The sequence below is a fragment of the Protopterus annectens genome, chromosome 15.part0, assembly GCF_019279795.1.
Source record: "Protopterus annectens isolate FY-2018-M chromosome 15.part0, PAN1.0, whole genome shotgun sequence".
Lineage (NCBI taxonomy): Eukaryota > Metazoa > Chordata > Ceratodontiformes > Protopteridae > Protopterus > Protopterus annectens.
In genome coordinates, this window is record NC_056749.1 from 355982194 (window position 1) to 356270551 (window position 288358).

Below are 288358 nucleotides of genomic sequence, written 5' to 3' on the forward strand. Positions count from 1 at the left end.
TTGATGTGTTTTTTTTCCATCAACCAGTTTGCTCTGGGTATTTAAGCCCCGGCTTAGTCTCCCCACTTTCTATTTTTAGGTAACCTCCACCATGGTTTTAAAGACTCTCTTGAAAAGATGGAAATTAAGGCTAATGCAAGTCTATATAACATCTGTTCTTCATTTCTTCAAGCATTTGCATCTTAACAAAATTGCTCGTGCATATCTATAATTTCTTCTACCCAAACCACTTACTTTATTCCTCCACAATTCAAAAACTCACTCACTTATCATTTCTATCCCAAAAACTCATTAATCCTCTCACCAAAGGATTTCAGATCATAGTAACACCCTTATTTATAACTAAATGTAATCATCTGGAAACAAATTATCAATGATCCTAATTAATATGCACAGCATGACCTTAGAACTAGGCAAAGTACTCTAACAGCAGTACCCAGTATTATGGATGTGACCTATACCATACATATCTATATGGTTGCTTGGGGACCAAAATTAATCTTAGCAGACCCTGTGAAAGTGTTAACCACAAAATTCATCCAAGCAATCTTCAGTCTAAGTTCTTGCTCAAATACATCACATTATTGTAGATTAAGTGCTACTTAATCCAAAGAACATTCAAGGTTCAATGATATAACTCCTGAAGGGATTTTGCATCGAATAACAAACAGAGGTCATGTTCATTGACTTGTTTACCCTCTTTCTTGTAAATGACAGTACTGGTACATTTCATCCATTCTAAATTACTCTGTATACAATGGCAGTTGACAGGAATTACCTACCTAGAAATCCTAGCTAAAAGGAACATCAAAAAAGATTTTACCAAGCTGTAACACTGGTGCTAACCTAACTAACTTTCGATTAAACATTCATACATAGCATCAGTGTTTTTTGGCACACCTCCAAACTGTGTATTGTCAATCCCTTTCATAATTAGTCTATTAGACGACATTCAATTATTACAATTCCCATTGTAAGAATACATTGGGCAGTATACCTTAATTCTATCCTACAGATGCAAAAGTCAAACTTCTTAAAACTTCAATACTCAGTTGAAAGTCAACTGTGCCATAGGCAACCATCTGACACCTGAAATGTGTAAAGCCCCAGCCATTAACGTACTGATATCTAGATATACATATACCCTCTCCTTTGTTATACTGTGCTCTTTTCAGAGCACTCACAGTATACAAACTATAATATATAGTATATATAGATAAATGTTTCTTATCCCAAGAATCCGATATCACTCCATTTCCATACAAAAAACTAAATGGTTTCCAATAATGTCATATGCCAGCATTCTGATTTCCATCCTAATGTTTAAGCTACTATGTGAAAAATGAGGCAGTAAAGTATCACAGTGTTTAACAGCTATGCCAGCATTCTGATTTCCATCCTAATGTTTAAGCTACTATGTGAAAAATGAGGCAGTAAAGTATCACAGTGTTTAACAGCATCTCTTCACAAACAGAGGTTATCTGGTTTATTTCATGGTTGGGGTTCCTTCTGTGGGGAATCTATGTGTCTTTTCTATGTTCAAGTATCCCCCCAAATACTCCAGTTTCCACTTACCTCAAAAAATATTCAGTATGTTGGTTTCTATAAATACTCTTAGTGTGTGATTGTGGTGTGGTGTTTATTTGTTGCAGAAGAAAGGCCTGATAATCTACTTTTATTCCTTCTGATTGTCTAGTACACATGATAGATGGCAGATGTTTTTCAAGGAGTAGGTCTTGAAGTCAGACAAAACTTGAGATCCCAGATTTATACATATGACAGTTTAGAAAACAAAACTCCCCTATACACTCCTTCAGGAAAGGCATCCACATGCAAAGCATTGGTAAAATGGTACCTGCTAACTGTTACGACCACTCACCTAACATAAGAAAGATTACATATTTTGCACTATAAGGAGAATGTATTTTAGGTCAACTCACAAAGTCGTACTCCTATACTTGTTTTAGTGACCAGTACATAAATAGGGTGAGCTGAAGGGGCTAGCTCACCCGCATAACCATTTAGGGTGCATGATCAGCAGGTGTTGATGGAGTGCACTTGTAGCACTTCCATTCATTTCTGAATGTGAGAGAATATTGTGACTTCATAAATCAATGCTAATACTGTAGACAGTGTGTGCTAACAAATGTAGCAAGGTGCTTGTTACATTTCTAGCAAGCAGCTTGTGAAAGTTACAACACAACATACAAAACATTAGAATAGCTTATTACTTTGTTCTTCAACTATCTTTTGTTTTGTTTTTTTTTTTTGTTTGCTCTTACATTTCAAGTGAAACATGCAAGGAACTGCCCAGGGTGACACACGAGCTAGAAAGGGCACAGTTAATAATAATGGTAAAACTCTCCGACTCTTGCACAGACATGCATATTCAATCATACCTTTTAATTATCCAGATTTTGGAGGGGCACACCTACTTCTTTCTCAACCTTTAGCTCCATCTCTCCTAAAATTAAACATTAAATTAACAGTACCAGCAGATAAAAATGTGTCCTGAATCTGGAGCCATTTTCATAATATTTTTTTTTTTTTGTTTGTCCCTTAGTCTGTACTTAAAAATTGAGAGGCACAATACTCATACAGATCAACTGTGACTAATCTTCTCCTTCAAGAAGGCCAATCTTTCTGATGTTTTCTTTCTTCTGTTAAAAAATGTACACTGTCACTTTCTAGTACTCAAGATATCATATGTTCTATATCTTTTGTCTTTTTTTGTTATTGTGTGATCAAAAACTGCAAATAACATAAGATTAATCATATTGGTCCAGATATATGTTGATACTTTGCTTTGTCAACTTTCTAATATGTTGTGTGATTTTTAATAGCTCTAGCATCGTTAATTTTCTTCATTATATCTAGTGTTGTGATTTTAATTGACAATTACCAATTGAGGTAAAGCTAAAAGGGGTCCAAGCACCAGCAGACTCATCCGATGAATAAATGCAAATGAATAACGCTTCTATTTCAGTCAAAGAATTATTTCAGACAACAAACTAAAGATAAGAAAAGTAGAAAACATCTAAATTGTAGAAAAATAAGCCATGGTTTAGCCATGACAAGGGCAAATATTTCTTAGCTAGACAGAGCCATGGACAAGAGGAAGCAAGTGGCAGAATGTGTGGTGGAGTTAGGCAGCAGATGCTAAGAAGAGACAGGTCCATTAGAGACGAGGAAAGAGTATTCCTCAGATAGTCAGATACCAGTTGTGGAAAACAAACTAATATTCTCCTTCTGCATATGTATGTGTGTAGGTGTGTGTGTGTGTGTGTGTGTGTGTGTGTGTGTGTATATATATATATATATATATATATATATATATATATAGGTGCCGGGATCTGAATTGGATGGACAATGCCCCGACACCCAGTATAGTGACACCATTTGGTCAACACTGACAAGTGGTCGACTGGTGTGCGAGATCGACAATCCCAGAGTACAGAAATATTTCCTTTACCAATGGATTTTGCAATCTCAGAGTTAGTATATATAATTAGCAGGGGGGGAATGTGGAGAGCATTGGGAGGTAGGGGGCTTGTCTCCCTGCAAAAACACTTGCCGGTAGTTTAGTCACCTCCAGGGTAATCTCTGGAGCATCTGCAGAATTTGTCAATATTGGTGTCTCTGACATTCTGATGTCAATGCACTTGGTGTTGGGGCACTGTCCATTCAATCCAGTGCCTGACAGCCTTATAGATATAGATACAGATCTAGATATACATATAAATATGCATGCACAAACAAGTATGTATGTATGAATGCCTCTTGAAACACCAAATGCTCAAAACAGCAAATGTAAAAAGAGCAACCATTTTAGAGCAAATCTAAAATGATGGAAAACAACCATTATTGAAACAACCTTTTTTGCAAAGGACAAACCCCACTGGACCTCAACAATCCCTGTCAATTATGTATTCCACTCAGAGATTGCATAACATCAGGATTAGGACAAGCTCCCTTACTTCACTCCAATGTGAAATCGCACAAAAAACAGTCAGCTAAAATCCCATTAAGTAGAACATTCACCCATTTGATTGTTTACTTTTTGTTTTACAGTTACAGAAAAGGAATTGCTCATCTGCTCTTCTAAACTGCTATTGTGTGTGTGTGTGTGTGTGTGTGTGTGTGTGTGTGTGTATGCAAACCATGACTCATGAAAAAGTACACAATTCCAGATCCAGTGAAATGTGGAACTGGCCATGAACACTGGTCAAGAAGGGGGGCAAATCCTCTCCTCTTCTACTCTCAGTCATTATCCAGGATGTGATTCAATGTAACACTTTTAATGAGCTATGCATTTGCTGAATCACAATGCAATGAAATTCAGTGCACACATATTGGATAGCCAACAATAAATTATCAGTAGATTACAGTTTACAAAAAAAAATACAGGATTTGGAAAAACAAAGTAATGAGCAGACATTTTAAAAGCAATGAAGAGGAAGAAGGAGAAAAGAGAATAGTGCTACTGGTTTCCATGCGAATTGTTCCATTTCTTCTTTTCAGGTTCAAAGACAGTTTGCAAAAATAAAAACTTTTGTTCCAAACTTGTATCTAGAGACTGGAGATATAAAATAAAGTATAAAGTACAAAGAAGGATGATGCCACTCCTAATAGAATTTATTATAACATAATTGCTTCATTAATTTCTTTTGTCAAATGGCCTTGGCTTCCACAGAATCATATCAGCTGAATGAAGTCTGAAGCATTTATATGAAAACTGTATTTAAATATTTTTGCAAGAATTTGCATTTTATGTATAATAGGTGAACAAAGCGTGATCAAAGTACTGATGTTAAAACTAGCTGCAATACAGTATGGACAGATTAGCAGTATCAATGTTTTGAATCTGCTGATGAATGTGTACAAGTCTGTTTACCTGATGAATAAATCATTCTGATGGAATTGAAAATGGTGTGTTTGTCAGGCAGGGTATTGCTGGCCCAGTATTCTGTTACAAAAGCAGTAAAAAAACATGTAGTATGCCAACCAGAAAAAGAAAATACAGGAATTAGTGTGCAAAATACTTTATTCTCTGGTTTCATCTCTTGAATTCTTCAGAATAAAATTCTCAAAAACTTTTGCCAATATATGCAACTTCTTTTTCTTTTGGCTGCTCCCATTAGGAGTCACCACAGCCCCACAGTTTCCATTTCTTTCTGTCCTCTGCATCTTGCTCTGTCACACCAACCACCTGCATATCCTCTCTCACCACATCCATAAACCTTATCTTAGGCTTTCCTCTTTTCCTGTTACCTGGCAGGTTCATCCTTAGCATCTTTTTCCCAATATACTTTGCATCCCTCCTCAGCACATGTCCAAACCAACGTAATCTTGCCTCTCTGGCTTTTACTCCAAACCTTCCAACCTGGGCTGACCCTCTAATATACTTATTCCTAATCCTGTCCATCCTCGTCGCACCCAGTGCAAATATATACAACTAATCAATCAAAACAATACAATGATTAACATCAATAAAATAATCAATCTAAAACACTTAACTATTTATGCACTAAAATCAAATACAAAAACACTACATATAATCATCTTGTTATATACAACCTCCTACCTGTTATATCAGGTAGGAGGCATATTCAGCATCAGCATATTCTGCTGTGCTGATTCCATAGTCTAATTTAGAGAAACACATACACACGCATGCAGGCATACTCATGAAAGCAAAGGGCAGTGCTGTAGTCATTACTTCATGATAAAATTAGACGAGTTTCAATGTGCCATCTTCCCCGCTCAAGGCACAGCTAATAGTGTTTGCTATCTATCTATCTGATTTGTAGAACTAGGTAGCTGTTGTCTGTCCCTCTCCACATCTCTTTATTTTCCTGCCCTTTTTGAACTAGGTCTGACTGTGATTATGATACTGTTGTTCTATGCATGCATACCACAATCCTGCAACAGAATAATATAATTTAAATAGCAATATAAAGAACTCGTTAAGGAATCACTTATCTATGTTATAATAATGTGCAGCAGGACTGAATAATTCTCCAGAGCAGTGTAAGCTTTATGCCCTAGACCTGAGCAATAGCTTGGTTCTTTGACTGGAGATGGGGTTTACCATAGACCATATTCTATAAAGTGTATCTGGATTCATGATGATTAGTTACCAAAGATGCAAATATTTTATCACTTTACAACTCGGGACTAAGATGTGTGCTTTAGGGTAGTTTCCCAGGCTAAACACTTTTTGTTTAAGTAAACACTAAGATGTTGGGTTACAATATTATAGGGATGAAGTGGATGAGAGACTGTCCTTGATTAAATCTTTAATTCTTTGATAACCTGCTAAAGTCAGGATGAGAAGGAGATGGAAACTATCCCAGCTAGTCTGGGTAGAAGGCATTGAAATATAGTAAAATGGACACCAATCTTACTATGTGCTTTAAAGAGTTGTTGAACTAGAGATTTATTTTTTTTTTTGCTTTTCTTTAGAAAAGTCTGTCTGTTTGGAAAGTCAGGTGCAATTTATGTATAGATCCAGCTAAACCAATGCAGACCATCCCCATCCACTGATCAGTTAAACAACACATCTAGCTTGGATATGAATATCATTCTGTATTGGTTGCCTTAGAGTTTGAATACATTCCCAATAATCATTAGCTCAATGTACTCCCCAATTCATGTAGACAAAAGTACATAAGATGGGAGAGATTCATCTACAGCAATCAGGCATGGAAGAGTGGTGTATCTTCAAAAGTCTTTATGGCATTTATTTTCTAAAATGTCCTCAACTAGGAGAGTCATAGATGTGGAAAATTAATCAAGGCAGAAACTACTTTTTGATCCCCAGCAAGCATCTGCAATTCATCCTGGTTGATCATCAAATTTTCTCATGCTAGCTAAGAGATGTCATCTCTGCGGTGAAGCCTGAGTCTGCTCTTGGAATTGGTCCCACTAGGCTGTGCTTGATGCACATTCCATGGAAGATGACATGACTCATCCTTACAAACCTTCAAATGGGTGCTCTGGGAGATGGATAATAGTTCTTCTCCCAAATTTCCAGGCAGTCAGATCTTCTGAACCTAGCCACCTTATGAAGAATCCCCATTTCTGCCACTTGTATCCCTAAGCTCATCATTGTAGTCACTTCTCAAAGATCATAATCATAGCTGAAGGTTAGGGCATAGACTGAATGGTAAATTGATAATCCTGTAATCTAGCTTTTGCTTCAGTACTGCAGTGCAGCATAAGGCTAGCAATACTACCTTTGCTCTTCCACCCATTTACTAACCCACCTGCAAGTCTTCTGTACCCTCACTTCCGAGCAAAACCCCAAGACACTTAAACAGCTCCCCTGAGGCAATGATGCAGAATATTAAATATTAACACAAATAACACATTTTGAAGCCATACAAAATACAGAGAATTTAAAGATAAAAAAGGAATCACAGAATGTAACACAAGAACTTGTTATGAACTCAGCAAAGTGATGATCAGAACAAAAGTTAAAGATCATGCCAAGCAACATTTCCTAGGCAAGCACAACATTTATGAAATGATTCTTCATTCACAAGGGCTGAGGTAAACCTTTTGATTCTGAATGTAGATAGACATGATAACAGATACATTTTATTAATGCTTTCAATGCAGGAGCATCAATTTTATTTGCAGAGAGCATTGTAAGCATTCTTAGTCGAAGAGAAGTTACGTTTTGATTTCATATGGGTACATCAGAACCAGATTAGTCTTTGTAAGAAGAAGCAGGGATAGTCTTGGCAGACTGCTACCATGTCTGGAAATACAGTTACCTGTTCATTCCAATTTTGAGCATTAGGCAGAAGGTAGGGGAGTAATAATAACAGATGAGTGAAAGGTAAGTCCTGCATTAATAACATTTGTTTGATCAGGTAGAAAGGGCTCATCAATGTGCAATGCACTTGTTTGTGTTTAGGTTTACATTCTTAATATGCTCACTGAATATGAGTTTGCAATCTGTTTCTAATGCCAGGTAGTTTAATGCTTTTCAAATTTCTAGTGAGCCATTGTCGATTATCTAGACCTTAAATCTGGGGGAGAAAGTAATAAACTATAGCAGAAGGTGAGAATAGAGAAGGCTTTGCATTGAGTGAATAATAATTACATGACTGATATTTGCCAGTCTGTCCTTCCTGAATAAGCATTTCCTGGAGTACTTTTAAATTATTAAAATGCACCACAGTTCTGTAAATCATTTTGTAGCTTTGCAAAGTGTTTCTCTTTCACCCAGAGTTTAGCAACTGCAGATTTTTAATAAACAAATAAGGGTAATGATGAGAAGCCCCCTACACAGGGGTTGGGACAGCTATGGAAAATATACTTATTAGATAGGGTCTAACGTGCTTTAGTGCATCACATCTTTGATAGGTTTTACTCATGCTTTACTATGTAACAAAGTAACACAACATCAGTTCTGAAAAGGAATAATGCCCATCCCTGCTTAAAGCACCTTCTTGTCCACACAAAATACTAAAATACGTAAGATGCACTTACAATAACAACTGAGCATGTATTTTTATTTAATACTAGCACATCTCTAACTTCCTTTATTTCTGTTAAATAGAGAATGTTTCCATAACAGAGAAATGTAGTTAACACAAGCACAAATATGATTGATTTACCTGACAGGTTATAAAATTTGATAGGCATAAAAATTTCCAATTAAAAAAAAATGTAACAGCTCTTACATTCTTGAGGTGTGGTGCACAAAAGCATATAAGTTATTCAAAGTTTCATTATTCTATCTTCAGTTGTCTCTTTATAATGAAAGTGTTGAGTTTTTGATAGTATGGTATGCAAGCTATCGTTTAGTGCTCATATTTTGCCCTAACAGATGTTTAGATCTTCTTTTAATAGTTCTGATTAGAAAATATATGAGGAAATATACCCGGCAGTAATCACAGAGCAAAAAAAAAAAAAAAAAAAAAAAAAAGAAAAGCTAATGAAAGATATCAAATGATAAAATGTGTATTGCCAGGGGTTTTCTGATGCCATGAATGATATAATAGGTTTACCAGATCAACAAAGTAACAACATAAAGGATTATAGTCAGTTCACTGATCAAAACAAGTTTTTATATGTTCAAGACATGGATGCCAGGAAATTCCCTTCTCCAGTGAAGCTCAAGTAATAAATATTGGCATCCATGTCGACAACACATCATTAAAGGTTATGATCAGAGACGTGAACATAATTCTTTGTAGTGCATGAAGCTTTATCTGCTCCATGATGTACTAGCTACAATAATAAAAGAAAAGACAAAAAAGCTAAATGTTTTGCGGACTTTCAAAGCTGTAAACCACTTAGTCACTTAGCACTGTCAGAAAGGTAATATAACACACAGTTCCGTACATTTACACTCACCTTTTATGTCCCTAAACTGCACAGATTTTCACAGGATCTCAATACATTTGCCTCATTTGTTTTGTCTGTTTCCTCATAAAGTCCATGTTTTTTTTTTTTTGACAAATTACTAAGGACTTCTTCTTTCTGCTTTTTCCGGTTAGGGGTCGCCACAGCAGATCACCTGTCCGCTCATGACTGGCAGTGGAATTTTACAGTGTCGAGTTGCCAGCCCAGTGCCCAACCTTCCACAGAAGGCACACACTCACACCTAGGGCCAATTTAGAGTGTCCAATCCACTTACAGCATGTCTTTGGGATGTGGGAGGAAACCGGAGCACCCGGAGGAAACCCACGCAACCACAGGGAGGTCATGCAGACTCCACACAGAAGGCACCCCAGCCGAGGATCGAACCGGAGAACCTCTTGCTGTGAGGCGGCAACGCTAACCGCTGCACCACTGACCCTAAATAATGACATACATTTATCTTTCTGACTTTGTACCCTTTAAAAAATGTAGGCAAAAACACACCTTGTTATTCCTGTAATTTTCTAAGTTTATAACAAGAAATCAAGATGCATTACTGATGCATAACAAACAGAAACAAGTATTTTGCTCTGCTGCTATTGTTTGTTGGTCACCACTGCCAAATTTTAATGCCTATCCTGAGATAGTGAGATATAGTTTAAAGTCTGACAGAAATGACCTGGGATCAAATAGCATCTTGGACAGAGGAAGAGCCAGACAAAGAAGTGTATGTGTGTATGTGTGTGTGTGTGTGTGTGTGTGTGTGTGTGTGTGTGTGTGTGAATTGCTGGTTTGCCCATTCTGTAGGAAAAGTGGTGATCCAGTATGCTACAGTGCTGACACTCCATGGAGACAGAAATGTTTATAGCATGCTGCTATGAAGCAGGCACAAATAATCTGCATTAGCTGTGCTGTCAGAGTGGCTTGTATGCATGTGTGCAATAGGAAGCACCTGTGCTGGGAAGGGAGCAGAGTATAACTGGCACGAACAGTCTGACTAAGAGGGGAATGGTTATTATACGTCACATTTAAAAAGTTGGTGTCAATAATAGTCATAAGAAGGTATATAGATTAAAAAACTGAAGATGTGACAATACATTTTATCTTTCTGAAGATTCTGTCATCGAGTATGAAAATGAGTCCCTTTTCAAACCTTTTTTGTTAACTAGATAAATCTACCACAGCTTAATAGGAGTGCCTAGTTAAGAGACTTGGTCTGAGTCTTTAAGTATGGAAACTGAGGAAATTGAATCCAGGACTACAGAATGAAGCTCATTAACTGCTCATAGCCTTAACCTTCAGAACTAAACTTAGTCATTTTTAAATTCAAGAGAGAGAGATGCCTGTGCATTGAAAGTAGAAAAGGACAAATATAAAAGGGATTACTCAGAGTATTAGATTAACGAAGCTGAATAACAGTTTTGACCCAAACCTTTGATAAATACAGACAATAAATAATCCATAACAGTATGGTTCCATGGGCACACCTTGGAAGTGTATATAATTATTGGAAAGATCTCAGTGGATGACTTAACTTGAATCATACAGATATCTTTTAAGTCAAGAACATGTATATTTCATTATAAAACATTCCTTTTCACAAATTAATTATTAAAATAAATGAGTATACTCCTCTCTGTCAGCCTAATGGCATTTCAGTAATGATCACATGTAATATGTTAAGTATTAAAGCTAACTTAACAGTATTCAGCATAAATGTACTGCCACCTTTGAATAATTGAGAAAAAACATCACTTGCATTTCCATACTCTGTTGCTGATTTCTAAGGCATGGTTAGTAAAATCAAAAAAATATGAAAGGATTCAGAAAGAGAAGTTTGGCCCTTCATGAGGGTCTATTCTCGTGATGTAAGTTAGCTGGAGATAGGTACTGGGTTTATATTACTTTAACATGAAATAAATACTATGACGAAATATGATTCCATTTATTAATGATCCGTGATCTGTCTGTATATTTTTTATAAGAATTTTATCAAGTTACCTGCCCAGATGTCATAGTGAGAGTCTGCCTGAGATAAAGGTAAAATCTGTCACTGAAAAGTGCATAAAACAGTATAATAAATTCACAACTGCACATCCTCATAACATCGCTAACTTTTTACTTACAGTCATTTCCCAAAACAATGCATGTTCAAGTATGGGAAATTAGGCAAAATGAAGTGATACATTTTAAATATATATACTCTTCATATTGATCTCGACTGGATTAGCTTTAGCTATAAGGGTTACATCCTCCAACACTTCAGCGGACCTTCCTCATGCCCAAACTCTCAAGCAGCTCAAGCTGAGTTGACTAAAAGACAAGTTTGGGTGTGAAGCTCTTCAGGGCTTTAATGCTGCTCCTCTGAGGCATTTTAGGATCAGAAGCTGGCTTTCTGCTTTTCTTAAATGGGCAGATTGTCACTGGGGAAAAAGAAAAGTTCAATTTTCTTATTTTTTACTGATGGTTTACTATTTTCTTCTTCAAGAAAGTGATTTTAAACAAGGAGTGTTATGTTTTAAAGGACTGTCCCGAGACACAAATCTATTTTTAAACAGAGCACTTCTCATTTCTGTCAGTTTAAAATTAGTGTTATCTAACTACTAAAATATTTTCTGTGGATAAACTATATTTATTTTTATATTTTGGGGGTGTCATAGCATTCAGAAAATGTTTTTACTGTGTGTTTTCTGCCAAAATAAATAAACTTTTTGGGACTGGTAGTTTTACTAGCATTGTTGCTTGTTTTTCCCAGTAAAAAGACATCATTTTGGGTTTGATCGTGGAACAGATTTGCCAGTCCAATTGTCAGTGAAATATAATTACATTACCGATATTTGCCAGGTCTTCCATCCTGAATAAGCATTTCCTGGAGTACTTTTAAATTATTCAAATGTACCACAGTTGTTTGAATAATTTTTTAGCCTTGCTAATTGTTTATCTTTCGCTCTGAGTTTAGCAACTGTATATTTTTAATAAACAGATAAGCGTAATGATGAGAAGCCCCTTACACAGGTGTTGGGACAGCTCTGGGAAAAATACTTATTACTTAGGGTCTAACATGCTTTAGTGCATCACATCTTCGATAAGTTTTACTCATGCTGTACTATGTAACAAAGTAACACATCAGTTCTGAAAAGGAATAATGCCCATACCTGCTTACAGCACCTTCTTGTCCACAGAAAATACTAAAATACAGAAAATGGACTTCCAATAACAAATGAGCATTTTTTATATAACGCTAGCACATTTCTAAACTCCTTTGTTTCTGTTATATAAAAAATGCTTCTATAACAGAGAAATATAGTTAACACAAGCACAAATACAAGTGTTTTACCTGGCAGGTTATAAAATTTGATAGGAATAAAAATTTCCAATTCAGAAAAACAAATGTAGCAGCTCTTACATTCTTGAGGTGTGGTGAACCAAAACATACAACCTATTTAAAGTTTCATCATTCAATCTTCACTTGTCTCATTATAATGAAAGTGTTGGGTTGTTAATAGTATGGTATGCAAGCTATAGTTTAATGTTTTTATTTTGCCCTAATTGATGTTTTGATGTTCTTCTAATAGTTATGATTAGAAAAGATATGATGAAAAGTACCTGGCAGTTGTCCAAGAGCAAAAAAAAAAAAGCTAAAGAAAGATATCAAGTGATAAAATGTGTATTGCCAGGGGTTCTCTGATGCCATGAATGATAACAGGCTTATCAGATCAACAAAGTAACAACATAAAGGATTATGGTCAGTTCACTGATCAAAACCCGTTTATTATATGTTCAAGACATGGATGCAAGGAAATTCCCTTCTCCAGCGAAGCTCAAGTACTGAATCTTTGCATCCATGTCGACAACGCATCATTAAAGGTTATGATCAGAGATGTGAACATAATTCTTTGTAGTGCATGGAGCTTTATCTGCTCCATGATGTACTAGTTACAATAATAATAGAAAAGACAAAAAAGCTAAATGTTTTGCTGACTTTCAAAGCCGTAAACCACTCAGTCACTAAGCACTGTCAGAAAGGTAATAGAATACAATTCATTATATTTACTCTCAACTTTTATGTCCCTAAACTGCCTAGATTTTCACACCTTCTCAAGACATTTGCCTCATTTGTTATGTCTGTTTCTCATAAAGTCCATGTTTTTTTTTTTTTTGACAAATTACTAAGGACTGAAAACCCTAAAAAATGATATACATTTATCTTTCAGGCTTTGTATCCTTTAGAAAATGTAGGCAAAAGCACACCTTGTTGTTCTAGTAATTGTCTAAGTTTAAAACAGGAAATCAGGATGCATTATTGATGCATAACAGACAGAAACAAATATTTTAATCCACTGCTATTGTTTGTTGGTCACCACTGCCAGATTTTAATGCCTAGCCTGAGATGGGGCATAGTGAGATAAAACGTTAAGTCTGATAGAAATGACCTGGGATCAAATAGCATCTTGAACAGAAGAAGAGCATGTGTGTGTGTGTGTGCGTGCGTGCGTGCCTGTGTGTGTGTGTGTGTGTGTGTGTGTGTGTGTGTGTGTGTGTGTGTGTGTGTGTGTGTGTGTGTATGAATTGCTGGTTTGCCCTTTCTGTGGAAAAGTTGGTGATCCAGTATGCTGCAGTGCTGACCCTCCCTGGTGACAGCAATGTATATAGCATGCTGGTATGAAGAAGGCACAAATAATCTGCATTAGCCATGCTGTCAGAGAAGTCGGTCAATAATATTCATAAGAATATATATTTTATAAAAACTGAAGATGTGACAACGAGTTTTATCTTTCTGAAGGTTCTGTCATTTAGTATGAAATCAAACCTTTTTTGTTAACTAGATAAACCTACCAAGGCTTAATAGGAGTGCCTAGTTAAGAGACTTGGTCTGAGTCTTTAAGTATGGATACTGAGGAAATTGAATCCAGGACTACAGAATGAAGCTCATTAACTGCTCATAGCCTTAACCTTCTGAACTAAACTTAGTCATTTTTAAATTCAAGAGATAGATGCCTGTGCATTGAAAGCAGAAGAGGACAGATATAAAAGGGATGACTCATCAGAATATCAGATTAGGGAAGCTGAATAACAGTTTTGACCCAAACCTTTGATAAATACAGACAATAAATAATCAGTGACAGTATGGTTCCATGGGCACACCTTGCAAGTGCATGTGATGGTTGGAAAGATCTCAGTGGATGACTTATCCTGAATCATACAGATATCTTTTAAGTCAAGAATATGTATGTTTCAGTATAAAACATTCATTTTCACAAATTAATTATTAAAATAAATGAGTATACTCCTCCCTGTCAGCCTAATGGCATTTCAGTAATGATCACATGTAATATGTTAAGTATTAAATCTTACTTAACAGTATTCAGCATAAATGTACTGCCACCTTTGACTAATTGAGAAAAAAACATCACTTGCATTTCCATACTCTGTCCAAGAGCAAAAAGAAAAAAAAAGCTAAAGAAAGATATCAAATGATAAAATGTGAATTGTCAGGGGTTCTCTGATGCCACGAATGATAAAAGGCTTATCAGATCAACAAAGTAACAACATAAAGGATTATGGTCAGTTCACCGATCAAAACCCGTTTATTATATGTTCAAGACATGGATGCCAGGAAATTCCCTTCTCCAGCAATGCTCAAGTACTGAATCTCTGCATCCATGTCGACAACACATCATTAAAGCTTATGATCAGAGACGTGAACATAATTCTTTGTAGTGCATGGAGCTTTATCTGCTCCATGATGTACTAGTTACAGTAATAAAATAAAAGACAAAAAAGCTAAATGTTTTGCTGACTTTCAAAGCCGTAAACCCCTTAGTCACTAAGCACTGTCAGAAAGGTAATAGAATATAGTTCCTTATATTTACTCTCAACTTTTATGTCCCCAAACTGCCCAGATTTTCACACCTTCTCAAGACACTTGCCTCATTTGTTATGTCTGTTTCTCATAAAGTGTATGTTTTTTTTCTGACAAATTACTACGGGCTGAAGACTCTAAATAATGATATACATTTATCTTTCAGACTTTGTATTCTTTGGAATACTGCGTCTGAAAGATAAATGTATATCATTATTTAGGGTCTTCAGTCCTTTGTATCCTTTAGAAACTGCAGTGGTGGTGCTGCGGTAGCATTGTCGCCTCACACTAAGATGTTGTCCTGTTCGATTCTCAGCTAGAATGTCTTCTGTGTGGATACATGCGTGAATGGGCGTACCTTCGTTGAAGGTTGTGCATCAGAGCTGGCAACTCGGCACATAAAAATCTACTGCCAATCATTAGCAGACCAGAGTTCCGCTGTGGCAACCCCTAACAGGGAAAAGACGAAAGACACAACAACAACAACTTTGTATCCTTTAGAAAATGTAGGCAAAAACACACCTTGTTATTCCAGTAATTTTCTAAGTATAAAATAGGAAATCAAATGCATTACTGACACATAACAGACAGAAACAAATATTTTTTTCCGCTGCTATGGTTTATTGGTCACCATTGCCAGCTTTTAATGCCTAGCTTAAGATGGGGCATAGGAAGATAAAGCTTTAAGTCTGACAGAAATGACCTGGGATCAAATAGCATCTTGAATAGAGGAAGAGCCAAACAAAGAAGGGTGTGGGTGTGTGTGTGTGTGTGTGTGTGAGTGTGTGAGTGAGTGTGTGTGTGTGTGTGTGTGTGTGTGTGTGTGTGTGTGTGTGTGTGTGTGAGTGTGTGAGTGTGTGTGTGTGTGTGTGTGTGTGTGAGTGTGTGAGTGTGTGTGTGTGTGTGTGTGTGTGTGTGTGTGTGTGTGTGTGTGTGTGTGTGTGTGTGAGTGTGTGTGTGTGTGTGTGTGTGTGTGTGTGTGTGTGTGTGTGTGTGTGTGTGTGTGTGTGTGTGTGTGTGTGTGTGTGTGTGTGTGTGAGTGTGTGTGTGTGTGTGTGTGTGTGTGTGTGTGTGTGTGTGTGTGTGTGTGTGTGTGTGTGTGTGTGTGTGTGTGTGTGTGTGTGTGTGTGTGTGTGTGTGTGTGTGTGTGTGTGTGTGTGTGTGTGTGTGTGTGTGTGTGTGTGTGTGTGTGTGTGTGTGTGTGTGTGTGTGTGTGTGTGTGTGTGTGAGTGTGTGAGTGAGTGTGTGTGTGTGTGTGTGTGTGTGTGTGTGTGTGTGTGTGTGTGTGTGTGTGTGTGTGTGTGTGTGTGTGTGTGTGTGTGTGTGTGTGTGTGAATTGCTGGTTTGCCCATTCTGTGGGAAAGGTGATGATCCAGTATGCAGCAGTGCTGACACTCCTTGGTGACAGAAATGTATATAGCATGCTGCTATGAAGCAGGCACAAATAATCTGCATTAGCTGTGCTGTCAGAGTAGCTTGTATGCATACGTGCAATAGGAAGCACCTGTGCTGGGAAGGGAGCAGAATATAACTGGCCCCAAAAGTCTGACTGGGAGGGATTGGCTATTATACAAGTCACATTTAAGAAGTTGGTGTCAATAATAGTCATAAGAAGATATATAGATTAAAAAACTGAAGATGTAACAATGAGTTTTATCTTTCTGAAGGTTCTGTCATCTAGTATGACATCAAACTTTTTTTGTTAACTAGATAAACCTACCACAGCTTAATAGGAGTGCCTAGTTAAGAGACTTGGTCTGAGTCTTTAAAGTATGGAAACTGAGGAAATTGAATCCAGGACTACAGAATGAAGCTCATTAACTGCTCAAAGCCTTAACCTTCTGAACTAAACTTAGTCATTTTTAAATTCAAGACATAATGCCTGTGCATTGAAAGTAGAAGAGGACAGATATAAAAGGGATGACTCATCAGAGTATCAGATTAGGGAAGCTGAATAACAGTTTTGCCCCAAACCTTTGAAAAATACAGACAATAAATAATGAGTGACAGTATGGTTCCATGGGCACACCTTGCAAGTGCATGTGATGGTTGGAAAGATCTCAGTGGTTGACTTAACTTGAATCAGACAGATATCTTTTAAGTCAAAAACATGTATATTTCATTATAAAACATTCATTTTCACAAATTAATTATTAAAATAAATGAGTATACTCCTCTCTGTCAGCCTAATGGCATTTCGGTAATGGTCACAAGTAATATGTTAAGTATTAAAGCTAACTTAACAGTATTCAGCATAAATGTACTGCCACCTTTGACTAATTGAGAAAAAACATCACTTGCATTTCCATACTCTGTTGCTGATTTCTGAGGCATGGTTAGTAAAATCAAAAAACTATGAGAGGATTCAGAAATAGAAGTTTGGCCCTTCATGAGGGTCTTTTCTCGTGATGTAAGTTAGCTGGAGATAGGTACTGGGTTTATATTACATTAACACAAAATAAATACTATGACGAAATATGATTCCATTTATTAATGATCCGTGATCTGTCTGTATATTTTTTATAAGAATTTTATCAAGTTACCTGCCCAGATGTCATAGTGAGAGTCTGCCTGAGATAAAGGTAAGTCATCAAAAAGTACTTAAAACAGTATAATAAATTCACAACTGCACATCCTTAAAATATCGCTAACTTTTTACTTACAGTCATTTCCCAAAACAATGCATGTTCAAGTATGGGAAATTAGGCAAAATAAAGTGATACATTTTAAATATATATACTCTTCATATTGATCTCGACTGGATTAGCTTTAGCTATAAGGGTTGCATCCTCCAAAACTTCAGGAGACCTTCCACATACCCAAACTCTCAAGCAGCTCAAGCTGAGTTGACTAAAAGACAAGTTTGGGTGTGAAGTTCTTCGGGGCTTTAATACTGCTCCTCTGAGGCATTTTAGGAACAGAAGCTGGCTTGTGCTATTCTTAAACGGGCAGATTGTCACTGGGGAAAAAGAAAAGTTAAATTTTCTTATTTTTTACTGATGGTTTACTATTTTCTTCTTCAAGAAAGTGATTTTAAACAAGGAGTGTTATGTTTTAAAGGACTGTCTCGAGACACAAATGTATTTTTAAACAGAGCACTTATCATTTCTGTCAGTTTAAAATTAATGTTATCTAACTGTTAAAATATTTTCTGTGGATAAACTATATTTATTTTTATATTTTGGGGGTGTCATAGCATTCAGAAAATGTTTTTACTCTGTGTTTTCTGGCAAAATAAATAAACTTTTTGGGACTGGTAGTTTTACTAGCATTGTTGCTAGTTTTTCCCAGGAAAAACACATCATTTTGGGTTTGATCGTGGAACAGATTTGCCAGTCCCATTGTCAGTGAAATATAATTACATTACCGATATTTGCCAGTTCTTCCGTCCTGAATAAGCATTTGCTGGAGTACTTTTAAATTATTCAAATGCACAACAGTTGTTTGAATAATTTTGTAGCCTTGAGAAGTGTTTCCTTTCACCCAGAGTTTAGCAACATTAGATTTTTAATAAACAGATAAGCACAATGATGAGAAGCCCCCTACACAGGTGTTGGGACAGCTCTGGGAAAAAAACTTATTACTTAGGGTCTAACATGCTTTAGTGCATCACATCTTCGATAGGTTTTACTCATGCTGTACTATGTAACGAAGTAACACATCCGTTCTGAAAAGGAATAATGCCCATACCTGCATACAGCGCCTTCTTGTCAACAAACTATACTAAAATACAGAAAATGGACTTCCAATAACAAATGAGCATTTTGTTTTATATAACACTCACACATCTCTAACCTCATTTGTTTTTGTTAAATAAAGAATGTTTATATAACAGAGAAATATAGTTAACAGAAGCATAAATAACACTGATTTTCCTGGCAAGTTATAAAATTTGATAGGAATAAAAATTTTCAATTCAGAAAAAAAAATGTAGCAGCTCTTACATTTTTGAGGTGTGGGGAACCAAAGCATATAACTTATTCAAAGTTTCATCATTCAATCTTCACTTGTCTCATTATAATGAAAGTGTTGACTTGTTGATAGTATGGTATGCAAGTTATTAATTAATGTTTGTATTTTGCCCTAACCGATGTATTGATTTTTTTTTTTAGTAGTTAAGATTAGAAAGAATATGATGAAAAGTACCTGGCAGCTGTCCCAGAGCAAAAAAAAAAAAAAAAAAAAAAAAAAAGCTAAAGAAAGATATCAAATGATAAAATGTGTATTTCCAGGGATTCTCTGATGCCATGAAAGATAACAGGCTTATCAGATCAATACTAATTGGTAGACCCATCCAAAACATCATGGAATAACTTTAGAGTATTAGCAATAAGACATATAGTAGCCCACAAATTACTTTTGAATCAACATAATAAAAATATTAATAATCCAAAAATTTGGGAACAAATATTTAATATTATATTAGCGTAATATTTCAAACTTGAATTTAACAAGAATTGTTTTTACACTTTTAAAAGACTCTGTAACAGCAAACTGTTCATTATTCGAATTGATTTTAACTACTTTTATATTATTCTTGTATAATTTAATGTGTTACTTGAAGCATGCATGTAAATATTTTATATATGTTGTGGTGTTATTGTTAGTTACATTAGTTGGTAGTTTTTATTTAATGTTGTATCTGTTTTAATTTTCTATGGAATATAATAAAAGAATAAAAACGTATTATTGAAAAAAAAAATAAAGTAACAACATAAAGGATTATGGTCAGTTCACTGATCAAAACCCGTTTATTATATGTTCAAGACGTGGATGCCAGGAAATTCCCTTCTCCAGCAATGCTCAAGTACTGAATCTCTGCATCCATGTCGACAACACATCATTAAAGGTTATGATCAGAGACGTGAACATAATTCTTTGTAGTGCATGGAGCTTTATCTGCTCCATGATGTACTAGCTACAATAATAATAGAAAAGACAAAAAAGCTAAATGTTTGGCTGACTTTCAAAGCCGTAAACCACTTAGTCACTAAGCACTGTCAGAAAGGTAATATAACACACAGTTCCTTCATTTACTATCACTTTTTAAGTCTCTAAACTGCCCATATTTTCACAGACTCTCAAGACATTTGCCTCATTTGCCTTGGCTGTTTCTGATTAAGTCCATGTTTTTTTGACAAATTCCTGAGGACTGCAGACCCTAGAAAATGACATAAATGTATCTTTCAGACTTTGTACCCTTTAGAAAATGTAGGCAAAAGCACACCTTGTTATTCCAGTAATTTTCTAAGTTTAAAACAGGAAATCAAGATGCATTACTGATGCATAACAAGCAGAAATAGATATTTTACTCTGTGGTATTGTTTGTTGGTCATCACTGCCAGATTTTAATGCCTACCCTGACATTTGGCATAGGGAGATATAGCTTTAAGTCTGACAGAAATGACCTGGGATCAAATAGCATCTTGGACAGCGGAAGAGCCAGACAAAGAAGGATGTGTGTGTGTGTGTGTGTGTGTGTGTGTGTGTGTGTGTGTGTGTGTGTGTGTGTGTGTGTGTGTGTGTGTGTCAGTTGCTAGTTTGCCCATTCTGTGGGAAAGGTGGTGATCCAGTATGCTGCAGTGCTGACACACCCTGGTGACAGAAATCTATATAGCATGCTGCTAAGAAGCAGGCACAAATAATCTGCATTAGCCATGCTGTCAGAGTAGCTCGTATGCATGTATGCAATAGGATGCACCTGCGCTGGGAAGGGAGCAGAATATAACTGGCACCAACAGTCTGACTGAGAGGGGATTGGCTATCATACAAGTCACATTTAAGAAGTCAGTCAGTAATAGTCATAAAAAGATATATAGATTAAAAAACTGAGATATGGCAATGCGTTTTATCTTTCTGAAGGTTCTGTCATCTAGTATGACATCAAACCTTTTTTGCTATCTAGATAAACCTACTAAAGATTAATAGGAGTGCCTAGTTAAGAGACTTGGTCTGAGTCTTTAAGTATGGAAACTGAGGAAATTGAATCCAGGACTACAGAATGAAGCTCATTAGCAGTTCATATCCTTAACCTCCTGAACTAAACTTAGTCATTTTTAAATTCAAGAGACAGATGCCTGTGCATTGAAAGTAGAAGAGAACAGATATAAAAGGGTTGACTCATCAGAGTATCAGATTAGGGTAGCTGAATAACAGTTTTGCCCCAAACCTTTGATAAATACAGACAATAAATAATGAGTGACAGTATGGTTCCATGGGCACACCTTGCAAGTGCATGTGATGACTGGAAAGATCTCAGTGGATGACTTAACTTGAATCAGACAGATATCTTTTAAGTCAAAAACATGTATATTTCATTATAAAACATTCATTTTCACAAATTAATTATTAAAATAAATGAGTGTTTTCTTCCCTGTCAGCCTAATGGCATTTCAGTAATGATCACAAGTAATATGTTAAGTATTAAATCTAATTAACCAGTATTCAGCATAAATGTACTGCCACCTTTGACTAATTGGGTAAAACACCATTTGCGCTTCCATACTCAGTTGCTGATTTCTGAGGCATGGTTAGAAAATAAAAAAAAACTACGAAAGGATTCAGAAGTAGAGCGCTATTCCTTCATGAGGGGCTATTCCCATCAGAGAAGGTAGCTGGAGACAGGTAATGGGTTTATATTATTTTGACACAAAAAAATACTATGACAAAATATAATTCCATTTATTAATGATCAGTGCTCTGTCTGTATGTTTTTATAAGAATTTTTATCAAATTTCCTGTCCAGATGTCATAGTGAGAGTCTGCCTGAGATTAAGGCAAGTCATCAAAAAGTACTTAAAACAGTATAATAAATTCACAACTGCACATCCTTATAATATCGCCAACTTTTTACTTAACAGTCATTTCCCAAAACAATGCATGTTCAAGTATGGGAAATTAGGCAAAATGAAGTGATACATTTTAAATATATATACTCTTCATATTGATCTCGACTGGATTAGCTTTAGCTATAAGGGTTACATCCTCCAACACTTCAGGAGACCTTCCACATGCCCAAACTTACAAGCAGCTCAAGCTGAGTTGACTAAAAGACAAGTTTGGGTGTGAAGCCCTTCAGGGCTTTAATGCTGCTCCTCTGAGGCATTTTAGGAACAGAAGCTGGCTTTCTGCTTTTCTTAAACGGGCAGATTGTCACTGGGGAAAAAGAAAAGTTCAATTTTCTTATTTTTTACTGATGGTTTACTATTTTCTTCTTCAATAAAGTGATTTTAAACAAGGAGTGTTATGTTTTAAAGGACTGTCTCGAGACACAAGTGTATTTTTAAACAAAACACTTCTCATTTCTGTCAGTTTAAAATTAGTGTTATCTAACTACTAAAATATTTTCTGTGGATAAACTATATTTATTTTTATATTTTGGGGGTGTCATTGCATTCAGAAAATGTTTTTACTGTGTGTTTTCTGCCAAAATAAATAAACGTTTTGGGACTGGTAGTTTTACTAGCATTGTTGCTAGTTTTTCCCAGGAAAAACACATCGTTTTGGGTTTGATCGTGGAACAGATTTGCCAGTCCCACTGTCAGTGAAATATAATTACATTACCGATATTTGCCAGTTCTTCCTTCCTGAATAAGCATTTCCTGGAGCACATTTAAATTATTCAAATGTACCACAGTTGTTTGAATTATTTTTTAGCCTTGCTAATTGTTTATCTTTTGCTCTGAGTTTAGCAACTGTAGATTTTTAATAAACAGATAAGCGTAATAATGGGAAACCCCTTACACAGGTGTTGGGACAGCTCTGGGAAAAATACTTATTACTTAGGGTCTAACATGCTTTAGTGCATCACATCTTCGATAAGTTTTAGTCATGCTGTACTATGTAACAAAGTAACACATCAGTTCTGAAAAGGAATAATGCCCATACCTGCTTACAGCACCTTCTTGTCCACACAAAATACTAAAATACAGAAAATGGACTTCCAATAACAAATGAGCATTTTTTATATAACGCTAGCACATTTCTAAACTCCTTTGTTTCTGTTGTATAAAAAAAATACTTCTGTAACAGAGAAATATAGTTAACACAAGCACAAATACAAGTGCTTTACCTGGCAGGTTATAAAATTAGATAGGAATAAAAATTTCCAATTCAGAAAAAAAAATGTAGCAGCTCTTACATTCTTGAGGTGTGGTGAACCAAAACATACAACCTATTTAAAGTTTCATCATTCAATCTTCACTTGTCTCATTATAATGAAAGTGTTGGGTTGTTAATAGTATGGTATGGAAGTTATTGTTTAATGTTTTTATTTTGCCCTAATTGATGTTTTGATGTTCTTCTAATAGTTATGATTAGAAAAGATATGATGAAAAGTACCTGGCAGTTGTCCAAGAGCAAAAAAAAAAAAAGCTAAAGAAAGATATCAAATGATAAAATGTGTATTGCCAGGGGTTCTCTGATGCCATGAATGATAACAGGCTTATCAGATCAACAAAGTAACAACATAAAGGATTATGGTCAGTTCACTGATCAAAACCCTTTTATTATATGTTCAAGACATGGATGCCAGGAAATTCCCTTCTCCAGTGAAGCTCAAGTACTGAATCTTTGCATCCATGTCGACAACACATCATTAAAGGTTATGATCAGAGATGTGAACATAATTCTTTGTAGTGCATGGAGCTTTATCTGCTCCATGATGTACTAGTTACAATAATAAAAGAAAAGACAGAAAAAGCTAAATGTTTTGATGACTTTCAAAGCCGTAAACCCCTTAGTCACTAAGCACTGTCAGAAAGGTAATAGAATACAATTCCTTATATTTACTCTCAACTTTTATGTCCCTAAACTGCCCAGATTTTCACACCTTCTCAAGACATTTGCCTCATTTGTTATGTCTGTTTCTCATAAAGTCCATGTTTTTTTTTGACAAATTACTAAGGACTGAAGACCCTAAATAATGATACACATTTCTCTTTCAGACTTTGTATACTTTAGAACATGTAGGCAAAAGCACACCTTGTTATTCCAGTAATTTTCAAAGTTTAAAACAGGAAATCAGATGCATTACTGATGCATAACAGACAGAAACAAATATTTACTCTGCTGCTATTGTTTGTTGGTCAACACTGCCAGGTTTTAATGCCTAGCCTTATATGGGGCATAGGAAGATAAAGCTTTAAGTCTGAAAGAAATGACCTGGGATCAGATAGCATCTTGAACAGAGGAAGAGCCAAACAAAGAAGGATGTATATGTGTGTGTGTGTGTGTGTGTGTGTGTGTGTGTGTGTGTGTGTGTGTGTGTGTGTGTGTGTGTGTGTTTTTGTGTGTGTGAATTGCTGGTTTGCCAATACTGTGGGAAAGGTGGTGATCCAGTATGCTGCGGTGCTGGCACTCCCTGGTGACAGAAATGTATATAACATGCTGCTATGAAGCAGGCACAAATAATCTGCATTAGCCATCAGAGTAGCTCATATGCATGCATGCAATAGGATGCATCCACGCTGGGAAGGGAGCAGAGTATAACTGGCAGCAACAGTCTGACTGAGAGGGGATTGGCTATCATACAAGTCACTTTTAAGAAGTCAGTCAATAATAGTCATAAGAAGATATATAGATTACAAAACTGAGATGTGACAATGAGTTTTATCTTTCTGAAGGTTCTGTCATCTAGTGTGACATCAAACTTTTTTTGTTAACTAGATACACCTACCACAGCTTAATAGGAGTGCCTAGTTAAGAGACTTGCTAACTTTTTACTTACAGTCATTTCCCAAAACAATGCATGTTCAAGTATGGGAAATTAGGCAAAATGAAGCGATACATTTTAAATATATATACTCTTCATATTGATCTCGACTGGATTAGCTTTAGCTATAAGGGTTACATCCTCCAAAACTTCAGGAGACCTTCCACATGCCCAAACTCTGAAGCAGCTCAAGCTGAGTTGACTAAAAGACAATTTTGGGTGTAAAGCTCTTCAGGGCTTTAATGCTGCTCCTCTGAGGCATTTGAGGATCAGAAGCTGGCTTGTGCTTTCTTTAAATGAGCAGATAATTTCCCACTGGGGAAAAAGAAAAGTTCCATTTTCTTATTTTTAACTGCTGGTTTATTTTTTTTTCCAGGAAAGTTATTTTAAGCCAGGAGTTTTGTGTTTTAAAGGACTGTCTTGAGACAGGAATGTATTTTTAAACAGAACACTCATCATTTCTGTCAGTTTAAAATTAATGTTATCTAACTGCTAAAATATTTTCTGTCGATAAACTATATTTATTTTAAAAATTCGCAGGTGTCATATTGTTCAGAAATTGTTTTTACTGTGTGTTTTCTGCCAAAATAAATAAATAGATAAAGTAAATAAATTAACTTTTTACTGGCATTGCTACTTGTTTTTTAAAGGAAAAAGATATTTTGTGCTTGATGATGGACAGATTTGTTAGTCCCATTGTCAGTGAAATATAATTACATGACCAATATTTGCCAGTCCTTCTTTCCTGAATAAGCATTTCCTGCAATACTTTTAAATTATTCAAATGTAGCCCAGTTGTTCGAATCATTTTGTAGCCTTGCAAACTGTTTCTCTTTCACCCAGAGTTTCGCAACTGTAGATTTTAATAGGCAAATAAAGGTAATGATGAGAAGCCCCCTACACAGGGGCTGGGACAGCTCTGGAAAACATACTTATTCCTTAGGGTCTAACATGTTTTTGTGCATCACATCTTTTATAAGTTTTACTCATGCTGTATTATGTAACAGAGCAACATAACATCAGTTCTGAAAAGTAGTAATGCCCATGCATGCACATAGCGCCTTCTTGTCCACATACTAACAATACTAAAATACAGAAGACGGACTTAAAATAACAAATGAGCACACATTTTTATATAGCACTAGCACATCTCTAACCTCCTTTGTTTCTGTTAAATAGAGAATTTTTCTATAACAGGCAAATATAGTTAACACAAGCAGAAGTATAACTGATTTACCTGGCAGGTTATAAAATTTGATAGGAATAAAAATTTCCAGTTCAGAAAAAAAATGTAGCAGCTCTTACATTCTTGAGGTGTGGTGAACCAAAGCATATAACTTATTCAAAGTGTCATTATTCTATCTTCACTTGTCTCATTATAATGAAAATGTTGAGTTGGTGATAATATGGTATGCAAGCTATTGCTTAATATTCACATTTTCCCATAACCAATGTTTAGATCTTTATCTAATAGTTCTGATTAGAAAAGATATGAAGAAAAGTACTTGACAGTTGTCCCAGAGCAAAAAAAAAAAAAAAAAGCTAATGAAAGATATCAAATAATATAATGTGTATTGTCAGGGGTTCTCTGATGCCATGAATGGTATTTATCAGATCAACAAACTACCAATATAGAGAATTTTGGTCAGTTCACTGATCAAAACCCATTTATTATGTGTTCAAGATGCGGATGCCAGGAAATTCCCTTCTCCAGTGAAGCTCAAGTACTGAATCTCTGCATCCATGTCGACAACACATCATTAAAGGTTATGATCAGAGATGTGAACATAATAGTGCATGGAGCTTTATCTGCTCCATGATGTACTAGTTACAATAATAAAAGAAAAGACAAAAAAAGGTAAATGTTTTGCTGACTTTCAAAGCCGTAAACCACTTAGTCACTAAGCACTGTCAGAAAGGTAACATAACACAGTTCCTTATATTTACTCTCCCCTTTTATGTCCCTAAACTGCCCAGATTTTCACAGAATCTCAAGACATTTGCCTCATTTGTTTCATCTGTTTCTCATAAAGTCCATGTTTTTTTTTTTGACAAATTACTGAGGACTGAAGACCCGAACCACCTCCACTCTATTAGCCAAGATGTTTGAACACCATATAGACATGGCTAAATAACAACAAATTAATTCTCAACCCTAAGAACATTAAACTCTTTTGTCTTTCTCCCCAAAAACCTCTCTAATCTCAAATCTACTTGTACTATTCTATCAAGCAACAACACTATCATAACAGTCGAACCTAGCACAAAACTATTAGGAGTCATAATACATGATCAGCTTAAGTTTGATCTACATGTGACAAACTGTATCAAAAAGTCACACCAGAAACTCAGATACCTTTAACCCAACAAGAAATACTTATTCAACAGGGCCAAATAACTCTTTCTCGTATTTCTTCTTCTTACTCTATTATACAGCTGTTAATTACTCACAAATCTGAACTCTACACTCCTCTCCAAACTAGAAAGTTCCTATAATATGGTGGCCAGATTCTCTGCAAACCAAACCTATAAGTCTCACCACTGCATATCCCTTAAGCAACTAGAATGGTTAGAATTTCCCCACCTGCTCCTACTACGTCAATTACAGTTTATCTACTCCATTCTATAGTTGGCCTCCTTCTGTCCCAGCTTTACTTCTTTTATATTCAAATACTCTGCTGCTAGACCACTACGCAGCTCTGACCAAGACCTGTGACAGATTTATAAACCTAAGACCAAAACAGGTTGTCTACTCTATAATTGCAACCCTGCCATATCCTGGAACCAACTATCCCTAGAAATTAGGTCCTTAACCACCCTAAACAATTCAAAATAGCCACTTGAGAATACCTAAAGAAAAACTTGTCTTGCCACTGCACACATCCACCCTGACCCTATTTCTCCTATGTATTCAGAACCCCTCTCCCTCCTCTGCCCATCTTACTTTTATCCTCCCATGACTCCCTTTCATACCCCTTCCTCCATTGTAAAATTTTCCACCTACACGTTTCCCCTAACATCTTCCTTTCATCTACTCTTTTCCCTTTTCTCAAACACATCTCTCCTCCTCAGTATTTTTCCTCCTATTTCCCTTTATTATTTAAACATGTGTTATTCTGTTGATTTATCTACCCTTATCACCTGTTACTGTCTCTCCTCTTTATATCTCTTACCAGGGTTAACCTAAGTTAATGCCAAGAACCCCATGCATTGTACCTCTGAGTGTATATCTTAAGTTATTTTATATTTGGTTCACTGAGTCCATTCTAGATGTGCATTACCATTTCAAAATGTTTGTCTCACTATAGTGCTTCTTGGTTTAACATCACTTAATACCACTGTAAACCATGTATATAATATTTTTGAAACTTTTTATGTTTTATGTTTTTATTTTATTTTTATGAGTATGTAACTTGAATGTATTTTAAATGTCTGCATCTGATCTATAATTTTATCTCACTGTGGAGCTTTTCTCCTCAGATCTCCGCTGAAAACGAGCCACTAGCTCAGTCAGACCAACCCGGTCAGCAAATGTAAAATAAAACAAAATAAAATAAAATAAATAATGACATACATTTTTCTTTCAAACTTTGTACCCTTTAGAAAATGTAGGCAAAAGCACACTTTGTTATTCTAGTAATTTTCTAAATTTATAACAGGAAATCAAGATGCATTACTGATGCATAGCAGACAGAAACAAATATTTTATTCTGCTGCTATTGTTTGTTGGTCACCACTGCCAGATTTTAATGCCTACCCTGAGATGGGGCGTAGGGCGATAAAGCTTTAAGTCTGACAGAAATGACCTGGGATCAAATAGCATCTTGGAAAGAGGAAGAGCCAGACAAAGAAGGGTGTGTGTGTGAATTGCTGGTTTGCCCATTCTGTGGGAAAGGTGGTGATCCAGTATGCTGCAGTGCTGACACCCCCTGGTGACAGAAATGTATATAGCATGCTGCTATGAAGCAGGCACAAATAATCTGCATTAGCTGTGCTATCAGAGTAGCTCGTATGCTTGTGTGCAAAAGCATGCACCTGTGCTGGGAAGGGAGCAGAGTATAAGTGGCACCAACAGACTGACTGAGAGGGGATTGGCTATTATACAAGTCACATTTAAGAAGTTGGTGTCAATAATAGTCATAAGAAGATATAGGGATTAAAAAACTGAAGATGTGACAATGAGTTTTATGTTTCTGAAGGTTCTGTCATCTAGTATGAAAATGAGTCCCTTTTCAAACCTTTTTTGTTAACTAGATAAACCTACCACAGTTTAATAGGAGTGTCTAGATAAGAGACTTGGTCTGAGTCTTTAAGTATGGAAACTGAGGAAATTAAATCCAGGACTACAGAATGAAGCTCGTTAACTGCTCATAGCCTTAATCTTCTGAACTAAACTTAGTCATTTTTAAATTCAAGAGATAGATGCCTGTGCATTGACAGGAGAAGAGGACAGATATAAAAGGGATGACTCAGAGTATTAGATTAGGGAAGTTGAATAACAGTTTTGAACCAAACCTTTGATAAATACAGACAATCAATAATCCATAACAGTATGGTTCCATGGGCACACCTTGCAAGTGCATGTGATGATTGGAAAGATCTCAGTGGATGACTTAACTTGAATCAGACATATATATTTTAAGTCAAAAACATGTATATTTCATTATAAAACATTCATTTTCACAAATTAATTATTAAAATAAATGAGTATATTCTTCCCTGTCAGCCTAATGGCATTTTAGTAATGATCATGAGTAATATGTTAGGTATTAAATCTAACTTAACCAGTATTCAACATAAATATACAGCCACCTTTTACTAATAACTGGGAAAAACAACACTTGCATTTCCATACTCTGTTGATGATTTCTGAGGCATGCTTAGAAAAATAAAGAAACTATGAAAGGATGCAGAAATAGAGCTTTGTGCTTTCATGAGGGGCTATCATCATGATGGAAGGAAGCTGCAGATAGGTACTGGTATATTATTTTGACACAAAATAAATATTCTGCCAAAATATAATTCCATTTATAAATGATCAGTGTCCTGTCTGTTTTTATAAGAATTTTATCAAGTTTCCTACCCAAATGTCATAGTGAGAGTCTGCCTGAGATAAAGGTAAAACCTGTCATCTGAAAAGTACATAAAACAGTATAATAAATTCATAACTGTACATCCTTATAATATCACCAACCCTTTACTTAGTCATTTTCCAAAACAATGGATTTTCAAATATGGGAAATTAGGCAAAATGAATTGATTCATTTTAAATATATATGTTCTCCATATTGATCTCATCTGCATTAGCTTTAGCTATATGGGCTATATCCTCCAAAACTTCAGCGGACCTTCCTCATGCCCAAACTGCCAAGTAGCAGGAGCTGAGTTGACTAAAAGACAAGTTTGGGTGTGAAGCTCTTCTGTGCTTTAATGCTGCTCCTCTGAGGATCAGCTGCTGGCTTGTTCTTTCCTTAAATAGACAGATAGGTTCCCACTGGGGAAAAAGAAAAGTTCCATTTTCTTATTTTGTACTGATGGTTTATTATTTTCTTCTCCAAGAAAGTGATTTTAAAGCAAGGAGTGTTGTGTTTTAAAGGACTGTCTCGAGACAGCAATGTATTTTTAAACAGTGCACTGGTCATTTGTGTCAGTTTAAAAGTAGTGTTATCTAACTGCTAAAGTATTTTCTGTGGATAAACTATTTTTATTTTAATACTTTGGGGGTGTCATAGTGTTGTGAAAGTTTTTTTTTACTGTCTGTTTTCTGCCAAAATAATTAAATACATAAAAATAAATAAATTAGCTTTTTTTGTTTAGTAGTTTTACTGGTATTGTTGCTTATTTTTCCCAGGAAATAGACATAATTTTGGCCTTGATCATGGAAGAGAGATCTGTCAGTCCCATTGTCAGTGAAAAATAATTACATGACCAATATTTGCCAGTCCTTCTTTCCTGAATAAGCACTTCCTGGAATACTTTTAAATTATTCAAATGCATCACAATTGCATGAATCATTTTGTAGCCTTGTGAAGTGCTTCTCTTTAACCCAGAGTTTAGCAACTGTAGATTTTTAATAAACAAGTAAGGGTAATGATGAGAAGCCCCCTACACAGGGACTGGGATTACTCTGGAAAAAATACTTATTACTTAGGGTCTAACATGCTTTAGTGCATTAAATCTTTGGTAAGTGTTACTCATGCGTATTATGTAACAGAGCAACATAATATCAGTTCTGAAAAGGAGTAATGCCCATACATGCATATAGCATCTTCTTGTCCACACACAATACTAAAATACAGAAAATGAACTTACAATAACAAATGAGCATGCATTTTTATATAACACTAGCACATCTATAAACTCCTTTGTTTCTGTGAAACAAAGAATGTTTCCATAACAGAGAAATATAGCCAACACAAGCACAAATATGACTGATTTACCTGACAGGTTATAAAATTTGATAGGAATAAAAATTTTCAATTCAGAAAAAAAAGTAACATCTCTTACATTCTTAAGTGTGGTGAACCAAAACATATAGCTTATTAAAATGTCATTATTCTATCTTTAGTTGTCTCATAATAAAAGTGTTGAGTTGTGAACAGTATGGTATGCAAGCTATTGTTTAATGTTCATATTTTGCCCTAACCGCTGTTTAGATCTTCTAATGGTTCTGATTAGAAAAGATATGATGACAATAACCTGGCAGTTGTCCCAGAGCAAAAATAAATAAAAAGCTAAAGAAAAATATCAAATGACAATGTTTATAGCCATTGGTTCTCTGATGCCATGAATGTTAACAGGTTTATCAGATCAACAAAGTAACAGCATAAAGGATTATGGTCAGTTCACTGATCAAAACCCGTTTATTATATGTTCAAGACATGGATGCCAGGAAATTCCCTTCTCCAGTGAAGCTCAAGTACAGAATCTTTGCATCCATGTCGACAACACATCATTAAAGGTTATGATCAGAGACGTGAACATAATTCTTTGTAGTGCATGGAGCTTTATCTGCTCCATGATGTACTAGTTACAATAATAAAAGAAAAGACAAAAAAAGCTAAATGTTTTGATGACTTTCAAAGCCGCAAACCACTAAGTCACTAAGCACTGTCAGAAAGGTAGTGTAACCTAAAATTTTGTTTTATATACATTCTTTGATACTACCACCTCCCAAAAACATATTTAAAAAATTAGATTCCATGCTACTTCAATTTTTATGGTTCCCTTTAAAACCTAGGATTGCATATAAAGGGCACATTAGAGTTTGGAACAGTAATGGGATAGCAGTCTCTAGCTTAAATCTTTACTTCAAATCACTTATAATTAGTGTAATATTAGACTGGATCACACCTACCTATATATCTGGCTAGAAAACAATATGTGAGATTCATATAACTGATATCAGAATTATAGAAAATCAATTTAAGAAAAAATATGAAATAAGTAGAGTTCATTGACTTTTACATGAATTTTGTTTCTTTAAGAAGTTTAATAATTTTCCTTATGGGATTAATTAAATATTTAATAACTTAAATATATAATTGATTGTAATTACAACATTAAACAATTTATATTTCTTATATTCTCTATAGCATACTCCCCTGATTAACTAGATTCCTTCAACGTCAATAGGATGCAAAAATTAAAGAAAAATAACTTGATATTCTGGCATCAGTTTATTGGAAATAAGGGTATTAAGCCACTAATCTCTCTTTTATGTAGTTTTGATAATAGTCAAGAGAGTTGGTTGTTTATACACTCACTACAGCAGTTTATAGAAAATAAAATGAGAGTATCAATCAACCCAGAGACTGAATCTATACCTAGTTTGATTCAGCTTATTAGGTGTCTTGAAAAGACAAATAATCAAAAATTACATATCTCACCTATCTATAAGATACCAAGAGAAGACACTCTAAAGTTTGACTCAGATTTTTGAAATTACTATGTAAAGATTAATGGAGAACAAATAGCTGATGAATCGAAAAAAATGTTATTGAATTCTACATATGGTACATCTTCTTCATTATATTGGAGATTGTATACATGGAAATTTATGAATAGGAGTTTCTATCTTCCACATACATCTTATACTCAAAATCAGTGAAAGTAAATGTTGGAAATGTGATGAACTACTATAGGAAAACTGGGTTCACATGTTCATTGAATGTAGAAATGTTGTTCAGTACTGGAACGACTTAAAATATTTTGTATATGCTTTATGGTCTGATAACCATCGTATAACTACGAAAACTCCAAACAAAGTGGAAGCGGACAAGTTCAGCAAAGCACGGGCTGTTTATTTAACGTAAGCACTTTCGGCTAAGGAAATTCCTCAGCCTTCTTCAGACTAAAACAGTAACTTACTCACAGCAAGACCTTATATATAAAACACATGTACTAATTAAAACAATTAAAATTAATTAACCGCTTGACCAACTTCAAGCCTGGATTTTAAAGGGCTAATACCTGTTGAACACAAACAGTTTTTTACTTTTCTACTAACTAAACCATACAAAATATATTTTCTAAATGAACATCATATAAGCTTCAGATCTATGAAGTATGTCAAATATATCAAATATATCAATTATTTAGTCAAAAACACTAAACCAACATACGGAACTCCTAGGAATATATACATATAAATATAAATATCTATAAAATACCCAGTATGACCAATAAGTAAGTCACTTAATAATGACAACATTTGTGACTTATGAAAAGAAACCAAAAATTATTGTGACCATGATTATATCTATGTACATGAAAAATATATATCTATGTATATATCTCATATTTCTAACTCACTAATCCTATTCAGTGCTCTTATACCTAATGTAATACCTAAATCTCAGATTCAGTTACTCTGGTCAATTCTTGCAATTGCCAGAAAAATTATTACTTTGAACTGGAAAAGTAAACAAAATTTGATGTTTAAAGATTGTATTAATTTAGCAAAAGTTGTTTGTAAAAAAAGAACTGCAAACCATTTGTTATAAAACTCATAATATTACTCATAAAAAATAGCATGGCAAAAGTTGGAAAACCTTTTGAACAAATACAGATAACTTCTCATTGATAAAATGATTGTTTATCATGAATGAATGCAAATATTGCAAATAGTTTTGTTATTGTTTTATTGTATTTCTTATTTGTACATTTGTGTGGGTTTAAAATGAAAACAAAATAAAAATAATTTTGAAAAAAAAGAATGGTAGTGTAACACACAGTTCCTTATGTTTACTTTCACCTTGTTATAGGTTCATAGGTTGGTACTAGGCTATCAGCCCAAGGGCCTAAGTAAGCCTAGCCAACAAAGTTCCCTGGCTTATACCAACCCAACAAAGTTAGATTCCTGTGCCCCTGTCAATCAGAGCCATAGAAGTGATCCCCGAGAAGTATTTCCTATTTTCCATCCACTCATCAAGATTTTTCTTGAAGAGTATTAATGAGGAACTTTGCTTGACATAGATGGGTAGCTTGTTCCAGAGCATGGGAAGTCTATGGGACAGGAATCTATCTCTCCAGCATGTCCTATTTATTGTGGTGACAAGGTTTAGGTCCTTAGAGTGTGTAGCTCAGAGGGATTGGGATTTCTTTAGGTGTGGCATGTTCAACAACTCTGGGTTTGACATAGCTTTATATGTAAGGCAGAGATTATCTGGGAGTAGGCGATATGCTACAGAGTAAAGCTGGAGATTTTTGAGACAGTCAGTGTAAAGCATCTGTTTGAGGCCAATAATCCTCTTTGTGAGGTACTTCTTTGGCCTTTCCAGCTGGTGCAGATGTCTTGTGAAGTACATTCCAAAAGGGGCATTGTACTCTATAATGGGTCTAATGAGTGTCGAGTAGAGGGGAACAGTGACCTCTTTTTTCCTGGATCAGAACCCTTTTGTGATGAGGTGTGCCACATAGAAGGATTTCCTGACTAATGTGGCAATGTGATTATGAAAGGAGAGAATACTTCCTACCTGGGTCCCAAGGTCTCATCACACATTCAGCGTTAAGAAGACTGCCGCCTATGTGGTAGTTCAAAGGCACCGAGTTTTTACCAAAGAGGATAACAATGCACTTTTTGGCACTGAGCTTGAGGCCATGGCTCTGACACCAGACATCTGTCTCAGTGAGGCCCTGCTGTAGGATGTCCACATCATTTGGGGCCTTCTATGTTAGCCTGTACTTCAGAGAAGTAGATACCAAACAGGAGAGGTCCCAGGACTGAACCCTGTGGTAGTCCACTTGTCACTGGATTGAAGTCAGATTTGGAGTCTGCAACTTTTACAGTGTGGGTTCTGTCAGTGAGCCTGTTGGCAACCCATCTTGTGACATAGGGATTTATACCTAGTTTAGTGAGTTTAGCTATAATTCCAGAATGGAGGATGGTGTTGAAAGCCTTGGTGAGGTCAAGATAGGCTGTGTGAACCACCTTACCCTCATCTACGGCTTTGGTGACTGCCTCAAAGAAGTCAATCAGGTTCAGGAGGCATAATCTGCTTTTCAGAAACCCAAACTGGGTGGGGTACAGAGTTTGGAGGTTACCACTGTCTTTGTTTATGAATTCCATGATTAAACATTCCATGGCCTTACAGACCAGGCTCGTCAGGCTAATAGGGCAATAGTTCCCAGAATTAGTGGTGGCTCCCCCTTTGTGGACTGGGATAACTGTTTCTGTGCACCATTTAGTGGGCACAAAGCCTGATGTGAGGCTTTGACTGAACATGATGCTTAGGTGGGGAGCCAGTTTGTTCTGAAGTTCGTTCTGAAGTTCGTGTAAAACACAGCCTGGGATGTTGTCCGGTCCCATGGATACTGTGTTTTTGGTTTTAGAGAGTGCTGCTTTTACCTGTGTAGTTGTGATTACAGGACTCTGCATTCTTCTTTTATAGATAAGGGCCCTTTAGGGGTTGAGAGGGGGGGTACAGTTAGCACTGCACCTATCTGCAAAGATGTTGGCAATATCAGTTGGTTCTGTAATTTTTGTACCATTGTGCTGTAACTCAGAGCAGATCTGGGTGTTGCCATTGAGATTCTTGACATAGATATAGAATGCTTTGTTCTTGTCCGTAGAATCAGTGGCAATCTTGTTTTCATAGCCAGCTTTGGAGGATCGTATAAGGGATCTCAGCTTCTTGCTGAGGCTGACCAGGGATCTCCTCCACTCATTGGATTTTACTCTCTTTTGCAACAGTTTCTTCCTTCTGTTGTAGAGTTTGTTTATGGCAGGGGACCACCAAATTGGCTTCCTTTTTTTGGAGGATAGTGTCTTGGTTCTGTTTGGGACAGCACAATCCATGCACTCGTGTAAGTGCTTACAGAGTGTATTTGTGTAGGATTCAGCAGTCATAACTGTATTATCCATCTGCATGGGTGTCATGAAGTTTGCCACTTCTGTTTTAAGAAGCATGAAGTTGGCTTTGGAGAATTTTTTTACCGTAGTTTCCTTAATGGGGGATGGGGCGGGATGTGGATATCTAGAGTGATTAGCTTATGGTCGAATCTGACCAAAGAGGAGTTGACTTCAGGTGTGGAATACCGGTCATTCATGTTGGTAATGACTAGGTCTAGGATACTGTTGCCCCTTGTGGGGGTGTGGATAAGTTGAGCCAGGGTATTGGAATTTATAAATTCCAGAAAGCGCTGAGCGAAGGAGTTGGTACATGAGTAGTTTTCCCAGTTAATGGTGGGGTAGTTGAAATCGCCCAATATTAGGGTGTTTGGTTGTACCCTAATATTTTCCGGTATATCAAGAAAAGAGAAGTGGGAATCCTGGGGCATGGTGGGGGGGTCTGTAGCAAGCTACAATTTGAATTGCAGTTTTGCCTCAAGTTATTTGCACTTGGATAACCTCAGTTGCATTATGCTGAGCAACTAGCCTGGAGGTGTTGCTATCCTTATTGAATTTGGACACACTTCCGCTGTAAACTGCCCAGATTTCACAGAATGTCAAGACTTTTGCCTCATTTCTTTGAGCGGTTTCTCATAAAGTCTGTGGGGTTTTTTTTGACAAATTACTGAGGACTGAAGACACTAAATAATGACATACATTTATCTTTCATACTTTGTATCCTTTAGAAAATGTAGTTATTCTAATAATTTTCTAAGTTTTATTACAGGAAATCAAGATGCATTACATTACATTTATAAAACGCAGGAAAGATATTAATGTGCAACTTGTCTTTTACAGATTAATAGATTCTTCAGAGAAAACAGCTAATGTCACAATGCTGAAATGTCTGCAGCAGATAGTGGAAAAACGTATTATCTTTGAGAAGTGAGGTGTAACGTGAGGATCCAACCCACACCAGCTAAGATACATTTTACTAACAGTCATAGATGGTAATGTGCAATGGATTGGCTGTAAAAAAAAAAAAAACACTAAATGACTAAATATCCAGAATAATATGAATAAAATGGTTACATTATTTAAGTTACTTTATTTTGCTATGGACAAGAATGATACTCAGTCCATGGTCCCTTTTCACTGGAAGCCATGGAGGAGAAATATTTCTGCAGACTGAGAACCAATAAATTAACACCACTTTGCATGATTCACAGAGTATAAAGTTTAGTACGTTATCATTTTATACTCATTTCACAACTTTGCATTAAACAGCACATTCTGGCAGGACCAGGATAATGTATAAAACAGTGATGAAAAATATTAAGACATGTTGAATATATAGATTCAGCTTTATGTTTATCAGTGCCATGCATTTCAAGTATTGAATGTAAATGCATATCAAGCCAATACTTTCTGCATAAAGACAACTAATACATTTAATTAAAATAAAAGTATAAATGCAAACTACTTTAGTAGGAAAGCTTAATAGATAATGTGAGATAAATGGTTCAGGTACAAGATGGCTTTTTTGAAGGATAGGTTTATCTATCATCTCTCTCTCACTCACTCACTCTCTGTGTATATATGTGTATATATATATATATATATATATATATATATATATATATATATATATATATATATATATATTTCTATATCTGTCTCTCTCTCTTTCTCTCTCTCTCTCTCTCTCTCTATATATATATATATATATATATATAGAGAGAGAGAGAGAGAGAGAGATGAGTGGGGTTCATGACATGTGGACTGATGAAATTCTGAAATCCACATCATCAAAAAAACAGAACACAAACACATAAAAAAGTAAAAAAAAAAATTCCCCCTTGCTAATTATATGCGCTAACTCTTAGACCGCCTTACTGCAGTGAAGGGTCAGTTCTCTGACTCTGCTGTACCTTTTATTGTTATAAGTCAACATTTCTGATGTCAACATTCTGGTTTTGTATTGTCTCTATATATTCCCATGTTTTTGTTATTGTCATTAACATTCTGGTTTTGTATTGTCTCTACATATTCCCATGTTTTTGTTATTGTCATTAACATATATATATATATATATATATATATATATATATATGTTTACCTGATATTGCACTGATCAAGACAGACAAAGTGCAAGTAGAGTCCAGGTGACAACATGCAGTTTAACTGTAAGAAACAGATTTGTAGAATGTATGGAGATTACGTTAATAACATCAAAGTCAGAAGTTACAAACACAGTGTTGAGGATGCTTAAGCCTTAGATAATAACCAACCATTTACGAGGACAGTGTTTACAATATGTACATATAATTCACCTGTGATTAAGATGGCAGAGAAGTAGCTTTAAAGCAGAAAAGACAGAAATTGAAAATGGGAATGGAGTTTAGGTGGTCTGGCCTTTTGGAAGGCAGGTGCATTGGGCTAGTATTGTTTGCAGGGTTTTATTATTCATCCTAAAAAGGAGTAGTGCTGTCCTCTTTACGGTGTGGTTGGACAGGCTCCCATACTGCCAAAGAGATGGAGCAACTCGAAGAAAGGTATGTTTTGTACAATGATGGAAACTTCTTTGAATTGTGAGTGTAGGAGCTGCATAGTTTGGTAGGTTATAAGCAATGAAGGAATGGTCTTTTTTTTCTTTTTTTTTTTTTGATGAAGTTTGGGAGCAAGAAGAGACAGAGAGACAGCAAGTTTTGAAATGAAGTAACTTGAAGAGCTAAGCTTGTAGGAGTAGATCAGCTTGTTGATTAATGGTGAGCCATTCTGCTTTGTTAAAAGGAAGCAGTAATGCCTTTGGGGAGTAGAGCAAGTAATGAATCGGCAAATTGAGTTACCGATTGTTTGCATAGCAGTAGCATTATCTTAAAAGCCAATGCAATAATGGGGAGACCAAATTAAGAGGAAGTCTCCATTGTCTATGGCTGATAACTGACTGTGAAAGCAAGGAAAGGAGAGATTTTCTGATCCAGAAAGTGAAAAGTTTACTGTAGCACGTTTGTTCTATGTGAGTATGAAAGTTAAGTGATTGATTGAGCCACATGCCAAGATATTAAAAATAAGATGTTGACAATAAGCTGGAGTTATTTAGGTCTGAAATTCATAGGGATTAGCAACTAAACACTGATGGTCTTGAAAGAATAGATAACTAACTAGACAATATGTGACAGCGCACAGAAGAGTTAGGTTTACAGCTTAGGCCATGGCTACAATTTGGCTCCTGAAAAACTACAAAGATGAATGACTTCTCATCTTCTCTTTGTTGATGATTTAAAAATATATACCTCATCAGATGAGGAACTGAAAGCACAGCTGCAGGTTGCCAAAACTTTTTCAGATGATATTACAATATCATTTGGTCTTGATAAATGTGCAAACGCAACCTTTAAAGCAGGAAAACTGCAACACCAGGAAAACATCAGTTTTGAACAAGAATGTCATATAAAAGAATTGAGCAAGAGGGAATGTATAAATACTTGGGAACTGATGAAGGATCAGCAATAAAACATGAACAAATGCAAATAAAACTCAGTAAGGAATACTGTATAACACTTGAATTAATCCTGACAATAGCACTGACATCTAGGAAAATGATCCAAGCAATAAATCAATTTGTTATTCCTGTCCTAACATACAGTTTTATAGTCACTGACTGGCCCCAAAAACTGTTAAATAAATTTAATATTAAAACAAGAAGGATGGCTTCATGCTCACCAAATGATTTATAAAAATCATTGTAAACAAAGATTATATAGTCCCCGTTCTGAAGGAGGGATGGGCCTCATTGAAATTGATTACATGTATAGATCTGCAATCATGGGACTCCACACATATCTACTGACCTCACAAGATCCAAATGTAGTGAAAGTTTTGAAACATGAGGAGAATAAATCTAAGATGACTTCTCTGCTTAATTTAGCAGAAGCATATAGACGTCAAGCAGGAATGGAAATCAAATCAGAAGTAGATAAAAAACAGGCAGAACTAAATGTGCCAAAAACAAAAGAAAGCATATAAGGTGAAGGACCAGATGAGAAGGTAAGAAATGTGGAAAAAACATAAATATAGTTGCAAGTATAGAAAACTTCTGGAAGAGCCTCATGTTGATCAAGAACAAACACAGGAATGGTTAAGGAGAGATGAATTCAAACCAAGAAATGAAAGGTTAATATTGGCAGCCCAAGATAGTGGACTACATACATGCTGGTTTACAAAATCCATTGAACATGTGGGAATAACAGACAAATGTAGGTTTTGTAAAACTGAATTGGAAACAGTCACACAACTTGTTGCTGGTTGCAACACACTAATGGCAATGAAAGGCATAGTAATGTGGTGAGACTCTTGCACTGGGGATTGTGCAAACATTAAGGTATCAAAGTGGCTGAAAAATACTGGAAACATGAGCCACAAGCATCATAAAATCTTAAAGTTTATATCACGTGGGATCAACCATTACCTACAGTTCAAAAGATAGATGCTAGTAAACCAGATATAGTGGTCCAAGAAAAGAAGACAAAAGTAGCATTGATCATTGAAATCACCACACGCAGTGACTATACTGTCTCGCATACAGAGAAACACAAAGTCATAAAATCCCAGGATCTGCAGGCAGAAATGAGAGCTATGGAAGAAAGATACCCAGACAGTTCCAATAGTAGTAGGAGCAACGGGTCTTATAAAAAATAATTTACAATCATAAAAAACAGAAAATGGTGTGAGAGTGGCGACCAATACAAATAAAACAAAAAAACCCACTCTGAAGCCAATAATCCTACGACCTCTATAGAATTAACCAAGTTTATTAAAAGTCACAGAATCACAAATCACACAGCCACAAAGTACTCCAAAAGGTCAAGCGCTTTCGTCATAAGACTTCATCAGAACAATGAAAGCTTGTGCAACTACCCCTTTTATACTAACAAGCTTCTTTAATTAGACAAACAGCCCTTAAAGTTGAAGTAACAAAATATTTTCAATCAAGCTGAAAAAAAAATTGTCCTATATTTGAACATATTAAATTACATTAAAAACTACATAAAAAAAGTTCACAAAAGATGTATTGTATGTCCTTAATAAAACTTTAAACAAGACATGGAAAAAACATATATGTTTATATCTTAAAAAATATATATGTAATATATATACATGTGTATGTTAAAAAATGAATGTATGTAGGGACAAACAGTAAGGGTTTAAAATTTTGATGCCCGATACCTTAATTCAGGCTTAATACTGATGTGATCATTAATTCCTGGGACAACAGTGGCGTTTAACCTAAATTGCCATCTTGCTTCAGCTCTAAGCAGTTGGTTGGCTCAATCACCTCCCCTTATATTCTTACCAACAATCTCCAGAAAGGAGTGATCCGGGTTCGTGGAGACGTGTTTAAAAAGGGCATTATTTTCGTCTTTCCGTGAAATACTGTACAGATGTTCATAAATTCTCCTATCCAGTTTTCTTTCAGTTTTCCCTACATAAAAATACCTACATTCTTGGCAAACAGCAAGATACACTAAACGCATTGTGGTGCAAGAACCTGTCCCAAAGTTGACAACTACTTTGTAGGGTCCCAGTTCAACTGAAGGGGTACCTATTATAAATTTACAGTATTCACAGGCCCCACACTTAATAGTCCCTTTTATGTTACCTTTTTTAACTGGGGCTTGGTTTTCCAAAAGGCTTTTTAAGTTTCTATTGACCCTATAAGTGAAAAAGGGTTCATCCCCTATTACATTCAATAATTCCAGGTTCCCTTTGAACATGGTCCAGTTGTTTTTAATAATACTTTTAACCCCAGATGAGGTTTCCCCATATGTTAACACCATTGTGTGTGTGTAGTCTCTACCTCTGCAGTAGGTTTGATCAAAAGAAACCTCAGTAGCACCAAGTAATGGCTTAAATCTAAGACCCCATTCACTTATCACTTGGTCTCTAATATTGTTAACAAAATCCAGTGGGTAGCCCCTAGCCCTAAACATACTGATCAAATGCTCCATTTCTAACTTAACGATTGAAAAAATTGAACACATTCTAACCACCCGAACCATTTGTCCTTTCACAATGTTCCTCTTCACAAAAATTGGGTCACTACTCTTAAACTCTAAATAATCATTACCAAAAACCAATTTGAGTAACACCATGGTTGATTTCATCATGGAACTTAAGGAGGTAATTTTTAAAAACAATTTATTTTGTTTTGGTGAGGAATTTTTTCGACAGGTCAAGGGGCTGGCAATGGGTAACAGTTGTACCCCCCCTTTTTGCCAACCTTGTCATGTATAGGTGGGAAACCACCTTTGTTTTTAATTCCCCCTATAAAGAACATTGGTTGTTGTACCTTAGGTTCCTGGATGACCTTTTCATTTTATGGAAAGGAGGTGAAACTCAAGAACAATTTTTGGATTTCCTCAATGGGATATGTGATTACTTTAAATTTACTGGTAACAATGGGGAGTCCTATATTAATTATTTGGATGTCAAAATAAATAAGGATTTGGGATCTAACTGTTTTGAATCATGTGTGTATAGAAAGCCAACATTCTCTAATGATTATTTAGAGTTTAAGAGTAGCCACCCAATTTTTGTGAAGAGGAACATTGTGAAAGGACAAATGGTTCGGGTGGTTAGAATGTGTTCAAATTTTGACCTTTTGGAGTACTTTGTGGCTGTGTGATTTGTGATTCTGTGACTTTTAATAAACGTGGTTAATTCTATAGAGGTCATAGGATTATTGGCTTCAGAGTGTTTTTTTTTGTTGTTGAATTTACAATCATATTTATATATGTCACCAATCCATGTAAACCCATACAAATTTCAGAAGGAGTCATTACTGGGTACATTGCAGGTGCTGCAAAGAGCACTTTTGGCTGACATCAAAGATTGAAACCATACTAATTTTATGAACTTTAATCATACTTTGAATTAGGAATGGGGTCCATTCCTGTCATAGTATTAGAAACACAAAAGATTTAGAGAAATTAGACAGACAGTTATGGTGTTCAGTTCAAATGCAAATGAGAACATTAATAGTAATCTCAGCATGATTCAAAGACCAGCACAGAGATAATATGGAATCATACATAACGTTACCACTCCAGAGACCAAGAGCATTATGCATGATGAATACCTCATAACCATTAACAAATTATTTCAATCTTAGTGGCACAAGTGCCCAAGCATGTCAACACATTTATCAGTACCCAATCAAGAAATATGTTTGTACATTTATCTTTGGCATAGGGAGATAAAGCTTTGATGACCTAGGTTCAAATAGCATCTTGGACAGAAGAACAGCCAGACAAAGGTAGGTGTGTGTGTGTGTGTGTGTGTGTGTGTGTGTGTGTGTGTGTGTGTGTGTGTGTGTGTGTGTGCGTGTGCGTGTGTGTGTCAATTGCTGGTTTGCCCATTCTGTGGGAAAGGTGGTGATACAGTATGCTGCAGTGCTGACACTCCCAGGTGACAGAAATGTATATAGCATGCTGCTATGAAGCAGGCACAAATAATCTGCATTAGCCGTGCTGTCAGAGTAGCTCATATGCACGTATGCAATAGGATGCATCTGTGCTGGGAAGGGAGCAGAGTATAACTGGCACCAACAGTCTGACTGAGAGGGGATTGGCTATCATGCAAGTTGCATTTAAGAAGTTGATCAATAATAGTCATAAGAAGATATAGGGATTAAAAAACTGAAGATGTGACAATGAGTTTTATCTTTCTGAAGGTTCTGTCATCTAGTAAGAAATCAAACCTTTTTTGTTAACTAGATAAACCTACCACAGCTTAATAGGAGTGTCTAGATAAGAGACTTGGTCTGAGTCTTAAAGTATGGAAACTGAGGAAATTGAATTCAGGACTACAGAATGAAGCTCATTAACTGCTCATAGCCTTAACCTTCTGAACTAAACATAGTCATTTTTAAATTCAAGAGATAAATGCATGTGCATTGAAAGCAGTAGAGGACAGATATAAAAGGGGTGACTCAGAGTATTAGATTAGGGAAGCTGAATAAAAACCTTTGATAAATACAGACAATAAATAATCCGTAACAGTATGGTTCCATGGGCACACCTTGGAAGTGTATGTGATAACTGAAAAGATCTCAGTGGATGACTTTACTTGAATCAGACAGATATCTTTTAAGTCAAGAACATGTATATTTCAGTATAAAAACATCAATTTTTCACAAATAAGTTATTAAAATAAATGAGTATATTCTTCCCTGTCAACCTAATGGCATTTCAGTAATGACCACGACTAATATGTTAAGTAGTAAATCTAACTTAACCAGTATTCAGCGTAAATGTACTGCCACCTTTGACTAATTGGGTAAAACAATACTTGCTTTTACATCCTCCATTGATGATTTCTGAGGCATAGTTAGAAAAATAAAAAAATATGAAATAATTCAGAAATAGAGCTTTGTCCCTTCATGAGGGTTTATTCTTGTGATGGAAGGTAGCTGGAGATAGATACTGGGTTTATATTGTTTTGACATAAAATAAATACTCTGCATAAATATAATTCAATTTATTAATGATCCATGATCTATGTGTATGTTTTTATAAGAATTTGCTTAAGTTTCTTGCCCAAATGTCATAATGACAGTCTGCCTGGGATATAGGTAAAATGTGTCATCTGAAAAGTACACAAAATTGTATAATAAATTCATAACTGTACATCCTTATATCGCCAACTCTTTACTTACAGTAATTTCTCAAAAAACGCATGTTCAAGTTTGGTAAATTTGGCACACTGAATTGATTAATTTTAAATTTATATGTTCTTCATATTGATCTCAACTGCATTAGCTTTAGCTATATAGGTTATATCCTACAAAACTTCAGGGGACCTTCCGCATGCCCAGACTGTCAAGCAGCTCGAGCCGAGTTGACTAAAAGGCAAGTTTGAGTTTGAAGCTCTTCAAGTCATTACTGCTGCTCCTCTGAGGCTTTTGAGGATTAGCGGTCAGTTTGTGCTTTCCTTATGTGGGCAGATAAGTTCTCACTGGGAAAATTTTGAACTGATGGTTTACTATTTTCTTCTCCATGAAAGGGATTTTAAAGCAAGGAGTGTTGTGTTTTAAAGGACTGTCTTGAGACGGCAATGTATTTTTAAACAGAGCACTTGTCATTTCTGTCATAGGATCATAGGAAGTTACTAGGCTATTGCCCTGAGGCCTTTATAAGCCTAGCCAAAAATTTAGCCCATGCGTAGACAAATCAGCACCTGATGCCCCTGTCCAGCAGGGAAACGGGTGGAATCCCAGGGATGTATTTTCTATTTCCCATCCAGTTATCCAGATTGTGCTTAAAAATGGGTAAAGAGATACTCTGCTTGACCTGGAGAGGGAGTTTATTCCATAGATGGGGGAGTCTCTGGGACATAAATCTGTCCCAACAGCAAGTCCTATTTATGTCACAGACCAGGTTGAGGCTGTGTGTGCAGGTTATTCAAGTGGAGCTTGACTTGCGGATATGCAGCAGTCCCATCAAGGCAGGGTCCAAGATCACCTTGTAAGCCAGACAGAGGTCACTTCTGAGGAGTCTGTATGAAACAGAGTAGAGGCATAGGGCTTTTAGCCTTATCTGTGCATGGTAGATTTTTGAGGCCCTGGATTCTCCTGGTGAGGGACCTCTGGGGTCTCTCCAGCTACTGCATGCGCTTTTTGAGGTACATGCTGAATGAGGTATTGTACTCAATACTGGGTCTTATAAGGGATGAATACAGGAATGTTATGCCCTCCTTGTCCCTGGATGAGGTACTCTTACTTATGAGGTGGGCCATGTAGATAGCTTTCCGTACAATGGAAGCAACATGGTGGTCAAAAGACAGGCTGCTATCAATCAGAGTGTCCAAATCCCTCACAACTGACTGCATGCTTAAAACATTGTTTATAATGTGATAATTTCTGGGAATATCTCTCTTCACAAAAGGGATGATGATGCATTGTTTTGTATTCAGCTTGAGGCCGTTTCTGGCACCAGTCATTTGTTTGGGTGAGACCCTCTTGGAGGATGTCCAAGTCACTAGGGGGATTTATGGCAGCTCCCAAGTTGTAGTCATCTGCAAACTTGGTCAGCCATAACCCTCTAATTTTGGCCTGTACCTCAGAAAAGTATATCCCAAATAACTGAGGCCCCAAGAGTGAACCTTGCGGTATGCCACTCGATACGGGTCTACTGCTTGAGGTGGCTTCACCAATTTTGACTAGTTACGTTCTATCAGTGAGCCAGTTAACTACCCATGTAATAACATACAGATTGATACCTAGTTGAGAGAGTTTATCTATTATGCCCGAGTGGGAAATAGTGTCAAAGGCTTTGGCCAAGTCAAGGTAGGCAGTGTGCAATGTCTTCCCCTCATCTATGGCTTTGGTGACTGTCTCAAAAAAGTTGACCAAATTTAACAGACATAACCTCCACTTAATGAAGCCAAACTGTGTGGGATCGAGTGTTTATATGTTGCCAATGTCCTTGTTTATGAGGTCCATGATAATCTGTTCCAGGCCTTGCAGATCAGGCTAGTTAGGCTTATGGGTCTATAATTTCCCAAATCTGTGGATGCTCCAGCTTTGTGTCAAAGGATGACAGTGGTTGTTCTCCACTCAGTTGGGACAATACCGGTACTCAGGCTTTGGTTGAATAGGGTGCCTAATGGTGCTGCAAGTTCCTGCCTGAGTTCATGTAGGATGCAGCCAGGATGTTATCAGGTCCCATAGAGACTGTGTTTTTTTTCCCTTTGAGAGAGCAGTGATGACCTGATTCCTAGATATAAGGTTAATGGGGCAGGTAATGGGAATGTCATGATTTACTGATGGGGGGGACAGAGGAGTGACATTTTTGCTGAATCTGTCAGTCAGCAAGTTTGCTATATCTACAGCAATTCTATATGTGGTGTCCTTGACCATCAGTTCTGAACAGATCTGGGTGATACCATTGACATTACAGACATATGTGAAGAAGGCCTTATGATTGTCTCTAGTAGATGTGGCCTATTTGAACTTAAAGTTTGCTTTGGAGGATTTCACTAGTGCTCTAATTTGCTTGTTTAGGCTAAGGAGAGATTGCTTCCAATTGGGAACCTGCTCCTTCTTGGTCCTGGTCAGCATTTTTTTCTTCTGTTATAGAGTTTATTTATTGCAGATGTCCACCAGACAGGTTTAGTCTTCCTTGCAGCGGATGATATAGTTCTGTATGGTATTCCTGATTCCGTGCATCTATATAAATGTCCATATAGTAATTTGGTATAGTTTTGGATACTGATGCCAGTTCCTAGAGAGGGGGAGGGGACTGTGGAGCTCTTTATACCATCCCTCAGGAGGCTATAATCAGCTTTGGAGAAGTTTTTTGATTGACCCTAGCTAGGGGGGGGGGGGGGTCAGGGGAAATGGTGACTTCAAACGTGACCACTTTATGGTTGGATCTTAAAAGGGAGGATGATACTGCAGCGATGCTGTAGTGGCTACTCATGTTGGTTAATACCAATTCCAAGATATCATCACCTCTTGTGGGGGTATCTACTAGCTGTTTCAAAGCATTTGCATTTACAAAATCGAGGAATCTCTGGGTATTTGTGTTCTGGCAAGAGTAGTTCTATGTTTGGGTAGTTAAAGTCACCTAGGATCAGGGTAAAGGGTTGAATCGTAATAGATTCGAAGAGTCCTAGATAGAAAGTTTGGGCATCTTGGGTCAGATTTGGGGACTGGTAGCTAGCTATTATTCGTATAGGGGTCTTGCTAATAGTTAACTGCTCCTGGAGTGTCTCCTGTGAGTCATACTGTTTCATCAGCCTGGAGGTGTGTATGTCTTTAATATATATTGAAACTCCACCTCCTTTGGCTTTACAACCACAGCTTGGGGTCTGAATGTATGATAGGATGAGTAACAAGGTAAGGCTGGGGTGCTTTCCGCAGCTTTGAACCAGGATTCTGTGACCACACAGATCTCAGCATTTTCCAGGGTTAGGAATGCTAGCAATGAGTGCAGTTTCTTGTTTAGACTCCTAGCATTTAGCAGCATGACCTTTAATTTGTGTTTTGTTGAAATGTTTATGTCAAATTAAAAGTAGTGTTATCTAACTGCTAAAATACTTTATGTGGATTAACTGTATTTATTTTAATATTTTGAGGGTGCCAAAGTGTTTTGAAAGTGTTTTACTGTGTTTGTTGTGCCAAAATAAATAAATAAATAAATAAACAAAAAGAAAGAAAAAAAGTAAATAACTTTTGGGGACTGTAGTTTTTACTAGCATTGTTGCTTGTTTTTCCCAGACATTATTTTGGGTTTGATCATGGAACAGATTTGTCAGTCCCATGGTCAGTCCTTCTTCCAGCCAAAAAAAAATTTTACCACCACAACAGGCTAATAGTTTGCCTAAGCTGCAGATAACTGACTGCTATAACCATTTGTTGTGCTTCAGGCAACTAATTTTTTACCTTGGATCCCCCTCCAGTGTAACACCTACAGCCACTATGGACCCGTGGTTAGCTGTGCCCTCTACAGTTGTTGGGATCTCCTCAATGAGTAAGGGAGAGTCACTCTTTTAGATCCTGGGAGACAGCACAGGGCAGGTTTCCCTGTTGTGTCAGAATGCTGTGTCCATCCCTGGGGAAGCAGCAGCTACCATTAGTAACACAGTTCATAGGTTCATAGGTTGGTATTAGGCTATCCGCCCTAGAGCCTATACAAGCCTAGGCAATAACAATTCCCTGGCTATTTCTTCCCACACTATTTATGTCCATTGGACCCCTGTCTAGCAGGGAGACTGACGTGATCCCTGGGGTGAATATCCTTTCTCCCATCCAATCAAGGTTCCTTTTGAAGAGGGCCAAAGAGGTGCTCTGCTTGACATGTATGGGTAGTCTATTCCAGAGTCTGGGGAGTCTCTGGGTCAGGAACTTACCCCTCCAGTATGTTTTGTTTATTGTGATGACAAGGTTTAGATCCCTGGAGTGTGTGGCTCTGAGGGATTGGGATTTCTTTAAGTGTAGCATGTCCAACAGCTCTGGGTTTGACATGGCCTTGTATGTTAAGTAAAGATTGCCTCTGAGTAGACGATATGCGACAGAGTATAGCTGGAGTTTTTTAAGGCAGTCAGCACAGGACATCTGCTTTAGGCCTGTGATTCTTTTAGTGAGGTATTTCTGCAGCCTTTCCAGTTGTTGCAGATGTCTTGAGAGGTACATACCAAGTGGGGCATTGTATTCTATAATGGGTCTAATGAGGGATGAGTACAGTGGGACAATGACCTCCTTTTTTTATGAAAAGCCCTTAGTGATGAGGTGTGCACATAGCAGGATTTCCTGACTGTTGTGGCAATGTGGTTATCGAAGGTGAGACCACTGTCCATCTGTGCCCCTAAGTCTCTTATCACACTTTTGGTATTTAGTTTACTGCCACCGATATGGTAATTCATAGGTACAAGTTTTTCCCAAAGGGGATAACTATACATTTCTTGGCAATGAGCTTGACCCATGGCTCTGGCACCAAGCATCTGTTTCTGTAAGGCCCTTTTGTAGAGTATCCACATCATTTGGGGATTCAATAGTGGCTCCCAGTTTGCAGTTATCTGCAAACTTTGTTAGCCAGAGTCCCTTAGTGTTGGCATGTACTTCAGAGAAGTAGATGCCAAACAAGAGTGGTCCCAGGACTGAACCCTGAGGTACTCCACTTGTCACTTGTCTGGAACTGGATTTGGAGTTGGCTACTTTTACAGTTTGAGCTCTGTCAGTAAGCCAGTTGGCAACCCATTGAGTGATGTTGGGATAAATGCCCAGCTTAGTAAGTGTATCTATGATTCCAGAGTAGGGGATGGTGTCAAAGGCCTTGGCGAGGTCCAGATAGGCTGTATGGACCACCTTACCCTCATCCATGGCTCTGGAGACTGATTCAAAGAAGTCAATCAGGTTCAGGAGACAAGATCGGCCCTTCATGAACCCAAACTGGGTGGGGTCCAGTGTTTGAAGGTTGCTAATGTCTTTGTTTATAAGTTACATGATAATACATTTCATGGCCTTGCAGATTAGGCTCATCAGACTGATGGGGTGGTAGTTCCCGGGATCCAAGGTGGATCCCCCCTTGTGGAGTGGGATAACTGCAGCTGTGCTCCACTCAGTGGGCACGAAGCCCGAGGTGAGGCTAAGATTAAACATGTCACTTAGGTGAGGTGCCAGTTCATTTTGTAGTTCATGTAATACACAGCCCGGGATGTCATCTGGCCCCATGGATGCTGTATTCTTAGCTTTGGAGAGTGTGTTTTTACCTGTGTGGCCGTTATTACAGGAATTTGGAAATCTTCCGGTATTGAGATGGGCCATTTATGGGGTGAGAGGGGGGTGAAGTTGGCACTGAATTGATCTGCCAGAATATTGGCAATATTCTTGGCATCAGTATATTTAATGCCATTCTGTTGTAGCTCAGAGCAGATTTTTTTTTTGTCAAAAAGAAAAACAAGCATGTATCCCCTCCTCATCAAATTTCTTTGGATAGGACTAATTTACTAAGACTGGCGGAGGGTTTGATTCAGGTTATTGATCCTTCTTGTAGAGCAGTTTCTGGTAAAAGAAAGAAGGATGCCTCCTTTCCTAAATAGAATCAACAATCTGAATCTGAATAGGAACATTCAGGAATGGATTCAAGGTTTTGTTCTCAAATTTCTGATTTAGACTCGGAGGTGAGCTAACTTTCTGATTCTGTCTCTGGTTGTTTATCTTTCTCTAAGACTATTACAAGGCTGTCTCAATATTTTCAGGAGGAGAACACTGTGGTTTCTCAGACCCACAAAAAAAATACTATGAGATATTACAGAAGGGGTTTCTACAATCTACACCCATTCCTCTGGTCCTGTCTACTTTAAAGGATGTGTGTCTTACTGCCTGCAATTTTCCTGATAGCCAACTCTCCCTAAAAAGGCAGGTAGGATATATAAACTTTTACAGTCCTTTACATTTTTATACATTATTCCCAAACCTGACCCAGCAGCTATAGGATAGCATTAGTTGGCTCCTCTGCTGCTAAGCAGTTAGTTATTTCCAACCTCACTTTTTCTAATAACAGTGGGAAAATTATTTATAGGTAAGTGTATATTTCTGCAGCTTTGAATTTCAGAATTTTAAATTGTCAGTCTCATATGTTGGTTAATTTTGACAAATAATGAAACTATAGTGTGTTTTATCTACATTTTTTTTTCTTGTGAAGAAAGATATGCTTTAATTGATATAGTTTCTTCTGCTGTGCAGGTCACTACTCATTGTTTGCAGTGTGCGTATGACTTTTGTGATAGTTGCTCCAGTTTTATGGCCACTGTTATAGCTTTAACGAGGTTTGCTTGGCTGCATTCTCAGAACCTCACAGATGATGTTAAAATTCAGTTTTAAAGTTTCTCTTGGATAAAGATTTAGTTTTTGGTTACTCTGATGCAGACGTGATCAAAAAGGGTTAGGAAAGAGGCAAGCTGTTTTAAGGGAGCTCTAAGATTTTTCACCCTGCTTTTCCAAATTGTCCAAGAGGTTTTCTTTCTCCTCATCCTATTTTACCAAAAACAGTCTCAACAGAATTCAGGTAAACAGATGTTTAATCAGAAATGGCAATGAGGTAAAAAAGAAGTCCCAAACCTCCCAAAATGAAGTCCCAAACCTCCCAAAATGAAGGACACTCCAACAAGTCTGAATGACTATTCAAGAGACCTTGTGAACCCCTCCCACCCTGGCCATTTTTCTCTTCCAGAAAGTTTGAATCTCCATTTTCTTTCTCTTTGGCAACAGATTGTTTCAGACAAATAGGTTCTGAAAATCATCGATCAAGGTTACAGATGGCAATGGAAGGGAATTCCTCCTTTCCAAAGGTTCCTCATCCTGCATATCAGACTGTTTTGTTCCCACCTGTTCTTCATTACATACTGTCCCAAAGAGTGATACAGCCAGTTTCCCTTCTCAGGTTGGGAAGGGGTTTAATTCAAGGATGTTTCTAGTCCAAAGAAAGAAAAGGCTTGGAAATCTTTTCTGGATCTTTCTTTCATAAACCTGTTTTTGATAGTGCCTAAATTCAAAACAATGCCACTTCACAACCTGTTGCCTCTTCTTCCTCCTCTCAAGTTTCCTGGTAACAGTAGACTTTACGATGCTTATCATCACATTAGTATTCATACAGACTTTGGGCAATTCTGTTTCTGTGTGTCTGGATCACATCATCAGTTCTCTGCCTTACCCTTTGGACTATCCAAAGCACCAAAGGAGTTCACTAAGTGTCTAACCTCAATTACAGATTATTTAAGGCTAAAAGGTATCCACATTTTTCTATATTTGCATGACTTACTTATTTTTGCAGAGTCTTTTTCAGAATGTCAGAAATCTCTATCTTGAGTGAGAGATCTCTTGCACAACCTGGGATTCCAAGAGAACATTCTAAAGTCTTTCTTAACTCCCTCACAGAGGATTATGTTCCTGGGATATCAACTGGCACCTTAGTTCAAAGAGCTTTTCTTCCACAGGAACAAAAGTAGACCTTTATTTAGATCTATCTCTAAGGTTTTCCACTCAGACTTCAGTCACTGTAACAGAATACGTCAGGATTTTAGGTCTCATGGCATCTATGATTCTTGTGATACACCTGGCATAACTCCACATGAGGAAGATACAGTACTATCTGAAATCTCTGGTCCCAGAATTAGCATCTATTATCTTTTCAGATCCTACTACTTGGAGGTTGTCAGAACACCACCTGGTAGAGACAAAGTATATCTTAAATGAAGGCTTCCCCTTCTCTCTCCCTGCTTCAAAGCAGTCAGTCACCACAGATGATTCAGATTTTGCTTGGGGACCAACTCAGGAGAGAAAAAAGTGCAGGGGGTTTGGGATACCAAGGTCAAATGCAAGCACATTAATATCAAGGAAAACCTTGATCTGATAAAGGCACTCAATACTCTGAACCATCTTTGGTCACTGGGACCTCTTCAAGTGGTTACAGACACTGCACTACTGATGTGGTACATCAACAAACAAGAGGAAACCAGGCCATACCCCCTTTCTAGATTAACTCTGTTAGCTTGGAATATAGCTTAATAACACAATCTCACTATACAGGTATCCTACTTTCCATCAGAGAAAACTGTGTGACAGAGAAGTTGTGCAGGATTAGGGCAGACTCTTACGAATGGAAACTAGATAATCTGTGGGGAGTTCCTCAAGTAGACCATTTTGCCTCTTCTCTGAACAAGCAAATGGCAAAATTGTATTTCAGAACTCCATGCAAGAAGGCCTGGAAGACATAATCCTTTTCTTTTCTTTGGAAAGGAATGTTCTTGTATGCCTTTCTACTAATATCCATGGTACTTCTAAAATCTGAGAGGGAATCACAAGATCTCTGTGGTGAATTCTTTCTGGCCCAGGCAGCTGAGATTCTTCTTTCCTTTGGAAATGATCAGGGACAATTTCCACAAGGTTCCCTACAAAATGGATATACTCACACAGAACAGGTGTTTTCCACACCCTACATCAGTCATCTTCAAACAACTGCCTGGATGATGGGGTCTTAATTCCATTAGACACCTACTTTCTGAGGAAGTGCAGCAGGTACCAATGGAAGCAAGAAAGCCTATTACTAGAAAATCATATATTAGCAAACTGAAAAGGTTTTCTAGTTGGTGCAAACAGCATAACCTACACCCATTCAGGGCTAGCTGTTCTCTGGTTTTACATTTGTGTGAATTACTATCCTATGGCCTTTCGTATTCCTCTATCAAGGTTCATTTATCAGCGATTTCAACACATTTGCTCATATATCCTCCTCTTTTAAGGTGGTTATATGTTAAAATTTTCTTGAAACGGGTTTTGCAAAAAAGGCCCCATCATAGGATCTTAATTTTACGTTAGAGAAAATAATACTTGTCCTGTTTGAACCAGCTAATCTGTCTAACTTGAGACTCTTAACAAGAAAACAGTTTTGTTCATTGCTTTGACTGCTGCAAGAAGGGTGTCTTAGTTCGAGGTTCTTATGGCAAGTCAACCATACCTCATTTTGCACAAGGGCATGGTTTGTTTAAGGTCTAATCTTTCTTTTATGCCTAAAGTGGTATCCACATTTACTTTAAGCCAAACTATCCATCTCCCCATTTTCTTTCATGAAAATAAAAATGAGGGAGAAAGGATACACCTTACCTTTGATGTCCACAGACACTAACTCTTTCAGATCACTGGATCAGTCTTGCATTTCTTTTGAAGGTTAAGAAGAAGTGACAACTGGTATCAAAACAGACTATTTCCAAATGCCTTATTCAGGGTATTACCTTTTGTTATTCTCTGTATGATGAATCTATTTCAGGCTGGGTCAAGGCCCACTCTGCAAGAACCTTGAGTTTTTGGAAAGGGTTGGATTCTAGAAGTATTCTAGAAGCTGCTACCTGGTCCTCTGTACATACTTTTACAACGCACTATAAGCTTGATTCCTTGCCTAGGTCTAGATCAAGCTTTTCTAGAACCATTCTCCAGGGGCCCCTGGATCCTTCTCCTTCCACCTCCGAATATAGTTAGCTATGGTAATCTGCCCATATAGCTAAGGCTGCTGCAGCAGTGATCAATATGAAGAACATTGTACACTCGTGTAAGCTGAACTTGCCATAACAATAAATGTTCGAATAATCACTTCTGCAGTAGGCACTCCCTCCATCCTTCTTGTTTTTTTGGTGTGATTTTTATTCCAAGATGTGGACATTTAGCTTTTGTTATTCTTAGCCTGTCCTTTCAGGGCTCGTTCTCCCTCTTTCTGCTGGAAGTAAAGCTGTCAGGGGCTTCATGCCAAAACGTATTTTTTAGTTAGCTCAGCTCAAGATGCATTACTGTTTGGGTATATAGAAGGCGCCCTGATGTTTTGGAAGCTGGCCAGCTCTTATATCTGTGGCAGGATAAAACCCATATAGCTAAGGAAGCTATGATCTTTTGAACATCTAGTGTTATTCTAAGTTCAACTTACACAACTATACTGTTAGAATTGACTACCATACTTCATTTACAAAAGCAACAACCTGTGACTGAGCATAAAAGTAGATTTTGTACAACATAGCAAGAACAACAGAATCCATGCAGTCATGAAAATAAATGTTAGCTTTAACTCATGCATCAGATTTCTGTATCTGAATACAGGCTAATGTGTTCATTGTCTAAGATCTTTTTGAGCATAGAAACAACAGAACATTCCCTGTATAAACCAAATAAACAATATTCTTTCTGAAAATGAAATAAATGTGGTCAGCAAAGGACAGTAATGATAACTGATACACTTTTAGTTAAACATTTTCAATTGTGGTCTTGTGGCACAGAGGAATGGAGCCCTTACTATGACCAAGAGGGTCAGAGTTAGTTTAGAGTACTTAATACCACAGCAGCCAGGCAGTGAGGGAGAGGCGTAAAGGAGAGTAGCCTACTCACCTCTCTTACAGCAGGGAGAAGAGTTCACTCAAACTTGGGGACACACTGATGTATGATTGAGTAGGTGGAGCCTGGGAAGACCTGGGAGAAGGGGCAGGACTGCTTGTGGAAATGAGGGAGTCAATCATCCTTGATGGCCCACTGCATGCCTATGCCCATCCCTGGTGTCTAGCAGAGTGTGGAGAAAGGTAAAACCCTCCCAATAGTCCTCACCACAGTGAAGGGGAATGAATGAGCAAATTAGATGGTAGGGGACCTTTTGGCCAACTGACAATGGGGTTTTCTTCTCAATGAATCAATGACTGATGTAAGAAAGTAAATTCATAGAATAAGGTGACAGAAACACAGGCTGACAGGTGCTGGATAGCTTGAAAAAGTAAAGTGTATTACAATTTGCATAAAATATCAGAAATCCACCATTTTACAATAAAGATTGACATAATCTACATTACCAGCCAAACTAGAACCTTATGCATGCCAGTGGATATGCAACATCTGAGGCCAAAGTTAGAACATGGTCAGCTATATCTAGGTGTACTGTGGCTATTCTGTTTAGCTATAAGAGAAAGTCACCTTACTTGTGAATTTTAATAATATATACTTTTTTATATTACATTAATATTATCAGAGCTTCAAGATGAAGAAAAAAATCGGCTTCAGCTTTTTTTTACAGTTTATAATTTACAGTGATAAACACATGTAAACTTCATCACATCATTTGTGCTGTAGCATACATTAGATTTCATCTCTGTCATGTAGTATAGTTAGACATGATTTGAAGACACAAAACAAATATACAAGTTTGCATTTTCTGATAGGAGTATGCATAAATGCAGGGAATATAAATCCCATGCCAGATAAATATTAACTCAAGGTTGAATAAATAGAAAAATAATGCTCAAAAACTTCAAACACTTTTTATTTGAAAATTAGTAGTACTGAGAAGCAGAATTGACACAATCTATTAAATATGTGGTTCAGCAGTTTGCTTTTTGGACAATGTCTAGTTCATTTCTCATCAGGGACCAGACGTGTGAGGTCACATGTCCTCCCTGCACCAGCATATGTACCATCCCACAGTCAAAAGGTATGCCATCTGATCTATTCCATGGATCTAGTGAGAGCAGTTAAAGGACTGGTTATGTCTCAGTTGGACTACTGCCTTTACTTTGAGTGAATGGATGACAACATGTATTATCTACAATGAAGGCAGAATTTCACTGAAAGATTATGGACTGGCACATCTGGAGCCAGTCATATTACATTGGCTTTGTGGGATATTCAGGTGTTGCAAATTCTAGCTAGATGTGTATTTATAATGTTGATACTTACTTACAGTGCCCTTCAGTATCTGAGACCTACATATATAAAAAGTTGCTGAGTCAATATGCTTTGTCCAGTCACCCACAGTCCTGGGTGAAGGGCTTCTAGCAGTTTTAATAACCCAACACATTTAAATTCCTCTTGCAGGCTATGTTTTGCATAGCCATTTCTGTCGCTCTTCTTATGTGCATTAAGAAGATGTTGAGGCTTGGGTGTTTAAGTAGTTTATTGTATACAAAAACATCAGTATGGAAGGCAGGGACATAAAACTTACATGAACTATCTGACTGACTACGTAACTGCATGCTCTCACTTTGGCTGCTCACTCAAAATGGTACTCTTGCTTGCAAGTGGTCAGTACTTATATGTATATGCTGACTCATTGGAAAGCTTCTTCAAGGTATATCACACACACTGATCTACATCCTCCCTCACTTCTGAGCTGTCTCATATAAAGAACAACATTTCAATAGGTATGCGATTATACACACACTAATAAAGAAAATCAACTGTCATGTCCAGGTTGACATGCAGGTTTCGACATGCAACCTGATCTTGAGACATAATAGTTAGCACTGGGTTTAGCAACAGGGACAGTCACTGGGGAATATTCTGCTTGAGGAGTCTGAGGGATTTTCTCAGGAATGGGGATTCCTGATGGAATGTTCTCTGGAACAGTAACATTGAACAAGCCACTCAGAGAACTAGAGTCTTTATCACAAGTAAGATGCTGTAACACTGGTTCAAACACTGGTAAGAAATGCTTCCAATTTCATCTGAATTCCATTCCTTGTGATTCCACAATGTACGATCTCGACTCTTGACACAGGCTTTTCACAAATCCAAAGTGATCAAAACCTTTGGATGTCTGCAGCCCCACTATCTCTTCTTTTTTTAATGAACTGAGCAGTTTGTTGGTTTTATCATAGTAAGACTTCTCGGACAAACGCTTTTTTAATAGTTGGGCTTGTACGGCTTTGTTGTTCTTAGCACATGGAACCATTAAATTACTGCTGATTGGCAGTGTGGCTCTGGTTTGTCTCGACATAAGTCTCTGGGCAAGTGAACCGAGATGTTTATCATGAGGAATGTTTCTGAGATTTAGCAAGTTTAGAAAAAACATCAGTATTGTCATTTCTTGATTTCTCTAACAGCTATTTTGCACTTTGAACTGCATATTCAGCTAAGCCATTGACTGAGGGTATTTAGGACTACTTGTAATATGAACAGAGTCCCATGTTTCTGCAAATTTCATGAACTGCTAACTTGTAAACTGTGCACCATTGTTAGAAGTAACTCTGCATGGACTACCATGGACAGAAAAATGTCACTTCAACTTAGTAATGACAGAATTGGAAGTTAGGTTGGGAAGTAGTTCAATCTTGAACCAATTTGAATAAGAGTCTACTACCACCAAGTAATGTTGATCATTCCATTCAAAAATATCTGTGGCTACTATCAACCAAGGTAGTTCAGGAATCTGGCTTAACTGAAGTAGTTCTTTCTATTGATGCAGCTTTGTACTATTACATACTGAACATGATTAAAGTACTTTCTCAATATCTCTTGACATAGAAGGCCAAAATACAAGACCTCTTGCTCTTCTTTTGGTAGAATCAGTTCTTTGGTGGCCACAATGCAAAATCTTAATATACAATATACTCTTGTTGCAAGGACATTGGAACAGTCACTTTAGGACCTTTCATGATGATACCAATATCTGACAAAAACTCATCACTGTATGGAAAATAAGGCTGCAATTCTACTGGTAAGCAAGATTGCTTTGAAGGCTATCCTTGACTGATAAAGAGGTTTAGCTTCTGGAGAACTGGATCTGAAGCTGTGTGAGTTCTGAGCTCATCAAGACACATGGAAGAAAGCTTTCTCACTTCCATGACCCAAAAATCAAGTTGCTCATTCTTATGCTGTCTGTGCTTTTTCTGGGTGAACTGGATAAAGTATCAGCAAGATAAAGAAGTTTGCATTTTGTGTAAGCAAGATTGAAATTGTACTTCTGCAATTTGAGCATCATGCATTGCAGTCTAGCTGGAGCTGTATGCACAGGCTTTCTCAAAATAGTAACTAAAGGTTGTTGGTCAGTTTTGATCTGGATAGGTTGACCATAAATATAATCATGGAATTTTGAACATGCAAACACAATGGCCAAAAACTATTTCTCAATCTGGGCATATTGCATATTGGTCTGGGTAAGAGTTCTCGATGCATAATCTACTGGTCTACTCTCTTGAAGAATGAGTGCACCTAGACCAAACTTAGAAGCATCACAGGAAAGAGTAAATAAGGTTTGCGAACAGATGAAGTTGTCATGGGACAGCTTCAGTGTGGGGTGGGTGGAGGGAGAAATTGGGATGTAGGGAGGTAGGTAAGATGAGTTAAGTGTGTGGGTAGGGATAGATAGGAAAGGGTTAATTAAGTGGACAGCTGAGGGGGGAAGTGAGGTAGGATTAATGGGAGGGTCTTATGGGTTTTGAAGTGGAATTTAGTGCTGGGAAGCACATCTGGTGTGGTCTTGTTGTTGAAGCAAGATCATGTCCTTGACGGCCTGAGGTGTGTAAAGGTAGGCCTTGGGTGATTTCCTCTCATACAAGTGAGTACAATTTCTTCTTGGGGTCATATCTACAGGAGAGTGTTTTTTTTTTTTTTCCTGTCTCTTGAGAGAGGAATTGGGGTGGGGAGATTGTACAGGTAGGGTAGGGGAGGATAGTTTTATGTCACAGTAAAAAAAAAAAAAAAGAGAAAGAGTGGAAAGAACTGGGGAGATATGCATGGTCAAGGCAGTAAAGACTCAATGTATAGGGGAAAGTGGGTGGTGCTATTTAATAATGTTGGTTTTGTTGGTAGTATAGTGTAAATTTACTTACTGTAGCATGGTCCAGGGGTCTGTTGAATTATGAGATGGCCGGTTTCTTCAAGGTGCTGGTGGCATGATGGTGATCAGTTATGCTGTCCTGGTCTTTCCATAGGTAGGGCTGGATTTCTTGCTGTTAAGGCAGTGAGGGCTAGTTGATGCTGTTCATTGGTGGGGTTAGCCGCGAGTTTGTTTTCTCAAGCTGTCTTCTTCTTGTTCATTTTCTCAAGCTATCTTCTTGTTGTTCATTGGTAGTAGTGGTATTTTCGCAGGCATGCAGAGCTGGTTCCGTAACATGCACATGCACAGTAGTAAATATAAAAGAAGTATGAAGTAGAAAGGAGAATAGTTCTTCCTGTGTGTTTATTTGGTTATAGGTGGTTACCGGGGGTTTCACAGTTAAAGCTTGTCCTCGTTGGTGGGGTTAGTGCGTTGCCCTGGTGTCAGAGTGTTCATAGCTGATGACAGAGCTGCCAATGCGTGCTCTTTGTTAGTGTGGGGACTGTGCATGTGCAATCTCGCCACAAAGGCGGCTTTGGTGTAACAAAAAAAGGTAAAAAGGCTTCTAAAGAGTCTTGGTACATGCAAATAAATGTGGAAATATTAGGATTTAGAGGATTAGCATTGAGTGGGAGGTAGGGGTGGTAGTGTTAGTACCAGGCAGGGAGCTAAGGGAAAGGAGTGAATTGGGAACTTAATAGAGAATAAGGGTGAGTATACGTTGTAGGCATGCAGGCATAAAAAGGGGTTTTGGAGGGTAGGAGATTTAGATGTTGGTAGGTCACAGAGCTTTACTCTAGCCATGGGGACATGACCCTGGGTTCAAGGCTTGGTAGGGCTGATTATTTGTTTAAATTAGTGATGGAGCTAGGTGTATGATTACTTTAATAAATAAATAGACAAAAGGGGTTGTGGTCTAAGCTGTGATTATAAGGTAAAGGAATTGTCCGAGCAGATGATGTAATGGTACATTGCTCTGATTTTAGTGTATAAGTCCTGGGTTTGTCTCTAGGCAGGTATGATAATTTTGACTGCTGTTACCAGATTTACTTTGGGGCAGGTAGCAGTGATAAGGTTATTATTCATAGATTTAAAGTGATTTTACTGGTTAGCTTTAATAAAGATTTATTTATTGCCTGCTCTAACAATTTTTATTTCTTTCCTTTAGGGTGAGTGGTGATCATGGCAGAAGCATTGAGACAGAAGTGGACCCGTATTGCGGCTCAAGCCAATGACCTGTTTAGAGAGATTCCTAATGAGGTTCCAACAGCCAGTACACAGGGTCTGAATACTCGAAGAAAGCAGCAGACGGAGACTAGAACTCGGACATTGACAGCTAAGAGAGTGAGACAGACGCCAACGGAAGAGAGGACACCAGAGGTTGAGATGCCGGTGGCAGCCCCTTCATCTTCGACAGGTAATAATTCATCAGGCTTGCTGGGGAGAGAGGCTAAAGGTGCAGTTGCGGGGACTGAGTCATGGTTGAGTGGGAGTGTTCAAGGTGCTGCACTGGGTAGGAGTTTGGAGGCTTTAGCTGATTGTGATTTGGGTTTTGATAATACCCTTTCATTGTTATTTGGGTTTTGATAATGCCCTTTTATTGTTAGGGGAGGATTTGGGGCCTGGCCTAGATGAGGTACAGTCAGAGTTTGGGTCATGGCCAGGGGACTGGTTGGCGACACAGGCGCTATGACAGCAGGGAGCCTCAATTCTATTGACCCCGCACATATCACTGGTAGTAAAGGAGAAGATTTGGAAAGGGGAATTTATTGATATTTTTGAGTTGATTGATGCAGATGGGGTTCAGTGTTTGATGGAAGCTGAGTCGGCTAATGGGAAGGACCTTTTGGCAGCATTGGTGGCTATAGGTCACAAGCGGGTAGGTTGGTTCCGGCCAAGGACATGGGATAATTGGGTCCTGGGTTTTATATACTACATGGCAGTGTGTTTGAAGAGGGATAATTCATTGACCCTTTCACTCTTGGCCTATTTTTTGACTATACAGGAGGCACAGAGGTTGCGGCCAGGTAATGCATGGTTTTGGTATGATCAGAAGTTTCGTAAACAAATGGCAGTTGGCAAATCCATGTGTTGGGAAGTCAAACACCAAGATATTTGGCTTTCTACCATGATGGACACTTTTGGATTGGGCATTAGGGTGGCTCAGCCAGCTGAAGGGGGAGCCAGGGTATGTTAAGCCTTTAACACAGGCAGGTGTTCATGGGTAGGTTGAAGATTTTTCCATGCTTGTTCTAAGAGTATGGGGGCACATGCAGCTACACAATGTGGTGGGGGTCAGTTTGGTGGTCATGCATCCACAGTCCCAAGAGGTTGGGGTGGTCCTCACATGGCGTTGCAAGGAGTACGCGGCCAGGCTAATTTTAGGGGCCAAAGGGGGGGTTTGTGAAGGTAGGGGATGACCATTGGACCCATTCATCTATTAAGGTTCATGTCTTGAAGGAGATGCTGGTGCATTATCTGCTGCCAGCAGTAGCTGGGGAATTAATTGAGGGTTTTTCTAGAGGATTTTCGATTAAGTCTACTTTGGTGGGTGATGGTAAGGTGGGAAAAACTTGAAGGCTTCAGAGGGTGGGAGGATATATTATGAGCTTGACTGAGAAGGAGTGTTAGGCAGGGAGATTGTTAGGCCCATTTGACTTTCCCCCTTTTCCTGTATTGAAAGTATCACCATGAGGACCGGTTCCTAAGAAAAAGCAGGGTGAGTTTCATTTAATTCATCATTTGTCATACCCTGAAGGCAAGTTTGTTAATGATTTCATTCCCATTGAAGATGTTAAAGTGATATACGCATCCTTGGATGATGCGGTCCGCATCACTATGAGTTTTGGGGATCCTTGGCTGGTTAAACTAGATATTGAGTAGGCTTTTTGCTTGTTGCCAGTGCGGGAGGAGGATTGGCCATTATTGAGCATGGTGGTGGGTGATAATGTTTATTTTGATACTGCCATGCCTATGGGGTGTGCAGTGGTGTCTTCTATTTTTGAGAAGTTTAGCACAGCACTGCATTGGATATGGCAGCGTAGAGTAGATGAGCAGCAAGCAGTTCACTATCTAGATTACTTTTTTTATTGGTGGGTGAAGGAAGAGAAGGGACACAGGTGGCTATGCAGGAGTTTTTGGGGAAATGTGTGGCCTTGAGAGTACCACTGGCTAAGCATAAGTTGGAAGGTCCTGTGAAGGTGTTGGATTTTTTGAGCTTGACAGTGGATGCAAGACAGGGTTTGTTTCATTTGCCGAAGGGCAAGGTGGTTCAGCAGCAGAAAAAAGTCACTTGGGTGAAGTCCAGGAGTAAGGTTCATGTGAGGGATGTGATGGAATTATTGGGCTTAATGAACTTTGCTTGCAGGGTGGTGCATCTGACACATACATTTTGCTGGCCTGTGGCCTTTCTATTGAAGTGGGGGGGGGGGGGGATTAAGCACCACAGATTTAGGTAATAATGAAAGCTCAGTAGGAACCCAGACTAAGTCCATGCACAATAATATTCCAAATACAGACATCCAAAAGGCTGAAGTTGAGGAAAAACAGTTTTAATAACAGTAATAAATGTACACAAAACAAACTGGTGAACCTTTTCACTGCTTACCCACTTCTTCAGACCATAAAAAAGATAAAACACTTCAAACCTTATATACAGATAACCAGCCAATTAAGAGATATCAAGTCACATGGTGCAATTAATGATGCAATCCTCTCCTCTTCAGAGCAGGTTTTAAAGACACAGCATTATTCAGACCTGGGTATACAGTAGCCCTCAGGTCAAGAATCCATCTTAACTCAATGTATTCTCTTTCATTAGTTATATCACCTCCTCTTATATTAGTAGCAACTTTATACAGAACCAGAAACTTAAATTGATGGGTATCATCAGTTTCCATCACACGTTTGGCTAATGCATTACTTTCTTTCCTATTGCGTATATCATTATTACGCTCAAATACTCTTTTTTTCAACATTCAACTGTTTTCCCAGTATAGATCCCTTCACGTGCAATGCACTGTGCCCAATAAACTACGTTCTTATCTATGCAATCAGCATAAAAACTAAACTCAATCTTTCTCATAGTTCTAGGATGTGTAACAGAAGTAGATGTCCAAACATACCTACAGGCATTACACGATCGACATGTAAATGTACCTCTCCTTTCAGAATGCACCCTGTCTATATAGTTCTGTCTATAACATAGTCATTGTTTCAGGGTTTTATTGTTTTTAAAAGAGAATTGTGGATGGGGTCCACCCACATTACTTACACTTGGGTCCATCATAAGTATTGGCCAGTTCTTTTCCACCACATCACAAATGATGTTAATGTTACTTGAATACGTTAAAGTTACCCTACTTGCATTGTCTTCAGGTAAATGTTTACCCTTAGCTCGTTGGCCCAGGAGGTCAGAGAAATAGGGTCTAATCTCATTCCCAGTGGCAGATCTAACCTCATTAATCCCTTTAAATGACCCCTATTTTGTAACCATACTCTAACAATTCTATACGTAAATTATCCAGAGCTTCTTCTAGTTTACTTTCATTTGTGTGCAGTCTCATTACTCTGAGCACTTTGTTTTTAACCACATTCCTTGGAATGTGCCTAGGGTGCATGCTAGTGTTATGTAGGATGTTGTTCTTCCTACAGGGTTTCCTACACATACTAGTGCAAATGCTGCCTAGCTCATCCTTCTTAACCACAATGTCAAGAAAGTCGATATCTTCAGCAGAGTAATGCATAGTAAATGAAAGAAAAGTAGTTGCATTTTGAAGATAATCTACAAACTACAATAGTAGATTAGTTGGTGTTTGCCAAATGAAAAAGACATTGTCAACAAATCATTTATAAAATTTCACATGTGAACTAAACCTAACATCTGTAAAAACCGACTGCTTTTCCCAATATGCCAAGACAATATTGGCATATGAGTTGGCACATGCCATGCCCATTGCAACCCCCAGTTTTTGCAGAAAATATTCCGATTCAAAGATGAAAACATTATTCTTTAGTATGACATCCAGTAGTGCACACAATAACTTTACCTTAGAGTTAGAAAAAACCCTGTCAGATGTCAAAAAAAGCCTTACATTATCTATTCCTACATCATTTGGAATAACTCTTTTAACAACATGTTGCATACTATCAGCATGAACTTTGTCACTGCATCTTCCGAGCTATTCTCATTTGTAAGCATACTTGTGCGGTCTTCTGTAAGTACCTATATCTGACAAATCTCAGTGGCCTTATTCAATGTTAAATCACTGTCTTGAAGAAAAATCTTTCTCACTGCATCATCTTTAATACCACACACAAGCCTGATTTTTTATCAATTCATCTCACAATTAAAAAAATCTGCACATTTTAGCCTTATTTATCAAGTTAGTTATTAAGCTGCTAAAGTTTTACCAGGCTTTTAATCCCTTTTGTAAAATAAGTGCCTTTCCATTGTAATATTTGTTTGTCAGTTACACATTTCTCTAAATTTGTGTTTTAAGCACTCGGGGTCTTCCCTTCTTTCAGTCAGTACCAGTATATGGCAGTCTTCTCCCTCCCCTGCAAACACAGCAGGTGCATACACAAATGAGTGCTCGCTCTTGGGTCTATATTAAATCAGCAAACACTTAAAAAAGTGAACGCTTATTTATTGACCCCCATGTAAGCGAAAGCTTATGCTCCCAAACACTGGGAACAGTGATTTTTTTCCCAGGGAAGAAAATCGCTGTTCCACAAAAACAAAAACAAAATTAAAAATAAAAATATCAAAACATTACATAATGATGTGGGGGCTGTGCTCCACACACCCTCTCTACTTAAATATATCAACTCTGGGATCACACTACAGTGACGAAAAGGGCAAAGTAACGGAGGCGGCCAAGTGATTTCTTTCCCAGGGAAAGAAATTGCTTATATGCAGTTTCGCTATTTTGCTGTTTCGTGCTTTCAAGTTTGATCAAGACACATTCGAAGGGTTGCGTCTTTGATTATATAATAGGAACCCTCTCTTTCAATGGCCTCTGAACTAGCTAAATTAAGCAGAACAAATGTTTTTGTACATGTGTCTTTGTCAGAAAGAGTAGCCTGTATGAAAATATCATATTCCTGCTTGAAAACTCTACAATTTTCTGCAATATCATCATGCACAAGTGGTGCGGGTCTGAGAAATCCTTCTGCCATACCCACAGATTATAGTAAAACACAATACAAATTTGGCCCTTGTAATTGTGTATGAAAATTCACACACACTAGGTACTTGTAATAATATTCAAATGCATAATAAGCTCTTCGAAATACTGTACTCTGCAAAATATGCTTTGAAATAACTGTACTTTGCAAAATATTCTTTGAAATAACTGTACTCTGAAATAAATGCACTGTAATACTGGACACACTTGCGAACAGTTTGCACACTTTGAATACTTTAAATAGCTTTGGTTAATATGGAAAAGTAGCACATAGCAAAAAAATACAGTAATTTTCCCTTTTTTATACATTTTATGTGATTCAGATACTGTTTCAAACATGTTTGTAATAATTTTGAATATTTTATCAATATGTCACAGTGTTTGATATTTTGTTTAATAAGAAAATCGTTTTGAGCATTCTGAGGGCTTTGGTTTATATGTATAGCAAAAGAAATCATTGAAGCAAGTTTTAGTACCTGGGATCTGTTTCTGATCTATTTTGCAAGTCATTTGAGCAGTAGGGATGATCCACTCCTGTATATTCCTTCAACTTTAACTGGTTGCCTCATGGCTGGAACTCTGGATCCCATTCTGAAACCATGTTGCTCTTCTAATGTGGATTACGACGACATTGAGGCTTGGGTGTTTATTTAAGTAGTTTATTGTATAGAAATACATCAGGATGGAAGGAAGGAACATTAAACTTAAATGAGCTAACTGACTGAGTACATACTTGCATGCTCTCACTCTGGCTGCTCACTTAAAATGGCACTCTTTCTTCCATGTGCTGAGAACTTATATGTATATTTTGACTCACTGGAAAGCTTCTTTAAAGTATGTCACACACACTGATCTACATTTTCCACTTTTGTGGAGCCAACAACTTTCTCAGATTTGGGTAAACAACTCTGAATATTGTTAGTAGACATCTAAGGTGCTGTCTATTTAGAAGAGATATGTCTAAATGCAGGGAGAAGTACTGCATCTATTTTGAGAGTTCTACAGTCCTAATTTACATACTTATTTGTTTGATGTCCTGCCATTTTGGCTTTTGCTGACTCACCACAATTTAATATTCTGCTTTGTTTTATTATTTGAATAAAAATACTTAGGTTTAAACAATCAAATACTTTAAATAAATAAACAAACATAATTAATATATGTGTTATAGGTGAATTGCCAGTCCTCCAATTTGCCCATAGGTGTGTGTGTGTGTGTGTGTGTGTGTGTGTGTGTGTGTGTGTGTGTGTGTGTGAGAGAGAGAGAGAGAGACAATGTGAGGTATTGCCAGCTGAGCTAGGAGAAGTACAGTAGTGGATACCAGCATAGCTAGCTAATTATATGTACATTTTATATCAAACTGATTTGTACAGGTTCTTGTGTTGAGAATGTATTTGTAAAGCTGCTTGTGTTAAAAATGTACTACTAGTGTGTTCTGCAGGACAAAAAAAAGAAATACACTTGTATGTCAGACTGTATTGTAACTTTGGAAATTAATTTTTTTTGTAACAGAGGGTAATGGAAGAGAAGAGGTTAATCTCAGCCCAGCTAACTTTGAAAATAGTTAGAAATGAAATTACCTGGTAGACCATAACGATTTTATCGTACAGTTCTGATTGCTGCCAGAGACAAAATGTCTGTGAAAACAAGGACTAGAAATCCAGCCGTATTGTCCTTAGCAGTGAACTAATTGCAACCCTGTAAGGGTGGAAGTGCTGAAATAACGTTATGGCTTCCAGATGATATAAAACATCTTAGCAAAGCTCTGTCTGTGTGTATATTAACCCATATGTGTGAGATTCTAGTTCAGTTTCTAGTAAAGGAGGGTAGTATGGGAACCATAAGTTAGATGAACAGATGTATATGATGTCATTCTGTAATTCAGTACTAAAATGATGTCTTAATACTAGATGAGACAGAAGTGTCAGAGCAGTCTGTCTTTGAATCCTGACATAGAAGAATCACTCACCCACGTCATCTTGCCTTGTTTTAGTAAGTAACTAGGAAACAGTAACTCTTTAGATCAGTTAGGAAAATATAGTGAGATTAATTAAGTACTGTTTTTCTGTATTTGTGTGAATAGGTTATTTTAATATTTCCTGTGATTGAAACTCTGGTGTTCACTGTAAATGGATATTTAGTAGTTATTTTATTATTTATTGTTAAATATATTTAAACCTTTCTTTGTGGCTGGTCTTTTAGAGAATGTTTTAACCTTTGAGAGTACTTGTATCTATTTGATGACACTGTGGCCACTCCTCGAAGCCCTATTGCATTGGTCAAACACTATAATTTGTATTAGTATTACTTTTACTCAGTATAATTGGGCACCCTTGTAAGAGCCTTAGAGTAGCTGGCTTTAAGTGTCCTGGTGGCAGTATCTACCTTATAGTCTGGGCAGTGGGGCATAGTTAGTAAAATCTGTGCCAGCCTTTCCATTGGTATGTGTGTCTGTGAAAATCAAATCTCAAAGACTGTGTGTGTTAGCTACTTGGAGCAGGGACAAAAAGCACTGGTTTCAAAGAGATAATGGTGAACGACTTGCCTGGGACACTTGGCTGAGGACTCAACTCTATAGCTGTGCCAGTGGGGAGTCTTATTGGGGATCTGGAGAGAAAGAGAGGGCAACCCAGACCCTGGTCTGAATGTGTTTCCTGTGAGCTCTTAAGAGAATTTGTGTTTGGTGCATAGAGCTGCATCTGACAATACTGTGTGTATCTATCTTTGTTCCAAGTGAATGTCTCTCACCAGTGTCAGTTGTAAGGATTCAGTCTCTGGGATTACTGTCCCAGAGAGGGGACATGACAGTGTGTGTGTGTGTGTGTGTGTGTGTGTGTGTGTGTGTGTGTGTGTGTGTGTGTGTGTGTGTGTGTGTGTGTCCCAGAATGCACTGATGTGCTATCTGTGAACTTGCCTTAAGATCATTGAGTGCCAGGATAAACTACCTCCACATAAACCTGAACTTTATTAGGTATGTAATCTGAAAATGAATTAGATTTCTTTTGAATGACATCATGTCAGCTTACCATCTTAAGAAAAAAGATATCATGAACATTGCATGCCTGTCTCCTAAAATGTGTGACATCAAGTATAATTTTCTTTAAGGTAAATAATGAATGGTATATTTGATTATCACTGCAAGAACAGAAATGCACCATATGTTTTCCTGCCTTTTTTTGACAATTGTATCAGCTGTGTACTGCACACTCATTAAAGTAAGTCAAAACAGGCTATAAAATCCAAGCAACCAAACACAGCAGAATGAAATGCACCAGAGTTGATGCAACAGACTGTAAATGTACAGTTCCACTTTGACAGAATACAGCAAATCTTGTTAGGCAATCTATATAAATGAAAAATACATCATTACAGGAAAACAGGGCTTCATGTTCCTCTTCCCATGAGAGAGATGAAGTCACACATATCTCTACCTGATTATTTTACCACTGAGATTGTACAGCCTTACTGGAATCAGAACAGATGGTTTATATTTAAACTATTTCACTTTCACTTCAAGATTATGCAACCTTAGAATAAAGGCAGCAAAGACCAGTAAAACAGGATATTTTATAACACTTACTGTTCTTTGCAATTTTATGATGTTGTGGTATGGCAAGGAGAACATGCACAACATGATCACTTTTGTTCTTGCTTGACGTGCGGACTTGTTTCCAGCACTTAATGATTTGAAGTGTTATGACTCAAAAAAAGGTGTGAACCAATAAAAGTTGATTAGTTAATCCTGGTGTATTTACTTTGTACATTTTTTCTTTTATCCTCCTGATGATAGGTCTGTCCGCAGACCTTTTTTTTTAATTTGCCTAGTTGTAGTTTAACTGTTTGGCAGTTTAACACAAAGAATTAAGGTTAAAGGCTAATGATAAGATTCATCATATTGTCCTGGATTTGATTTCATCAATCAGCACTTATTTATTATGTAACTCTGAACAAGCTCAAACATATGCACCTATGAAAGAGTGTATGTATGCATGTATATGCATATGTATGTGTGTGTGTGTGTGTGTGTGTGTGTGTGTGTGTGTATATATATATATATATAGAGAGAGAGAGAGAGAGAGAGAGAGAGAGAGAGTTATAGTTATACATGGAAATATATAGTTACAGATATGTGTACATATACATTGATAGATAGTAATAGCTATGACTACACACACACACACACACACACACACACACACACACACACACACACACACACACACACACACACACACACACACACACACACACACACAGATGTACTGATATTAAATGAAACACCCAGACATCTACATTTACAAAGTCAACTACAAAAAGTTGACTTTGGAAATGTTGGAATGCTACTGTACATGTGCTAAGCAACAATCCTGGTACATGAAAACATAAAAACTCCTGCCCACCTTAGTGATGCATTCTAACTCTACCCCTGCCCAAAACCTAGCCTGCATCTAAATTAAAAAAAAAAAAGAATTCCTTAACACTAGCATTATTCAGACAAATTTGAACTAAATGTGGTCAGATTTTGGATAACGCATAGGAAAAGGAAATTTGTTTCCTTTTTTGACGAAGTATGTGTTGATTAGCAATGTGATGATTTGTCAACATATTTTCATTGCTGTTTTATATGGTGACAAAGTAACGTAATGATAAATCATTATATAATTACATATGTACACACACACACACACACACACACACACACACACACACACACACACACACACACACACACACACACACACACACACAAAACACCTGAGACCTAAAAGGATAGGGAGAAAGTGAAACAAAATACAGTCCACTTTCTTGCTGTTCTTGACAGGATGGTGTTGATGTTGTAGTTTCAATGTTTTAAGCAAACAAAATGGCCCCAATCAACACAGCTATTATTTCATCTGTCATAAGCCAGCATTAGAGCATCTTATTTAAGTAGTAGTGAATATACAGCAGCAAAGTAAATGCAATTGGGCTGTTTTTATATCACTTATCAATGCAGAACTGTAGCTTCAGTACATCTAAATATTTCTTCACCCATTTTTCACCTGCCAGCATTTTCACACTGATCAGAACTCACTTATCTTCTCTAAATGGGGGACTTTAAGATTTTCTTTGGGAGCCTCACAAAAAAATTGAAACATCTAAATGATTGCCACTGTTGAAGTGATACCCCATCCCCATTTGCAACAATGGGAAAAGAAGGTTGAATATGGAAGGATGGATCTAAGTAAAATATGATCATCTTATTTATTTTGATTATTTGAATTTGTTAACTGGAGTAGACCATTCACAATAGATCATCTTCAGTTCCAGTGTGGAGTAATAAAAAAGGTAATAACTGTTACAGCATTTCTTACATAGATTAAGAATGAAATGAAAGAAAATGCAAATGATTTTAAGTAAAATATATACAAAGAGATGTATGCAGAAATATAATGAAATAATCTCAACTAAGTATATTGGAGGAAGAAGAAGACATAATAAGGAAGATAACCGGTGACAGAAGGTACATTTTATACTCTGCAAACAGTCACATTTTGCTTTTACATGGACATGGATTTTGGGGTAAGAGGAAGTATCTTTAAGGTAGGAAGGAAGTGATTCATAGAGCTGAGTCTAGTAGTCAGACGCAGTTGCCTATGAAATGAAGTTTTGAACTGAGGAGGTTGAAGGAGAGGGCCTGAGTAGTTATGACTTCTGAGATAACAGGGAGGAATCCATCTTATGAGTTGAGAGGATAATGAGGAAAATGTATTATCATTTACAAATTAAAAACATGTTAAGTCAAGATGGTTGTCTTTTCTTTGTTTGAAGAAAGTTGTTTCCGTTTCTCAGCAGTTTTACACTGGTATCCAAGTCTAGCAGGGAAGGAGATGAATCAGCAGATTTTGTCACAAATAAACTGAGGATGTCTTTGGCTATGGCTGTTGTACTGATAAATGAGGAACGGGGAAGATATTTTGGGAACAAACCAATAATGACTTAATCATTCCATATTTGTTTTCCAGATGAAGACTGAAAAAGAGAGGGGTTTAGTCACACTCCTAAATATTTTAAGGACTTAATATTCACTACTGTAATGTAGTTGTGACCAATGATATGAAAAGTGCTGGAATTTCTATAGTATTAGTGATTAGTGGATTTATTTCAGATCAAAATCACTACACCTCAAGTGACTAAACTTCAAACCTAAGATATCGAACTGGAAAACATCTGATTATTAAAAAAAAAAAAAAAAAAAAAAAAACTTTCTCTGCTCCCAGCACCAAACCTGCTAATTATAAATATCAGATGAGGGATTTGACTAAAATGTGGGAAAGGATCAGTTCTTCAATCCCTGGTGTCCCTCGATCTCATATAATACATTTCCATCCATTTCCCTGCTTCTTTGTTATGCATTTTGATATTTCAAGTTCACTGCTTAGCTACAAGATAAAATGGTCATTGAAAAATGACAGAGATTGTTTTATTAGTACCACACAGCATTTTTTGGTTGTTTTGGAATAGTTAATTATGCAGTATTATTGTCTATCAGTTGAATGATGGAAATGAAGTCCATTAATAGTCCTTGTGTTAGTATTAGTATGGATTAAATAATGGTATAAAAATATGTTGTTAGTATAAAGTAAGATGGGAAAGTGAGGGAACTGATATGAACAGGCCTTGGTATACACCTGTAAGTTACAACTTTAATAAGAGAATATAAAATAATAAATATACAAATCATAATTAGAGAAGCTGAGAAGTTATTTCCCTTTAAGTCAGATGGCCTGAGAGGAAGGAATGATCATTAAGATTAGCTGCTCTGGTAAGTGTCAGTAAAGTAGTCCCAGTAAGTACTCCTTTATCAATGTCTAGGAAAATTTTGCCGGGTAATGTCCAGAGTGTTGTGACTGTACAAGAGCCAGGCCAAAAGCCACACTGTCTCATGAAAAGGTTGTGGTATTACCTGATCTACAGGATGAGCTGAGTGTTGATGGTCCTTTCCAGTACTGTACTTCATGTACTGAGGATGGAGACTCGACAGTAGTGGGAGGGCTTGGATGGTTTAGGTTGTTTGGGTAAAGGTTTTACTGTGGCTGTCTCACTTAGATTAGACACAATGTTTTGAGAAATGCAGATGTGCATATATGCTGAAGAGGACTTAATGTGTTACCTGTACAGCAATAAAGAAACCAGGTATAGATTCCACCTGTTCCAGCGGGATCAACAAAGTGGATGTTTTCACAACTGTGAGCTGAGAGAGAGGTCATACATTTGGGTGAGTAGAAGTCATTTTGCTTTATCAATGGTTCATTTTGATGGCTTTAAAGTTACACCAAAAGGCACTTAGGGGAGTAGAGATGGAGCAGTGGAAGGTGTGTGTGTGTGTGTGTGTGTGTGTGTGTGTGTGTGTGTGTGTGTGTGTGTGTGTGTGTGTGTGTGTGTGTGTGTGTGTTGGAAGCATTGAAATGTGGGAGATTGCCGTATTCTTAGAGGCAATCAGTAGAAATTCTTTGAGGAAATCAGTAGGACTGAACTCAGAGGTAGCTGTGTGGGAGACAGATGGAATACTGCAGACTAATTGTTGGAATTCATTGCAGAAATGTTTAGTTTTATATGTATAATAGAGGGATTTCATTGGATTTCACCAGCTGATATTTATGACATCTTATTGCTTGATTGGATAGGTTACATAGTTGGGAATACTGAATCCTATCTTTGGATATGGGTCAGTTTACAAGGAATACCAGGCTTCAACTCTGAGTTTAAGTAGGACTTAAGCACTCAAGCTAACCAGTGGTTTTGCTTTGACTTGTAAAATCTTGTGATAACACTGAAGAATATACTTTCAGCAATTAGCCACAATATAATGAATAATTGAGTAGAATGTTTGAGATTAGTAGAATTTACTATAGGTGATCAATCAAGGGTGGTAAGAGAGGTTGTCAATCTGCAGACACAACATATGGACTAGTTTCACAGATAGTTACACATATAACACCTAGCTATTACATCACAGACATGCAGTAGACAGACTAACACTGCACATAATTAGAAACAAATTTTAACACTTTTCACAGTGAACACATAACTTGCATAAGACCTTAGTATTGCACAGGTAGTTGGTTAAGACATTGCATTGATCCTTGTACAGAAAGAAACATTAAAGTATTGCACTGTGAACATTATGTATTGCACCATGGTTAATTACAAATGCATAACTTGTATTGCCCTGAAAGAAGAGATATTGCTACCATTCTAGACAGCCTATAAGTTAACAGTCATAGTGAATCTTGCACTGAGTATTAGATTAATAATAATAATTATCATTAAGTATTATATTAATTAATTCCCCCACTATCATATTTGTTCAGTCACATCCTAACTTCATATCAAATAAACACTCGCAGCCTAAACTGACTTCTCTATATGTTATCATACAATTTACAATAATTAAACATCCTCTACAACTACCCAAATATTAATACAAATTTAATCCATTCATGTAACTAACCCTGCTCCACCTCATTTTCCTGTTAATAAATACGCAAAACCTCAGTAATATAAGTAACTTAGCACTTTCATAACTTAACACAACCCATAACTTTTAGCTATCGCAGGGTCCTTAATTAAAAATTAGAACTCTTCAGTGCATCACATCTTCCCTACAATTCATTTTCAGATGCTATGCCAGATACTACAATTGGAAGATTTTCCAAAATCATTGCACAGTCTAATGCCAGATCAGAATCCATACTAACCTGGCTCCTTATTCAAACACCCATCTCCAACAGAACACTACATCTAGCAGGTGTTTACCTCCCTGTCCTCTTATCTCTACTGAAACTCAAAAATCTAATAGAAAACATACACTCTAGATAGCTGAACCATAATTGAAGACATTAATAGTACTCTCTGTATTATCCAAAATGGTGCCTGAGTGCCTAAGTGATATTAACCTTACTCAACTAGTCTAACAACCCATAAACCCAAACCTTACATTTTACACTTTACTGGAACTAGTAGTAACTAATAAGCCATGTCCAGTTGCAGACATCATACTTCAGGCTATTCATTGACCCCTCTTCCTTCATTTTCATTACTTAACAAAAAAACTCCTAAGCTAATCTCATTGTGATATATAAAACATGATCAAACAATTACATTCAGTTTTTGCACCTGTGTGATTTCTGAATGACAATAACGTTTACTTTGAGTTGACTTGACTTTGACTTGAATTAGGGTGGTTGCACTGGAGTGAAAGGATATCTGGAAAGTATGTAAGCAAATAAGAGGTACCATAAAAGTAAAACTGGAAAGTTGAGAAGTTGTTTGACAGAAATGATATTGTCTACACAATTAGCTACTCACATGCTTGTGTAAGCATGTGAGTAGCTAAGTGTCTGGAAGGATTTAACAAAGTTGAATGAATAACAATTACCTGAGGAATAGACAGTAAAACCTAATTTAGAGATGGGTAGTAAATCTCATCACCTGGTAGTTAAATAGACTCATCATATAATAGTATGCTGAAATTTATAGTGTTGAGATGACCTTCACAAACATGAGTAAAAACTGGGTCAAACTAATGTTTAGATGAGGGTAAAGGAGGGATGGTCAAAATGGATTTTTGCCATGCCACAGTATAGAAGTATACAATGACTTTTAAACAAAACAGTATGGTGCATTTACACACTGCAAACTGTGCTATTTACTTTTTTTACTTTAACTTTTGTTTATTTATTTTGTAATTTAGTTAGTTATACCTGAAAACAAAATAGAAATAAATATTTTTTGATTATGTTTGTGAAATATAATTTATGAATTATTTAGAATAATACATTTAAGCATCATATATGTCAATAAAATTATTGCATAATGAATAACATAAATTCAAAACCTCAAAACAAAAAATAAATTTATTGTGGTGCCTATACAAAGCTAATAATGCATTTTATATTGACGTGAAGATGTTTTATCTTAGTGTACATACATATCATTCTTCTACAGTATTTCCATTACAGTCTGCCAGTTGTAGTATGAAGTGATTCTGTTACTTCTGTTCTTTAAAGTTGAAATTTCCATTCTTCCAACTGTTAAAGCAAGTTTTTTATATTCCTTGAATGATGGAGGTGTAGCAGATTTACAGTTAGATGTGATGATCTTACATGGTACAGCAAGTAATGTCCAAAGGATTAAAGTATTTTTTAGGAACACATTTGGGTATGGGGGAGTTAAATAAAACTAGAGATTTAGTTAAATGAAAGTTGCCATTAAATACAATCTGAAAAAAATAATCAGTGTTATTCCAGTACTCACTAAGACTCATACAACTATAAAAGACATGCTGCCAGCCTGCCTTTAATTTTATTTCACATCTCCAATGTTTCTCTTCATTTTTAAACATTAAAGCTAGCTTGTGTAGAGTTAAAAAAAATCTCCTATACAAAAATCTCCAAGTAAATAAATGCCATTTAATTGACAATGCTTTATCTTCTTGTGTTGGTTGATGTCCATTTATTGATGCATAATAATTCCAGTATGTCTTTTTATGATATATTTTTGTTTTCTTAATAACTTTATAAATATTAGACAGGTAACCATTATCTTGCAAAGGTTGATTGATAATTTGTATCTGTTCTAATAATTTAGGTCTATTCTGTCTAGTGGATGGTTGCATTATTAACATCTTATTTATAATATATTGCCTCAAAGTCTACAGGGATAACCATATGTTTTTTATATATAATAAATGTACTTATTATTTGATTAACAGTAAGAATCTTATCCCAATCCGACCATTGATCCCAGAATAAAAAGTCCCCTTGTTTTAATATGTTCATCCTATGTACTTACAATGACTCTAGATTATGGGATATAAATGCTTTAGGCAAAAGAGAAAACAGCCAAGAATTGATGCTGGGTTCCTTACTGACATTTTGTTTTAATTCAATATCGTTAGATTTATATAATTAAATGGAATTGTAATGGGCTTGTTTTCTAATGTATACATCTTAGGTATCCAATATAATGGATTATGTAGCATGAATAAACGTTCCTGTATTTGGTTTTGTGTTGTTTCCAAGCAAATGTATATTTTAAATTGTTTCCATATAGATATGTAAAAAAATTTAACCACAGTGTTATATTTTTAACTATTGAGGTAAGTATGTAAGCCTCTATATCTGGCAAATTCATTCCCCCATCTTCCTAGTTCATTAAATGGTTATTTAATGCTAGTCTGGGTTTGTTTGAAAACCATAGGACATGTAAAATCATTTTATCTTCTCTCTGTATAATCTGTTTTGGGGAGAAGAAAATAACTTGTATAATATTTTAGGAAAAATTATTGATTTGATCAGAAATATCCTGTATTCCATCGTAAATATGTACTTATTCCAATTGTCTATCATTAATTTTATTTTATCTAATATTGAATTGTAATTAAATAACATTAGATCCTGTAAGTCATCTGATAAGTGAATGAGAAATATTGAAGTCTGCCCTCTATTACGACATATTTAAAGAATTGTTTATTTATGTGCTTTTCTTTTTTGGTATTTATAAGTAAACGTTTTGTTTTATTTTCATTAAACTGTAATCCAGATATGCTTTGGAAATTATATATTGAATTAAATAAGGCTTGCAGTAAATTATTTGTGTCAATCAATGTCAAGAGTATGTCATCTGCAAACATCTGTAATTATATATTAAATGTTTTATTTATTTCTATACCTTTAATTTTAGAGTTTAATCTGATATTGTTTGCAAAAGATTCTATCAAAAGTGCAAACAACAGAGGTGATAAGAGACATCCTTGCTTAGTTCCTTTCATGATATTAACAAGTCCTGATCTATGAGATCCTAACTTGACATAAACTCGAGTATTTTCATAGAGAGATTTTATGAGAGTTGAAAAGCCCATTGAGAATTTATACTCTTCCAGAGCTAAAAATAAGTAATTCCAATTAACAGAGTCAAAGGCACTGTCTATATCTAGGGAGCTTATAGTCATATCTATAGTTCTGATTTTATTGCAGTCAATTAGTGTTATTATTGTTTTAATATTATCATATGTATTTCTTCCTTTTATAAATCCCATTTGATCTTCATATATTAATACGAGGAAAAAGTTTTTAAATCTGTTTGCAAAGACTTCCACAAACATTTTATAATCTATGTTTAGTAATGTTATAGGTCTATATGATTTACAAAGTTTTTCATCTTTGTCTAGTTTTATTATCATAGATATTAATGAATATTTCCATGATGAAGAAATAATGTCTTCCTTGGCTGTGGCATATACTTTTAAAAGCAGAGATAAAAGTTGTTTTGAAATTAAGTCCATTTCTGGAAATATATTGTCTGGACCAGGAGCTTTATTTGTTTTAAGCCTATTAATTTGTGATTTAAGTTCTGGCATTGTGATTGGTTCATTAATATTTTCTATTTGTTCTTGTGTTAGTCTAGTATGAATATTTTTATTGAGAAATCTTTTAATCTTACCAGCTGGAGTAATTAAATGATTTGTAGAATTAAGCAAGTTATAATGAAGTCTAAAAGCTTCTAAAATTTTGTTCAAATCAGTAGCCATCTTCTTAGTATGGAGATTAAATATTTATTTTATTTGCCTAGATTTAATGTTTTTTTTTTGTTATGTTTGCTAATTGTTTTTTATTATCAGGATTCATAGAATATGAGTTTCATTTGATTTTTTCTAGATTAATGATAGTTTTATGGTAAAGTATCTCAGTATATTTATTATTAAATGAATCAATTCTGGTACTAAATCAGAATTTCCTTTTTGTATTTTCAATTTCATTTTATCAAGTTTATTTTGTAATTCCATCAAATCTTTACTACACATTTTCCTTTTATTGATATACCATGATAGTATCTTATCATAAATATAGGCTTTTAGAGAATCCCAGATATAGAGTTCTGATGTGTCTTTAGTTGTGTTTATTTCAAGAAATGCATTAATTTCATTTATGTAAAATTCCTTAAATTATGTCAGTTTTGTTATATATGACGATATTCTAGTAATGGGTATTGATTGTATGGGGTCAATTTCCAAGTAAAATGTTAGTGCCTTGTGATCTGATAAGGGGCAGGTTATAACTTTAAATCCTTTAAATTTAGTTATTAAATCATTTAATATGTATACTCTGTTTATCCTAGAGTTAGTTTTATGTCTATGTGAATAAAAGGTAAAAAATAATTATTTCTGATCTACAAATGTATTAATATCTTTAATAACTACGGTGTCTATAAACTTTCTTAGGGCTCTTGAAATAGGGGATTTTTTTGTTTTTTTGTTTTTTTTACATTTTGTGTCAGTATCTTGTTTTTCCGTAATACAATTAAAGTTACCTGCCATAATTAGGCTACCTTTTGTAAAATGCATTATTTGCTCTAGATGCTGGTTTACTGTGATCCAGTATATACTTAATAATGAATAAATGTTCTTATTTATTTCTATTGATACCAAGCAGAACATTCCTGAAGTATCTTGATAAGTATTAATTATTTTAGGGGCAGGTGAAGTATTTTTTAATAAAAGAGCTGCTTCTCTTTTTTTCTGTTTGAATTGAAAACTAATCGATAAAGTATAATTATTGGAATTTAGATTATCCTTGTCTTCTTAAAGATGTGTTTCTTAAAGAAAAATCAAATGTGGATTATGTAATTTTAAGTATCTGAATAGATTTTTTCTTTTAATGTTATTATTTAGACCAATGACATTAATCAACAAACATTTCATGTTTTTAATACTGGTCTTAGGTTTTATATATATATATATCCTTGCTTGACATTTGAAATTTAACATGTTACTGAAGAAGATATTACTTCATAATATATTAATAGATTATGTATTTTTGTAAAAGGCACCAATATTTCATCCAACATAAAACTTTCAAATTTAACTACTTTAAATATGTATGCAACAATCAACATTATGTAGTATAATACCTCTTGCCTGTATAGTTCAACTACACAGGCAATCTCTCTAATTAAGAAAAGCAACAAATGCAGCCACTATGGATAAACTTCACCTTCTCCAAAGCAAACTGAAGCAATATACAATCTTTCTAACTATCACGATTATATACTTCCATTAGCTCCCTACCTATTTACTTCTGTAGATATATTGTAGTTATTATTATAAGTATTTTAATATTCAGCATGTATCAAGGTATAAAGAGCTGTATAACAATTAATAGATTCGGATTACACTTGTTTTATAGCTTAAATTACTTTACTTATAACTAATGTATATAGTAAGAATCCGTCTGTCTACAAATCCTACTTTCATAAAATAATATACATATAAAGGGGTCTATATTATGTGATTGAAGAATCGATTCTTTGAACACATAATAATCAACACTTATACAGTGAACACTGTAAACCGAGAAAGGCCACATCCTCAAATCTTTTCCTCGAGGGAAAAAATTCAATTGGCTTTTATCAAGAATTGCCCTTTTCTTCAATGTAGAGTGATCTCGGAGTTGGTATATTTAGTTGTGGCAGAGCCCCCCCCCCCACTTAGTGTTTTTTATTTTACGGCAATGTGAATTTTTTCCCCGAGGAAAATAATTTGAGTAAGTGGCCATTTGCAGTTTACAGCGTTCACTGTATACATGTCAATTATGTGTTCAAAGAGATTTTTTGATCACATAATATAGACCCCATATAAAGTATATGTTTCACATTAAACAAACATAAACTGATAGTTCAGTCACTGTCAACTTCATATCAGAAACTCAAGAGGTCAGATCTTGTTACAACTCTTACTTTAATATATTCTTTCACATTCAATTATGATCTGTTATAACATATTCAAAGTCTAAACACAGATCTTCAGATGTTCAAAATGTAGATATGTCTTGGTATTTGTTATAGTTATTTTCTTGTTATTATATTACTTAGTGATGTTCACCTCTTATCATATTAATTATCAGAAAATTATGTTCTTATATTCTAGGTATAGGAATACCTTTTCTACCAAGACATTTTCATTTGTAAGGTTTTGTATTAACTATATGTAATTCTCATAGTTATATATAAATGTAAGGGGTTCACTTTACAAAATCATCAATCGTGTATGCAGGTGGGTTCAATAAATATAACTGAAGTTGTATGTACTGACTTCATTACTTTCTCAGATATCAGTCTTTAATAATTGCTTATGATCCACTCATTCATTGTTTACAGAAGTCATATCAGTCTGATGATACGTGCTTTAGAATTTATCTGGTTTTATCTATGTGATTTAATGTACTCACTTCTTCTATCTGTGTTCAAATAAATGCACATTTTTAATAGCTTCTTATTCTTTGTATGTTGTATTGATATCATAAAGATTGTTTTATTTTATTACAAGAATAGAAATATAATCATAAACTTATTTAGAACAGGACTTTGTCCTAAAACATTGTAATGAATGTTCTTTGAAATATTCTAAATGCAAGCTGAAAGTATAGTTTCCTATAAAGCTGTCTGTTTATACTTGGAACAATGCATCTTTCATCTTTTGCTTTAAATCTTATTCCATGTTTGTTATATTTTTAAACAAAACCTGTTTTACTTCAGCAGTTTTAAAATGTAGGTTTTGTATTAATGTTCTCTTTTCTTTTTTGTTTACTTATTAATGGATACTTTATGCTAATGTTATGGTTTATTTACTGCCTTATTTTCCATATTAAAGTTTCAATGCATTTTTTGTATTTGTTTCTTTAAAATGCTTCTTAACCATAACTGTATGTGCTAGCAAATGCACTGAAAACATCTGAATAGGCTCGCAATGGTATCTAATGAGAAAACAACATCTCATCTTCATAAGAAGTTCTTTATTATAATTTAAATGTTTTTTTTACAGTTTTTATTAGTTTGAGCCATTTTATTTTGATGTTTTCTTTGGATGCTCCTTGACCTTGATGCTATGAGCATTCATAGAGCACTGGAAGTCCCTAAACAGGTTTGTTATTTTTTATCATTAAATATAAGTATCATTTCCTTGTAGTGTTTTATTTATATTTGAAAGCTGTTTGCAACTTTATTTTTTATTTAATAATTTCAAGCCACATTCTTTTAACTTTTTCTGCAAGCTCTCTTTGACCTCGACCTTGCGAGTATTCAAAAAGTTCTGGAAACCTCAAAACAGGCTTGTGATGGCTCCCACCAAGCAAACAGCATCATTGCTTCTCCATGAAAGACAAAAGCAACTTGCGAGCATGGTCTGAAGCAAACCGTGCTCAGCCCTGTCAAAAATAAAGGTATGCCTCATGCTAACACTACATTTTAAAGCATACTGTTAGTATCTTTTTGAACAGCGCTATTTACTATTTTATTTATGCTCATGGGCCAAAATCAGCCTGAATGCCAAACAACAACAGATGCCTTGCTCTGTTCATTGAAGGAAAAAACACAAACTCAAACACTTATGAAACAAACTGATCAATCACTGTATTCTTTAATAAACCCAGTAAAGTAAATGAAACAACCAATTTGTATCACTCAAACATATTGCTTTCACATATAGTCGGTCATAAGCACTTAAAAAAAGGCACTGAATTCAATCAACACAACCTGCATACCAGTCATAAAGCAGAAACTCACTTTTAATTTTTAAACATTGCATATAACTCTAAACAAATGTATAATACTTCTAATGTTTAAAGTTTATTCTATTCAAATTAGCATATTTTCTTTCATTTAGATTGAATAGTATGGTTATGATATATAATTAATTTTCATGTTAATTTTAAGTAATATGCTAAGAACTGAAAAAGGTACCTGTTTTAATAGATGGCTTTCAGTGTTGAAAATTTAGCTGTAACCCTTTAATTTGTTGTCTAAGCATTTTTAAAGGTAAAATAAAAAGAAAAATATTTGTATACCTTATATGTTTATTTGTCCTTCAGTTTTTTCTCTTGTTCTACTGTTTTCCAACTGTTTTTTTCAGCATTTCTTTTTGGTGTACTATTAGTCCAATCCATTGCTTCTATTTGTGTAAAAACAGATATTTTGTTGCAAGTTCCACAGATTCAAATATTTTTATATCTTCTTGAAGAAAAATCTTCAGTCTTGCTGGAAATAATAGATGTGTTTTGTTTAATATTTGTATTAAAGGAAGAAATTCTCCCCTCTTGGAAACTTCAGTTGTGGAATAATCATTATCAAATCTGATTAAAGCATCTTGGTATTTAATGGGTGAATTAGCCCAGGCATTTCTTAATATTAGTTCTTTATCCTGTGTAGAGAAGAGTTTTACAATTATAGACCTTGGCTTGTTTTTGAGCGTAGTTGTACTTTTCAATGATGTTAATGATCTGTGGGCACGTTAAATACCATAATACTATTCCAGGGGATTGTGTAACTCCAATTATTACTGATATGTTGGTTAATAAGGCTCTATCTAAAGCTAAAAACACTGCCTCCATGAGACCAGATGGTGTCCTGGGCTGTGTCATACGTGAGCTCCAAAATGAATTAACCCCGCATCTGAATACCCTGTTCAGTCTTAGCCTCTCAACAGGATATGTGCCCATAGAATGGTGCACAGCAACGGTGGTTCCACTGCACAAGGGTGGGCCCACAACCGACCCTGGGAACTACCAACCAATAAGCCTGAACAGTCTGATCTGTAAGGCAATGGAGCAAATCTTTATTATGGAACTCATAAATGGAGAGATTGGGAACCTCCAAACTCTTAACTCCACACAGTTCAGCTTTGTCAAGGGCAGATCATGCCTCCTGAACCTGGTGGACTTCTTTGAGACAGTTACTCAGGCTATAGATAAGGGAAAGGAGGTACACATGGCTTACCTTGACCTTGCTAAAGCATTTGACACCATTCCCCATTCAGGTATTATTGATAAACTCACCAACCTGGGCATAAACCCTTACATCACAAGATGGATTGCAAACTGGCTCTCAGACAGATCCCACAAAGTAAGAGTTGCCGAATCCAGACCAATAACGAGCAGTGTGCCTCAGGGCTCTGTCTTGGGGCCCCTCCTGTTTGGCATATACTTCTCAGAAGTACAGGCAAGCAGTGAAGGGCTGTGGCTGACCAAGTTTGCGGATGACTGCAAACTAGGTGCTATAATAGAGTCTCCAGCCGACATGGATATCCTCCAGAAGGGCCTTAATGAGACTTATGCATGGTGTCAAAGCCATGGTCTCAAGCTAAATGGTAAAAAAATGCATAGTAATCCCCTTTGGAAAAAACAGAGTACCCACGAACTACCACATAGGAAGTACCCCCCTGAAATCTGAAGAAGTAATAAGGGATCTAGGGACCCAAGTAGAAAGTCAGCTTTCCTTTGATAACCATGTTGCCAAGGTGGTTAGAAAATCCTTCTATGTGATCATGAAAGGGTTCGCATCAAGATCTAAGGATGTAGTGGTGACCCTCTACTTTTCCCTCATCAGACCTATCATTGAGTACAATGCACCAATTGGAACGTACCTGGCTAGGCATCTCCAGCAGCTGGAGAGACCACAGAGCTACCTCACTAAGAGGATTACTGGCCTCAAACTGTTGCCCTATGCAGCACGATTGAAAAAAACTAAGACTTTTCTCTGCTGCATACCGCCTTCTCAGAAGCGATCTCTGTCTAACATACACAGCCATGTGCAACCCAGAACTGTTGAACATGCTCCATCTTAGCAAAACCAAAGCTACTCAAGCTACACGCTCTAGGGATATAAACCTCAGCACAACAATGAATAGAACATGCTGGAAGTATAGATTCCCTTCACAAAGACTCCCCTTGCTATGGAACAAGGTCCCACTCTACATAAGACAGAGCCCCTCACTATCACTCTTCAAGAGGAACCTTGACGAGTGGATGGGTAACAAAGTATACACCAGGGATCATACCAACAGCTCTGCTAGATAGGGGCCAGGGGTACTAGTTGCTAGATCAAGGGCCTAGGGAACTAACCAAAGGGGCAGTGAATACCGCAAAATGTGGCTGGGCTAATATATACCTTCGGGTAGATAGCCCAGTACCTACCTATGAACCTACCTATGAACCTACATGAAAATGCTTCAGGTAATTTCAGTATGTCAGGAATCTAGGATGTGAGAAAGTTAATTAAGTTGTCCCCTTCACTTTTTTCAGGCAGTCCATATATCCGGATGTTGTTCTTCCTAGCTCTGTTTTCTAGGTCATCTAATTTTTCCAGCAGATATGTGTTTTGTTTTAATAAAAACTCTACTTGGTGTTCTTCTTGAGGGAAGATTCTTGTGATGAGTTCTTCAGGTGGCTCATTCTAAAGTGCTGATGATGTTTGTTTTCAGATGCTTAATTTGACAGTGATTTTTTTTGTAGTCAGATGATAAAAAGTACTTTAATATATACTCCAAGGTATAAGAAGTTGTTTGATGATAAAATAATCCTCAGTTTGCTTCTTATTTCTTAAAATTCCTGTCAGAAATAGTATTATGAGAGATTTTCTTTCTACCAGTTCACCAACTTGGCCATGCCCCAATTGTGCTACTTTCTGAAGCTTTTATTCAACATTCCATCAGAAAAAAAATGCTATGCATTTGATGTGATATTACTTGCAACATTGCTGCATTCTGAAAGAGCAACATTAATACATTTAAAAAAGTTTGAAATTTCTTTTCAGCCATTGGTCCTCTCCAGAATGGAATAAACAAATTTCATTTATTATTATTATTATTATTATTATTATTATTATTATTATTATTATTATTCAGGTTATTTCTAAAAGAATTTGCTGGTCATATTATGATACTAAGCTTTATTTCATATTTTCAGACTATACTTATACCCCATTTTATCTTATTTTGAAGTTCTGCATAGTAACTGCATCTTGATAATGGTAGCAATTTATTAATATTACTGAGAATGGCATAGTGGAGTAAAGCAAGGCTGTGCATAACAACAGTAAAGCAAAATATTTCCACATAGTATCCAGCTACACAGATGATATCTATGGGTATTTGTGAAGGCTGCCAGCCTAGCTAGATAGAATTTTGTACATAATTCTATGTCATTGTAAATATTAATGTAATCCACAGGCCTATTCTACAAATGTAAATATAACTGTATGTTAGGATTAAAGTGTATGTTCTGAGCTTCAAAAATGTAACCACAAGGGCACACTGCTGGAAGAAAGCTGATAAAGTAAAGTATTTTGTGACTGTTTGCTCTCAAAGCTTGGAGACAGGATGTCTGGACTAAGGAATTATTTCTATTGTCTTAGGACAAGAGTTAATTACTAGATTTTACATGCAAAATGTATTTTATTGCTGTGGCTTCCTACCCAGGTGCAAGACTACAAAAAGAAATATAATTTTTGAGTTTTGTTAGCCTGGGAACTAGCCAAGTGTCAAGAATGATGTAATGTGAAATGACTCAGCAATATTGCATTATCAATTTAAGACTTTTTCAGAGAGAGAGAGAATTAAGCATTTTGTATATTGTCTGAACCTAAACACATCAAATTGCCAGCACTCTGCATTTGCTCTGTATGTAAGTAAGATCTTAGACTTTGGTATTTCTCTTAGGGATAGATAGAAAAGATTAGTCTAGCTGTTTCTATATTTATGTCAGACTATCCTATATTATTATTTTAAAAATGTCCTGTGATCTCTGAACTCTGTAATGTCATTGTGTTGAAGTAATAAGTATTGTCTTGTGTTTTTATTATTTATTATTAAACATTTTAAACCTTTCTAATGTGTCTGTTTTGTGTAGAGATAATTTAAGCTTTTAGAGTGCATTGGATTTATTTAGTGATACTGTACCAGCCACTACTAAATAGCCTTCAAGTCTCAGTCACACTTACTGTTTGTATAATAATATTGCAAACTAAAATTGGTCAACCTTTGGGAAGGGCCTTATAGTAGCTGATATTAGTGGTTGATGGCAGTCAGTACTACCATATAGTCTGGGCAGAAAGGGGGCACAGCTAGAGAACCTGTGCCAGCCTTCCCCAGAAGTGTGTGTGTGTTTGTATCTAAATCAAATCTTAAAGTGTGTGTGTGTGTCAGCTACTTGGGCAGGGACTCAAAGCACTGGTTGGACACAAAGGATGATGGAAGTTTTAGCTTGAGAACTAGGCTGAGCTCTGGCCTCTATAGCTGTGCCAGTGGGGAGTCGTACTGGGGATCTGGAGAGAAAGGGAAAAAACAGCCCCAGACTGACCGTGATCCCTGTTTGCTCTTAAGGGAAATTGCACTTTACTGTGTGTGTACTTGTTATCCTCCCCATGTGCATGCCCATCACTGGTGTTAGTGGTGAGGACTGAGGCTCCTTGATTACTGGCTAGTGCATGGGCATCACATATTGTTAGTGGTGAGCACTGAGGCTCCTTCATTACTGGGCCAGTGCACAGGTGTCACAGTATTTAAGACCAAGTTGTGTGATTCTTTACCAATGATCATTGACTTATTCTTTCTGTAGCTTGTATAATATGATACCTGTGTATTTTACAATGATAATATTACAATGCATGTGATTTATATTGTAACATTAGTGATTAATAATCCAAGCAGGCTTAGGATGTCTACTAATTCTGTTTATTACCATTTAGAGTAAATTAGTTGAGTTTTATCAGTCATCAGGATAATTGTTTATTGCATGTTAAGCTGCAAACACAATTATTGACTATGATGTCTTAACTTAATAAGTTGATATTCAACTTGTCATCACTTCCAGCTGTAATGTACTAACTTCAGCATAGTGAATATCATTAGTTTTCCTAATGCAGTCCTGCTTCTTTGGTGATATGTTTTACATATAAATTAAAGAAGTATGGATGAGGTATGCTGTATTTTCACATACCTTTACTAGTTGTAAACCACTCCAATTCTCCTTTTACTGCTGGAATTGTTGCTTAATTGATGTAATGATTGTGCTTGAAAAATGTGAGGTATTTTGAGTTTTTCATGATTTATTCAGTCAGCTGGAACAGAGGACTAAAGTTCTAAGATGCTAATCATCTGATTCATGCGACAAAGTTAGGAGTTTTTTTTTTTTCCTTCTACCTTCATTTGCCTAACGTGTTACTCTGTGCACATCTTTTAACAAGACAGAGCTCTGTGGTCACCCCAGAAAAGGGACATTTTATCAACTGGGCAAAATAAAAAAAATAATATAAAGTCCTTGGTATAATCAATTAAATATACATATCATTTAGAAATTCATTTACCATTTCAAAGATCCATTTACCATCAGCAAACCTCTTGTTTCTTGTACACAGCTTCCACTCTGTAGTATAGCAAGGATGAAAAGAGGAGGGCAATTATCTTGGGAGCAAAGTGTTAAGTGGCACGTTCATGAGGCAGGCTTTTTTTCTGCACTGAAATGCGTGTACAGGAAGACACTTGAATTCAACATTTTTTTTTTCTCTTCACTTGAAGAGATGAGGAAGGGGTAGATTGTATACTGATACAAATTGTCTGAAGTTATGCCAATCAGCTCTGTCCAGCCTCAATATAACAGGTGAAAGATTTTGATTCTTACATCAATAGTACCACCCCCTTTTTAACATTTATTGGTCAATATGTCATGGACTTCATTGATTAAAAGGGTTCCTATTAGATGTACGAACGATCAAAATGCCAAGTACAGCATGTTCGACACACTTTGATCGATTGTTCATCTAATTGAATACTGAAAAAGATGAAAACCAGAGTTTCAAAAAGTTTTAGTTGGCCATGATGGTGAGTGTAGCTTGTGAAATAAGGATGCTACACTGTCTGGAATGGCTAGGTAAGTGAATTCCGTACTTGTGTATATATGTTGCGATTACCAGGTAATTGCCCTTTCCCCAATGTAGAGTGATCTTGGAGTTGGTATATATAGTTAGGGGGGATGTGGGGGGCACACCCCCCACACTGGGTGGTGTGGAGGGGTGAAGCCCTCCCACTTTCTTTTAAAAGTAGAAGAGTGTGTGTTTAGGTTTGAAAGTTGTTGAATATGTGAGAATGTATCAGTTTATATGTATTAGTTGTATGTGTGTGCGTTGCATGTTAGTGTAGAGAAGGTGTGGGATAAACAAAACTTTTTGGAACTCCAATTTTCATTATTGTAAGGGTTCAATTAGATAAACGTTCAATGAAAGTGTGTCGAGCATGTTGTATTCGACATTTTGATCATTCGTTCATCTAATATAGACCCAATTAAAAGCATGTTACAGTTCGCAAAGATGAATTCAATGGTTATTTTAGCTTGAAAATATTCAGGAAGTCTACTTCTTCTTCTAATTGTTATCTTTACTATACTAGTTGTCACTCTAGACATGTTAAGAGAAACATATTCAAGGTGCAACTGGTAAAAGTAGCCCATATGTGTTCTAAATTCAACTATTTCAAGACTGAGTTTAATTTTTTGACTAGGATGTTTTTGGATAGGGTTTACCCATTCTGGAGCATAAAGATAGTATGATAATAACTCCACCCTTAAGGATACATTTGGGTGATGGGCATTGTGCTATGAACGAGGTGGTTTATATAGCTTTATGTCAACAATGTCTGAATTACTACATAGGCAAAACAGAGACACATTTTCGGAAAATAATTTATGAGCATTTGTATGCAATTTCTAATTATGTAGGCATGCACAAACATGTAGCAATTTCTCTAAGTTCCTTTTTGGCATCCTAGAAATTGTACCATTTGACATCTGAGTGGGATCTTGGGAGACAAGACTGGAATTAAGAGAACTTATTTGGCAACTGAGACTAAACACATCCAATGATCATGGTTTAAATTATATCTGTTCCCAAATTTAGAGCTGCTCAGTTGCAAATAATGTAATTTTATGTATCATAATTAATTACATATTGAAATATAATGTATTAGCAATGCACTGTTTTGGATGTCTAGGTCTTATCATTATTTTTAATACAATAAATTTTACATAACGCTCTCAAGACACCGCTGTTTCTTGTCCAGTTTACACAGTTAGCTACAGTTTATTTTTGTTTAACTGTGCATTTTAATGTTCCAAAAGTGTTACATGTTGCAGTTTTCCTTTAATATTATAATTGCATTTTAACATGTGATCTGTTTTGATATTATTTAAATGGTCTATATTGTATTTTAAACAGTTCTGATGAAATCCTACAAAAGCACTTAACTGTGTATGTTCAGTAGTTCATCTGATATATTAAAATATTTAACCAGACCTTGTGGCTTTGTTTTTTGTGCAACTTACAACCTTGAACTTAATGGTATTCACCTGTTTATATCAAGGCTGGAGAGAGCTGTTCAGCACTACATGAGACAATATGGAGTGTTTCTTAGTTTGTATTGGGCTGCATGTTCACACGTTGATTTTCTTGTTACTACTGTAGGAAACCAGAAGTCAAGTTCATGGGACTGGTAAAGGTATTAATTGAATTAGCTGCACCTCTGTTTACACTTCTGACAAAGCTCATTTCAAGAGTGGTTCTAATCTCCACTAAGCACGTTTGAGAATGTTCCTCCTAGTAGGTGGGATCAAAGCAACTCTCATGATATCTCATAGAATCAGTTGAATCAACTTTCTTTAAAGCTTCTTCAAACAAAAATCTTTTCCAACCAATTGGCCACAAAGCTCTCTTCCATATTTTTTGGCAGACTTTTTAAGTACTGTAAAAGCTGCATCCTAGAAATATAATACATCAGTGGGAATGCCATCGATGCCTGGTATTTTGTGAAGCTTTAATCATGGCTCTACTTCCTCTTTCATCATAATTGTTTCCTGTTCACAAGGTGCAGGTTAGACTTACGGTTGATCTGTTTAATCCTTGCAATATGATGACTGGGTGTACTCTTTCAACCTCATCTTCTCAGTATTCCTCAGCATAGATTGTTGAGCATCTTTCAAAATGTTCTTGTTTTCTTAAAGTATTTTATTCAAGATTAAAAAAAAAACATGTTTTAATAAAATGTGTTATTAATATAATATATGTTATAATTAGAAGAAAAAAACTAGAATATAACTATTTACAATATGGAAAATAAGTCAAGGGACAAAATCTTCAACCAAGGATTATTCTTTATATACATTTCCCATTTGGATTCATATTCATAAGTGCATGAATACTCTCTTTCTGTTTCTAGTTATATAAACTCAGTACTAAAAATATTTAAGAAAATAATATTCTCAAACTCTATAAATAAATTTTGGTTTGAATCCCTTATCCCTTTTTCTTTAATAAGACATTATACAAGCAATATTGCAAGCAAACACTTATCTCCTGGAAAAAACAACATTTTTATTATGGTTTTCAATGTATTGAAGGAAATACAGGTTAAGTCCACAGATACTATTTGCCAAGAGTTTATTTCAACAATAAATATGTAATTTATCCTCAATTCATTTTAACTTCAATCCAATCCAGATCCTCACCTTTATTTATTTCAGTTTATACCAGTATTCAAGATTCTATTTCTAGGCTGGAAGCGTCTTTTTTATTTCTAGAAATGCCGGTCTTGTTTCTTCATCTAGCAATTTCTCATTCTACATCATTGCAGATGTTGTAGGACTTATGTTTGTATCATCTACCAGAACATTACAAGTGGCAAAGTTCTACAACTAACCAAGAACAGAGAAGCACTTGAATAAACTACTATAAACTCAAAAAAGTGCCTGAGACAGTGGAAACACCAACACATCCACAGTGTAACGAAATGAGAAACCACACAGGAATGGATAGCACGACTGTACACAGTGTTATCGTGCTATCCATTCCTGTGTGGTTGCTCATTTCGTTACACTGTGGATGTGTTGGTGTTTCCACTGTCTCAGGCACTTTTTTGAGTTTAAAGTTCTACAACTGCTTTTTTTCTCTAACTTGAACTTCTCTACCTTCCTGGTATATATTCAAGGTTTCATCAGTGATTAATTTTGACCATTTTTTTGCTTTTTCTCTTTTTACATGACTTTTTGTTTTCTTCACATATAACTTTCCTGATGTCTTCATATAATTCTCTTGTACTTTGACATTTAGATTGAATGGAACAAATTAATTTTGCAAGCAGTTTCTAAACTCCAGTGGCATATTTTCAAGATAATCCTTTAACTTGATTTTATAACTAGTAGGTTATGATCTATACCACAGTTATCCCCAGGGTTTTGTTTTTATTTATATTTATTAACATTATTGAGGTTTTCCATCACCTTCTTCCACAAACACGGTCTGATTTCTGTAGATATCACTGGGTGAAGTCCATATGTATATAATCACTATTTATATTACTGAATGAAGGTATACAAAATTGTCTTAAAAACTTCTGTCTGATATTATATGACTTTGTTTCTGTTACTGAGCCTGTACTTTCCAAGCATTTTCATCTTCTTGTTTGTTTCAGCTTTTACATTTCAGTTACCCATGACTATCAGTATATCACATTTGCACTTTTCATCAATTTTTCTCTCTCTCTGTCTTTTGGTGCATGTATCTGAAGTCTAGTCAAAATGAGGATGGGATTCATGGATAAACATATACTAGACATTTGTTGACTACTCTGTATTTTTTTCCATTATCATGACATTCTACTTGATTATAAATGCAACATTTCTACATTGTCTTTAATTTTTGGCATGGTATGACAACATATTTATTAGACTTGATGCATGGACTGCCATTCCGTTTTAGTTCACTGACACTAAGCAGTTCAAGTTGTGAGTGCTCAAGTGCATTGCTGAATTTATCCACCTTTCCTTGATTCATTCTTCATATGCCCCATTCCCCAGTATATACAGCATTTTTGCAGCATCTAACCCTCATCTCATCGATAGCAGCATCAGCAACTGGGTTAACCCAGTCACATCGCATACACTGACTTTGCTATGAAGGTCATTCTGTAATACCACAGGATCTTCTTTAGTGCCTTCTGACCTGAGGGGTTGCTATAACACACTTTATTTTAATGTTACTATCCATCCTTAGAGTTTTAATGGGCAGATATGGAAGTAGATTCATAGCCCTTTCTTCCATGCATATATCATGCCATTGTCAGAAAAACATCTGATCCACTTCAGTCAATAACATTCCATATGATGATGACCAGTATAAGTGGTTTAAGTTAGGCTAGCACCACAATGTGCCTTAAAAAAGTATATTACCTTTTAAAAGGCTGATGTTTTGTTAGTTATATTTTTGGAAATTGGTTTAAATGTTTAGTGTAATGATAGCCATTGCTAACATAATTAGCATTAATAATTCTAAATAGTCTCCGCTACTATTTGAGTATGTTTCATACTGCAATGGCAGACTTCATTTCTAAGGCCTGTTTTGACATTATTGACTTACAATTTAATTGATAATTATTACTGTATGGTTACTGTTTTAGAAGAACATATTTCTTAAAAGATACAAAGGTATATTTATGTTGTCTACCATTAAAAGAGTATGCATCATGTGTAAATAATGTGATATGAACAATGTAAATCCAGGTTTAGACATTTGTCTGTTGTGAGATAATCTTAGAAATTTCAGACAGGTAATCTTAATGTAATTCTCAAATTATATCCTCCAGAAAATGTTATTCAGATAGAGAGGTACTTTACAAGACCCATTCCTTTGTACATGTATACCCTTCCTATGATTAAGTCTGATCAGTTTAAACAATGTTAGTGTAAGTGTACAAGCAGCCAATGATGTAAAACAGGGGAAGGGGCATATACTATGCCACCTATATTATACTACAGAATACATTTACCTGTGTTTTGGTGTGATGGACAGTCCCTGTGTTTTATTGCAGTGAATTGTAATATTTAGGAGGGTAAGTTACTGACGTGTTCATGGGCGAGTAAGGGGGTTATACATTTTAAAAAGGTATGATGGAAATTAGGTGTGAATAACTGGGCACCAGCATCTAACAAGATGATATAAAAGGAAGTTCACATGTAGTTGAAATGTAAGCTAGGAACGATGCAGGGTTTTGTGACTGTACTTATAGGATAAAAACTGTGTGATTTGTATGAAAATTGTGTGATTTGTCAGTTTGTAGAAATTTTAGAATCTTAGCAACAATGATATCAGGATGATGTAAGCCATTCATGTTTATGATGCCTCATATTTTAAATAAAATATTTCGGAAGACTGCATGATGTCTTAAAATTGGTTACTGATGCAACTATTCCTCTTGTACAGGGATACTAACATTTCATATTTCATTTTAATATCGTTTGAGTCGCTTATTGACTACTTATTTATATTCGATTACCAGGAATGTCCAAATCAGTAGGACCCCATTTTCAGTGGAGGCGTAGGGAGAAAAGCTCGAAAGTATTAAAAAAGATTTTAAGAACAATAGGTTCATAGATTGTTGCTAGGCTAATGATAGATAGGGCCCTTACAAGCCAAGTTGCATACCTCAAAACCATTCTGGTCCCAGGAATCCTATGTGGGCATTTTAGTAGGCAGGATAGTAAGGATCTGTAGTGGAGCTGGTTCTGATAATGTTTTTCATTGACAGCCTCTGTCCATAGGACACATGGGGCCAAACAGGGGTAAATTTCTGATTCCCATCCAATTGTCAAGGTTCTGTTGAACTGGGTCAGGAATGAACTATGTTCTACATGGATAGGGAACCAACTCCATATACTTGGATCAAATGTGTCACATATCTGTCTCTGCAGCATGTTCTATTTATATCACAAGTGAAGTTCAGATCCCTGGATCTAGTGTTTCTGGTGATGTTTGTTTTGTGCATGTGCAACAGATCCATCAGGGCTGAGTCTCAGGAAGCCCTGTAAGCCAGGCAAAGATCCCATCTCAGCAGCCTGAAGGAGACTGAATACAGAGACAGAGCCTTTAGGCGATCAGTGTAGAATAGAGTATTCATGGCCTGAAGTTTCCTGGTGAGAAACTTTTGTGGGCATTCCAACTGTTGAAAGTGTCTGGTGAGATACATGCCAATGGGGCATTACATTCAATGATAGTTTTGATAAGAGCCAAGTAGAGTGGTGCTATAACTTCCTTGGACCTGGATGGCATAACCTTACTTATAAGTTGAGCAACATGGAATGATTTTCTTATGATCTTAGCTACATGTTGGTCAAAAGCTAGATTGCTGTCTAAATAAGTTCCCAGACTCCTTACTACTGAGTTGACTCGTAGGGGAATTTTACTGAAGGAGTAATTAACTTGTATTGACAGTTAAGCAAAGGGCATGATTATGCATTTTGGCATTGAGTTTTAGGCAATGTCTTTGGCAGCCATTTGTGTGTGTTAAATCCAGTTGCTAGATGTTTGTGTCTTCGGGGGATTCTATAACAACTATTTACAGTCATCTGCATACTTGGTGAGCCAGAGGCCTTTAATATTAGCCTTGAATTCCGGGAAGTAGATGCCAAGTTGGAGCAGACCTGGCACAGAGCCCTGGGGTCCACCACCACTGATCTGGCTGTTGGTGGAGATGATCTCTCAGATCTTGATTTCTTGGTCCTGTCTATGAGCCAGTTGGCAACCCAATCAATGTAAGGGTTTATTGCTTAGCTCAGAGAGCTTGTTAACAATACCTGAGTGGAGTATTAAATCAAATGCCTTTGCTTGGTCAAGATATGCAGTACACACTGTTTTATCTGTGTCCATAGCCTTGGTGACCCTCTCAAAGAAAGCTACCAGGTTAAGTAGGCATGACATTCCATTAACAAAACCAAATTTGGATGGGCCAGTTGCTGTAGGTTGCCAGCCTCCTTATTTATTACTTCCATGATAATTCAGTTCATGGCTTTGCATGGTAGGCTTGTTAGACTGATGCGTCTGTAGTTCTTTGGGTTGGCTAATGGTTTGCCCTTGTGGAGGGGAGTGACTGTTGCAATCCTCCACTGACTTTGAATGTAACCTTTTTCTAGGCTGTAGTTGAACAGTGCCTCAAGTGGGCCTGATATGTCATGTTTTAGACTGTTCAGGAGGAAACTGGGGATGTTGTAATAAAGCACTGAGGCAGTGTTCTTGACTTCACCGAGTGCTGCCAGCACTTGCTGATAGCTTGTAGAAGTATGCTGGAAGGGATTTCACCTGGTGGAGCTGTGGGTGGGGGGAGGGGGGTGATGTTTGAGCTGAATGTATCAGCCAGTAGATTTGTCATGTCATCTTGATCGGTGTAGATGGTACAATTCACACCAGTTCAGCAGACATTGTGTGCTACCTCTAAGGTTCCGAACGTAACTGAAGAAGGCCTTCTGACTATCCTTAGCCTACAATGCTATCCTAACTTCATAGTTGGACTTAATGGACTTGATATCCCTCTCAATCTGGAAACATCAAAAGTCTGGTCAAAGGTCCATGAAAAGTAGCTGCAAAAGCGCCAAATGATGATCATGAAATTGTATACAAAATTATGCAACCCTGCCCACTCCAATGGATTGTGGGATACCAACATTCAAACACAAATTAAAAAACAGCCTTTTTTCAAGAGAAAAATGATTGTAATGTGATAATGAGGATAGTAAATTTTATGCTTATAGCACATAGAAAATATAAAGAATGACTATCCAGGCTGACCATGTGAAATGGTCATAAACTTGACTTACACACATCTTAAGAGAATAAATGCACAACAGGTTATACAGCTTCTGCTATTTCATTCACTAAATCAGTCACTCACCTAAGCATGGTTATCATGGTAAAGAAAACGAATAAGACAATTTCAGATTAGGGCTCACTCTTTGTGTTCACTAGATTATTTAAAATGCATTCATTTTGCACATCTCTAACATTGCAATAACTATTATGCATCATACAGTTCAATATGGACATTAGGCACTACCTCACAACAGCAAAAAGTTAATAATATATGTTATGGACAAGTAACTCCCATAGTCGCTGATGTGGGCTTAACTGCTGTATTAATTCACTGGTGCTTGACTGCTCAAAAACAAAATCCATAAATCATAAATTACATATAAATTAGCAAGAAAGGTTCTACAAACCATCAGATGTGATAGGTGCAATGCAAGAAAACATTGTGACAGCTGATAAAAAAAACAAGACAATACACCACCTCTCTGCTGCACTTATCAATATGTAAATTTTGTTGAACAAAATCTCTACAAAAAGTCCCAAGAATTATTCATACACTAGGAAAACTGTTAGCCCAAAACACAAATGTAACACTCAGCATGCTAAGTCACAGTATCTAAAGCAATTTTGCCTCAGAAATGTTTATATTGGCTTTTCAATACAGCCCACAGTGCCCACACATAAAAAACACTACTTTCTTTAGTTATACACAAAGACACACATGCCATAAGTCTAGTTGATTAAACAGAATCAGCAAATAAAATGTGCAATCAGCAGTTAAAAATGCTAGTGTTGTTCAATCCATGTTTGCTGCAAGATAACCTTGGTAAAACTTTCATCTCTCTCTCTCCCTTCCCCCATCTGCATGCTAGGTTGCTACCTATTCCCATTTAAGACAGGCAAAAAAGAAACAAAGCCTTAGACTTACTTTTAGTATACAGTATTGGATGAAGCATTTCTTTCAATTTTTGTTCTAAGTTATTATTTAACTGTTTTCTCATATGTCATATGCTGGATTTTAATCAGCTGCTTGATTCATTTTTATTTATGTGTTTTTATAAGTTGCAGACTGAGGTAATTCTCAAATCCAACTGACGTCTATTTCAGGAACAAATCAGGTGCTGTTTGGTACCTTCTTCACAATGTGAAATCTCCAATAACCTCAACAAGCGCACACTCTTCTCTCTGTTCATCTCCTCCTCCTCCTTACACACACACACACAGACATGCGTGCATGTGTGCTTGATCCCTTTTCTGCTTTGAGTCAATAGCCTCAGAACTACTAGATCTATGCTGTGCCTGCTGACACTGCATCCATCATGCTCTGCTGTTTTGCAATGACTACAAAGAAGCCAAAAGCAGCTAAGAAGAAGTGCTAACAAAATGTAACTGCATGCATGCATAGTTTCAGCGTACATGTTATTTTAAATTAAACCAAGTATTTCTAGTTAGGAGTGCTAACAAAATGTAACTGCATGCATGCATGCATAGTTTCAGGGTACATGTTATTTTAAATTAAACCAAGTATTTCTAGTTAGGAAGTTCTGCCTTTCTAAATAAAAAATTTAAAAAAATACATAGAAAGCTCCTCACTTTTGTGCTGGCCAATGCGTGCCAAAAAATAAATAAAAAGCTCCTCACTTTTGTGCTGGCCAATGTTTGCCAAAAAATAAATAAAAAGCTCTTCACTTTTGTGCTGGCCAATGCAGATGTGGAGGGTAGTGGCCAAGCAGACTCAGTTTTATAGATGTGAAGTGAAATACTAGCCTGACACCTTTAAAAAGTGCAACACCCGCTTGCTGCATAGCTACATTACAACTCTCCACTATCTGGGCTTCCGGTGGTACTTGTGTTTTTTTTTTTGGAACCAGTCTTCTAAAAGAAAAGTAGGTAGGAGTCTCTGAGCTTTGGCAGAATTTCCTGTACCACAGTGGTACGTGCTGCGTGAGTCAGTAATTTCTCCTTTTATTAATACGTTTCCCATCTCACTACCAGTAAACAAGGAAGCTTTATGTCTTGTACTGGAGCTTTGCCTTAGTTTTATTTCTGCCTTAACAGCTCAACAGCAGTCAGAATTATAATTTGGGAGAATACTCTCAAGACAGAGCCATGGTTGGAGATGACAAGATGGTAGTGTACACATTGAGGAGATGGAGGGGTAACAAAATGGGCCAGAGCTTGTGTATAGCTTCTCAGCAGCAATGCGTTTGCGACTATTCAGACCGAGTGCTGACTGCCTCTCACTTGGTCATCTGGCACCAATGGCTCTTCACTGATTGCCGTCTGATTTCTTTTAAGTACAACTGACCATCCAACTTACTTTCTTTAAGTAAAGACTTCAAATGAACTTTTACTTCTCCCATGCACCTGTCTTTTTCTCATATATGACTGTCAGTCCTTAATTCATTTCATTTGTAGATTTTATGCTTCTACTTGTTTAATTTATGTTATAGCCATTTGCTTCTATATGTGCATTGATGTAAATATATATATATATATGGAATCACTTTATATCCTCAAAATACTGAAATGTCAAAATTCAGTATTTTGAAGCTACAAAGTCGAATTTTTGAAATAGAGAAAACTCAGAAGCATGAAATTCAAAATCTCGCACACCAGGGATTTTGAATTTCGTGCTACTACTGCACACACACACACACACACACACACACACACACACACACACACACACACACACACACACACACACACACACACACCATCCTCCCCACGCACAAACACAAGCTCTCTCCTACATAAAAGCAGGGGGGAAAGACCCCCTGCACCCCCCCACACCCTCCTACTTAAATATTCTAACTCTGAGGTCGCACTACACACACACACACACACACACACACACACACACACACACACACACACACACATGCACACAAACACCACCACACAAGCTACAGTCTGCTCGCACACACACATCACAGCAACAGAACACACTAACACACACCACAGCCCCAACCCAAAACCCTTAACACACACACATACTTACCTGAATCCATAACCACAGTGGAACCTCAGATGCGTGAAATTCAAAACCTCCAATATTCGAGGTTTTGAAATTCACACTTCTGAGCTTTCTCTCTTGTCAGGATTCCACTTTATGGGCTCAAAATACTGAATTTCAACATTTCAGTATTTTGAGCTTCTAAGTGAATCCATGTATATATATATATATATATATATATATATATATATATATATATATGTGTGTGTGTGTGTGTGTGTGTGTGTGTGTGTATTTTTTTATGCTGTTTATGATGTCTGAGCATATTGCTCATGATTCGATCTCTTTGCTTCTACCTGTTGGTGCTGTGCCCTCCCGTCCTGACCCTCTTTGTCTCCTGCTTACAGTTTGTATCTAACTGCTGCTTTGGCCATTCATTACCTCTCTCCAGCAGTGCTGCCTGCAAGCTACCCACTGTGATGGTAGTGCTCCAGCCAGCAATGTTACCTTGCTAGGGCACTTACATCGTAGTATCTGTTGTTCAAACTGTCTTTTTTTCCCATCACAAAAGAGCAAGGGCCCTTCAAACTCTCACAATGATCACCTGCTGTTAAAGTTAAGGATCAACATAAGGGCAGCATTATACCTTCGTCTCCATACAGACCCTCTCTCCATGCAAATAATTATGTGTCTTCCCAGCCACGTGTCCCCTTTGTTGTCCTTGAATTGCTACTGTTCTTTTTAACTCTGAGTCCGGTACCTTCAGTCAGTGCCTCCTTCACTTCCAGGCTCTCTCTTCCTATCATACCTCTCAATTGTACAGATTTTCGCAGAATGTCGAGATTTTTACCTTCAATTTTTGGTCCATTTTTCATAAAATTGTGGCTTTCTGGCAAATTAGTGGCAAGACTGAAGTTAGAAAATAATGACATACATTTGAGTTTTAGACTTTGTACCCTTCAGAAAATTCATGCTAATGCAAAACCTGTTATTCTATCAACTTTCTAAATGTGTAAGAGCAATATTTCAAAAGTGTCCCTATTTGTACCACTTTTTTATGCCTTTTTCCAGATATCTTACTCTAAGAGGTTAAGAGGTATGCTTTCCTATTCTTACGAGGAAGTTTCACTGGGTCCTAAAGCCAGTTTGCTTGTAATATTTTTTCCACTTCAGCTTTCGTATATGTTATTTCAGTCCACATGATCATAAGTGTAGGGCATGAATATTATTAGTGCCTTTGGGTATAGAGTTGCTCTTTCTATGTAATCTTTGTTTTAATACATTAAAATCCAACATATTTTTATATAACAGCAACCCAGCCATTAAAATAAAAAGGGTGCAACAGGACATACTCAGTATGCTCAACTAGATACATATATGATCCTCTCTCAGAAACACTTTGGTTCAGACCCAGAACATCCAGAAATGTCTAAAGATAAGCCTACACTATAGAGCTGAAAACAAAAAACTATCTGATAGGAATACTCTGAAAACAGCTGTGTCATGAATGTAGAGACACAAGCTGAAAATGACGAGTATATTTCTTAAAAGTGAAAATGGAAACACTTAGATGTGTGTATTTGTTAATGTTAGGTGTAATGTTGGGATACAAATTTGAGTCTGGACAACAAAACAGAAACTTATGACTATGCCATTTCATGGTAATATGGTTTCACATAAAGTCTCCAAATATATACATTCTGCCTTTATGTTTTTATTATATCTGCAATTATCTGGCCAGTGTAGAAATGCAAACACAGTTCTTCCATCAGGTAAATTCCTTTAGTATCACAGATGAAATTTACTAAAGCATTCTTGCTCTGTAAAACTCACCAGATGCCCAAGGCAGGCAGACAGAACACTGCTAGCTAAAAAGGGGCATTATTATACAGTTCAGACTTCACTCATCTCATGTGCAAGTAGAATATACTAATAACTCCTCTGCCTATGCCCTTGCCTGCCAACTCAGGCACTGTCTCATCATGTAAATAAAAAAAATTGTGATTTCAGCTGGCCACTCAGAAATTCATGGCACCCCATTATTTTAGCCTCAAAACCTGGAAATTCTGAGGAATTTGGTATGATTGAGAGGTATGGGACTTAATCAGACCTCTTTGTTTCTTGTTTAGTTGTGTAAGAGGCCACTTGTCTTTAAAAGAGTTGCTCTTCGTGATTTTGGCCACGAGTTTTTCTCTTTTATTATATAACCTGTTTAGATCAGGATTCTACCAGTGAAGCTTGTTTTTAGTGTTTGTTATAGGTTTATTTTTGGTATGTACAGCAGCCATTCAAATGTTTTATAGTAACTCTGTGAATAATTCTACATAGCTTCAGTCTTGGGGTAGGGAGGAGCTTTGAATTTTGACGAACTGTTACGTAATAGGATGCGGTTTGCCTTTAAATAGTTGTTACCGGTTTAGATGGATTTTCTGGGTTGATTTTACTTCAACTGAGATAGCTTTGTAATCTGACCTCAAGGATGTGACACAGGAATGTGTAATGCTCTCCCATGTTGGTGAGTACCAGATCCAGTATGTTTGAACCTCTGGTTGGAACACGCATTGTCTGTTCTTCAGTGTTTGTGTTAATAAAGTCTAGGAATGGTTGTACCTGTGAATATGAGGCAGAGTACATTTTTCAATCTGTAGAGGGGTAGTTAAAGTCAATGAATATGGTGTTTGGTTGGATGATGAGCTCCTCAAGTTGGTTTATGTTAGAGTCATTAGACTCTATTGGGCATAGATAGTGACCTGTAGTTAGCCATGATATGTTGACGGACCTTACCTATGGTGACTTGCATGAGCTTCATGGTAATATCCTGTTTAATCAACCTGGAGGATGAAAACATTTCCACCTTTGGCCTCAGTCTGTCCTGTTGCTAGTCAAAATGTTTGGAAGGTACTATAGACTTGCACTTCTGGAGTACTTTCTATGGCTTTAAATTGAGTCTCAGTCATAGCACAGAAGTCTACATTCCCAGGAGTGAGAAGGGCTTGAATGCTATGGAGTGTGGATTGAGCAGTAATATCTTGAGGTTGTTTGTAAACTTTTTCACTGTGTTGGTAATTTTGTCTTTTTGGCTTAGTTTAAAAAAGGCCCTAAGGGCATAGATAATGTTTTAGCCAATATCTGAAAGCCTGGGGGGGGGGGGGGCAGGTGCAACCAATCCTTGACAAAGCAATGTGGTCTTCTGACCATGTTATCCTATGCTGACAGATATTAGATCTTCCTGGAGTGACACCAGAAAGTAAGCCTATTATTCAAATTAATCATTTTTGTTCATACTGTGGCATCAGCCTTGGTATAGGTAGAATGCTGCTCAGTGCAAGGCTCATACCTATTTGTGACACATATTCTCAGAGATCCGTTATGCCTCTTTTCATATAGTCCAGTGAGGTATCCCAAAAACACCCACATATCTACCATGGTTCGTCAACCTCTACCTACTATTATACTTACGGCATCAGCTTCCAGTAGTGCAATGGAATGAATATCAAACAAAACCCAATAACCTAACCATCCCCCATTCCTATTCTAAACCTTCACAATCCCTTCTTCTATAAGAGGCAAAGAGTTCTACCCATTCCCTCCCCCCACCAAAGAAGATATGTCAAAACCCTACCTGTCCCAGCACTTCTCCCATACCACACAAACTCTGACCAACCTAAATGTGCACATGAAAAGTGTCTATACCTGCAACCTTTCTGCGTACCACCCCCAGAGGCCAAACATCCCTTGCAGTAATGACCATCTTCTGATGAGACTAATCATCTTCGAACCAGAGAGTGATACGAACTCTGTAACCTCAATGAGTAGCCTTTCAACAGCTAAAGCAGCCCACACCAAACCACCATCTGTAAAGAAAAGACAAATGTAAATCCTCTGAAATAATAAATTTAGTAGTTTAGTTCTAATGCCCAAGACATTTCCCAAACTACCGTTCAGAAACCTTGGCTCAACCACCAATGTAACAAGATCTTTCCTACATGAAGCAACTCACCCCACAAACAACCCCACACACCCTAAAGGCACAAGCACCAACTACCCCCACCCTAAAAGCACCAGGCCAGCACTTTGCCAAGTTCCAAATGAAACATACCTCCCAGCCTCTCGGAGCAAGCAGTCTAGTTGGACAAAGGCATAAATGCACGTGGAACAGGAGAATGAAATTAGGATGAATGTTAAGTATCAGCACTACAACCGTAGAAAATTGATAGCATAACATATTTTGCATTAGCATGAACTGTGTGAAGGGTATAAATTCTGAAACTCTGTCAGTACTTTTAAACTGTAATCTGCACTGACTTACAGCAATTAGCCAGAAAACCATAGGTTTATAAAATGTCCAAAATTATCAGGCATAATCCGAAACTAAAATAAAATCTGTACAATTAAAGGGTATGTGAAGCAGCAGCCCAAACCAATGCCATCTACACACACTACTTCCTAACAAAATGCATGTTAAACATTTCCGGCACTTTTTAGAAATAAACAAAAGAAAAGCTACTTACAAACCCGGGCTGTTCCCTTAGATCTCCAACGTAAGGAAACTTCCACATCATTTCACCCGTCAACAGCCAGAAATCTGAACCTGACATGTCTGACCATTTTTTTTTCTTTTAACCTTTGGGTTTCCAATACCCTTAAGGGAATGAACCCCTGAACCAAGTCAAAGTATGCCTAAAGTTCATGAATTAGTATTGTGTAATCTTCGATTTTAGCCAGAAGTGCTGAGCACAGTACCCAGCCTGTACCCTGTGATGACTCCTTCTCCAAGTCGTTCAGAGTTACATGCACCTCTATCGTATCTAAATAAAATCCATTGCTCCTGCTATGACTGAACCGTCTTGGTATCTATCTTCTACATTGCCCTCATTTATGCCTGCAAATTCCCCAACACAAACATTCCTGTGCAATCACCATCTGACACTGACTGGCTGTCAGTTATCAACATCGCCAACTCATAAGCCTGTGAAACCACTTACAAGTCAGCTGAGAAGTTACTTCACATGTCCAACTAACGGCCTTAACATGCACAGTCGAAAAGCATGCTGGCAGTAACACCAGCTGAAGTGAAGGAATAAAACTTTTTCTTTTTACACATTATATATATATATATATATATATATATATATATATATATATTTACTACCAGTAAGAAAAGCAGCACGACATACTGACCCTGCTACGTGCATGTACAGCCAATGGCCATTACTCTCAGCCTGTGAACCCATCCGGAGAAAGGAGAAGAAAAAAAAAAACTGTACTTTATAACCACCCCTGCAAACCAACGCAAAAGAAATGACTGGTGCTGTACCTGCTCAAAGCAAAATCTGTTGTCAGCTTAGACCGTTTTTAAATACTGCTCTCATAAAACTAGAAAACTGATAGAACAGGAACTGCATGCATGAAATCTCTGAAGGGTACAAGGTCCAAAACTTGAACTTCTGTCTTTTTTATTTTATTCTTTTTTTTATACTGTTAACCCAAACTTAGAAAGTGGATTGAATAACACGTTTCGCAGTAGCCTTTATTTTCAGAAGGGGATGAAGTTTGCCACACAGATGTCTGTCAAACTCCAATGTCGGTTGTTATTTTTTAACTTCAGTCCTGAATGATTTGCCACTAATTGCTAGTAACCACATTTTATGAAAAACAGACCCTAAAACATGAGGGAAAATCTGGCCTTTCTGTGGAAATCTATAAAGTTAAGAGGTTATTTTGTTTGAACAAGGCCCACAGCAGCGACCTTTTTATACACTGCTCTTACAAAATGAAAACATCAGCCTAACTCCAAAATTGGAAAACACTTTAGGCGTAAACCTAGCAAGTCGGTAGAATAACGGGTTTGCATTAGCATAACTTGCACATGTGCTGAGGCAGTCATTATTCTACTTCAGCCAGAGCCTGCAAAAAGCCATTCACCTCTGTGGTGACGAAGGTACATCAAAGCAGTTATGGTAGCCTGCTGCAACCACTAACAAAAATGGATACAAGCCCCCCCAAGGAAAAGGAAATATTTTACTAAGAAATTCACATGTGTCTTACCTTAGGAGTCACCTTATTTAGACAACAGTTAGGCAGTACTTATGCTCAGGCGCTCAACCCGCCCCCCCCCCCAAAGGAAAAGAAAAGATTTTACTGAGAGGCACTCAGTGGAAAAGCCCCCATAATCACCAAACTGTGCAAGGAATTAGCTGCAAAGTGGTAAGAACCTCCCCTCATGAAAATGAGCAGCACTGTATCACTGTTTCCTTTTCTTAACGACAGCCAGAAACCAGCTAAGCACTCAAAATGCAGAAACCAGACACCAGCCGTGTAGCAAGATACACTCCAGCCAACCCCATCTCCATGTGGGAAGCCATGCTGCCAGCCAAAACCACAAACCACGTCAACACCAAGTAGAACCACCGCAACACAGTCCTGATGCAATCATCTGCCTTTCAACCTCCTTCCTCATGAACTTTTCCTTTTTTTATTTTATGACTTGAACTTACCCCGAGATGATAGTCATGGCCCTATCAGCCTTCACAACCAACTATGCCATTCCCTTTGTAATCTGCTCCTCTGAAATGAGCTGAAGAGAGAAATATACTAAGCTAACTGGCTTGAAGGGCCATACTAAGCACCGCCAATTAATCAAAGTTTGAATCGAACAATACCCTGTGTGACTAAGAGTTAAAATGCTTTCCAGTAAGCCAAAGCTCCAATAAATAATTAAGCAAGTAAGTAAATAAAGAAATAAGCATTGTCCACCTCTAGCATGCACCCTACACTTATCCCAGGCCTACCTGTCCTCCAAGTTACCTTGGTTGTCTTGGACGTAAGCTTGCATAGCAAGTTCACACCAAGATGTGATTCCTTACCTGCTACACTTGCCTAAACCCATTAAGCCCCTCCCCACCCTTACTTCATTTTCTCCCAAACATCTATCCTTCCATTTAGCCCTCTCACCCCCCCCCTCCATCCTCTTAACTCCCACTAATATATTTATATAACCCCCTTCTGAAGATGTTCCAGGACAAATTGGTATGTTGCAAAACCTCATTTTTTTTTTATAGATTTCTCCCTCCCAAGTTTTTCGGTTATTGCAGGTAACTGAATTTATGTGAGTTTTATGAAGAGATGTTTTAAGGGAGTTTTTCATTTAAAATGTGTTAATTCTAAGCTAATATTTATGCCTGTTTAGATATCATGTGTGCTAAAATAATACATTTGCCTAGTTGCTTAAGAGTTTGTAAGTCAGAAATAACAATTCCGGTGATCTGTGCAACAGAAATAGTGGATAGAAGTAACAAGACTCTAGCAAGGTGCTCCCGTGTCCTGTGCAGTCCCATAAATAAATTACCACAGACTGAGCATTTCAGCACCTCAGCCATGACTGCAAATTCAGCAGCATCATTCATTCATTCATTCATTTATGAAGCCTTAATATCCTGTCAACATCATACAACAATGCCAGTACTACACTTCAACCCTGCTGGCACCTACCAATTGCACCCAATAACAGATTGTACCTAGAGCAGCTGCCAGCTTTTCCTCATCCAAGTTACAGCTCTAGAAAGGGGTGAATAGTCTGTTATCATTTATAAGATTAGGTTTTAGGTTGGCTTTAAAAAGAATATGATTAATATTCTAATTAACATTCAAATTATTGTATGAACAATGCTGCATAATCCTGTGCAGCTAGATATGTATTATGAATCTAATTTCTTAGTTAAAAATATCATTTACCATATGCAATGATAAGAAATTAAGGTTTTAAAAGGTTGAGTCTTTAAAATGCAAAAGGACAGAATTATATGCACCAGGGGGAAAAATGAATATGTATACAGCTCATTTTCTTTCTTTTCAGTTTAGCTGTATTTTATATATTAGTCTGGTGTCAGTGCTGGTGATATTATACATAGTTATGACAGTTTTGATTAGAAGATAAAAAAAGATAATTTCAGAAGAAAGAGAAAAAATAAAGACATTTATAAGGCTGTCAGGATGAGGAGTCAGAGAAGAAAACCTCACAAAACAATTGCAGATTAAAACTTGGTTGGGTTTGCCATAATTGTTAAGTCATTTACCTCACCAACATATAGTATACAGTACAGGGCTGGACTCTTATTTTGGGAAGCAATGGCAGGGCTTTAAAAGGCTTCCTGTAGTCATTAGCTTATTATCCTTTATGAACCTAAGAAACAATTCCAGATCATGGACCTATGAGGCACAAACAATAGCATGTGTGTCACCCTTTAAAGAAAAAACATCGACACTCAGTTCAACAGGACTGTACAAGGATATACTTATATATTTAATCAGACAAGTAGCCTTAATGGCTTGCATGACTGAGACAGAGTCAACATCGGACAGTCTGTCAGATGAGTAGTTATTTTACTTAAAGGAATTATGATGTCTTGGATAAACAAAAGTACAGAAATAAACATATAATTCATATGGTTAGTTAACTGGTGCAGACTGGGGAGCTGTCCACAAGGAGCTGGTATAATGATGTACCCAGAGACTGGACAGTAGCTTTTCCTTATTTTTATTTACTTATTTTCTCTCCTGGATCAAGTCAAATAAGCTTTCAATAATGTCCCCTGCTCATGGCTTTTTGCAGTTATTGCATGAGAGTCATTATGATTCAAATAATGCTTTATATACAAGTCATTGGCGAGGCCTTTTCACTTATAAACACAGGCTGCACAGTACAAGGGAATGAAGTGGTCAGTGACGTGAAACTGATAATGTAATGATGATGTCTTAAACAACTTAGGTCTCCATTTGCATTCCATCTTTTCACTTTTCTTTTTCAGTTTTTTTTTAATTGCTTTGCTCTGCATTTCAAGTAAAACTAACAGTACTTGAACTGATCATTTACTTCTTACAATGCCATAAATCGTACATAAAGTAAGTTCCACCTTGGCATGAAACCCCATTTTCCTGTGCCTGATTTTGTATTGTTTTTAGAATCAGGTCAAGCTGCTTGAATAAAGATGATAATTTTTATGTTCCTCAGGTATTACAGCAATCTTATGGGTACGGCAGACAACTAGAAAAAAAAACTTCATGTCCTTATACAAACTACTGTGATCCTCACACCTTTTATTATTCTGAGCCAGCAAACAAGAGGTGCATTTTTTTAACTGTCAGTTGAGAGCAGTGATGACGTTTGACCACAAAATTTACATAGAACTCAATGCTTTCTACAACAAAATATGGACATTCTGACAAGGCTCACAAGATTTCATTTTTCCAAGGCAAAAAGCATATTTTTATATTGTAATCTTTTGCAAATATAGTATTTGTTAGCTATCACAGTGCACTGTCAACTGCAGAAAATTGAAATTATAGATTGCACATTCTAATGCTTATTTTGTGAAACCACAGAAATATATATTAAAAAGGGAACTGACTGATTTTAAACCTTTGTGTCTATAAAGGACTATGTGAATTTAATTGAATACAGTACATTCATTGTGTTTCAAAGGTACTTTTGTGATGTAATTTTGAATACTAATTTCTTTTTATGTCACTTTATTCCAACTATTTGATGCGAGATGAGGTTGGGGGGCAAGGCCAATGTTAGAGTTGCTGGAGATGAAATGATTGCAGACATTAGCATATTTTGGTGAACAGTGTGAATGTTTATATGTAAGTAACTTACCTCTGATTTCAGTCCAGAAGTAGTATCCATGAAAACAGCAACAAATAATCCATGAACAGACTTTCTATCACAGAAAGCAACTAATAACTGCATTAGTGTCTCTAAAAGGTCTTGTAACAGACCACCCAGCTGCCTACCAAACATAAAATAAAAAAAATAAATAAAAAATAAAAAATTGCAGAGCTTGCAGGGCTAGCTTAGGGTGTTGCAAGGAAGAGCCTTTTAAGTAATATTGCCGTGTATGCTTTTTGATCAGAATACATTGTTTCAGCCTCTGTTGCATGCATTGCATTCTTACCAGCTCTTTATTAACTTTGGGTATTCAACTGTTAGCAGTTGGTATGACCTTGACTTTTGGCTGCCTGCTATGTCATTTAGACATATTATTTCAACTGCATTTTTATATCAAGAATTTGCTTTAGACTGCTGGAATGGATTTATTGCTGTAAACTTGTAGCCAAAGTTGCCAGTGTATAGCTATAATGTACTAAAATAACTTTAAAGCTGGATTTAATAAATTTGACTGTGTACAGCTTTGGAATCTCGCACGTTTTGGTTTCAAAGACAATTTCCATTTTTCAGTTAACAGCTACAGCAAAAGAAAAATGAATCCTCCTACTCTATTACTTAATTGTTTATGCAACATAATTATTCAAGTAAGCACTGCATTGAAATAACACATAATTATTTCTTCATACTTATATAATTTTTATTATTTTATTACAGTTACTGTTAACTTCCAACTGCTTAGGCTATAAACATTAACACAAACTTGAGACTGAATTTCAATTGCCACAATCAAAATGTGAAAACTGGTCAGCATATTATTAATAACAAGGACATTTTCTCTACTGAACATTTTACACTTTCACAAATCCATCTATAAATATTATTTTAAAGAACCCAAATAGCAAAACTTAAGAAGCATGTTCCTCCTGGTATATCATACCTCAGTTAATTCACAGTGACCAAGACAGGACTTATAGCTTCATGACATGTTACTAGGCTAGGGCCTTACAGGCCTAGCCATATTTATTCAGAGTTGTCCAAATTGTCAGTGGTTAGGTGAGTAAAGTTTGCAGAGATAAGGGTCTATGGTAGTTAACAATAACTTCCTCTGTCCAGGAGGCACATGGGTGCCACCCCAGGAGTGAATCTGCAGTCACCCATCCATTGATCTGCGTTGCATTTAAAGAGGGTCAGGGAGGGGTTTGTTTCATGTGAATTCGAAGCTTGTTCCAGAGAAGTAGCAGTCTTTGGGAGATGTATCTATTTGTCCAGCATGACCTGTTCATGTCAAAAGATCCCTGGATTGACCCTCATGTAGTTTGATTGAATGTGTAACATTTCCATCAGGGGCAGGTCAGAGACTGCCCTGTAAGCCAGGCACAGGTCACTCCTTAGCAACCTGTAGGAAAGAGAATACAGTGACAGGGCTTTCAGTCTTTCTGCATAAGGCTTGTTTTGTGTACCCTGTAATTTCTTGGTCTCTACAATTGTGTCTGGTGAGATACCTGCAAAAGGGAGCATTGTACTGAATTACTGATCTGATGAGGGACAAATATAATGGAATTATAACATCTTTAGATCTATATGCAATACTTTTACTTATATTTTGTGCCACATAGAAGGATTTCCTTACTATTGTGGATACATGGTGGTCAAAGTTCAGGTTGCTATCAACCTGAGTACTCAGATCATGTTCCACTGGGTTATACTTGGGGGGATAATGTGATTAGCAGGGATGTCAGCTTTCCCAAAGGGAATAATAATGCATTTATTGGAATTTACCTTTAATCGGCCACTTTGTCATCAGTCATTTGTCTGTGTTAACCCTGAATACAGTATATTAACATCATGAGGGGACTCACTGATTGCTCCCAATTTTCAATCATTACTGAAATTTGTCAGCCACAGGCAGTCCACGTTTGACTAGAATTCTGATAAATAAATTCTGCACAGTAAGGGGCCCAACACAGAACTCTGTGGTATGCCACTGGTGACTGGGGTTTTACTAGAGGTGAACTCATCCACTTTGACAGTATGCACCCTGTCAGTGAGCCAGTTGGCTATCCACCTTTTAATGTAGGGGTCAATTCCCAATTGGGAGAGTTTCTCTATAATACCGGAGTGGAGGATTGTGTCAAATGCATTGGCTAGGACAAAATAGGCAGCATCCACTGTCTTTCCCTTGTCCAAGGCCTTGCTGACTTTCTTGAAGAAGTCAACCATATTTAACATGCTTGATCTACTTTTGATGAATCCGCACTGGGTTGCGTCCAGAGTTTGGAGATTACCTATGTCTTTGTTAATAAGGTCCATAATGTATTTTTCCATGGTCTTGCAGATGAGCCTAGTCAGTCTTATGGGATTATAATTCCCAGGGTCAAATAATGGTCCCCCATTGTGCGGAGGGATTACTGTTGCTGTCCTCCATTCACCTGGAACATAGCCAGCTCGCAGCCAGTGTTTAGTCCAATTGGGTCTTCTAGGCCACATTTAATTTGTTTAAAAGGCAATTTGAGAAGTTGTATGTTGCCATTGATGTGTTTTTGGCCTTGGAGAATGCCGAGATGACCTGGTCTCTTGAGATAATAGGCTGAGGAATGGTGGCAGGACTACTTTGGGAGATGATTGCAGGGGACAGGGAGGGTAAAGTTTGCTCCAAGTCTGTCAGCTAGCAGGTTGGCTATTACCTTTTAGTTGAGTATGGGTGATGCCATCCAACCAGTTTGGTGCATAGCTGGGTATTCCCTTTTAGATTTCACACATAGTTAAAGAATGCCTTGTAATTAGCTAGTGAGGCTATTTTTGCTATGTAATTAGCTATGGAGGACTTGACAAGATCTCTAATTTGCTTGTTTGAGCTTGAAATGTATTTCTTCCTCCACTGAGCCAGTTCTCTATTGATTTTGGACATTAGTTTATTTCTCTTGTTGTACAGCCTGTTTATACTAGGGGTCCACCATGGTGGCTTGTTTTTTTGGCAAGACAAGGTTTTAATCCAATCAGGTACAGCCGATTCTATACAACTGCTTAAGTGTTTATAAAGAGCATGGGTGTACACGTCAGCATAAGAGTCCTTGTATCTGCATTTGAGGGGTTTTGAAATGTCTTATACCATCACTGAGTAGGTGGTAGTTTTTCTTTGAAAAATTCATAAACGTTTTTGAGTTTGATGGGGTATCTGGTCTTATAATTACATCGAATGAGACTAATTTATGGTCCAATCATACCAGGGAGGACATCACATTGTGGGGGGAGGGGGTGCAATGCTCTCCCATGTTATTGAGTACTATGTCCAGGACATTTGAGTCTCTTGTGTGTATGCTGACTAGCTTTTCCAGAGCATTTGTACTGACAAAGTCCAAGAACCTGAGTGCCAGCATGTTTGTGGTCATGCATGTTTCCCAGTCGATGGTAGGATAATTAAAATCACCCATGAGTAAGGTGTTAGGCTGAGTCCAGGTACGAGGTATGTTTTTCCTGTTTCATGGTGGAGGACCTACAGCTAGCTATGATACGGTAGGAGGCTTTGCCTATAGTTAATTGGACATGGAATAGCTCAAGAGAGTCTTACTGTTTGACCAGCCTCCAGGTGTACTTATCCTTAATGAAGATGGATACACCTCTTCCTTTGGTTCTTTCATGCTCAGTTTGTAGTGTGAATGTATGCAAGCCATTGTAGCCCTCCATGGCCGCGGTGCTTTCCGAGCCATTGAACCATATTGAGGTGACTACATAGAAATCAGCATCTTCCAAAGTGAGGAGTGCTTCCAGGGAGTGCAGTTTATTGTTTAGACTCCTAGCATTAAGCAGCAGTACCCTGAGTTTCTCAAGACAGGATTTTGTTATGTTAGGAGGTTGGCTATTTTGACACTGTCTAAAAATGCACAATGGGGTGGTTAATGCCTTTGCCAGTATCCAAAAGCCTAGAGGAGACAGGTGCAGACCATCTTTGGCAAAGCAGAGTGGCCTGTGGACCATGTTTTCCCAGAGTGACAGATATTGGATTCCCCTGGACTGACACCAGAAGCTAAGCCAATTGTTAAAATCAATCATTCATTTTTTTATTTGTATTGTGGTATTGTGGTATCATCCTTGGAAAGATAGAATGGGGCTTAAGGATAAGCTTATACCTGCCTGTAACAAATAATCTGAAAGCTCAGTCATGTCCCTCCTCATATAGTCCAGTCAGGTACATCTGAAATAATTCAACCCCACATGGACAATGATAGAGTCATGGTTGAGTAACTTGAGTGACTTGATGGATCTTGGCAACTTACAGTCAGCTAACTGTAACCCGCTCCTTATCCAGTCTGGTGAGGGGATTTGATTTAATTTAATTTTAACACTTAAAAAAATTACATATTTCTGTTCCTAATATCTCAGCAATCTTCTTCTTCTTTACATGTTTCTTTTAGCATATTGTAGCTTATAGTTTACGTCTACTTAAAACAATGTGCCACATATAATTGGCCAGTACTTTTATGAAGCCATTTTGTCTAAGTTTCTCTAATTTTAGAAATGGTAGAGAACACATAAAAAGATATGGATAGAATGGTTGTGGATGATAAAGAATTGGACGTAGCTGCAGTATGAGGAATCAGGGGGATAACATGGGGAGGCACATTGTCATGATTAGATTTGACACTGCCCTCAAGCCCCATAAATCTTTAACCATATTTACCTTTGTTTACATTACCTGTTGGGTAAATTTATTTACTTTTTACTGAAAATGGTACTAAATCTGGCTATAAGCAAATCTATGGAGCATAGTTTCAATGGAAATTAATGCCATTAAACACACTGTAGAGAAAGAAGAGAAAAAAAAGGTTGATCGGTATTGAACAGAAAAAATATTAATGATGTGAAGCACAGCAAGTCAACATAATTATGCCAATAAAATAACACTTATGTGGGTCACTGTCACTGTGCTCTCCCCCCAAAAAAGACACCTACATCTGCAGCAGACAAGCCAACAGCTATAGAATGTTTAATAATTTCTGTTGAATGCAAAAGAGTATAACTGAATGAACACAAGACATCCCTTACAGCCAACTTGAACAATAATGGAATCATATAATGTGGAAGAAGGTTATTCCAGTGACCTGTGTTTAATGGCACACAGAGTAAAGGTGCTACTGTGGGTAGAGCACTTCAAAGAAGGGCAAACAAACACTCACAATACAAGCATACCTATATTATCAGGATAATTTCTCCAGGTTAATTTGTTACGTAATACTATTTTAACTAATATTTAACAATAGTAATTAATGAATTAATGATGTCATAAAGGATTTAGTTTAAATATTGGCAGTATCTGTTGGGAAGTGTAATAGGTCTGAAGAAGCCCATGGGGGTGAAAGCGCTAACCTGAATTATTTTATGTACAACTAATAAACTTCTGGTTTCCACACTTTTTTCTGTGGCTGAATTTCGATGTAACATTGAACTTGAATTTTGCATGTGTTCCGGTCACCTTCGAGTGCTCTGGTTCTACTTTTTATTTTAATATTACTGTGTTTAGCCTTCAGAGCATTTGCCCTTTATTCGCCTGGTTTACTGTTTTTAACATACTTTTTTGCATTGGCGATAAGAGGGACATGGCTGACAAGGAACCTGTCAACACTGAATTGCCTTATAACCTGGGAACAGCCTCTATGAGCTGGAATGAACCGAATACGTTTTCTGAGTGCGTAGCAGGGCGTGACATCCCGTTGATGACATTCATTGTAGCTGAACAGGAAGGGATAGAGGATGGTGAATCGACGGATGTACCGCATGGGATAACTGAACATTTCAAGCTACTAGAAGCGGATTTCTTGAAGTTAAAAAAGTTACAAACACAGAGACATCATTTTGAAGTCTGCATAGACAGGAAAATCATACCAAGAGGACTGGGAATACTCAAGATGCCGAAGACCGGAGCATTATATCCTGAACTGCTTTACAAGTGGCAACAGTTGAACATTGAGGTGAGTGTTAAATATATGACATTCCTTAACGATTTTTTTTTTCAACTCATGAACTAAAATTACAGGAAAAAGTGCGAGCATGTCAAAATTTTATTACAATTAAGTATCCAACAGCCATAGTGGACAAAGTAATGGAACGGCTGTTAGACAATTTCTATCTATTTGAAAAAAAGTCGTCGGAACAGAAACATTCCAAAATTATACAGGATACTACTGACTTTAAAAATGGTCATGTCTTTACATGGCCGAGGACTAACCATGTGAGAAACACTGAATTCAGGGAACGTGGTATCCGTATTGTTAATGAAAGTACTGTTGCAAATGGTAACTTTACTCGTAGTTTAAATGTTAAAGGAACACAGAGTACTGGCAATAGTTCAGATATAAACAGTATTTTTTTGAATGCGCATGATAATGTTACCCCTAGTAATACACACCAGACTATTATAGACCCTGTTCTAATATTAGCTACATGGGTAAGCACTAAAGAGATAAGATAGCAATCTGGTGGACATAACAACATCATTAAATACTGGTACACACTCGATGGTTAATCCACCATCAGAAGGTGCAGATGCAAGCACTTTAAATATGACTAACAACTCTCTGAATGATCCTGTTACATCACAGGAACCTGCTGTTAGAAGGAAGGTTCCACATACAAATCCCTATAATGTAATGAATGAACATACTCCTTTCCTTATCAATGAGGCCTCCAGGGGAGGAAAAAACAGGTCCATGAGCAGAGGCAGACAGAAACGCAAGGGCTCAGGGGAGGAGCATCTACGCCCGATGCTCAAAAGGATGTGGGAGAAGCTACCCAAATATTAGTCTAGAATCTTTCTAATAGAGTTTTAATGGAAGATGAACTTTCTGTACTTAATAAGGAACTTTCTTTTATACCCTCCATGAAAAGTAGTTTACCGGACTTGGTGATTGATACTAAGTTATTTGGAAGAAATTTTCAACTTAAACTAGATTATGGGGAACATCTTCCATTGTGTGAAGATATAATTTTTAAAAGATCCAGTACATATATTCCTATACTACATCCATTATTAGATGCCTTTGTCAAAATGGTAGAAGAGGATTTACATGAATTAAACATTAATAGTTGAAAGAAATGGTATGGTAATCTTAACCCAAAACAGAGAGTTGCTATGAATAATTTGAGGAATGACAATACATTAATGATTAGACCCACTGACAAAGAGGACCTGTAGTAATTATGAATAGAATGGATTATGATGATAATATGAGGTCAATGTTGAATGATTGTAATTTTTACTCCACAGTATCCATGGTTGAAGTAGAGACACAGGTTAGGAGAATTAGAAGTATGTTAGAGGACCTATTTAAGAGTGAAGTTATTGGTTTAGATCTATATACATTTTTTACAGTAGACAATCCATTGATTCCTGTTATTCAAGGGTTACCTTAAGTCCATAAGAACCCACACAGTCCACCCATGAGACCTATTGTGGCAGGGAGAGGATGGGTCACTGAAATCCTTTCCCTGTTCATTGAAAAACAACTTAGAAAGGTTGTGGACAGTTTTAGTCATATCTTGATGGATACAAAACAATTTTTACTGGACCTTTATAATAGAGTGACTGTGTTACCAACTAACACACATTTCAAACTAGTGACTCGATGTACAATCACTCTTCAAAGTAATACCCAACCAACATGGAATAGAGAGTATACAGAGATGCCTAAGGGTGAACACTGACTACACCATGTCTCAGACTGAGTTAATTAGTGGATTGTTAGAGCTAATTTTAGATAATAATATCTTCATGTTTAATGATGCCATTTATATTCAGAGGGATGGCGTGGCTATGGGCACTTCTTGTGCTAATAGCTACGCCAACCTAGTAATGGCAGATTGGGAGAAGGATAAGCTATTTTTATTGGATAGTTTCAGGAGGTATGTCACTTTCTATGTTAGGTTTGTGCATGACCTCTTTCTTCTATGGGCAGGATCTGATAATGATTTACAGAAGTTCTTTTGTGAAGTTAATTCTCTGACACACTTCTTGAAATTTACAATGGAGAAATCAGATAATTTGATATCATTCCTAGATGTATACATAGAAAGGTTGGACAGTGGTTTACTTAACACAGGTGTATATAGGAAATCATGTTATAAAAATTCTCTATTACATAGAGGTAGTATGCATCCCCGCTTTGTCTTTCACAACATAGTGAGAGGACAAGCCATACGAGCATCACAATTAAACCCCACAGATGAAGGGTTTGAGAATGAGCTATACCAATTACTTGAGAGGCTAGCCTCCAGATCTTATACACCAGAAGAGATAAATCTAGGGATTGAAGGGGTACATCAGCTGAGAGCTCAGTCTGCATGACCATATTTTTCAGGTTCCACAGACGCGAGAGGAACCCCAGAGAGACCTTGTGATAGCATTAGGACAGCTAGTAAATCTACAGTTAGAGTTTTACTGAATTATACATAAGATATCAGTAATGTGAAAGAAATCTTTTACAGAAACTGGGGAATCCTAACAACAGACCCTAGGTTAAAGGAGATAGTAGGAGAGAGACCTGCATTTGTATATAGAAATAAGTCCAATTTGCATAGATTACTTTGTTATCCTAGAGGTTTAGTTACATCTGAAGCAGTCAACACAATACAGTGTACTAGACCTTGTCACAAATGTAACTATTGTCCATTTGTGTCTGAGGATACTAGTTTTGTAAAACCCATCACACTGAAAGAGTTTCACTTTAATATCACAGCCAATTGTGACACACAACATGTGATTTATCTAGCTAGGTACATGGCGTGCAATGCATTTTATGTAGGGAAAAACTGAAAGACGATTACGTGAAAGGATACGGGAACACTTATATAGTATACGTATAAGGTCCCCTCATAATGCGTTATCAAAGCATGTAATGAATACAGATGATACACACAACTTTAAATTCCAGGTATTATAAATCAACACACCCAATTCTAGGGGTGGGGACATCAGAAACTATACAGAAAGAATATAGGCTAGATGGATTATTATGCTAAGGGCAGATCAGAGACCTGGACTGAATGATAGGGTCCCTACTAAACCAACTTTAAAAAATAGAAGGCTAGTTGCCAGATGAAAACGTTTTAATAGTTAGTTTATTTAGAATATATATTACATTATGAAATGTTTTTATACAGTTTTTTTTATAATTTTTGTATAATGTTCTTATAACATAATGTTGCACGTATAGTAGCTTATAAATATTATATATATATATATATATATATATATATATATATATATATGTTTTTTATCATATGTATTTTTTATATATATTTTTTTATATATATTTCATTTCTACTTTTATACTAGAAATTGCTCCTTACTTGAACATACAAACTTTGATTTTATATGAATTTCTCCAGGTTAATTTGTTACGTAATATTATTTTAACTAATAATTAACAATAGTAATTAATGAATTAATGATGTCATAAAGGATTTAGTTTAAATAGTGGCAGTATCTGTTGTGAAGTGTAATAGGTCTGAAGAAGCCCATAGGGGTGAAAGCACTAACCTGAATTATTTTATGTACGACTAATAAACTTCTGGTTTCCACACTTTTTTCTGCAGTTGGATTTAATTGTAACATTGAACTTGGATTTTGCATGTGTTCCGGTCGCCTTGGAGTGCTCTGGTGCTACTTTTTATTTTAATATTACTGTATTTAGCCTGCAGAGCATTTGCCCTTTATTCGCCTGGTTTACTATAAATAAGGGACTTACCTAAGGGAGGATATCTTCCTGTGGAAGGGACACCCTGATGATAGCCACCTAAATTAGGGACTTTATTCCTGAGTAGTACTGTTTAAGGGAGGATGTCCTCCTATGGAAGGGACACCCTGTTGACAGCTGTGACATGACTACACTGTTCTACACAATGGCTGAGAATGTCAGGTTTCTAATAAATTCTGATTCTGAACTGCTGAAGGGGAATGGGAATTTTCCAATGTTAAGCCACCCTAAATATGCAGACATTTATACTCAATAGAAGCAACTGTATACCATCTTGGGAAAAACAGACTCAGGCTGCTTCTCATTACTGCCTTAATTTTCTGTATATCTGAGACAGAATACAATATTGTGGATGATTGTTAATATAATGAATGACATGCAAAAGAGTGAGGGTGCTATAAGGCCAGCACTGCTATCTGCCTATGGAATGAGACCAGCACTGTTATCTGCTTATGGAATGAGGCCAGCACTGTTATCTGCCTATGGAATGAGGCCAGCAGTGTTACCTGCATACGTAATGAGGCCAGCAGTGTTACCTGCATATGTAATGAGGCCAGCACTGTTACCTGCCTACGTGATGAGGCCAGCACTGTTACCTGCCTATGTGATGAGGCCAGTACTGTTACCTGCCTATGTGATGAGGCCAGCACTGTTACCTGCATATGCAATGAGGCCAGCACTGTTATCTGCATATGTAATGAGGCCAGCACTGTTACCTGCATATGTAATGAAGTCAGCACTGCTATCTGCCGATGGAATGAGGCCAGCACTGTTACCTGCATATGTAATGAGACCAGCACTGCTCTCTGTCTATGGAATGAGGCCAGCACTGTTACCTGCATATGTAATGAGGCCAGCACTGCTATCTGCCTATGGAATGAGGCCAGCACTGTTATCTGCCTATGGAATGAGGCCAGCACTGTTACCTGCCTATGGAATGAGGCCAGCACTGTTACCTGCCTATGGCATGTGGCCAGCACTGTTACCTGCATATGCAATGAGGCCAGCAATGCTATCTGCCTATGGAATGAGGCCAGCACTGTTATCTGCCTATGTAATGAGGCCAGCACTGTTACCTGCATATGTAATGAGGCCAGCACTGTTATCTGCCTATGGAATGAGGCCAGCATTGGTATCTGCCTATGGAATGAGGCCAGCACTGTTACCTGCCTAAGGGATGAGGCCAGCACTGCTATCTGCCTATGGAATGGGGCCAGCACTGTTATCTGCCTATGGAATGAGGCCAGCACTGTTATCTGCCTATGGAGTTAGGCCAGCACTGTTACCTGCATATGTAATGAGGCCAGCACTGTTACCTGCATATGTAATGAGGCCAGCACTGTTACCTGTCTATGTAATGAGGCCAGCACTGTTACCTGCATATGTAATGAGGCCAGCACTGCTATCTGGCTATGGAATGAGGCCAGCACTGTTATCTGCCTATGGAATGAGGCCAGCACTGTTATCTGCCTATGGAATGAGGCCAGCACTGTTACCTGCCTATGGAATGAGGCCAGCACTGTTACCTGCCTATGGAATGAGGCCAGCACTGTTATCTGCCTATGGAATGAGGCCAGCACTTTTATCTGCCTATGGAATGAGGCCAGCACTGTTACCTGCCTATGGAATGAGGCCAGCACTATTACGTGCCTATGGAATGAGGCCAGCACTGTTATCTGCCTATGGAATGAGGCCAGCACTGTTACCTGCTTATGGAATGAGGCCAGCACTGTTATCTACCTATGGCATGAGGCCAGCACTGTTATCTACCTATGGCATGAGGCCAGCACTGTTATCTGCCTATAGAATGAGGCCAGCACTGTTACCTGCTTATGGAATGAGGCCAGCACTGTTATCTGCCTATGGCATGAGGCCAGCACTGTTATCTGCCTATGGAATGAGGCCAGCACTGTTACCTTCCTATGGAATGAGGCCAGCACTGTTACCTGCCTACGGAATGAGACCAACGCTGTTACCTGCCTATGTAATGAAACCAGCACTGTTACCTGCCTATGTAACAACTCCAGCATTGTTACCTGCCTATGTAACGAGGCCAGCACTGTTACCTGCTTATGTAATGAGGCCTGCACTGTTATCTGCCTATGGCATGAGGCCAGCACTGTTGCCTGTCTATGTAATGATGACAGCACTGTTATCTGCCTATGTAATGAGGCCTGCACTGTTACCTGCCTATGTAATGAGGTCAGCACTGTGACCTGCCTATGTAATGCGCCAGCACTGTTATCTGCCTATTGCATGAGGCCAGCACTGTTACCTGCCTATGGCATGAGGCCAGCACTGTTACCTGCCTATGGAATGAGGCCAGCACTGTTATCTGCCTATGGAATGAGGCCAGCACTGTTACCTGTCTATGCAATAACTAATTTTGAAAACACAGAAATTAAAAGCATTGGTAATTTTTTTCCTGACACACAATACAGGCTACACCATTCCATGAGATAAATAGCCTGCAGACAGATTGGGAAATTAAATCATGTAAGCCTGAGGAGCACCGAAACTGCTATCTCATTTTTATGCAAGTAAATGATTACTTTGACATGCTTTGTACCCAAAGACATACCGGGTGCATTGTTTTCAACAATTAATGACATTTTCAAAATAATCGTGTGTGTGTGTGTGTGTGTGTGTGTGTGTGTGTGTGTGTGTGTGTGTGTGTGTGTGTGTGTATGGGAATCTGACATGGGCAGGAATTATGACTGCAAATAAAAGAAAGCTTACACTCCTCAGGTGTACCTCATTACGAGGAACATACCTCATTTGGGGTATTAAAAAGTTCATGTTCCTCAAAGGTCCACATTCAAAGGGTCTGTTACATATTTAGTGTTAGGAATTTTTTTTAACTGATATCCATAGTAAATAGAAATTAATCATATTAATTCATTAAAAGGTTATTTTTTACAGGTAAAATCAGCATGTTTTAACCATCCTATGACCTTCCCAGATGAAGTTTTTAGTAAGCTATTAGTATGTGTCCAAATTTTGCCCATTTGTTCCACATTATGAGGACTAGTGTTCCTCATTTTGGAAATGCAAGGTTGAGGGCTATGTTCATATACACAGTCCTCCTGTCACCCCTGCAAGCACTCACCATGTTATGTTCTTATCTGTCTGTGCTTCTCATGGACAGGATATGTCTCAGCACTACAAATGTAAAAAAATATATAAGATGCTCAGAAGTTCTATTTTACTCACTTGCAATTGCTGTGCATAATATAGAGTGAAAAAATAATACTATTCAACACAGTAGTGGGTCGTTAGCACAAACCCACTGGAGTAAGGCTTATCAAAGAGGGGATGGGTTGGCACACATCAAGATCCAAATACTCTGTAACACATCTTCAGAACAGCATTCAAATATTACACACATCTTAACATTGTTAAATGGAAGTGTGCAATATCACATTAAGTATAATTTGATATACTACTGTGATGGTTATATTTTTTTAACAGTGGTGCTGGAATAAAGAATTAACAAAAATGTTGATTTTTTTTATAAATTGATTTCATTTATATCAGAAAATATTATGTATAAAATTCCATTTATCAGTCTGTCAGAATGTAAGGAATTCATGTTTCAAAACATGACTACATTACTGTTTGCACTTAGATGTTTCATACATACATTACTTCTGCAAAATTACCACTGAACATATAATCATTCTTTCTGAATTTACAATCGGCAAATGATGAATTCACCATTAGTCATTCTTCTGCAGTTCTTATTTCAATTATTTGCAGTTACAAAGTAGAACCTACATTATTAATTATTTGAATCTGCGGACTGCAAACATGCAGTCTCAGTAGCTCAACAAGTAGCACATGTGCTTGTTGTGCCAGAGTATAATAAAGTTATTGGTTCTATTCCTGCACCAAGTAGTTGGATTAATTTTTCAATACTCACACTTTATACGGGGGGTTGCTCCACTCCTGACTGTGTCATCCTTCAGATGAGATATTATACTGAGGCGATGGTACCTCATGTTGATGTAAAACATCCCACAACATTTATCAAAAAGAGTAGGGAAGTTCTCCTGGTGCCTTGGCCAAATTTCCGCTAGTTACTATGAATATCACCTCAAGTATCATCTGAAAAGAAGTCTCAAGTAGTATAACCTCTTTAAGTCAGAGTTATTTTTCTCTGCACTGAATAATGACCACCAGCGCTCCTTTAAGATGACCAGTCAATTCATTCCATTTTGGTTGACAGTCAGACTTGGGATGCCTCGTGTAAGTAGTAATTAGTCATCTTCTATGTTTATTCCCATTCTCTGTGGTGGCCCATTTGTAACAGTCCCCTTTGGATATTTTGCTGTTGCATGGATTGGGATGGACAATCATTTAGGTCCTCTTTTTGTATACCACTCAGCTGTCACCATGCAGCATGCCTGTTTACTTGCTTCCCAAAGGTTGGATGAGATAGTATTGGCCAGTTACTCCACAATTTCTAGCAAGCCACATGAGTTCCCCAATCACATTTTGTACATCTGAGTCACAATCAGAGCCTCTTACCTGTATATCACTGAGGTGTTCATTATTACATGTCTTCTCTACAGTTATTGTACTTGTATAAATGCTTTACCATTTTTCACTTGCAGACATTCAAAGATCCCTGCATTCAACAATTTCACAGACTTTTTGATGCCTGATGGTCCACTAAGTTTAAGATACTTCCACAAAGTGGGGTTTGCACAGTACATTCTGCTTCTTGTAATTGATTTGTTTTTATTGTATTAGTGATACTTTCATTGATTTTTATGCTAAACAAAGCTGTCCTTCTTGGCAATGTTTTTTTTTCCTATGTCTATCATGTGCTGTTCTGTACTCCTCCTCCACCTCTTCCAAATCTGATTCCACAGAATGACCACTTGTTATTTCTGTGGCTCCTTATTGAAATGCTGGCACTCAAAATTCAGAGTGTGTTAAAGGCCCCCCCCCCCCAAAAAAAAAAAGACTTAAAACCTGGAGATCAATGAATCTAGAAAATCTATCTTCTCCTTCCTCTTCTTCTCAGTCACCTAATTCTTTTTCTGTCATCCATCCTCTAAGCACAAAAGTATGCTATACTAATAGTCTTCTGAACATTTTATGGTGTTGCTGCACTAACGGTGACAGCTGGGTAGGTGACAAAAGTCTGTCTCAGGCATCTTCTTATTATCTCCTTTCAGTGAGAGATCCAAACTGTACTTTTACTTAGGAATGGGGTCCATTCCAGAAATGGTAATAGAAACCCAAAAGACTTGGAGAAATTTAAAAAGACAGTAGCCTAACATCCAACCTAGATGACTCCATCATGATGGCCAGCCCATGACTACTATAACTGAGAAAGCCATTTGTTAACTCAGCATAGCTACATATAACCATCTTTCTAGTGAAATTAGGTAACTAAATGAACTTGGATTTTTCAAACCAAATGTAAGGAGAATTTGTAAGATGAATGTGTTTATAATTATTTTTTGAAGTGGGCTAACAATACCAGATGCATGGCATGCTTACAGCAGTATCCATTCAAAGACAATCAGCTTTATACTACCTTTTTAAATGATGCTTTTCCTGGATTTTTACTTATATCACTCACCCTGTGTGAACCAATCTTCCCTGCATTGTCTTGTGCATTTTCTTCTAGTGCCTTCAAGTTGCCACTTGTTTTCCATGGACAGACAAGTAGAAACTGATTTGAACTGAACTTCACACAGTAGACAAATTAAAAATAAAATCATGTCCTGAATAATGTTATGATACTCTTTCTTCCTTATGAGTGAGATAGAAATTTAACTTATAGACTGCTGGTTGTGAGAGAGTGACACTCAATATTAATGCTCAGAGCATGTCAAGTCTTCAGACAATATAAATCTTCAGTTATGTTGTGACTGTATGAAAAACAACTACATGTCTATTTGTACTTAGTGATACCTTCTTAAAACAAGGCAATACATGTTCTGTACAACAGTCATTTATTTGAAGTAGGCTTTGCAAAGGGATTGTTGGATTTTAAGCTTTGGGAAATGACTACAGTTATCAGCAGAGGCACAGAATTTGTTTACCTTCATTTCCTACAATTTTGGGAAAAATTAGGTGGTGGCTGGTTGGTTACCGAATTCTTAGAGTAATATTTTTTGAATAACTGTATTGGAAGACCTAACTGCTGCTTAGTGTCAAGCTTCTTTAGGAAATTTCAGGTTGTAAAGGAGCTGAGATCGCCAGCCAGCTTTCCATGTGTTTGGAACTGCAGTGCAATTATCTTACTCACTGAAATTTCCATTTAAATAATAATGGTGGTGGAAAAAAATTATTTCTGACCAGATGATACAGTAGCACATCAATCAGCATGGAGGGTTTGCTGTTGTTTATTGCTAACCATTGATTTTCTCATAATAAATAACAATAAACTTACCATGCTGCTACAGACAGCTATCATGCTACCTGTGTTTTAGGTACACAGGGCAATGGCTTGTGAGTGCAATCACACAGCGGTAAGCAGAAAGTAAAGCCATATGATATCTGGAGGTACTACTTGGTACTTTTTGGAAGAAACTGTAGCAGTTGCATTAAATGCTTAAAATACAAGTATAGATAATCTTAGGCAAAAACAGACAAATAGCTTGCTGCTGCCTGACAACTTCTTTTCTTTCCACAAAGTAATAGTAGGCATTGTTTGTGGTCTGAAGTCTCCATACTGCGTGACTTTATAAAATTGAAACAAATTTTCTAGAGCTAATGCTTGGCAAGCCTCTCGAGATATTCCTGTGTTTCTTGTAGAGCACCCAAAGACAAGGACCAAATACATATTTTTACTTACAGTGTTTACTGCTCCACTGATAAGCAAGCTGAATCACTTGTACACAGCAGTTATAGCACATTGCACATACATACATCACAAATATATATTTGCAATCCCTATTTGAAGTTGATTTTAACAAAATATAGTAATGTTTTTATTCAAACACAGTCTTTGCACAATACTTCTTTTATTCCTTTTAAATTTACTTTGTGTCAGGTTACTGCTGAAAGGGGTTTTAAAACACTTTTAATAACCCAGATGTTAAAAATCAATGATTTGACAAGCAAAGATTTTTGCAGGGGATGGAATTTATAATCATAGACTGACTTGGCAGAATCAACTTCAATGTTGTCAGTCCCTCTAAGACATCCTATTGCTCTATTTTCATGATATCATGCTTATGGGACACATTACTGTGTGACATTTTGTAAGATGGCTCCAGGCTATCAATTTAAAGTGGCTGCATGATTAACAAACATTACATTGTTCCATAATATGGAGATTAGTGAATGCGCATGGGCCTAATATTGTGGCCAGCTCCTTATTTTTGCTGTTGTACAGTAAACATGAGCCTGTGTGCAACAGGGCATTTGTGAGGTGAATGCACCCCTACATGTTGACATTCACCCAAGAAACCTATTTCATAGTATATCACAGTTTCCACTATGTAAAGACACTGGCTTGCCTTCAGTAGATTCCTCGTTTTTTTCCCCATTGCGAGGTCAATAGGCTTAGCCTTATTATCCCTCTCCTCTCTGTACTGGTTTGTCCAGGGACTGGGACACTAATCAATCTTAGGTCATCTGCTTTAATAGTCTGGGCTTCACCCTTATGTATTGTGGAATTGATGTCAAGGCAAAGAGTGAAACACTAATGTGTTGTCCTTTAGACAATATGTTAAAATGAAGTCCCATCTGCTGGAGTTGGGGGTAGCTCAGGTGGATGGAAAAAATCCCAAAGTAACTATAGAAAAGAGTTGGGGGTCTTTATTAAAGACCTATTTACAGTTTACCCTTGCTTACAAGATTTATACACAATCTGTTAAATTTATATACAATATCCATCATTTGTTTCCAAAATCAAACATATTTTTATGATTCTTCTCATTCATTTGTCCACTGACCACCACTTTTTTCCATAACAAAAATTGTATTTTATCCAAAATAATTGTCAAATCCCATTTAATATTGTACATAAATTCTGATACTCTTTGATTCCATAAAGCCCATAATAAAATTAATAATTTTCTATCCATGTTTTCTACATGTTTAGTTGTTAAAAAAATATTCAGTATTATTCATACATAAATCCCTTAGTCCCTTTATATCCTCAAAATAATTTATGTCCCCTGATTTTTTCCAAAGATTCATAACTCTTCAACACTTAAAAAAAAACTGTTCAAATGTTTACTCTTCTCCACAATAGCTACAGATTCTTTCACAATTCTTTTTGAACGGCATATTTGCCTTGACATGTATTTTTTTATAGGTAATCTCCATTAAAAATCTGACATTCTTCCACTTCTTTACATCTTTCTCTCTCTCTCTCTCTTTTATGGCTTCAATCATCTTTTCATTTCAACTCTTTAAAGGTACACATAATAATACTTACTATGTTTTCATACCATATACTTTTTTCATTCTCCAACTCCTCTAATTTTACTTTCCATAATATAATTTTCTCCTGATATGCTTTAAATTATTCATTCATACTTTTTTCTTTTTTAAAGCTTTTTAACAAATTCTGTTCCTTTCCATATTCCTCTTACAATATTTTCATTATTAATTTATCTTGCTTTTCTTTCAATCACTTAAGTACTTTGTATAAGAGCAATAAAGCTGCATTAACCTCAGTATTATCAATGATAATTTTCCTCCTCCTTTACTATTATATATTATTCATCTTTTAACATGGTGTAATCTAAAGCACTATATAAAGGTAAATACTATGTAATGATCTCTTTTTCAAAAATATATGATCAATTAAACACCCTTGCAGTTTAAGCTAATTTTCCTAACAAAACAGAGATCAAATATACCATTTTCTAAAAAGATAAACTGAAGGATTACCAAAAGTTACAAGTATTCTTTATTTTCTCCAATATCTTTCCCCACTGCAACTGTATAAAATCTATACTTTGTAACATTATATCCTCTGTATTAAATTCAATTCCTTTTACTTTAGATTTACATCTTAATCCTTTACTCTTTTTCCCTTTTCAAATTAAAGCATACAACCTTCAGCCTTTCATTCATATAAATCAATAGTGATTCCATATGTTTTCTATCCTTAGTACATATCACAATATCATCAGCATAAGCTAACATATTAGGTTTATCTATACCTTCCTTTGTAACATTTCTTCTGGTCTTCATGTTATAATTCACATAATTTATTATTAAATTCATTACTAACATGCAAAAAATACTGTTCAGGGGACTGCCCTGACTAATTCTTCTGTTTATGTGGAATTTTTAACTACCAATTCAACAGGACTTTTATTTTATTATGATAGCATGCAGCTATACAAATCTTCTTTATTTTAATGCTAATACTAAAATACCGAAATATTTCTCATAAAATATTGTGGTTAATTACACTGAATGTGTTATTTAAATCTCTTATCATTATTTTAATGTTTTCTTTACTCTTCATAACATCATCCACCAATTCTCTACTCAAAATAAACAACTCTTGACATCCCCTACAACTCTATACAGTTTTATATCCATTCTCTTCTGTATAAGTTTCATGAAAATCTTAAATGTGGGTTATTCAAAACTATAAGTCTTCAATTTTTCATTCCTTTTTGTTTCCTTTTTCCATGTAAATTTAACTCCACAACTGTGTAATTCTGAGTATTTAAACCCTTCATTTAACCACTGATTCAGTAATGCTACAAATATGTATTTTGTAATGCTGTCATATTTTTAGACAGCTGATATTCTGTCCCATTTGGCTCTGCTGCTGAATTCACATTCGCCATACTTAGTCTTTTATTTATCTGTTGTAATCATCATTGTCTAGTACTGAAAGGGGTTTCACTTTCCATGAATTTTTCTTTTCTGTTTTTTTAAATACATCACTCATGTGCCACATAATGTTGTTGTTGTGTCTTTCGGCTTTTCCCGGTTAGGGGTCACCACAGAGGAACTCCGGTCCGCTAATGATTGGCAATAGATTTTTACGTGCCAAGTTGCCGGCCCTGATGCACAACCTTCAATGAAGGTACGCCCATTCACGCATGTCTCCACACAGAAGATGCTCTAGCTGATAACCAAATAGGACAACGTCTTACTGTGAGGCGACAACGCTATCGCAGCACCACCACATAATAATATTCATTATTTCCTCCTGCTTTTTGTAACCTTCTTTTTTGTCTTCCATTTCCTTTATTATACTACTACCCTCTTTTATTAATTCACCTAAATAAGGAGCAACTTCTTTTTTTTCTTTCCCACCCAAAAAAAAAAAAAAAAAAAAAAAATACACACACACACACATATATATATATATATATATATATATATATATATATATATATATAGGTCGACAGCTCATATGATCGACAACCATAACACTGACACTAAAACAATGAAAGCTCATATGATCGACACTCATAACACCGACACATGAAATTCAAAGCATTATAACTTGTCCCCACTGTAGAACGACCCTGGAGTTGGCATAAATAGGGGGGTGGAGGGCACAGCCCCCCACATTATTAACATGAATATAGCCAATTCCATTAAAAGTATCTATATGTGTGTTTAAAATGTATGACATATGTGGGGGGCTGTGCACCCCACACACCCCCTAACTGTTTATTCCTACTCCAGAGTCACGCTACAGTGGGGAAAGGGTATAATGCTTTGGATTTCATGTGGTGATTTTATGAGTGTCAATCATATGAGCTTTCAGTGTTTTGAGCTTTCAGTGTTTTGGTGTCAGTCAAATGGTTGTCAATCATATGAGCTTTCAGTCATATGAAGTAGACTCATGTATATGTGTGTATATATATATATATATATATATATATATACACGTATATATATATATATATATATATATATATATATATATATATATATATATATATATATATGGGTCTATATTAAAATCGTGAAACCTCTCTTATGCGAATACGGAAAAGTCGACACATATATAGTGAACCGTGAAAACACCGAACGTCCTGAAGCATGAAATTCGAAATATCGAATCATCATAGTTGGCCAACCCCACCACCCGCTACGTACTATCTATCCAAACAAAATAAATAATCCACACTTCCCCATATATCCCATATCCTAATCAAACATTCACTGCACACAAATGTATCTAACTATAAATAAACAACACCCAACTACAAGAAAAGTATAAATGAAATATACATTCAGCTACACAACTATATTACTATACATACACTTAACATAACCCTACTTCTAACCCTAAAGTAAAGGTTTCATGTATTACTATGTATGCACTTACCTTAACCTGCACCCTAACCTTAAGGTCCATAACTTTTGCACACTTATGATAGGGAGCTATACTGGATAAGGGCCAACTATGATGATGACAACTATGATGGCACGATCCATGCATCCTTGTAGGTGCTCACAGAGTGCATTTGTAAAAGTTCCTGCATCTTGGACACTGTTATTCTTTAGCATGGGGGCTGTGAAACTTACCACCTCTGTCTTAAGTAAGATGTAGTTTGCTATAGAAAAGTTTTTCACTGTGGTTTCCTTGGTTGGGGTTGGTGGTGTGGTGTGGACATCCAGCATGACTAGTTTAAGGTCTGATCTAACCAGTGATGGGTTGACTTCTGGTGTGGAAAACCTGTCGCCCATGTTGATGATGACCAGGTTCAATATGTTTTCACCTCTGGTAGGGGAGTTTACCAGCTGATCCAAGGCATTTGAGTTGATAAATTCCAGGAAGCGCTGGACCTCGGAGTTTGTACTTGAGTAGTTTTCCCAGTTAACGGTAGGGTAATTGAAATTGCCCAGGTTTGGTAGGACCTTCATGTTTTCCAGTGTCTCCAGAAACGCGGAGTGGTGGTCCTGGGTCATGGAGGGTGATCTGTAGCAGGCCACAATTTGCATTGAAGATTTGCCCAATGTTAGTTGCACATGGATGCTCTCAGAGGTATCATGCTGCACCACTAACCTGGAGGTGTAGGTATCCTTGAAGAATATGGATAGACCCCCTCCTTTTGTGTTTCGGTTCATGTTCTATGGCTGAAATGTGTGGTATGAGTTGTAGCCTGGTAGTGCTGGGGTGTTCTGTGGAGCCTTGAAGCAGGTTTCAGTTACTGCACAGATGTTGATGTTCTCCATACTTAGGAGTGCTTCGAGCTCATGCATTTTGAGATTTAAACTCCTGGCATTGAGTAGCATAATCCTCATTGCTTTACTTGTGCTGTTTACGGAGGTGGGTTTGACTTTTGAGCCTTGCCTAAAAAAGGCACTATGGGGGCAGCAAGAGCCTTGGCCTATATTCGAAAGCCTAGCCTTGCGAAGCAACGAGGCTTGTTGAGCATGTCATCCCAGGCTGACAGACACTGGATCCCCTTTAAGTGACACCTGAAGCTTAGCCGATTGTTGAAATTGATCATTTTTTCTTTATACTGCGATATCATTCTTGGTGAGGGCAGGATTCTACTCAAGGTCAGGGTCATACTCGCCTGGGCTATATGATCAGAGAGCTCTTCCATGTCTCTTTTCATGTAGTCCAGGGAGGTACATCTCCGGTCATTCACACCAACATGAACTATGACCAAGTCATATTTGTACTTGTTCTGGAGTGACCTGAGTGCTTGTGTTATGTGGCGGATTCTGGCTCTTGACAGGCAGCTAACAGTAACCTTCTCATTGTCCAGCCTAGTGAGTGGGACTTCAGTGTGCCTGACTATAGATTTGCCTATTATTAGTGTGTTAGGTATGTTATTTCACCTTAAGGGCTGAGATTGTGTGGCACACTGATTTTGTGTTTTATGTGTTGTCTGGTTTGTGATGGGAGGTGCTGGTTTTTTGGGTGTCTGCTTTGGAGGTCTCTGATGCTTTTGCAGGTTTTTATTTAGAGCCTCCAAGTATTATTTTGTGTATTTATGTGTATTTTTTGCCAGTGCTGGTTTAGTATGTCTATGTGAGGCTGGAGGTGTGGTGCAAGTGTTAATCTTCTCCTCATGACTGCCTGTTCCAGTCTTGAGTGGAGAGAGCTTAGCCTCCAATTTAGCTATATAATTGCATCTCTCACATATGTTAATGTTTTGTGGTAGGAGGAGAGGGTTGTCTGTGTACATGAGGCAGTGTAACATTGTCTCAGGATACCTAGGTTCACCAGCTGGACTGGATAGTATACCTGAAATTGCCCTTTGGTCATGCTTGAATAGTAGGGTGAGCTGCCTAGTCGCTTGGTTGGTGAGGGGTGATTAATGAGCCTTGCCCTGCTGGGCAATCAAGTGTTGGGGTATATCAGTGTTTGCTATTAGGTCTGAGCAAGTGCTGGACTGTAGGATGCTTTTTAAGTGCTTAGGTTGAGAGACTACTTTCAGGGGAAAAACTGAAGTGGAGACTTGGTGGAGCCGGGAATAATTTAGCCCTAGCCCAGACATGCAAAACCGTACAAACGTGGTTTTTACAGCAGGGAAATGAAAGAGATAGAAATTAGCCCAAAATGGACTATAAACTACTAACTTCTGGGCTGGATCCACTCCTCCAGGGACATATGGCTGCTCAAAGCTCCCTCTCTCACAGGTGAATAGAGAAACCTCCTTCTATCCAAGCAAGGTATGTACAACTCAGAAACTTGCTGATCATAGCAAGATCATAGCATCTCAATTCTTTGTTGAGCATTTCTGTGGTTATTTTCCTTCATTCTGTATTCTTAACTGCTAACACTAAACCATCTGCACATCTAAACATAACTGAAATCACAATTCCTTATGGTGTCTGTTATTTAGCTTTTTCCAATATTGAATTAATCTCAGTGACCTATGCATTCATAGTTAATGCAAATAAGATTCAGCTGGTTAGCCTTTCTAGTTTGATACCACTTCCTAGTTTTATGGTTTCACTTATTCATTCATTGGTTGCTAATCTTACTTTATTTTCCATATAAACTGACTTCAGAATACTTATTATTTTATTATTTCTGTTATATTCCTCTAAAATTTTTCACAATGCTTTGTGTTGAATTTTGTCAAAATCTTTGTTTACATCTCCTAATATTTTTAATTCTATTTTTCTGTTTACTGTGTCATCTAACAAATTTTCTTATTAATATTAAACGTTTTTGACTTCCTTTTCTTCTAGATCCTAAGATTATTTCAGATAATAATTTATTAATTTTGATTGTTATTCTTTTTTCTATAATTTTCATGAAAATCTTATAATCTGTATTGTTCAGTAATAATGATCTCCAATTTTTTATATCAATTTTTCTCCCTTTTGCTATATGAATTTCATTACCCTAAGCACAGCTTTTCGTCATTTGTACCTTTTTCAAACCATTCATTCATTACTTGTAAGAAATATTCTTTTTGCATTCTTGCATGTTTTTATACAAGTATTCAATTCCATCTATTCCTGTAGCTGATTGTACATCTTTCTTAAGCATGTTTTCTAATTCTATTATTGTAATCTTTTCCTCCATCCTTTTAGTGTTTTCTTCAACTTAATTCCCATCTATCCTTTAATGCAATGTCACTTATTGAGAATGTCTCTACTATATATTCTTTGTTTTCATAATTTCTTCTTGTGTATTTACTATGTTGCCTTTTTGATCTTTTAATTCCCTTTTTATCCTTACATTTTCTTTAACCATTTTACTTAAGTATGGTGCTATTTATTTCTTTCCATGCAAAAAGCATCTTTGTTTAAACAAGTTTCTTTTAAATTTTTCTTGATTTATTTCATAGAGCTTTCATTCCTTTTCTATAAATTCTTAAATATTACTTGCTATGTTTTTAAATATTTGATTAGTAATTTTCTTATATATATCCACATCCTGTAGTCTTTTCAATTTTTGCAATTTAGTACCTCTTTTCTATATTTTTTCTTTCAAATTGATTCACCAACTCATCCAGAGTTAAAAAAAAAATCTTATACTTATGTGATCTTGCCATAATTCTAGTATTATTTCCTTTACCTGTATGTTCAAATCTGACTCATTAATTCTTTTTATTCCTTTGTTTATCTTTATATAATTCCTTTTTTCATCTATTTCTATCCAGCCTTTGCTTTTTCCCCCATGCATTACCTTTTTATCTATCCCTTCTACCTGTATACATACCCTCCTGTTTTATTGCTTTTACTCACTCTCCTATTGTAGGCTACAATTCTTACTCACTCCCACTCTAGCCTGCAATGCTAGAATCGTCCACTAGGTGTTGCCCTATCTCCAGATATTGTACTACTCCCCCTTTCTTTTTCTCTCTCTTTTACCTCCTTTCCCCAGCTCTGAACTTCAGCAGTCCCCGAAGTGCTACTTAGCTGTTACTGTTTTCTTCCTTCATTTCTACTGCCCACTGACACCTTTCCAGTTCTCTCTCCTCTGTTTTTACTTTCCACCTCTGACCTCCTGACTAGAGACTTCCTTAGCCCTATTTCTACTCCATTCTACCACTAGACTCAGCCTAGCTGATTGTTTTTCTTTGACTGTTTCAGTATCTGTTTCTACCTGCTCCGTTCACCCTGCGGGCTCATTCCGCTCCCCTCCCTACCCCCAATTCCCACACGCCCCCAAGGGCCCTACCTTTATACTTTCTAGACCACACCTCTTCCTCCTCCACTTACTCCCAAACCACACCCCTACATCTCTCATCTCTCTCCTAACACATATCCTCCTTTCCCCACTTCTATCCTATCATACCTCGTGTTCTTACATTTCCTCTTCATAGACACTTTTCTCTCTATCCTTTCACCCTACATACTCTCCTGTTACCTATTTCTACTAATATCACCCTTTCACTTCTCCCTTCCATCCACAACAGACACTACCCACTCTCCCATCTCCTCCCAATACATTTCAAGCTTCTACCATCAAATAGCCAGTATCTACTCATAAAATGAAGAATCAACACATCCCACCCTTTATCACACTCTTACTAACTATCTCACTACTACCTCCTTTAATCCTCACCCATCTATTCACCTTCTTTGAAAACCCACTAGACCAAATCCAAAACTATCCCAAGAAAGAAACCATCTCTCCAAACTCACATCTACAATTTACACATGCTAATATAACATTCTCATCTAACTACATACTTCCTAAATATCATAGAACACAACACACAAAATACAACAACCTAAACCCAAGGAAATGTCTATCTCATTATAGTAGACTCCATAACCTATACTATCTAAACCTACTACTCTCTTTAAAGGATGGTGACATCCACCCTAACCCAGGGCCCCCAACTACTCCTTTTTCTCCTCTCAACTCCAAAATATGTCCTACCCAAGCCTTTTTCAAACAATCTAACTCCCTTTTTATTGCTCATTTTAATATACACTGTATAAACAATAAAGTAACTCAACTCCAAGCCCTAACTGAAATCTACTCCTTTGATATACTCTGCTTAACAGAAACTTGGTTAAAACCTACAACCAAAGACAATGAGATCATCCCACCTGGATATAATATCCAAAGACTAGACTGAACTTCCAAAAAAGTGGAGGAGTTGCTATCCTATATAAACCTAGCTTACCATTAACCACTCATAACTGCAAACCACCTCTAGACTCCAATGCAGAAATTCTTATCTCCAAACTTCTTATTAACAATGCCAAATCCATCTATATCATTTGTATATATCTACCTCCTGGTAATAAAATAGCAACCATGGAAAATATTCTTTGCTGGCTATCCCAAAACCTGCCTCAAGAAACCATCATTCTAGGTGACACAAATATTGACTGGACCTGCTTCTGCAGCAACCTCCCCTCAAGCCATATAAACCTATATGGGTATGCCCAAACCATTACCTCCCCTACCAGGATAAATAAATCCAACAAGAAATCAAGCTTATTAGACTGGATTCTCATTAACCATATTCCTCATACTTATGACTCAGGAACCCTCCCTGATGATTTAAGTGACCACTCTCTTACTTATATCATCAGACATAAAACCAACTTTCCCTCTCCAACATCCATTAAAAACATCAGCTCTAAAAAGAACTTTAACCCTGAACTTTTCCAGATGGAACTAAAAGCATGTAACTGGTCACCCTTACAAAACCTACCTTTAGATGAAGCCGTTAGTTACTTTAACTCCTACTTCCTTGCCATCCTGAACCACCATGCCCTTACCAGACAAATTAGAGCTAAAAACAAACATGCTCCATGGCTCTCTAAAGAAACCAAACAAAAAAATCAATGCTAGAAACAAACATTGGGCAAAATGGAGAAAAACTCAAAATCCTATACACCAACAAACCTTTAGACAACTAAGAAACCAAACTAAAAAAGCTATAATATCTGACAAAAAAAACTACTACCTCCTATCCCAACAAGCCAGTCAAAACAAGCCAAAGAAATTTTGGTCTAGTATCAACCAATTACTTCATCCAGGGCAATCCACCACTCCTAACCCACAAAACACTGAACACAAAACACCAATGAATATAGCCAATGATTTTAATACCTTTTTCACTGACACTATACAAACACTAGCTAGTCAGCTCTCACCTAACAACTTTACTTTACCTACTAATAAAGCAACCTCTCCCCCTTCTTTCACTTTCAACCCACACCAACATTATATATACTAACTCTTCTTCAGAAATTGAAACCATGCTCTCCCTCAGCAGACCAACTACCTGCTGAATTCCTACAACTAGCTGCTAAAACTATTGCCTATCCAATATCTATCCTGATCAATAGAACTATTACCAAAAGCTATATCCCTACTTTATGGAAAATTTCCCATATTATCCCGCTCCACAAAGGTGGGCAATCCACTGAACTCTCCAACTATCGTCACATTGCCCTCCTCTCACCTCTGGCAAAGATCATGGAAAAATGCATTCACAGACAACTACTTCACCATCTAACACAAAATAATTTACTAGCCAACTGTCAGCATGGTTTTAGATCTTCACATAGCACCACTACTGCCCTTCTTTCTTTCACAGATAGTATCAACAAACACCGCAATCCAAACAAACTCTCTTCTGCATTATTTATTGACCTGTCTAAAGCTTTTGACATGGTAAATCACCAAATTCTCATCACAATACTAAAATTCCGTTAACTTGATTCATCCTCCATAAATTGGTTCCAGTCTTACCTTGACAAAAGACAACAGGCCGTACTATGGCACAAATCTGTCTCTACTCACTTGCCAGTCAACGTTGGTGTCCCCCAAGGATCCATCCTTGGACCTCTACTTTTTTCCATTTTCATCAATGACCTTCACCTTGACATCCCCCAAGCCACATGCATACAATATGCAGATGACTCCACACTGATATGCTCAGCCCCCTCCTCTTCTGAACTTTTCTACCTCACCCAACAAGTCTTTAACACAGTTGAGCAATGGTTCACACATAGATGCATTCACTTAAACCCCAAAAAGACTAAACTCCTCCTTTTCTCTCCTACTAGAAAATCCCCCCCATTGGATTTCTCAGTTAACTCTACCAATAAAACTATTATATCACCTGAACCTACCACCAAACTATTAGGAGTCACCATTGACAATAATCTAAACTTTGATACCCATATAAACAATACTATAAAAACTGTCAACAAAAAGTTAGGCTCTCTATATAGGATAAAATCATTTCTCCTACCTTCAGCTCAAACCACAATAGCACACACTCATCTAATCTATCCTCTTCTATATGCCTCACCTATTTTTACTAAACTATCTAAAAATAATCTCAGCAAACTGGAAATGTCCTACAATAACATCACCAGATTTGCAACAGGTAACCCATTTAGAACCCATCACTGCCTTAATCTAAAACAGCTAGGATGGCTTGAACTACAAAATCTAATTAAATACCATCAACTAACTATAGCTCACAAAACCCTTTACACACCTTCCAAAACACCTATTCTTTCCACACTAATCACTCCCTATAAAAACCTAGATTCCTTAAGGTCTTCTCAGAAACTCCTAGCACATACTACTAAAACAAACAACAAGGCTGGTGACTCACTTTTTTCTAATATAGTTGGAAAAGCGTGGAATCTCCTACCAAACAAACTCTCAACACTTCCCTCACTTTCCTGTTTCAAAAACAATCTGAAAGTGCATCTCAAAACTCACTGGCTATGCCCATGCCCTAAACCTGACTAGCTCAAGAGTCACTAAATACTCTGATCTTCCCATCCCATCTACTATTCTAAAGAAACTTCTTCCTTATAAAACTAGTTCTACTAACTATCTCTAGAACTCCTAATCTATATTACTTTCTTCTGCTATGACTGTATTCTGTGCTGTAAATTTTGGGTTTTAACTGCATCCTTTGTTATGCCTGTATTCTATACTGTAAATTTTGGGTTTTAACTGCATCCTTTGTTATGCCTGTATTCTACACTGTTATTTGTTTTTTTTACTATGATAACCTGTAATTGGCACTGTAAATAGATGTATTTGTCTTCTATATCCGTAGATAGAATTGTGTTAAATTCATTGTATTACCTAGGAGCTTTTCTCCCCGGGCCTCTACTGAAAATGGACATGTATCCAGTTAGACTAGCCCAGTAAACAAATGTAAAATAAAATAAATAAATAAAATATGGCTAAATTGTCTGAAAAGTCCTGTAATTTTACACCCTTGATGTAGTATAACCAAGCTGTCTGAAACTATAAGATAATCAAATTTTGGTTCTTAGATTGCTTTTTTTGTATGTGCAATTTGTATTTTCCCATAAACACATTGTGTTATATTTAATCATATTGAGAATTACTTTAGCATCTGCTCCTTTTTTGAGTCTGTATCTTAAATCGCAATTAAAGTACCCTATTTTGATTACTTGCATGATTAAATTTACATGATTCATTATTTTTCTAAACATGATTTTTCTTTGTTTCTATAAGGTATATGCATAAAATGTAATTGACCTATAAACTTGATTTTTATACCTTATGTCTAGTATTACTATTCTTCCAGTGAGTACTATTGCATAATCTAAAATATCTATCCATTCAATACAGAGGATGACTCTACCAGAGCATTTTCCCCTACCTAAATTCCAAATTACTTTGCCTTCCCATGAGCCATTTATTTGTTCTCTTTCTTCATCTATTGTTATTTCAGTGTCTATAAGTGCTATGATATCCATATCCAGTGTCATACACCATTCTAGTACTCCTAACCTACAATGAATATTCTTCATGCTGTTAACATTAATGGCTAAGATTCTCATGATAATGAATGCATTTTATCTTCATCTTTATCTTTTTTATTCTCCCCTATGGTTACATTTTTGAACTCATGTTTCCTATATTTTACTCTTTTACCTGCGGAGCCTCTTGTTTCTTGCTTTTTCTCATTTACTTCCTCCTCCATCACTTGAATTACTGATTTCTTTCTTCCTCATTTCGTTCCTTCTGTTTTATTTCATGCATACTCTCTTTCATATCCATTGTTACTTCAACTTCATTTGCTTGTTCACTTTGTATTTCCTCTGTAGTGTCTAATACAATTTTCTCTTTCTCTTCTTCCTGTACTAATGTTGTTTCTTGTGTATGTTTTTCTAGCTCTGTACAATCCATCCAAGCATGACCTATTTTTTTTTAAAATTTTATACACTTCTGTTCATATTTCATTGCTCTGTGACCCATTTTTCCACTTATAAAACATTTTCTTTTATTACAGTTAATTAAATGATCATCCTTGCTACATAAAAAAAACATCTTAGACTGTCCCCAATATCTTTGTTTCCTTCATTGTTAATTATATGAGGTAAATGCAGAATTTTTTTGTCTTGCATTTTTAATATTATACCACATTCCCAACCCCTAGTCCATAAGACAGTAGTATTATTATATATTTTTGTGACATGCAACATGTTTCTACATATAGTTTGTAAATATTCTTTCAAATCAACTCTTTGAATTTTGGTTCTAAATTGCACAAACACTATTTTTGGCTTTTCTATTAAAAGCCTGCATTATATACGAGTTCCATGGATTAACGTATTTTCTTTTATTATATTGCTCTATATGTTTTTCCATATGTTGAGCCTCTTCAAAGAAAATGTCACAGAATGTATCCTTATTAGTACAAATAAAGGCTCTTACCTCTCTGGGTTTTAACCCCAGTGCTGCTATGATGCTGTCCCATACCTCATACCTGTCTAGTTCCTACCCCATCTTGTTGCTTATCCTTACATAAAATTTTCTTCTAATTTCTAGCTTTTTTCCTTCTTTTCTTTAGTCCTCTGTCACTGTCTGCACATACAATCTCTCTTCTTTCTTCTCCTGTGTAGTGTCATTCTCTTGAGTTCCTTTCCTTTATCTCTCCCCATGATAGTGCCTTTTCACTTTCTGGCTCACTTTGATCTATTAATTCTCTTAAGTAGACATCCTGCAGCCCTCCCAACTTGATAGCTGTAAATACACATTCTGCTGTAGAAATATCCATTGCAAACAGATTTTGCTGAAAAATATCTTTGAATCCAACATTGTAGCATCCTCTACCCATTTTCCCCTCCTTTTGTCTCAATTACATTACCAATGCCATTCTCCTCTTTCCTGGCCTCTGTCAACTCCTTCTCCACTACGTTGGCATCAACTGCTATTGGATTAACAGCATTTCTCTTTTCCATTGCAACTACCACACTTTCCTTCTCCACGTTGCCTTCACACTTGTAACAGAAGACAGGAAGTGCCATACTGAATTGTCTCCCTGTACGATTACTTGTATGAAGATTAAGGAAAGTACCCTGATGTCCTGGTCAAAGTGCCCCTAATAGTGTAAATACCATCTCAGGTTCCCCCTGAAAAGAGGTTACTAGCCAAGTGAGATTAATCAAGTCAGGAAAAGGATAAACAAAATAAAAAATAAAGTACAATATGTGCAAGTATTTTAATCTATTTGCTGTATTAAATGCTACTAAGAAACAGAACAGTAATGATTATACTAAATGGGCATGTCTCTAGAAGTAACTTAAACAGATGAAATGGTTATGCGTGTAATTTATTTAGTTAATATTTATTTAATTGGAAAGTCCATTTGCTGAAGCCCTTTTTCAGTGGAGGCCTAGGGAGAAAAATGTGTTAATATAACTGCTACATGTTTTATAGTAATATTACTATTTATGTACAATGTTTATACTGACTAGAGTATAAACACTGGTATGGGTATAAACTATATAGCAGTTTTGAAGATAGCTGGAATTTCTACACAGTGTAGTATTTCCACATGTAAGTGTACATGCAGAGATATATATCAATGGAGGCATCCATAACTAACTTTAGAAGGTGCAGTCTCTTTTATACAAAGCCTAAGCAAGTACACAGCTTAAAGTGATTGACATTTAGTTAGTTATAATGGTTTATTCAGATTACAGATAATTAAAAAAAAAATTTACATAGTGATGCATATGACAGTTCTGTAGAAAAGTAATATTCTATATTACAGTAATTTTCTTTTATAATGTAATGCATGCTTCTATATGAAGAAATCCAGCTGTACATAGACAAAAGCACTTAGCATGGAGTTGGTTTGTTTGCACCGGGAAAGAGTTAATAAAACATGAGAGGAAAGACCATCTACATGATCTTGGCTATCTTACTGGTTCTAGTTTTAACTAGGAATTGTATATATGGGTGCTAGGTATTTGTGAACATGTTCTTTGACTTGTCTGGATGCTGGTGCTATGGTATTGTGTTTATGTATGTGTGTGTGTGCATATATCTAGATCTCTTTCTCTCTCTGTTTCTCTCTCTATATACGTATACATATCTATACATAGTATGGATTAGGGGCTTAGAATTTCAATTTACCTGTTCATACACCTTTGGGGATATTTCAGAATGATTACATAAAATGGTGATTTCTTGTAACCTGTAATCTTAATCTGACTGTGAAAGGTTAAATAGACAATAAAGGAACAAGCATGATGGTTTAAATTCAGTTCCTTTACAACGCAAATATTTAAACACAAAGTTAGTTCCAAAAAAAAAAAAAAAACAGACATACAATATTTGGGTCAGTTATAGTTCAATTCATTTTTTTACCAAAATGAGGTGTGCAAAAATGTACAACTAGAGAAAAATTAAGAAAAAGTCAACATAGTCATCAACAACAGGTAAAATTTTGCCTGCTGTTGACTAAGTAAACTTTTTTTTTCTCAATTCATTTTTTTCTATGTCTCTCAGAAGCCCAACAGCGCATGCACTTCCCTTTATTGCTAATGCAGTTTACAATAAGCTGCCTATTATCTGAAAGTTAACCCAGACCTTAGAAGCCTGTTAAATCCATAGATAACCTATGACCTCCTTTGGATTTTAGCTGACCTCCTGCTGCTTTCATCACTTCTCTCCTTTTTCCAACTGGACACCTTTACCAAACTATTCTACCTTATTTTTCCCCTTTCTCATCTTTAACTACTTAATTACCTGTTAAACTGCCAAACCTGCTCTTTTAACACTTGATACCAACAGATTTCTTGCTTCTGCAAATTTCCTAATCTGATATCTAGATGCTGGAGCTTTACCTACTCAGATGAGTCCAGGTAAACTGTATATTGTCTCAGTACATTTTGTTAGTATTAATTTAGAAATGTTTTTGTGTATTGTCTTATTCTGATAGTGGACCTCTGCTGAAAATGGACATGTATCCAGCCAGATTAGCCCGGTTAACAAATGTAAAATAAAAATAAAATAAAAATAAATAAAATAACTTCTTGATTCTCCACAGGTAAATATACAGCTTCTACATCTCCACAGGTAAGGCCACATATTTTTCTGAATATGATATCATGGCCTTGGAAATCACTTTAAATTCTTCTGCCTGCTAATGCTGTGGGCATTTTGTTTACTATTACCTCAGCAAATCATTTTTTTGTAAGTAAGAATGTTCACAAAATATATTGATGTATGTGAAGAGCCTGAAGGAATCAAGTCTACAGCTTCAAGGCAACATACTAAACCGCCATAATGCACAAATGTGCCATTTTTCTTATTCCTGCTAAACACAGCTGAAACACGTTTTTTTGAGCATCAAAAAAAAAAAAAAAAAAGAAAGAAAGAAAAGGCTCAGTATCAAAATCAACTACACTAACAACTTGAAAGACTTTTCCTTTCGGTTCTCCTTGTTAACGGTGGTACTAGCTTATGTTAGCAAGCATGAAAACAAGAGAGAAAGAAAAAACGTTACACAATTAACTGTAGCAGCAGTAACAAAGGATACGTGTGTGTGTGTGTGTGTGTGTGTGTGTGTGTGTGTGTGTGTGTGTGTGTGTGTGTGTGTGAATCAGGGTGTTGTAATGCTTTCTATTATTCCTGTAAGTATTTTGTCGGTATTTATTTATTTAGTCATTTGTTCTTTCATTCATTTGACCACAATACAGTCTGAGATTAGGTACTAGGTAATGACACAGGGGTAGTGCCCCGTGACACCAGGATGAAAAATGATCAGGAGAAGATTTACATAAAATAGATGGTGTTCCCGTTTGGTAGCTACATCAAAGAAATAAAATACATATTAATTAGAAACTGGAACATATTCAAAGGTAATGCTGATATCTTTATATCCATTGGTGAAACGCCAAGATTGTTATACAAGGCCAGGAAGAACTTAATTTTTTTATTTGAATACCCCAGGATAAAAACTATGTACAATATCAAGAACACTAAATGTTGTGGTGTATGCAACCACTGTAGACAGATTTTAGAAGAACAGAAAATAACTATTAGAAACCCCCCAGATTAATACATTTGGGAGATAAGAATACATCTTTGTAAACATATTTACAAACATTTAAATGCAATTGACAAAAGCAACGTGAACAATGGCTGATGTAGACACAGTGAGATGTGCCCCATATTCACAAACTATAAGTCTGCTATTTTAGAAGCACTACATAAGAGATTCAGAGGGGGCAGAAGGGAAACACAGCTAGAAAAAAGAGAGCATATTTGGCAACTTAGGATGAATGCCACTGCAATTCCAGGTTTAAATGACCACGCCTCATTGACACCAATACTTAAACTATTATCAGCTGAAATATAAAGATTAATAACCAAGAAACACATATTAAGGTTTATTTGCACCCCTACTATTAAAATAGAGTCTCTGAAGAGCTGTAATAAAATGATTTAAAACTTGAGTTATACATATCTAGTATGAGTTTTTGTTATTTGTTTTTAAATTTGAGCCATTCACCAATATATATGAGGGCTGGTGAACAAAGCCCAATTCACTTCATTATTGTTTTTATTAATTTATTTTGTCACACATTGTTTTACAGTATTTTTAGGTTGGTCAATTTTTTTTGTATTGTTTCTTGTGGTAAATCACATTGTACATGCTTAAATGTAACACTGTCTCTTTAAAATTTTAAATGTAGTAATCAAACTATCATATGACTGCATGATTTTTAAATAAAAAGGTTTTATATGCAAGTCAAATAGTTCTGAAGAAGTCCGAATTTAGATGGATGAAAGTGCTTGTCCATTTTTATGTAGCTGGCATCCTTTGATGTTTGGAATTTATAATGTCTCCATTTTTATGTGACACCTAGAGTCTGCATTTTTGTTTACTTCAGTGAAGAACTAACAGTCTACAGTGCATTGAGAGTTGTTGGTGACTGTTCACTACGCAGAGCCTTTTTCATTATATAGACAGAGAAACCTTGGGAGATTTGGAAAAAAAAGTAACTAAGGAAGTGTGAAAATATAAAGAACAAAACCTTGAGATTTTTGAAAAGCATGAAAAAGAAATACGGACATGGTTAAGAAAGAGAAATCTGATATGGTGCAATATTTGTGCACAAGTGAAAGCCAAATTAATCAATGCAACAAAAAGGCAGCTAGAAAGATATTTGAAGAAAAATACAGACAGATGCACCCAGATATGGAAAATTTCAGAGCAAAAAAAATAAGATCACAAAGGAGGAATGTAGAACAGAAGATTAGTAAAGCAGACATTAAAAAAATAGAAGCTGAAGTTATGGAATATCTGCAAAGTGAAGGATTTATTGCAGAAAGTCTAACACAGATTATATCACAGTATGATGGAATAATAAGTCTCTAAAGTGGGTAGAAACAGATGGAGCTGGTGACATCTAAAGAAGAAATATGGATATGGTAAAGAAAAAGAGATGTAATATGGTACAATATTTAGGCAAAAGAGAGAGCAAAACTAATCAAGACAAAACGGATATAAATTTCTAATGGACAAAATATATATATATCGTCTAAGCATAATCTTATCTTACTCTAGATTCAAAAATTTCTTAATCATATATAATCTATACATCTATGATATCTAATAGTCCATGTCATTTCTTTTTCAAACTATTGGAATAATTATCACCCTCTTCTTCTTTCAATCTCAAAAAACTTTGTTGTCCATAAAGACTATTATTTTCTCCCCTTTAAGAATCTTTTTTTACACACAAATTGATTAACATAAATATATATATTTTAGATTTAGCTAGATTAGCAAAAATCGACTCCAATAACCTGCTCAGCACCTCTGCTGCAGCACCCTCTTTTCTTTTGGTTATTTATCTTCATATCTTTTACCATACAACTAAACTTTGTCTTCTTCAAGAAGGTCAAAACCACTCAACAACACCTTTGTTGCCAACAACCCTTTGGGAACATTTTCTCATCACTATGTGTACTGTTTCTTTATTTGATACTTTGGTCTTTTTTGTTTTCTCTTATCTCTTTCCCATCTCTAGAAATTGGATTGATGATGGATCGAACTTTTGTTATAACTTTAAATCATTGGTATTTGTACATACATTTACGCTGGCTGCTCTCATCTGTAACTAAGGAGAGAGAGAAGTAAGCTGAGTAAAAATTAAAACAAAATTATGCTCCTTCACCTTATTTCTCTTCTTTTTAATTCAGTGGTTTGTAGTTTTTAATTTAATTAATTCTAATAGTTAATACTATTTAATATTTGTTATATTATGTTTTCAGGCTTGTTGTTGTTTTTTGTTGAAATTTTGTTTTTTTTATTATACTGTATATTTTATTTATTTATCTTGTTATTGTTTGTTTTTTTTTATAAAAAAAATAAAAATAAAATTTTTTTTGAAAAAAAAAAAAAGACAAAAACGGAGCACCGAAGATATTTGTAGAGAAATTCAGGCAAAGGCATCCAGATATAAAACAATTCACAATACAAAAAAATTAGAAAGCAAAGGGGGAAAGTAGAAAATAAGATCATTACTGGAAAAGTTAAAGAAATGGAAATTGAAGTTACAGATTACCTGCAAAGTGGATGATTTAATGTACGGAATCCAATAATGGTAATGTTACAGCATGATGGAACAATGAGCCCCAAACTAAGGAAAAACAGGTGGAATGAGAAGCATTTGATCACTTGCCACATGAAGGTACTCTGGAGCCTTCAGTAGGAAACCAGTACAAAAGTTAATTTGAAGTTGGAAAGGAAGAAGTAGGAAACAGTGACATCTCTGACACTGTTGTGAAGTAATAGGCCAGTGAGTTCCCATATGAAAGAACAACGGATGATGCAGCATGCACCTGAAGAGAATATGTCACAGGAAGATGTTCTGGAACTTCATGAAAAAGGATTGACGGAAATGGGGAACAAAGAACGTACCCTCAGTTTAAAAGAAAATGATCTAAGGGATGAGTTGCTTAATTTAATTGAGATGGATAGACATAGTAAGATCGGTGAAAGAAATACATTAAAGTGTACTTTTCCATTATCGGGGCAACACTCACACACAATACTGTCGCAGCTGCTTTTGGTAACTAAGCAGCCTTTTGGTCGAGCTGTAGAGATCAAGGATTGCAATCAAGTGAATGGGTAGAGGGGGTGTCTGTAAGTAATGACTTTTTTTCAGGCAAGTGAAAGGATTAAAACGCCCCCTTTTCTACACCCCGTACACCTGCTGTTCATGGAGGGCTTTTGTTTTTACATTAGCAGGACTAATTGTTTTTCTCTCCTTTAAATGTTTGGCTCTCGTTTATTATAAACAAGTATTTTGGATATTGTGGACAGGGTTTTATGGCATAGCAAGCATTTGAAATACTACCACTACAGAAGTATATTAAGTGGTTATTCTGTGTTTGCATCTGCTATTTTGATACTATAATATCATTGCCTGTGTGCGTTGTTGTACATGTTACGTCAGTATCCCATGCGTTGTTGTACATGTTATGTCAGTATCCCGTGCGTTGTTGTACATGTTATGTCAGTATCACACAAACTTGCCATGGCCTCTCACCTACTCCAAAAAAATCAAATCCAAAAAAAAAACATTTGAGAATGCTGGGAAACATGCCTTCACTTTGTAGTGAGTTCATTTCTATTTCACTTTGTGTAACATTTGAAGACTGCTGTTACCATCGGATTTGCTGGTGAGGGGCATGTGTTGGACAAAGACGTTACTGGCAATACTTGATTTTTTTTATAGTTGTGTACTGCGTGAATCATGGATATCAACTGGCTGTGATTTGGCCTCATATTTCTGCCTTGTCATTTGTGAAATTACTTTATTTTCTTGTAAAGCACCGAATAGTATAGCGAGTTAATAATGGTAGACATTAGAGTTCCATACTTCTTATCAGAATTGGTTCGTGTTCAAACAGACACTTAACCAGGGTAATGGACAACAGGCATCCATGCCATTATACATTCTGTATACTTCTTATCAGAACTGGATCATGTTCAAATGCACATTTAGGAAAATATAAGATGAAGAACCCCTCATACCACACTAATAATACATATTTAACCAGGGTAATGGACAACAGGCATCCATGCAGTTATACCTTTTCTATGCGTATGTCACCACAACTCCTATAAAATAGTGTTCTAATGGCATTCAAAGATAACGGAAAAGTACCCATTAAAGAAAGTCAATAAGACCCAAAATGTTAGAAGTCTGATAAAATAAGATTATTAACAGATTCATGTGATGCAACAGAAGTAAACAGGATACTACAGCTGCATTATTTATTTATTTTACATTTATTTACTGGGATGGTCCGACTGGGACAGTGCCCATTTTCAGTGGAGGTCCGGCGAGAAAAGCTCCAGCTTAAGCTTACATACAAAGTCATGACATCAAGTAATAGAAATTATAGACAAAAAAAATGAGTGTTAACACATTTAGAGGATAAAAATTTAAAAACAAAAATATATACATAGTATCAAAAAGAGCAAGACTTTAAGCACTTAAATATAAACAAATATATGGCTGAACTTGTATATGTGGAGGAACAAAACATTAGTTAGGAAATGAAGTAGGGAGAATCACTTAGGCAAAGTAGTGTATAGTTAGTAATACATCTGCGGCAGGAGTTGCAGCTAAGAATGTAACTACTTATAGAGAAGTAGTGTTGTTAGAAGGGATATGTTAACAGAGTTAGAATGTACAGCCAAATTGTATAAGTAGTGCTAAGTTAAAATTTAACCTGGAGTGTTACATGTGCAAAGCCAAGATTCAAATAGTGTCTTTTAACAGATAAAATGTTGGAGGCATTGACAGTGATGGGTTGAATGTGTGGAATCCATTGCAAATTTGGCAATCTTATTGTAACATGATTCTAATTTACTTCTGACATTTTGAGGTTGGTAAGTATGGGGAATGCATATAAGAGTGAGGTGAAAAAGTGTGTTCTAGCTATAGCTATTCTTGCAGCATGTATTAAGACTTTTTTGTTTCTAACAGGCACAAGACAAGACGAGCGTACACTGCAAAGTCCAACAAGGTTTAATAGCTGAGCAAAACAAGCTTACAGCAATCAGTAGTCGAGTGCACACTCCAGTAACTGCCAAGCAATAAAAAGTTAAAAACGATCTGACTGCACAGAATCCAAGTCACAAAGTGTAAATCGCTTTTCGTTAGGAAACACTTCTCCTAACTTCAGACAATAGTGCTCAGAAAGCAAAAACAAGTTTAAGTACTATCCTAATGACTCATACTTGTTAATACAATTAAGCCAATTAAACACAGTTACATAATTTAAAGGTGTAATCCTAAAATATTGAAGTCAAACAGTTTGTTTTTTGTTAAGTCATTAGGTAAAATGAGTACCTTAGTTTTATAAAAAACAAAGTTCTGTTGTCTTGTAATGGGACATGTAGTAAATTAAATAGTATTAATTAAAATCGTAGTTAGTTCACTTTACTTATAACTAATGTTCAGGGACCCATGGAAGTTGTAATCTTTTCATAAAAAACTGTGTGGTGTAATGTTTCTTTTAACTTATAAAAGGCGGGTGTAACTTAGCAGTTGTAACCTCCCTAGGGCTAATTAGCATCTATTATTTAACCATCCAACAAAAATAATGTATGTACAGCTACTATCTCTTAAGGCTCTTCAATTTTAGCACACATAGAATAACCTTGTTGGACTTTGTAGTGTACGCTCATCTTGTCTTGTGCCTATTAGTTTTTGGACGTTTTTAGTAAACAAGAATTTTTTTGTTTCTATACATTGTTCCCATTTTCTTGTGAATCTTTTTGATTGTGTTATAAATGTGTATGTCAAATTTTAGTCTGTTGTAAATTATGAAGGTTAATAGTTTTGTTTGGGAATCTGGTAAAATCTTAGTATTATTACAGGCAGTGATATAAAAGTTAGCTGGGAGGTTAGTAGGTTTAGATGGATGAAAGATAATAAGTCTAGTTTTATTAGGATTGAGAATGAGTTCTGAGTTTGCTAGCCATGTTTCAATATCAGAGAAGGCTTTTTGTGTGACTGTAAGAAGTTGAGTTATTGTTGATGCTGCACATATGAGGGTTGAATCATCTGTGCATTGTATGATAGATGATTGACAGGAGGCAGTATTAAGATCATTTATGAATATGCTGAAGAGGAGGTGCCCTAAGACTGAACCCTGAGGGACCCCAACTGTAACAGGAAGGAATGGGGATACAGCTTATTTCCATTTCACAGCTTGCTGGCGGCTAGATAGATAACTTTGAAACAAGTTAACAGCATCAGGGTAGATATTAAGATTATTCAGAGTGGACAGTAACTTAGGATGAGACGCTGTATCGAATGCTTTAGACATGTCCAGAAAGACTGAAGACACTATTTTGTCATCATCTCTGAATTTATTTATAGTATTAGTGAAACTTTGAAGAGCTGTAGTAGTGCTATGACATGGTCGGAATCCATACTGTAACGATGAGAGGAGATTATTCTTTAGGTGTTTAAGAAGTTCAGTCTTGTGTTTTGGGCCTAGTTGTTTGTTATATTACAGGCTGTGTGTCTGAGCACATGTTCCAGGCCAGTATAGCACTTCAGTGAGAGCGAACTGTTTGTGGTCATTGGCTGACTGGGGTTGCCTGGACTACGCCTTGGAGTAAGCACTTCATTGCTTATTTCAAGCTTTTTTTTTTTTAAAGTTGTTTCAGGTTTCAACTTTGTTACTTAAGAAGTTAGCCTGTGAGTGTCTCTGCCATTTCGCACTGAGCTAATCGGAGGAAGTTGGAGGAAGGGCTCTGAGCTAACTAATCTGTGATATATAACATTAAGTATCCTGTTTTTTTTCTTATTTCTGAGTTATTTACAGCACTTTTATTTTACTCACTGTGTGTCAGGTATTAACTAGAATTTTCTACAATTGTTATGCATCTGGTTGGGTTTGTTGGTTTTGATTTTCGTTTCCCACCCTCCCTCTCTATTGGTATCCTGTTTTTATACTTGGTGGCTTTGCAATTGCCCGCCCCTACTGTAAATCTGATCTGGGACTCTCCTCCCAGTCTAGTGTCATTACCTCATTCTACCTAATCCAGGAAGAACATTTGAGAAGGCCAACCCAGTTAGCTTCTGCTACTCCTTTCCCCTTTCCACTTTACAAAAAAAAAATATATATTTTCTAAGCTTGTTTCCTGCTTTTTCTGTAAGTCGTCTAGTCCAGATACAGATTTGCTGTATCCAGGACTGTTTGTAAGCTTCTGAGCCCACAAGCCATTCTGTGTTGGAGGGAAGCCTTCTAGCTTAATTTTTTCTTAGAACTAGCCAGTTTTCTAGTTTCAACACTCAAATTTGTTTCTTTGAGCTCAGCTCTTGTTCAAAACTCATTGTAAGCAATAAATAAGCTACAAATTACTACAGCACTCAACTTTCCTCACATGTCTAGAGCAAAACAGTTTTTAGTACTTAATAAATAAGCACCTATCTAGGCATGTCTAAGGGTCAGCTCCCAGTGTTTTCTCCTGTCTACCTGATGAATCTAGGAATCTTGGGGCAATGCAGCAATTGCCTCATGTACACAGACAATCCTCTCCTCCTACCACCGAACACTACAAACTGTGAGAGATGCACTTATATAGCCAAACTGGAAGCAAAGCTCTCTTCACCCAATTCTGGACTAGACAGTCAAGAGGAGAAGGTAAACACTTGCATCGCACCACACTCACCACATAGTCCCTCCAAACCTACACCATCAAAACACACACATAGAAACACAAAACACGCATCTACATTTGTGGAGGCTCTCAAAATAAATCTGCCCAAGCAACAGGGATCTCCAAAGCAGAAACGCAAGCAACCTCCACCCCCCCAACACAACCCAAATGACACATAGCCCACAAACTTAGTGTGCCACTCAACCACAGCCCATAAAGCATAACAACATACCCAACACTCTAGTCATAGGTGACTCTATTGTCAGGCACACTGATGTTCCACTCACCAGGCTAAACAAGGAGAAAGTTACTGTCAGCTGCATGTCAGGTGCCAGGATCCACTACATAACGCATGCACTCAGGTCACTCCACAACAAGTACAAATATGACTCTGTCATTGTCCATGTTGGTGTGAATGACCTGAGACATATCTCCCTGGACTACATGAAAAGAGACATGGAGGAGCTGTCCGATCTTGTAGCCCAGGCAGGTATGACCCTAGCCCTGAGAAGCATCCTGCCATCACACAGAATGATACCACAGTACAAGGAAAAAATGATTGAATTCAACAATTGGCTAAGCTTTTGGTGTCATTCTAAGAGGATCCAGTATCTGTCTGCCTTGGATGACATGATCTACAAACCACAATGTTTTGTTAGAGATAGCCTGCACCTGTCGCCCTTGGGATTCCAGATACTGGCTAAGGCTCTTGACACCCCTATAGTGCCTTTTTTAGGCAAGATTCAAATGACAAATTCACCACCGTAACAGGTACAAGGAAGCAAAATCTGGGGATAATGCTACTTAATGCTGGAAGTCTAAACCTCAAAATGCACTCACTCGAGGCACCCCTTAAAATGAAGAACATCGACATCTGTGCAGTGACAGAGACCAGGTACAAGGCTCCAGAGAGCACCCCTGCATTACCAGGCTATAATTCATACCACAACATTCGGCCACCTAACCTGGACCGAAGCACTAAAGGTGGAGGCATGTCCATATTCATTAAGGATATCCACACCTCCAGGCTAGTTGCTCAGCATAATGCATCCGAGATTATCCAAGTGCAACTAACTCTGGGCAAGACCGCCATCCAAATTGTAGCTTGCTACAGATTCCCCACCATGCCACAGGATTACCACTCCTCATTTCTTGATACACTGGAAAATATTAGGGTACAACCTAACATCCTAATAATGGGCGATTTCAACTACCCCACCATTAACTGGGAAAACTACTCACATACCAACTCTTGAGCTCAACGTTTTCTGGAATTCATAAATTCCAAAGCCTTGGATCAACTTATCCACATCCCCACCAGGGGCAGCAATATCCTAGACCTGGTCATTACCAACATGGGCAACTGGTGTTCCAAATCAGAGGTCAATTTCTCATTGGTCAGATCCGACCACAAGCAAATCACCCTAGACATCCACATTCCACCCCCACCCCCCATTAGGGAAACCACCGTACAAAATTTCTCCAAAGCCAACTTCATGCTTCTTAAGACAGAAGTGGCAAACTTCATGACACCCATGCTGACGGACAATAGAGGTACGACTGCTGTATCCTATACAATTGTACCTTATAAGCACTTACACACAAGTGCATGTTGGTTCATGCAATCCATAACAGAACCGAGATGCTATCCTCCAAAAAAAGGAAGCCAATCTGGTGGTCCCCTGCTATAAACAAACTCTATAACAGAAGAAAGAAACTGTTGCAAAGAAGAGTAAAATCCCATGATTGGAGGAACTCCGTGATCAGCCTCAGTAAGAAGCTGAAATCCCACATAAAATCATCCAAAGCTAGTTACGAAAATAAAATTGCCACTAATTCTAAAGACAACCACAAAGCATTCTATAGCTATGTCAAGAATCTCAATGGCAACACTCAGATCTGCTCTGAGTTACAGCACAATGTCACTAAATATACAGAACCAACTGATATTGCCAACATCCTGGCAGATAGGTTCAGTGCTAAGTTTACCCTGCTCACATCCCCTAAAGGGCCCATCTCTTTACTGGAAGAATGCAAAGTTCCTGTAATCATGGCTGCACAGGTAAAAAACACACTCTCAAAAGCCAAGAACACAGCACCCATGGGACCTGACAACATCCCAGGCTGCATTCTACATGAACTACAGAATGAACTGGCACCCCACCTAGGTACCATGTTCAGTCATAGCCTCACCTCAGGCTTTTTGCCCACTGAATGGCACATAGCAATGGTTATCCCACTCCACAAAGGGGGGCCACTACGGACCCCAGGAACTACTGCCCCATTAGCCTGACGAGCCTGGTCTGCAAGGCTATGGAACGTATCATCATGGAACTTATAAACAATGACATTGGTAATCTCCAAATGCTGGACCCTACCTAGTTTGGGTTTGTAAAAGGCAGATCATGTCTCCTAAACCTGATAGACTTCTTTGAAGTGGTCACCAAAGCTAAGGCTTTCGACACCACCCCCCACTATGGAATTATAACTCACTAAACTAGGTATAAATCCTTATGTCACAAGATGGGCTGCCAACTGGCTCACTGACAGAACTCACACTATGAAAAGTAGCAGACTCTAAATCCAACTTCAGACCAGTGACAAGTGGTGTAGCACAGGGTTCGGTCCTAGGTCCTCTCCTGTTTGATATCTACTTCTCTGAAGTACAGGCTAACACAGAAGATCTTTGGCTAACAACGTTCGCAGATGACTGCAAACTAGGAGCCATAATTAAAACTCCTAACGATGTGGACATCCTACAAAAGGGCCTCACTGAGATAGATGCCTGGTTTCAAATACATGGCCTCAAGATCAATGCCAAAAAGTGCACTGTCAACCCTTTTGGTAAAATCTCTGTACCCATGAACTACCACATAGGTGGTAGTCTACTTAACATCGAAAGTGTGTTAAGAGACCTTGGGACACAGGTGAACAGTAGTCTCACCTTTGATAATCACATCACCACAGTAGTCAGGAAATCCTTCTATGTGGCACACCTCATCACAAAAGGTTTCTCATCCAGGAAAAAAGAGGTCATTGTTCCCCTCTACTCATCACTCATTAGACCCATTATAGAGTACAACACCCCTTTTGGTATGTACCTCACAAGACATCTACAACAAATGGAAAGGCCACAGAAATACCTCACAAAGAGGATTACCAGCCTCAAACAGATGCCCTACGCAGACCGTCTCAAAAAACTCCAGCTTTACTCTGTGGCATATCGCCTACTCAGAGGTGATCTCTACCTAACATACAAAGTTATGTCAAACTCAGAGCTGTTGGACATGCTCCACATAAAGAAATCCCAATCCCTCCGAGCTACATGCTCCAGAGACCTAAACCTTGTCACCACAATAAACAGAACATGCTGGAGGGATAGATTCCTATCCCAGAGACTTCCCATACTCTGGAACCAACTACCTATCTATATCAAACAAAGCTCCTCATTAGTACTTTCAAGAAAAATCTTGATGATTGGATGGGAGATAGGAAATTCACCCCGGGGATCACTTTTGTGGCTTTGCTTAACAGGGGCACAAGAAAATAATTTTTCTTGGGTGGCAAAAGCCAAGGTACCATTTGGCTAGGCTTGTATAGGCCCTAGGGCCAATAGCCTACCACTTACCTATGAACCTATGAAAGTGGATACATCTTTCCAGAATTTTAGAAAGTGGTGAAAGTATAGCAATGGGCCGGTAGTATGTTAGTTCTGTTGAATTGCCTCCTTTGTGTAATAGTGTAACATATGCAATTTTCCAAATAGCTCAGAGTGGTTTATAGGTACTGACACAGGGAGGGCAATAACAGCTGATGTTAGTTTTACATATTTTACTGGCAAGTTATCTGCTGCCAGTGAAGTGGGTTTCAACTTTTTTAATAGTTTTGCAATAGTTTGTTTTGGGACTGTCTGAAATGAGAATGCATTTACAATATTGCTTGGATTGTTGGATGTTGATATTGTGGGAGACTTGCTATTCTTAGTTAGTGCTAAAATACTTTCAGTGAAAAATATGTTAAATTGTTCAGCAATATTTTTGTTCAGCAATATTTTTGTGTTATCAGGTAAGTTGGGGGGCGGAGTTGTGGTTTGGCTAGGATGAAGTATGTTATTGATTGTGTTCCAAAATTTCTGTGGATTACTTCTGTATTTCCATTGTAAATTAGAATAGTAGTGTTGTTTGTCTAGTTTAGTTTGGTGTTTGGCACTGTTTCCAAGTTGCTGGTAAATTAAATGGTTTTGGAGGGATTTATTTTTAGCCCAAGTTTGTCATGCTTTGTCCCCTTGTTTTAGGAGGGTACGAGTCTCGTGGGTTAACCAAGGAGTGTAATTGGCTTCGACACAATCTGTTCTTGGAGGTGCAAGTTTGTTTAGAATAGTAAGGAAGGTGTCATTGAAGTGTTGCACAGCAGCATCTAAGGGCGGTTGTATATGAGGAGTCCAGTTGTTTAGAATAGTAAGGAAGGTGCCATTGAAGTGCTGCACAGCAGCATCTAAGGGCGGTTGTATATGAGGAGCCCAGCCTGTTTAGAATAGTAAGGAAGGTGTCACTTGAAGTGCTGCACAGCAGCATCTAAGGGCGGTTGTATATGAGGAGTCCAGTTTGTTTAGAATAGTAAGGAAGGTGTCATTGAAGTGTTGCACAGCAGCATCTAAGGGCGGTTGTATATGAGGAGTCCAGTCTGTTTAGAATAGTAAGGAAGGTGTCATTGAAGTGTTGCACAGCAGCATCTGAGGGTGGTTGTATATGAGGAATCCAGTTTTTTTAGAATAGTAAGGAAGGTGTCATCGAAGTGCTGCACAGCAGCATCTAAGGGTGGTTGTATATGAGGAGTCCAGTCTGTTTAGAATAGTAAGGAAGGTGTCATTGAAGTGCTGCACAGCAGCATCTAAGGGCGGTTGTATATGAGGAGTCCAGTTTGTTTAGAATAGTAAGGAAGGTGTCATTGAAGTGCTGCACAGCAGCATCTGAGGGCGGTTGTATATGAGGAGTCCAGTCTGTTTAGAATAGTAAGGAAGGTGTCATTGAAGTGCTGCACAGCAGCATCTGAGGGCGGTTGTATATGAGGAGTCCAGTCTGTTTAGAATAGTAAGGAAGGTGTCATTGAAGTGCTGCACAGCAGCATCTGAGGGCGGTTGTATATGAGGAGTCCAGTCTGTTTGGAATAGTAAGGAAGGTATCATTGAAGTGCTGCACAGCAGCATCTGAGGGCAGTTATATATGAGGAGTCCAGTTTGTTTAGAATAGTAAGGAAGGTGTCATTGAAGTGTTGCCCAGCAGCATCTGAGGGCAGTTGTATATGAGGAGTCCAGTCTGTTTAGAATAGTAAGGAAGGTGTCATTGAAGTGCTGCACAGCAGCATCTGAGGGCGGTTGTATATGAATAGTCCAGTTTGTTTAGAATAGTAAGGAAGGTGTCATTGAAGTGCTGCACAGCAGCATCTGTGGGCAGTTGTATACGAGGAGTCCAGCCTGTTTAGAATAGTAAGGAAGGTGTCACTTGAAGTGCTGCACAGCAGCATCTAAGGGCGGTTGTATATGAGGAGTCCAGTCTGTTTAGAATAGTAAGGAAGGTGTCATTGAAGTGTTGCCTAGCAGCATCTGAGGGCGGTTGTATATGAGGAGTCCAGTCTGTTTAGAATAGTAAGGAAGGTGTCATTGAAGTGCTGCACAGCAGCATCTGAGGGCGGTTGTATATAAGGAGTCCAGCCTGTTTAGAATAGTAAGGAAGGTGTCACTTGAAGTGCTGCACAGCAGCATCTAAGGGCGGTTGTATATGAGGAGTCCAGTTTGTTTAGAATAGTAAGGAAGGTGTCATTGAAGTGTTGCACAGCAGCATCTGAGGGCGGTTGTATATGAGGAGTCCAGCCTGTTTAGAACAGTAAGGAAGGTGTCATTGAAGTGCTGCACAGCAGCATCTGAGGGCGGTTGTATATGAGGAGTCCAGTCTGTTTAGAATAGTAAGGAAGGTGTCATTGAAGTGCTGCACAGCAGCATCTGAGGGCAGTTGTATATGAGGAGTCCAGCCTGTTTAGAACAGTAAGGAAGGTGTCATTGAAGTGTTGCACAGCAGCATCTGAGGGCGGTTGTATATGAGGAATCCAGTTTGTTTAGAATAGTAAGGAAGGTGTCATTGAAGTGTTGCACAGCAGCATCTAAGGGCGGTTGTATATGAGGAGTCCAGTTTGTTTAGAATAGTAAGGAAGGTGTCATTGAAGTGTTGCACAGCAGCATCTAAGGGCGGTTGTATATGAAGAGTCCAGTTTGTTTAGAATAGTAACGAAGGTGTCATTGAAGTGCTGCACAGCAGCATCTAAGGGCGGTTGTATATGAGGAGTCCAGTTTGTTTAGAATAGTAAGGAAGGTGTCATTGAAGTGTTGTACAGGAGCATCTGAGGGCGGTTGTATATGAGGAGTCCAGTCTGTTTAGAATAGTAAGGAAGGTGTCATTGAAATGCTGCACAGCAGCATCTGAGGGCAGTTGTATATGAGGAGTCCAGCCTGTTTAGAACAGTAAGGAAGGTGTCATTGAAGTGCTGCACAGCAGCATCTAAGGGCGGTTGTATATGAGGAGTCCAGTCTGTTTAGAATAGTAAGGAAGGTGTCATTGAAGTGTTGCACAGCAGCATCTAAGGGCGGTTGTTTATGAGGAGTCCAGTTTGTTTAGAATAGTAAGGAAGGTGTCATTGAAGTGCTGCACAGCAGCATCTAAGGGCGGTTGTATATGAGGAGTCCAGTCTGTTTAGAATAGTAAGGAAGGTGTCATTGAAGTGCTGCACAACAGCATCTGAGGGCGGTTGTATATGAGGAGTCCAGTCTATTATTTCAAGAATATTGAGAAGAGAGAAGAATCTGTAAGTTAAAATTGTTCTTATTACGAGCTTGATATAAGTTGATTAGTTTAGTAGGGTTACTGTGATTTCTCAGTAAGTAGGTTCCAAAGTGGTCACTTATGTGATCTTGGAGATGCCCTGCTATCTGATAATACTCGGGTTTATTAGTTAAGAACCAGTCCAAAATAGATTGTTAATTTTCTTGTCAATTCTAGATGGGTGAGAAATCAGTTGAGTGAAACCATGGAGGTTTAGGTAGTTATGAGGATTATCAGAGTTGCATATCATCCAGTCTGTGTTAAGGTCTCCTGCAATAATGGTTTCCTGTGATATGGCTTTTGTGATAATTTGGAGAATGATTTTGACTGAATTAGTAACAGATAAAGTCATATCACAAAAATACAGGGCAATAAGGGAAAGGAATTGATGAAATCAAATCCCATCATGGAAGTGTTGAACAGAGAAAACTATAAAGCAATTAAGACAAAATGTTAGGTACAAACTCATATCTTACCCAGTGGATAGTCAAATGGCTGACATGTCCCAGGAAGGTTGAATCAGGGAGTTCACCTCTACAAAGAGGCCAGTCAAAAGTTGAGTCCCTCAGGTATCAGTCCTTGGACCAGTCCTTTTTGGCATTTACTTCTCAGAAGACAAAGCCAATATCAATGGCCTCTGGTTGACTAAATTTGCAGATGATTGCAAATTAGGAGTTGCCATTGAATCCCACATTGACACAAATGTTCTACAGGAGGGGCTGACCCAGACAAACAACTGATGTCAGAGCCATGGACTAAAACTAAATGCCAAGAAGTACATTATAGTATCATTTGGGAAGTCATCCATCCTTGGTAGCTAACATATTGACAACACACCTCTTAAAGGTGACCCAGTAGTCAGGGACTTAGGGACACACACAGATAGCAATCTAGTTTTTGATCATCACGTGTCTACAGTAGTAAGGAAATCATTCTATGTTGCACAACTCATAAACAAAGGTATGTTATCTAAGCCCAAGGAAGTCACTATTCCACTGTATTTGGCATTCATCAGACCTATCATTGAGTACAATGCCCCCTTTGGTATGTAAGTAACCAGGCATATCCAACAACTGGAATTTCCACAGAGGTTCCTCACTAAAAGAATACAGGGCGTAAGTAAAATGTCCTGCGCAGACTGTGTCATGGCCCTAGTCTTGTATTCCATCTCCTTCACACTTTTGAGGGGAGATCTATGCCTGGCATACAGGGCATTGCCAGACCACCCTCTGATGGACCTCCTACATATCCATAAAACAAACAGCACCAGAATTACTCATTCTAAAGACTTATGCTTTGCCTGTGATATAAATAAACCTTCTGGAAAGAAAGGTATGTATCCCAGAGACTATCACATCTATGGAACAGGCTCCCATCCATATGAAGCAAAGTCCCTCCCTAACCCAATTCAAGTGCAACTTGGACAACTAAATTCATCCCTGGTTTGGCCTCTATGTCTCTAATGAACACAGACAACCTGTAAATGGTTCCTCTCCCAGGCCCCTGCTTACACTTATCAAGGGTATCAGAACTTATCAGAGATTAGGGATGCATGGCAAGGCTTAAAAGCACCCGTGTGGTTGTTAGCCTAGTAAATACCTATGAACTTATGAACAAGAAGTATCACCTGCTAGAAGCTTTTAGAAGAAGAAACAGAACAACAAATGTACTTAGAAAGACAGATGTGATAAAAGCAATGCATAGTATTAAAACAGATTAGGATCTGTCATAAACTACTGCAAATAACAGGCAGAAAAACAAGGAAGATATGGAGATAAATATAAAGGAAAAGTACAAAATAAGCAATGCATTGAGACCAAAAACGTTTTATAGAGAATTGGGAAACAAAGTAAAAGGAAAAGAAACAATGCCAAAAAAAATAAGACACATTTTGAGGAAGTATCTATGAAGACCCAATGGAAGATGACAAAGATGCTGCACAGAAGAAGTAAAAGAAACAGTTCAAATGTACAGGATATGATATGGGATGAAGCAATGGCTAGAAAAATTGAAATAAAATTAAAAAAGCTCCTAAATGTAAAACCCAGGCCCAGATGGAGTGACTTACTTCTGGCTAAAAGTATTAACATTTTACACAGAGATTTAGCCCTTAGTATCCACACCTGAAGAGATGCCAAACTGGTTAACAACAGGATAAATCATACTCCTCCTCAAGAGTGAATTTCCATGCTATCCTAAAAACTATTGACCAATAACTTGCCTTCCAACAATGAACTATAAACTTTATATTGGAATTGATGATGGCAGAGTTTATAGTCATTTAGAAGAATACTCAACAGGACAAAAGGGTAACAAAAATGGTCATATACAACTAAGGATATTTTCTGATAAAGCCATAACTGAGAATTGTAAAAAGAGGAAGACTCTACATATGGCATGGGGATATTACAAAAAAGCATCCTACATTCATGGATAAAGGAGTGCTTACAGATGTACAAGATACACCCTACATTGATCAGTTACATTACAGCAACCATGCAACAGTGGCAAACTGCTTTGTAGCTAAGCCATGATAAAGGACAATTTATTATCCCAGGGATAAAAATACAAAGTGGCATACTCTAGGGTGACTCTCTGTCTTCTGTCTTACCCTTAACCCATTAAGCTGTATAGTTAACAGATTAGGTTATGATTACAATTTGGCTCCAAGAAAACAACAAAGTGTAAAGTTTTAAACTTTTAAGGTTAGAGTTATTTTATGTTTTTTCATCCACATCTGATCACTAGCCTCCCTCTGGCCACTGTACTGATCTAGTCAATCTCCTAGATCCAAATGAAAAGTACAGACATACATGTGAAAGGTTCAGGCTTTTTTTTGCTGGTGAAGTTCTAACTCTTTAATGCATATACCCAACACTTCCCCAAGGGTAAACATGCGAGGGGTAGCTGCTTGGACTTCTTCCATGAGACATATCCCCACAACCACCCCTTCCCCTTTGAAAGAAACATACTTTCAGTCATCTCCACGCACCAGCAGATGTACTATACAGAGTATACAATCAGGATATGCAACACTTAGTGTTCCATACAGAAAAAGGTGAGCAGGCTATGTCTTGACCTGTCTTGTCATTTCTCCATGGCTAGCTTATCAGTAACCAAGAAGCACCAGGGCTGAAGTTTATCTCTCCATAAAGAAAAAATGTAGATTGTTTTGAAAAATATGGAAAACAGTTATTCAGAAAGTATCCATTACATTATTGTTCTACCATTCAAACCAAGCAAGTAATTGGAGCTTGCTTCCAAATGCAGTGAATGCAGGAAATATAATGGAAAGTATCCTTGTAGCAGTAGAGGGAGGAATTACAGTTTTTCATATTAACAGCATATTGTTGAGGAAAATTACAAGGAATGCCTAGGCAACAATTATTACTGCAAAGATGGCAACAGCAGTCAATAGGGAAACTGATGTATATTACTAAGTATGCCAAAGTTTATTTAGGTAAGGTGACAGGCAGTAAACTGTAACAGTCAGAATACTTAATTCAGTAAGGTTTTGATTTAATGAGGTATCTGACTAGTTAATTTACTATTTAGATCTACTCCTGAGGGGAAGAAGAGAATGTTCGTAGCATGTACTGACTATTTTCACATTTGCAGAGCAAAATCCTTATCAGCTGACCACAGTGAGTAACCATGTACTTTGCACAGATCAAGTTCAGACCACCTGAGTTACACAGGACTTACTAAATATTGTGAGAACCAGAAGAAACAAAATCTAACTGGTTTTGATGACCAGGATGTATTATAGTGTTGCTTCTGGGATGACATTTTCTTTATAATTGTGTGCACAGAGTGCTACAATATCTCAATTATGCAGTTTTATGGACAGTGTCACTAATGAGCTTTTCTCTTGGATTTTGGTTTGTAGGGTGCAGTATATAGGTACTCCTGAGTAGTCATATGAAAACAGACAAGTATAAAGAAAGGGTACTGGACACTTAGAGCAATGCATAATATCCGTAAAAAAAACAAAAACAGATGATAACCTCTTTTGAGGCCTAAAACAATAACAACACTATCCTTTGTTACTGTACATACTCTGTGTATTTCTTAGTCTATCTGAAATGTTCTTTTTGTGTTTTGCACCATGGTGCCCAAGTCATGTCTGAAAAAGGTCCGCTAACCAATCTACTTACTAGGATATCAGACTGAAATAAAATAAAAAAAAAAACCTTCCACCACTTAAGTCATATCAGATTATAATTATAAAACACGTGTGGACTTTGATGTTATAAAGCACAGCATAATATAAACAAACTGGTATGCTGAGTGTGCAGATGCAAGGCGTGATTAGCTAAAAAAAGAAAAAAGATCTGTATAAAATTTTGGAAAAAATCCATTAAATCAAGGAGTTAAAATAAATTAATCTAAATGTTATTAACTTGGTGGAATAAGAAATATGTATTATCAGTAAAGAAACTAAATGTATGTTCAGAACTGATAGAAAATGCCCCACCAGTGTTAACAACCTACTGCCAAATGACATATAAGGACAGGCAGGCAATTTTATGTTTTATATCAGCATTTGAGTGTATATTGGCTGCAGTTTTAAAATGTAAAATATGTGCCTAGACAGAAGGTCAGTTTTGTAGACAAATTTGGATATAATAATAACTTGGTGGACATCTCATTGTATAGTGCCAATATAGTACTCTACCGCTCAACATTTATTAGTTCAAGTGTACAATTTATGTCAAATTATTATAAAAATAAATGGTTTAACATGCTTTAAGCAAAGGTAAACATCTATATTACAAGTCCTTACAATTTATCAGGGCATATCAAGATGGGTCATATGTAAGATTAGGGATGTACTGACTGACCCCTTGATATTTAATAACTTACTGGAGAATGCCAGCGCCAATGGGATATAGTGATAAAGCTCTGACTACAAACCAGGTGACTAGACTTTAGTTATTCACCCAGATATTTCAGGACCAGGTGGTACAGGAAGTATTCTGCTGCAGTCTCTTGAATGATGGGTGGCAAAGCAAATGTGCACCCTGGAAGTTGGCTTTCACCTCAATTAACTGCCTTGTGGTAGCCTTCACAGTAGCTGTACAGGAGTGTGCCTCCTCAAGAGAAAATGTTTTGAGCCTCTAGTTAAACATCACTAGCTCTTTTCCCAACCTAGTGGATTGGGTCATAGCTATTACAAAAAATGTCAGTGAGGATACCACCAGGGACACAACCCACTTTCATGGCTGCCTGCATGAAATCTCTGCAGATGGCTCTTGTGCTTGAATATCTGTTCCACAGCTGCTTAGATATGTAGCAGGATTTATATAACGCTAAGATTCCAGTAAAAGGCTGTATAGTAAATTAGTGCAGGCACATTACTGAAATAGTCATCCTAATAAACTGTAATTAAGTGGTGATGGTACCTGGGGTCCAGCCCCCAAGTTGACTAGAACAATAAGAGAGTTTGTGCTAGGATATGCTTGTTCACACATGTAAGGAGGTACATCATAGCTGCAAAATGGGAGCTGTGAGTAGGCAATACAGGGCCACAACAGCAAAGTGCCACACCAGTTCATCATATAAAGAGAGTGGTAGGAAAGGCAGAAAATCAGCAAGAAGATGAACCAGACAAGGATAAACATACGCAAAGACTGATTGGTGACCATTTTATTTCTTTTTAAAAGATGAGTTGATGGGGATGTAACAAGAAGCTTGTATGGGAAGGAAAGGAGAGGAGGAAAGATAACAGAGGGGAAAGAGACACGCACAAAATGCTGAAGCAGACAAGGGGCATATGGTGACAACACTTAGGGACAGTGCCCTGGGAAACTGTTCTTCAGAGATATAAGGGATCCCAGATGTGGCTATCTGATCCAAGAGTACTGGAGTGGAGGAGGGGGGGGGGCAAAGTTTGAGCTAAAGTTCTCTGGTAGAAGATTGGCTATGTCCTCCAGATCTGAGTATGTGATAGCACGTGCCCAGTACAGTGCTGGCCATTGTTTCTGAGATTTCTAACATAGTTAAAGAAGGTTTTGTGGTTATCCTTCACCTGAATGTCTATGTTTACCTAATATCTGGCTATAGTTAAGTAGCTCAGGATCCAGAGTTCCTTGTTTAGTTTAATAGAAGTATTTTTCACATCTTGAGAGTTATATTTATTTTGGAATGCAATAATTTTTTTATAGAACCTGGTTATATTACGGTTCCATAATAAGGGATTATTTTTGACACTGGCATTTTATTTATTTCTCAGAAGGACAGGTGTGTTTGCATATCTATTTATATGTGCATAGAATTTGGCAGTAAAGGAGTTTGCAAAAGCAGTGGAGTCATTAAGATGGAAGGGGCTTTGTATTTATCATCATCAATGCTTGGTTTTTGTAGGTTACATTTAAGCCATATCTGATCGCTCTACCTCTTCCATGCAGTGTAGTGCACCTCTGTACTGTTCTGCTCACCACTTAAGCATTGGACAACACCTCTTTTGCTAATAGGTATCAACAACATGTTTGCAGAAATATCTTCTCTGCCTTGATTTATTATGACTACACCTTCTGCCTGCTGTTAACTTTTCCTTGATGCTGGGGATTACATCTGAGCAACTTAATTTTTTGCATTTAAGTTATAATCTTTCCAGCACTCATCTGTATCCTTCATAACTTCCTTATACAGCTGAATAGCTTCTGTAAGATTTCAGAAAAAGCATGTTGTATCATGATATAGCACACCCAATTCTATCCTAGGCTTGTTAGCTACAGTTTTGAACTGATTTATGATCAGTTCATAGTATAGAAGAATCATGTTATTTTTGAAGCTATAGAACTTATTTGTAACTTATCTGTTTGCCCTATTACTTATGAATTTGTGTATTACATTGGCCTAGTTTGTGACTAAAATGGGTGTTATACTAATTAGATCTCCTTTCTGGTGAACAGACCGACAGTAACTAGTTCAACATGAATTCTTCAGCTGTATAATTAAGTGTTACTTCGTAACCATTATGCCAAAAAAATTTGCCTGCAAATGCATTTGTCTTAAGCTTGCAGTATCACGGCATGTCAATCACTTCTATACTCTGCCTGGGTATATATCCTAACAGGGACTCTGGATAGCTGTAAGTCATAGTAGAACAGTATTTTTTTTCTTCCCAGCCCACCTCTGCTCCTTGCTAAGTGCAGTCACAGTGCAGCCCTACCCCACCCCATCTTTATCTCCCTCCACTAACCTGTCCATGACAGGGGCAGCAAATAGTATCATGCTTCATTGGTAGAATGTTCCACAGAAAGATTTCTGCGACAATCAAGCATGACTGTAGAAGAAGGTAGGAGAGTAGCACTGAAGTGAAAGAGATGGCAACAACTGGCACAACATCCCAACTCTATGTCGAAAATGGGAAAAAGAGAATCGATGATGAAGATGATGGTGGAATATGCAAAACATCATTAAAAAGTCACTCTAGAATGTCTCAGACAGGAGGCTGGGTAAACCAGCTAGTGGGGCTAGTGGTTACTTTATCTGGTCAGGAGCTGTCTATGTCATTCAGGTTTTGGATATCAATAACATTTTTTCAGGCACTCTGGGAAGCCACTTGGCAGGGACGCTGGGCAAGCTCACTGGAAGGTCTGCTGGTTACATTACCCTTGTCTGGGAGCTGTTCACATCTTGAGGATTTTGATGGTAGTAAACTCTTAAAATGAATTATCTGTGGTCATTGCCCAACTCTTACAAATGTATATAATTGCTGGTGTCATATTAATAAAATGGTCTAATCGGCTTTAAATTGTATTGGTGTTTTATGGAGTGAGCAAGCTAAAGGGCCAACTACTTTCTATTAAGAAACTGAATACTTTTTTCTTTGTTAATAAAGAGTAACATCATAAAATATGCAGGCTAAAAATCTATTGCAAATTTGGGATTCATTTTTTCATAATGATTTTTTCAAGGCAATTTTGAGTGAACAATCACTTTAGCTCAGTATTATTCAAGAAAGAAGACATTTTCTTTTCACACAGGTATTGTGATGTTAGACTTAACAATAATAATAATAATAATTATAATAATAATAATAAATCCAGTCGGCATGGTTGGACACAGCTAATCCAATGCAGTTTGTAGACACTAAGTCCTTTCTCATACAAGTGGCTAGAGTTTTTTTTTTGTTTTCATCTGTGAAAGTAGTTTTCTTTGTAGCAGAAGTTACAGTATCAGTAAACTGTCCACCCATTTGCTATTTTTTTCAGTATCACATTTCCTGAACCTAGCATCAGCCATTTCTGAAATATTGCAAAAATTACATATGTTTCTCAAAATTCACTGTACAAAATCATTACTTGGCATGAGTAAATTTGACTCATATCACCTGGAGGTAAGGAAGTAAGACAGATCTGAAATTAAAAGCAAAATATTTAAAAAAAATGACATTAGCAAAGGGGGAAAGTACCTTGCCATCCACTCATAAGACCAGCAGTGGAGATGGTTTTAGGTCACCAACTGCATGCTAAAAGGAACAGAACAGATCATATTCACTACAGCAACGAAGCTGGTTTTAGGTCTCTGAGTACATACTAAAAGGAAAGAATAGAACATGAACATATCTACAAATCAGAAATTGTTAAATTGCTGTGAAATTTGCAGACATGTGCTTGCCTGCAGTTTAATGTACTTCTACATCCAGCAGCCTATATTTCAACACTTTTTCTGATACTGATGAAAGTGTTTTGTCTTCTTGATAAATACTTTCTGCCTTCACCATACAGGAAATTATTTTCAGTGAAAGCATGCATTTGTTTTTAAAAGAAGCTTTTGAATTTCCTTTGTTAACAGCCGGTAGTATTAATGAATGTTAATCCACAGGTTCCATTGTTTCTAGGTTAAGGGCACAACTATGTGTGGAACATTCAGTGTATGAAGAATAATTTGGACTACTCCCAAACATAAGATTGATTTGTACATGCTGTTGTACTGTACTTGGATATAAACTGCTGAGCACTGAGCAAATCTATATTAAATGAATTAAGTGAAATTTAATTATTTACAGCAGAAGGTCAAGTTTAAAAAAAAAAGTAAATTAATTTATTTCAAGAGCTAAACAACATTAAAAACTGGACAGTTTCTCTGAAAACATACACGTGATTTAAGCTAGACTATCTTGTTTACATGAAGGCATCTGGACAAGTCACTTATTGCAAAATATTTTATTCTTCAGTGGTAATTTAATGTGCTCACCACTTCTGGACTTGAAATGGAAAAATAATACACAACTAGAACTAAAACTGAAAGTAATGTAACAGAACAAAAAGAGATTCTACAGAGACCAAAAGGCAGCCTCTAACATAGCTCTTCTTAAATACTAGCACAGCTGCTGGGAGAAGCCAAGGACACAGAAACATGACTTGCTCAAGGTCACACAGTAAGCTGGCTTTAGCTGATGAGTCAGGATAAACCATCCCACTGTGATGGAGTCCCTAAGTCATTAAAGGTGATGACATTAGAATGATACTAATACAAAGGATAGCTGCAGATGTCCTGAATGACATGTGTTGATGACTGTAGAAGTCACTTTATAAGTTTCATCACATCAGATGCTGTTTGGGATGGCAAAGGATCTTATGTGTTGTGAAGAAATTCCTATTCCTTACTCTAGGGCATTATGATGACGTATGTAATGGTCACCACTCTCACAAAAGCTGTACCACAAATACCCTTATTTTGTGCATTACATTCACTGTATATTACATTCTAGTTTTTACTAATAATGATTTTCTAACATAATAATAAGGCGCATTTGTTTACTTTCTACACATAAAGCTATATTATATACCTTTGCAAGTAAAGTACGATACTGTAATAATTCCAGTAGTCAAATGTTTGATATCCCGGAGTGATGTTTCTTCGTGGTGGGGACTAGGAGGGGGTTAGCATGTGCATTTAAGTGCTTTGGTGTTAGGGTAAGGGTTAAGTAAGGGTAAAGGTGTTATGTGTTTGTATGCAAGTATGAGTGCTTTAGGGTTAAGTAAGGGGTTAGCGCTTATGTTTATACTGCATTTTGATATGTGGCTGTGTGCATGAGTGTATCTTGTGTAGTGGCAGTGTTACAGGAAGGGTTGTTTTAAGGTACAGTGTAAGCTTAGTGTTGGGGTAGGAGCAAGGTTAGCACACATTACTGAGGTGATGGAGGGGGTGCGAAACCTAACCCCACACTGTACCTTAAAAAAAGCCTTCCCATAACACCGTCACTATTCAGATAAATTGGAAGCTATTGTTATGAGGGTGGTTTAGTGTAAACATTGGGAAGGGAACTTGTTTTACTTTTTCAATGTTTCACTTGTTTGATGTTTAAGTAAGTCAATGTTATGTGTTTGATCTTACTCTTGTCTGTGCATTTTGTTCAACACTAAGTTCAATCACACATAACAAAATCATTATAATATAGCACAAAAGGTGAAAGGCTATACTTATGGACTTGATATTCTAACCCTGTGTTTAACTGTTTCAAATTCCATTTCTGTACTTTGTGATTTTAACTTCTTCTCAGGGATAGATCATTTCCCTGTACTGTGTCTATAAATAAGTATTTATTCCTAGTCCTATATAAACTATTAATAAATAAAATCAATATCTTGTTATTGTATTAAAGCCAACAACCTGTAACATTGTTTACTATTGCTGCAACTTTGTATCTCCATTTATCATGTACATGATGTGGAGCTTTTCTCCCCGGACATCCGCTGAAAAAGGACTTTCCCGGCAAACAAATGTAAAATAAATAAAATAAAATAAATAAATAAATATATAAAATAATTGTGACTTGTCCCATTCATAAACTGGGGCAGAATACACAGACATTAATTAAAAAGTGTATCAAAAGCACAACTGTTTATATTCACAAAGTCAGATAAAGAGTATTTCATTATATTCCTTCCTATATGCGCACTTAACTAGGCATATGCCAGCTCCAACCGCTTCTAAAAACAAGAGATAAAAAAATATCACAGTTTCTTCTTATGAGTAATGGAAATGTAGTATGAATTTGTCATAACATTCAAAATGTTAATCATGGACTGGCAGCAGTTCAGAGTATGAATGTAAAAGTCTGCTAACTTCCACTGCCAAAATGCAATTTTACTAAAGCACCAAGAACTAAGATACATTTTTTGCCAAATAAATAAATTTACATGCCTTATCCAACAGTAATGCAAATGTAATCTACAGTAGTAGAAAAAGGGTTAGGCAATTGCAGTTAAAATGTATGTATAATTATGCTTCAGTTTGAAAAGCTATTTTGAAACAAAATGAGCAGAGCTAGCAAGTGCAGAAGTGTACGTCATTTATCAACAAATTAATTTGGTTCAAGCCTGGCACCATGCTGCAGGGGACGGGGGGTGGGGGTGATTGAATAATATTGTGTGAATGTGGAGTTAATATACTTCTGATCTAGGGTGGTTAGTGGTAAATCTTCAATGAATTTTATTATATGTCTTTGTTTAACATGTATGGGATCAGGAATGGTATTGAGTTATGAGTCTGTTCATTTGTGGGTTGTTTGGATGAATAATTCACATTTGAATTGTTTTCCATCCATTATCTTGCCCCTTGAGACACTTTTACTTTATCAGACTGGCAAGGCTTGCCTTTGGTGAAATGAAGGCTAATGCAAAGGACTACTTGGTGCCCACTGACTTTTCTTTGGTTCCCACTCACCCCCTAAATGTCTACTCCTACTCATAATCTCCATTTGTGGCCCCCCAACACAATATAAACAGATTACTTTGTTCTGTCTTTTTTTTCATAATTTCCATGTTGTTTCAGTCTTCAGCTTTTTCTTCCAACATTTTAATGCCTCATACTAGCCAAGACTGTGTTGTAATATTTGTGGAGAAAATAAGGAAGGGGTGTAGGGTTATAGATATTCTTGGGCTCACAGGGTTTTCATACAGGGTTCTAGCTATTATGAGATGAATTATAGAACTTGTACCAATCTTTTGACTCATTAATGGACTGAAAAATGTTGTGAGTATAGACAGAAATTTGTTTTTACCCTTTTTTTTTTTGTCTTAAGCTCACCTCCACCCTTTCAACGCTCTCAGACTGGTCAATAAAATTACTACTCCCTGTGGAGGAAATACAAGAATTAAGCTACAGGTTTCTCAGTTTAATTACATGATTTTTTTAGCCTTTTCCAACATTTTGATCCAAAGACAACTAAACAAAATCATAAGTAATGAAATACATTGTCTTATTTTTTCCCCTTTACAGGGAATGAATATACTGCCAAGGGGGTAATGTTCAAAGCTGATAAAATTGTAGTTCCTGTTAAATTTAGTTGATAAATGCTTGTGAGGATGCTATCTGGAAACACTGCTTGCCCTCTTGCCCCTTCTGTGTTCTCCTCTAGTGTTATCATTGGGATGTAATTGAAAAAACAAATGGCCACATTTTAAGTTGCTGCATGCCTCCTTACTTTTACTTCTAAAAGACAGTGACCTTCTGTGAACCTATACGATATTAGACTGTGACGGTGAACATGCAAATCAGATACACACACACACACACATATATATTTATATATATGTATGTGTATATAATATATATGTATGTATAAATATATCTATATAAGCAAACAAAAAGGAACAGCCACCAAAGAACAGCACTGCACCACAAAGTAATTTGAGAAAACCAAAATCAGTGCTGTTACAACAAGGCAGTCCATAAAACATTGCTTTAACTCGAATAAAAACTTTAATAAAATATTATGACTTAAAAAACTTCTAAGAAACTTATAAAACCAGCAGGTAAGCACTTTCCAAAAAAAGATTACCCTTCATCAGATCTGTTAAGCCAACCAGTGATGTCAAAATTTAAAAAACTTTCAGCCAATCAACGTTAATGCTCCAACCTCCATCCCCAAAGGACAGGTTTCAATGGAAAGTATGAGTTTAAACCAGGATAGCATGTGCTTGGAACCTTCCCATCCATTTAATTTCTTCAATGAAAATGAGAGAGTTATCGAGTGATAATGATACATATAAGCCCATTGCAAGTATGAAACTGGTACAACTAAAGAAATCAGTAAATGATACTCTGCATGAGCTGCTTATGCATAGATCTATTACGAAAGACCTTTTTGACTATTTAATAGTGCACCTTCCAACCATACCGATACTTAATGGTCTACCTACGCTGCATAAAAATGAGAAGAATCCACCAACGCATCCTATTGTGGCAGTCAACACATGAATTACAGAGCCAGCTTCTATTTATATTGAGCATCAGCTGAAAGGTTTTCTGGTTAAAGCACCAGGGATTATTAAAGATACTAGACATCTTCTATCATCTCTTAATGCCATTATTAATCAACAACAAAATATGAATAGGCTTCTGTTAGTGACTATGGATGTTGTTAGCCTTTTCACGGCTATCCTGAATGACGTTGGGTTAAATGCTGTTAGAGAATTCTTATGGAAAGAAGATGATATTAGTATCAATGAAATCAATGTAATGAGTGCTTTGTTAAGTTTAGTGGTTGAGCACAATGTGATGATCTTTGATGGCACTTTGTATTGGCAGCAATGAGGTGCAGCCATGGGCACCCCATGCAATAATAGTTATGCTAATCTTGTAATGACAAATTGGGAACATGATTTTATGTACAATAACATTCCATACTCACAGCATGTTAAGTTTTATTATTTTTATTTATTTATTGACATTTGTTAACCGGGTTGGTCCAGCTATGCTTGTGGCCCATTTTCAGTGGACACCTGAGGAGAAAAGCTCCAAAAAAAAAAAACACAAACAGTTTACAGAGAATCAAACATGTGAGTCAAAAATATAGTCAAAATCAGTTATACAAGAATGTTATAGAGACAAAGCAGAAATGCAAATACATGACATATACGTATCAATATTTTTACAGACTAAACAATATGTTTACATATTTACAAAAGAGTTAAGTCCAATAGTATTGACTGTAGAGTTAAATAAGTATCCACAAATAGTGGAGTACTTAGCTGTATGTGGAGGGACTGAAAAGGTATAGAGTAAGGTTGTGGGGAGCTTAAGTAGGGGCTTGTCAAGGACATATTTTGGAACTAAGTAGATGAAGTTTGAGTTTTTCTTTAAAGTGGGATGGGAGAATGATGGAACAAATGTCTCTTGGGAGTTTGTTCCAGGTTTGGGGACAGAGTGTTTATATAGAAGTTTGCCAGCTATTTTTTTGGGTTGGTAGATTTGTAGTAGTTGCTGATTAAAGGTAGGGAGAGTCCACAGATGAGTGTAGATAAACATGAAGGAAAAGAGAGCAGGACAAGATGAAAGTTTGTAAAGAATGAAGTGTAACATTTGAAGATGTAACAGCAGTAGGAGACAGGGAAATTCTAAACAGTGGAGAGTATTTAGGGCAAGGCAGTGATGTGTATTGTATGGAGAGTTTGTGATAAATCTAGCTATCTTGTGGTAAGTTTGTTGGAGTTTGTTTAAAGTAGTAATTTGGAAGTTGGTGAGTACTAAGGCAGCATATAGAAGGGTGGGGAGGAGAAGAGCTTGTGCAAGGGAGAGTCTGACATTTGTAGTTAGAAATTTTTTGTTGCAATACAGTAAACCAAGTTTCTGATGAGTCTTCATTATACTTTGAAATATGTGTAAGTTGAATTTGAGTTCATCACCTCTGATGACCCCAAGCAGTTTAGAGTGATCATTAGGTTGGATAACATTGTGTTATTAGAAAAAGTAATAGTAAAGGTGGATTTGAGGTGAGAGAGAGATTTTGGGAAGCAATAATAAGAGTTTGTTTTTTTTAGGGTTGAGAATGAGTAGATTCCTGGACAACCACTGTTCAGTGGATAGGAATGCCTGTTGAGTAAGATTATGGAGATTGGAGATATTGTCTGAGATGGAGATGAGAGTCGAGTCATCTGCATACTGGATGAAGAAGGATTGTTTACAAAAAGTATAGAGATCATTAGTAAAGACTTTAAATAGGAGGGGACCCAGGATGGAACCTTGTGGTACCCTGGTTGGGACAGGTTTGAACTTGTGAGGGTTGGAGTTGTTATTGAATTGGGCAGAGTTATAAAATGAATTTTTGTCATTATTGGTTTGTTTTTTTGTAAGATTTCTGAGGTGTCTATAATTATGTAGCAGAGGTAATTCCTTTGTATTGAGTGAGCCTTTCCAAGCTCTATCTCTTTTTAGCATAAGGGACTTTGTTTCTTTTGAGAGCCAAAGAGCATAACTGGGTTTTATTCTAACCTTCCTATAGGGAACAAGGGAGTTCAGGGTATTCAGGAAGATTCTATTGAACCTAGTAACTGCGTCATTGAGACGGATTTGTTTAAGGATAGACCAGTAAATGGTGGATAAAATAGAGTTGAATTGGACTACATTAAATTTAGAGAGTTTTTGGCAATCTCTATAAAGAGGGCTGGATGGTGTATCTAAGAAATGAGGTGGGAAGGTGGTAAGGTAGTGTGGGTGTGGTAGTGGTGAAGGGAGTTGGTGAGTATCCAGTCAATTATGGAGCCGGAAGATGAGTTTTTATGGAGGCAGGTGGGTGAAGATATCAGGTGATGGAAAACATGCAGGTTGATGCTGAGTTGTGGAGAGTCAGTTTTAAGTTTAGACCAATCTAGGTTAATATTACCTAAGATGAGGGTTTCATCAGGAATATTATAGGAAAACCAGAATAAGATATTCTCTAGAGTGGATGAATTGTTTCCAGGAGGGATATAGATGGCGACAACAGCTAACTATTTGTGAGGATTAAGGTGGCAATTAAGAGTGACGAGTTCAGCTGGGTGAAAGTCAGGGATGGGTGTGGGTAAAGGTGAGAGATTGAGACTATTGAAGTGGAGGATGGCTACACCACCCCCTTTTTTTGAGAATCTGTCAGCGCGAGTGATATTATAGCCTGGTGGGAGAATTTCATTGTTTGTGCTATGTGGCTTAAGCCAGGTTTCAGATAAGGAAAGGATGTGAGGGTTAGTATGCATTATTCAGGCATGGAATTTGGTGATTTTGTTGGTTAGGCTTTGACTATTTAGACAGTATATTGCTAGGTGCTTAGATATGGATGAGTTTAGTGTAAGAGGCTGGGTATGGTGAGAGGTGTTTGGGGAAGGAAGGGAGGTAAAAGATAAAGGGGGTGTTTGAGGGGAGAGGGGCCAGGGTTGGGGTGGACATCCCCAAATATGAGTAAGTTAATAGTGGGAAGAGGGAGTACAGTAGTACATAGACATAGTTTGTGTAACTTGGGTTAAGATTTGTAGGTAAGAGGGTGAATTTGCAATATAGACAGTTTGTGAAGAGAAGAGGAGGAGAGGTTGAAAAGGGCTGGGGAGATATGAAAGTAGGAAGGTGTAGAATGAGTGTCAAAGGTAGAGGAAAGCATAAAAGAGAATAAGGAAGGTGTGTTTGATAAGAGGTTAGAGTGTAGAGAAGAAGTAGGAGTTAGGTGGTGAAGATAAGGTGTTTAATTTTTGATGTAGGGTGTAGGGGTTATAGACAGGGTATAATAGTAGGGGAAGGAAGTGATGTATTTGGAGTCTGACAGGAAGTAGTTTGTCAGTGGATGTTGGGGAAGGAAGGGGAGGGAGTGGATGGTATAAAGGAAATTGTAATGGGGTGGGTGGGAATGGGGGAAGGGTAGATGATAGGAGGGAGCCCGAACGAGCAGGGCCAGGTCAGCAGTGTGAAACAGCACATGTTTCACACTGAAAATAATCAGAAAGGAAGAAACTGTGAAAATCAGAGCTGAAGAGGTAAGAAGAGAGCAAGCCAGAGATGGAAATGTTGCAGATATAAATTTAAAAACAGAAGACAAAAGGTACAGAAGACATACTAGGGGTTACACAGAACTCTAGAATGTGTCTGGCAACATTTAAACCTACATATACTGGAACTATTGAGAGTTAAAATAACATTAAACTAAAAGGTATTAGTACTATTGTTAGTTAAAACAACAAGGAATATGGTAGACAGCTGGCATTGTGCTGCCTCCTGGTGGCCAAAGTAAGTTAGTACAGCCAGAAAAACTAACCTGCCAGTGTCCTCACCTGCCTTTTAGTAATACTTTAAATGATAAGGAGCAGTTCACTTTTTAAAAAGCATATAGTCTTAAAAACACATTCAAAGTGTGGATAAAATACAATAGAAGGAACACCTACAGTTCAGCTAGAAAGCTGTGGTTTTTAGTTTGTTTTTGGAGCTGCTTCAAGCAGATAACTTAAGCAGATTGATATCACTTTCACAAGGTATTTTGCTGGGCAAGTCTATTGGGTAGGGGATGACCACAGAGTATTTAACCCATCGGGAGAAGCTGCAAGAGATAAGGGGGAACACATGCAAAAGGTTATACCAAGAAAGTAAGAAAAGACATGTGAGACCAGACCTAGAAAAACCCTAGAGAATTAGAAGGAGAAGTGAGGTAGAATACTGACAAGAAATAACCAGTGTAGCAATAACAGCATTTCCAGTTGACAAAGCCCTGAACACAGAGCAGATACTATTTTTTAAACTACTAATGTAGCACTAAAAGTAAATGTAGTAGTTTGTACAGATAAAGCAACTTTTAGCAAACACAGTTAACTAAGTCCTGTAAGCAGAGCAGAAAACATTCTTAAAAAATTGTAATGTAGCACTAGGAGTAAATGCAGTAGTTTGTACAGATAAAGCAACTTTTAACAAAACACAGTTAATTAAGCCATGTAAGCAGGGCAGAAAACATTCTTAAAAAATGTAATGTAGCACTAGGAGTAAATGCAGTAGTTTATACAGAAAAAGCAAGGTGTAGCAAACAGAGTTAACTCTGCACTGACAGAAAATGCGTAGGAGCGGTGTAAACACAGCAATAAATAAATTAGTATTTCTTGAACAATACCTTCTAAAGCCAGAGAGCACACAGGCAGGGGGGAGTAGAAGCTTCTATGTGGACTACACAGAAGCTAGAAAGGATTTTAAAGATGGTGACACAGGAAGGAAGGGAAAGTTAAAAAGTCTGGGGGAGGGGTTGGAAAGAAAAGAAAGTGAAAGAAACTGGTGGAGGGGTTGGAGAGAGAGTGGAGATGGATGTCACAGTGGCCTAGCTGGTTTTCACCAGTACTAACAGCATTTTGTCGATATGTATGAATATATATATATATATATATATATATATATATATATATATATATATATATATATGTTATGAGAAGCAAATTAAGAACTTGACAGCTTTTATAGATTCTTAGAAGGGACTACTGAATTTTTAAGATTCAGCATGCATTCTTCCTATGAGATGCTACCTTTCTTGGATGTGATGACCATTCAGAATAACTGTGGTAAGATTGCTACATAATTGTATTGTAAGTAAACTTGCAAGAATAATTACTTGGTAAGATCAAGTATGCATCCCCAGCATATTTACTCTAGTATCCTTGAAGCACAGCTGCACAGAGTTTCCAGATTGACTACTAAAGAAGATGATTTTTGTGAGGAAGCATTAAGAATGGGGATATTTTTCCAACATAGAGGCTATGATAAGAAACAGATTGTTAAGGCACAACAGAAGGTTAGAGCCATACGTCGGCAAAAAGCGAGACCCTACTTGTATCAAAATGACATCCATCCCCAACAGAGTCCTGAACAGATGAAAAATTGTCCACAGATGGAGTAAGTCAGTCGTGGTCTCCTGACTTACACAAGTGATACTAAGTATGTATGTGACATCAATGAAGCTAACTGGAAGATCCTTACATCAGATGAGACGATTAAAGAGATTGCTGGAAATAGACCACATTTTGCCTTTAAGAACAATCACAGACTTAAGCAAATGCTGTTTTAAACATAAAGCACCTGTAAAGATACAGTCCAACATGAAAGGAACTTATCCATTCTGTTGTTGTTCTAATTGCAACTATATCTAAAGAACAAGATTTCAAACGCCCATTTATTAATTTTATGTTTATACCGAAGTTATATGCTGACTGTACTACTAAATGTTTGGTGCATTTGGCTACATGTGACAGATGTACATGTTTCTACGTAGGTAAGACTGTGAGACAGTTTAAAGAAAGGATATCTAAGCATATCAGTGATCTCCATCTGAAAGATCTTAAAAATCCGTTGGCGAAACATGTGTGTGAATCAAATGCATACACATTCTTTTTTAGAGTATTACAAGTGGTAAATGAGTAACAGAGACGGGTTGATCATAATAATCACTTGGAACTTCCAGAAATGAAATGGATGAGAACATTCCAAGCACACAGATATCCTGGTTTAAACTCATACTTTCCAATGAAACCCACCCTTAGGGGGTGGAAGTTGAAGCATTAATGTTGATTGGCTGAAAGTTTTTTTAAATTTTGACATCACTGATTAGTTTAACAGATCTGATGAAGGGTAATCTTTTACCTGAAAGCATTTATCTGCCAGTTTTATAAGTTTCTTGGAAGTTTTTTAAGTCTTAATATTTTATTAAAGTTTTTATTTGAGTTAAAGCAGTGTTTTATCAACTGCCTTGTTGTAACAGCACTGATTTTGATTTTCTTGATGTATCTATCCACACACACACACACACACACACACACACACACACACACACATATATATATATATATATATATATATAAAATGTTTGTGTGTCTGTGTGTATTCGGCATGTCTGTTTAAACTACTTTCAATTTACAACAATCTACACATGCCTTATGTTTGATTATGAGGAAAATTTAAAAAATAATGACCATGGTAAAGTATTACAGCTATAACAACATTTTCTGTACACTTTTGAGGTGTGATTATGCGGAAAGTTAAGGAAATAATGACCACAATTTCACCAGCCAGCCCCCAAACAACTTTCCGTAAGAATTGTGGTTTTAGACTAGGTAGAACGTGGAACAGAGGTTCAGGATGTGGGCCACCTAATAAACCTTAGTCAAAATCTCCTTATACAGCAGACACACCTGGAGTCCACAAGGCCTCCAGATGGTGTGTGTGTGTGTGTGTGTGTGTGTGTGTGTGTGTGTGTGTGTGTGTGTGTGTGTGTGTGTGTGTGTGTGTGTGTGTGTGTGTGTGCGTGTGTGTGAGTAGTGCAATGGACTTTATGCCATACTTTTATGAGATTATTACATTAACTGTTACCTAGAATAACTCTGGCTATACAAAATGTCCATGAACACCTCTGAGAAGGGCTTGTTGAAAATAACAGTATGTCATTTAGGAGAATGGAAAAGAAGCATCCTGTGTATATGTGTCTCACAGTAACCATATATGTCCTTCCTGCATTGTATGTGACCACAGATAAAATCGGTGATACTATTTTTCCACATTTTCTCACACAGAAACAAATCCACACACACCATTATGGACATTTACACTGCCCCGTGAAGCTAGATCTATCAAAGATTCACACACAGATACAGATACATACACATACATGCACACTGCATGCTTGTCTAAAGACAGATTGAAGAACTGACAGTTCACCTACTGAATGTCTTTTGGTTGTGGAGGAAAAATAAGGCACTTGGATAAAACACAATCATAGATAATGACAATCACATTCCACACAGAAAGAACTCAACCAAAGAACTATGTGTTGTAAGATGTCAGTGCTACTCATTGCTGCACAGCGCCAACAAATAGTGAGTTGCTTACACATACAGCCTGCCCAGATGGTTAAAGACAGGTACTAATTGTGTACACCAATGATGTCTGAGGGGAATGGAAAGTAAAAGAAATTACAATTAACTTGTTACTCTAACACATACTCCATTCATGTACCTCAAATGTCTGACTGTGATTTAAAACAAATGTCACAACACAGCATTTCAAATCACCTTTACACACAGATAGCCAATTTCCCAATTAATTGTAGTTACTTTGTGTATAAGATGTCTGATTGTGATTTTAAAAAATGGCACAACAAAACAAGCCAACATGCTTAACACAAATGTATATGAGTCTTGCAAAGCTAAATTAATGACCATTTAAGTTAATGACAACAAGGTCATTTTCATCTGTAAAGAGCAACCTCAGCACCGAGGAATTATATCAAAATTGCTGACTGTATGTAGCTCAGACTTAAATGACAGGCTAAATAATGACCAAAGAAATCGACTTCAAATTGGTTTCAAACATACTCACAAATATGAACTAGAACTGCAAAGTCAGCTAAATGATTGCTTAATCTAAGCTAATAAAAGCAAGGCCAGTCACTTCTATCCACAGAAACACCCTATACACAGGAGCTACAGCTAGTTTACTGACTGTGTGCACCTCAAATGTCTGCAATAAAAATAATGGCCATAATACTTCATTGCACCTCTGTTTCACAGAATCACACTGCATAGAGCCACATTAATAAATTCTATCTGCTTCATGCAAACATACATAATCCCTGCAAATATAAAATAATGACTGCTTAATGTAATCAGATGATACAAATACAATAGGCAAGAAAAATTACATTGCACTTTATCTTGATTTTCTAATTTGTTGCTAGAATTTTTTAAAGTATTTATTATGGGTCTATATTATATCCTCGAATGCTTAAAAAAGCGAACGCTGATTGATTGAACATATTTATTTTTGCGAAACTGCAAAATATCGAAGCAGCTGAAACTCTAATTTTTTCCTAGAGAAAGAATTTGGTTGTCCGTTTCTGTTGCTTCAGTATTTTCAGTGTTATGGTGGAAAGTTACCGGTCAGATTCAGGTAAGTGTGCGATTGTGTGGATGTGAGTGTTAGGGTGATTTAGGTGAGTTAGGGTTAGGGCTCGGGTTAGGTGTGTGTGTGATTGAGTGGACATGAGGGTTAGGGCAGATTTAAGTGAGTTAGGGTTAGTGTGCGATAGTGACGGACCTTAGGGTTAGGGTTTGGGTTAAGATAAGTGGGTAGTTAGTGGTGTGTGCATAGTTTAGTGTAGGGTTAGGTATCAGATTTTAGGTGTATGTGTGTGGATTTCTGTTTGTTTGGTGTGCTTGTGTTATGTGTATGTGTTTTGGATCAGCAATTTTTTTCCCTGGGAAAAAAATTGCTGATCTGACAGTTCGAGATTGTAAGCTTTCGCTTAAATTAAGTCGATCAATCAGCGTTCGCTTTTTTAAGCATTCGAAGATATAATATAGACCCTTTATTATTTATTTATTTAGCAACACCTTTTTGGTGAAGGCCTGGAGAAAAAGCTTCAACTGATATAAAAAGTAGAAATAAATTATCATAAGACAGATACAAGAATACAGAGATTTTGAACATTTTGTTAAGACAAATGAGTACAATATAATCAATATTTACATATAATGTGCAGATTTGCAGTAGTCAACATGAATGAATCACCTAGAGCCATATTTTACACCATTGTTTGGCTAGTCCTGCCACGGCACACAGTCCATTATTTGTGTTCTGCTGTCATGAGGAAACTGTGCACCACAGTAAATGTCCAAAGTGATTGGTTTATACAACTCTTCTCCCTATAGAGCAACATGTAGAGTCTTGTGCCATTGCTTACAGCTCCATTCTTTTTGGTGAGTTTGAGATAGAAACACTCAGCATGTTTTATGGAAGTGGGAGGAACCCAATAGAGACACAAGGAAAACATGCAAACATTAAATATGTACTGGTTGGAGGTCGGGTTCAAATTTTATACCTTCTACATGGGAGGCAAAGACCTTAACCATTATGCAAACTGGTCTCTAAATTGCATTTCCAATTGCAGGAAAGATGAAAGAGAACAAAATATGGTGGTTTAGTCACATGCAGAGAAAAGCAGAAGACAAGCTGGTGAAGATGATTTGGGACAGACAGGAAAAAGGCAAGAGGAAACAAAAGTCTATCCCATGAAGAGGTGGATGGATCATATGAGAATAGACCTGCAAATGTCAGACATGACTGTTGAAGAAGGCAGGAGAGTGGCACTGAATAGAGAGAGATGGCGACATCTGACACGACACCTCAATCCCATTTAGAAAAATGGCAAAAAGTGGGAGGTTGATGATGATGATGTACAGGCTTTCTTTCACTTCACTGCAATTCTGTAATATTCATCTAGTATATTGCCTGGAGCTACTGTGGTTGGTTTAAGTTTATGAAAGTGTCTCTAAATGTAGGATGTAGACACAGGTTTGTAGGTCAAGTTGTTATTGTTGCCTTCTCCTTAAGGAGTTATTCCATGAGTATCATGGTTGATAAGAGATGCTACTGTTTGTATGAAATGAGTGCTGAACTGATTTGTTATGTTGCATAATTGGGTGTCTATGAGTGGAGTAGTTGGAGTAGTGTATCTAGGTTTTAAGAGTTAATTTTTCTCTCGCCAGAGAGTTTGAGTGTTGTTTTGATATGACTTTTCAGGTTATTTTAGATAGTTTGGGGTAGTATTTTAAATCTGATTTACTATTTTATTTTAGTTTATTTCTGAGCTGTCTATAGTGTTTCAGGTTAGTCTGAGATTTACCTTGAAACAATATTTCCAAGCCTTTTATCTTTCATTCATTGATTGTTTCATTTCTTTGGTCAGCCAAGATGATGGACTGACTTTGTTTCTTTTGGTTCTGGAGAAGGGAGTGTTCATTTAGGATAGCTAAATGTATTCTGGTGAATTTAGACATACATTCATCTTTGGATGGTGTTTTATGATGTCCCAGTTACATGGCTTTAAGTTATTAATAAATGCCTCTCTTTAGAATGATTTAGGATTTCTTTCCTGGGTGTAATGGTATTGTTTGTGTATATTATAGGTTCTTATAGAGAATGCATGGAGGAGGTCACTAAGTGAATCTGATAAACTCTGTGAAGAAATTATATTTATTAGAGAGGTGGAAAGGATCCAGTCAATAAGAGACTGCCAACTTATGGAAGTGTTATAGTGACAAGGTATAAAGATGATTTGTATGAGTCCAAATATGTTTATGCTGTTTTAAGGAGAGTTAGAGTTTAAAATAAGCCAGACAATGTTAAGGTCACCTAGTATGACTGTTTCTTCAGTGATGTTGATAAATATCCAATAAAAGATCCATTCCTCAGTGTTGCCTGTTGCCAAAATGAATATAGTTTTCAACGACAAATATACATTTGTAATTGCTGAATCAGAGGCTATGTATCAGCAAAGTGGAAGGCTAACTAGATAGTGAATTCTGGAATTGTATTATTTATGCTTCTGAGGTTTTACATTATGGAACTGAAAGTGTGTAGGCTTTGTGGGGTGTGATGTGGTAGAAGAGGTAAATGGTTTGGGTGATAAGGAAGTTGTCTACTGAACTTGAGTCGTGCTGGATGTCTTCATTTAGTTTTAGGGCTGGTATTCTGTGATGGATGTGAAAAACTCACTCATTTAGCTTAATTGTTCCAAGCTGATGATTCAAAGATTCAAAGAAAACTTTACGGTCATTTAGAAAACACAAGTGCAACATAATAGAAATGCCGGGAATCAACTCATCATCAGAGCAGAGAGGCAAATTAAGTATGAAAAGAATAAGGCATGACATATGCACAACTATTCTAATGACTAATACACATAAAAAATACTCCTTATAACATACCTAGTCTGTTAAAACTACCCACACATATAAACCTAAACATATGAAGAAATAGTACTGTACACAGAAAAAGAGAAGAAAAGGCAGTTTGTTAATATTGCACATGAGGAATTATTGCAATTTCACTTTTAAGTGAATGGTATTACACTTCTGTAAGAATATATTAACTATAGTGATTTAAATAAGGTATCACTTTCAGTGAAATATTACTAGTGAGAACACATTTGGAGGTAGGAGACATCTAGGTTGATGTCAGAGTTTATGAGCCTTATTACTGTTGGACAGAAGCTGTTCAAGAAGAGCCTGGAGGTCATAAAGCAGATGATGTGGTACTTCTTGCCAGACGAAAGTCTAGCAAACCACAGAAATGCCGGATGTGATGTGTCTCTAAGCATTTTGTATGCCCACTTTATGCTTCCTGTTGCAAAAAGTCATTGCATGGTTGGAAGATTTGTACCCGATATCTTCTCCACAATCCTCATCAGTCTTGAAATGTCTTCCTCTCTGCCATAGTACTGTTTCCATACCACACAGTAAAGTTGTAGGTGAGAATACTTTCAATATCTTCTTTATAGAAACTGGATAGAGCATTCACACGAAGCTTTGCTCTTTTGAGTCTTCAAAGGAAATGCAGGCATTGGTGAGCTTTATTAATTATCTGGCCTGTGTTCATGGACCAAGAGAGGTCTTCTGAAATGTGAAACCCCCAGGAGCTTTGTAGATTGTACTCTGTCTACCACCTCACCATTGATCACAAGTGAATGGCTGGGCTTTTCCTAAAGTCAATGATAATTTCTTTAATTTTGTTGACATTCAGGTCCAAGTCATTATTTTTGCACAATTTGATCAGAGAGCTGAATTCATCCCTGTATCCTCTCTTGTCATTATCCCTAATAAGACCTACTACAGTGGTCTCATCTGCAAAATTGATGATATGGTTATTGAGAAATTTTGCACAACAGTCATGGGTAAGGATGGCGAATAGTAGAGGACTAAGTACACACCCTTGAGGCATACTAATGTTCAGTGTAATGATATCTGATATGTTGTTACCAGCACATGTCTTCTATGGTCTTCCAATCAAGTAGTAAAAGATCCAGTTGCAGAGGCTCTTGTTGATGCCAAGCTTAATTAATTTGCATATGAGATGATGTGTAGTACTTAACCACTTTTTTTTTATAGTGGTCGGTTATATTAGTTGGGAGCTATGAGCCATTGCTTTAAGTTGCATTTAGGGCTTGTGTCTATAAACCCATGGAAATCTGATTGTGGATGTTGAAGGGTAATGGTGAGCTGTAGCATATGTCAGAAGTGTAAGAGATAAGACATTACATTTGTATATAAGCAGCATTCTGGGTAGCTATGACATATATTAAGCTGGTAGTACTGTGCTGATGAAGTAGTGCAGAGGGGAGGAGAGAGATGAGGTGCTTTGAGGAGATTATTTTTGCTACAGGAGGATAAAAAAGTAGTGGTAGCTATCTGAAAGTTAGACTGGAATTGTTAGGAGAGAGAGACAGACAGAATCGAAGATTACAGACTAATTGTTAGTAGAGAAGACTGAAGTAGTAGAATGTGACAGAATGATACAAGGAGAGGACAAGTAGACAGTGGAGTTAGTAAGTGCAAGATGTGCTTGAGGTCTTTGGAAGGATACATATTGAAATGGTTGAGAGCGAAGAATAGTTTCTGAGTAGAATTCCGTTGAGAAAGAAGAGTTGGTTGCTTGGAGAAGTTTTTTGGGGAATGAAGATAAACTGGTGGAGAGAGGACACTTGGTTGGTGGGAGTAGTAGTCAGTGGCTTTGAGAGAAGAGATATATGGGAGAGACAAGAAATTAGATGTCTGGGGAGCTCCTTTAATTAAGCAAATTGTTATTAGACCCTATCACTGTAGCAAGATAATTAATGCAATGTTCGTTATAATTCCATCTGAATTTTAAAATAGTTGTGGTACCATTCAAATAATTCACAAATTCATTAACAGCTTTTACTGGCCCAGCCCATACAGTAAAATATCATCTAGGTATCTTAAATATAATTTGCAGTATTTATAATAGATTGAATAAAACACATGAACTTTTCCCCATACTAATAGTACCAGATTGCGATAAATAGAAGCACAAACTGCCCCCATAGCCACCCCCTTAATCTATTTAAAAACTCACCCTCAATATAAAGATGAGGTTGCTGTTCAACACTATAGTCACTAACTCCATCAACAATTGGATATCTTTGGCTGAGAGAAAAGAACAGTTAGTCTTTCATGGAATGATTCAACACAATGACCTGGACACCATGTTTTTCAGCAGCATTCAGTAGGATCTCTCAAAGATTATATTCATTATAATTCCTATTTCTCTGAATGTCTCAAGTTATAGTTCCTAAAGGATTAAGACTATATAAGTTTCCAAATGGTATTTACTTTCAAGACAACACATTTAAAGATTTCACAGACTTATATGACCAGTTTGGATTAGAACTTATTGAACTCATTATTAAACATAAACATCATAGGATGTATTTAAAGGAAATAAAATAACTTAATAATGTTATTATGGATTATTTGTTTTATCAGCAGAGAATAATTTATAATAATGTTTTTCCACATATTGATCAAAAATATAAATATAACATGGATAGGAAATTAAAAAAAAAAATAAAGAGACATAAAACAATATAAGGAAAACAAAGTATATCCATTTAAGATGCATAATATGCATTCTGAGAGATTTACACACACAAATTCTTTATATTGGCAAGTGGCTGATTCTTTTAATAAAGAAAAAGACTCCACGACTTTACCAACATATGATATAAACAATGGGCAGGATTTTGCAGAACTAAGGCAGTAGAAAAGGATAGCATCTCTCTCTCTCTCTCTCTCTCTACAGGACCCTGGACCGAGCTCAGACCTCCAATCAATGATTAATTACAACTATTTGAACAAGATAGGAGAAGAAAGAGGAAAATATGGTGATTGTTCAAAACAAAGATGCAATCAATGGATATAATATTTATAATTATAGCAATATCCCTATTACTTTAGATCACTTTAGCCGATTTCTAGAAGTTATACATTTATTCTATCACCACCTTTCAATGTAACAGACTCATTAATGGAATTACAATTATTTACAAGGGAATTGAACCTTAAAGTTTTTCATAGCAACATTGGAGGAGAGGAGAGGAAAGATGTTACAAACTAAATTTAAGAAAGAGTATATTTAATCCCCCTCATGTATCCAACATTGCAAGCATTTGAAAAATCTTGTTGTAAAGAGTATTCCATGCTTGCACTTAAGCACAAATATACTCAGATTAAGAACCTTAAACCTCCTGAAAAGCAGATTTTTGACTCATTAAAACAAGTGAAACAGATCATGAGACCAGATAAAGTGGGTGTTACAGTGATCGTTGACACTTTAGATTTGCAGCTGTATTAGAAATGTTATATGACACTGACATATACATAACTATCTCTTAGAATGAAATTAATATTGCCCATCAAAAAAATATATTTTTTTGTTTTTAGAGAAACTATTCTAGAAGGAAGTATCAATGAGGAGATTCACACCTTCTTAATGAGCCAAAAGAAAAAAAAACAGTGATTCAAGCATTTTATTGAATCGCTAAAATCCACAAAGGTACTCATAATTTAAAATATAGACCAATAGAGCAGTTCATGTTTCCAAAACATTCCCTCTAGTCCCCTTTATTGACAAAAAAAAAAAAAAAAAAACTGTTTAATACTAAATCTCATTTGTTGAAATACTCTTAGAACTTTCTTGGTAGACTCACCCCTCAAATATGGTTAGAGGACATCAGGTTTCTTACCACGGATGTTATTGACTTGTTCACTTGTATATCCAGATTAGAAGGAGTTGCATTATTCCATGAAAGTCTAATTGAATGTTCTTTCCTCACAGACCAAGATATCTAACTTTTGGTAGAGTTGGTGAATACAGTGTTGGACAACAGCTTCATCATTTTTTAGGGTGAATCTTCTAAACAGATTAAGGGGGTGGCTATGGGGGAAGTTGGTACTTCTATGTATGCCAATTTGGTGCTATTAGCATGGGAAAAAACTCATGTGTATGATTCAATCTATTTTAAATATTGTAAATTATATTTATGGTACCCTGATGATATTTTTATTGTATGGGCAAGGCCATTAAAGACTGTTAATGAACTTGTGAATTGTTTGAATGGCACCACACCCTTTTTGAATGTCACATGGACTGTAAAAAATCCACTGCCAATCATTAGCGGACAGAAGTTCCACTGTGGTGACTCCTAACTGGGAAAAGCCAAAAGACATTAGTTTATGGAATTATAATGAACATTGTATGAATTATCTCGACACAATGATCAGTTCCATTAATAATGAACTAAATTCCAGGATTTATAGGAAAGAAAACTTTCAGTAATTCATACCTGCACCAGAATAGCTTTCACCCCAACTTTAATAAGAAAAGTCTCATTAAATTGCAACATATTCGAATAGCCCATATGACTTCAAATAAGCAGGACCTCATAACTGAATTTAAAAACTTGGAACAAATGTTGGTGGAATGAGGATAACCCCTTAAGTTTATACCAGACATTAGTTGTCACTGTTATTCATTTATTTACTATTATTACTTTGTTCTGCTCTGTATATATGCATAAATGTGTGTACACTATTATTTGCATTTTGTATTTGTATATCATTTTTTTAATGTTATCATTCATACTTGAAGCTTTTCTCCCTGGACCTCCACTGAAAACGGGCTCATGGCCCAGTCAACCATTACCCAGTTAACAAATGTAACAAATAAATAAATACATTAGTAATTTTGTTATTCAGGAATTGAATTTAAAATACAAACTATTATTGGGTGTAAATTCTTTATACAGGTATGATACACCAGGCAGAGAACGGGATACTTCATATACCACGTTGTTGCAATAAATAGAGGTCTTAATATTGAATATGAGTGTATTCAAAAAAATTAAATGCATCAGAAACAAAAACTGGAATATTATAAGCTCCTGTACTCTGTTCATGGATATATTAGGAACTGAACTAGTATTTGTGTTTAAAATGGCAGTTTATTTCAAAAAAATGTTGGAACATAATAATAAACATCAAGCAGGTATATTTCCATATTAAGGGACTGGTAAATGTTGCATATGTAAGCAATGCCTATATCTACTAGTTGTTAAGCATCTAACTTTGGATAATGGTTTATACAGTATGATTAGGTTAATTAAAGGTAATTATAAAACATCAGGTATAGTTTACATTGTCACATGCACAGGTTGTTTTAGTTTCGACACTGGAAAAACTGAATGTGCATTATATGTTTATACACTATTAGAAACAAAATTTTAACAATGCACTGTTCAAACATTCTTTAACCTGCAGAGATTTATGCAAATACAAATTTGCTATACTGGATAAGGATCAAATTGATCCTTGAAGTTGTTGACTGGGAATCTAAGTTAGAATTTAGGGAACTTCTATGGAAATTTAGATTAAACAGCATTAATCCACCAGGTTTAAATGAGATGGATTCCATATACTCAGTTCTAAAATTGCGATCAATACAACTATATACTTTTAATGTTTATGGTATTATATGATATAGAGACACTATACATATGCTTTTTAATGTGATTCTTAAAGTGAATGATTAAATTTTTAATTGTTTAATTACTAATATGGCTTTCAGGTTTTTCTTAAAGATTTTAATTAATAGCTGATGAATTCAAGCAAGGAAGCTGTACATATGCATACAGTTTCTTTTTGGAACAAATGAATAATTTACTGTTCATAACTATTTATTTAAACTGTATCATCTTGGCTGTATCTTTAAAAGACAAGTATTTAAACAAATTATGTATCTGTGCCTCAGATTCTAATGAAGTTTGGGGTTAAGGAATGAATTAAATTGTTGTTAAATAGTTTTTATACTGCCTAAGGTAGTGGCATTCATTTATTGCTCCATTCATGGTAGTGGAGATTTGTTTATTCAGTTAGTTTTCTTGCAGGTGGCACTTTAGAGGAATTTCATTTGTGGTTCCGAATTTCATAAACATCCTTAAATTATTTGCTCTTTCCATTCACTAGTTTCATTACAAACGTGGACTGTATGAGTGTGGGATGATGCTACTACACTTTGAACATTTAGTGAAGAACTACAGATAGAAAGGATCTAAATAGCTTTCAGCAATATAATTACAGACAGAAAATGCACAATCCTGGTTACTGCTATAAGCACTTCACCACATTACACCATACATGCATGTGAGGGCTGCCTCACTGGATGAACCCAAAAATCTTTCTCTGATAGGTAATACTATGAATGTGCTTTAGGTGTACTATACTATTATCACTGCTGACTATAGAAAGTGCTAGCTGAAATCCAATCTTTTTCTTTTCTTCCTTTTATTTTTCCTTTCTATCAGAATGACTTCTGTCCACCAGGTTACTGTACATAGGCAGTTAAAACGCCCTAGTGTCTATCAACAATACAGAGCTGTAGTAGACACAAAAGGGAGGGGAAGAAAAAATATTGCACTTCAGTTTTCGCTCTGGAGTCTATGGCTCGTATCTTTGAAATTGGGCTCTGCTGTGGATTATTTGTAAGCAGGTGCTTCTAATCTTCTGGACTGATGACTAAAATTTACAGAAAAGTAGTCTGCCTGCAAATGCAGTCCCAAGCAGCTTGAGATATGTCAGTGGGGCAACACCTTACACTATTGGTCTATATCAATTTGTCAAAGGTTCACTTTCGTGAACCTTTCTTCATCGACCCCAAACCACCGAACATTCAGTTCCATGAATGTTCACATTGAAAAAACCCACACCACAGCATGTCAAACACACCCAAGTGGGGGCTGCACCCCCCCCCCAACTATCGATACCAACTTCGAGATTGCACTACAATAGAAAAAAAGGCAAACTTGTGCTGTTGGCCAAATGCTTCCTTTCCCTATTTAAACCTTTCATGGATGTGAACTTTTGGCGGTTTCGGTTCTATGAAGAAAGGTTTATGCAAGTGAACCTTCAACAAATTGATATAGACCAACACTATGTCTGCTGTGGTCTACAACATGCTGCATCAACAAAGATTAAATATAAAACTATCAGCAGTACAAATAGCTACTAGATTAGAGGAAGTATAGCTATAAACTACAACAGTAAGATTTAAGGACAACAGTGTAATATTATAGCACACATGGCTCAAACACTGCTGGAGTGTTTCTTACTGCTCTCTAGTGTACTACTTGTAACACAAGGTCTGGTGTTGGAATAGTTACATTTGCTTAGGTTGTGATCTGCTAGTTCAACTATTTCAGCAAATTCCCTATCAGTGCTACACCTAGCCACTTGAGAAATACAGAGAAGCTCTCCCTCAAGAGTTGCAGCAACATAACTCTCAGTCACAGAGTATCACAAATATAGCACTGGCCTTTGAATATCATAACAGAGGATCAAAACAGGAACACTTTTTTCTATTTTCACAGTAGAGATCTTTATATACTAGACTCTATACAGTTAGTGAAGGGAATTTTTGTATAGGATTTGTTTATTTATTTAATAAGGTATAAACCTACAAACAGATCTGAATACTGACTACTCTAATATTATTTAAATTTGCAGCAGTAGAACATGAAATCATTTGCTGATGCAAGTCAATACACTTTATTAACAGTAAACACCAATTATTCAGCTTTTAGATATGGAAACACTTATCATTTCCTCAATTTATAAGCACACTGAAAAAATATACAGAGAAAAATACCACACATGCAGCTTTCCAAAACCAATGCAATGTAGTTCTAAACATTGAAATTCACTATATATAACTGTACACTCAAGCTACCAACCTTCAGACAATATACTGGAGAAACAAACAGCTATCTGAAATTGTATCCATTACAATAATGGAAAGACAAATGTGTTTGGAAAGAGCTGACAGGGTACAGGACAATCACAGGACCCCCCACACACATGCCTTGCTTGAAAATGGTGCCCTGTAGTACTGATATCAGAGGACCAAGGCAGAAACTTTGTGGGGGGATGGGAGATGGACTATGGAGTGCAACCAGTCAGGAAAGGAAGTGTTAAGCCCCCTCTCTCAGGGTTCCCGCTTTTGCTGTAGAGACAACCAGTGACGTATTTACCTGAATAAAAACAGGGAAGTAGTTTTCAGCAAACTGTGTTATAAGAAGAGAAAAGCTTGCTTCTTTTACTGAAGGAATACATTTTTAAGCTAATGGAAAGTAGTGACAGCATTTGAAATTTTCCCCTAATATTACCTTGAGTGTATGCATTACAGCTTTAGTTTGGGCTCATATTAGCTTGACTCCTCAGATTTACTTTTAGCTGGTTTTGTAGCATCAGTGCTCAGTGCTTTGCTCTAATGACCCCACTTGGTCAGGTTACATTTGGCTTCCTAATGCACTTAGCCAGATAACACTTAAAGCCATGGATTCGGGGCCAGCAAATCCATTCCATTCTTTGAGTCTCATAGAAAATTGACTCATGCTCACTAATAATGAACTCCTACTTAACACTGAAATCTCCTTCTGTGAGAGGTGGAAATACTTGGCAAATATGGAAGCACCTCTCTCACAATCAGTACCACACAGTCAGCATCACAGAGTCAAACCAAACCTCTTCTCAACCACTAAGACATTTTCAAACAGAAAATACTAAAATGTAATACACTGATCTCATAAAAAAGATATTTGAAAAGCCTCCTAAAACTTGAAAGAACAGGCCTCTATGAAACTCATACAACTCAATGAAAACCTACAGCAAGTCACAAATGGCATAGTTACTTCCATTAAAGTAATACTAAGTTAGATTTTAATAAGAATGCATTAGTTAATGGTTACTCATTTATAGACATACCAATTTCCCACTCACCAAGCTGGACAAAGATAGTATTACTGTCAGCTGACTCTCAGGATCCAGGATAACTGATATTGCAAGAACCTTCAGAACCCTTTCCTGAAACAAGTATGACTATGCTGTGATGTTGGGACTGGTGATAGTGAATGAGATGAAGGACTTATACAGAGACATGTCTGAAGTTCTTAGCCATGTGAGAGATGCAGTTAAGATCTGGTCCTGAGTGAAATCCTTACCTTCCTTGGAATAATGCCTAGGTATAAACAACAGGTAATTAGTTTTAATGATTGGCTTAAACGCTAGTCTCATTTCAGGGGATCCAATATGTACTAGCATGGGATGAAGAGACAGATAGTCTTATTTGTTTCAGATGGGATGGCCTGCATCTCTCATTCAGGAGTTTCTGCACACTGGTAAATGTCCTTGCTGCCCCATGGAGTGTTTTTTAGGCAGAGTTTTGTGCTCACGTGCCTTTACCCCTGGTGGAAACTATGGTGTTGTTTCCATATTAGTTTAGGAACCCTTCAAAGCTAGACTAATATACAGAGACTAAAAAGAAAATCTCCTAGAACTTTGCTTTACCATAGACAATACAAGTTTAAAGCTAACAGCATGTTATAGAACCCTCTTGCCATGTCTCCAGATGACCATATTAGATTCCCAGAAGTTTTAGAAAAAATTCCTAAAAACAATAACTCCAAACTAATAGGGTGACTTCAACTGGGCCACCTATAACACTAATATAGAGTGAACCCAGAGATTTCTGAATTTGGTACATAGCAATTTCTTGGATCAAATAGATAACTCACAAGAGGCCAAAATATTCTGGATATGATCCTCACTAACTGTTCCACTACCCTAATCTCACCTATTACAGTTATGTCAGGCTATAAACTGGTAACCTTTATTCTCAAAACCCCCCTCACCTTGTAAAAAATTTACTCTCTATTTAAAGATTTCAAAAGAGTGAACATTATACAATTGTATGATAAAATCTCTAAATTCACCCATGACATCACTACTGTTCATTGTTTTATAGCAGCCAACTTAACCAAGGAATTGTATGCTTTTTTTAGAAAAATGCATAGCTCTAGCAGTCCCAACTAGTGCAAAAACACAATGGAAAGTTTAAAAGTAATCCACGCTCCAGTGACCAGCTGACTTAAAAAAAATAACAAGAGGAACAAACTCAAACTACAGAAAGGCAAGAACTCTTCATAATGAAGACAGAATAAAAATATTACCAAGATATAAGAACTAGTAAAGCATCCCAGCAAAGGATAACTACAACTCCTTCTTACACTATTTTAGAAAACTAAGGAATAACCCTTAACATTGTTTTGAACTTCTCCTTAAAGACAGTGCCCAACCCAACTGAAGGGACATTGCAGATATATTACCGAATAAGTTTCCTTTAAACATCAACCATGAAACACATTCATTCAAAATTCCCTTACCACAACTTCATTAATCATGATCATATTCTTAAAGTGCTATCGGAAACCAAAAATCATTCTTCCATGAGACCTGATCACTTACACAAGTTTATATTAAGCTTTTATTGAACCCCTCCTTAAACTGTTTAAGTTAAGCATAATCATTATGCTATGCACCAGAGTTCTACCACTGTCCCTGGGAATTAAAAGCTCTTTGGGCTTATGAGTTTGATCTGTAGAGCTATGTAACATACCATAACCAATCTCAATTATGATTTAAAAATCTCATTAAACATGACCCTCAAGAACTCAGCTTCTTCAAAGCGAGATCATCCCTGTTAAACCTTGTTAATTTCTTCAATTGCAATGCACAAACTCTTGACAGTGGTCATGCTGTCCACATAGGTTAACATGATCTTGAAAAAGCATTATTTTTCAATCTCATGCCAGAACTGTAAAGAAACTATCATCCTTAAACAAAGATCCCAATGTAGCAAGATGGATTGCTAACTGGCTGAAATACAGAACCCACATAGTTCATGCAGCAGATGCATCCTCAAATGGTTGGTAGGATAAATGATGAAGTCATCTAAAGTTCTGTCCTGGGTCTGCTGCAATCTGGCATCTAGTTTTCTGATCTGATGATTGGTAACAAGGACCTTTGGTTAGAAAAACAAATCGCAGGTGACTGCAAACTGGGGCTAATTCTAAAACCCCTTCTGACATTTGCACTCTACAGAAAGATGTTACCTAAGTTAAAACCAGGTGTATGGAAAATGGGCCTATATTGAAAACTATAAACTATATTACTGTTTCTTTCATAAAACAGACATTATCTACAATATAAGGAATAGGGAACATACTCAAATTACACAGTGGTGAACAAACACTGTTAATTACTGTGCAGCAAGGACTCGGAGGTATCAGTCTGGTTTTAACCATAGTCCTGACAGCTCACTGTGCACTTTATATTGAAGGTTCATATAGCAAAGATAGCTTGGCTGTTTCCAAATTCACAAATACACAATAAGAAGTATATAGTAAACAATCAAGGCAATAATCAGAAACAGACCAAAGCCAGAGTCCATGCTTACATTTGTCTGGCATGACCTAGCATGATGGAGACAATACTTGGTGGTTTCTGAGTTCAGGTAAAAGAACACAAAATGGCAGATACACATGCATGAAGACTTTCCTACTTAAATCTGCATTATACGTTTCCAGTCCTACCAGCATTTCAGCTGTAGAAAACAATAATAAAATATAATGCAAACTTGCATGCCAACATCTTTTATTATAGAAAAAATACACTTTAGATAATTAAAACAAAATGCAACTTCAGAAACAAGGTTATTATCACAGCTCCACATGATGCTATTTATAAAAGTAGTAATGACAGTTCTAGTGCTGTAATCCCAGCAAAACCAGAACAACAATAGTCTTTCAAAGATGCTGGAGTAAGGTGAACAATGAACAATATTTTGACTAATTCTCAATACCAAGACAGCCTTTTCCAGAGTCCTAAACCTACTTGTTCCAATCATGGAATTGTTGCTTGCTCTACAGTATAGTGGGTTTGGGTTCTGTTTGGTCAAGGATGAGTAGCTGTCTTGTAGCCTGATGAATCTGAGTTTGGGAATTCCCTCTAGCATCTGCTATACATGTCACTGTGGATGACCTCTACTTAACTGCTGGATGTTTACATTAAACTAGCAAGTTTGGTTCAAGATGGTGGCTGTTTCTATAAATATAAGAGGATTCCAAGGATATTGGGGTTAATAGTACCATTTCGGTAGTGTTTTCTCTTTTTTATTGCTTGATCTTTGTTGAGCATCAGCTGTGAACCTTGACGTTTTAGAAATGGTAGGAGGCCCATAACTAATAATTTCTATCATTGGATGTTCATACACATATAAACAGTTGGGAAGAGTTAGAATTTACTAGGGCATGCCTTTAAGATGCACAAGGAAACTGGAGCAACTGCCATAACATACAGAGAAAGTTTGCAGGCTGTCCACAGAAGGCAGTATCAACCACTGTGAAGCAAAAATACTGACTGCTATGCCACATTCAAAAACTTTAATTGAAGAAGAGTAACTAACAGCAAGTTCCACCCATATATACATACACACACATGAATGCATGCACACACACACATATATATATATATATATATATATATATATATATATATATACACACACACAAAAGTATGCCTTTTAGCTCTACATGTCACTAATCATACTGCTTGAACTGTTCTGTCTGGCACAAAACCATACTGAGTGGAAGTGATTTTTTTTTTTTCAAAATGAAAAAATAAATAAATAAAACTCATAACTGCACAGCCTTTTGAGCTAGTCTATCCCCAGAATATTGGCTTTTTTTATATTTTTACTCATTGAATTTAAAAGCCTATACTTTTGAAATGGTTCAAAACTTATGAAAGTTAGAGAAAATGTTACTGGTATAATATAAAACTTCACTGTACTAGACTGCTACCCTCAAAGACAAGCTGCTGGATCTTGAATTCTAATGAAAAAAAAAGAGAAAAATAAAGCACTTTTTATGGTTGAACATATACAGAAATAATACAGATAATAAAAAGATCACTTTTACACAGAAGCGTATACATATCGTAGGTTCAAAATCACACCATTATATGTTTATATTTGAATAGTTTTCTTTATTTTACCCTGAAGACAGCTGAAAGTACATATTTCTTTTCAGGTGACTTTTTTGTAAAAGTTATACTTGCTCAATTGTTTTGCCTAAATTCCATCCTACCTTCAAATGATAATACCTCCCTACTATGATATTTTGGAATTTACAGGACAAGACCACTTAATTTAATTTCATTTTGTTTTGCATAGTGTTATGTTGTTTAGTGAATGTAGACAAAATCACAGATATGGGCATGTAAAATATATGTATTTTGCTATAATATAGAAAATTATAGAAAATATTAATTTCCATATAAAAGAATATTGTTTTGGGTTTCCATTTCATAAGAACACACAATAATATGATTCAGATACATGAAGAAATTGCTAGCTTCAAAAACATAAGATATATAGTTGTGTGAAAGGAATGTCAAAACCAGAGCATCCAAGTTGCTATAAAATACAATTAATGGAAGCTAGCAATAAAATATAATTTATCTGTAACCATAGAAATCATTATAACATTTTCTTCAGAATAATATATCATCTTCATGTACAAAATGCACTTAACCAGTGTTTTAAACTGTAAATGGACACATATAGCTGTAACGTTTTGTAATGCAATTTACTACACAGGTCAACATTCTGAGGTGAGATCAGAAGTCCAGTGAGAAAAAAGAATATCTGTATTAAATAGACTTAAACAGAAATTTTACTTCTAATATATAGTCCTCTAATCAAGCGATATTTAAAGAGCTTATTGAACTCAGAGTACTGAGCAGAAATTTACCACAGCACCGACAATGAAAACAGAGTATAAAGTAAAATTTCTACCTGTAGCAATAAATGCACATGAACCAAGAAAACGGGCGGGTGCTAAATACAAATTTATTATTATTGAATAAACATGAACTAAAGGCACTGGCTCCATCTCTGAAAGACCACTCTGTCCACTTTTGAGATCTCATTATGAAACTATCAAGCAATAACAATATGATGGCCAGCTGTAGAACATAACGGAGATTATAAATATAAACTCAGACCTTCCATTGCAGCAAACCTGTGCAGTTGACCTTACAGCTTCAGCTCACATGAAAGCATGGCCTTATAGTTATGGCATGCTACAGATGCAAAAAAATAAATAAATAAAAATTAGTGAAATACAGAAAACGTTTACTTCTTTTGTATTGACAACTTAGCAATGAAGTATTAAATAAGTATTTTAGGCTATCACTGTATTCATAATGAACAGAGGTTCCCCAAAGTAGCCAAGATGAAAATAACATAATGCAACATGTCAGATGGTAGCTGTAAATGCATATGAAATAAAGCCTCTAGGTCCTGTGTTTGAAAGCTATGAGGCTATATTTATAGTATTAAATGTGTTTCTGTAGCTGACTACCCTGTTAGTATCTAAAAGTTTCGTAATGAGATCTCAAAGGTTGACCAAGATAGTCTTTCAGAGAAGGAGCCAGTGGATTTCAGGGTGTTCACCTCCAAAACATACATAAACTCTAACGTCAGAGCTTCCAATTCAGCACACCTCTGCATTTGATCCCACTTGAAAGCTTATCATTGTAACCATCACTAATGACAATCAGCTTTTCTCCAGCCTAAGAAATAGCATACACCATGCTGTTACAGTCAGCATCAAATATACAGAGGAAAGTAAATATAAGCCAACTTGATGGAATACAACATTAATAAGGCAGTTAATAAAATAAAACAAGCTACGTATACTAAATCACCCTCTACTCATATTAAAGAATCGGTCAAAAAGCTCAGCAAAAATCTGGAAGTTGCCATGTGAAAGATTGCAGTGAAACACAAATCAAAATTAGAATCCACAATCAAAGATAACTGTAAATCCTTTAGCTGTACCAGATGATTAATAAATGAATCAGCAATGTATAAGGTACTACAGTTCTGATCCTAATGATAATACTAATATACTTGCAGATAAAGTCATGCCAACTTCACACCACAAGCCAAATCACAAGCTGTGAGGCAAAAGGAGAGGCTGCCCTAGATGAAAACTACCGGGGACATAGCACTATAGATGACATGGCAGTCAGTCCCTGTAAGTTTCTAATGTGATTGTGTTTGTTGGACAGATGGAAATGAGAGCAGTATAGTAATTTAAGAAGCTGTGATACAAATCAAAGCCATTAAAATGATTTGCTTACAACGAGTATGTCTACGCTAGTATAACTATTTGCTACAGCTTCCTAAACGTGTTTTAGACATATACAGAACTATTATGTAGAAAAGGGATAGCTCCTTACCTAGAGGCCTTTTCATTATCTCCGAAAATATGGAGGGAGGACACCATTTGGGATAGGGTCGCCAGGGTGCCAGTTTACCAATCCACAGCTCTGTTAGAGATGGTCACTGAACTTTTACAAATTCCAGAGATACTTTCTTACCTCATGATTATGTAACATATCTTAAGTGCACTCCAAAGCTTAGCATACCATCTCTGTGGGCCTCACAAATATACATGACTACATAACCAACACCACTAGACATGTCTTTTCTAAACCCATCCGAAAACTGTTCATCTTAAGCTTGCCACAGGAATTACAGAAAATGTTCATAATTATAAGCCTCACCATAAAGGTGTCCCATATTAGATCCCAGGAACTATAGACTTACTAGTCTAATAAGCACAGATTGTAAATATATCTAAATTCATAAGATACAGTATAAAAATATATATTACTGTTCTAGACATATGACAGGATCTTGTCTAAAGAACAGCAGCGGCCTTAGGTCAGCTGGTGCCCTAGGCAAAGATGCTCCACAGCGCCCCCCCCCCCCCTCCCCCACGTGCCCCCCCAACCTGGTACCTCTACACCAAATAAATAAAAAAAAACCCTGCTACATAGGCGCCGCGCCGGACGCCAGGTTAACTTATGCCTAAGGCCGGCCATGCTAAAGAAGATTGTGATTACTTAATTTAGGAAACTTTAGTGAGAAGGTCCCTGAAGCTGCAGATACCAGTCATGCAGTGTACCTAGTGCCAAGATTTCTAATAATATTCCCCATCTTGGTATTCTGGATAAGGTTAAATGCCTAAACTTAGTCGCTTATGTTGCAAGACAGCAAACTGGCTGATAAATGAGGTTTGGTAACAAACCAATTTTTCCTGGGACATCTTCAGAGTGAGGTTGTTAGATTTATTAGTATGAATATAAAAAGAGTGGGAGGAGGTATGGGTTAAAAAGGGAGGGATGATTGGGAAGAAAAGAGGTATGGTCTGGGAGGGGCTTAAGGGATTTATGCAAGTGAAACTGGGTAAGGAATCACATTTTGGCATGAACCTGCTACAGCAGGTTTTTGTCTATGACGACCTATGGTGGTCAGGTAGGTCTTAGAATAGTTGACTATGGATGAGATGAGTAATGTTCAGTAACAAGGGTTGGCACTAGTAATATATATTTATTTATTTATTTTTTGGGGGGCCTTTGCTGTTGGGTCAGCAGAGATGACTGAGGAAGGGTAGTCTAGCATCCTTTCAAGGGTGCGGATTGGTAGTGAAGGACAGTTTGGTGTCATGGTTTTAGTGGTTTTATTATATGGGGTTTAGGTAATGCAGTGTTTCAAGGCTATACTGCAAGAGAGGGATACTAATGCAAATCTGTCTTGGGGGGAGGTTATTGATTTGCTACCACTAATAGCAGAAGCTTTGGCATCTTGAATTTATTTAGTTCACTAACCTGGTGTGACTAGCATTTGGACTGGTCTTGGTTCCATTACAGGAGGTAGGTTTCATGGTAGTAAGTTTTTCCTGGGTGCTGTGCTGGCCCTTCTGTCATGTGCATTTGCTGCTTTAGCAGGCTTGAGGTGCATCCTTGTGACAGTGAGGACAGCACATGCGCTGTCTACTTAAGGATTCTCATTTAAAAAAAAAAAGGAAATGATAAACAAAGGGATGTAGGGAATGGAGTTATCCCGCTGTTGTTGGAGTTTTATCATGGTTGTTTTGGTGGAAGGGTGGTTGCCTTGGTGTCGCAGTTCAGTGCTCAGTTTTGGAGGACATTCTAGCTTGGGTTTCACTTTGGCATCATGTGTGCTGGTGTTTTGGCTTGTTGGCAGCTCGTGCTGGGATCTCAGAATTCTTTGGATGTGCAAGTGTGTCGCCAGATTGATGAGTGCCTGTTGTCTGTTACCCCGTCTTTTGGGAGAGACACTGTACTGAGTTTTTTTTTCCCTTCTCCATGTGAATGCAGGTGTTGAGTGTTGCCTGTTTGCTGTGTTTCTGTGAGGAGTGGTGTCAAACACTTGCCAAGCTGCTGGCAGAAGGCACACGTCCTTGAGTCTTGTTGCTGGACATTTAGTAAACATTGAGCAATGCAAAGGGTGGACAAGTGTTTTACTGTACATCGGCCTTTGGTGACAATCACATATTTCAGTGCTGTGAAGTTCCAGAGGAAATGTTTTGACTTTACTCTTGTCATTGTTACTCAGTAAAGAAGGTCCATTTTGTAAATATAAAGCATTAAAAATTCTGTTTCTTTTCTAGATTGTTTTTAAAGTAGAAGATGGTGTAATGATGTGCCATATGCTTGCCAGCCAATGCATTCTGATGGTGTGTCTTGTGCACAGTGTGTGAAACTAGATTACATGTTGAATTGCGGGTCCTTTTGCATGTCCTGATCTGGGAGGGAAGATGGACAGTTTAAGCTAGGAGGTTGTGTATATAAGAAAACGGATGGGACTGAAAGAATATTTAACCAACCTGGAATACGAACTGGTGAGCCTGGAGCTAGAAAGCAATGTAACTTTATTGGCATATCTATGCATGTAATACATCATGCATTTAGATGAGTACATTCAGTACATTAGTGCTAGGAAATAATACGTTGATATTTTTATATACATGATTATTGAATAATCTGTTATTGTACTTGGTGCCTGTTCCATTGCAGCATATTTCTATTACCAGAACACAGGTATTTTTCTGTTTTTCTGGGTGGTGGTTTACATAGGGGTTCCTGGTGGGTTGTTTGGTTTTAATCATAATACTGTGGTGGATTTCTGCTGTTTTGTATGGCTCGAGCTGGATGTTTGTCAGTTGTCAGCTGGGCTGGGGCACAGTATTTGGGTGATCCTTATTAAGTGGCTGTCATAGTCAGTTTTAGATTGGGTTTAATTTGTTGGAGGTGTTGGGATTTCAACAGCAGTTGGGTGAGTAGGATTTGTGTGAAATGGTCATGCGACAGCCTCGGCTTTCATCATGGAGCTGAAAGAACTGTTTTGCAGGCTTAGGTGAAGCTGCTGGTATTCTAATTGCGCATGCGCTGTAGCATATCAGGTCGTTAACTGTGCTGATGCAGATGGGGATTTAATAGGGAATCGGCAGTTGATGGATACCTTAGTCAATGGACACCTCCATTTGATCAGGTGGATTGGCAGACTACTTTGGTTATTAGTTAAGCATATGTGGTGTTTTGATCCTTTCAAGCAGTTAATCATTAGGTCAAGGTAAACAGCTGATGCGTTCCATGTTTGTTTAATTCTGAAGCAAGGAGCAACCATGTGGAGGCTTTTTCTTGCACAAAGCACAAAATGCTTTCTTGGAATTAAGGGGGGGGTGAGGTCAGAGGTTCAGGAGAGAAGTGCCCATACAGTAAGTGAAATTGTCTTCGGATGTTGTTCAGATGTGAGTGGTGGTTGCCGTCATCTTCAGGGAAATTTTTTTCTTGGCTTGGTTCTTAATTGTTTGTATCCTTGAGTGCTTTTGGAAATGTTCTGGGGTTGAGCTTGTATTAAGTAGCGAATTAACTATGAAAAAGTAATTTTTTTTTCCATTAGCCCTAGTTGCCTATACATGATGCATAAATTAACTTTGAGGATCCATTCTTTATGATTAATACTTCAATAACCCACAGCACATTTGGTGGATGACCTACAGTGACAATCAATATTTACTAAGCACATTCCATAGTATTTGCAGTTTTAGAGCAAGGTATTTTTTCATTGCAAATTAATTATCTGCTGCTGCTGGGGATGACAGAAGTTAAGGTACTGGAAGGGATCCATATACGTTCCTGGGTTGCATCAAGCTAATAGCTCTGCTTTTGTTCAGATGTTTTCTGGTCCCTTTCAACTTGAGTGATCATTTGAGGAAAAAGTGCATCAGAAGATGCCTGTTAAATCAAGCCCTCTTATTTTGTCACCTTTCTAAATTAACAGTAAGGTGAGAACTATGGTAAAAGGCCCTGGTTATCATTGGCCATCTGTAAGTTTCCCACTGCTTATTGTACATGAAAGTGCACTGCTGCTGCACCATTACATTCAGCCTATCAAGGTTGAGAATGGCATGGCTACATTTTCTCTCCCCAGATGTTTCATTGGAGTGTTTTACTGTGATAGTGCTTGAGGGACATTGGGGAATTTTGATACATGAGCTTTAATGTGCTGATTTAAGGAGTGGGGAAGGATATTTATTAAAAAAGTGTGGCAGATACTATACATGATCCTTATCACAGTTTGGGCATTAACAGTGCTTTATGGAAATAGTTTCTCAGTGTTGTATTCGCTATAAAATGTCATTTGGATGTAGAAATGACACATCTAATAGGATTGTAGGAAGTTACTAGGCTATTGGATCTGAGACCTTTATAGGCACAGTGCCTGTTCAGCAGGGACACAGGTGGAATCCCAGGGGTGTATTTTCAGTTTTCTTCCAGTTAACTAGGTTGTGCTTGAAAGGGATAATGAGGTACTCTGCTGTGGAGAGGGAACATGTTCCACAGATGGGGGAGTCCTGAGACACAAATTGGTCCTGTTAAGTCCTATTCATGTCATGGCCCTGGTTCTGGTCATGTGGGTGGGTCACTTGAGTGAAGGGGGGGTCATAGTGGCAAGGTGTTGCTGTAGAGTTTCTGGTTATAGGGTTTGGAGAATTGTTTTGTTTCACTTCTTGTATTGTAAAAGTCAAGATGCATATTCTGCTTTGTTTTGTTGCAGACTGCGGAGGAATGGAATTTGAGTTGATGTTGTTGGTGATCAGAAGTGAGGCAGCTCGAAAATTTATGGAAGCTGTTCCAATGGAGGTCTCAATTTCTTGAGTGGTGCACAATAAGATCAAAGACAGGGGAATGCACAGCGAGCAGTGGTCAATGCCTTGTTAGAAATGGTTTTGGAAGGTAATGGATGCTGCTTGTGGGGATTTTTGACTGCGGGAGAGGCATACAATGGAGTAACAGTTAATCCTAAGTCTATGCTATTGATGGCACATCAGGTTGGAGTTTATCGAAGTAGTGTAGAGGCAAGTTAAGGAGAGGCATGCTGGGACATGGTAACCTAGGAAGGGGGATTGTTAAGGGGAGACTGGGGTTTTCACTGGTGGGATGGAGTCCAGTCATCATAGGATCATGGGTACTCTGAGGCCACTGGTCTAGGCCCCTGGTAGGATTTAATTCTTGTATCTAGAATGGAATGGGTGCCAGACTTTTTCGATATGGAACTTGGAGGAACATGACTTTTTATGATGTGAGTGAGGGACGTTCCTCAAGGCAAGGTATACTTGAGAGGTATGGTAGGATCATTGGAATAGGAGTTAACCGGGCACATACAGTGTTTATAGGTTGTATACAAATCACTAATTGATTCCCTTAAATTTTTATTGAAATTATTTTTCATATGCAGGGTCTACAGTTAATATGGTAAGTACACAGTTAGGCATGTCAGTTTTGGGTGGAGCTTTTGGGTGCATTTACAGTTATTTATTCAGGTCTGTGTTTTGGTATAGGGACCATGATCTGGTGATAGGAAACTGATATGGTCATAGGGCTTGGTAGGTGTTGGTAATGTTTCATACTAGGTTAGGGTTTAGATGGGAATACTACAAGGACCATTTCAATTATGCTTGAAGCAATTTTGTATAGATGGTTTTGGAAGCATTGTAGGGATGAGGGTTTTTTTATATTTTGGGAGCTGGGTGCTTTGTTACGTCAGTGATAGAAGTTTAAGCAAGGCATACTGTTGGAGTTTTCAGAAGTTGGCAAGTTCTACTTTGTGTTGTGGCTAGGGCATTAGCAAGAAGGGACCTTAGGAGGTACTGTCAGCAAAGGTGAGGGTGACATTAGGTGCTGTGCTGTATCGCACAGTTTGAGGGATGGCTGGAAGGCTCTTGGACGATTGTTATATAAGGCTGCCATTATGGGTTAGTTGCTTAATGCCATGATGGCCACTTAATGCATGTTATGTTATAATGGACAGTTGATGATAGGATTGTTACTGCGCTGACTTTAAAGGGATTTTATTTGGTTATCAATTTCATTTGGGTGCCAAAATGGGGATGTAAGGGGCATGAAGGTAGGCAGTCATATCTGCATAGTTTTATTGGCTGTGGGGCTTAAGGTTTGGTTGTACAGTTGGTTGGTAATGTCTTTTAAATCCTTGACGTTTCTGTTGGCTGTGAGATGCAGATTATTTAGTTAATGTGTAGTGGTTATACTAGGTTATGAATTTACAGTTTGTTACACTGGCTTTCGGAAAGGGATTGGTGGTTTATTTTCAGTTTTTTGGGTAAATGGCTATTTGGTTATATGATAGGGCTTGAGAAGGTGATGATACAGATCCATTTTAGTTAGTGGTGATAACGTACACCAAATGATGATGCCCTAATGAATTCACAGTGGTTAGTTTGCTGAAAGTTTTTTGGAGAGAGGAGGAACAGCCTTGTTAGGCTGGTGGGTGGAGAAGAGGGACAGGTGTGCCCTCTTCTGTTCCCTCTCTGGTTTTGGATGGTCATTCCAATGAATTGGGAAAGGAAGTGAGTATTGAAGGTGGCTAGATAAATAAGCAAGTGGGGGTAAGGACACTGCTTATTTGGTTGGATGTTAATTCAATAAGTGATAAAGAGAGTAATGGAATGCTGCTTCATAAGTAAAATAAGTGGGATGTAAAATTCAATAAATGGTAAATTGAGTAATGGACACTGCTTCATTAGTAAGTGAGTTGGAGGTATGGATGCTGCTTACTGGGTCAGGATGAGCAAAGTCATGCTGTCCTGGTTAATATTACATAGAGGTGGATGTTGGAATTGCATCAGCTATATTGTGCTGTCATTTGTAATTAATAAATATTGGATAACAATGTTATGTTTATGAAAGTTTAATAAAGGTGGTGAAATGTCATTCAGTGTGATGTGTTTATTGAAGGGGACCAGGACAAATAGAACAGATTGTTAAAGTAGCAGGTGCCACTTCTGAAAGCAAAATGGTGGTTAAAGGCATTCTTCATGACTTAGTGGCTGGAATCCCCTTTGCTCCATATCTACTAGTTGCATCTCCAAATGACTGTACCCAGATATGTTGCTAACTAACTTTTCCAAAGACCAAAAGCTGGATGTTGGCATTTATTTAGAAGCTGATAGACGCAGGGGCTAAACAACATGAATCAGTGGTGTATTAAGAAATGGGTTTAGGCTGAGTGCTCAGAAATGTAGCATTGTTATCTTTGGGAAGCAAAACATGGCAACCCAATCCTCATGATACCGCCATTAGAGATTCTGACACACTTGTAGACAACTTGCCATCTTTTGACCACAATCTTTCTGTCTAGCCCAGTTAATAAGTCTAAAGAAGTTATATATTCCTCTATATTCCATCCCGAGCTGACCATTTACAGAATATAATGCCCCTTTTTGCACGTATTAATCCAAACACATTACAGAGCTTCACAGACTCCAGAGGTACTTAACTAAAGATCACCAGGCTAAAGGCCCATAGTTACCAAGACAGATTTGAAACTCTGCCCATATACTCTGTTATGTATGGAATCCAGTGTGATGACTTAGGTCTACCATTCTTTATTAATGACTGAATCCACCTTGACTTCCTACACCTCCACAAAGCAATTGGTTCTAAACACTCAAACTAAAGTCTTGAACCTCAGTCCACAAACAAATAAAGATATGCTGGAAGACAAATATATTACTTAATTATTTTCCTATTTCTGAATATGTTGCATAAAAATGATATGATACCCTTATATGCTTCAAGGCAAAACCTAATGATTAGATACATATCTTTATATTCATTCCAGTCCTGAGTTATCTTTCCTTCCTGAATGCAGAAGGGGCCTATTAGAGTGAGTGCTGACAAAGTCTAACTCTTCTTTGTATGCTGTTATGAATATATGAATCTAAAAATGTGTGCACTGGCCAGCAACTTAATTGTTTTTTTTTTTATTTCCTCATCATATTAATAGGGCATGGGTAGCTAAACCATGTCTTGTTACTATGCAGTCTATGCACCTGTGATCAGTTGCTCTTAACAACCGATTAGAGACTGCAGCCTCAGAACTGCAGTCACATATTATTATCATTAGGGACTACTGAGAAACGTGCAGTCTAAGAGCTTCCATCTGGCTACCCTTAGCAAGGCTACATCACAGTAATATTACTAACCTGACAAATGTCAACCTCTTCATAGTCGAAGGATGCTGTAAGGAAGGCATTGCAAAAAGATATTACTAAAATGCAACTTATTTAGACTATATCACCATCCAGGCCTACTAATGAATTAATTCATTTTAGTGTATTGAATAAAACAAAACAATCAAAAGCAATACAGCTGTTGTAGCAGTTTTTGTTCAACAATCGACAAGTTATACAAAAATCAAACATATTACTGCAAACAACATGCTGGTGTTTGGGGGTTGGGGGCTTACATGTTTGCAGGACACTGCATCTCATTTTTGATCTTCCTATGTTTTCCTCACCATCAAAAATGGCCATCTTCTCTGACATCACCCAGTGCAGGTCTGACCTAAGTAAATGTCTGATAATGGTATACTTCTTCAGAGTCAACAGAGCTGGATCATGGTCAGATAGGGATCTATGTGGGGTAATGAACCAGGTCCGCAATAGTTTTACTGATATCAGATTACGTCTGTCTTTCCCAACTGCCATAAAACAATGTTCAAACTTGACAGTGTGCATACTATGTTCTTCTTTACTTTTATGGTTATATTAGAGATTTGGATTTCATTTAAAACTTTTATTTCAAATTTTAAAGGAAAAACATAATTTTCTAAGGAAAGCAAAACACTCTCACATTGAAAAAGATTTAGCTTGAGAAACAGTAAACTTCTCTTCCTTTGAAACTCATATTTAGCGAAAATGCATCTGGCAACCCATTCAACTACAAGAGACATGCTGGGATTCATAGTCAAACAACATATATTGAATTATAGGCTTTATGAAGGGTGCATGAATTCAAAAGACAAATGTATAATGCATTTACTAATAGCTTGGGATAAACCACTGCACCCAAGTTTCCCTTTTCAAGGGCATCCCAGAGCACTGTCTGGTGAAGTGATTTGGTCATAAAGTTGACAAGCAAAGGCTAAGGAAATAAACAATGCAATACAGGAAGCAGCTCATGAACAGTTTATAGCCATACATATCTGCACTAGGTACCAGACAATTGGTTGTAGTCCAACAAAGTACATTTCATAACATGTGCCTGCAAAAAACAAACTAAATTAAAAATATATTCAAGTTAAAATTTTAACAATAATCTCATAGACTTCATGCTGTGCAGTTAATTCACAGCTGAATATTAAACACACTGTCAACAGTCAACAACAAAACAAGGAAACCAAGGATTGTATCCAAAGAGCATGACTCATAATGACACTCCTACTTGTTACAACTGATTACTTCCTTTACACCATAACTACTCTTAGATGCAGGAACAATGCATTTACACACACATACAAAATAAATCTCTCTCTCTAGCACTCACACACATACACACACAAACGTAACCATCAATTACAGATTCTTGCATAATTGCATACACCTCAATTGTTTACTTTCAATCGAATGAATGAACAAACATGTAAATAATGACCTAGAAGTGTATTTTAGCTCATTGTTGTGAGAACCATAAAGTGCAGACCTCAACACCATTCAAAACTTTTCGCTCAAGAATCAGAGACAGACCCAAATAATTAACTTATTTTAATTATTGGTCTTATATGCTTAGAAAGTGGCTAGTATAACAGTTTTGCAAGCATTTTCTGAAGGGTAAGATGTTTAAAACTGTGTTTGGCATTATTTAGTGACTGCAGTTATTTTATTTTAAATAATCTGTTATATCTGATCAATTCCAAACCATTGAGTACTCAACAATTGCACAGATCTTGAGTGATTATGATGATGATAAACAAACACAACCAGATGGATTGAAAAATAGTGTGTGTTAGGGATACTCATTCCTGAAATTATGTTGTTTAGCAGATTGGTGAAGAATAGAACGATCTATGTTAGCTTCTGACTTCATAACTTTCTCTTCCTGTAGCAATCTTCTTGAATTTGTCAGATGTCAAGTACAACGCGCGCACACATACATACACACACACACACACACACACACACACACACACACACACACACAGAGAGACTCCTTTCATGATGAAAGGACAGTTTTTTGAAAGAACAACTGCACACTTGTGTTTTATTTTGGTCAGTAATACAGTTGAGCCAGTTGCTGAGGGCAGAGTCTACATTTAAAATTAAAGTGTGTGTTGGGGGAGGGGTGTCTTGCCCTATGGTTCCATCTTCCTTGCACAAATTAGTCCTATAAAATATCTGTCTGCCTTCCAAGGTAAAACAAAATAACTGCTGCAAATCAGTTTGTTTTAAGTGAACTGAACTGCAACCACAGATTTCTTTTTTAGACCTTCATGTTGCCACCAGCTACAGACATCCGATGTTGATTATGTTGTCTCCACAGCATTTACCCTCCATTCTTTAAATTGTTTGGGCTTTGTGTTTGGTCCAACCCTCGTTGATCTTGAGTACAAATCACAAAGCCTCGAAGGCTCTGTGATTTGGTGTTGAGATCAGTGGTAGGACTAAACACAAAGCCTAGAAATCAATAATCATCCAATGCTCATATTACAGGATGACAGAGCTTCTATCTGTTCTCAATGGAGACATTCCAGCAACAGGATTTTTTACTTAGAAAATAAAAAATGAGACTGTATTGCTTGCCTAGTAAAAACAGTTGTGACATACCTTAATCACTTATATCCAAGGTTAAAAAGAAAGAAGAATATTATATCACATCAAGGACAATATACAGGGAAGTATATTCCAGGTCCATTGCAGGGTCTGAATGGAGAGATGAAAAGTCAGCAAGCAAGGGAGAGTAGTAGTGCTGAAATTGAATTCATCCTCAAGTCTTGCTAAGTACCTTCAAGAGGTGGACCCTGTTTTTCACAAAATCACACCAAGGTGACACTGATATATACACACACACTGTATTTATATAGCATATATCACAACAGAAGTAGGTCAAACATTAAAATAAGATAGCTGGGTACACAAGACTGAGGATAAAAAAAGTGCGTAATCCTGGTAGGCGCAAAGATGGCAGTGTAGTATCCTCAAAATACGGAAACATTCCTACAATGGGGCCAGGCCAGGCCAGGTACAGAGGAAGGATGGGCCCTTGCTGTAGAAGGAAATAGCAGTCCACAAAAATCACAAAAACTGTTAGGCCAAAGAAGAGCCATAAAGACAATAAGGTGGACTATTGAGGATAAGAAAGGAATTATTTATTGTTACTATTATGCAAAAAGCCCAGAATTCTCAGACACAAGATATACAAAATGAATAAGAGAGAAATTAGAAGAAAGAAAAATACCTCCACAAGAAAAACTTCCAGAAGCTTCAAATAAAAATTTGTGGTCATTAATACAACAGATTTTTGAAAAAAAAAAAAAACAGTATATACATCAAGAAACTTTGATTTGTTTAGAAAAAGAAGCATCCCAGGAAGTGCAAACATATAAACAACAAAACCTAGAGATTTTTGAAAGGTATAAAAAGAAATCTGGACATGGGAAAGAAAGAGAGATTTGATACGGTGCAATATTTATGTAAAGGAGAAAGCCAAATTAATCAATATAAAGAAAGCAGCCCCAAATATATTTGAATAAAATTACAAGCAATAGATATGGAAAATGTCAGAAAAAAAATATCACAAAGAGGGAATGTGGAAAAGAAGATTAGTAAAGCAGAAGTTAAAAGAAATAGAAGTTGAAGATATGAAGTGCCTACGAAGTGAAGGATTTGGTGTTGAAGGTCTAATACATCACAGCAAGATGGGAGAAGTCCCCAAATTAAGGAGAAGCAGGAAGATCAGATGATGTCTGAAGAAGAAATATGGACATGGGAAAGAAAAAGAGATTTAATATGGTATAATGTCTATGCAAACGAGAAAGCAAATAAAGTCATAGTGGAGAATTGTAAACAGGGGAAAAATCTAAGTATGGCAAGGATTGACTAAAAAAGGCATTTGATAATATCCCACATTCACGGATAAAAGATCGCTTAAAAATGTATAAGATACATGTTACGCTGATCGATTACATTACAGTGACCATGAAACAGTGGCAGACCTCTTTGCAATTAAGCCATGATAAAGGACAAATAATTATTCCAGGGATAAAAATTCAAAGGGGGATATTCCAGGGTGACTCTCTGTCATCGCAGCTATTCTGCATTGCCCTTAACCATTAACCCATTAAGCTGTCTACTTAACAGCTTAGGCCATGGCTATAATTTGGCTCTGAGAAAACAAAGTGTAAAGGCTTGTCATCTTCTCTTTGTTGATTATTTAAAACTGTATAGCTCATCAGATGAGGAACTGAAAGCACAACTGCAAGTTGTTAAAACTTTTTCAGATGATATAAGAATATCATTTTGTCTTGATTAAATGTGCAAAAGTACCCTTTCAAGCAGGAAAATGGCAGCACCAAGAAAACATCAGTTTAGAACAAGAATGTGATATAAAAAAACTTGAGCAAGAGAGAGTGTATAAATATTTGGGAATTAATGAAGGATCAACAATAAAGCATGAACAAATGCGGATAAAACTTAATAAGGAATACTTTAGAAGATTTAAATTAATCCTGAAAACAGCATTGACATCTAGGAACAAAATCCAAGCTATGAACCAGTTTGCACTTCCTGTCCTAACTTACAGTTTTCAAGTGATTGACTGGCCCCAAAACATGTCGGATAGATTAAATAGGAAAACAAGGAGGATGCTTCATGCTCACTAAATGATTTATAAAAATTAGTGCATACCAAGATTATATATTAGGTAGGTACTCGGCTATCGGCCCAAATTAGGGATGGGCCTCCTTGAAATTGATTACATGCATAGATCTGCGATCCTGTGACTCCACACATATCTGCTGACCTCACAAGACCCAAATGTAGTGAAAGTTTTGAAATGTAGGATCATAGGAAGTTACTAGCTATTGGCCATGAGGCCCTCATAAGCCTAGCCAAGAGTTTGCCCATGTATAGACAAATCAGCACCCAATGCCCCTCTCCAGCAGGAACACAGATGGAATCTCAGGGATGTATTTTCTATTTCCCAATCCAGTTATTCAAGTTGCACTTAAAACAGGGTAAAGAGGTACTCTGCTTGATGTGGAGAGGGAGTCTATTCCACAGATGGGGAGCCTCTGGGACAGAAATCTGTCCTAGCAACAAGTCCTATTGATGTCACAGACCAGATTGAGGCCACATGTGCAGGTTACTCGAGTGGAGCCTGAGTTGTGGATAGGCAGCAGTCCTATGAAGGTGGGGTCCGAGATCATCTTGTATGCCAGACAGAGGTCACCTCTGAGGAGTCTGTATGAAACAGAGTAGAGGGATAGGGTTTTAAGCCTATCTGTGTATGGAAGATTTTTGAGGCCCTGGATTTTCCTGCTGAGGAACCTTTGTGGTCTCTAAAGCTGCTGCATGTGCTTTGCGAGGTACATGCTGAATGGGGCATTGTACTCAATAATGGGATATATAAGGGAAGAATACAGGGATGTTATGACCTCCTTTTTCCTGGATGAGATACCCTTACTTATGAGGTGGGCCATGTAGTACAATGGAAGCAACATGGTGGTCAAAAGTCAGGTTGCTATCAATCTCAGTGGTCAAATCCCTCATGACTGACTGTGTGCTTAGGACATGATTAATGTGATGATTTGTGTGGACATCACTTTCCCTAAAGGGGATGATGATCCATTTTTTTTTGTATTCAGCTTGAGGCCATGTTTCTGGCACCAGTCATTTCTTTGGGTGAGACCCTCTTGGAGGATGTCCACATCACTAGGGGAATGAATGACAGTACCCATCTTGCAGTGATCTGGAAACTTGGTCAGCTATAGCCCACTGGTTTTGGTTTGCACCTCAGAAAAGTATATCCCAAATAAGAGAGGCCCCAAGTCCAAACCCTAGGGTATGCCACTCTATACAGGTCTACTGCTTGAGGTGGCTTCCCCTATTTTGACCACATTGGTTCTATCAGTGAGCCAGTTAGCTACCCATCTGATAACATACAGATTGATGCCTAGTTGAGAGAGTTTATCTGTGATGCCCAAGTGGGGAATAGTGTTGAAGGATTTGGCCAGGTCAAGGTAGGTGGTGTGCACTGTCTTCCCCTCATCCATGGTTTTGGTGACTGTCTCAAAAAAGTTGACCAAATTTAACAGACATGACCCCCCCCCCTTGATGAAGCCAAACTCTGTGGGATTGAGTGTTTGGAGGTTGTCAATGTCTTTGTTAATGAGGTCTATGATAATCGTTCCATGGCCTTGCACATCAGGCTAGTTAGGCTGATGGGTCTATAATTTTCTGGATAAGTGGGCACTCCACCTTTGTGTAAAGGGATGACAGTGGCTGTTAACTCAGCTGGGACAAAGCCAGTACTCAGGCTTTGGTTGAATAGGGTGCCTAATGGTGCTGCAAGTTCCTGCCTGAGTTCATGTAGGATGCAGCCTGGGATGTTATCGGGTCCCGTGGAGGCTGTATTTTTTCCCTTTGAGAGAGCAGTGATGACCTGATCCCTAGATATAAGGGGAAAGGGGAAGGTACTGGGAATGTCCTAATTTACTGATGGGGGGGGCAGATGGGTGAAATTCTCGCAGAATCTGTCAGCCAGCAAGTTTGCTTTATCTATGGCATTTGTATATGTGGTGTCCTTGAGCACCAGTTCTGAACAGATCTGGATGCTTCCTTTGAGATTATGGACATATGTGACAAAGGCCTTATGATTGTCTCTACTAGATGTGGCCAATTTGGACTCAAAGTTTGCTTTGGAGGATTTCACTAATGCTCTTATTTGCTTGTTTAGACTAAGGAGAGATTGTTTCCAGTTGGGCACCTGCACCTTCTTGGTCCTGCATAGCAATTTTTTTCCTTTTGTTATATACTTTATTTATTGTAGATGTCCACCAGACAGGTTTACTCTTCCTTGCAGATGATGATTAAGTCCTGTCAGGTATTCCTGATCCCATGCATCTATATAAATGTTCATATAGTAATTTGGTATAGATTTGGATGCTAGTGGCAGTTCCTAAAGAGAGGGAGGTGGCTGTGAAGCTGTTTATACCATCCTGCAGGAGGCTGTAATCAGCTTTGGAGAAGGTTTTTTGTTTGACTTTAGCTAGAGGGGGGTTGTGGGAGATGATAACTTTGAATGTGACCACTTTATGGTCGGATCTTTCAAGGGAGGATGATACTGCAGGGATGCTGCAGTAGTTACTTGTGTTGGTTAATACCAAGTCCAAGATATTATCACCTCTTGTGGGGGTATCAACTAGCTGTTCCAAAGCACTTGCAGTGACAAAATCGAGGAATCTCTGGGCATTTGTGTTCTGGCATGAGTAGCTTTTCCAGTCTATGTCTGGGTAGTTAAAGTCACCCAGGATCAGGGTAAAGGGTTGAATCTTGATAGATTCAAAGAGGTCTAGATAGCCAGTTTGGGCATCTTGAGTCAGATTTTGGGGGGCGGTAGCTAGCCCTGATTGGTATAGGGTTCTTGTCAATAGTTAACTTCACCTGGAGTGTCTCCTGTGGGTCATACTATTTGACCAGCCTGGATGTGTGTATGTCTTTAATGTATATTGAAACTCCACCTCCTTTGGCTTTACTACCCATAGTTTGGGGTCTGAATGTATGATAAGATGAGTATCCAGGTATGGCTGGGGTGCTCTCCACAGCTTTGAACCAGGTTTCTGTGACTGCACAGATGTCAGCATTTTCCGGGCTTACGAATGCTTGCAATGAGTGTAGTTTCATGTTTAGACTCCTAGCATTTAGCTGCATGACATGGGTAGAATAAATCTAAGATGACTTCTATGCTTAATCTAGCAGTAGCATATCAGCATCAAGAAGGAAGGGAAATCAAATCAGAGGTGGATAAAAATCAGGTAGCAACTGAATATGCCAAAAAACAAAAGAAAGAATATAAGGTGAAGGACCAGATGAGAAGGCAGCAAGAAATGTGGAAAATGTATCTGGAAAAACCTCATGTTGATCTGGAATGAATGCAGGAATGGTTAAGGAGAGGCAAATTTAAACCAAGAGATGATACGTTTATACTGGTGGCCCAAGATATTGGGCTACATACATGTTAGTTTACAAAGTCCATTAAATATGTGGGAAAAACAGACAAATGTAGGTTTTGTAAAACTGAACTGGAAACAGTTGCACACCTCCTTGCTGGTTATGACATACTAATGGCAGAAGGACTGTACACTGAAAGGCATAATAATGTGGCAAGGCTGTTGCACTGGGGATTGTGCAGACATTATGATTTTGAAGTAGCTGAAAAACACTGGAAACATAAGCCACAAAGCATCATAGAAAATGAAGTCTGCATCACATGGGATCATCCATTGCCAACAGTTCAAAATATAGATGCTAGAAAACTGGATATAGTGGTCTAAGAAAAGAAGACAAAAGTATCATTGATCATTGAAATCACCACACCCAGTGACTACAGTGTCCTGCATACAGAGAGATACAAAGTCATAAAATATCAGGATATGCAGGTGGAAACAAGAGCATTGTGGAAGAAAGATACCCAGACAGTTCCTATATTAGTAGGAGCAACAAGTTTTATAAAAAAGAATCTACAATCATATTTAGAAATGTTACCAAAACACATAACTCCGTAATTGCAGGAGTCATTACTGGGCACATTGCAGGTACTGCAAAGAACACTTTTGGCTGACATCAAAGACTGAAAGAATACTAATTTCATGAACTTTAATCATACTTTGGCTTAGGAATGGGGTCCATGCCCGTCATAATATTAGAAACCCAAAAGATTTGGAGAAATTTAAAAAGGAAGCATTTAAATTATTCTATTGAAACTGTAATTAGTGCTTAACATTTCTAAATTGTTTATGGTTGTGGAAGTGGCACAATCTGTAAAAGGTTTCAGCTGTTATAGAGTTTCACTCAAGGTTGCTTTAACTACCGCCCCAGATGAAAGGATGGTTTTGGTGTAAGAAAGTTGTATCATATAATTTAGTTTTAAAGAAGACATATAATTAACTTGTAATAGGATTGTGTAACATGTTTCTTTTGGTGGGCACACACTGAGAAACAGAGGACCATTATTAAATTTATAGTTGTCAGTAAAAAATCCAGCAACTACAAAGTACATTTATCTGTTCTGTCTTAACAAGTTAATAGTTAGCCATTGTGTAAATCATTGCTATAAAAGCAAAGGCTGAGATAAATAGAATATGGACATAATGGACTAAAATATTTTCTGCAGTACATTTGCATCTCTCTAACTCGCACATTTCCACTGCAAAATAATATGCATGCTGAAGACAGCTATCAAAAAAAGTGTTTGTACTGAGAGATTTAACTTCCTGTACTGAAATAATGAAATGAAGTTTGGGAACAAGCTAATTAGTCCAGAGACACATTAAGTGGTTAGTTGAATAACGAAGAAGGAGAAAAGGGGCTTTAAAGGTTTTTTTTTTGGGGGGGGTTGTTAAGCCCAAGTTGGAAGGGGAAAGAGTTTAGGTAGAGTAGTGGGTAAGGAAAGGTTAAGTTTGGATGGATGAGTACTGTGGAGGAAGTGAAGTAAGTGTAAGGAGGGGCTAAAGGGTTTTTTTTTTGGAGTGTAGCTTTGTTGGGAAGTCAGATTTAGGTGTGAACTTGCTGTTGTAAGTGCTAAATCTCAGATGACCAGTAGGTAGTTCTGGGAACAGGTAGACCTTGGATTAAAAATGGTTTGCATGGTGGAGTAATTTGGTTGATTGCATAATAATAGGCTGGGCATTAGATACAGTTTCAGATGGTAAGAGGAGCTTTCAGGTTTAGCTGTTCTGGAAGCTTGTAGGTATAATCTGAGGTTATCCAGGGTAGTTCCAGATTGTTGACATATATGTGGCTTGGTGTGTTGGTGGTCTGAGGGTTGTGTGCTGGCACGATGGCAGTTGCATTTGCTTTGCATTGTGACAGTTTTCTTTCTTTTTTTTTTTTTGTCAGTTTGAGACACTAGATTGTTGGGTTAGGGTTTATTAGCCCTTTGATGCCTTGGGTAGAGCCTTTGGTACGATGTGCCTACATGGTGGCTTTCTGAGTAGTCTGTTACTTTGGCGTGGTCACAGCATTAACATAATAGGTTGTAGTAAGTGTTGGTGGTGGTGGAACAGTGATGGCAGTGCCTTGTGACTGGGACGGTGCCCATATGATGAATGCATGGTTCTGGGGCTGTGAGGCAATTGAGAGTAATGGTCGGTTGCAGCACATGCATGTTGCAGCTTTAATGGACATGAGAGCGTATTGCATGAATATGGGCTTTTGCCTTTTAGACCTTTTGCATGGTTAGGAATTACAGAAAAAAAAAGAAAAGGGAACATGGAGAGAAAACAGTTCTCAGCATTAAAGTGATATGCTGGCATTGGTTGCATGAATGGGTTCTTGGGTTGGATCTCTACTAAGGGATTAAACCAGTTTACTCATGTGGCATGTAGCATGGCTGTCTGAGAAGAAAGTGCACGCTGTGTCATTTGTTAAATAACCTTTCACCTGCTTCCCTGTTCCACCAAAGTCCCCCCTTTGTTTGTGTCCTATTTATTTGTTTGCAGTGTCAGCATACTACCACTCTAGTTAAATTTGTGTTGCACAGACAAAGCTTGATTTTGAGGCGATGCCACTTTTGTAGACTTATAATGACATTGTCTTTAGATTTTCAACATGAAGTTACGCAGGATATGAAGTCAAGAGCTCAGATGTTTGTCCTTAATAGTGTTTTCAGTTTTCCCCCTTCCTGGTGATTGGCTGGTGAGATGCACATGTGGGGCAAACAGACAAAAGGCGCTAGAGGTCTGGACATTCTATGTGAATTAATCAGTGGAGAGGGGTAAGTGGACCATATAAATAAATAAATAATGCAGACATAGTGAAGTGGGTCATGGGTAAAGGAGGATGGTGTACTGCTAAATACATGCAGGGGACTGTGTTAATGTTATTAGTTCCATTTTCTTCAAGTAGATGGATTGCCAGTTTGAGACACAGATAACCTGCAATTGTAATGCAGGTGGAGGAATTGTTTTGGGAGCTGCTGGTAGTGGAGTCCCCAAGGGCAGTATTTCAAAATGGAAAGGACAAACTCAGACACCAAGGGACACTTCAGTGACATGAGGGAAAAGAACTCAGAAGACAGTGTCCAGTGCCACAGTGGAAGTAACAAAGGGTGGAGCAGCTTCAGATGGTATTTTAGGTAATGCCGTTCTGTTGGGAGATTGTGGTAGTGTAGGTGTAATGGTACATGGGGTAGTTATTTGGCAGGTGCAGGTCAGGAGTTAGTAAGACTAATGAGGAAGTAGCAGGTGGTGTGGTATATCATAATTGTCAGACAGAAATAGGGTGGGTACAGTGGGAGATATGAGATGAGGAGTGGGCCTGGGGACCTCGTTCAAGGGTTCAGCATCAAGTCTGGATGGGGCCAGTTCCTTGCAGCAGGAGGTTGGGTTGGGTTGTATTTTGGCATGTGGCCTAGGGATTGGTTGGCTGTTCAAGCATTGGTTAATCCAGATTTGGGGGTTTGATCCTGCATATTCATGCTTCAGTTAAAGAGAAGATTTGGAAGGGTGAGTATATTGTTATATTTAAATTAATTGACATGGAGGGGGTTCAGCAGTTGGTGGAATCGGAGATGGCAAATAATAAGGACCTTTTGGCAGCCTTAGCAGCTTTGGGTCAAAGGAGAGTTGGGAGGCTTCTAGCTAGGATGTGGGAGAACCGTGTTCTATGATTTGTGTATTACATGGCAGTTTGGTTGGAGACGGACAATGCCCAGACCTTGCCACTTCTGGCTTATTTTATCACTGTTTGTGAAGTGCAACAGTTATGGACAGGGAACACTTGGATATGGTATTATCAGCAGTTTTGGAAAAGGAAAGCAGTTGGTCACTCATTGAAATGGGAAGTTAGGCACCCAGACACTTGGTTAGCTACCATGATGGATACTTTTTCTGGCTTCGCTCGATGGGATAGATTAGACAGGGAGGTGATTGGGGTGTGCTGGGAGTTCAATGTAGGGTACTGCATGTGGACATCATGCAGATCTTCGCACACTTGTTTTAATTGTGCAGTGGGGGGCATAAGGCAGCTCAGTGTGGTTGTAGAGAAGGGAATTTGGTCAATGCTGATGTGGGGGCATTACCTCACTCCCTTCAGGGATTCCAAGAGTTTTGAGGGAGAGGTAATTTTCAAGGACAGAGGGGAGGTGTGTCTTTTTGGGGTCAGAGGGGAAGACTGGGAGTCCCATTCACCCATTAAAGTGAGGATCTTGAGACAAATGCTCAGCAATTTCCAGATTTAATGGGTGCGAAGGGGTTGTGTAAGAGGTTCTCCATGAGATTTTCTATAAAGTTGAGAGTTCAAAGGGATGGTTCATTTGTAAGAATTTACATTCGGTTTGGGGGAAGGAAGACATTTTGAGCAGTTTGGTGGAGAAGGACTGGCATGCAGGCAGGTTATTTATCCTGTTTGATTATCCTCCCTTTGACAGTTTTAAGAAGTCACCTCTAGGTTTGGTTCCTAAAATGTCTCCTGGTGAGTTTCGGTTGATTCACCATGTATCCTGTCCAGAAGAGAATTAAGTTAATTAGGGAATTAGGTTAATGATTTTATTTCCAAAGAGGATGCAAAGGTTAGGTATGCTTCATTTGATGATGTGGTAAAAATCATTAGGGGATTTACAGATCTGTGGCTGATAAAAGTAAACATCAAATCTGCTTTTCGATTATTACCAGTAGGATAAGAAGAGTAGCCCTTGTTGAGCATGGGTGGTTGACAACAATGTTTATTTTAATAAGACCATGCTAATGGGGTGTTCAGTGGCCTGTGCTACCTTTGAGAAGTTTAGCACTACACTCCATTGGATCTGGTAGGAAAGGGTGGACACTTAGAGGGCCATGCATTATTTGGATGATTTTTTGTCGGTAGTTGAAGGGTTTGCAGGATCATGTGAAGGCATGCAAGTATTTTTAGGTATGTGTGAAGAACTAGGTCTCCTGTTGGCAGTGCAGAAACTGGAAGGCCCTTCCAAGGTGTTGTGTTGTTTTGGGATTGTCAGTGGGTGAGGGGTGGGGATTATTTTGCCTGCCTCTTGAGAAGATAGAGCATTTGTGAGAAAGGATTGCTTGGGTGAGGGGCAATGACAAGGTGCAGATTAGGGACATGATGGAGCTAATAGGGCTAATGAATTTTTCTTGCCAGTTAACTCATCCCAGTCATGCATTTTGGTAGGTTTGTGGCATTTTTGTTAAAAGGGGGGAGAAACAACACCATTGTGTGAGGGGTGGTAAGGCTGTTCGTGGAGATTTAACTTTGTGATTGTCTTTTTTGGATTCATTGCATGGCATTTCATTTTGGCAGTCAGATTAAGTGGGTCAAGGGAAGTTGCAATTGTTTACAGACACTGCAGGGGGTTTGGAATGGGAGCATTGTTTAGTGGGTAGTGGTTTTCAGCGTGATGGCTGGATAGCTGGAAGGACGAATGGAAAACTATGTCAAAATCTTGGAAGTGATGTCCATCTGGGTGATGGCAGTGGTGTGGTGAGAGCTACAATACTGCCGTGGTGTGGGAGTTTTACAGTCAAGGACAGCAAAATACAGATTGCTTTTGTTAGTGTTATGAAAATTGTTTTTGCAAAGTTTGCTGATAACCTTTTCTTTTACTGGTGTACATTTGGTGAGTGTTTGGAATGGGATTGCTGACAGATTGTCCCATTTCCAGTTTTGCAAATTTCGGCAGCTAGCCCTGGAAGCAGCAGACAAACTAGTTATGTTGCCAGATTGGTCTGAAGTAATTTGATGGTTGGGGCAGTAGTCTTGGGCAGTTTCCACAAGAAAGGCGTACTGTAGGGCTTTACATGATTTTGATCTACTTGTTTTGCAGCTGCCGGTGGAAGAGGGAGTTTGTTAACAGCAACTGTAGCTGTAATATTTTACTAGGGCCTGGATACAAGATAGGGCCATACAGTCAGATAAGGTGGATCTGGCTGAAATTAGTGTATTTGCACTGGTGGTGGAGTTGCAGAATTCTACAAAATCTTGGAAAGTAGTGCATATGCTGAAAAGATGGGGTAGAGTTACAGGTGGTGTTGGGCTGCAGGTGATGACTCATGACAAAATAGGTACTTAAGGTTTTGTTGCGGGGTTTACAGTTAGTGAATGGTGACTCAGCAATAATTTGTGGGTTATGTTGTCACTATGGATGTATCATGGTGTGTTTAGGGTGTCTGAGTTGTTGAGGTTGTTGGTTAGGCAAGAAGAGACTGTATTTTCTATGTTGGTAGAAACATGGTTGTGTAGATCTAAGACAGACCAGATGGGGGGAGGGTCAATCAGAAATTCCACATTTGTTTTAGAGAAATGCCAACAGTTTTATGGGAATAGAGTGGGCCCGTCGGTTGTCAAAGCATTTGGTGAATTTGAGTATTCATACAGTAGAGCATAAGGACTTTAATGACAGGGACCCAGCTTGTTTTAGAGAGGATGGGGTACACCTGAATGAGTTTGGATTGGATTTATTCAATGTATATCTGGTTTGGGTATTGGAAGGTTAGGTAAAAGTGCTCCAGTAAGTGAGTAAGAACAGCCTGTGGCAGGCTGATGGGTGGGGAAGTGGGGCAGGCTAGTCACTCATCTGTTCTCCCTCTAGTGTTGGGTGTTGGATTCAAAGAGGTTGGTTTGAGATGGAAGTGAGAGGTGGTACGCTGCTTTGATGAGTGAGAGTAAGTGAGCAGTTGAGGCAATGCTGCTTATTTTGGGCAGAGTGAGTGGGATTGTATTGTTACATGGAGGTTTATGCTGGGAATTAATAAATTTAAAAATGCTGTCAATAAAGTTATTATTAAGAAAGTTTTAATAAAAATTGTCAAATGCTATTTTGGTGCGATGTGAGTTATTTGAAGGAGATCGGGATGGATAATATTTAAGGAAGACTGTAAGAAACATGACCTGCGAGGGTTAGCCAACCAACTTTGATGGTGCCACAACAGTCAATATGAAAATAAATAAGTTTCTACTACAGAACAAATACCTTTTCTTCTAGAGAAAGGTATCACATTTGTAGTCCTCTAATGAGAATTAGTTTTGGAAGGAATGCTTAATGAATAACAAAACTGGCCACACAAGCACAGGACCGAAACATTTATGCAAATAACTGAATTAAGTCTTTGATGTGAAAGCCAGAATTAGTGACAAAAGCATGACATTGTATGCTTTTCAGTCCATCAATCCAGTTGTAACACAAAGCATGCTACATACTTATCATCTTTATTTGAGAATGCTAGAGATGCATGGAAAGAAATGAATGGTAACTATTCCCTGCCTGCATGGACTAGTTTTCTTCACCTATCACATGAAGATTTCTTTTTACTATAAATTTAGAATGTAAAACTGAATATAAAGTGTGCATTACTTAACATATTTATGAAAAAGCAATAAGAGCTAATGTCAGCCATTTCTTTTGACATGTTACACATTTAAGAAACGCTACAACACTAAGTGAACTTTATTTGAAGAAGCACTTGAAAGCCTTAATTATATAACATTTTCACCTCACAGTACAATGATTTCTTTTGTTGTTTGATTTTGCTTGTTTTGTGTTTTACTTTATAGATTGTTTGTGTTAGCATTACAAGTTTGTACTATTGTCTGTGTTAGTATTACATGTTTGTACTATTGTCTGTGTTAGTATTACAAGTTTGTACTATTGTCTGTGTTAGTATTACAAGTTTGTACTATTGTCTGTGTTAGTATTACATGTTTGTACTATTGTCTGTGTTAGTATTACAAGTTTGTACTATTGTCTGTGTTAGTATTACATGTTTGTACTATTGTCTGTGTTAGTATTACATGTTTGTACTATTGTCTGTGTTAGTATTACATGTTTGTACTGTACAGCAGGTTTTCCTTTGTTGACTCTCGAATAAGAGATGATATTTGTGTTTGATTCTCTTCTTAGCATCTCAACGATATACTGAAAGGCAAGCTAGTATAGCCACACATTGCCTTTCCATTTAGTAAGTCAGAAAGTTATGTTTAATACAAGCATAAATAAATAAATAAAAATGAAATAAACAGAACTGTGTGTCTTATGTGGTTTCCATTCACTTCCAAACATCCCTTTGCCAGAAATGAAATATTTTCCATACTTATATACTTGTTTGTACAACAAAGTTGTCTCATCTGCACTGACACACACAGATAAAGTATACCTGACATTTCCCCACTTCGTTACTATATAGGCTAATATCCCAGGGCTTGTTATATGAAAATTACCAAACCAGAACAGATGTGTTTTCTAAGTGGAAATTTAAGTCATGCGATCCACAAAGGTGAAGTTACAGCAATAGAAAAGTTGTATGTTAGAATCAGTTGTACCTTACGAAGAAGATAGTTATGAGCCACATATGGTTATGTGTATCTGAGAGGTCAGTTATGAGCCACATATGGTTATGTGTATCTGAGAGGTCAGTTATGAGCCACATATGGTTACCTGCATGTGATGGATCAATTATGAGCCACATATTAAGTGTATGTGAGGGGTCAGTTATGAGCCACATATGGTTATGTGCATGTTAGGGGGTCAGTTATGAGTCACATATGTTTATGTGGTTAGCATCATATCAAGTATTTGTCTTAATTATCAAGATACCTGCATTAACACAAATATTCAACAGGAATAAATACATTCCTGTTGTTCAATGCCCATCAATTAACTAGCATGTACTAGAAGTCAAGTTCCAGATTTTTATATCATTATAGTTACTGACTTGTTAAAGATGGCAACATTTGTGATGTCTCTGTGAATTGCCATACCTCTCAAACTCTTAGCTCAAGAAATCTGAATGAAGGCAAAAATAATGGGGGAAAGGACAAAAAATAGGGACAGATTTTAAATATAACTCTTCTAAAGTTAAAAAGAAGATAGAATAACAACAGGTCATGTATTACAATGCATTTCCCAAAGTGTATGAAGTCTGAATGTCAAATGTCTTGTCATTATTTACTGACTTTAATCCTTAATGATCTGCCACAAAACCACGGATTTTATGAGAAACAGATCAAAAACTATAAGGTAAAAATCTGCACATGCTGTAAAAATGTGGACAGTTGAGAGCTATGTACATTTTTCATCAAAAAAGTTGTACCAGATTTAAAATTAATAAATAATCACACCTCATTTAGCTAAATCAGGACAGCATGATGGTATAATGACTAATGCTGAAACCTAACAGGTTCAGGGTCAAGGATTCATTTCTAACTACAGGATTTTATTTGGGTGGAGTTTATCTGTTCTCTTGTCTTTTTGTGATTTCCTCCATATCCCAAAGACAAGCTGCTTGAGTTGGCTTGGTACTGTATTAAATAAATAAATTGCTCTTGTACTATGAATCTTTTCTTCCCTGTAAATGGGACTTTGGCAAAAAGGTGGTAACATAGTTAACATATGACAATTAATTATTAAAATAAGCATAATTATTTGAGCTTTTCTGCATGAAAGCATTTTTTTAAATTAAAACAGTCAAATAATTTAGAAATAATTCTAGTGTTACAAGAAACACAATATCTCAGATAGTTTACTGATTACTAATATGGTTAGCACACAGATGTTTGAGAGAAGATATACTACTATCAAAATACCGGTAAACTTCTACAATTACCTATGACTCCAGCTATTGGAAATTATAACTCTATGTAATGATGTTTGTGGGATGTAATTTACTTCCACGAATGTTTATATTTTCTTACTAAGCTTACATCCAAGAAAACAATTGTGAAGTTCAACCATATCATCTCATACTGATTTGAGATTGTATCCCTAAATGGATTTTTCCCTACATATTCCAGGTAAAATATTGTGATATTCTATTCACTCTGGCTCTAAAGGCTACTAGGGGAAATATTCCCCATGAAATTTATTGAAGCTCATTCCAGAAATGCAGAATATGTAGGGTTAAGTATCTGTTGTATCAGCTTGTATTGTCAATGTGACATTATAGGTTTAGGTCTGTAGAGAGTGCAAAGAAAGGCTAAGCAACGTTCATCCATTAGAAGCCTACACTGGACTAATTATATGGACAGGGACTTCAGTCTATCAGTATACATAAGGGTACAAACACCTGAGACCATTTTGGTGGGGAAATGTTACAGTCTTCTCAATGCTTTGGGTGCTTAGAGAGTTACATACCAAGACAGCATTAATTTTAATGAGGAGCGGAATAAAGAGGTAACATAAGACTGTAATTTCTATGCTGTGAAACCTGACAAAATATTCTAAAGGATAAGTTGTAAACAGATATTCTAACTGCAACGTTGTCATGGCTTCACACATTTGGTAAAGCCTCCCCAGAATACCAGCTCCTTCACACCCATAGCAAACAAGACAACTAAGGAGTGCAGGTAGCCTTTTTACAAGAATACAGATTTCCTGATATTTATAGGAAGGTTATTCAAAACAGTAAGGGATAACTAAATCAGACCTTCTCCTCTTGTTTTTTTTTTGTTGTTTTTTTTTTTTTTTAGCAGAAGCTAAGAAAAAGCATGTTTTATAATATCTCATTTCTATTTTGCAGACAAATGAATGTTTGGCATCAATGTAAGTACCTAAATCCATGATTAGTGAGATCTTATTAGAACGTCATCTATATGGTATGCATTTGCAATGGTAGGGACACTAAGAAACTATAATGGATTTCTTAGCATTGAGTGTAAGGCCATAGCTGAAACACAATGCATTTTATTTGATCTATGAGCATTAAAATGAGATTTGACATTTGTCCTCAGAGTGCAATCAATAGCATACTTGGTTAGCCCTGGACTTTCATATCAGTGAAGAATATATAAAAAATGAGGGGTCTCAGGTCAGAGACCTGTGGAATACCACCGGAGGTATTTTTCTCTTTGTAGCATATGCTCCTAACCTTAACAGTATGTGTTGTTTCAGTGAGTCAGTTAGCCATCCAGTGAACTATGCATGTATGCTAATTTTGAGATGGGAGAGTATGTAATAATCTGTATGTAATAATCTGTATGAAGGATTACGCCTTTGCAAGATCCATGTTCGCAGTGTGGATTGTATTATCTTTATTCATGGTCTCAAAAATCCTTTTAAAGCACTTAGCATGTTCATCATGCACAATCTGCTTCTTAGAAAACCAAACTGATGTGTGCCCAGGGGTATAAAGTTATCTATATTATTTTTATTTATTTGCATTTGATTATCGAGAAGGTCTGACTGGGTCTTGCGTGACACCTTTTCAAAAGAGGCCTGGGAAGTAAAACTCTGTAAATATATTTAGTAAAGGGACCATTTACAAACAGATTATTGCAAACACTTTGTAATTACAATTGATATATGAATTTTATAGGGTTTACTGATTCAACATAGAATGGAACATATCATACATAAAAGTAATTAATAACAGCAGTTCATTAGTTCATCTATAACACATTCTATAACCTTGCAAATAATACAGTGAGATAATAAGCCTACTGATACTTTCTATTATGACAAGTGCTGAAAGGATGACATTTTGGAGAGAAGGGGTATTTGTGTGTGGGGGGGGGGGGCTGAGGCAAATGGAAGGATGTCTGATAGGAAGCTGAAAGGGAATTTGTACACAAGAATAGCAGCAATTTCCGTGGAGTTAGGAAAGGTCATACAATTAGAGATAAGTTACAGAACTGTGAGATATTTTTAAGCTTCCTAATATAGCTGAAGAAGGCCTTACAGCTGTTTTTTTTTTTTTGAGTGGTTACAGCATTGAGTTTGTAGTCAGTCTTTCCCTTTCTTGTGGGAAGCTTCAAGGACTTGCCAGTTGTAAATCCCATGTGTAATGATGAAGTGATCATCTTTTATAGAATGCCGGAAGCTTTTTTATTACAGTTTGTTGATGCGTGAGTTTCATCCTATGGGTTTAGCTTAAACTTGCCATCATGCTATTAATGGATCTGTAAGCAGGAACATAAATCTGTAAGTAACTGGTTAACTTGTCTGTTCTGCTCTAAAGAAAAATAAAGCTGAATGTTCACAGTGAGCTCATGTTTCTTGTAACAAGATTCATAAAGTGTGACTAGCTCATATAGTGTATATTAGAATTAAACATAAGCCTAAAATTAAACTAAAAGGTTTGGTGAATATAAGAAAAATGCCAGTATATGACTGAAGTGAGGAAATGCCACCACTTAGTATTTACGCGTTTCGTCCACTTTAATAATCATGAACTTCATCAGAAATTTGATGAAGTTCATGATTATTAAAGTGGACAAAACGCGTAAATACTAAGTGGTGGCATTTCCTCACTTCAGTCATATACTGGCATTTTTCTTATTTGTTTTTTTGTGTGAGTCTTTGGGGAATATAAGTATGCACAGCTGCAGGAGACGAAACAGGTTGTGCAAACAATGTCATGGTTACTGTTTTCCTCTAATCATTTGAAAAAATAATGAAACCAGAACTTTTCTGAAAGCATTGGCATGTACAACACAATATAAGAAAAAGGAAGTGGATAATCAGAATGGAAAGGTGCAGTACTGAAAAAGATTGAACACCTTATTAATGGATACTAATATACTTATTTTTTCTGTTTTTAAAACCTTCCATGCTTAATATTGAGCTAATTTGCTGATACTGCAAACGAGCTACTTTTTTGGCTTCATGTTCAACAAGCTGTTTTTTTTTTAGCAAATCCAGTCTTAGAATTGGCCAGTCTGCAGCCAGGAATAATGGGGACTGAAAGAAAAAGAAGAGCGGTCCCAATAGCTTTGGGAATGAGGCCTAATGAGTGTCTGAAGGAAAAGTCCAAATGCCTTCAAAAATAAAACTTAGAAAAAAAAAATCAGAAGAAAATGAATCAGTAACTAAGGGCTGCACACTGGGAGATCGGCAAAGTAAGACCCAAATGATAATCCCAGCAGTGAGAGACCGTCCTCAAGGGGACCCCAAAGCAGCTTATGTGGGACACTGACTGTGGCAGCAAGCCCAAAGGAACAGTGAAGCTAACACAAACTAACTTGATCAGAGCACAAAGATTCACAGGAGCTGGATGTAAAAGTAAGATATATCTTGGTGTGCTTAAAGCAACAAGCTAAAAGGTATAAATCTAAACCACTTCTTTCTGGAGTGAAATATTTATATGCATAAACTGTGTTCTGTGGTTGTTATATGAATTTAAAGTCCTTGACAGAATGGTGGTGTTCTCTAACAAGGTAGTAAAGCCACATGTGATTAGTAATGTATTAATTTATCTCAGTAATACATTACTAAGCACATGTAGTAAAGTAACGTGTGCTTAGTAATGTATTACTGTGATTTGGTGACTTTGCTTGCAGTGACAGCAAGAACTTTAATTCCTTCAGTAGTGATATCTAAGGCAGACAGAAAGCATCAATCATATAAGTGCCAAAAGCTTTACAGAAGGCTGGGCTGCATGCGACTTTGACAAAAAAATGAATGTTCATTTAGCCACGTTAGAACAGGAAACTATGGATTTAGATTCATATGTAGTTGCACTTACATATATAACACAGGTTTTAGATATAACTACTGCCAGAATTCCCTTCAAAAAGAAATTCCAGAATAAGATCTGCTAGGAAAGGCATAACAATGAAGGAGACAGATTTTTCTCCTACTATTTGCATATCTTGGCATTGTTCCAGTAGGGTTATAAGACATTTTATAATAGACTCAGTTACTGATCATCTTATTAATCAGATACATTTTATAAGTTAAGCTCAGCTGTCTTGACTCTTTTTTTTTTTTTATTGCAACGAGAATCATATCGCACGTATAAAAAAGCATATGATTAATGTGTATAAGGCACACACATTAAAAAGAATAAGGGCTGGATTCATACAATAAGTAATTTAGCTTTAAAGAACAATGTGAACATAAATGAGCTGTAACTTGTGATACGGAATAAGACATAAATCATAGTGTTAGGAAAATGACTGTACAATCATTAAACATGGCAAAGATAGTTAAGAATTACATATTCTACACAGGTGACTATGCCAACATCTACTGAAAGCACAGAGTCTACATTAGTCAACAATAGGTATGCAGAAGACATAAAGCTGTCAATCTGTCAATAAACTGTGAGTCTCTGACAAGAAAAAACCAGCTGTGCCACAGCTGCAGCTGCAGAAAGAGCCACTGAGTTGCCATTAAAAATTGCAGAGGGATTTTAAAACCAGAATGTAATGTACCATCTGAGTCAACACTATGAAGTTCTGTAACATTTAGATGTAATATTCTTTTCTGTTCCTGGGCTATAACAATTCTCTTAATGGCTGATACAAAGATAAGCCAGCAGTGGTGCTGGGATTATATGAACATGTAAGCCAGACGTCTACACTTGGAGTGTACCTGTGTAGCATACAAGTTTCCATTTCTACTGCAAGTGATACCTGAGAGAAGGACCAGAATTTATGAATTTTATTTATGCAATACTGACAACCATAATACTGCATTGCTGAGAAACGCTTGATGTTGACCATCAGTAGGTATTCAAAATCCATATACAGAGTATTATAGCCAGGTCTTTTTTGATGCATAGGAAAACAATGTTCCTAACTAACTAGACAGGAGCTGCTGGTAAAGTGTAAGGGCTAACACTATCACAAGTGGACATATGGGATAGAATGACATGCTGAGCTCATGCTGTGCCCTGTGCGTTTAAGCTATCATACCAATGCTTTGCTCTAAAGTCTGTAAAAGACTTAGCAGTGATGCCCAATCGGTGCATTGCTTTGAGCAGCCAATCGGTGCATTGCTTTGAGCAGCAAAAAAGGTCCAGCCTTTGAAGGAGAATGAATTAATGTATTTCCACAAATGATAAGAGGCCAATGCAAACTTTACTTCAAGAAATCTAAAAATGAAACAGCTAATCCTGGTCTGCCAAACTTCAGGAACAGGTCAGTGAATGTCTGTATTTTTCTAAGTAGACATTCCTTCTGGTGTGTTGTCATAATGGAATCAAAGCTCCAGTTATATCAGGCAACCTAAGTGACATTTTTAGGTAGCACATTTAAGGGTAGAGCTGCCTTGCAGATACAGAGGGATGGTTTCCACGTACCAGAAAATGGATTTTTCAGAAATAACCCATAACATTTCTCTTTCTAATGCTGTCCATTGAGGTACTGACTAGTCTTTCTTTAAGACAGGCATCTGGAGTTGAGGGCCACGGCAGTATGCTTTCAAATCATAGTATCCCAGACCCCTATTCTATACACTGGCCATCAAGATACCAGACCTTATGCTGCCTAAAAAGACAAATGAGGCTGTGATGAGCTTGCAACCATCTGTGCAAATGTACTCAGATAGGTAGTCTGATCTGTTCGAGATAACGCAACAGTGAGCATGTAACTGGCTGATGTAATTAATGATGAAATCTTCACTCTTGCCACATATTGAAAGTGCAAAGTCAAGAGGGAGCACCAGCATACTATTTGTGTAAACAGGACCATGTTTCAATAATCAGACATCATCTTCACCCTGGAACACATCAGCTAGGTGCAACTCAACTACATTAACCTTGACTCACCTGATGAGTACTTCAGTAAAGTTTTCCTACCCTTACTTAATAGTTTACCACTTCATCCTGGAGAAATGGAATGCTGGCAAAAACCCTACCATGGGTCACTTTTAGCAAATCTTTATCCATCCCCCAGCTAGATCACCTCTAGATTCTTAAGCCAAACAGAAATCTGACAACAGTATACCATACTATAAAGAGCTTCAGAAGGTCAAAGTCACACAATGTTGTAGTAAAATAGAATTCTTCCTCTCCTAACAAAGTATACACCATAGTAATTCAAAGCAATTGTTTCATAATTTTGTCAGACTAGAGCATTCAAAGAAATTCATCATGTTTATTTTTTCCCCAGATGCTATTCTTAAAGAAGCAACCATGCAGCTCAGTTTACTTTATTTTTCTTTTTTAACCAGACCTGCTACTTCTCATCAGATAATAAACTATACCACTAAAAACTCACTACTGCTCTCAGTTTTACACCAGTTTCCCTTTGCCTGATCTGGAACATGCTTAAAAAATGCAGTCATCTATAATTTTAGAAAGAAGATTGCCTACTGTACTTAAATCTTGCTTCATATGTCAAACCACATTCCCTACTTTCATCTGTTCACTCTACCAATATCACATATGTGCCTAAGCTCTGAAAATCAGATGTAATTATCCCCCTTCGTGAAGATGGCTCTTCTGGTGCACTAACTAAAGTTTAATTGTGCTTCTTTCTTTCTTTTTAAGACAGCTACTTATTTTTACACAGGCATATCAGCAATCATCATTCTGATCTCCAATTTAAAAACTGCTCATGGAACAGCCACAGCAATTCAAGATTTAAGGGGTGCCTCAAAAAAACCCAACAACAAAAAAATTAGATATGGCTGAACATCTTGGGTCTCTCTCTTCCTAAATCGGTGTAAGGTGTCTGTGACAGTAGAGATTCATATCCATCAGAAAGACCTTTCCATGTATAATCACCCTCTGAACAGCCTGCAAAATGGGACTACTGTTATTTTAATGGCAGCCCCCAAAAGTTGTTTACAAAAATGACACCAACTCATCATCACAGAAGGCTCCTGTAGGGGTCTGAAAGGTGTTAAACTGGGTCCTCTTCTTTTTATAATATTTTTCAATAATTTTCTTGAATTCTGTTGCCAAGCCAGGCTCATAAGGTATACAAATAACTCAGTACTATATTACCTACCCTTCACTGTCTCCAGGTTTTCTTCACATTTTCAGGCTGGTTTTATCATGGTCCAGAAATGGCAAGTGGAATGTAGAATTAAATTTAGCTTGTTTTAGTGCATTCCTTTGTAACCAGGATTTAAATCCCTTTCAGTCATGACACACAGGACTGCAATAGCAAAGATTAATGCCATATATATTTTGACAGTTTATATTAGCCAACAAACTAGCAAGTATTTTTTGATCCAAAGTACATATGGAAACAAATATAGACACAGGTAGATCAGGCAGAATCCATACAGTGCAAAACCAGATGTTAGTATGGAATTTTGGAGCATACAGCAGTGAGACAGAAATCTTAGTTAATTAGCTACCATGCTACTCTTGTTACCCCAACCCTTACTAAAATGGAGCACGCAATGTGCTCATGTTATCCCATCCCTTAATAAAACGGACTCCACAATGTGTAACCATGCAAAATTCACCCTCTGACTCCTCACAGCTACAAAGGCCTTGCTTTGTGACCTTGGTAAAATTCTACCCACTGATTCTTCAGAGCTGCAGATCACATTCCAGAATCACTGCCTGCCTGAGATGGTAATCACTGCAAGACTTGTGGAACTCAAAGCAATTTATTAACATTTTCAAAATGTTGTTTTATGAAGAAATTAGAACAACGTCCTTCTTTACAGTGTCAGGCCCATTATAATACACCGAACATAACCTGCAACTGTTACCTCTTATCTTCCTTCTATAAGCATCTAGTTCTTTTGCTACCCCATGTTCAGCTCAATCCTCCAAGCCCAAGGAAGCATGCAGTAGGACAGCCAAACTTGGCAAGTACTCCTTTGCCATCCTAAGAAATTTCATTACGGTGTTCACTTAAGACAGATAATACTGTCAAGAGTTTAGTCAGCATTTGATTACTATACTATTTAGATTACGTATTATCTTTTTGTCTTCTGATATATGTCATGACATTCAGTCCTTAATAAGGTGGTATACCAGATTATGTAACCTTTGCTTAGCTATCCTTCATCCTAGACAAGCATCCAAGTCTCTAAATCATTTTGGTGAATCATCTTTATCCCATCTGGTCTCCAGCCTAAGGAATTCCTTGTGCTTCATTATACAGCTATCTCCCCAAGATAGCCATTTATAAATTGTATCAAAGACCATGATGCACAAGCTGTGACTTTAATGGTACCAGTGGTGCCACTGATAAACTTTTTCTGTGACCAGACAACTTGAATGTCACAGTGAATAAGATGTTGCCTTAAAACAATGGTATTTAATAACTGCTTTTATATGGTTGTGTACCTAATCCTCCAAAATGTGTATCTGATAAATACACTTAACACTTAATATTCTTAGCCAAAATAAACATAAACTGTGTGTGTGTGTGTGTGTGTGTGTGTGTGTGTGTGTGTGTGTGTGTGTGTGTGTGTGTGTGCATCCGCCACTGTTGTGCAATCTTAGAGAGAGTACACTTAAGGTGCAGGCCACAGTCCCCCATGGGGGGGGGGGGGGTGCATGGAGCTTATCTCTCTGCAAAAATTATAATTTTTATATTTTTTGTTTTAATTCAACCATTGCTTTGGTCAATATTTTTAGACAATTGTTTATGCTTGGTATTTCAATTGTTCACTTTTAGTTAATATACAGAAATATGTGAGTATGTGTAGATTTATCAAAATGCACAAATATTACCACTTGTATGCTATTATGTTGAAAATCAACATATTGAAAAACTAGCAAACTCGGGGGGGGGTGCAAAATGAAACAACCATAAAACAAATGGCATTTTCCACATCTGATGGGGTCTTCCACTATACTGTGCTGTCTCTTGGTATCCATGTAACATCAATAACATCCCAGAATCTGATACAATGAACACACTTTTTAGACTCCAAACCAAATAGGCATCAGGCTATGTGGATAACACTGTATTATTCTCTTAAGACTGGGTCAACAATTTTCCCAAAGTTCAAGACATTTTCACATTCCGCATCAGGCTGTACTGATGGCTATTACAGCTAAGTACAAGTCAGGCATGGCAGAAGCCTTTTAGTTGGATTAAGTCATAGACTGAGGGTTTGTAAAGCTACAGGATATAAACAACAGATGCAGAAGAAAAGTTACATAAGCCAACCATTAAAGTGGAAGTGAAAGTTGTGTTTTGGACAGGGCTGGTTATCAGAAGGCTGACAGCACTGTATATCCCCTGACTGACATGACTAAAGGCAAGGTTCCACTGAAGGTAAAGAGAACAAATGCAATGGAAAAAGCTTTTAGACAGCTAAAGTATATCATGTACTTGAAGCTCTTACTCACAGCCCTTAGGTTTTGGGAATGATGCTGCGGTGTTGACGTGCTCATTTTGTGATCCCTCTAATATATCTGTGTTAAGCCATTTCTTTACTACTTCCTGTGTAGCCTTTCAGCAGTGCTGTGGTAGTCTGCAGATGTTTATTCTATCCTTTTTTCTTGGAATACACTTAAAATTGTTTTGAAGTGGATTTGTTCTACCAGGCAGTTCTGAAATACTTTCTTGTCTCCCATAACATACGCTTCCTTAGTTCTTGTTTACATGGCTTTCACAAAGTGTAATTTACCAGAATTGTGGATTTTTGACAAACTTTCTTCTTTTTATCAGCTTCAGTAATCCACGCTGCTAACATAACTACAAAGGTTTGTGTTTCCATCCATGGTTTTGGAATGATGACATGTTATATATGTTCTGGTATTCTCCTACCATTTTATCTGCCTTTAAAGTTTATCTTGTTTACTTTTTCTGTTATTTCAACTGGACCCCACCATTTTGTTAAAAAATGTTTTATTTGCTGAGGGAACCAAAATAAATATCTGATCCCCAGCTTTAAATTCCTTGCCCTTGAATTTCTATTTTATACATCCTCTGTTGTGTACTTAATTTACGTTTAATTGCCTTTACATCCTGAAACTGAGGTCTTCTCTGGTCATTACAAAAAATGGCAAACATTTCTGCTCATTGGAATCTTTCATTTCCAAATATGACTAAGAGAAGTATGTTCTCTGACCCCCCCCCGACCTTTAATGACTATAGACACACAAAACCAGCTAGTTAGTTTATTAGTAGCACAGATTATTTATTTATTTATTTATTTTTGTCAGTGAATGCTGTATACACAATCTGCATTTCATTCTTTATCTTTTCTACAAAACACTGTCATCCTCTGAGCACTGGGTTGTGTGAAGTTTTCAGAGTTCTGTGATACTCTTTATTAGCATGATTACATATTCAGTCAAAATGTGTTTTATTTTCAGGTGTCTGAATTTATGATTCTATCTATATTTGGCAGTAAATTATCTGAACTGTGTCATTAAGTAAAACCAGCTATTGCATCTGAACTTCTTTTAGCATGCCCATGACAAGTATATTTATTGCCTTATTGCATTTCGGATTTTACTTACACACTTTAAAACACATTTCTTGCTGTGCATCGAAACCTTTTGTTTAGATACAATATCATAAGTTTTAACCTTTTCACTTTTTTGTTTGATCCCACAATTACTGATCTGGACCACTGATTCATTCATACTAAGTTTTCTATACCCTTCATATCAGTCTGTTTTTCCTGAATATTTTACTTTCTCAAAGGTTAACTGTAGATGCATGTAGCATTTATACACCTTGTCAGAATTTTCAGATTTGTTCCACCAAATAAAACAGAACTATTGCTCATTTCGGATTCCTCAGATTTCAGATCCTTTATCATGTCATTCTATTTTTTTTCTTGGTATTCTGAGGGATTTGTTACCCTGACTACATACCCTATCCTGTGTTTTCTGTTTCACTAAAAACATGTAAGCCTATTTAGAACCATGTTATTGTCTCTTACTGCAAGGTTTACTCACTCTGTGCACATCGGCACTTTGTAATTTGCTGTAGGGGTAAGTAAAGAGTATTTTGTTCAGTTTCATCCCTAACTGCTTTAGCTATATAATCTCCTTGGTCTACTCAAAGTGGCGACTCATCCCTCTGATTTCTTAAAATGTGACCAGCTTACCTGAAGGTCACCCTTCTCAGGGTCATTGTACTGTAATTGAGGATACTGGTTCCACACTATCCACTATAGACACTGGGGTTTCAGTGTCTAACTTTTTTAGAAAAGACAACTCATACCAGTATTTTTTAACATCAGTTCTAGTCTGTCCTTTATTTATTGTTGTTACATTTTCTTATGAATATGATCTACAGAACCATCTGTTATTTGTTTAGAGTGCTTGCATTTTGGCACAACAGAAACATAAATAGGGCTCGGTTTAAGGATATCTGGTCCCTTAGTACACAATACCTTATTTTACTTGTCTTCTTCATGTTGTTTTCCCTCAGTCTCAGTGTGAATGAACAACACCATTTCATAGTTGTTTTCTTCTATGAGTTGCTTGCACTGTCAAATATTTACATTAAAAGACAATGGGTCTTCAGTTTTACATTTCTGCTTTCTTACTAATACCTGCTACCAACAGTATTCCATTATTTGGGTGTATATTAGAATCTCAAAGGTTTAATGCTTCGAATCCCTAAATATCGAACTTTAGCGATCGAAACATTAAACCATTGAAATTCTAGTAGACTCTGTAAAAAAAAAAAAAAAACAAAACAAGTAAAGGGTGTTTAGGCAGGGGGCATGCCCCACACTCCCCGCTACTTAAACATACCAACTCCGAGATCGCACTTTAACAGAATATGGTGCGGAAAGGGAAGATTTCCCTTTCCTACACTGTAGCATGATCTTGGAGATGGTATATTTAAGTAGTGGGGGTGTGTGGGGTGCAGCCCCCTACGTTGGGGGGGGGTGCAGCCCCCTGCCTACACTCATTAGCTTTTTTTTTTTGGTCCTAAAAATATTTTTATAGGTGCTCGATCATTTAATAGTTCAATGCATACAGTTCGATGTTTATGCATTCGAACTATTAAACTTTCGCGATTATAATATAGACCCATTATTTAACTTTCTGTCGTGTACTCGCATAAGTGGGTTTAGGTAACTGATCCGGTATTGTTTGTCCCTTTTTAACAAACCTAGTGAAATCTTTCTTATTGTTACTTTTCTCCTTTTCAGCAACAACCTGCTGTTTAGAATTTTTCATTGCTGAGGCTTTCTGATTAAGTTTAACAAAAAGTTTTGAATTCATCTCAAATTGTGATTGATCCTTTCTTCCCAAATTAATTTCCTTTGATTATACCATTTCAAGGAGTGTCCCATTCTCTTTGACTGTGCTAGCCACTTCATCTCCCTGCTTTGCAAATGTTTCAGACTGAAATAACACTTCTGATCTCCACTTTATAACATCTGCAGTCTGCAATGTGGTTTCTGCTCTCTCTTTGCAACATATTCATTATGCAGTAATATAGTTTTCTCTCTCATTCCTACTTTTTACATTTTACAGTTTGCAGTACCTCAGTGCAGCACTGCTCTTAAAGGCAGAACTTCACAGGAGGCTGCAATGATTTTAATATGTAATTTCTACCCTTTTTTGTAGGTATTTGGTTATAGATTTATATTTACATATCTTTTTAAGGGATGTATGTTTTACTTTTCTCTCTTGCTTTCTCTCTATCTCTGTATCACTGACTGAATGCTTGTGCTTTTAAGCTTTCTAACAGTATTTCTATTTTTGTTGGACACACACATTTTAGTGAAAGTGTCTGTGGGTTGTTTCCCACATTGTTTACATTAGGCATAGGTACATCTCTAGACATATATTTCTGCTGGTTAACCACCCAACACTGATAGGGTAATCTATGAAAAGCTTACTGAGTTCTATCTGAGTTCCATTAATCTATGAAAAGCACTACCTTCTTTGAATTGCATCTATAACTTCTTAAGATTGAGAAACTTGTTTCCCTCTTATCACCCATCCATCTAGCCATCCATCTCAACCCCCTTTTTTCCTATTTTTACACAAGGGATCAAAGTATCACTTCAACTGTGACCATCATCTAGAGCCAATGTTCACACAACTGGATGGCTAACCCTGCCTAGGTTGTTCTTCTGTACCACACATATGCGTTCATACCTATTGGCAATTTAGAGTATCAAATCCACCTTCTGCATGTCTTCGGAATGGAGGTGGAAACTGATGTATGAAGAGAAAACCCATGAAAACAGAGGGAAGACATGGACTCCAAATACCAGGCACCCCAGCCAAGAATCAAACTAAAGAATTTCTGGCTACAAGATGGCAGCACTACCCCACTGCACCATTGTGTTCCCTATTATCATGTCATGTGTTTAACTAGAAATTATGGTAATGAAATTAATTACCATCCCAACACCATTTGTATTTCATTCTGTGTAATTGTATACAGTTTCTTATCACCTTGAATGCATGCTACATAAGCAACTACATTATTGAGGATTCACTTTCAACTTACATGCTATATCTTTAAAAGGTTTAACACATTGACTGAAGTTAGCATTCCTTCCAGCTCCCTGCCATTAAGTAACACATTACTCATACTTAATTGTGCAGTAAGACACTATAAGAATGGAAACTCAATCATTATGATAGATAATTTTTGTAATTCCTTAGGCATAACTTTGTAAGTAGCATGCTTTTCAGACGATATAGTTTTCACAGGTATGTCTGTGTTACTACCATTTGCTATAAAGTCTAGCTGAATGTCCCTTTTGTCCACATTTAAACTGAATATATTTATAGCTGTTACTTTTTATTTGTAGAGCATATTAGACACAGGTTTTACTACAGGTCGAGACTATTACTTTATGATTACAGTTTCATGGCATAACAATGTTTACACTACAGCAACAAGACATTCAGAGTCTTTAGGAGCCAACTGACGCACCCACATTCTTAAAGCAGAAGTACATTTTTTAATTTGTTAAACTGCTATCTTTTTTATCATTTTACTATTTTCTTGTAGACCATTCGGGTCTAACCATAAATTAATTATATGCTTTTAACTGACCACTTTTTTGTTCTAAATATCCAGCAATGAAATTTTAGAGTTTGTATCTATGAGATCATGTCTGGGAATTAATCCCTTTCTGGTTTTATCATAGCCTTGGTAATCAAGTCCACTTCATGTCCATGAAAGTAGTCAATAGTTCTACAGTTACCATGGTTGATAAGTTCCTGCCCAGTCAGCTCAGTCCCTCCCACCTAGTGGTATACTGTCAAAGATATATGCCTCGAGGTCTTCCTCCCAGGTAAGTTATTTTTTCATGTTGGCGCTTGAACTTGGATATTCATCAGCTTGGCTATTATGACCATCTCTTTTGTTTTACCTGCTATGGTCACTAGTATATGCTCTACTGTTGCCTTCTTGGCACATTGATCAACACACAACAGCACTGAAAAAATTCTCGGCACACAACTAGACTCTCCCTTTCCCTCTTCTTCATTCTTAATCTCTCTCTGTCTTTGGAGAAATTACACTAATGTTAATAGTGCTAGGTGTCTCTGGATATTGGCACTGATAACTTTAGTCATTAATTAGTATCTCAAATAGTTTAATAGGCAAAAAGTAACCAGCACTTTCAAAACTGCAAGTAAAATATTGAGTTGGAACATGAGCTGCATTGGGAAGGCTGGGATTAAAGTTTGCTTTAGGAAAACAAAAGTTCTATAAAAAAGTACTGGAAATCCAGTAAGATGTAACCCCTTTACCCAGCCATCATTAAGCCAGCCATTGAATAAAATGCCCCCTTTGGCATGCATCTGTCCAGAAGCATGCAACAACTGGAACACAGGGCCACCAGTGTCACTATACTCAGTATCCTTCAGTCTGCTAAGAGGTGACCTATTTCTGGCATATATAAGGCATCCACTTAACCCATTACTGATGGATTTACTGCATATCAGTAAATCAATGGGCATCAGTAATCCTCAATCGAGAGATCTAAACCTCTTCTATAACATCAACAAAAAGGTTTGGAGGGACAAGTATATTTCACAGAAGACACTGCTGCTATGGAATAAACTCCCCATCCATATAAAACAGAGTTCATTGTTTTCCATTTTCAAGCACCACATATATCTATAGATGGGAAACAGAAAATTTACCAGAGGACTGTCCTCTGTACTACTAAAGGACTGATATAGCCCCTAAAGGCTTTATCCAATGCATGGGACCCATCAAATTATCGGGTCTATATTAGAACATCGAAGTTTCAAAACTTTGAATTTTCTAATATCGAACCCTATTCAGTGAAAATTGAAAACATTGAACATACAGAACAGCAAATTTTTTCCTAGGGAAAAAATTTGCTGTTCCAAAACACATACACACAACACAAGTACACCAAACAAACAGAAATCCACACACATACACCTAAAATCTTACACCTAACCCTACACTAAACTATACACACACCACTAACTATCCACTTACCTTAAACCGAACCCTAACCCTAAGGTCCGTCGCTATCGCACACTCACCTCACCCACGCCCTAACCCTCATGTCCACATAATCACACACTTACCTGACCCACGCCCTAACCCTAACTCACCTAACCTGCCCTAACCCTCGCGTCCACACAGTTGCACACATACCTAACCCACGCCCTAACCCTAACTCACCTACCCCGCCCTAACCCTCACGTCCACATAAACACACACATACCTAACCCACACCCTAACCCTAACTAACCTAACCCGCACTCAATCGCACACTTACCTAAACCCGACCCGAGGAAACTATTACATGATAGAGCAAAATCCCAAAAAGGGAAGGCATCCCTGATCAGTATTAGCAAGAAACTACGATCCCTCATAAAATCATCAAAGGCCAGCTTCGAAAGAAAAATCGCCAAAGACTCCAAAATGATCACAAGGCCTTCTTTAGCTACTTCATGAATCTAGGCGGCAACTCTCAGTTCTGCTCTGAGCTGGTACAAAATGGCAAAAAATACACTGAACCCACTTACATTGCCAACATCCTAGCGGACAGGTTCAGTGCAACCTTTACTCCCTCTCTCCCCCCAAAAGGGCCAGTGTCTATCATAGAAGAATGTAGTCTCCCAGACATCACAGACACACAGGTGAAAGCAGCTCTCTCCAAAGCAAAAAACACAGCATCAATGGGACCGGATGGTGTCCCGGGCTGCGTCTTACATGAGCTCCAAAAAGAATTGAACCCTCACATAAAGTCACTGTTCAAACTCAGCCTTACTACAGGATATGTACCAAAGAATGGCATACAGCAACAGTTATCCCTCTCCACAAAGGTGGTGCCACAACGGATCCCAGGAACTATCACCCTATAAGCCTGACTAGCCTGGTCTGTAAAGCTATAGAGTGCATCATCATGGATCTCATAAACAAAGACATTGGAAACCTCCAGACACTGGACCATACCCAGTTCGGTTTTGTTAAAGGCAGATCTTGCTTCTTAAACCTAGTTAACTTCTTTGAAACAGTTACCAAGGCCATAGATGAGGGAAAGGTAGTCCACACAGCCTACCTGGACCTCATAAAGGCCTTTGACACAATACCCCACTCTGGCATTATAAATAAGCTTACCAGCTTGAATATCAACCCCTATGTCTCGAGATGGGTTGCAAACTGGCTCAGGGATAGAACCCACATGGTCAGAGTTCCGGATGCCATGTCCGACTCCAAACTGGTTACAAGTGGCGTTCCACAGGGCTCAGTCCTGGAATCCCTCTTGTTCGGTATATACTTCTCTGAGGTACAGGCAAGCACAGGAGGACTGTGGCTGACCAAGTTCGCAGATGATTGCAAACTGGGAGCCATAATCGACTCTCCGGCTGACACAAGCATCCTCCAGAAGGGTCTTACGGAGACAGATACCTGGTGTCAGAACCATGGCCTCAAGCTAAATGCCAAAAACTGCATAGTCATCCCCTTTGGGAAAAACAATATGCCCACAAACTACCACATAGGTGGTAATCCACTAAGTATGGAAGATGTAATTAGGGATCTGGGGACCCAAGTAGATAGTAACCTCTCCTTTGATAATCACATTGCCAAAGTGGTTAGAAAAGCCTTCTATATAGCCCACCTAATCATGAAAGGGTTCATATCTAGATTAAGAGAGGTCATTGTGCCACTCTACTCATCGCTCATCAGGCCTATAATTGAGTACAATGCCCCATTTGGGATGTACCTTACCCGACACCTGCAACAGCTAGAGAGACCCCAAAAGTACCTCACCAAGAGGATCGTGGGCCTCAAGCAGATGCCCTATGCAGCTCAACTAAAGAAACTCCAGCTCTATTCAGTTGCTTACCGCCTACTCAGAGGCGATCTCTGCCTGACATACAAGGCCATGTCTAACCCGGAATTAATGGACATGCTCCACCTCAAGAAATCCAAATCCCTTAGAGCTACATGCTCCAGGGATTTAAACCTCAGCACAACAATAAATAGGACATGCTGGAAGGATAGATTCATATCTCAGAGGCTTCCCTCGCTCTGGAATAGAATCCCAATCCATGTTAGGCAGAGCTCCTCACTGACCCTCTTCAAAACAAATCTTGATGAGTGGATGGGAAATTGTAAATTTACTCCTGGGATCACTTCTATGGCCCTGCTGGACAGAGGCTCAGGAATCTAATCTAAAAGGGAGGCAAAAGCCAACACATTCTGGCTAGGCTTATAAATGCCCTAGGGCAGATTGCCTAGTACCTATCTATGAACCTATGACTTTCCACCACAGTGCTGAAAATACCAAAGCAACAGAAATAGACAACCAAATTCTTTCCCTAGGAATAAATTTGGTTTTCTGTTGCTTCGATATTTTCAATTTTCACTGAATAAGGTTCGATATTAAAACATTTGAAGTTTTGAAACTTCAATGTTCTAATATAGACCCAAATTATCTAAGGTATGACCCCAGTTATTCTCATTAGGGGTGATATATAATTAGTGACCATGGGATGGAAAAGGCCAGTCTATAACAAAATGGGATGGGTTATTTTGAACACAAAAAGGGAAATTGGCCCATAAGGGCAGCTAACCTAGTATTTGCTTATGAACTTATGCAAATGCAGAAATAGGTGTTAAGATGGAGTACATAAGCAACAGTTTGGACCCATTGTGTTTAGAAAAACCTATGCAAAGGCAACAGCAGTACTGTATCCAGTACTCATAAGCTAATCATTTGCCCAAGTTCCTTAATATATTTTAAGGTAAGAAAGCTAGCATGATGAAAAAGGAAGAAAATGATTCCATTAACAAAACAATGATATGAAAACCATTAGTGCGAAAACGTCTTTTGCATTGTTTATATTATGAGTTACAAACAGATCAGCTGATAGGAAATATGCATTTGCCAAGGAAAGAAAAGACATTGAGGAACATAAGGTAAGTAAGAGCAGCCACAAAATCAATGAAGCAGAAGACACTTCATCAGAGTTTTTATCATATTGGTTGTATTCCTACAGACAAGACAAACAGATATATCATAGTAGTGATACGCATACAGAATGAAGGAGATCTATGGATCCAAAGGCAATTCAGAAAAATGAAACTCACTGAATCTGCTGTGCACTAAACACAGCTTTATTCTTGTGAATCTAGCTATTCTTATTGTGGGATTTTATCTGATGTGTTTCCAGCTTTTATTTGATAACTGAGAAGACTTGATTAAATGATAAGCAGGTGCCAGATGGAAATCATTCTGTATTATACATTCACATGGAAAGTCAAAGAAGGAAGAAGGGATACTCTGCTCCAAACCATGCAATGGAAACCTGCAACTTCAAAGTTAAAGCTACAAAGCTAAAAGATTTAAAAACAAGTATTGAAATTCTGCACTGCTAGAGGACCAATACACTTGGAAAACAAAAAAGAGCTAGGATTTCTTGTTATAATGCATAAAGTCTATTATAGATTAACCACATGCAAAATATTGGCAAACTATAGAATAACAAGAGCATTTTCACATAGCTAGAAAAAATAAATAAGGAGTACAATTAAACAAGAGTGTGTATTTTAAATTACCTGTTGGAAAAGCAAGTGTGCCAAAGAAAGCATGCACTTACGCAACATGCAGAGCTCTGTATTTTAAATATTAGGTTATGAATAATCTGTAGATTTTTATTTTTTGTCAAAGAAGATCTGTTATAAATCAATTTAAATATTTTTTCAGTGAAAAAGGTCATTACTATTCTGTTGGAACTAACTGTAATAAAAAACAAATAAAATTATATATACTGGCAGGATTAACAATAATGTTCATAAAAACTAATGTAGGTATCCTTTTTGTAGCTGAAATAGGTAAAAAGTTTTAAAAAGTTTAAACCAGTATGTAGACTTCCAGGACTCATATTACTTTACCCTGGTATGTGATAACAATAAATTTACTTGCATAAAACTGTGGAATCTGATGAAGTAGTAGTCAGCACTGTGAATGAAAGTTGATTCTTCAGTTTTAATAAGAGCTTTACAAGTTCTGTTTTATATTTTTTATTAGTACTAGTTTAAATAAAACTATAGGGAAAAAAATGATACTTTGAGAGTATTTATTCAGTGTACCACCACTACTACAACTTTAATGGTAGACAAAAATTTCAGATATTATGGGAGCCTAGGCATTAAGCTAGTTTTCTATTTGTGAAAACATGAATTTGTGTTGTACTCCTGAATTTCTTGAAGATGGAGTATGGCTCAAGAAGCATTTTGTTTTTCAGTAGGCTGGTCTGCTACAGTGATGCTGCATAAAGCTGCCATTTCTGTTTGATAATATCAAAAATATTTATGCCTATAGAAAAGGCAGCCCTCATAGGCCACATGTAAGGCATTACAAGTCAGCTTTTGCTGTGTCAGCAAATCCTGAAAAGCCAAATAAATGCATTTTTTTATTCTAGTTACAAAACTAATAGTTATCAGCATGCACTAAGTATTTATAAAGTATTCCATTTAACCAGAGCATTTTTGAAACATACAACCTGTAAGTATGAGAGTGGAGTTTTAGTTTTGCTGAAAACTCTGCTGCTAATGCCATTTGATCATTTTTTTCTAGTAGGTCACTGGAGAACATTACACACACTAGGTCCCAAGTGGGCTTAGCCCACTGTCTCGAAGCCAGGGACTTGTAGCTTGTGTAGGGTGCCACTCACGCTCAGACTCAAATATGAGTTCAGATAAGCAGTTGCCACAGCTTACCTGAACACATTATTCACATTCAAGTGAGGTAAGAGCAGCACCTGTGGGGAAATGACTGGGGGGGGTCTTTATGATTAAGGAGTAGGTGCTGGAGTTTAATGTTAGCAGTAGGAAGGGAGTTTAAGGATTATGGAGCAATTTTAGAATTTATATTTTGGAAGGGGAGTTTAAATTTTAGAGCTATTGCAGACTTTTACAGTTAAAGAAGAGGGATGGAGTTTTAGGGAAAGGGAGTGAGATTGGAAACTGAATGAGAACTTTGCAGCTAAAGTTAGGGTTCTGAAAGGACTATACAATTTTTTTTTGTTTAGGTATTGTGAGGGGCAATACATGTAGCTCTTAAAATGGGTGTCATTCATAACAGCAAATGCTTCCAATATCGAAGTGCAAAAGGTTGACCACATAAGGTCGAAATACAAAATATCTATAGCACTGCAACTAGTACCTTTGGAGGGGTCAAGCCCCCTTGCACCCCCTATGTGAGGATATGCTTTGCCCCATGCTAATTAAATATAGTAACTCTGAGATGACACTACAGTCTAGAAAGGGGTAAAAACAGTTCCTACTGCATTGCAATCTCATGCTACTGGCTTGTTAGTGCTGCTAGAAAATCAGGTCGCACATAAGGTCAATGCTCTGTGTTTTGACCTTCTGTGAAACATTAGCTGTCATGAATGACATCAACTGTGACAGCTACCTAGAAATGTAAGATCATCCCAGTGGGGGTTTGGGCATTTACTTTTTTCTGAGCAAGTAGCAGCAAGCAGATGTGTCATGAGCTAATAGCACCCCAGCTGCTGTAGTAGATTTACATTACTGAGCATATCAGATGTGTAGAGCACTTCCTCAACACCTTCTGTATTACAGCCATTAATATTCTTATTGCCTGCATGAGGTTAAACAATTTTGTCTTATTCTTACCTTTTCAGTGATCCAGAGAAGAAGTATGGAGAATTATGCTTTTCAATATATTACTCAGTACTTCTACTCTAGATTTCAGGCATTACATTTTTCTGCCAACAAGTATGTTATTTCACTGCTTTCCATTCAGTTTTGCAGTTTTCAAAAAGGAAGAAGTATCCATATTAATACTTTTTATGCTCAAACATTGTGCTTTAGTTTGAATAAGTCTAGCTTAATTTTTTTTCTTAAGACTTTGGAAGATTTTGGCTCAATGTCTTATTTAAAGTCAGCTTTTATGTAGTATGGATTTGTTACGTACTGGTTTGAGGAGATTTACAATGTAGAGTGAAATGGTTTTAATATTTTAAAATATTTAAGCTTTAAGAAGCCTTTAGTTTATTTCTTTTGTGAAAAACTGATATTATGAATTGTGTGGTATCCAAATAAGTTATAATTCTTCTGTACAGTGTGGATCAGATTTATTATTCTTACATGTGATGGATGTATGTATCTGTATGTATGTATTCAAAATTTGTATACCTGAGTGGGGCATGAATTCCTATAGTGCATTTTCAGATCTATACCTGGTTCTCAACTTTTACCTCCATAGTTATGGACAAATCAAAAATAATTAGGGAAACATTTAAAATGCTTTTAATATTAATATAAGACATCTCAAAACAGTTCCCAATTTTAGGAATAATCTAGCAAAATTTTGACAACAAATTAAGATGTCCATCCAAAGTCTGGAGAGTTGAGAGGTGTTGGTAGATACAATGAGTGGGCGGCTCTTTTGGCCAAGAATAGTGCCATATTAAATTTGTTTCTGTTTGCTACACATGATACTGGAAGCTAAGAATTGCTGTCATTGTTTCCCTCGAGGATCGTACTCAGTGATTCCTCTTCCTTCATACAATGGACCCTTTCATTCAACATGAGCTGTGTATTAAAAGGCTAGGCATGAACACTGCAGGAATTTGCTCCTGCCTGGGAATCTCTGTCAGCCTGTGAGAGTTCAGCAGTAGACAGTGGGCCAGTTTACCCATTCTTGGAGGTTCTTTTGTCTTGTTTGTCAGGCAGAATGACTTATGGGATTGTGGGTTTTAGCAGATGGGCTTGCCTTGGGCTTGAATGACTGGTTGATATTGTTATTTTATGCGCCTGAAATGAGTGCTGGCTGGGAATGAGAAGATGAGAAAGACTTTTTTTTAAGTGTCTTCTCATGGTTGCCATGAGACATTGATGAACTCCTTGAACTTTGACTTCTCAGATGTTAAGCAGAATACTGTACAGTGAAGTATAAAAGTATAACTTTGAATAGGGTTTGTAATCTTAAAGGTAAAATCTCTACCGAGGTTAAAGTAAGCATGATATAGGTTAAATAACATATAAGCATGGATTAAGTGTCATAATATCTTCAAGTTCGTAGTCTGGCAGAACAAAAGACATACCTGTTAACCATATACAGAGCTAGCCATTGCAATCCAGTCAATGGTACATCATAGTACACAGCAGATTAAATATAATTTCCCATTACTACATGACTATACTTGTATAAAACATTACATTCAAGTAAGAAGTTATTTTATTGTTATGAAAAAGTGAAGGCATATCATACATGTGATTTAGAAACTTATTGTAACTAATTGGTATAGTTCTGATGTTTTGAGTACATGACATCCTTACTAAGAATCAGTCATATGCTGTTTGATTCAATAGTATTTAAATAACAGAATAAAGAAATATGTGAGATTATTATGCTTTTATTACTCCACTTCGCATTGCAGAAGGTATGTATGCATTGTCTGTTTGCAGTTCTGAACTGACTTTCTCCTATACACTTAGCAAAATGTCCCCCATTTGTTTACCACAGCAACATGGTCAAACAACTAAGAATGCATTCCCAGCAAACTGATATCGACAAACAGAACTTTATCTTATCTTTGTATTTTTTAATGAAATTATAAGAACAAGTAAATTACAAAATAAGGAGACATTAATAGGCAGGAGAAAAATGAAAGAAGTTTTTTTAAATTATGCCTTCTGTAGGCATTATATACATATATAGTATGATAGAGATGATGTCTCAACAAAGGCTAAGCACAAATATGTTTAATTATATGACTGTTTTATCTTGACCAAGGTTTCAATAACCTACTTGAATGAAACTATAAAATCTTCTTTCTGATGATCTCAGAGAATTATTTGTGGATAGTCATAATAAAAATATACTTGTATCTTATATTACAATTATTTTACATTTTAACGTATTAAAATAATGGTTAGAGAAATATATTTCTTGTAAATAAGTTAAGTTCAGCATTGTCCAAATTCCCCTAGAAAAATATATACCACACCAACTTGACATAAGATGACCAAACTTTATTAAAAATTAGTTACAGAATTTATTAATCATAAAATGTATTAATCACAAATATAAAACATGACTTGAAACATAAATACAGGAGGCAGCATCACCCGCTCACCCCCATCATACCATGATGTAAGCAGCATTACCTCAACTGCCCACTTACTCAGACTTCACACCAGAAGCAGCAAGACAGTGCTGCTCCCTTCAATAACCAACCGACCACCTTGATAAACACCAGAAGGGGAGCAGAAGACGGACATTCCAGTCCCTCTTTTCTGCCCACCAGCCTGAAACAGACTGTTCTGCCTCAAAAACTGCTACAATGCTTCCACCAAACTTTGCAAAAACAATGAAAGGTGCACATTGAACAGATCCAAACCTGCATTACTCAAGTGTATTCTATCTTTTCTAAACCACACTGGATTGCTGTTATCAAAGTTCCAATAGTCAATAGTATGAATCCCCAAGTAAGTCAAGTCCTTCAAAAGCCTGAGATTAACAAAGCACAGGGCATGTTCAATACTAATAAAATGTGTTGCATTCTTCAAAACCAACTAGGGCACAATTTCTGACCACATGATAATCATGGCAGGAAACCTAATTCTTAAACTTTCAAAGTCCCTTAAACACTAACTGCTGTTTTGGAATAACACCTAAGTCATTACCTGCTAAGTGGACCACTACAAACATGGGATTCCAATCAGAAATCATATGTCTGTAAACTCATCCTCTAGCTTGTGCCACCTGAGTCCTCTTAACATCAGGCCAAAACATTCTCCACCTCTATTGCTGTAAGCCCAACTCACCTCCATCTGGCCTAATCATGGCATGCTTCACATCCCAATAAACATAGGAATGGCCCAATTCACCACTTTTCTACCTTAAAAAGATATATTCAAAGACTGCAAGTAACATAAATTTACTTATCTAAGACAAAAAGGCCCCAGATGACCAATGGCCTGCCATCTTTAGCACTTCCACTGATCTACCTTCATTTGCCAAGCCAAATTCGATGCTCTACCAATGCAAAACGAATGGGTGGATAACCTCTCTCCCCAAAAACCTGCACACTTATCAAATCTAAAAGCTGATAGTCTTTTGTCGCCTTCCCACCATGTGATTGAAAGGCTAAATCCTGTGGCCTCCCACCGTGCAATAACTGCAACCTCCTTGACCATGACACATGGACTCATCCCTACATACCTACAATATAATCTGTGCCTCTTTGTCCACTTGATCTGTTTTCAAGTAGTGAAATCATATCTCTACTGAGGAATTGAAAAATAGACATATCCTGCCAAATTGATGAAACCAGTAGCTCATTAACCCTAAACGCTCTGCTATACAACCATACTGACAAAGTAACCCGCAATGTTTAATCCACAGAATTCCCTTCCAATACATGCAAGCCTATCAATGACACATTAAGACCTTGCCTCATCATCAACAAATGCAAATCAATCTTCCTACTATTAATCTGAAACCATCCTTTTAACATCCGAGCTACTGACCACAATGTTGTCAAATCCTATAAATCTACTACCTGCACAAAAATGCTAATAGCATCCAAATCCACATTAAATGATTGAGCCACCCTCACTTCATCCAAGCTTTAGCTAAGTACTGCAACAACAGCTTCAATGAACAAACTCTCTCCTCCTCCTGTAAGTACAATACAAACTCATCAAATGCAAATAATGTCTTACTATACACCTTCCTCATCGAATCCGCCCAGGACTGCCGAATCAACCACCCCATCACTTTGACCAAATTCTCCACACCTCCTCCAGCAATGTGACTGGTTTGCCTAATGCCTCTGTGGCCAGCTGTCTAAACCTGTGAAACTGAAAGCGAGAAAGACTGTCAACAATCCCATGACAAATGTATACCCGAAAAAGAAAAATGTATCAATACACTTTTGCAAAACAAGTTTTCATAAAACTAACAAAAGCAACCTAGATTTGGACATTTTTTACTTTAACACTTGCACCACTGCCAAATTATCTGAATTAAAAAATTAAAAAAACACCTTCCTGTCATGTAATTGGTCTCATAAAACCAGTGAAGCTGCCCAAATAGGTATCAATTCCAAAAATGCCATGTCCTTCTTCTACTCATCCTCCTTATTATCCAGCCAACAAACTGCAAACCATTCCCTGTTAAAATATGCCCCCAGCCATTTCCCCCCCTGTGGTATCTGTGAAGAACTACAACTCATCCTGATTGACCCAGTCTTTCTGCTGAAACAAAATGCCATTGAAATAGTGTAAAAAGGACTACCACAATTCCAGATCTGCTCACACCAGTTTGTGAAACCTCACCCAATGATGCCCCCCCCTTTTAACAAAAATGCCACTGACCTGCAAAAACTTTAACCAGGACTAATTGCTTCACAAGCAAAGTTTAAAAGACCCAAAGTTCCATGATATCCCTAATCCACACTTCAACTTTAGCCATCATCCATGCAGTCTTCCCTTTTCAATCATTAGATCGTCTCAAACGGAAGACATTATGCATCCAGAAAAGCATAAAGCATTAACAGGGCCTTCCAATCTCTGCTTTGCCAATGGAACACCCAACTCTTCACACAAGAAAGGGAACACCTGCACACTTTCCAAAGCCCCTTCAAAACCTTCATCCACTAACAAGAAGTCATTCAGATAATATATGGAATTCTGAGTACCCACTCTTGGTTGCCAAATCTAGTGAACTGCAAGTTAAATTTCTCAAAATGTGGCATAAGCTACCGCACACTCTATGGGCATGGCCTTATCAAAATAAAAGTTATCATCTACCATAATCAACAATAGCAGCCATTTATCTTCATGCACTGGCAGCAAATGGAATGCAGAATCAATATCAACCTTTAATAAAGAAAGATCCTCAAACCCTTTAATCAATGCCACTGCATCATCCAAAGATGCGTACCTAACCTTTGCATCCTCCCTGCAAATAAAATCATTGACCAATTCCCCTTGTGGGAAAGACAAATGATGAATCAGGTGAAATTCACTTGGAGCCTTCTTAGCAACCAGTCTAAATGGTGACACTTTAAAGCTGACAAAAGGGATACTGGAAAGGGCCCAGCAAACTACCCGCACACAATTTGTTGCCAACCAAATCCTGCAAAACCACCTCCTTCACCTGTGCTGAATGCAATTGTTTTCAAACCAATCCATCCCCACCAACCCCTGACTTGATGGAAAATCCCAGAGAAAACCCTGAAATGAACTCCACCACTATTTCCAAATCTGGAAAGTGTGTCAACACCTGGCACAATACCGCCACCTTAATGGGCAATTGGGGAAAGCTGATTTTCCCCTCTGCCCTCAAAAGGACATACCACTTCACTGCCGACAGAAAAATATCCTGCCCTCTAAACCTTGCAGCAGTTTTGGGAAAGACTTTATATCAGTTAGCACAGACCCCACATATCTGATTCTTCTCTTGATATCCACAATGTGACAATGGGTGTGCGATGGAAAAATGGCACACATATACACAGACGTGCATGCAGCTCATGTACACTCACCCACCTGAAACACCAAACATACCCCACCCATCTCTTCCTCTGGCTTACCCAACTGGAAAACCCACCAAAGTTATCCATCATCATGGCCAACCAAATTACAGAGTGTGTCATTTCCCATCTTATCGACTGATGTACAGCTTTTTGTTTGGGGAACTGTAGATCATACTGCATCCATACATTCCCGGTGTGTAATCAGTGAGCCTCATGAATTGTGAGAAAATAAGCAAACAGTGGCAAAGCTTGTGGACTATCCTTTTCTAAGGAAACTGCCATATAATATATGAAATCAAGTATCCAGTTGTCCAACTTCCTGGAACAGATCCTTCAACAATCCTCTGACCCAAAGCCACCAATGTTGCCAATATTTTCTTGTTATTCGACTTCTTAGCCTCCACCAACTGCTGTACCCCTTTCACATCCACTAATTCAAATATGTCAACATACACCTCCTTCCAGGTCTTCTGTTTGACAGATGTAGGAATATGCGGGGTGAGAAAAACCCTCCATCAGTGTTAAACAATGCTTGAGTAGCTAACCACTCCCCTAGTTGCATGCCAAAATCAGAACCCAGGTCCCACTGCAATGGATCGTTGTGCTTGATACTTGTTCCTGCACCCCTTGAAGATGAAACCCACATATTGTCTCCACTCACCACCTCAATCTGTACTTGGACATTCTTTCCAATGAGCTACTCATCATCTCCTCCACCACCCTCACATCAACATTCCGCATCATTTTCCCCTACTCCAACCCCCATCAAATTCCCACTCCCAGAAGCTAATAAGTCTGAATTGCATACATTATTATTTGCAACCACCTCCAAACCCACTCCCCTAGGTGGATCATTCATGACAGAATCAACTGCTGACTTCCTGGCTCACTTCCCTTAGGCCACAGGACTCTTCCTTACTGACTGTGTTCACCTTTCATCCTATCCATACAGAAAAGATCCTCCACTTGATCCACAATAGCCACCCGTCTGTCCTTCAAGTTGCAAGACTCCTCCATCTGTAAAAAGAAAAAGATGGACACAACAGGAGGAAAAAAATCAACAGAAAAAGAGTAGAAAAGACTAACACCCTGGGAGAACAAGTCCAAGATATAAGGATGCCTATAACATCTTACTCCTATACATCAAATATATAACATAACCAGTTATGGTAGCATGCATCCAGAGGATATGAGAAACCACACACCCTCAGCAGAACTGGCCAGAGAATGTTGATATGCACCTACTGAAAGGTATAAGGTCTGATCTCAATTATGCCTTCCTTTCAGGACTTTGCCCCTTTGCAATATGCCAGAAACCAAATGAATACTTAAATATTTTATATATTTTTTTTATTTACAGAACATTATGAATAGACAAAGTAAATTAATATACATCAACAGCCCACTGTCCTTCAGCTATGCTTTTCTGGTCTATTCAGTTGATTACAGTAATTATTCTACTGAGAGGAACCTAAAATCCCAAAATTGCAAATGAATGGCCATACGAAAAAAAAATAATAATAATTTGTACAACTGGGGGACAGACATGCCACATGACCAGAGTCTGCTCTTTCCTAATCTTAGCCAGAACTATCTTTATAAGGAACCCAATAAAAGTATAACTGTTTCATTATCAAACTTATTTATTGAGATATATATATATATATATATATATATATATTTTTTTTTTCTTTTTTTTTTTCTTTTCCCCTTTCACTTCACTGCATCTCTTTTGACTAAATCAACCAACTGGAAAGTAACATAGCCTGCAACTCACTACATAGTGCTGCCTTCCTTACACTGAACAGAGATCTCCCTTTTCCTTATGAGGTTCTCTCAGAGCTTTTAACTCTACCTGCATACGTAGGAAAATAAATCACTGCTGAAATGTGGCAGCAACTAATTTTCTGTTGCTGTTAATCTTAATTGCACTTGGCTTTCACACCGGCTGGGCACGTTTTACTCTTTGTCTCCCTACCCCCTCCAAAGAAACTTGTACCTCTCCATTTATAACTATTTCAAGCCTCTTGTGTACTCATACCTTTAATTTTAAGATGAAAATGACCAAGGAAATAATGTCTCTTTGTTAATAAAGATACACTAGACAGACACTGTACTGCTGAAACCTTGTCTCTGCAATGCAATTGCACTGACCTGTACTTGCTGAAACCAAACAGTTTTTTGCAGTATTACTACTGCAGTGCACATTGGCACCTGATTTCTATCTGCTCCACTCCCTACCCTACCCCCAATCTCCACCCACCACCACATACCCTAAATTGTACTTTAACCACGCAGACCACACCCACCAAAAGATCCACACTTACTGTCTAAATCCTCCAATCCCCTCAGACATCTCCTACTCTAGACACTCCCATATTAAACAAACTATTCCCTTTCTAAGTGCTATTGCCAAACTACTTACCTTCTTTTCCAGCCTCATCACTCTTTCTCTGCAATAACACTGAATTTATAACTACTTCCTAACCCCTTCCACTATATAAGCCAACTTCACTAACCCTTTCTCTCCTTCTACTTTAAACCTCTCACTTTTTACCACATTCTCTACCATGTTACTCTTTTGCTTCATAACGTTTCTGCTTCTACTCCTCTCTATATCTGCCTCTTACCACAATAATCTTTGCTATACCAACCCTTCTCCTATTCTTTCTTACCCTCCAAACAATGTCACTACTGCTCACACATTCACCATCTCTCCCTCACTATTCAACCACTGCAACACTCTCCTTTGCAAAGTCAAAATAAAACCCAACCTCTACTATTACATCCCAACATCTCTACACTCAACCTGCTCACCTTAAGTCTATTACTCTCTGGAGATATTCACCCCCAACCCCGGACTGTCTCCAACTCACCTCCCCCACCAACCACTCATCCCTTTCCCCAATCCCTCCTCATCCTCATCTTCCACCTATCCCCCCTTCATCCACCAAAAACCTAACCATATTATACCTAAACATACAAAGCATTACAAAGTCAACAGACTTTATTCCCAGGTTTCTCTTCACTCTCTTGACATACTTACTCTCTCTGAAACCTGGCTAAAACCTAACATCTCTGACCAACAATCCTGTCCCCTGGATATAACATGTACCACTTAGAGTTTCAAAAATGGGGGAGCTCTAGCTATAATGTAGTCTGAACAATTTGCCTTGTCCCCTCTATCATACTCACTTCCCACTTTTCATATTGCAGAAATCCTCAGTGTAAACTGGAAAATTAACAATTATATGAAACTAGCCACAGCATCCATTTATATCCCTTCTGGAAACAATATCCCTACACTTGAACAATTTCTTGCCTGGATCTCACAAGCCACTGCCTATGAAACTATAATACTAGGTGATGTTAACATTGATTAGGGCACAATATTCACTGACCCTGTCAATTAAAGCATAAACCTTTATGGCTTCACCCAAATAATCATATCCCAACCTAGCTGAACAAACACACCAATATGAGCTCCACACTAAACTGGATACCTACATGTAATCCCAATCTAAATCACAACTCATTTACACTACATGACACCTAAATTATCATCTTCCCTCATGTATTCAATGACATACCCACCAATCATGTAAATCACCCCATTTCATAGAATGCCATAAACTCATTAATTTCAACCCATACTTCTTTAACCAAACTGTCTCCTCAATCAACTGGTCTTTTCTCCATCACTTCTACTGGGAAGAAGCTACTTTAAAATTCAACAGCATCTTCCTAGACACCCTAAACTCCCTGGCTCCCTTCAGGAAAATAAGAAAGAAATCTAACTACATTCCATGGCTTACACAATCGACTTGCTCTCTCATGTACAAGAGAGACAGCCAATGGAAAAAAATGGCTAAAAACCAAGTCCCCCACACACCTTCAAAGATACATGGAACCCCACAACTTAACAAAAAACAGGTCAACTACAGCAAGAAAAACTTCTACCAAAATCCACTAATGAACTCCTACTCAAATCCCCAACATTTTGAAACACTGTCAACAAATCAGTTCATCCAGGCAAACCCTCTTCACCTAATCCTTGCCCCTACAGCTCTGACATTGGTATAGCCACATTAATCAACTTCTTCATCATACCATCAAAAACCTTTCTCCAAATGACAACTCTACCTTTAACACAACTCTTGTCTCTTCACCTACCCTCCCAACCGTCTTCTTATTTAAGCCTGTCCCCACTGCATATGTAAAATCACTCCTTAGCAAACTCAAAACATGCTCCTTATCTGTTGACAATATACCCCCATCTTCCTAAAATTAGCTGCAAACCTTGTTGCTTACCCTATCTCCATCATAATCAAAAGATCTATTTAAGAATCCATAGACCCTGACATACAAAAGTTGTTGTACACCATACCCATACACAAAGGAAGGCTCTCCACTGACCCCTCCAACTTCATACATAAAGCTGTTCTGTCTACCCTATAAAAATACAGGAGAAGTGTATGCACAAACACAGAAAGGCCTCACTGAGACCAATGGGTGGTGCTGAAACCATGGCCTTAAGCTTAATGCCAAAAAATTTGTTGTCATCCCCTTTGGGAAAAACTCAGTTCCAACTAATTACCACATAGGTGGGAGCCCACTAAACACTGAAGGTATTATAACAGATCTGGGGACACAAGTTGACAGCAACCTCTCCTTCAACCATCACTGTGCCACAGTGGTCAAGAAAGTCCTTCTATGTGGCACATCTCATTACTAAGGATTTTGCAACCAGGAAGAAAGAGGTCATCATCTCTCTTTACTCTTCCCTTATTAGGCCAATCATAGACTATAATGCCCCATTTGGCATATGCTCATAGGTGTGTACTAGGCTAATGGCCCAGGAGCCTTTCCAAGTCTAGCCCATAGGATTAACCTGGCATCGTGCCACCTGAACTTAGTTCCCAGTGCCTCTGTCGAGTAGAGCCACTGGAGTGATCCCTCGGATGAATTTTATATTTCCCATCCACTCATCAAGATGTCTGTTAAAGAGGGCCAGTGAGGTGCTCTGTTTGACATGTTTGGGAAGTCTATTCCATAGCTTGGGCAGTCGAGGTTATGAACCTGTCCCCCCAGCACATTCTGTTGATTGTGGTAATGAGGTTGAGGTCTCTGGAGTGTGTGGTGCACAGGGATTGAGATTTCTTTAGATGTAGCATTTCTAACAGAGCTGGGTCAGTCATGGCTTTGTAAATCAAGCAGGGATCGCCTCTAAGTAGGTGATATGAGACAGAGAATAGTTGTAGTTTTTTGAGTCTGTCCATATAGGACAGGTGTTTAAGGCCTAGGATCCTCTTTGTGAGATACTTCTGTGGCGTCTCCAGTTGTTGCAAGTGTCTAATGAGGTACATGCCAAATGGGGCATTGTACTTGATGATTGGCCTAATGAGGGAAGAGTAGAGGGAGACAATGACCTCTTTCTTCCTGGATGCAAAACCCTTAGTATTGAGATGTGCCATATAGAAGGACTTTCTGACCACAATGGCAATGTGGTGGTCAAAAGAGAGGCTGCTGTCAACCTGTGTTCCCAGATCTCTTATAATACCTTTTATGTTCAGTGGACTACAAGTGACAGGGTAATTCATGGGAACTGGGTTTTTCCCAAAGGGGATGACAACACATTATTTGGCACTGATCTTAAGGCCATGGTCCTGACACCAGTCGTTGGTCTCAGTGAGACCTTTCTGTAGATATCAGCATCACTTGGGGAGTTAACAATAGCTCCCAACTTGCAATCATCTGCTAACTTTGTCAGCCAGAGTGCCTTTGTGTTGGCCTGGACTTCAGAGAAGTAGATACCAAACAGTAGAGGACCTAGGACTGAACCCTGTGGGACTCCACTAGTGACTGGTTGGCAGTCTAATTTGGAGTCAGCTACTTTCATACTGTGGTTTTTATCTGTGAGCATGTTTGCAGCCCACCTAGTGATATAGGAGTTGATACCTAGCTTAGTAAGTTATTCTATGATTCCTGAGTGGGGAATAGTATCAAAGGCCTTGGCCAGACCGGGTCTATATTAGAACATCGAGGTTTAAAACCTTCAAATGTTCTAATATCGAACCCTATGGAGCAAAAGCTTAAAATATCGAAGCAACAGAAATCCAAAATCTTTCCTAGTGAAAGATTTTGGTTCTCCGTTTCTGTTGCTTCGGTATTTTCAGTGCTGTGGTGGAAAGTAATGGGTCAGGTTTAGGTAAGTGTGTGATCATATGGATGTGAGGGTTAGGGTGGATTAGGTGAGTTTGGGTTAGGGCGGGTTAGGTGAGTTAGGGTTAGGGAGCGGGTGAGGTAAGTGTGCAATAGTGATGGACCTTAGGTTTAGTGTTTGGGTTAAGTTAAGTGGATAATTAGTGGTGTGTGTATAGTTTAGTGTGGGGTTAGTTGTAAGATTTTGTGTGTGTGTGTGTGCGTGTGTGTGTGTGGATTGCTGTTTGTTTTGTGTGCTTGTGTTGTGTGTATGTGTTTTGGAACAGCAATTTTTTCCCTGGGAAAAAAATTGCTGTTCTGACAGTTCGAGATTGTAAGCTTTCACTTACATAGGGTTGATTAATCACCGTTCACTTCTTTAAGTGGTCACTGATCTAATACAGACCTGCCACATCAAGGTAGGCTGTATGAACCACCTTGCCTTCATCCACAGCTCTGGTGACTGACTCAAAGACGTCAACCAAGTTGAGCAGGCTTGATCTACCCTTCACAAAACCAAATTGTGTGGGATCCAGAGTTTGGAGATTCCCTATATCCTTGTTTATTAGGTCCATGATGATGAATTCCATAGCTTTGCATATCAGACTCATCAGGCTAATGGCGTGATAGTTCACAGGGTCTGCAGTCGCTCCTCCTTTGTGGAGAGAGATGACTGTAGCAGTGCAGCATTCAGTAGGGACAAAGCCTGAGGTGAAACTGTGACTGAACACGGCACACAGATGAGGTGCAAGTTCACTCTGTAGTTTATGTAGAACACAGCCAGAGTTATTGTCAAGTCCCATAGAAGCTTTATTATTGGCCTTGGACAGTGCTGTTTTAACCTATGCAACAGTAATACTGGGTTCCTCGCAATCTAATGGTATTGTGATTATTCCTTTAGGGGAGGGGAGAGAGGGGTAAAGTTGCCCCTGAATCTGTTGGCCAGTATACTGGCAATATCTGTTGGCTCGGTATAGGAGGTACCATGTTGTGCAGTGGCTCAGAGCAACTCTGGTTATTCCATGGAGATTCTTTACATAACTACAGAACACCTTGTGGTTGTCTTTACTATCTGCTGCAATTCTGTTTTCATAGCTAGCTTTAGAGGATTTGATGAGGGATCTCAACTTTTGTTGAGACTGATAAGGGAGTTTTTCCAGTCTTGGGACTTCACCTTATTCCGCATCAGTTTTATAGGTTCATAGGTGTGTACTAGCCCAGTAACCCTGGAGCCTTTACAAACCTAGCCCACAAAAGTGCCCTGGCATTGTGCAGCCTGACATTAGTTCCCAGTGCCTCTATCAATTAGAACCACTGGATTGATCCCCGGGGTGAACTTTCTATTTCCCATCCACTCATCAAGATTTCTCTTGAAGAGGGTCAATGAGGTGTTCTGCGTGACATGTATGGGAGGTCTATTCCAGAGCATGGGCAGTCTCTGGCTTATGAACCTGTCCCTCCAGCATGTTCTGTTGATTGTGGTAATGAGGTTGAGTCACCTCCTACTAATGCCTCTTTGTTTGCATCTTTCAGCTTTTCCCAGTTAAGGGTCACCACAGCTGAACTGCTAATGATCAGTAGTTGATTTTTACATGCCGAGTTACCAGCCCTGATGCACGACCTTCAACGAAGGTATGCCCATTCATGCATGTCTCCACGCAGAAGACGCTCTAGCTGAGAATAGAACCGGACAGCGTCTTACTATGAGGTGACAACACTACCACCACCTCCTACTAATGCCTCTAAGTATCAAATATTGCTTGTTCATATTTGCATTAATAATTCCAAAACCATGCTACGTGCAAGGTATCATCTTAAAGCATACATGATGTGAAACACAATTGAATTGATATTTGACCTCTGTCTAATGCAGCTAAAGAGGTATTGAATATTATTTGTATTGTAATAATTTCATATTTCTCTAAATACGTCAACATTCAGGTAACACAGACAGAACTGCATAGCCTCATATGAAAACTCACAGCTGTATGAATAAAATCTGAATGGCAGTATATGTCTTTCTTGAATGCTTACTGAGATATCATAAGTTGTTAATACAACACTACAAAATTAATATTCACTACATTTATTATGACTGATAAAATCCAGTTTCAAACATCCAACTGAATACATGCCACTAATGTAAAGATTAATTTATCTTGAATAGTTTGTCATTTACATATTTCTAATACTTATTATTCCAGAGATATGAATATCTGTTTGAATCATAAGGTAAAAACTTCATTTTTAAAGGCTCAATCCACACCCACAGAGAGTTAAAACTACACACTCTAAAGAGCTGTATTGGAGAGAACAGGTGGTGATATTGATTGTATTTTAAATAAATTTGACTCTGTCAGTAAGAGAAGTTTAAGACCAGTTGGGATAGAATCTCTTGATCTAAAGGATGCATTTAATGTAAGGGATTACAGATCACTGGCATTTACTCATGACTCCTGACTCTCGAGACTCCCCATACTCTGGAACAGACTGCCCATACATATCAAGAAGAGCGCCTCCTTGGCCCTCATTAATAGGAACCTTCACGACTGGATAAAAGATAGGAAATTCACCCCGGGGATCACGTCAGTCGCCCTGCTAGACAGGTGTCCAGGGAAGTAAATATTGTGGGAAGAAATATCTAGGGAAATGTTATGGCTAGGCTTGTATAGGCCCTAGGGCTGATAGCCTAGTCAGCAAATACAAATGGACTCTGTAAGTATGACGGCTGCAAGGACTCAAACCAAGACACAATGCAAAACAAAAAAGGGAGACCAGCAGCTGTAGCATCAGTATCCTTTATTAGGCTGGTAGTAAAAACTCCATAACCATGTAACATAGACCAGTTTCAGCAAAAAAAATCTAAGCCTTCCTCAGTGTAAAAGTGTTAGCATCACACATTTCCAATATATATCTTAATCCAAATCACATGATCCAATTAGAGATGCTCGTTCAATCCACCTAATTTAATAATCCACTTTTTCTCTTTCTGGTTCAAAATATAATGCTAGATAACCTTATTGGATCTTTGTGCTGTGATTCTGTCAATAATAATGAAGTTAAAAGAGGCAGATGGATGTATTAATGTATGTTTATATAGGCCGTTCGTGTTTCTCTTGTGTCTTATATCACAAAAATGTTCCCCCATCCGGAACGTCAGAGGACGTGAAGTTTGCCCTACATAAAATGCCGAACAATGGCATGTATCTAAATAAATTACCCAGTCTGACTGACAGTTGGCAAAAAAGGTAATATCAAAAACATGACCAGTGTTGCTACTGCTGAAGTTTTAGATTTGGTAATTTTGGAACAATAAGAACAGTAGCCACAGGGAAGACATCCAATCAACCGATCCCCCAATAAGGTAGTTTGTGTTAGGGATGTATCAGATGATGGATGGCATTTGTAATGATTAAAATAAGATCTCAGATTCTTACCTAATAGAACATGTGACAGATAAAATGTCAGACAATGTATGGTCAGCCTGCAACATATTCCAGTGACGTCAACATTTTGCATGAGTGAATTGGTATTCCTGCCATATGTGGTTACAAATCTAATGGTGGAATTATCATGATCAGTTTTGGCTTTGTATTGAAGGAGATCAGCCTTGGCCAAGTGGTCAACTGTGTTAGAAGCCCGGTATATGTAACCAGCTTGATAGCCCCTGTCTTTAAGTCTAGAAATAAGATCTTGTTTATAGTGATCATATGAATGTTCATCAGAGCAGATGTATTCCCTCGTATAAATTGGGACTTAGGAATATCATTTCAGACATGAGGAGGATGATAGCTGGTTGCGTGGAGGAGAGAATTATATTGGGGAAATTTACTGTATACTCGAGTGGAAAGTGTGTTATCCAGTTTTCTCACAACTATAACATCCAAAAAGATAATGTTGTTTGGGTCATAACTGACCGTAAATTCAATTCCCCATTTATTTTCATTTACGTAATCTACAAACTCATGTAGATAATCAGCATCAGACCTCCACACCAACCAGCAATCATCCAAATGCCTCCTCTAAATGTCGATTTCATCAAGTTATAGATTGTGAGATTAATCATAAATAATTTGTTCCTCAACAAAAAACATGAACAAATCGGCATAAATAGGAGCAAAAGATGCCCCCATAACAGTTCTTTTAGTTTGAAGATAACATTCACCTTGATAAAAAGCCATTCTTGGTGAGAACATGTTCAGTACGAATGATGAGGAAAAGTGTTGAAACCAGGCTGGTATAGCTCTGATTTGTACAACCAACATTCCAACGCATCAATACCAGCTCTATGAGGAATAGTAGTATTGAGTGCTTTAACATCAAGAGTACAGAGCAACCAGCCTGGTTCCAACTGCATGTCTGCAATAATCCTAAGGAATTCTGTGTTATCTTGTAACCTCACACATACCCATTTAAAAAGAGGCTTCAAGTATCTGGTTAAAAATAAAGAAAGTGGTTCCATTAGGGAATTCCTGCCCAAAACGATGGGTCTACCAGGGGGATTGGTGGTATGTTTGTGTATTTTGGGCAAGAAATAAATATATTGGTGTGCAGGTTCATCCACCGTTAGATGTTGTAAAGTGTTAGGTGTGATAATCCCTTCATCCTTTGCTGACGCTAAAAATTAATCAATTTGTCTCTTAAAGAATGGGGTAGGGTCAGTAACTAAATGTGAATAGTAAACTTTCAAAAGCACTGTGAGGAGGCAAAACACCGGTCAGCACAGAAATAATCACAAGCGTTTAATAAATTGGTAAAAAAGCGTAAAATACAGCGTTTTTCGTCTGCACTTCAGACTTCTTCAGACATCAGTTATACAATTAAACAATTAACTAATGACATATATATACACCCAATTCCATTCAAAAGGTCCAATGAAAACCGAAAATTCATGAATAATTTATCAATGACATGTCTTTTGGAGCAATATACATTTAAAAACATGTTTTATACAGGAAATAACTTGTTTTGATGTACAATCAATATGAATATTATTAAATATATCAATAAATATATTGAATATCTTAAAATAATGAAAGTTAAAAATGTTATATATATTTATCTACAAATAACTAAACCTATATATATATACAATTCTAATACCACACTCCCCTCTAGTGGTTGGTATAAAAACAATACTTTATAATATAAAACCAATGCAAAAAAAAACAATTATTAAGAATGGTTTGAATTGCAATCACAAATAAATGAATAAATGACATATCAATGTGTTTCTTAAAAATATTAGATAACCTTCACAAACCTATATGTTATAAACAATCACAGCTAACAGAAATACATACACCATCCTTTATAATCTGGCAGCTCTCATTTTAAGAACAGGTACAAGGGAAATGTAATCACTGAGACCTGGGTATCTATTTGCTTCTAAAACCATTTGCCAATATAATTCCCTGTATTCGATCCTAGTTTCCCATGGTCCCCTCCTCTCATCTACTTCAACTTCTTCTATAACAAAAAACTTGTATTTAGCTAAAGGACAAAGGGTGGTATGTCTGTACAAAGCATTAGTCATTTTTTATGTCATTTAAGTGTTCGTATACCCTTCTTCTCATTTTTCTCTTCGTCTTCCCTATATAAAAACTAGGGCAGATTTCGCACATTGCGATATATACCACCCCAAAAGAATTACAAGTGTTGAAGGTCTTGCTAACTAGTTTTCTACACCTGGATTCCGGATATATCTGTGAGGCATTTAGCATTGCAGGGCATTGAGAGCACATATGGCAAGAAAAATTTCCAGGCATCTTATTTACTTTTTTCTTTGACCTGTTATTCATTGATAAACAATCTTTCAAATTTCTTCCTCTCCTAAAAATAATCTTCAGTGGTTCATTCCCTTTACAGCTTAGATCAGTAATTTGAGCAAATTTATCCCACTCATTATAGAAAATATTCTGAATTCTTTTTGCATCACCACTATAATCTAAAATGAAAGCATTGTTAAATTTAATATTATCGTTCTCATATTCTAGCTTTGTGGTATCAGTAAGTTCTACTGTATTAAAACTTTTGGGGTCTTTACCTAAAATAGGTTGAACTCTCTCCCCCCTTCCTCTAACCACCTCCTTGTATATAGTGGAACAAAAATCTGGAGGGTACCCTCTTTCGATGAACATCTGGGTCAAGAACTTGCATTCTTCAACAAAATCAGAATCCTCAGATGTCATCCTGGAGATCCTAACAAATTGGCCCTTCACTATACTCTTTTTTTGATGAAAGGGGTGGGCACTACTGAAATGTAGGTAACTGTTAGAAAAAGTTTTTTTTCTAAATACCCTAGACTTAAAACAATCTTTTCCTTTAGTCAACTTAACATCTAAATAATTTGTTTCTTCAAAACTAACCTCATGTGTGAATCTTAGAAAATCAGTGGTATAATTGATATAATTAATAAATTCATTCAGTCTTTCATGACTGTCCTTCCAAAAATAACTATATAATCTAAAAACCTTTTGTAGAGGCACCAACAGTCTTTATATATACTACTATGAATGAATTTTGCTTCCCAGGTGTTTAAAACTAGATTAGCAAAGATGGGTGCACATCTTGCACCCATCGCCACCCCACTAGTTTGTTGAAAATATTCCCCTTGAAAGTAAATGTAATTGTATTTCAATACAATTTCCATTAATACATTACATAAATATACTTCATTGTCGTTTATTTCTTCTCCGGACAATCTAATAGCCTCTTCAAACCATTCAAGTCCTATTGTATGTGGAATAGAACCAAAAAGATCCACCACATCTATAGTTAAAAAAATTATGTCTTGTTTGAACATATCATTTTTGACGTTATACAAAAAATCCCATAAAGAATGGGGTAGGGTCAGTAACTAAATGTGAATAATACCTGCCATCCATGAGTTGCCTTTTGGCCTTAGCATCATATTGAGTCCAATCTTGAACTACAACAGTGCCACCCTTGTCTGCCATCAGTATGACCAACTGATGATTATTGGCCAAATTTGAAATGACCTCCATATCATCCCTAGAAATGTTGCTGGGTTTCACCCTGGTTTCCTTGGCTTAAAAATGTAGATCTGTGAGTATAGCATTCTGAAACAAGGAAATAGTATGATGCATACGAGGCATGAATGTAGAGCTGTGGTACCTGAACTCATTCTGGGTAGCAACAGTCTCTCTGTCATGAAAAAAAATATTTTAAACTAAAATTTCTACAAAATCTGATAACATCATCAGCAAAACAATCTTCAGCCACAAAGAAACCAGGAATGAATGACAGACCTTTATTCAGAATTGAATTTTCAGTGTCAGTAAAAGAACAGGAGGAGATATTAAAAACATTCATTGTTTCGTGATTATCATTTTTAACAAAGTCTGCATGTTGTCTGCCTGATTTGTGCTTCCTGCCTCCCCTTCTGCATTTTGTCCTAAAGAAACACAAGGGTTGCAATGTTTATGAGCAGGTGAGCCTGTAGGACCCGAGATATCTGGTTCAAAACTGGAAGAATCATCATTCCCAGTACTATCTGCACTAGATGCTGATGGTTTCTTAAGAATAGGGCGTGCCCATTTTCTTTTTGGAAATGTTTTTTGGGGTCTGAAAAAAGTACGCTTTTAGTCCTATCTCTACTAAAGGGATCCCCTTTATCATAGTCTCCCATGTCCCTGAGCAATTTCTTCCTTTTACTGTCCTTGAGTTGTTCTTCTAGATGTAGTAAATCATTACTAAGTTGTTTAAAATGGAGTGTGTGCAGGCTGTCCTTCAAAGCGTATGATTTCTTCCCCCAGCTTAGTAATATTGACAATTTCTGTGTCAATGGTACATTCAAAATGTTCAGCAAGAATCTGAACAAACTACATTGTTGCCTGGTGTTGTGCATTGGCCCATTTTTTCAACAACGTCTCATTAGGATTACTTACCAAGGGTTATATGTGAATTCTGAGTCCTCTGGGTGTAATATTTTTGGCTAAATAAACCTTGAATAATTTATAGTGCCAGACGTTGCTTCTTAATGTCCTCATGCCTTTGTTTAATTTAGCAAAAAGAGTTTCACAACTGCCTTCAGGAGGAGAAAATAGCCCCCCCCCGTTCGTGAGAATTACTTAAACCCAGGCCAAAATGGCCAGATCTTCCCAATCTGAAGCTAAGCCCTGTAACAACTGGGATATATCCATCTTTATCAACAACCAAATCAAATATAAACACTATAAAAAGTGTTATCAATAAAAAATAAATGGACAATAAATTGGTGTCACCCCAAGGGTCCAGGGATTAGGTGATAGTAAATAATCAATAAAAAAGGATAGACTGATAAGTCAATCTCATAAAAAAACACACCAGGAAAAGGACAATATCAGCTAATATGGTACTTAATCCATGTTAGTAGCATACAGTTACAAGTATAAGTTAGGACAATATCAGCCCATAAGACGACTGTCGCTGTGCCTGTAAATATATCTTTTATGATGAATACTTATTGCCCAGATATAAACATAACTTAGACCATAACAGCCAATAGGGTCCTGATGGCTGAGTCCAAACTTAGGAAAGCTGAGTCCAATCCTGAAAAGTAGACCAAAATCCAATGGCTTGCCTAAGCCTAAAAAGAACTTGAGGTGAAAAAAACAATCTATATAAATAATTATCTAAATGCACTCTATACTAATATTCCTCACAGAGCTGGCATTGATGAGTTGGAATATTGGTTGTACAAATCAGAGCTATACCAGCCTGGTTTCAACACCTTCCTCATCATTCATACTGAACATGTTCTCACCAAGAATGCTTTTTTTTATCAAGGTGAATGTTATCTTCAAACTAAAGGAACTGCTATGGGGGCATCTTTTGCCCCTATTTACACCGATTTGTTCATGGTTTTTGTCGAGGAACAAATTATTTATGATTAATCTCACAATCTATACCTTGATGAAATTGACATTTAGAGGAGGCATTTGGATGATTGCTGGTTGGTGTGGAGGTCTGATGCTGATTATCTACATGAGTTTGTAGATTACGTAAATGAAAATAAATGGGGAATTGAATTTACGGTCAGTTATGACCCAAACAACATTATCTTTTTGGATGTTATAGTTGTGAGAAAACTGGATAACACACTTTCCACTCGAGTATACAGTAAATTTCCTCAATATAATTCTCTCCTCCACGCAACCAGCTATCATCCTCCTCATGTCTGAAATAATATTCCTAAGTCCCAATTTATAGGAGGGAATGCATCTGCTCTGATGAACATTCATATGATCACTATAAACAAGATCTTATTTCTAGACTTAAAGACAGGGGCTATCAAGCTGGTTACATATACCAGGCTTCTAACACAGTTGACCACTTAGCCAGGGTTGATCTCCTTCAGTACAAAGCCAAAACTGATCATGAAAATTCAACCATTAGATTTGTAACCACATATGGCAGGAATACCAGTTCACTCATACAAAGTGTTTGATGTCAGTAGAGTATGTTGCTGGCTGACCATACATTGACATTTTACCTGTCACATGTTCTTTTTCTTTTAGAAAAGGTAAGAATCTGGGATCTTATTTTAATCATTACAAATGCCATATATAATCTGATACATCCCTAACACAAACTACCTTAGTGGGGGATCAGTTGATTGGATATTTTCCCTGTGGCCACTGTTCTTATTGTTCCAAAATTACCAAATCCAAAACTTTCAGCAGTAGAAACACTGGTCATGTTTTTGACATTACTTTTTTGCCAACTGTCAGTCAGACTGGGTAATTTATTTAGCTACATGCCATTGGTTGGCATTTTATGTAGGGCAAACTTCACGTCTTCTGATGTTCCGGATGGGGGAACATTTTTGTGATATAAGACACAAGAGGAACATGAATGCCCTATATAAACATACATTAATACATTCATCTCCCTCTTTCAACTTCATTATTATTGACAGAATCACAGTACACAGATCCGATAAGGTTGGCTGGCATTATATTTTGAACCAGAAAGAGAAAAAGTGGATTATTAAATTAGATTGATTGTTTCACCCAGGATTGAATGAGCATCTCTAATTGGATCATGTGATTTGGATTAAGATATATATTGGAAATGTGTGATGCTAACACTTTTCCACTGAGGAAGGCTTAGAAGTTTTTTTGCCGAAACCAGTCTGTGTTACATGGTTATGGAGTTTTTACTACCAGCCTAATAAGGGATACTGATGCTACAGCTGCTGGTCTCACTTTTTTGTTCTGATAGCCTAGTACCAACCTATGACCCTATGACTCATTCAAATATGGTACTCAAACAAGAATCAACACATTATTAATATCCCTGGATGTAGTTTCAAAAATGTTATATTTTAGTATTATTCTTTGTCCAAATTCACATCCTAATGCACTTGTTACAAAAAGATACAGATTAAAAAAAATCAAGTAATACATAGACTCCCTGCCTCTATATCCAAATTTAAAAGAATTCCCTGTCTTCTTTCAGAAATAGAAACTTTTACACAAATTAATAAAACAAACTATGTTAACAAAATTATGGTCTGCAACTCATTAAAAAGCATACAGTTTTGGTAGGCCATTGTCTTGGTACAAGCAAAAACTAAAAGAATAGGAAAAGGAATTAGCAAATATTCAACTTCAACTCCAAAATGCTAAAACTAACTATAAAGATAATTCTAAAATTATGAAAAGATTAATAGATGTTTTGTCATGAAAGACATAAATATCAGTGGAAAATGTAAAAAATAAACTCTTATGTTATTCCTCCAAAAACATATATATGGACAACTTATCTAGAAGAATAAAATATAATCAAGATCTAATCATATCTCAGAGATAAAAACAAAAAATAAGTTGTGCACTATTACAAATATTTTGGATCCATTTAAACATTGTTATTCAACACTGAATAAAAAATTGATACCAAGCCAAGGTAATATAAATACAAATCTTGATACCTCACTTATAAAGACAATTATACAAGATATAAAAGAAAAGCTAATGAAACAAATCACTTCAGCAGAATTATCAGATAAAATTAAATAACTCATGTTCAATAAAGTACTGGGTAATGATGTGATAACAGCAGAAATATACAGAATACTATACCAATATATTATTAACTTCCATCATAAACTCATGATAGATATTTGAAAAAAAATAATTATAAAATAAAATAATTTTCTATTATGGAAATATTCATGAATTACTCCAATACAAAAAGAAAATAATAATCCTAAACTGTGTTCTTCTTGTAGGCTTATATCACTCTTAGATACTGACTATAAGATATTTATCCCCTTAATGGCTGACAAATTAAAAATATATATATTTCTCAAATTATTAATACAGACCAAACTTGATTTATACATAAAGGGCAAACACATGGCAACATTAAAAGGGTAATTACATTAATAGATAGTATAAACAATAAAAACAAGGATGTTCTATTCATTAACCTAGACGATGAAAAAGCTTTTGATTCCCTTCATTGTGTCTATTTATTTAAAGTTACGAACTTTTTGACATTCCACAACAATTACTTTATCGTCTGACAACTATATACAAAGTTAATAAAGCATACATTAAATGGGAACATTTACTTCAGAAAATATACATTTGACTAGACCAACAAAACAAGGATGTTCCCTCTCACCTAGTTTATTTTCTCTAGCTATTGAAATCCTAGCTATATTAATCTGGACTAATACTTAAAAGGAAAGTAAATTATTGAAAAGTATAGTTTCAAAATAATGTTGTTTGCAAAGATCTAATGGTATCCATAGAAACAATCAAGAAAATTAAATGAGTTAACAAAGTGTAGACTAATATCAAAAAATATTCAGGTCTAAACTACAATTACTATAAATCAAAATATGCATTTCTAAATAAATAAGAAAACTACAAGCAACTGATATTTTAGGGAATGAAACGATGCAAAAAACAATAAATCAAAATTATGAGACAGTTATAAAATCCTTAACATATATGATGTATAAATGGGATAAACTGATACCATTTGAAGATAAATTACAAATAATAAAAATCACCCTGTTCCTGAATATATTATACTTTATTCAAGCTATAAATCTACCCACAAGCAAACCATAAATAAAGGAAATCAATAAACTATTACTAATTTTTCTTCAGTTTCAAAATAGCAAAGGCTAGTTCTTTAATTTCAGGTAAGACCATGGGATCCTGGCGGTATAAACTTTCTTAATATGGAAATGTGTGCTATATCAACAATTTTTAAATTCATTTTAATTGGATCAATCCTACATGTGGCTCAAATTGGAAATCACTTCATTTTGTTCTTTTAACACAACTAAAATGAAATATACTAAAAAAGAAGCAAATAATTTGGATAATATAATTTGGATCTACTTATGGAATTATATCTAGTATAAAATATCTTCACCCACCCACTCTAGTTATTTTAAAGCTATTCTACAATCCTTCAAAAAACAGGATACTTGGTAATACAGATATGAAACTTTGGTTTGATACACTCATATCTTTCAAAGTGACATTTTTTTTTGAAAAATCATATAACTCAAAATTGAATATCTGTGTGTGAAATAAATATGTTTGTATCAATGCCTCAATAATATAAAAAATTAAAGCAGTCTAAAAAATTAGAACTGAATTCAATCTAAATCCATAGGATTGGACACTTATACAAAGAATTAGCTCAAGATAATTGTTTTACTCTTGCATATTCACAGTATAATAAACCTCCAAAGTTAATTAAATTTATGCATGAAATTTTATATAATAATTTTGAATTTAATAAGTTTAAATGACACATTTTGGAACTGTATTATGATAGGTAGTAATGCATCATTGAATGATCCCAGTAAAACCCTAATACTAAAGTCTATATGATTTTCATCTTGGACTCATTATGGGTGCATTTGTACATGGAGATTCTTATATAGAGCATTATTAACTCCCAGCAGGATAGCTAAGTTTAATAAAAGTAATAACACACACTGTTGGGGATGCAATCAAATTTGTAATACAAACTGGATACACATATTCTATGACTGCCCTATAATCCAAACATACTGGAATAATATTGAAAATGTTTTTGAAGGCCAGGTAGTCATAATCCTTCTTTTTTTACAAATCACTAATTTTATTAAGTGTAATAGACAATTATAACTTGAACAATGAGAACTGTTTTTTCCTATGGACAATTTTGGCTGTTGCAAGGAAAAACATAACATGAAAATGGGAAAAAAATGTTTCTCCTCAATTTAAAGAATTTCTAATTTATCTATGAGAGACAGCAATTAGAAAAATGGAGATAAAATAAAACAGAATATACCCAAGAACCTTCTCCAAGAATCTTTGAACTTCCTCATAACATTCACACCTCTTTATGATGAGACAAGGAAATAGTCATTTAATAAGAACATTTTTTATTCTTGTTTTATTTTTTATTTTTTTTGAAAAACAATCATTTAATTCAGATCTGGTTTTCTTTCAAAATGTGTATAATATTATTAATATTCTCACTTTATTTCAGGCATATGTGTAGATATATAGTTAAATATATTATTTGAATTGCTACTTTGTGTGTTTAAAAGGTCTCTATATAATTATTTTGTTTTTTTCTTTGAACATCTTAATATAGTAAGTGAAAACAAAAATATTACTTTGCCCAGAAGGGAGAATAGTTTTTTTTTCAGTAGTGTTATGTTTGATGCATGATGGCTTATGAATATAGTTTGATAGTTTTTCTGAGTCATTTTTTGTCCCCCCTCAAGGTGCCATGCTTGGTTTGATGAGGCATTTTAGCCTGTGTGTAAATCACACCATGTTTTGGTTGAGAAATTAAATCATTTGCAGAATATATTGTGTTTTGAATGTTGTAGAAGGCATTTGCAAGTTTATTACTTATTTATCCTTGTTTTAGCAGTTTAGAATTAGGTTCCAGTTTAGTTTGTTATAGTATTCTTTTAATTCAGAATGCTTTTGTGGAGTTAACTACAAATGCAACTAAGTGTTGAATTTTTGGAAGCTATTGGCATATAAAGGAAAAGGTAATGAGATTGTAACCTCTGAAATTTGTTGAAAGACTAGATATTTTCTGTATGAGGTTTGGTATGCTTGTTATTACTGAATCAAGTAAAGAGTGGTTTATGGATTTTATATTGGATCTTCTGATTCTTATTTTAATAAATTTACACTGTAATTTGCAAAAATGTCTTTAACATGGTGCTAGTGTTGCCACAAATATATACATTATATACATTAATTTCACCTAGGATTATAATGACAGGGAAAGGAATGTGGCCCCAGGTATGTGAGCCAGCAAAGTCTGGAATATTTGCATGTCTATGCGGTGGGGAGATGATGGAATAATTATGTAAAATGAGTAAATAAAGTAAAAGAGGAATGTTACTTTGAACCATTTGGAGTAATTTATATTAGTGCATGGAGCCTGAATAATCATGCAAGAGTGTATGGCAGATCTCTGCAAGAGCATAGTTCTACCATCTATAAGTTTAACCATGCTACAATCTAAGAGACATTTGTGAACTGGGAAAAAATATGTTATAAGTGTCTTTTATAATCCAAGGTTCTGCAATTTTGTATAATGTCAGAGGAGTGAATAATTAGGAAAGAGAATAATTTCTCAATGTTTTGATGCTGTAAACTTCAGACTTGAAAACTGTGCTGTGCTACTACTGGTTTTATACAGGTTATACTTGTATGTTCCTGGGTTTATTTGATGTTAGCAAGGATTAGGGGTAAATAAAAAGAAAAAAATGGTTGATAACTGCCAAAGGGATTTTAAGAGTTTTGGGGGTTTTGGGATAAATGCATTTTTATTGTGCATCCATGAAAGTAGTGCATTTTTCAGTTTGGCAGAGATTATGAGGATAGAGTAGTTTGAGGAGTAGATAGGACTGAGAAATGAAGCAGGGTGAGGGTGGGCTTAGCCTAGGATTTTGTGCACTATAGGTATAGCAGTGTTATGAAATTGGGAGCTTGTTTATAGATATACATTGGCAGTCTTAAGGTTATTTTCATGAAAAAATACAAGTGGGATGACTGGACTAAGGGTGGAGAGATGGTCCACAATGGCAGAAATGATGAAGTTGCATTTTAGATCTAGTGAAGTGGGGATGTGGTTTATTATCTGGAAGTTATATGTTTGGGAGGAGAACGCTTATTTATTGGGCCTTGTAAAGATCTATATTGTTGCTTGAGCTGATTAGGTTGGGTATCTTGTTTTTGATATATACTTCTTTAAGTGTTTGTAATAGAAAGATTTGAAGTGTCATGACAATGTGATAGTGATCAGGAATAATAAAGTGTAAATGTAGAGAGGGGTGGGGAAAAATGTAAATTGGGTCACATCACTAGCTTACAGTATAAGTCATTCAATCTGCACATTAGATCATAGGAGGTTACTAGGCTAATGGCCAAGGGGCCCTTACAAGCTTAGCCAAAAGTTTATCCCCAAAATGAACCTCCACAAGTGCAGAATTGAGTGCCTCTAAATAGTCTGATGGTGAATTTTGTAAATGCCAAGCTTGAGAACAGAATAAATGAAGTGGTGTGTTAGAATGTGTAACATATTTGTGCAGTAAGTTGAGAAGCAGAAAAGACACAAAAATTGTAGTAGTACTCCAAGACTGGGGAAGTGATAGGTATCAGTGACAGAATAAGTAAGGCACTAGCCACTCAAAGAGAAACATTTAGGATGAATGCAACAGTAGTTTAGCATTAATAATGGTATTAAAAGTGTTAAATATGATCCTTCACCAACTGTGTGGAGGCATAAAACCCTATATCCCAGGTACCCAGAGTATGACTAGCAGATTAGGCAATGGATGCCACAGGGAAGAAAAATGGAAGTGCCTTTCCTGAGGGGGAGGCACTATGATCTGTGCTCAGTTCATGCAGTATCTCAAATAATGGAGACTGATCCAGGAAAGGAAAGCTCATCATGATGTAGGGCACAACTGCAAGGAAGACATGGGTATGTCTGCCCAAGCTGCTGCTGGTGAAACATGTGGAGGTGCATGTAATCACTGAGAAAATGAATATAGGGTCATAGCATAGCTCAATGTCAAGGAAGGGGTTAGGCCATAAATATAGAAAATGCTCTCAATGCCAGAATGCTAGTGAAAGCAAAAATCCTCATTATCGTTACTTGCATAATAGCCAACTTCCTGGACAGTACAATGTCTGAATAAGAAAAGGCATGGTTGTCAGCATCTTTTTAATAATGGTGATACATAAACGGCGTGTAACCACTATGTGATAGATTTTGAACAGTGTTAGTGTGTTAAACAATGAATAAAAGATTAAAATCAATTCTGCTGTAAATATGCTGAAAGATAAATCATAGAATAAAAAGTTTGCTTAAATGTAGGAATAGAGTTTAGCAATGTAAAATTGGAATCCATACTATGTGACATAGCTCTGGCTAAAAATAAGTGAAAAAAAAAAAAACAAGAAACATCTGTTAATGGATTAGCAAAAAAGTTTGACAGATGAATGGACATGCTTTTTATAAAATTAACAGTATGTGCTCTCTTCTAAGCTGCTTCCTCAAAAAAAGTTGACAGATGAATGGATAATGCTTTTTATAGAAACAGCAGAAAAACAATTTTGAAAGGCAAATATTGCATGCATTCTCACATCAGCAAAAGTGCTTACAAGTAAATATTAAATTGTTTCACAGAAGGACAATAGAAAAGTCTAAAAATAGACATTACATGCTTTCCCACAGAAGTTCTTAAAAAGAAAGTAAAACAGGATCTAAAGTGCATGACTAGAAGAGTATAAATAGACCTGTGAAAATCTTTCTAATATCAGAGGTATTTGTAGGAACACACTTGCTTTGAGGTATTGTGTAGGAGAATGGAAAGTTATTATTTATACTGGTCATGATGAAAACTTTGCACATTAAACCTGTAACTGTAACAGTATAGTATGTATCACCTATTATAGAAATAAGATGTTTGTTAGTACCTGTGCCATATAAAGTATTGTGTTGCAAAGTATACTTTCTCATTAGTGCATTTGTGTTATAACCAGACTTTGATTTTTACAGATAACAGCCAGCAAGACTTTGCGTCTTAAGAAGACTTTGGTTTTAGCAGCAAGCACAGCATGCAGCACCTATGTAAATTAATTTTTAATGGCGGCCCTAGCCTGTATCCAAACACAGGGGGAGTGGTGCCTTGTATAAGGTTACTCTATTAAAAGTGCAGTACCTAACATTTATGTTGATCACTTCAGTTTTCTACAGTTTGTAGCAGTACAGTTTCTCAGATAACTGAATCCAGAGTGAGACTGTAGTGCAGGAAAGTTGGAGTGCCATGAATTATCCAAGAAAGGTAAAGATTAAACATTCAAAGCTGAAACTGCACATTTTGCTCCAACAGCTTCACGAGTGACTACAGAGACTTTTTAACCATCCACAGTAAGCAGCTTGGCCATCTGACTCTCAGTCAACTTGTAAGAAAATTTTCTGTGTTACATACAGTATGTGTGCTATTAGAGGTCATAACAACAGAATGGAATGTTGGTATACACAGAATATTAGCAAATGTAAAACCTTATTAGGGCAAGTTAATAATAAGGCATTATGCAAATGGATTACAATATCTGACTGGTATCACAAACAAAGCTATGTGTAGTATGACAATAAATGTTTATTGTGTGAGTCATGTGAAACTGCACTCTGTGTACAATGGCAGGCCATTGTTCAAAGGTTAGACTGCACAAGCATATCTTTTAATGGTAAAGAACAAGCAAAAGTTAATATGCTTATATTATGTCCTGTCACCACATGTAAAAGGTTTATTTCAGAGTTAAAACAGTCAGATCAGTTATTGACAAAACTTCCAGTACATCTTGTTACAAAAAATGTAATAAACTTTTGAAAGATAGTCAAAATGAGTTCAGGAAGTTTAGACAAGTTATACAAATATTTCTTCAGAAGTGCATAGGAGCTTTAGATTCAGCTGAACAGGTTAATGAGAAATGCCAGGCAGCCCATGCAGAATTACAGAAAGAAATTGAAACTCTTAAACAGCAGTCACAAGACAAGAAAAATCCGGTTAATAAAGAGTTAAAAAAACAGCAGTTACAGGATAATGAAAAAAAATTAGCTGAGTTGACAGAGACGGACTTTCAGCACATAACAGCTGAGCTTAAGAAAACATTGCAAAAGAACAGAAAACTACAGCTGATGTGTACAAAAAAGGCATATTTTACAACATGCTTATATTTAAAAAACGGATAGCATACATATTAAAATCTAATGTATAAACAGTACTTTACTTAAATGTTTTTGAATTGTTATTCTCAAATGTTTTAAAACTTTCATCCAGCTAAATCATAAGAATAATAAATTACACAGTGAAGTAGGGTGTACAACTGCCATTTTACTGACATACACACAAAAATAGCCTCTCACAGCTAAGCTGTTAAATAATTTTAAAATCACCATCTCAGATAAATTAATGGAGCAAGCTGACCATTTTAAACAAGTGTTCCAGATAAATCAAAAGGTAAAAAAAAGAAAACAGAATAGTTCTAGTGCATAAAAATCAAAAGAGAATAGTTAAAAGGAGTAAAGATATAAAGTCACAAAAGTGAAATGCATGTATTTTCTTAGAAAATAAAAATAAAGCTGCCTAAAGTATACTTGTTTACAATACAAAATAGTAAAAAGCAGACAACAGCAAATGTAAATAATTATGTAAAAACATGTAAATTTAAGTGTGTGTTAGTCAAACCAATACTTTTATTTATAATTGTATAATAATATCAGAAATAGCAGCGACCCAAGGAAAAAAGGCATACAAAAAGTTATATTACTAATATAAGGTTGTACTAGGTAAATGACACTACAAATAAAACTCAAGGTAATATTTCTTGTCCAGAGGGATAAAAATGTCATGTTAAAAAACTTTCCTTTGAGAAGACACATAGAAGACAAATATATATCTAGCTTTCACAATGTAAAGTAAACATATCTTTACACAAAAATATTACATTGGTCAAAGGAAAAAATTTCAGAGTATAAAAGACAGCCAGAGGACAAGTATATGTCCAACTCTTACAATGTACAGCAAATGCATCTTCATAAATGTTGCATACTGCAAGGAAAAAAAAGGGCATTCTTTCAGTTTTACATTGAATGCATAAAGAGTACTACAGAAGGGTCTAAAATAGAGTTACACAAAGAAATATCTCATTCCTCTTGACAATACTGACTGTATAAAAACAAAGGACTCTTTTAGGAGGGAGGGGAAAACAGGCTTAAGTGCATTAGAAATACTGGTAAACAGATTAAACCTGACAGGCCAAAATATTTTACAAGTTGATAGTAGCTATCATGCTAATCACTACTGTATTGCTTAGTATTAAAGTGTATTTACAACCTGTTAAACTGTAAAGCTATACAAGACAGAAAGTAAAAATATGTAAAAAAATGAGCAAGATTGGTCACCATCTTTTCATATGTTTTTGATAAGACAATGTTGGTATGTAAAAAGTATGAATGTTTCTAATTGCTGGGTATGTAGTTTAATACCTAAAATAGCAGGGATCATGTTGCTCGTGCCAATTCCACTAGATGTTAATGTTACTAAATTTGTAGATTAGACTAAATGTACTTTGCAGTCTTTGTATATACAAATGCAAAAGAATATTCAGTGCAAATAAAATTAATGTCTAATAAATATGAGTGAAATATCATGTTTAAAAATGAGTCCTGAGTACCAACTGGATTGAAATGGATGGGTAGCAAACAGTCTGTGTAGATACATACTGTACAGGTTACATTATAATGTAACAAGTTCAAAAGTAATTTGTTAAGTTGTAATTTTATCACTGGTTTTTGGACCACCATTTTATATGTACCAGTATTGGTTACCCCAGTTAGAGGAAAATTACATTAAAATATTGTACTTATACAGCTAACGGACTAATATCTAAACAGCATTCTTCAATGTATAGACCATGTTTTTCTTTAATTTTCAAGTATTGCCTCTTGTAGATATTAGTCTGTCTCTAAATTCTTGGTATGAGGTAATTAATAAAAGTAAACAGTTAATTCAACAGTTGCAAAACATTAATAAAACAGTTCTAAGTCATGAATTAAGTTCTATGGTTATAAAAAAATAAATTGTTCAAGTTAAAAAAAACTAGAGCAGACACAACCCACAACTAGTAAAATATTTTCACATAATGGTCTGTAAAAGAAAAAGGTTTTAGATAGAAATATACATTCAGTTTTGGTAGAAAACCTTTTTATCATTATATTAACTATGTAAAATTGAATTTTGACTTGTTGTATCAAAAGAAAACTAAAGGTTTTGTATCCTAATGTGTTTTCTGTATGATCTGACCAAAAATACATATCAATGTAAACTGTTTTGAATATGTTTTAAAATAAAGAGAGAGAATTGTTAGTGTGCTATACAGTGAATAAAATATTAAAATCAGTTCTGCTGTAAATATGCTAAAAGATAAAGCATACAATAAAAAGTTTGCTTAAATGTAGGAATAGAGCTTAACAATGTAAAATTGGCATCCGTACGATGTGACATAGCTCTGGCTAAAATAAGTGAAAAAAAAAAACAAGAAACATCTGTTAATGGATAAGCAAAAAAGTTTGACAGATTAATCGATATGCTTTTTATAAAATTAGCAGTATGTGTTCTCTTACAAGTTGTTTACTCAAAAAACAGGTTTTCCCACAGTATCAGCAAAAAACATCGACAGATGAATGGACAAGGCTTTCTATAGAATCAGCAGAAAAACAATTCTGAAAGGCAAATATTGTGTGCATTTTCTCATCAGAAGGACAAAAGGAAAGTCTAAAAACCGACATTACATGCTTTCCCACAGAAGTTCCTTAAAAAAGAAGAAAAACAGAATCTAAAGTGTGTGACTAAAAGAGTATAAATAGCCTGTGAAAATCAATCTAATGTTAGAGGTATTTGTAGGAACACACTTATTTTGAGGTATTGTGTAGGAGAATGGAAAGTTATTATCTATATTGGTCATGAAGAAAACTTTGCACATTAAACCTGTAACTGTAACACTATAGTATGTGTCATCTGTTATAGAAATAAGTTGTTTATTAGTACCTGTGCTATATAAAGTATTGTGCTGCAAAGTATATTTTCTCATTAGTGCAACTTGCAAGACATTGTGTTATAACCACACTTTGATTTTTACAGTAAACAGACAACAAGACTCTGTGTCTTAAGAAGACTTTGGTTTTAGTAGCAAGCACAGCATGCAACACCTTCATAAATTAATTTTTCAAACAGCAGTAAGTTCTAAATAGCTATGCAGTATATACTGCTAACGGCTATAAGTGTAAAGCTATTCAGGTATGGGGTAAGATCTCTGTGTGCTTCTTGCTTATATAGCATACAGTGAGTTGCCAAGAGTGGTTAGTTGCCAGCCTTGCAAAGGGAAATAAAAGAATATGTTATGACTGTTCCATAGCCACAGCTACTCATGTGTGGTTTTCTGTCCATTTCCTGCTTGTTGAGTACTTGGTAGCTGACCGTGGGTGGCTGTGAGCTTTGTAATGGGAATTACCAGGACATCAATTTGCCAAGTGCTATAAGACCACCACTGTTCAAGTGAGAGGGATAGCTATCTATCTACTTTTTGCTTATTGAGCTATCAGCAAGTTACCTGGGGGGGAGGGTGGCTTTGCATGCAGAACTAGCAATGTAATATGTTCCTTACCACTACAAAACAAATTTGCAACTATTCAGTTGTAGAGGCTAGTTCTCTGCCTGTTTTCTGTTTTTTAAGCACTTAGAAGATAAGGTATGATTGACAGCTTTGCAATGGGAGCTAGACAAATAAAACAGAAAGAATTAGAGAAATTTGAGGAAGAATTAGAAAAAGCACCAAAATAAACAATACAGTAGGTATCCAGCAGATGCTCATCCCAACAGGTTTTCCAAAAATAAAAATTTCCCAACATTGAGGTATATAATGCAGTTTTCAAAATGTATCTTAAACTTGTCATTTAATTAAAGTAGGACACCAAATAAGTAAAATATTTCCATCAATCCTCAACCCCTTTTCCCATTTTGCACATGGGGTTGGGGTGTTACTTCCTAAATGACAATCATCTCGAGCCAAGGTTTACACCACCAGGTGGCTAGCCATACCATGGTAGTTCATTCGCACCATGCATTCACACACACAATCTCACCTACGACCAATTTAGAGTGTCCAATCCACCTACTGCAAGTCTTTGGAATAATGGCTATAAAAGATAATGAGTACTAAAGTGGAGTATTTAAAAGTAATACTTCCTCCAGTAAAGTACATTACACAGAAGTAATTCCAAAACCAAATGGAAGAGAGAACTATGAGATATTTCCTACTGAATTTTCAAATTCTATGCTAATTACATGCTATCTGATAATATAATCCCTAACAGCTTGTGGGCTTTAACAAAGTAGCAGTACATATAAACATTATATGTTAAAATTGCAATGATAAAATCAACTCACCCGTACGTAACTACAATACCTTATAATAACAATTGCAGATGTCATCAGCAAAAATGTTAGAATCAATTAACCAAGAGGTGTGTGTGTGTGTGTGTGTGTGTGTGTGTGTGTGTGTGTGTGTGTGTGTGTGTGTGTGTGTGTGTGTGTGTGTGTGTAATACCCCACTTAGTTATGGATCTTCTCAGAGTCAAATCCTGTACCTTAGACACAAGGGGTAAGAGCCTTATTTCAACTGCTAGACCCAATTTTATGTTGATGTAAAATTTGTCCTTCTGTTAACTTTTTAAGTGATTTAGAGTAGTCTGACAGGGAAGACACAGGAAGGTCAAAAATTAGATGTAGGTGTCCTGCAAGCATTTACCCAGCACCCAAAAGACAGTATGCTATGTTATCTATGACTTATAAGTTGATGAACAACAGCAGCAGCATTTCATTGTCTCTAATTGTTTTGCTTTATTCAATGCACTATAAAATTAATTATTTCATTGATAGTCTAAACATGTTGCATTTTAATAATATATTTCTGCAGTACCTTCTTTAGAGCCTCCATTAAATGCAAGGTGTTTTAACATTTTTAAGGTCATACAGTCTGCATTATTTAGAGTGATGATCAGAACAGGAATTTTAGTACCCTTATATAGTCATTGTTGCGTACTATTGGGCTACAGTCTTTTTTACAAGAAAAGATTGTAAAGGATTTTGTCATTGAGGTAAAAGTTGTTAGCCTGGCAGTTATCAGAGAGGACAAAAGTGCTGATGTGTTAATGAGCTGCTTCCTATGGCAAGGATGCAGGGTTTGAATCTTTCTACCTTCATATACCTCCTATGTGACATTGAGCAGGGTGGTCATTTAACCAGACAGTGTTTTAGAACAACTGGAATTTGTGCTATTCTCCTTAATGATCTCCAGCTCTGCAAGTCTAGTACCTTTGAACCATAGCTCTCAACTCTCCATCTCCAAAATGAGGAACATAAGCATTCATAATGTGGAACAAATGGCCAAAATGTGGACCACATACTAATGGCTTACTAACAACTTCAGTGAGGAAGGTCATCGGGGGGGGGGGGGTTACAATATGCTAGTTTTACTTGTAAAGGAGATCTTTTATTGAATTAATATGGTTCATTTCTATTTACTATGGATTTCACTTAAAAAATTACTAACACCGAATGTGTGACAGGCCCTTTCAATGTGGAACTTCAAGTAACATGAACATTTTAAGACCCCAAATGAGGTACTTTCCTCATAATGAGGTACACTTCAGAAGTATGCTTTGAACTGTTGTTGTTTCCCAGATAGTTCCCATCACATAGCTGATCTAGTTCAGGAAATGTTGTGGCAATATCAACAGCACACTATTTTTAATGAAACACAGGCTTTTTATTCTTCAAGGGGCAGCAAGCACCACAATTACAGATGAAGAACGTACATGCAAAGTTGCTTGCAAGCAGCAACTTCTGCATTAGTAATAGTTGTGATTAATGTGGAATTATGCAAATAACTTACTTCTGCAGAGATTGTCTATACTGACTTAACCTATGCTATTAGGGTGGTTGATATTTATGTGTTTACAAATACTCTTCTATTTAAAATCTGCTATACATGGCTAGATCTTATGGTAGGATGTTTGTAATATTTATACAGTTTCAGAGAGTTCATTTCAAAGCTACCAATAAGATAAATGTAATCTATTTCTTCTTAACAATACATTCAGAGTAGTTATTGCTTCTCTTGAAATATTTTTTTTTCATTTTTATAGTGCACAATAATCTGAAAACATCACCTACATTTATCATATTGAAATTATAAATTTCTTTCCCCAAGTTATTAAAATACATTTTTCTTGCATCATTTAAAATCACAATGTATTTTAAATAAAAAGTAAACAAAATAGCTGAAAAGCATGATTTGCAACACAACAGATCTTAAATTAAAACATTAGTGCAGAAGTCTGCCTAACAAACCACCATGTGTAATATGATCTAGCAATTACCGGGGTCTTACAAAAAACAACAAATTTGTACTTCAGAAACTGATAACATTCCAAAAAGCATTGCACAATATTCTGAGCAGTAATATATTAGCAAAGGATCTTTCCACACATCACCTTCTAACTTAAAGAAGGCACTATCCCCCAGCATAGCAGTGCTGTGATTCCAATGGCCTGAGGGTTATTTATTTATCTATTTACTGTTTGGTAATCAAATAAGCAGGTTGGCCCAAGCATGCACAACCTGAAAATACAGAAGAAAAAGCAAACAGCATGAATATTCAAGAAGCATACAATACATACGAGAAAATGCAAAATCAATTTTAATGGGTCTTAGAACAGAGATAATGTTGGTTCATAGGTAGGTACTAGGCTATCGGTCCTTGGGCCTATACAAGCATAGCCAAAAAGGTACCCTGGCTTTTGCCACCCAAGAAAATTATTTTCCTTTGCCACTGTCGAGCAGAGCCACAGAGGAGATCTCCGGGGTGAATTTCCTATTTCCCATCCAATCATCAAGATTTTTCTTGATGAGTGCTAATGAGGAGCTTTGTTTGATATAGATAGGTAGTTTATTCCAGAGTATGGGAAGTCTCTGGGACAGAAATCTATCCCTCCAGCATGTTCTGTTTATTGTGGTGACAAGGTTTAGGTCCCTAGAGCATGTAGCTCAGAGGGATTGGGATTTCTTTAAGTGGAGCATGTCCAACAGCTCTGGGTTTGACATAGCTTTGTATGTTAGGCAGAGATCACCTCTGCATAGGCGATATGCGACGGAGTAAAGCTGGAGTTTTTTGAGATGGTCTGCGTAGGGCATCTGTTTGAGGCTGGTAATCCTCTTTGTGAGGTATTTCTGCGGCCTTTCCAGTTGTTGTAGATGTCTTGTGAGGTACATACCAAAAGGGGCGTTGTACTCTATAATGGGTCTAATGAGTGATGAGTAGAGGGGAACAATTACCTCTTTTTTTCTGGATGAGAAACCTTTTGTGATGAGGTGTGCCATGTAGAAAGATTTCCTGACTGCTGTGGTGATGTGATTATCAGTGGAGAGACTACTGTCCACCTGTGTCCCAAGGTATCTTATCACACTTTCAGTGTTAAGTATACTACCGCCTATGTTGTAGTTCATGGGTACAGAGTTTTTACCAAAGGGGATGACAATGCACTTTTTGGCATTGAGTTTGAGGCCATGGCTTTGACACCAGGCATCTGTCTCAGTGAGGCCCTTTTGTAGGATGTCCACATCGTTAGGAGTTTCGATTATGGCTCCTAGTTTGCAGTCAACTGTGTTAACCTTTACTTCAGAGAAGTAGATACCAAACAGGAGAGGACCCAGGACTGAACCCTGTGGTACTCCACTTGTCACTGGTCTAAAGTCGGATTTGGAGACTGCTACTTTCACAGTGAGGATTCTGTCAGTGAGCCAGTTGGCAACCCATCTTGTGACATAGGCATTTATACCTAGTTTAGTGAGTTTATCTATAATTCTAGAGTGGGGGATGGTGTCAAAAGCCTTGGCAAGATCTAGATAGGCTGTGTGAACCACCTTACCCTTGTCTACGGCTTTGTTGACTGCTTCAAAGAAGTCTACCAGGTTTAGGAGATATGATCTGCCCTTTACAAACCCAAACTGGGTGGGGACCAGAGTTTGGAGAGTACCAATGTCTTTGTTTATAAGTTCCATGATGATATGTTCCATGGCCTTGAAGACTAGGCTCGTCAGGCTAATGGGGCGGTAGTTCCCAGGATCCATGGTGGCTCCCCCCCTTGTGGAGTGGGATAACCGTTGCTGTGCGCCATTCAGCAGGCACAAAGCCTGAGGTGAGGCTATGATTGAAAATGGTACTTAGGTGGGGTGCCAGTTCATTCTGTAGTTCATATAGAATGTAACCTGGGATGTTGTCTGGTCCCATGGATGCTGTGTTCTTGGCTTTGGAGAGTGTGGTTTTTACCTGTGCAGCCGTGATTACAGGAACTTTGCATTCTTCTGGTATAGAGATGGGCTCTTTTGGGTATGAGAGGGGGGTAAAGTTAGCACTGAACCTATCTGCCAGGATGTTGGCAATATCAGTTGGGTCTGTATATTTAGTGCCATTGTGCTGTAACTCAGAGCAGATCTGAGTGTTGCCATTGAGATTCTTGACATAGCTATAGAATGCTTTGTGGTTGTCTTTAGAATCAGAGGCGATTTTGTTTTCGTAACTAGCTTTGGAGGATTTTATCAGGGATTGCAGCTTTTTACTGAGGTTGACCAGGAAGCTCCTCCACTCGTGGGATTTTAGTCTCTTTTGCAACAGTTTCTTCCTTCTGTTGTACAGTTTGTTTATGGCAGGGGACCACCAGATTGGTTTCCTTTTTTTGGAGGATAGCGTCTTGATTCTGTTTGGGATAGCATGATCCATGCACTCATGTAAGTGCTTATAAAGTGCAATTGTGTAGGATTCAGCAGTCGTAACTATATTGTTCCTCTGCATGGGTGTCATGAAGTTCACCATTTCTGTCTTAAGAAACACGAAGTTGGCTTTGGAGAAATTTTTTGCCATGGTTTCCTTAATGAATTCCTTCAGATCTTTATGCTTGCAACATAGTCTTATGTAGACAGAAATGTTGCAAATACAGAGTTAACACTAAAATCAAATATGTTTACAATATTTACAGTATATATAAAGCCCATTTTGAATTTCAACATTTCAGGAAATAAGAAGGAAAGCATTTAGGATAACTAACAGCAAAGGACTGTCATACTGGAGGTAGCACAGTATTAGAATTCAACATTTCATGGTGACTGTCTTGCTGGAGATAGTGTGGTAGCAAATGGTGAGGTAAACCACTGTCCTAAAGTACTTATATACACTTTCCTTGTGCAAGTTTAGTGTTCAGGGGAGGCCTTTATGAACTTGTTCTATAATGCCAGGCCTTATAGAGGGAAGGCACATTCTCCAGTAGATGTTTTATATGGTGGTCTGTTCAATCTGATGACTTCCACACCAGTACTTTCTAGATAATAAATCAGGACTGGGTTGTGTCAGTTCACAAGGTACTGCCCCTGTTGTCCCTGCTGAGATCAATCATTTTCTGACACTACTGGAAACTTAATCCAGCAAAACCTGAAAACTTGCCCAAAATGTTGAAGTACACCAATAGGCATTCTCATTCCCAAAAGCTCTAAACATTCTTATCAGGCATAGCTAACTGTGATTTACAGTCACCAAAACCTCTAGATTATATTTCTGAAACTCATTGCTGCTAAGGGAAAATCAACATCTTAAATGCTGGCCTTGCCCATCATAGATAATGAAACAGATATGCATTAAAATGCTTTCAGTCCAGCAGAAGATTCTCTAGTCAGCCTGTTGTGAGTACATTAACCAATAAAAAAATAATCTTAATTAAGATGGGAAAATTAAAGATCAAAACTTGGTAGACTAGCCTAGAGGAGGCAAGACCAAAGATTCCACTAGATACATATTCTATTTTGTTGAATAGCCGTATCAATCCCTGAATAAAAAAAAGGAAACGCAATAGAACAGTTATACGACAGATGGAACCCTCCCATTTGCAGACATACTACTGTGCTATGCTCAAATGTATTTAAGCATCAGTGACACCTATACCATCCTGACACCTGTTATAATACCAATAAAAAGCTTCCAATTATCAAGAGTTAATTCCCAGCCCTTCTTGCCTGTCTTTTAGGTTAGTTAATGAGCAATAGTTGAAAGCTCCTATTGGTAAAGTCTGGTGGGACTTACCACTATCACCCTAAGCAGACTCATGCTCCTGTTAAGTGTTTTACATAGCTTACCTGATCATCTTCATCTTTGGGATCTAAACATGAACCTGATCTCGTATGTCACCATCAGACAAGTAATCCCTCTTTTCGTTTTAGGTTAATAGGAAGAATTTCCCCTACTAAAATCTAACCTTAACAGCTTAGTCTGCTGAAATGATACAGGCATGTGACTTGTAAATAAATCAAATGGCAGTGATATTTCTTAATGTACATGAATACTTCTGAGCACAAGACAGAATTATTCAAAGGATTAGTTTTCACAGGAGGACAATCAAACATCATGTCTAAATAATTGAAAATCCACACATTCTTGAGATATATTCATTGGTTTCTATTCAAGATTTTATTACAACCCAGTGGTTTGCTGGGGGCCTATAGGCAGGGTTGCATTTAGTTTGAATGTACATGGGCACTATAAGACAGGAACACTTCAATATGCCAATTCTAATTTATGCTCTTAAGAAGCTACCCAAGTGAAACAGAAGAAACAATAAAATATAAAAATAAGTATGTGCATTTCAGAGGAATACTGTACATGTTTCTCAGACATAACATGGCTCATCAAACACATCCCATGCTTGCCATTTTAGATAGAGACAGACATTCAGAAAAAAACTTTAAATCAGTTACAGTGGATATAAAAAGTGTACACATCCCTGCTAGGTTTTTGTGATATAAAAAATGAGACCACAATAAATAATTTCAAAAATGTTCCAACTTTAATGTGACCTATAACCTGTACAATTCAATTGAAAAACAAACAAATCTGTTAGGGGAAAATATAAAAAATAAAAAACATACAATAAGTTGGTTGCATAAGTGTGCACACCCTTAAACTAATACTTTGTTGAAATACCTTTTGATTTAATTACAGCATTCAGTCTTCTTGGGTACACACCTGCCATCGATTAAAGAGACTGATTAACCCCAAATAAAGTTCAGCTGTCCTAGTAGCATTTTCCTGACATTTACTCAGTTGCCTGCTACAGCAAAAGCCATGGTTCAAAGAGAGCTTACAAAGCATCAAATTGTTCTCATTGTTGAAAGGCATCAGTCAGGAGAAGGGTACAAAAAATTTCCGCAGCACTGGATATATACCTCTCAACCTAGAAACATCAAAAATCTGGACAAGGCCCATGAAAAATAGGTACAAATCTGCATGCTGTTTAACATAAAATTTGCATACATACCTATGTAACCCCGCCCACTCCAATGGAATTGTGGGGGTACCAACTTTCAAATTAAAACTTAAGGACAGACAGTCAAAATATGGCACCACAGTCCCCCTGCAGCCATTTCAATGTCCCATTACCTGGCTATTTGGTCTCATTTACCATAAACACTAATGTGTGCATTCTACAATGATTCGGATTTTATTTTTACACTTTACAGCACAATGCACAAACACTAATACATATGTTAAACAAAGCAATACTGTCTCACAATGAAAATAGACTTGACATTAAAACTTCTCTGCCCTTGAAACTCACATTCATTAAAGGAAAACTCCACCCTAGAACTAAAAAAATATGTTTATTTCAGTCTATCTTTGTTTCCAGACCTATTTTAACACCTAAAATTGACTCTAAGTGCTTTATTAGTAATTTTAGTTAGTTTACCACAACATGGCTACTGATGGGGCTTGCTATATCAACGTGATCTTCTTCTCCTTCAAGCCGTTCTCTTTCCCATAAAGCATTTCAAGTCTCCTTTCTGTGACTCATGCCAGACATAAGGAAGTAACTGTGAATTCCTATGCCATTGACATATAATGGGAAATCTGTGACTCATTGTCAGTGTGTATTCCTTCTGTGTTAGATCTGCTTCTTTACTGTTGCTAATCACCCTCATTTATGTTTAGATCAGAGCTTGCTTTACAGTATAATTTGAAGTTATCTTGCAGCAGACAGAATTGTAGCTAAGGATAAAATGACTGACTTCAACAATTGGCTAAGCTTATGGTGTCATTCAAAGGGGATCCAGTATCTGTCTGCCTGGGATGACATGACTGACAGACCACGATGCTTTGCCAGAGATGGTCTGCAGCTGTCACCCCTGGGATTCAGGTTACTGGCTAAGGCTCTTGCCACCCCTATAGTGCCTTTTTTAGGCAAACTTCAAAGGACAAAACCACCACCGTAACAGGTACAAGCATACAAAATCTGAAGGTAATGCTATTCAATGCTAGAAGTCTAAACCTCAAAATGCACTCTCTCGAGGCACTCCTAAAAATGGAGAACATCGATATCTGTGCAGTAACTGAGACCTGGTTCAAGGCTCCAGAGAGCACCCCTGCAATACCAGGCTACAACTCTTACCACACTTTTCGGCCACCAAACCAGGACCGAAACACTAAAGGTGGAGGACTGTCAATATTCACCAAGGATATTCACACCACCAGGCTAGTTGGCCTACACAATGTGTCTGAAATTCTCCAAGTACAACTAACACTAGGTAAGACTGCAATCCAAATTGTAGCTTGCTAAAGATCCCCCACCATACCCCAAGATTCTCACTACACCTTTCTAAACATACTGAAAAATATTAAGATAGAACCAAACACCCTAATACTAGGTGATTTTAACTACCCTGCCATTAACTGGGAAAGCTACTCATGTCCCAACACCTTTGCGCAACGGTTCTTGGAATTCATAAATTCCAATGCCCTGGATCAACTAATCCATAGTCCCACCAGGGGCTCCAATATCCTAGACCTGCTCATTACCAACATGGGAAATCAATGCTCCATACCTATGGTCACCCCCTCGTTAGTCAGGTCTGACCATAAGCTAATCACCCTTAACATCCACATCCCACCCCCACCCCCTAGTAAAGAAACCACCATAAAAAAACTTCTCCAAAGCCAACTTCATGCTACTCAAGTCAGAAGTGACAAACTTCATGACACCCATGCAGACGAGAACTGAAAGTTCAACTGCTGAATCCTACACACTAAGGCACTGTACTAGCACATCCACTCATGCATGAATCGTGCCATCCCAAATAGAACCAAAATGCTCTCATCCAAAAAAAGGAAGCCAATCTGGTGGTCCCCTGCCATAAACAAACTTTACAACAAAAAGAAGAAACTTTTGCAGAAAAGAGGAAAATCCCAGGATGCAAAAAACTCCCTTACTAGCCTCAGTAAGCAACCGAGATGCATCATAAAATCCT